This window comes from Crassostrea angulata, chromosome 8 (assembly GCF_025612915.1).
Source record: "Crassostrea angulata isolate pt1a10 chromosome 8, ASM2561291v2, whole genome shotgun sequence".
Taxonomy (NCBI): domain Eukaryota; kingdom Metazoa; phylum Mollusca; class Bivalvia; order Ostreida; family Ostreidae; genus Magallana; species Magallana angulata.
In genome coordinates, this window is record NC_069118.1 from 5,901,942 (window position 1) to 6,154,203 (window position 252,262).

A 252,262-nucleotide genomic window follows, 5' to 3' on the forward strand; every position below is an offset into this window, starting at 1 on the left:
AAAAGGATACTCTCCGAATTACTTACAATTGTTATATGTACATGTATGTGTTTATGTAGGTGAATTGTTTTAATAATTGATTATTTAGACTGATAAGTATGTGATTTCTATATTTTTAAAATATACAATGTTCTTTTATAAACGAATGCTTCAATCGCGGTAGACTAGACTGAAGTATGAAAAATGCATGTAATTGCTAAATTAATCCATTAATATTATCTATGATAAAGATGATCTGTTATGTTTTTGAATAACTCATAAGTTAGTTCAAAACAAATAAGCAAAATATGTTTCCTATTATTCAACTTTTCTGAAAATTAAATGTTTTGTTCTTCGGAATAAAATTAATAAATCTGCAAATTTTGAAAAAAGAAAACCCGACCTCACCATTTTTACCCCCATTGTCCCAAACCCACCATTTGAATCTTCTTTTTCAGTGAAGTGTAAAATGAAAAAGTACTGGTTGTTTTGATTTGCCGTGCTAATACATATAAGTTAATTTCAAGATGTCACGGATGTTTGATGCTGCTATTTATACACGAGACCTTTTTGTCACTTAAAGATAATGAAATAAATCATTGCTGGCAAGTTAAGGTAATTTCTGATGTTCAATTCAATTCAATTGTAAAATGTAAATGTAAAGTAAAATTAGCGCTTGTGATTTACGTTGTGATTGTAATGAACCCGCAATTAAAATATATCAAAATGATGAAAATTTGACTGTTTATTTCAGATTTATTGAGATTTAAATGTATTTGACGGAGGTAAAAAATAAAAAAAAAATCCTTGATAATGTCATCATATTTGTCTTGTTTATATGACCTTAAATTTTAATTATTAAAAAGTCTATACACCCGTGATCATTTTGTTCAGATTGTCGGCCTATAAATATGAAAGGAACACAAGTTACACAAATTTAAATGATTGAATGCTAAATTTCTAAATCTACTTGCAAAAATGTTCTGTTCCAGTATCAGCATTTGAAATTTTATCCATATATCATAATGAGTCGATGAACACATACAACGTTCTCTCTATTTTTCGAATGAAATTGAGTCTTTATCAAATTAAAAACGTCTGTCGCATTTCTAATTTCCACATTATCCAGTCTTTGCTAAGCTAACAACAAGCAGTCCATTTTCTAACGTTTGTTTGCTTTTTTACAGGGTGATTTATTTTGTTAAAAACGCTTTCATTTATAATTTTTTTGCAAAAATTGCAGACTGCGTTTCTTTACCCTTTTTACCCTTTAATTCTATGCATGAAAGCTGATTTTATCATTAATAGGTCGGGACCTGCAAACTAGAATGTTTGCCTGTAACGCTGTGATGTGTATGCATGCGGGGGACAGTGGGGAAGATCTGATATCAGCTGTGTCCTAAAACTTGTGTCCAGCAACGAATTACGTAACCGTTTGTCATTTATCGACAAAGATTGAAATAATCAAACTGATTAAACCATGAAATGAAAAAAAAACCCTAATTTTTCTCTATCTTACCCGGGGATTTTAATGAATTATTTTACTTGATGAAATTGCTTCTCCAAGGATGTTCATGTGTTTATCACATTGAAATACAATTGAGTATCATTACACATTCGGTATGCATAATGAAATTTATCGACACAAATATGCCGGTATATTTTTATGATTATTTTTAAAAGAAAGTTTTGCACTTTATTGATAAGTTTTTCATTACTTGATAATAAATTTTAATTTGGTCAAAATTGTGGAATGAAAACTTTTGATTAAATCAAAAAAGACAATATAAAGTATTAATATAACTGACTTTATGCCTGATGCAGAATTTAAGTGATAGGAAAAAAAAAACAAATTAAAAAAACGATGCAAAAAAATCCCTCGAAATTCAACCAGACAAAATTTTATTTGTTATTTAAAGAGATACCTCTATCACTAATCTTTATCAAAAGTTGGATATATTTTCCCCCTACCATTCATTAAATCTGTGTTTCGCGTGTTATAAATATATAATTTTTTTATCCTGGTAAATTGAATGTATGTATTATGGCATGGAATTTGAACGTCAAAGAAAAATTTGAAATAACAAGTATCATGCTGTTTCTCGTCTAAAGATTCTCATTAAAACATCGAGGTTTCACATATCTCACTTAATATTATAAAATACTATTTTATAAAGAATTAATTTCGGTATAGTAAATGTTATTTTTGGAGACTGTCCTCTGCTTGACAAAAACATTGTTTTGAATTTCCTTATTTTATATGGAAAACTTCGATATTTTACTTTTAAAGCAAAACAAACTTCCAAGTATATCTGGTTTATTACGTTACTGTAAAGTGAAATATGAAATTGAAAAATGTATGTCTTATAAAAATTCTGAAATGAAAATACTTGACAAAAGATGGACTCTTTGGAGGAATATTTTTCAAAAGTAGACTTGCATACTTTCTTTTCTGTAAGCTGGTTTTATCAACTCTATTCCTCAAGCTATTTATTGTATAATCCTGTCGAGATTGTATAAATGTTTGTTTGCATGTCTACGTAAAAAAATATAAATTGCAAATAAATAAATTATAAAACAGAAAAAGGAAAAAAACTGAGGGTCACAAATTTCTTTGTAGACGCAATAATGTTGTTTCTCCATTATGTTCCTGTGTTATCCGCAAAGACATATCTCTTTTTTCTTCATTTGTAAGAAATGTAATATTCAAATGCTATATAAACACACACACACACACACACACACACACACACACACACACACACACATATATATATATATATATATATATATATATATATATATATATATATATATATATATATATATATATATATAAGGTTAAATGAGTTGATTAATTATTTCTGGGGGTGTTAAAACGTTATCTACCGAATTAAATAATTGTATTATTACTTATGATCAGACTTATATTCATGAGACTTATAGTTAGACAACATAGTTGCTGTTATTCTGTATCATCCATCTATACAATGATTACGATTATGTTCTCTGTTTATTTTATTAAGCGCCTGACAGTTGTGTATTTCGAGAAGAACTCGTAATTTGTACGAACTTGGTTCTGATCCTTTATATATAAGTATACAATGAAATATGTTCGTTTCAAGCCTTACATTTCTTCTCCCTATTCATTTCGTTAACACTTCGGATTGTGATTCTGTTTCCTTCCATTCTGTTTTATTGTACGCAATAGAAAACTTTTACCATTCCTGAAATCTTGTTGACGGGTTAACAAAATACTGTATACGTTCTTATAATATTTCTTTATTCAAAGCAGACTCAAAATGGCCGACTGTTTTGAAACCGTTTCCTTTTTAATTTGCCAATACTGTATGCATATGCCATTCATTATAGATAAAGCAATCTACTAAACTATAGAATTTGATAAAAATTGCATGTTTTGGGAAATTTTAACCTGCTGCAATTAAGAGTTTTAAAACATTATTTTAAAATATTTACAAGATGGAACAATTGATGATGACATAAAAAAATATACTTTTCTATACATTAAACATGAAATAAATAGTCTTTGACAAAATTACGAGGAATAAAAAGAAAAAAAATCCATTGGAAACATACAAAACTTGAAATGATAGGTTCTGTGTGACAATGGTACCATATGATATTAATATTTGTTCTATGTGGTGGTCCTTTTCAATGAGTTTTGATTCACCCGTGTTTAGGAGACAACAATACTTGCCTAGCAACTATATCTCTCAGCACCATATTGTCCACACGATACTCTGGTAATGGCGGTCATTAATCTACGTAATGCCCACAGATCCCAGTACTTCCTGTTATTATGAAAAACAATTGAAATTTTATCCCCCTTTTTTTATTTATACCATTTAGAATTACAAAAATAAAAAAAAAATACAGACATGAGTATTGTTCAAAAGATAGCTTGTAGTTGAAAAACTTGCTTTTAAAATCAAACAATGTATACTATCTATAGGCGATATTTAAATTGTAATTTTACGCATCATTTTTGAATTAGGTGTTATAGATATTACACTTTTAATCTTTCTGCTGGTACCTAAACACATATATAAAAATTGTAGAAATGAATCACCATTTTGATTCATCGTTAGTTCGAGGTTTTAATAGATCATTGGTTTGAGTATTTGAAATTATTTTATTGGGGGGGGGGGGGGGGGTATTCTTATGATTTATCTTCAAATGATAAAAGAATTGCAAAAGATTTTTTTAAAAATTGTCATGGTTTTATTTGAAATATTTTCATGCCTACTGCCACTTAGTTATTCAAATGATTGCGCATATAGTTTTATGAAATTAAATATCTCATTTTAAAGTGTTAAGCTAAAATTTTGCAAGGATACATGGAATCAAGTTTTTTTTTTTTTTTTTTTTAGCTTACGAAGAGTCAAACTGTAATTCAAAAACAGTTTGATCATGCTAGATTAATATCCTTAACTGTCGAAGTAGTTCATCTCCTTAGAGAAAGATACAAATTTTTATGCTTCTTCTATTTAGGACTTAATAATCAAAAAACAAAAGTCAAAAGGACGCAATGGTACCGTCCTGTTGTAAAGTTTGAATTTAATTACTGGGAGAAATTATATACAAAGTATGTAAATTTTGTATCAATGGCCACCCGCGCGGCCGGTAAATTCAAAATTTACAACGGTGCACTTCAAACTTTTTACCGAAATTCATTTTGATTTAAAAAAAAAAGTTCCGTTTCTTTTAAGAAGAAGTTTTACTCACAATATCTTACAACAAACTTCATCTCTTTTATAAACTATTTCTTAAAAAAAAAAATAGGAGACAAACAAAAAAAGATATTTGAAAGACAGTCAGTATTAAGGAAAAGCCCTGATATTCATATACATGTAGATCTAGATCTATATGTGGCTGTAACTGATTTGATTTGATTTGAACATATTTTATTATGCAAATATACATTTACATAAATGAATTAGGCAGCAGGCAATGCCTATGTAAGCCTTCTTCTCCATCAGTGGCTGTGACTACCTGTGTAAGTAACGGTAGAGGGCTATATATGTCTGATCGAAAAGCTCACCCTCTCTGATAACAGCCATTTATCTACGTATGGCACCATTATGTAGAAATATACGTAAGAATAATGTCCTCAAACTGGACTACCGTCAACCGTCTCCGGAACGCCGTGTTTATATATCTGAAAAAATTCAAATTCTCATTACCACTTTGATCAAATGAAAATTATGAAGGTTCTCTTTACAATTGGGCCTAGCTTTTTACCTTCTGATATTATTCAGATTTTTGTAGATTATTAATTATTCACCGTGGATCAGCACAAAGTTTTGACAGGTTGATCTGATCTTAATGCACTCTCGTTACCCGTGCAGTTCAAAAGAACCAGACTTAGATCATATACCCGACCATATACCCAAGGCAGTGAGGCAAGCGACCCTGGATCATTAGTTCAAAAATAAAAAAGAACAGGAAATGCATGTGTGAATCGAGGTTCCTCGGACAAAAGCATCGTCCCCATACAAAGGTTCATTATAATTTTCTATTTTTTCGTAGATTCTAAAAGCCAATAAATTTTAATGGGACCAAGGACAAACGAGGTTTCAAAAGTCTGACGCGATTGAAAATAAAAAAAATTTCGACCGCGACTCAGCCCGAAAATCAATATGGCCTTATGTTAACTGGCAGTTAAACAAACTAGGGTCCTTTTATACCCGTTCTGGTTCTTTGTCCAATGCCTATCAATATGTATTCAACTGGTAGAAAACCCGCGTACACGATATTGAATGTAGGGTTATCGTCTCCGCCACTACGGGTTTCTTTATGCCTTGATGTGCGATAACGTTTCCAATTGTTTTTAACGAAGCGAGCTAATTGTTGGCCGAATAATCTGATTCAGATATCATTGAGACCATTGTAAGAGCCGATATGTATGTATTAATATTTATGTAGGCTCGCCGCGAGACTGTCATATTCTCTGGACGAGTCCAACTGCAGAACTGCGTGAGTCGTGCATGGATTAATAGAGTGCGCATGCTCAATGATGGTGAAAAATTGAGGGAAATATTTTCTAAAGGTAGGAGGATAAATTTTATGATTTATTTTTTTCATCAAATATCATTGTCAATATATCAATTGAATTCAAATTTTCAGGCGATTCAGTTAAACAGTTGCAAGAGACATGTATTTAGATTTTATCATATCTATATACATTTATGTAGTTGTTTATCTTATTAAATGTATGCAGCGGGTATTATCAACAGCATTTTCAAGCTAAAGCAAGAAAAGAGAAAATAATCATATGACAGTATTTATGTAAAAAAAAAAATGATAATAATTCATCATTATATATATTTCGGAAAGATAAGATTTGCCTTTTCATATTAGAATTCTTGTTAGATAGTGAACATTTTTACTATTCAGTGTTAACTTCCTCAATTCTTCATCAAGAATTAGAACCAGGGTGGTTTGAATCCTAACGGAGCACGTATTTTATATACAAGTTCTACATACTGAACAGTATATAGCATAAAAAAGCTTTGATTACAAAAAATATCATTCAATATTATTGCGGTGTAAAAATATTTGTTATATATAAAGCGAGAAAACTAGACCTATAACGTGATCTAGGTTCAAATCTGTATGGTACTAATGTCTGGATCTTATTTTTTATCAGTGTATCTTGTGTGCTTCATAAACCTTCAATTAAAAAAACTCAATATTAAAAGCAATCAGAGTAAAATTCCATATTTGAGAATACATGTAGTTTGAAATAGTGTGTGTCCATTAAACTATTGTCAATGGAAGCCATATCAAGATGTTAGCTTTATTTCTTGGGCCTACGTTTATTTCTGCAGGGATAGAATATTTCCTATTAGTCTGTATATATATACATCTACATGTCGATTGCTTTGTTACAGTAATGGATTACATACTTGTGGCCTCTTTGGGACATGGCTTATGTAACATTAATCTGGCTCTGAAAGAAAATAATTCCCGTTTATTTTGTTATAGACTTTATAAGTCATAAGATGTAGCATAAACACAAGATTCGTCATTTATAAGATATTTTTGTTTTTATAGTTTTGTTGGGTATTTTTACCGGCAGTGAATATTTAGAGACACTCGTACAAAGTCATAAACAGAATCGAGTTTGAATGTAGCATTAAAAACGTAATTTTTTGTAGTGATACAGTTTGACAGTTAAGGGTGGTGTCGTATTTCATCAAGGCTGTTCCGTCCTTGGTGATGCTTAAATACCCGAAATGGCGCTTTATGCAAGAGTGTCTGGGTCATCAACGCTATCTAGTGTCAAAGAAAATATATTCCATGTCAGTTTGAATGACTTGAGAGCAAACACTTTAAAAAACCTGTTGATTTATTATTACAATTTCAAACTACATAATTCTTTAGAGGTTTTTTCCAAGCGAGTTGGTCGCAGTTTTTATAAGTTTAAGCAACCATAGGTTTGTTGACAATTGGATGTGCTTTAAAGCTGATGATATCACGGGTGAATACAATGGAGTTTTTATTAGATGAGCCGCTGGATAGCACAGCTCTATGTTTTTTAACTGATTTAAGTAAGGGGTCCTGCTTTTGTTTAGCAGAAATCTGTTCCTTTATGAACCAGAGGTAGTGTGCACTTCTGCCAAACTGAGATCATAATTATCAGATTCTAAAATCTTCTTTTGTTTGGATTTCGACTGGGGTCCCGTATTTAAACAATTTTTTTCTATATATAAACAATGTATATGTACAAACCAAATAACATGGTATTAGATCACGTTGTAATTATAGATGTAGGTAGTGTCCAGGTTTCTTTTTATTCACTATTGCGCAAATTAGGTTTTTTCCAAAGTGTAACACTTGTAAAAATTATCGGGAAAGTATCTGATACTTATTGAATTTAGTGCATAGAACCTTAATGTAACCAACTTCCCTATCTACTTTCTGTGTTGACTTAAGTTGACTTCGAATTTCGTATAATAAATTTACCAACCAATTAAGGGGTTTATTTTTCTTCGTTGAACACTATCTTTGCAAACATTTAACATTTAAACAATTTCTCTTGATAAACTTAGTTCTCGTTTTACGATATAGATAGAAAGCGTCAACAGAGGGATCAGTTTCGTCAGGCAGGGAGTTCAGTTCTCGACACATTAAGCATTTGTTTGTGAAACGTTCGCGTAAGGTCAATTTCCCTCGTTTTGTTACCCTTATCTACCTGTACCAATAGATGGCGCACTTTTCCTGTTCCTTTTGACGTAACAGAAACTGTTATCGATGATTTTGTAAATATTTTTTCAAGACCCGAGAGAAATTCGATTTCCAAGTCGTTCCAAAGATAAGATCTTTCTGACAAATATTTCACTATTTTATACTGATACAAAAAGATTGGCCATAGGGTAGAGCCCCTCAGAAATCACGACCTTCAATTTGTTTCAACAATTGATTTGGAAGCGAAAGCGGTGTTAGATTTTTTTCTATTATCTTTTTAGATAAAATCTAGACATGAATTTTAGATAGACAGTTTCATGCACTCTCCGGGCGCAAGGTTACATAACTTTCAAATGCAAACACAAACACAGAATTACATAAATCCAATAAAGCAAGATAAAATATGAGCAAATATTTGAGCATATTTTTAAATTGAATTTAAAGATGGTCTCCCCGTCGTCACGCTTTACAATACGTTAATTTTCTTACACAGTCTTACTCAAATAATGATATCTACTTCGAGATTTTAACGAACCACCTTACATCGAGTTGGGCAAATATCAAGAGACGGCCATATCTAAATTATCCCACAGAAAAGAGAACCCCGTGGGCTTAAACAATGCTTGACATTCCTCCAGTCGAATTTGTTTTGGTAATTCGTCAAGATCAAGTACTTTTTTAAAAGAAAACAAACAACAGCTTATGACTTTCGATAGTCAATTTCCATTTCGATTATCGAAAAGACAAGTCGATTTTGTGTACACAACTCTACAGCGTTATTGCCAATGACACTTTCACAAAAAGTCCTCCATGGGTAGTTGATGGTTCGGATTGGCCGGGATTATGTCGTTAAAAGGCAAGATTGGCTGTGATCAATACTTGAGAAATGTCGGACATAGTATATTATAAAAAGAAACTCCAATGCCAATCACTTTTGATCATTAAAATTCAGGTGATCTCAGTGTAAGGTGACAGACATATTATAAACACTACTTTTTGTATAACAGGTCTTTTGATTTCAGCTCTTGTCCAGTCATCTACACCAATCTATGTCTACTAACCGCTAATTTTTAAAGACCTCCAGGATTTTATTTTAGAGTAAAACTGTTTGATACTGAAATTGAAGAAAGAAATTTGAACCTAAGTCAATTTGGCAATGGCTTTTGGCCTTTATCTCTTAGAATAAAATTTCTTTAAGCGTTCTTTTCACCTGTAAATCAAACTTTTAACAGGTGAAGTTTAAAAACTATGCAACCCTTTAATTCCTTTGACTTTTTAACTTAATGCCGCCTGTTTCACTTCAGTCAGACATAAAGACATAAAGTCAATGTTTCCCAAACAATCTCTAACCAATTGCACACCAAAGAAAATTATCTAAATTCTTCGGTTAATGCAAAGATATATATATATATATATATATATATATATATATATATATATATATATATATATATATATATATATATATATATATATATATATATATATATATATATATATATAATATATATATGTGTGTGTGTGTCCCCAATGTGTGTCACTTTTCAGATATTGTCTTTTGCGATTAAATAACAAAGCTTTCGTCTCTCCTTTCAAAACGTACAGGTTCGTATTATTAGAAAATAAACTTTAGAAGGGATTTCAAGTTTTGTGGACCAAACTTCGTATCTCGGTAATTTATCAAGCCTTACGTAGAATTCTTCTTTTTAAAGCGGAGAATTGGGCATTAAAAGAGATATTCGAATGAGCAATAAAATTGTTAGTAAATATACTATACCGATCAAAGCGAATCACCTCACCCACCTCAAAATATGGCATAATTACCCAACAGGGAAGATATAGGGTGCAGTAGGTGTTTGTTCACGGCTTCTGATTCAATACCCCCGATTTGTCTGCATTTGCGAGTGTTTGCCATACCAACGGGTACAAGAAACAACATATTTTATTGAAGTAGAGAGTTGAAAGAGAAAAGTTTGTTTCTTTTCTCCTTTTTCACATTTTGAATTTGTGTTTTCTGTGATCTTTTGGTGAATTATTCATCTTACACTTTTTTTTATTTAAAGAAAATTATGTGTGACGAAGATCACAATTTGTTTTAGATGAATGATAAAAAGAGAGGGCGATGAAAAATGTTAAATTTAACAGCAAGTGGCTAGGATTAACGTCTTCTAATCAATGATTATTCCATGATCTTGCAAGATAAGGAAATATATTCATGTATTTACATAACCATAAACGGGTCTTCATTAAAATCAAGGTATAGAGTTATAACTACTGGTTACCATTCAGAATTATGATTCATTTTAACGTGTAAATTTGCACAAGATTCAGTCACGTGGTCCTTCAGGTTCATACAAACGTCTTGAGATATAAAATTAATACAAGTGTAATACAAATATGCACTCTGCTACAAAAAGTTGAAATATTGTATTTTTCTATCAGATACGAGGTCAACCCGGCTGTGTCGCGTTTCTAAAACCTGTAGGAATTTTTAATATATTTGCCTGACACATTGAGCTCACGTTAATGAACAGAAGTTCTTTAATTATGCAACGCAAACAAAGCAATCTCAACAGAAGTAGTCTAATAAGGGATTAAATGTCCCGGATGACAACCAATGGCATGGGGGTTGTTTGTTGAATACTTACTAATCTATAACTATACATTTGTCGAGTTCATATTAGAGAAAATCACAGTTTTTACGTAACATAGTCGCGTATCCCCCTTCGATAACAGGTATTTACATACTAACACCCTTCATGCCAAATTGGGCATTTTTTCGATACACTGGTATCAAATTTAATTAAATGGTTTAATGAAAGAATTTGCCACATCGACGCTTCGATTAATTCCAAAGATTGTTCAAGTTTCTATGTGACTTTGAGGTGTGAATCATCTTATAGGACGTCTGCTCCCTGCTTTTCTGACTACCGGTTTTAATGTAAATAAAAAGATTTGGAAGTTGTCATTCTCCTGGGTCTAATGCCCTCACTCGGACATATCCCTATCGGTCTTATCTCCTGGAACACCACAATACACCGAATTCCTCACCCTCGTCACTGAGAAAAAAAATGTATGAAAAATGCCAGGAGCGAAAAGGTTTCTTGGCAGTCAAAAACTTTCTGAAAAAAAGTCCTCTGTAAAAGCTATGCAAAAATATTCATATCCAATTGAATTGAATTTCAAAGGTAGAACATTGAATTTTTTTCTTCGAATTTCAATTTAACCAATATATTCTATTATGCAAAATAAACATATTAAAGGATTGGATTAGACAGAATCTATGTTAGCCCTCTCCCTTTTTCTTTTGATAGGTACTGGCAGTGGAAAATGTACATGTAGTATGAGGCTAGAAAAATCATGTTTTTTTTTGGTATAATTTACGGGGAACTGAGCGCTAATTAGTTAACTGACCAATATCTTAACTCAGTGCAAAACGACACTAGACACTGAAAGCGTAGTCCCAATCGCAACTTCTCGGGCCTTTCCCGCAGGCTCGGAAAACACCTCGAAAGTATTACCTAGGCGTCCATGACAACCCCCCTTTTTGCAAAACTTGAAATAAATAGAACACATTTTACGATCTGTTGAGATGTGAGCTATACTTCATTAAAGTAAACGATATACACTAAAATATAACACAGAAGCGACATACAAGACTGTCTAGCCGATACTTATTTTAATGGGAAGCGACTCCATTTTGTATAAAATTCTAACATCCGGTGATGTTAATACATTCGAGGTGTTTTTCCGAGCCTGCCGGAAAGGCCCGAGAAGTTGCGATTGAGCGTAGTCCGTCTTTCCACTAAGTAAAGTTTGAGAAATAATGTCAATGTCTTGCGTGCAGCAAAATCCCATTAAAGCTTTGATATTGAACAGACTTCACACATGTATCAGTTTCATAAGGACAATTAGTAAACTATATGATCATTTGATTTAATTTAGATAAATAAAGGTGAATCAATGTCTAAGACAGTTTCATTCAAACGGCCTCGAACCATAAGATCTTTTACGGCCTGAACTCTAGGTCGGTGCATAGGTATTGAAAAAAGTTTGATTGGCTAATATGTGTACATGTTTTGTGGGGAGCTTTTCCAGCGGCAATAATTCCCAATATGTGTGCATAGGAAGGTTTTTAATGAGGATATCGGATCCCAGAATGCCCTTAAACCAATGATTTACAGCCCCCTCCTAGTTTTATTAAGTAATCACATCTAAGAGGAACGTATGATTAGCTCTTAAATGGGTTGTATTTGTACAACTCGACTTCTTGCTTTACCAGGCATTGGGCACATTCACCCCTGCTTCTCTCTCTGCCATCAGGATGAATGAGCAGGAGAATTAGAGATTTTAATGTCACCTTAAACCGAGAAATCACCACAACTTGCCCTGTCAGTCAAGTATATTCAGGCCTATAGATAGAGACTGTTTCCTTTAATGCAAACGTAATACCAGTCTTTGCGCTACATGTAACATTCTTTGTTCAAACAATTTTCCTGTATTCTATGTATTAAATGCGGCGATTAGTTGGTGAAAGGAGAGCGATTTTCTTCCTTTTAAAGTTTTCATTGACAATGGGTAAATATCGAAACACCTTAGTCTACCTAAATTGTCCGTCCTTATAGGTGTAAAATGTCTGGATTGGAAATTCTTTTGGAATAAGTGAATAAGGCGTGATACTTTGTCCTCAGTGAACAGAAATGTCTCCAATGCACAGGTATGTCGAAACTACTTTTCAATTAATTGTATTTTGGGGGTGGGAATGCAATATGGTGCATTTGTCTGAGGAACTGACCACCTAAATAGAGGGTTCGCAAGTTCTGATATAGTTTGGTTTAACCATATGTTATTGGTGCTTAAATCAAAAGTCTCGGAAAACAATTCAAAAAGCATGTTACTAAATTCTATCTAGTTTTGATTTACATTGTCTATCCGTTTGTTTTACTAGAAATCGTGAAAAACTTTACAAAAATAAAAAGAAACGCTAAAGAAATATTATTCCAATATCAATATAACATCCGAACTTTTTTTTTTTTTGCATTTTAAATTTCGTATCATAAGATTAAAAAGAAGCTGAAGTGTTTTTTTAACGCAGTAATTTTCACCAACGTCTTAATAAAAAAGGTAAAGTGCAGTATATGACTTTCTGGTATCAAGTGTGATATAATGAATAAGATGATCATTTCTTAGTATATATATTTATAATATTTTGAAAACCACGAGTAGTATAAAAAAATAGAAATAAGACATTACCTCTTTTCTGCTCTTCTACTAGATTTATGATGCACATATATAACATAAAAAGTGGATATTTGAAGCTGTAATTATACCCATATATCAAACAACATTTTTGAGGATATATTCATACACGGATGTAATGCCTGATAATTTGTCCTATAAGATCATAGGCAGCAAAGGAGTCATGATTCAACGAACCCAAAGCAGGTGCGATCGCAATGCTTTTGAAATTTCATTTGATGAAAAAATATCTACAAAAAACGCTTGACTGAAATATGAGGAGCTTAGAAAACATTGACAAGCAAACTAAGACCATCAATCAATCATAAACAGATTTGCATAATTTGAGGATTATCTCCAACTTCACGATTAAATTTCATTACGAAATTTTTTTTTTTCTCCCGGTTGTGTTTTTGGCCCGACATTCTATATTCGAAAGATTTCACATGTATAAATGATAAGTTGCTGAATAAATCAACAGTGAGTTATGGACCTGTAGATTAATGCATTAGAGAATTAAGACTGTGTAAGGTACCATATCACTCTATTGACATTCGTGTTTCTCGGAGCTAGAGCTTTTTGAAGAAGCAAGCCCGACTTGACGAAATCGATCTGTGTGTGGTAGATAAAGTTATCAAGCTTCGCTATATACTGAAATTTTTCTGAACATGGTATCTGGAATCGTCATTTAAACTGATTCTAAACTTCTACAGTTTGGGTAACATGGAATTTCCGTCTAAGAAATACTAGATGTGATGTCCTTAGTCTGCTAAATTGAAGGCGTGGGTGACAATATACATAAACTAACTAAAACATGTATTAGTTGAGAATTTATAACATGTTTTTCAGGAATATAAGTTAAATCAAATACTAGTATTTTTAACAAATTCAGCTTATATAACCCCTGGGTATAAGGAGCCATTTATATCTGAAGGAGGGTTAGTTTTTCAGTAAACTCGGCATAATTGCAATTATGATTGCGTTTGGTTAAGTGAAATCTATTTCTCCACAAATACTTTATAAGTAGAATGTTGGAGAGAGACATTGCTACTTAATAGAAAAAGTGAGAAACTGTAATCTTCCTACATAGAGTCTTATTGTCCTAGCTCTCTATCTCATGAAATCCTCTTTGTCTGGATCACAGTAACCTGCTTTAAATGTTCAATTATTTACTTAAAAATCCCATTGAACTGTCATTTAAGTCTTAAAGGTTTTTTTTCTCGATTTAAACTTTTATCATATGTATGTTTGCATTCTCTGTTGAAATATCAAAATAATTTTCTTAATCCAAACATGGCCTCTTGATATATTAGTTTCAAACAAACTGTATTTTTGTGAAACCCAGGGCTTGCTGACGTATATATGTGCTTTATATGAATTAGTGCACAGTCTAGTATATTTTTGTGACAATTTGAAGAAACAATGCAAAAAACTTGAAGCTCCGCGTTGGTACCAAATATAAAATTGATAGTTAGATTGCAGATTGTTTATTCTAAAAACGTCAACGTGTTTATTCATAAATACCCAACACTTCAACCAAATAAAGGTATTTGAATAAATTAACCTTTTTTAAACTTTAAACAGTGATTCGGAGATCCAACAGAAGTACATACCGGTTTTTGGTCTCGTCTTGTTGACCAGGGCATTTTAACTTTTCGGCTTACACAAACATTCAAAAGTACAAATCAAATGAACAATGGCATCACTTTTACTACTAGTCTAAAGTGACTTTTATTGAGTTTTGATCTTTGTTTGGCGTGCCTGCATGCGACAACAGATGCGGGGCTGGCCGGTTTGATCCCTGGCTTTATTGTCATTGCCAGACCATAGCAGACTCCTTATTACATAATGTCTGAATTAACTAGTAGTTCCACACGGTTTCCAGGCTTGGGTGGAGGAATTTCCTCTCGGTGTGTAAGTAGCTGCGCCGCGTATGTTGGACTCTTTATTCTTATAATTCGTGGACAGTTATAAGATGTAATTTCTATTTTTAACACGTTAGCAATATTGATATCCAGAGAACGCAATATAGATCTTTGTCATAATACTTTTTACGATTCATTTTGAGAGTGTAACTCAATTTTTTCCAAACTGTTTAATATATTATCGTAGTGATCTCTGAAACCTCCTATTTAGGACATTTTCTTTGTTTTCTTCCTATTCCCCCCAAATTTGTCATTCATTTACGCGATTCATTCTGTACAATACTCACTACGTGCTATTTAATTATTGTACTTTTAAAGAGAAAAGATGTCAAAATTTCGGCGCTTGAACCGCCTTCTGCATGTTACACAAAAACAATGTAAATCAATCTTTTAACCATCTCTAAAATGTCGAGATGGCATAGGTTGCATTGAGGGTTACCCGGGCACTGTGCGCAGATCTTATCACGGCCCGACCCACATTTAATATTCCTTTAAATAATCGACTCACATCAGTCAAGTTCTTAATATTACAAGACATTCAGCCCGATATCTCATGAATAAATCATCAATTTTAACAAGTCTAATTGATAAGTGGAGTACATTTGTTAATGAATGGCCGCTATGGTTTTTGGGGGACTTCTCAATGATTCTCGAGTTAAACTCAGACAAGATAGTCAATGTCTGCCCCCATGGGATGACATGACAGTTTATGAGTTTGTTCTTCCGAGCTGTCTTTTTTTAAAAGTCTTGTTTGCAGATATCGATAACATCATATTGTGTTCGATAAGTATAAATAAATTGGTCATGATTATTATGAATCAATAAAGCAATATGTCTTATTCAGCCGCGCATGTCTTCTCAGAGATTGTGTGAAGTAGTCTGGAAAATGAAGTCCCTGTTTAAATCTTTTATTTAGGACCAGTTTTTAAATTTTATCATCGAGATAATCGTCTGACCAACGCTAGCTTGAAATAAAATATATGAAAGAGCTTCCACGGGCTGTGACTATATATTATTTTTATCCGTTCAGCTCTATGTAGAATTTATTTTAAATCATGGATATGAAATTTAATCATAGAAAACTTTGGAATATTCCTTTTTATAAATTATTAGGGCTAAATCATCGTTGCTACTGGGTTTTTGGTTTGTTTTTTTTTGTCTTGATGTGAACTAATTCTAGTTTTAAAAAAATACACTGGCTTTTAAAATACCTTCATATTAGGCTCGTTTTTTTGTAAATATTAAGGAAAACTATTCAATGAACTAATGTTCTTTATACAAATACATGCAAAAAATCCCGTTTCTTTTTGTCATGTTTATTAGCTCTGTTAAAAGTAGAGAGTGCCACTGATGGAAATAAGCCGCCTTCTCGGGGCAGAAGTGTTTGTTTGTCTCTCTGTGCAAATCTCTTTGTTTGCTATGCTTGTCAATATTCCATCTACGGTTCAATTTCAACTTTTAGACCTTAATAATGTTTTCATGTTCATTTTCATGCCAAATATGATAATTAATTGACTGTACTTCACAGTAGGTGGTAAGGCGAATATTATGAGTGTATAGGTTTGTTTGCGTTTTGTCAAATTTTCACTCGTAAATTTAAAATTTCGGTTAATGATGGCTATCAAAAATTAAGTTTTGTGCAAAACATATTAACCATTATTTTGTCAATTCTATCAAGTATTTGAATAATATATTGCAGAGCTATGTCTAGATATTATAGGTCTTCTTTTTATCATTACTAAAACCTTGACCACCTAATATATTTACTGTTGAGTAGACCTTGTGCTAAATTATAGGCATATCGACCACATAAAAAGAAGCACCTGTTGACAGCACACTCATATACATGTTCTACATTTTAACGAAGAATATATTCTTTCAAGTAGACATTTAACTGCTCTGCAGTTTTAAATAAACGATTATATATATTAAAACTTATATAATGCACCTTAATTATGCAGACTTTCAAACTTCAAAGTAATCTACTTTTAGATCAGTATTTCCGTTCAAGACACCCATGCTTTTTGAGACAAGATAATGTAGCTTTTAGTTCTCTGAGACGGGGATTTAATTTGTAATTGAACTTTTTGAAACTTTCCATCGTAAACCTCATTTATCAAAATGTTCGAAAATTTAGATAACAAATATTAAATCGTATTTATGAAATGATTGGCGGTTAGAAATAATGATAGAAGAAGATTGTAATCTTGCCCCGTCAATCACGCTGGTTATTCTCGCGTTGTTTGTTAATCTCGCGTTATTTGGTTGAGAACGTTCTCGCCCAAACAGCTGACGTTTTAAGAGATGACGTGGGCGACACTGAATACGTTGTGATTGTAGAGATTCACGGTGCACTGAGATTAAAGCATACAATCGTCTTAAAAAACCTGGGATTTTTTGTTCGCCTAATAAATGGTAATTTGGGCCTGCTAAAGTGCTCTTTGTACCCGCTATCCATGTGCTCTTTGGTCGCCATGGTAACAGTGTCCGCCCACGTGGCAAGGAGGGTGATTCTTTTGGGTGGCATTCATTTTCCCAAGCAGCTATTAATGTTTTTGTTAAAATTGGCATTAATATTAATTTGTGAGATGAGATGTGTCCCTCAATTTCAAAGGTTCACCTTTGAATTTGAAGTACTATGGATGCATAATCAAAGTATTTTATGCGTCCTTTCTCATCGTTTATGATATCGCAGAGTACTTTCATGAAACGACGATCAAATGCATATTGCTGAAAGTCTAATATGTCAGACGAAATCATAACATATGTAGATATTTGTTTTGTTTTGACACTTATAGAGCTGTCGACTTCATCTTTTGTTATTGTGTTTTCGAATACTCCTGTACATAAGCAAGGATGAAACTGCATAGATAACTAAATATTCATAACTAGAGTAAAAGAAACCAAGAAAGCACAACCCAATGAAATGACAGCGGGGTGGGGGGGGGGGGGGTAGATTCAGATGGAGATTAAAACATTTGCATGCAGCGTAAAATAATTGTCATAACCAAGGCAAGTACATGTATACAGGCATGTCTATATTATCTGTTTCTTTCGACAATACATAATCACTTCTTCGTGGGGGTGTTCTTTAGGATTAAGAGACGGGGTGTGGCGTGTGGTCTAAGTCTAAGCAAGAACAGAGTTGCTTTACTTCAGTTGTTATAACAAGACATGCCGATGCTCTGCGACAAATGTCAAGCAGACAGATTTGTATTAGTCAGACCAATGATACCCCCTCCTGCTTCCAAATACACAAGGACTTTTCTTTTTCTCTTTCTTTCGAATTCAATAACTTTCCTTCGTAATATTCCCCCTTTTATCGTAAAAACAAGCTTTCATTGATTAAGTCTGACATGCCTCAAGTTTTTTTGTATGAAATTTGATAAACTATATGATCCCGGCGGGTGAAATTTTCCCTTTCTTGTCCGCAAATACTAGTGTTATGTAACGGTGAGATAATGCAATAAAACATATCTGGACAGATTCCTGATTGTTGTAGTTTTGACGGAAATAAATTATCTTTAGACTGATACTCGTGCATGGTGCACAAGACATGGTTTTTGTCAGGGTGCTTGTTAACTGATTGCAAAAAACATCTCCCCCACGCAAGAAGTTTATTCTAGGTTTATCAAATCAATTAAAAGTTGAATAAATTTAGCATCTAATTGATTTCCGATATCTTCTGACATGTTCCTGGCTGCCGAGGGTACTTAAGAAGAGTTTGAGATGTTAAACTAGTTTCTGAAAAAGCCACTTCTCTCGACTCGAGAATATTAAATATCCGAAAAATATTGGTATGTACATGTTTATCAACTTTGTTCACTCATACATCGGTTCGACTATTTGGAACTTTTCTAAATAGCGACATATGAGATAAGTTGTTAAAGTCCGTCCATATTACATGAACTGTTTAGAAAAGGTTTTAATGAGGTCAGAGAATCAGACGAAATTTCAGAATAAGGTCAATTGACCATTATTGACACAGAGATAATTCCTTACAAATTGGTCACACTGGTACTTATATTGAACGCGTTTTCAGTTGGAATGTTATTATCTGATGTGGAATTGAATGATTATTATAAAGGATTTCACACTGAATTACGGGCCAGGTCGACCCATACAAAAGTGTTAAATTCAACCCCTTTTTAATACAAGAAAACACGAGACAATACATAGCTGACATGACAAAAAGGCAATATTTGAAACGTAAAAATTGAATAGGCTGGTTTTGAATATCGATCTTAAAAAACTCCGAAATTCGGGTCGTGCAAAAAAACAATAACGACAGACACCCATTCAAAACAAATAATAAATTTTATTTGATAGAGCTTCAATTCAACGCGTTGATTAGATGCATATCGGCGGACCCCTAGCTAGAGAACCCGCTGGTCACTGCCAAATTCTGTTCCCCGGCGGTTGTCAAAAATCTACAGTTACGACGAAGCTTCTCAAGTATCCAGACCCGTGCTACGGATCCGGGTGAGGCGCGCGTTTGAGGGAGTAGACGAGTATCGATTGCAGGCGGTAAGAAGCGCTACTGATAGGAAAAACTTGGAGGGTTTAAAAACCCGGCGACTGGTAAACCGACCACAGAGATATTGACCAGAAAACCATGCAGGGATTGTGTAAACAAGTTAGCTAATTTTTTAACATGGATTATGCGAATTAGATTTTCTGCATGGATGTCTACAGCGTTCATCGAAACTACAGGTATATTCTCTTAGCGACAAAGATTTCGTTCTCACCTCGTGTGAAAACTTCGAGTTGCTTTGTAACATGTACCCAAATACAGTAATTCTAAAAGCTGGGGATGGTTCTTGTAAATTTACAGAATAGTTCTTGAATAGATATATCGATATTCTGCGTATAGAATTTCACTATAGAAAGTAAATTATTGATTTGATATTTCACTGCCCCTATTTTTGTCAAAGACATAATTTATATATATATACACACACAAACTTAGCTGGTCTTTAATTGCAAAGGTTGAAAGATGCTAACTGACTATAGCTTTGGTATACCTATTCTGAAGGTAACGCTTTATGATTTAATAAGAGATCTTTTGGTATTATGTATGTTCGCTTATTCATGCTCTACAATGGGATAATTATGTCTTTGGTCAATTCATACTTTGTTTTAAATGTAAGAAACGATATGAGCTGTGTCAGTGATAGCTATCTACACGTCTCGTGGAGTGACTTCTATTGTGTCCCTACAACCCGACAAAGTCTTCGCGAGTCCTATACAGAGTTCCAATTATCACACTCTTTCTTCTTTTTGGTAAATAAGACTTCACGATTTTTTTCTATAATGTTAAATGGTGTGGAGAATGTGGATTTAAATTGATTGAATGTTGATTGTACATATAGGAATGACGCAAAATTTATGGGCCTTATAATAAATAAAACTCTAATTGCATTAGATGTTCTTGTCAATGGTTTAGAAGTACCGCTCTAGACTTTGTCTGGGTAACCCCAAAAATGCTTCCCTAAACGCAGTTCAATCAACTGCTTTAGCCGATGTTATATCCTTCTGTTTTCTAACACTACATGTTCGTAACATAAATGAAAGTGTGTTGAAATATACATGAACCGTCTTAGAAGTCATTAATGCATGGACCCACCAGTAAGTGGGTGGATGGTTAATGCAATGTAGTACAGTATTCTTTGTTTACCTCTTCCTGTGACGTCTTGCATTTGTCCAGTTCGTCCAAGTTCTGTCTACAAGGGCTTAATTTAACGCAGTAATTGGAATACTAAGTAGATGTGATTTACTCTTCTGCATTGGAATACGGCCGGAGAATTAACGGTTCCCGGGACTTGGTTTATTGTTACATTCATAATGGTTTGTAACTGTAGCACTTGTAATATTGTAGCATCTTTTTTCAGGGAGACATTTTCCGATTATAGAATCACTCTATGTTATAATAATACATTTGGCATACCCATTCTACTCGATTCTTCTTTAAAATATATGATTACACATGTATTATGATAAAATCTGAAATTAGAAAGCTTATATTACATTGTTTCCAAACAAATAATACTCAGTAGTCACTGATAGGCTAGTTATTCATATGAAAGGAAAAATACGACTACCATGTTTTGCGATGTATAATTGTTTGATATCGATAGTAATGAATTGGATTGCAGTACAAGTACTCATATTTTTCATTACTTATATTTGTATATAATAGATTTGTCGTGCATTTACAAGCCTTCATCTCCTAAATCCAATTGTAAGGACTTGTTTATAGCCGTTTTGTATTATATGACACAAAGAAATGTGTTCAAACCAAACCGTAACTGTTTCTGGCGTTCTGGGTGTGAGGGTGATTTTTCGACGATGGTTATAGATTAAAATGATAATAACCATATAAGTTTAAACTGAATTATACATGTGGTTAAATAAAAAAAATATGATGAGTGAATTTTTTGAATGCAGTTAGCAAAAATTATGGTCCGTTTGTAGTTTTCAGAATACACGTAAAGTAATCAGTTTACTGAATAGAGGGAAAGCAGAATTTTTTTCCCGTTCTATTGATCAAAAAAGAAAATCCTATTTCATAGTCTCCTGTTATTTTTTTACAGTGTTGAATTGGAAAAAGATTTGATTTATTTATCAGCATTTTTGCTAGGTTTAGCATTTTTTAGGTTTAACTTCTTAATCTATGAATTCATAATATTTGAAATGTGTTTTGCATTAAAATTCTTAATTTCAATATTCTTAATTACAATGTATATGAAGTTGTACAATACCGGTAATTGGAATGTGCAATGTTAAATTTTCAGTCAACAACGTTCCTAACTTCTACGGCCGAAGTTCCATTTATACTTTATTTTATCAAATAAAATATTTATAGGTATTTTGTTTTTATTTGATAAGATAGGTAACTTTGGAAGGACAATAAACAATTTTGAGGATTAAGACTTTATAAAATATAAGGTTAATGATAATGAATATTAATGCTGGTATAACTATATGTAGAAGTTAATTGGTAAAGTTATGTGGACACCATATTATGTTAAGTAAGTCTGAGCATTTGTTTGGATAGTCATTGCCATTTATAGACCAGAATAACCTTCTGAACTAAAAGAGCGCTGTCAAAAGTTAAATAAATTGTAACCTTACTAAAAGATATTTTATGGCTAGGAAATATACATTTAAATTTATTATTTTGGTGGATCTGATGTATAGATTGTTGATTTCACAGCTTCATTGAACTTGGTTTTAAATGGCAACATTACACAATCATGGATTTTGACAAACGTATCAAAGTGCAAAACTCAGGTTTGTCAACACACCGAGACGTCTTTGTTTAACAATTTTCGAGTTTCAAACTTGTCATTTCACAATGGAAACACTGCATAAAGTCAAATGAACGAACAGTTCCCTTCCTTACTTCTTTCATTGCCGTGTTATTGACAGAGCAATTTGTCTCTGCGGAAATACCGTCCATACTTCTATAACATCCGCCGGGCTTTAGAAAGGCCCTATCACGGGTTATCGCTAGCATTACGTAGTTCCACAGAACTCTATGATGAAACATGTTTTCTAACCTTCTGCTTGTTGTTGTGTTTTTCTTCCTCTGGAGATTTGGCACCACTGCATATTGGTAAGCATTCACATTCACGTAACCCCCCCCCAAAAAAAACCCCATAACTAGGTTCTTCAATGTTTAAAAGCTAAAGTTTAATCAAAATTACTCATTGTTAATTCATGTTAATATTTCAATTAAATTAAATTATTCATAAGGAAAACTATAATAACTGTCCTCAGTATGTGAATCCTAGACAATTATATATTTTTTTCAGTTGCAAAACTTACAAAACAGAACAAGCTCACTGTTGTCAGACAGCAGACTGGGTTTATAGTGTGGATAAGAGACAGCATTTAAGATTGCGAAGAAATATGAATAATTAACTTGGTTTCGATTAATTTGCTGAAAGTATTTGTATTGTAAATCCGTAGTTCTCTTCTAATTTATGATTAATTCACAGAAACCTGTGTTATCTACACTAAAGATCGGAATCAACTGCTCAATGTAACCCAAAGCTTCCTGTGACGTTGGACATTGATTATAGCAGTTGTCCCGATCATTATTTTCGTGGTCATGTTTGCCAAAAAAAAAAAAAAAAACCCATGGACATTTGTCGTCAAGATATTTAGTCGGACCATTTAAGTATATGTATTTCATTTTTCTTCTTTTATCTAAATAAAAATATTCAGTATTTTCTGAAAAATATTGGAACTGTCATTGAAAATGTAAAGACTGCTTTGCTTGCTATGTCAAAACGGTCCCGGATAAGTTTTTCAATAATTCAAGCTTTTTTTCTCATTGATTGAACAATCTCTGTGATGAAAAAACCTTTTTTTAGCCATTAAACATAATCACCTCTGCAGATCTGTAAATTACAAATTAAAGAGCCATGTTTGTCGAGTTTCACTTTAATATACTACTTGAAAGACCGGAGAGTTATAGAAATAGGAAATGGTACACGTGGATACGTATTAACTAATAAAAAGAATGTCTAGACGAGATGGTCAGTGAGTGCAGGTACAAGGTCACGTGATCACGACACAGCTCTTTCACAGCACCTCGGGTAGCCGGCTTGGCTGGACAATACACCTGTTTGTGTTTTATCGATACTGAGATCGATATTTTGTCTCCCTACATCAGCACTGACCGTGTGATCGACGAATTGAACTCTTTTTTACCTCTCTCTGTTCATCTTGATGAAAGAACAAATCTATAATTATAAGAAATATTCTATATTACATCGCTGTATTTAGATCTCGCTAACACGTTCTGTCTCTCTCTGAGAGAGACAGAGGGAGAGAGAGAGAGAGGGACAGAGAGAGAGATAGAGAGAGAGAGAGAGATTTATTTATCATTAATAAAAATAACGATTTTCTAATCAATTTGTATTGATTATATTAAGACGATTTAAAGATTTCATTCATGTTTTTACTTCTGCGTTTGATGTTTGAAATTAAAACATAAAACATTACTTCTTGTCGAACGAAACAACTGATAATTACAAGGTTAAAAACGTAATGAAAAAATTGAGTACGCATAGAATTGGAATTACTCTCTGGATCAAAGTATACTTCCATAGATTTACATTCGTCTTGAAACCTTCTTGTGATGTTAGAAGAGAGAAGGCTCACTCAGGGTATTGAATTTTTGCCGAACAACAGACCTTCTGTGCTGTTGACTTGGAAAGTATTTCAAATACAGGAAGATTGCATATTTAAACACACTACCTTTTTAAGTTTTAATTTCATTTTCAGTGTAAACAGATGTGACTTTGAATGATAAGACTACTTCTTGTTACTATGGCTTGTAGAAGAGAACTTGTCAGAAAAGAGGAAACGCAGGATTGGGATTAAAGATTGTTTCTTGTCTTTGTATTTTACAGAATGATTGCTGATCCAATGCAGTGAGTGAATCCGTTTAAGCAGGACTTAGGGATGGGTACAGGGTTCAGTGTAGTATGCTCGAGCAAAAGATCGGTCATCATCTCTAACAGTATCCGGGCAGTCAGAAAGGACCCGGATGTGGAAGCAGACGACACGCCTGTCAGAATCCCGAGTAAACTTCATGCTTGCGAGTCACGTGACTCCGGTATAGTCGAAAACGAGATTCCTCATTATCTAAGCTTTAGTCGCCCGGATGTGAACATAGAGGACGAAATATTTGAAGACGACGTTCAAAATGACAGCGACAATTCCGACGATACGGTGTATAGACTGGAACAGTTAGAAAACAAACCATCGCGTCCCCATTCCTGTCGCTTAGGAAACCGGGGTAACACAGCCAAGAACAGGAAAAACAAGGACTCTCTTGTACAGGAGGAGAAATTAGTCAGAATATTACGCCAATCCAAATCCTCGAACCAAGACAGACTGACCGATGATGAGCAGGATGATCTTGACAGAGAGGATAGTTTCTACCAAGGATTTCGAGTAGAATCGGCGCGTAGAGGAAATAAGCGCAAAAGTGCCAAAAGTTGTAAAAGTGACGGAAAAAGGTCCTCGAGGACAATTACCGATCTGAACAGCTCTTCTGACAATGACGATGTAAGTGACTCCGAAGTCTGGACAATTCCAGACGAGACCGACACACTTTCTCCCGGAAGTAAAGGACAAGGGAACCGGAAAGGATGGGTAATGGAAGAAGGCGCCACCACTCGAGAGTCATCAGGTTCGACAACTCCAACCTCTACCAGATCGGGACAAACGATAGACTATTACAAAATTGTAAGTGAGAGCTACGAAAGATATGATGCCAATCTGGCCAAGAAAGCAAGCGAGCGGTCCATATCGAGCATCCTACTAATGCCAGTTGACGGGTTTCACACCCCTACTAACTCAGTGGAATTACTTGATACTTCGTTTAATAGCTTTCCATTACCATACCACTTGCAGCGGGTGAGTGCACCACACATTAACAATCCGTATACAATGCTCCTCACCGTGCGGTTTTCTCTTTATATATTCAATAGTAACATCCGTTTTTTTTTTGTAATGCATTTTGATAAAGCTAAAATTCACAAGGCTCATTTTTCTGTTTAGAAACGAAAACTTATTAGAATAGTCAAGCTTACTATTCGTGTAACATATGATAAAGATAGGATTCGTTCCATTCGATGTTCGGAGGTTCATTTACAGCACCACAGATTTTTTAATCAGTGAATTTAATTTGTTTTTCTTGCAAACCTGTGAAGTCATTGTCAGTGAAATATTTTCAAATTAAAGAATTGAATTCCATAAGGCTTCATAATTATTAACGTGAGGAGCATTGTACACATAGCTTGATTATAGCTTGATTATAGCACATTTTGATTAATTAATATTTGATTAATTTATTAACGTGTCTTATATATGACACACCGTTTACTTTTTTAAACAGTAAAATAAGTATCTTTACCCATATTTATTCAGCAAAACCTAAACCTTGTATGTATATATATGTTAATAATTATATTTTGCACCTTAGTTCTTATAAAGTAGGCTTTTCACTCCCATTTTTCCCCGTTACAACCAATAATATGTTTCGCATTTGTTACTGATATCAATAATATACGTTGTGAACATTTATATTCATAAAAGAAAACGCAACTATTTGGAGATAATGATTTTAGGTGTTACATCGATTTTCAAAGAAAAAAGGGGGAGACCATTGAAACATTTTCAAAACGTTTTCATTTTTATTAATATGTTGATTTTTATATTTATGATTAATATTCAAATTGTTTTCATTTTCATTTATTTAGAAAAATATTGCGGAAAAATCGAATTAATCTACATTTTTTTACAAGAAGGGATTTTATTATATTTCTGTAAAGACGAGCATATAATATTAAGTAAAAATCCCCGATTCAGTCTAATTGTGAGTCAAATTATGTTACGCATTCGTAGAAAGCCGTTCATTTCATAAAGTGGTTTTTTTTTCGTAAATCGACGGCTATAAATTAGCGTTTAAAATGTGTGTAGGCAGGAATTTTTTTTAAATATTACAGGTTAATTAAAGTGTTACCTGAAGGAAAAATTAAATTCGATATAATAATGGCTAGTCCATAACGTGTCTGACTCGAAAACTGTTTTATGAGCTAAGCGTCTGCATTTTAAAACAAAAAATTTATCAACAATGCATTCCAAAACATAAAAATTACAACGAATTTCATAGTCAGCATATCTCTACTTTTAAAATATCAAAGAAATTTGCAACCATATAATTTCAGAAATTCAATATTTCGGCTGACAGATATTAATATTTGATATAAATCCATCAGGGGGTAGGGGATTCGTTTAATCAAACTATGATTATTTAATAATTACATTTAAATGTTTCCACGAAATGTAACGTCCGCCGTGAATTAAGAAAATATAAAACTATAATATTCGCGATCTATTCCTTAGTCAACAGGAGATTTTGATTTAAAAAAGAGAAAGATATATAGATATGACAAACATGGAATGCTGCATGCTGGGTTCAACAGTTGTAAGTCGATCTCTTATCTCTTATATATCAAATAGTTCTCTTTAAGACACTTAATGCACGTATTTATTTATTGCAATTTGATTTAAAAGCCTGCGTTTTTTTTTTACGGATAGATGTGAAAGTTGCCTGTTTTTATTGGGGGTGATGGGTGACGCTTGGCGAAGCTTGATTGTGTGTTGTGTTTATGATTTAACGGATTACGTAAAAGTTTTCCAACTTGAAGATTTTTATTTCTTAAATTTATGGTCATCTTAATGAACCCTTTACATCTCTAGCGAGAAGTGAATAGAGTTTTAAATACGCTTTAAATGTTTGTTTTGGGATATTATGTAATATCTCACAATTTTTTTTCTTCAGACGATTCAAATTCCGTGTCCTTCACAAGACTACAAAAACTATTTTTAACCTTCGAATCTTTTTTTATTTGAACTGTCCTTTTACTTTGGATATCAACACATGTACACCACTACACATGTGAATAAGACAAGAATATATTTAGATTTTTATAAATCCTTTTGAGTTTAAAAAATATTACATGCATTATCATAACAAATATTTAGAAATGATTAAGTGATAGCTACAAGAATGCGATTTTCGTATTTTCATCTGTAGAGAGAATGGTTTCATCTTCGTAAAAATCTCTCGTTATTTGCTGAGTTCACCCGGGCATAAGGTCACGCCCCAGTTATCAAACCCTGCTTTTGATAAAAACACATTAGTTTACTTCATTTCCTCTGATTAATTCTTCATGTAAGCCGTCATTGGGGATATAACTCAGTAGGTCATCTTTATCCCTACTTTACGAGTAGTACCCGGTGAATTATACATTAGCTCTGCAATACACCTAATTCTTTTGGACCGAGAAGATACCTTGATGAGGAATTTGTTAGATCTTCTTATACAAAGCCAGTTTCTTTTTTATGTGTTTCTTATTAATTGTACCTATAAATGTAAAGTACCTAATGGAGCGCAAATTAAATACCTACATGTATAAGAAGTCAAACCTAAATTCCCTCACTAACTGTAGAATTAGATTGGCAGGTTGATCATTTATCGAGGAAACTTTGGTTCTGATGAAAAGAGGAATAGTCTTAATATACATGTAAAAATTAACTTGATTCTTAGACGAGAAATAGGATGGACTTTGAAATAAGAAAAAAGTCAATCAAAGGAAGACACTTACGTTCCTAAAAAAGTGTCGCTTCACAAGATTTCCTTATTTGGTTTTATTTTGAATTTTCTTTACAAAATGGGTATTTTATCATTAAAAATTTGATTATTATGAATTTCTGATGATTAAGAATCTAACACTGCCAGAAATCTTTTGAAACCAAGAAGATGGAAATTGTTTATATATGTTTAGCGCATTGATAGCCCAGGCCCTAATTCATTGACGGTGTTTCACCCCACGCCTTGTTGCACACACTGATTAAGGTCCATTGTCCACCTCAACGTTTAGGTAATATCAAATACAATTATTGATAAAATACACCAGATTAGGGTTTGTACGAACAACGTTTTTAAAGAAGACCGACTATCCTGAAAATCTCTCCACATTTCTAATATAAGATCAAAATTTATATAAAAAATCTCTCATAGGATGTTGGTTTTGAATAATTCAGACACGGGGCGGTAAGTGCAGGGATGAGGAATTTCATTCGGTGTATTGGAAATCCTTTGGAGAATTACAGACTTTTGTCGCGCGAGCTATGTCGTTGGGTGCATGTGTAAAAAGTACCCGACCGAATCAAATAATTAATTTTGTAGGACGCAAGTCGATTTCTTTGATAAAGTACGAGTAAACGACTTGTAATTAGGACAGTCGTCTTTGAGAGCGGAAAAACAAAGGGAAAACGAAGAACTACACGCATTATATATTTATGTACAATATTAATATACATGTAAAATATATTGAGCGATTTCTCGCAGTGTATCCAACCTATATGTACTTTCTCTGTCAACGTCCATTGGACAATCTGGCACGCTGTCCTTCAGACATTAACGTAATTCATTTGACTGTTCACAGCAGCGAGCGATGACACTCTATGGTCTATTGTAATACACAGCGATTGTTAAATCACTTTAGACATAGCATTTCGATGTATTTTTAATTAGGATCGATCAGAAAGGCACCGCGCGCAGCCATTGATGGTTGCTAGACTCAGAAAGGCAGAGAGCGGGAGACCAGTATTGTTTCACAGGTCGAACTCTAACATGTACATCTTTTCTCGTTGCCAGCGAATGGATGATCTGGTGACTGCGTTTCTAGACGCCCTACAAGAACGCCATTCTCAGGGTCGACTGACTCAGAACGAGTACCAAAACGTCATGAGGAACCTTCGCTATCAGTTGGTCGAGTTTGTTTTTACCTGCATTACGAGTGACGTCACGCCGCGTTTGGAAGTTACGGTAAGTTGTTACGTCAGTTACGTAATCTGTAATTTTGTGTTACACATTTTTTCCTCTCACTGTTGAATTATATATCCAAATTATATCATGATTGAAATCATCATTTCATAGATATGTCTCATATAGGGATTTTTTCAACTCCGTTTGTGTTACATGTACATTGTATGTTAAACTCGTTGCAAAATGTATCGTATATATTTACATATCATGCTGTTGACTTTTATAATTACAGACAATTTGCTTAATTTGCAAGTCTTATAAAGAACGGATCTATCGAACTATATACTAATCCAGATCAAAATGGATTTAATATGGGATCCATGTAACAGAAAGAATAACTCCAAAGTGGCGTAATAGCTAATACGCGCGGAAAATTAAATAGAACATGGTGCTCAAATGATTAATTTTAGTGAAAAAGATAATCCTTTGATCGTCAGGGCCTAAGAAATGCCTCTAGGTTTATCGTGCCTTACATACAGTAAACTCCCAAGACATTCCGTAGAAGCAAATCCTCTCCGGGGCTAATGCTTTTGCAGTTAATCTTTGACTTTCCAAATTTACATCGGAGCTATGTAATAGAACACAGGCGGTCTTTGGAGACGTTATGTTTTAGGATCGAGTGATATTTTTTGCATCTTGTTTTCAGGCCGATCCCAACTCTGAAGCAGAGGCCGAGTGGAGTGTTCAAATCCAGCTTCGACCCTCCGACGAACACGTGAGTTGCAATTTATGACGTAAGATTAAAGCAGCGCTACCTTAAATGAAAAAGTGGAAATATCTGCCTCATTGCTTGCAATGGAATGTGTATTCTGTGCTATTTCAGCTTTTTTATAACTTTTTTATATGTCGGTTAAACAAGTTTTAAAACATCATAAATAATATGTTGGTTAATTAGGTTAATTTGGCTTTGATCTTAACTTTGCACATCAAAGCACATACTTTCATGCAACTTTCGATACTTATTGACGAATATTTGCAAGTTTTAATGAATGTACTCTCATTACCAATTACAAAAAATAATTCAGTCCTTAAAAGTCTTTTTGATAAAAATAGTTCTTTTTTATGAAATTGTTTTTTTTTTTCTTGAAGATTTTGCAAACATCAGAAAAACAGCTTGCCAGAAAACTATCGGAGAAAGGGGACAGGATTACACGAGAGGATATCATATATCTCCTCGGGGACCATCTCAGAACCATTGAACAGCTACAGGTAATACTCTAAATTAATTACAGATCATATAAATATTGACTTGTGAGAATATATGGCTATGTTTAGCAAGAGTGCATGTGGTGCAGCTAGCGGGCACGCTTTTCCATTAAAAAGTTTGAACATAAAATAAGAATCATTAAATATGAATGGTTCAGCTTTGATAACTTATGTACGTTCATAAACCTGGAACATTTCCCTAATTGCAGTTTTATAATGCATGTCTTATTATAGAATTTTTGCAAATGTTTGTTATTAATAATTTTTATAACTGTCATTTTTGTTTGCAGCACGTCCGCGACAATGAGAGATGCCTAACTAACAAAACCGAGGAGAAAGGAAAAGTAAGAAACCGAAATATGTCAGCACCGGTAGTAAGAAAAGAAGCCACGGTAAACTCAAAGAGGAAGAAAACCCCCGCATCCGATTTTGGAAGACCGAAAAAACCAGAAGCGGTCTCTACAGCGAGAAGGACAACCCCAGGGACGATATCAAAACCAGTGAATGGAAAACCCCCGAAAAGTCCTCACAAAGAAAACCAGGCGGACTCCGACAGTGATGCTACGATAGGAAACCAATCGGATACAGACCTGAATTCTCCGGTTACAACACCGGTTATGCGGAAAAGCCTGTCCCTGGATGAAAGAAAGCTCAAAAAGACAATTAACCCATCATTAAATTCTGTACGTATTATAAAACAGTTTTATACCACTATCGTTAATTGAAGCCCCTCTCCTGTTTACCTATAAAGTTAAAGCTTGAACCGTCAGGAGTCAAATTATCGGGATCGTAAAACCAAGTATTCAGGTTATTAATTCACTACGATCAATTATACGGGTAACTGCATTTTTATGTTTACTTTAATAAAAACCTAAGAAGTGGAGAATAAAATCTGTAAATATAAGCGTACAATTGATTTTGCTAATCAAGCGATGTATGGCTGGGGTTAAATTCGTGTCAGATTTGGTCCGTTCGTTAGCGCTTTTAGAACGGGTGTCAGGTCGATGAATGTCATTTGAGATCTTTACATACCTCTTGTAGGCAGACAATCGAACTAGTCTGGCTTCAGACCTCTCCGGACAGATTTGGCGGGAACGAGCCAAACTGTCCGCAGACGACATTCTCAAGCTTTTGAACAACGCTCGGGATCGGATGTGCCGCCATGGGAACGAAGAGGTGAGTTATTTTTGTTATTTCACCCCTTTTATCTATTTTTGGATAAAAGCAAGAATTTGTGTCACACAATTAATTAGTGGCGACCTTTAATGAGTGGCGACCATTTTATATCGCATTAGTTAAAACCCCTTGCAGAGGAAAATACACTTTTGAGTCGCGACATACGCGAGCGAAGCAACCATAAAGTTTTGCCAAAGCACAGCTATTTTAGGTTTAAAAAGGTAAATAATTCGTAGAAAGGTTAAAAAAATAATTCTAAAGATAAATTTGTAGCATGGTTATTGATTAGAATTTCTTGAAACCAATCTAATGTTTATATAAGACTTTTAATAATCTTCTTAGATATCATAGATAGCGGACAGATTTCAATTAAATTCAATTTCGCATCCATAAACCTATTGAACAAACTTAACTAGAACACGCTTAAAAAAGATTAATAAAAAGAACAAGTATTGAGGACATTTAATTAAAGGTTGCGAGAGTTGTCTGCCTTTGGGCAGGATCTGTTCAGTGAAATGACACGTTTATTTGAGTTTTGAATTTGCAATTTCGTTTGGCAATTAAGAAAACACAAAATGCTTAGCAAGTATATTTTTTGTGGAAAAAAGGTCACTATCGGAAACATTGGATGGCCTTGACTAAGTCAGTAAGGGCGAAATCATTTTCTTTTCCAAAAAGAGCATAAAAAACCTCAGAGGAAATGTTTTTTTGATCAAAGTCTGTGCAGTGTGGTACCATTGAGACTTGCAATGTCAGAACATTAGTCAAGACGAATGTAGCTGTGATCTCACTGTTTCAAATTTGTCATAATATAACTGAGAGACAAAGGACCCCGAGTCGGTCTTTGGAATATAAGCTTACTTGTAATGCTTTTTTTGACGCTGTTTTTGTAAAATTCTTTTTTTTAATTCAAAAACTTGGTAATAGTGGTGAAATAAATGCAACATGTTGAAGCAGTGATGGTGAGAGATGATTTAGAACAATTAGCTTAGACATTTCAAGCTTGCAAAGTGTAGATCCGTGCCTTAAAAGAAGAATTACTTGTTTAAATTCTTCTAAAAAATTAAGAATTAAAAAAAGAAAAACAAAGGCAGAAATACCTGTGCATCGTATGAACTACTTTAGCTTGCTACTACATACATGTACATGTATGATCAATCATATTGCTGTATGAAACATCTCCATTCTGTACTGTGAGTTTTAAATCAATTGGAATGTATCTATCTATAGATTGAACTTTCAAGTTCACCCTTCTTTAAAATCTCCCCCAAAACCGTGTTTCTCTTAAACCTGTTTGTCTAGGACTTAAGGACATGCATTGATGCCCTAACGCCTTCAAAAACCGCAGTCTAATAATTGGTATGACTTTAGTTTACCCGCAATAACAGATGTGACATGTCCCGAAAAGTGCAAATCATGTAGGCCTTAAGCTGTTCAACAAATAATATTGATACATGTTTAATATGAAAGGGCCTTGCCATTCATACCTATTGAACAAAAAATATTGATATGGCCCTGTCCCGAATTAATAAATTATATTGCAATATTTGCACTATAAAGAATCAAATCTCGGTCAAAGTCGCTGATAGACACGCTTTTAAAAATTAAAATCGCGTAGTCGTATTGGGGAATAAATCTTATGGCGGTGTTATATTTCTACCACCGTGGCCGCTCGGATTTCCTGAGACAATGCTTACGCAACGTGCGTGAATCATGCTGGGACCCAAAACGTAAGTGTTGCGTCACGAAATCGGTTTTGGGCTTCCAGCAATGTATGAAAAATGAATGGAGAAAATGTCGCAGACGACACGCGACGTAGCGGAATGTCATTGAGATCAAATGGGTCTTACTCGATAGTCGAGATAGATCAATAATTACTGAGATGGAGAATCAGATAGCCAGAAGCAACACAAAGGAAAGAAAGTCGGTACTCTCGCCCTTTGCCCAAGAAAAAGAGCACCGCAATGGTTATTTTAAACCAAAATCCAATTTTATCATTTCGAGGGATCAGGGAAACTTTTAAACTGGGCAAAAATACAATTGACTTAGTTATTTTGCCAAATCATTTACACGATAGCACCTGCAATAATTTACTGGTTGTGGCATTGGGTTGAGAAGTTTATATAGGCGAAATCTTAAAGATGGCTATCTTTCAGGATAAATAGGTACAAAGCAATTTTATGTCCTAGCAAGCAGACAGTCCAAAGTGGCCGTGTGTGTTACATATAACTTGCGGTTTCTTCTGCAATTGTCATAAGACTTTCTAATTTGAATCTTTGTAGCTTGCGTTTACTAAGACTTAAATATTTTGAACCATTCAGCCGGTTTTGTGCAATCATATGGCCGAGTAAAAAAAAGAAAGAAAAAGGCGCACTTTAATGTCAAAATATAAAGATTTCTTTTAACGGGACACTAACTAGAACGAAATTCAAAACCGTCGAGGCATCGACCCGCTTTAGCGACAATTACTCTCTGACGCAAAGAGCAAGAAAAGGCAAAAGTATGCCCATAACCACCCCATAAAAAACAGAACTATTGCGATCAATGTGAGGGGTTATAAAGCATTGTTCTGAATGGAGCTTAGTGAACGTGGCGGGGGATGTTTTTAGATGATAGATTTTGTGATAAGCGGCACGTCATTCTTACAGCACATCCAGAAACCTATAGTCAGACTGGTCCATTGTTACCGAGCTCACATCAATGTACTGTACTACCATTAACCCGCTAGTGACTCCTAACAAACAACTAGGCTTTATTCACCGTTAATATATAACTGTCGATAGGCTTTATAGATATTGCTAATTAAATAATATCGGATGACAATCGCGTACAAAAGAGAAAATCACCATCAAATACCGGTTTTAGGAAATACATGTATTAACCCACTGAATTTGATTTTTTTTATGGTATAGACGCAAAATATTTTTGTTACGGTTATGGAGTTATGGTTCTTGGAAGGATTTCGAAACACTTGTCAAGCAAGTTTCCCAATAAAACAAGATTGTAAGGAGTTCGTTCTGGTAATCTTGAGGTTAATTGCACAATTGATTATCTTTTCAATACAGTAAGTCATTGTGCTGATCTCTCCAGCGCCGATTTAATACTTAAAAGCACTCACAGTATCATTAGCACGGGTCTCAGATAGGGAACGTTATCAGAGAGCAAACAAATGGACGACACTTACTGAAGTACCCCCAAACAGACAGGTGACTGAGGGTCACCTGGCGCTACGTCATCATAGGACAGGTACACAAAGTAAACATTATTATACATGTATATTAAATATTAATCGTGTTTTATATTTTTTGTCTTATGTCTGAACCCGTCGATTGTTTTACGAACCTTGTGTACCGGCTTTGATCACATTGGGTCTGGAAACAAATTGCACATCAAGCATATTTGTTTATACCCTGGTCATCCACTTAATCGTCAATTGTTTTACATTTGCGAAAGCGTCAATGGCACCAATGTCTGGCTCAGTCTATCAATGAAAAGTTGTGTTCTCCCCCCACTAAACTAAACTTAATCCAGGCCATATTGGTTTTCGATTTCCGCGGGTATTAAGAGAGAGGGCTTGATTGTGAGATCAATGGTATAAAACGTTACCGCAAAGACTCTCAGCTTGCCTTTTATCTTTTATTTATCAAATATGAAAATATGATTGATAAACAAAGCAAAGGTCTTGGGAAAAATTGCTTTACATTGAAGCTTGAACCTCGATATTTTCAATACATGCAAATGACAAATAATACCTCCAATTTCATTATTAATTTTTGCAGAACTCGGATAAACCGAAAACAAGTCAAGAGAAGACACGGCCTCATTCTGACGGCGCAACTAACAATGTGAGTGTTGCTTTGAAAAAAAAAACCCATTGGTATATAAATGTGCAAATCGTATACCATTGTGAATAGTATATCAGTTGAATGTATCCAGTGTAGCATTGTTTAATACCTTGGTCAGTGGTACATGTATAAACATTTTGTGTAAACTTTTTGAGTCATAGGTTGATATATACTACATGTAGCAAGCTATGTGTGTTGTAAGACGAAATACTGCAGAACTTGGTGTATTGCGTTTGAAAGTTTACGTCTCTTGAAAAACCGAGGTGTATGGTGTACACATAGTAAGGGGCACCATATCTTACTTGTACATTATTTACTGATACCCGAGTCTCAGGGCTTTACGGTCCCTCCCCCACCCACCTCACCCCGAGACATAGGTTGATCGGTCAGCTGTGTGTTGTCAGAGGTAGATTTGTTTTTTTTTTAGGTACTTATACATATACTACTGAGTCGCCTACATACTGAAGGATTTAAAGACCAATTTTTGCTCAGTTCACCATACTGCTGATCATTCAAATATACAGAAAAATTAATATGATCAAATCATTTCCATACACTGTTACTACCAAGTGTTATCCGGCCTTTAGAACAATATACTGCATGAGTAACACAAAGCCATTACTGATATCAACAATGTCCACAAAGATTAATGAAAGATATAGAGTTTTTAATGAGTATCAGTCCTGTTTATATTGAGGTTTAAGCGATCTTAATATTTAAGTTTAATCTTTTCAATACATATCGTTTAGATATTTTATTGTCTAAAAGCCCAAGTTCAGCAAGGTTTTTTTTGGCAATATTGGGTAAATAGTCTGGCAAAAATCCCTGACATTGACCTTAGTATATAAGCTTGGTACATGTACCATTTACACTAAATACAGAATAAAGTCATGCATTATATACATGATTTAAAGTCAGAACTGAAAAAAGTTACATTGAAAAGTCTTGTAAGACAGTGTTGAAAATGTAACAGACAACGCAGCATTATAATGAAATTGTACACAGAAAACAGAATATATTGCTATTGAGGACAGAAATTTAGGACACACAGGGAAATTTATGTTTTAAGATACACGGAGGGAGAAGGGTCTCTTTAAATCGCGTAGGAGAAAATATAAAAACACTTTCGAAACCAGAGAGGTATTGCACGAAGACACTCATTACATCACAACAATTAAACTATAAATAAAATACTTCTGTTTTGGAAACATGCGGAATAGGTTTGGAAATCGATATTCGAAATTTTAAACTACTGTTCCCTCTTGAAATGATGAGATTATGTAATGGAATAAAAGTGATTTGCTAGGATTTATAAGAGGTGTTCAAAGACAAGGAATATTTCATACTCGACATCAGAATGCCCCTGCTAAGTTTTATCTCGTTCGTTTCGACTTTGTTTTGTAAACAAATGTCTCTTGGTCAAGTTGTACGGTCCAAACTTGGAGATTTGTACGTCATTGATGTCTGGAAATCTTGAACACTGGGATATTGTTCAGGTCGTAGCACCAAAAACAAACGGCTTGTTAATATGCACAATCTATAGCAATCAATCAAAACTAACATATACTGAATGTTAAACATGAGTAGAATTCGAGAATGGTTTAAACAATTTTCAATTAATTCTATTTGTGTGGTACCATAGAGACAAATACATGTAGTCACATATTGTTTTTCTGTACGTTCTATTTTGGCTGCTGACCTTATTTTCACCGCAAAAGTTGATCAACATATTTTTTCTGTAAGGTAGTGCTGTTATGTCTTCATCCCGTTTAAATTAAACTTTGATCCTTTTTAAAGCGATTTTGGAACAAAAGATTGTATTCATCTCAAGTAAATCTACCTACAATAAGATAATAAAGTTCAATTTAGGAAGTACTTTATGAAAATCGTATAATCTTGCATCGATAATACCATTCAATTAGAATTGAGTACACGTTGACAAATTCTTTTTGACAGTCGTTCCCTGTTCATATGTACAAGGATATTCATTTATAGTTCTAAGCAAAGTTTAAATTTAAATTCTAATCTTTCACTTTAAAAGAAAATATGAAATTTAAAAGAACGTATTTGTAATAAAAGTCGAAACTCAAACGATGCTCTCAATATAATGAACTAATTGCAAGTTACAATACTTTGTTGACAACGGTCTAGTACGTTTGTTATCGACCTCATTAGTATCGTAACCACAAATGATGCTTGAAGATGATAAAAAGATGCAAACTTTGGCTAAAAACTCGATAACGGTGTTGAATAAATCTTGAGAGAAAAGATAAAGTACTGCGTGATAGAGGTACTAATGTCCTCATCTAGAAAATACTCAAGTGCTTCCTTGGACCTAACTGCACAGGCAGACCATCGTTTGTCAAACGATTGGCTATGTGAATTCTGAATTACAGCTTTAATAGTAATATATTGTTTAGACCAATTCATCAGACTCGACTCTAGATAAAATGTCCATAGAATTCTCTGGAAAAAAATATGTTTTATGTTCATAACGAGCTGTTATGACTAACTGCATTAATAAAGCGTTCCGATACACATTTTTTTCGGGGGGGGGGGGGGGGCATTTGTTTATACAAAGGAGAGTGCTGCGTCATCATTTTTTTATTCATTTAGTTCATGAATTCTTTAACCCGTAATTACATGTACCTCTGAAATCCTGACAAACCAAATGACTTCAATTAATCAGAAACACGGGGTACTTACGCTACATGGAATTACAAAGAAAATTCCTACAAATTAAACTGTTAGGTGTTAATATTTTATCGTTTTTGTCCGTCTTTTATACAAGTGAGGTTCTTGTAGATATATGTACTTGCCAGAAATGATATGCGTGTTGCAAGTTTGATATTTTGCGAAATGAACTTCTATGTTTTAAAAATCCATTAAGTGTCAAATCTATATTGGTAGTTTACTGGCCTAGTAATCGAATCTAGACCCTCTATAAAAATACATGCTAAATCAATATTGATATTCTGACCAGTCAAAAGTTGTACGATCTGTCGCGCTTAACGCACGAGGTGGCAGAACATCATGTTTATGAAATGAGAGGTACTAAATAGGTGTTGTAATGTACGTAAATACGTAGGTACTTTTTTAATGTATTTTTTTAACGTATGTTCAAGTCTTAGAGAAGTGATTCCCTTCATGCTATGTTTTATTTACCGACATCTGGATAATGCCGGAGTTCTCATGTCAGACATGCAGTGATTATCAAAATAGCCGGCAGACTGTTGACAAAAAGGCTCAAGCACTGCTACTTATTGGAGTAAAAAAAGAATTCAAAGTGAAGAATTAGAATGGAGTATATTTATATGTATACAGAAATCAAAATGTCACTGGTTTGAAGTGGTCCGGTCTCTCAGGGGTCAACTGTAATTTATGCTTCGTCACAAGTCTGGTGCATGTTGCAAGCAAAAGCTGAGAGAGGGGATCTTAGAGGTCAAATTATTTACCCTATCTTGATTTATGCATGTGCCTCTACCTTATTCATATATATACCTCTTCTGAGGGGAAAAAATCGATTTTTTTTAAATTTTCATAACTGTGCATTAGTGCGTGCTAAGTTATCTTGCTTTAAAATATGGATTCTTAAATTTTGTTGATTATTTTTTCCTTTTAATTATTTCATATACCCATTGTTAGATTTATCCCATGTCTCAATGTCTCAATAATCCCATGCATCGCATATTCAAAGTAAATATTCAAAATGGATACAGTTTGCCCAATGTAAACGTGACTGAGTTCATACATGTCATGCCCCTTATTTCAAGTTTGCATTTCGCCAAATGATTGCTTTTAATGTGTAGGAATTAAACAATGACGAACTTTATTCATGTCATATAGAAACCGGTAATCGATTTTACCCGGTAGATTACTACGCTTGATTGATAAGTTAAATTAAAATCGGTTTTTCCTTCAAAATATAAAAGATCATATCATTTTTTATTTCATTGAAAAGGGGGCCAACGAAAATGTCTTTTGTAATAAAGAATTTGCGGGACTGGAATACTTGCTTAGCGGTCATTTTTCTGAAGGACCCTTCAACAGACAATGAGGGCTCTCAAAGCCTTCCTGCCGTGTGACTTTGATTTTTGAAACTAAATTCCAAGTTCGTTTACATAATACTGTTTGCACAACCTTTCATTTGGTCTAGTAGCTGGAGAGAAAACCCCCTTCATTGTTTAGGGCCACCAAATGCCCCTGTAGTGGCAGGGCGTAGATTACTCAAAATATGGTCATCTATTCGCATTGTTAACCCCCAAACCGAGTCTTACTGAGGAATGCTTATGAAACAGTTGATCAGATCACACAGTGGGTGTACGCTTTAATTCTCATCGATGTTTAATACACATCTTGGCCCGGCTTTGCGACTTAATCCACTAATATTGAGGAAAACCCACGCGAGGCCCTCCTGCTAGCTGGGTAGTAGCGCAAAAATGGTGACAACAGCTAGAGTCATGCAAAGTTTTGCCGAGATTCAGCCCTCGTTTATCGTGTATTTTGTTGTTAATCGTCTTAATGGCTTGCTCATAAGTAGACTTCGTTTAATTTGCCGGGAAAGAATTAAATCGCAGGTGTATATTGTCGGATCGAAACGGCTTATTTTGACTGGAACTGCCAAGAACGATCAAACAGGACAGTTATCTCCTACGTGTATCTTTTATAATAAAACTGAAGTAGAAATCAATAATCGTTGATTTTTAAATGACTCCACTCGTTAAATTTAATTTCAAATTGATTTTTATTAAAAGTTTTAAAAGAAGGGTATTATAACGTTAAAACGCTATTACTTTGATAAAACCCATAAGGCTTATCAGCGGCAAGAGATGGCGACACCTCTACATTAACCGAATTTCTTCGGGACAAATTGAATGCATTTTTAGATCACTTATTTTTTTCTCCAAATGCTCAGTTATCAAAATTCAATTTAGATTACATATTTTAAAAAACGTATAACGTTAACTGTATGTATTTATCACCATACGTAATATCACTTACGTATTATTTGGAAATTTAAAATTGTTTCATAAGCAGTTTGTATGATTTAATTATTCATGTATGGAGACGCTATGAACCCTATTAAACTATTTGGAATAATAAAATATTTTATTACACGATAAAAAAAAAAGTTAGACACAAATTGCTCCAGTTTGTTGCAAAGCTGAAATCGTCAGCGGCCATCCTACGCTACACGTATTATTTATGAATATCGATCAAAAGTATGATATATGTTTTTTGTAAGAATGTAACATAATATGGGCCATATATCCTAAAAACATCACAGGGTTTCGTCCATCTTTAATTCAGCAGCAAAATCAGAGATCCGAATCCGTGATGATTCGGTTCAGTGGTCACAGTTCAGTGCGTTTTGACTTGTGCGATGTTCTTTGATCAAGGCATTGGGGTTAGGCTGTGGTCTGGCCAGAAGAACACGAGAGACTGACATTAAGTGTATTGAATGTGAGAGTTGTACACGTGCCTTCTCTACATCTTTTGAATAATTATTGCGCAATACGTTCACATGCAACTTAAAAGAAATGATTGGTTATGAAGCGGGGGAAGTGATGAGATCGGGGGAAATTGCAAACACCAGTCCTACTGCTACCGTTTATTAAAAAAAATCTTCTTGCATTGAATAAATATCATCGACAGTTAAAAAATAACCCTCTTTTACTTAAAATTCTCGTTTAATTAGTCGAGTTTCTGCAATACAAGAATAAATTTCACGACTTGCAACTAATTTGATTTTCATTGCATTATAGAAACATGAAAGGGACGTACAACGCAAATTATTTCAATTTATCCTGTGTTATTTTCTCCAGTTTGAAAAGAAATGGGCTTTATTGCCTCATAATCTGCAAACACAAGCACGGAATGATCCTAGGGGAGGCAAGGGGCCCTTATTGTACGACCGAAATAACAACGGTATCAAGAATGTGCTAAAATACTTGCGGTAAATCAATAGACTTAATGCTAAATGCGCTGTTTGATTATGACCTGGAACCTTTCAATTTTGCCTTCGTTTTTTCCCGGATATACCCCAATATTGACTTGTATACATTATTGAATTTTTCAATTCTCCTAATCGTTTAGCTAAATATTTGAAGTTATATATATTCGAAGTGTTTTAAACTTAGTCATACCATTGCGGCTAAAGTCGCAACCATCGTTTAATTCGTCTGAAAATACTTCACTTTTCTTGTCTCCCTTTCAAGTAATCATTTACGTAAATACCCTGACACTTTTACTTTCTTTCTGTAAATAGTTGAAGAAATATAGTTTAGTCATCTGTTGATATTCTCTTGGGTTGTAAGGACATCGGGCATTCCGTTGTGCGCTGTTTTTGATATAAGTCACTCAGATTAAAATATTTTTGATAAGAGAAAACAGAATATTTCTCCTAATACCTTCTGTAATTTTTTTCTCTATGATGTCCGAAAATATTCAGATATTTGCTAAATGAGAAGGTGTTCGAAAGAAAGACATCAAAGCACGGAAGGTTATGACCTCTTTGGACATTATGTATTGGTTTCTGTGTAATTGGACGGGGGTATCAAAACAAATTCACCTCATAAAAATTCTGTATATAGATATATACACTTGGGATCAATTCAAACGAAGTGTGGGCGTCAATTAGAAAAGTTAAGTGTTTTTCAGACACCATTCTTATATTTAACACTAAATTGCAGTAAGTAATGATGCAACAATCATCTCGGCATATAATCTTCTCGTTTAATTGACCTTATTCAGCAGTTTCATGTCTTGCTAAGGTATCGCTGCCTTTGTTCATCTTGTTACGCCGAATGATGTGAAAATTCAAAGTTGGAAAATCCAAAAAGATCATTTGTAAATTGTTGTGTAATACCGGAATACTCAATTCGTTTGAAACACACGCACCTGATATTAATGTAATATAACTTAGAAAACTAATTGCATGTAAATAAATTTCTTGAGTCGTTTTGAGCCACAACTAATTTGAATATCCATTCTTCTGGTACCCCATCTACTTATACATACAATGCTTTAGTGTTGACGTTCATTTAACAATACTACGAGATCTTAATGTCATATTTCTGTACACTCGGCCGGTGCTCTTTGTTCCCCCCCTTTGTGACACGCGCTTCTCATTCCCCTCTACATCATATAATTGAGAGTATCTGTTACACAAAGGTCCCCAAACACTCTCACATTTTAAGCCGATTTTGGCAGGTTTTCCTTGGCTAGATGAAAGAACAAGTCTACATGGTCAAACAATGGGAATGAAATTTTAATATATATATTAAACCAATATTTTGGATTGTTACCGCAATACACGTTTGCCCTATTGGTATTGTTTTCTTTCACCTCTCGCTTACAAAGACCGCATTAGGTAGGGATTTACCATTGTCTGTAAAAGTCCAAAGAGAATTATTAGCTGCTTAATACCCCGTCAACGCTCCACTGAATTGCATCGAACCCTTAACATTTTATAGAACTTACGAAAGAGAATAGGGGTTTTTCAGTTTAACAATGTAATTAAAAGTGTGTGCACCTACAATGCTCAGAAGTGACAGCAGGTATTCATGAAATTGTTGCAAATCAGACGGATCTTTAATTATAGATTTGCAAATGAGCTTGTGATTTTTTGGAGGAACGGAGAGTTAGATTTGTCCTTTTAACGGTTCTTGTTTATTCAGACTGAAGAGACCACATTTTTATCTACGAGATTGTGTTTATATCAATCTGCTGATAATTACAATGGGGGTAGACTTTGTGAGCAAATTATGAAGTGAGAAACAAACGGATACACACATATGTCGCTAGCGACTTCCACTCGCAGGTGTCTTCTTATGTTATTTGGTCGTCTTTCAGGAAATATTGAGACTAGATAGGGAGTTTATTAAAGAAATACGGCAACTAATCCAGAGGAATGCCATCACACGGAAGGAGCTAGAAACCCAGATACTAACACATATGAAGAAGACCGGGAATATCCGAGTGAAAGCCATCTCTGTTGGTCCTGCTCCTCTGAAACATACACGCAGCCTGAATGATGCTGTCGGCGACACGCGCGCAGAGTCGTCTGCTCACAGCAACAGTAGCAGACGGAGTGAGCCGGACATGCGCAAATGGAGGGCAGATTTGGACGAGGTGAGTACAGTTAGAAAGGAGGAAGAGTTGATTGAAAACAAGGGGAACCATTTGAAATACTCTTAAATTGATAATTAAATTAGTTATGAAATCTTAGGTGACGTAAAGTATGCAGTTCCCAAAAAACTTGACAAGAAAAAAGCTGTTAAATCGGAGTTAAGACTTTAATGAGGCAGGCTTTTAGTTTTGGAATTAGGTTCTTTTATTTCGGGAGAACAAACATGTGACTCTGCTACATGTCTGTCAAGCGCTGAATACCTAGATAGCTGCCACAGATTTTGCATGTCATTTGTTAACTTACTTCATGATTATATCCACCGATTTCCGACAGAATCACGAAGCCCCTGTCATTCTATATTGATACTTAAACAAATGTTCAATGTTTACTTAAAATTCTTTCTTATGTGAAATGCAAGCTTTATTAGCCAATTGTGTTTCATTTAAGGATTTTTTGAGGTAATGTTCCACTTAAACATTTTCTCAAAAGTGATCGTAAGTGGTGTTAAAATTCGTATATACGTTTCAATGAAGCATTTAATAATGGCGGAAAATCCAGCCCTAATTTCTTGTTGCACGCCTTTATGTTCGACCCGTTTTTAAAATTTAAAATAAATCGCTCTGTCAAAGTTCTCCTTGTTGTCATCAAATTGACTAAACTTAAACATGATAAATGGATGTATGGATTGATAAAAAATCCATATAATGAAGATGTGTTTAATAAAGATTCGCTATTAACTCCTTCCTGGCAGAAAGAGCACTTCATTGGGTGTTACCCAGTGTTTATATTCCTTTGTCGAGCAAATGACACACGACTTTTTATCTTCAATGGGATCAAAATTCTGGGGCAATATTGCAAAAAAATATTACATAAAGGTCCCTCGTAAATCACAGGCTAAAAAAGGTCTATTGCCTCCCCACGTCGATATTTGCCGTGCGAGACTACATCTCTACCTAGCAAAACCTCCTGCAATAAGTATTTCAAGTACTACTGTCATAAATAAGAGCAAATCTAACCCATTAAAACGTCGTCATCCTTGAATTTCGATGGACCTATAAAATATCTTACTTAAAAAAGGTTTCCCGTATCAAATATTAAATGTATATGAGTAAGAAATTGTGTATTTGGGATGATGCACGTGACCATAGGCCATCATCTGTTAATCTTTAATCCGAAAAACGGATTATTTTCGTTACCGGATTAAGGTGTTCAGACTGCTCGCTCCACATTACCAATAGAAACGGAATACTTGACCCCTTTCCAGATCTGTTTCCACGGAACTATTTAATCGAATTAATACACACCCGGCTTTAACATTCCTAAACTAATGCATGTATTGTTTCTTCGAAGAAGATTAAACGAAAGACGACCAAGAAAATAGACTTGTGGAAAATTTCCTTAAACTTTCCTTGATTTGGATAAACTCCAAAATAGTAAACCCATAAGGTACAATCCACCGACTTATATGTATCAATTTGAAACGTAAAATATACATGTATATTGTTAAATCTACTTTGCAAAAAAATAAAAATTAAAAGAGTATACCAGCATACGATAAAAACTGAGCTATCTCGTCCATTTTTTACATTAAAACTAAATGTCCAAATATTTTTTAAAATAGTTGGCCTTACATGTGACCTCCCCCCTTTTTCTAAAATTCTCTTACATTAATGTTTATCCATAAATTGAATGCACAGTGTGTATTCTCAAATAAGGCCTTTTCTTTTAACACTATTAAAAAAGTGGAAAACAACACCTTATGGTTTTGATCTATGGATATGCCTTCACGGCGTATTGCGTTTTGGTTTTTAGTTTCAAACGTAATTAATTACTGCTTAAGTTACCATTCTTTAATAGGGAACAAAATCTCACTGCAAGACACATAATGTTACTAAATTCTACCCCCAGAGGTTCGCTGGAACAATAACTAGAAAGTCTATACATTTGCTCAGCCAATCTGATAGCAGAGTGGTTTAAAATAAACCCATTGTTCTGTGTTGTTTTACCCGTTTGCTTTGTACATTGAACTTCTATGGGATCTGTTGACAAAGTGCAAATATAAACAAAGATCTATGTATCAAATTATTTTTTATTATTTTATTGTTTCTAGAATTGTCCGAGTCTAATTTGATAGAAACTACCATTTGAAATTATAGGCCATTGGCCAAATTTGGGTGGTAGTTGACCATTTCATTACATTTAAATAAGTTTAAATAAGTTTATCAATGTCTGGAGGGAGTATTTTTTTTAATCAAAATGCAATAATCTCAAAGTATGTAACAGACCCTTTGTTGTCCGTGTAATATGAACGGAGTTGTGCATTGAAAAGCAATCATTGCACTTACGCCTGTAACTTTACAGCTTCCTAAACATATGAGAGAGAGAGAGAGAGAGAGAGAGAGAGAGAGAGAGAGAGAGAGAGAGAGAGAGAGAGAGAGAGAGAGAGAGAGAGAGAGATTATGATCGTTTCTTTTTTAAATATAAACCCCCTGGGAGACTTAATAGTAATGTTGTAGCTTGCATCTTCTCCGTTTCTTTGAAAATGAATTCTTACTAATGTTATAATAAACTCTTGAGTTTTGTTAAATTTTCCTTCAAAACGATAGAAATTATTCCTGTCTGCAACAGGTGTATACTGTGACAATGGCCCCAGCGCTTCACGGGGTGTTTAGAACCCAGCGATACGGGACATAAAGGAAAATTGCTACATTTTTCTTCAATCTTGCATGAATCCTAATTTATGCAAATTATCCTTGTAATTACACAGTCAGCAACAATGCTTTTCAAGTGGTACAGCTAAGTTGTTGAAACATATGAAATTATCGATATTAATGGTCCATAGAGTAGGTTTTTTTCCTTAAGACCGGAATCGTGAAAGCGTAGGAGAAACAGCGGTTTCACACACGAGGGCACTAACGATTGCTTGCCTATCCCCCAATACCTACCTCCGCGAGGATCTATAAACTGTTTAAATGTAACGAATTAGTCGAGCAAGTATTTTATTGTTGACATAAAGAGCAGCGGATTCTTTAAATGAGTTTTACGGTTAAGAGGCGATTGTCAAAAAGCCGCAGGTTCTTCTAGTGCAGTTCACCAACGGAGTGACACGAGAAGTGTGGGGGTATAGGGTAACCGTCTACCCCAAGGGACGCAGTCGTTTAACAGGTGATAACCGACCCACCGGCGGCTCATGCTTCAGTGTTAAGTTGATCATTCATGAAATGCCCTGCTGTATATAAAACTCGCGCTGGGGATTCCTTTGGTTGTGTTTGAAGGGATTTAAAGTTGTAAGGATGATTCTAACAGTGCGTCAGGTGGAATATCATGTAAGTGCTGTATTAACATTAATGCTTTTCTAATTGAACCTGTTAATTTGCAACATTTTAAGGGGTGGGAAAAATGATAGGTGTATGTAAAAAGAAGATTGGGCATTACATTTCTTTAATTGCCAATTATCGGTTAGGATTGCAGATGTGCAGAATGACATCACCTTATGTAGAAATTGGGAACGTGAATGAATTAAATTATGTAAAAAAAAGTTAACATAATCAATATTCACGCTCTAGAAATCTACTTCTCCTTAAAACTTTGATCAATGAAATTAAGGAATATCTCTAATTAAGAAAAAGGAAAATTACTTAACAGTTTTAGTTTGCCAAATTCATGAGTTAAACTTCAAGGAGAATTAACAATCTGCTATACCTGAGATCTGGAACGTGCGTAAATAAGTTCTTAACACCTTTCAATGACAGAATTTCAATTAGAGACCCGGAGAGCATGTATTTAGGAATCATTTAAACCTAAAACTAATTCACAGAATGCCTGTGTATATTTACCCGACAAAGGGGGATCGCGGCATTAATTTGCTGAAAGATGAGAAGAAATTTTGGTAGAACCCCAATAAAAGTGAGAACCACTATGACGTCATTGAACCAACACCAATTGTTGTCAACAGAAAAAAACATAATATTACCACCATTATTTATTTTAAAAATATGTCATAAAATTTGGTTCTTCAAAGCTTTCAGGTAAACAATTTAAATCTACTAAAAAGAGCACACAAATCCAGATGCATTAGACCAGACTATGGTAGCCACTCGATTAGCAGACGTTGTTTATGCTACAAACAAAACATCAAATATCGGTTAACTGGGACCAAACAGCTCTCTTTATGCGGATTTCTGTGTTTAACCTTTAAGTAAATTACCGTTATTCGGCCTGTGCATAAGAAATGTCCGATTACGTGCATTGAGAATTTTCTTTTCAGTTGATAAGTTCATATTATTTATATTAAAATCGACCTATATTGCAGTGTTTTTAACGTCTTTTTTCAGAATTCCCGACAGAATGGGGTCATGAACCAGAGAGTGATGACGGGGAAGAGGCGAGCAGGTGCCCCCCAGATGACGGGTCTGGCGCCAATGGAGCCGCTGTCTGAAGGCGCCGAGGAGAATCACATGCTTACTAGAGTAGAAGAGGTAAGTCAAACATCTCCCATGTTTCAGAAAAAAATGTCTTTTACGATTTAATACGTGTTATCATAATTTCATATACATTTACCTATATCGAAATGCAAAAAATTGTAAAGCAAATGTTAATTAAAGACATAAAATGTATTTGAACTTGTAATATCTTTGAACTAGATTGAAGGTAAGAGCAGTGTAAAGAGTCGCCCAGACAGTGGGATCGCCGTCAGTATGTCGTCCGGAAGTTACTCTAGTTACTCCAGCTCCGAAGCCACGAAAGAACCGGAAACTGATGATATCGACGAAGCCTGTCTTACGGAAACTCCAGAAATGATTGACCGGGTGGAAAAGGTAATTGTTTATAAATATACTAATTTCAAAAGTACTTGGTGTGTTCATATCTATAAATAATGATTTGGTAATCTGTGAATTACAAGCAATTTCTAGTGTTAAAATCTTTATTTAAAGGTTAAAGCAGAAAGTCATAATGACGTCAAGAGTCTCGTCGCCGCCATTACTAAAGGTCTGATGACGCAACAACTGAAAGCACATGCCTTGTATTGCTGGTTAACAAGCTTAGATTTAAGTCGTCCACCAAAAGGGAAACACAAATCCACGGCGCCAGCCACGAAGGTCAAGGCCTTGATAGACAAGAAGCTTACCTATGCACAATTTTACCAAGAGCTTTGCAGGTAAGAGCTTAGGACACCAATGAAAAATATTGTATATTATATAGCAAATTATTTAACATATGCTGTAATGATAAATTGTTTAAAAAATGTTGTTTTTGTTTACAGGGCGGCAGGAATAAAGTGTGAGAAAGTAGAAGGGTTTGTGAAAAGCCAGGACTATTTGCCGGGAAACACCGTTCAGTCGCCCAAATTCCAGCACACGTGGTGCGCGGTGCAGTTGGACGGCCACTACCGATTGGTCGATCCCTTATATGGCGCTAAACGTGACAAAGACAATACGCACGAGCGATTCTACATGGATCACTACTTTATGACGTCACCTGATAATTTTTTGCTTTCGCATTACCCTAAAGAGAAGAGATGGCTACTTATGAATCAGACATATTCAATCGAAGGATTTGAAGAAATGGTAAAAACGTGGCCCGCTATGTTTCACTTTAATATCCGTCCATTAAGCATGAAATCTGTGATACGGACATACGATGGTAAACTCAGCATTACTGTTTTATTGAGGAACGTTGCTGTGAATCCGTCCTTAGAGTATTCCGGCCCGGGACCGGAACTCGACGCCTACAGTTTGAAAGAAAACATTATTGAAGAAATCAGGGACGTTGAAAACGCCGAAACCTTCCATATTACTTTACCCCAAGAAGGAAACTATTATTTTACCTTAGACGCTCATGTTTTGGAAGACGAAATCGATGTGCCAGTATTTCAATGTAGAATTGAATATGTAGATGAGCTACTTTAGTTTTGCCATACCTAAAGGTCATCATTGAAAAATAAAATTGATAATCAAACGATCGGACAAGTCGAGAGAACATCCACGTGCTGAAGAATACCTTGGTGGTCGATCATCTTCCAGTAATTTGTCTTTCTGAAAGACTGTTATTATGATTATTATAAGAATGGTATGATTCATTATGCCCTAGGCATAGCTTGTTGAGTATTTATTGTTGTTGTGTGTATGGGATCGTTATCCTCATCATCAGATTATTTATTGACATTCATTATCACATCTTATTGCTAGTTTGAACAAAATGTTACAAGTATAGTGAAATTACATGTACCCTAGTCTACTGAAATTTGTACTACATTATTATATAGAACGTATCATAATGAGAATATACTGAAATAGTAACATCATTTTATAGTATTGGCGAGCAAGATCATTAGAAATAATATTTTTTCTCTCTAGGTATTGAAGCAAAGGAAAACAAAATGATATAGATAACAAATTAATTTTTGAATTGTGATGTTCAATCTGTATGGGAGTTGTTTTATCATCGGTATGATTGGTTTTGTTAGAAGTGCAGATTTGGTGCCATGCAATATTTGTTAAGTTTTCTTCTTGTGTGTATATATAGTTATATTTTTTCCGAAATCTGGATCAGGGACGGGTTAATTATTATTTTGTCTAAAATAATTAGCATCTTTACCACCACAGTATTTGAATATGTAAAATAAACAACGTCTTGAGTGCTCTTGAAAACAACCTGCAGACAATGGTCATTGGTAGGAAAAAAGGTAACCCTGATTTTCCTCTGGGTCACTCTGCCTCTTGCATATTGTCTGGACGCTGTTTTCTCTATTTAGTGTGTACCTTTTGATCAATTTAATAACAGTGTATTTTTGTGTGACTTCCCTCTTTTTGTAGACAATAGCCATAACAAAATTATTTTTATACATTCTCACATTTTAAATATTTTTTTTTTCAATTTTGTATTGAAAAAGACACATTTTCTCATGGTTTGCCAAATGCATGCATTGTGCATTAGAAGTCTTAAGTGCAAGACACGACGCCTTGTAAATTGAATTTTGAAAAAAGTATGTGGAGGTGAAAACTCTTTATTGAAATATATGGGTGTTGCATAATGTGTACATGGTGATAAAACAGTGTTTGCCAATATGATAAATAAGTCAGAATAATTATTTCATGTTATCGGTATTTAAATATTTCGAAAAAGCAATCATTTCCTCCTTCAAAAATTTACAATCGAAATAAAAACACCTCACACTAACAGCATTATACTACTATAAATGTACGAGAATTTTTTATTGTTAAGAAAAGTTGTTTTTGATTGCTGACATTTGCCTATTGCATGTACATGTATATTTCCATTGAAAGAAACTGACACCGGAAGAGGCGTGGCTGAAAACAAGTTGTTATACCTCATTATATACACGTGCTAAAGATATCATTTTTGATAAATGAATTTGAGTGATTTGTTCTATGATTGATAAGTTTATTTAAACATTGTTTTTTTTTTAATTTATGCATTTAAGAATGAATAGTTTATACATTTGAATATTCGTCCATTTTTTTCTAAGAACGCTGTGATATACCTTGGTTGAATTGATCATTGTATATATTTATGAAGTGTTATCATTCAATTGTTGCTTCAATAAACATATTTTGTAAAAAAAAAAAAAAAATCTCTTGATTTTATCTTTTGATTTGTTGAAGAAAATGAAAAGTGATTGTAATTAAATCAGATAATTTTTGCAGACATAAGAAATATAAATCATAATTTTTTTTATTAAAAAAGTCTTAAACAAAATCAAAGAATCATATAGTATGAATTTGATTAGATTAAAAGAAAAAAGTGAATTTTTTATAACTTAATACAAAACATGGACACATCTATTAATGATCGTTTAAATACAATGAACCAATCAGTAGAAGCCAAGAAAAAAATAAACAATGCCATACAAAGAATAGAAGAAGTGTACGAAAAAAATACTGAAATATTAAACCGATTCCGTGCCGCTGAAGACAGATTGAACAATTTTAATAAAACATGCAGAGTTTGAAAATCATTTAGATGGTATGAGCAATGTTTTTGACGGAATGAAAGAGAAAGAGAAGGAAATAAAAGAAAAACCACTAGCGCTTTAAAAAAGAATTAAATGAAATAAACGCAAAATGAAATCGATGCAAAGTCTACACGCTGCACATCTTTTTTAAAGATTCTGAAATAGAAAAGCTTACAGAGAAAAATGAAGAACTGGCAGATCAAATCATAGCCTTAAAATGCAGATTCACGAAATGTACAGAAACTTAAATTTCTACGGTTTTCACAGAGTTTAGAGAAAATACCGAAAATATTCTGCGTGATTTCATAACCGACTATCTGGAAATAGACTACAGAATAGAATTCCCAAATATCCACATATTTGGTAAGAGAAAAAAAAAAAGATCTAGACCAAATGGGGCGAAGTTCATTTACCAAGATGACCTCTTGTTCGCAAAAAACCTGAAAGGTAATTCATACCGCATAAATTGACAATTTCCAGAAAAAGATGAGCAAGAGAGGAAGAGTCTTTACCCAATTATTGAAGACCTGAAACGGAAAGGGGAAGAGGGGAAGCTCGTCCGAGACATTCTGTATGTGAATGGTAAACCCTACTACCCGGAGACCGAAGTAAAGCACAGAGAACCACCAAGAGTTGGCATACGTACTCCAAACAGACCAAGGAACATACCTCTTAAAAGCCGGCGGTGTGGCAACGCACAATGAAAAAATTACGCACATTGAATTTTTTTTTCAAAGTGCGTTTAATTTTGGTGCGTTTTAACACGGCAAATCAACTCTTCACCAGATTACCGACAGGAACTCGCAGGCAGTGTGTAACAAATAAAAATGAATGAGATATACAGTAGTTTCTGTACTTCACATTTTTAAAAAACATGAGGATTCGTTTCTTGTATTTTCAAATGTTTATTTATTTTTTAGTCTCTTTATACCATTGCAAAGTGGTTTTGAGATTGAAATAAATGAATCTGAATCCGAAAAAATGAAAATTTTTGGCTTTCAAGATATCATTCATGACAATTATTCCTGTTATTGCAATTTATAGAACTGAAGCAAGTTTTTTTTGTTTGTAAATTAATGAAATACGATATACAGAATATGGCTTTTTTATTTCTATGTGAATTCATTGGATTGGATTGGGTAATTTTAGATTTACAGGTTCTTTAGAAGAAATTCCCATCTAAAGCAACACGTCTAATAGTTTTTCATGTAACAAAACAAACTTGAACTGACAGTGATTTCTAATTGAACCATTTGTGATATTCACAATTAACAGGGCTTATCGATGCAATTAAAAACACAACCCGAAGACAACAAAGAGAAAAAAAGAGATACATTAATATTTTGTAATTAATAAATCAGTTACAACGTGAACTAGTAGACAGACTTTTTTATGTTAGTATCTGTAGTGGCATATTATAGTTCTTCTCAGACTCGGCGTCTGCCGTTTAGCAGTTTGACAGCGTATTATTTCCTCACAAAGCACTCGGCTGAACTCAACTATTTATCAAATATGGAAATACGGAGTACCTTTATCGCATAAAATATTCATCTTTTAACAAGTTTCACGGAACGGGTTGTCTTATGGGGACAAACATGATTCCATCACACCCGGCCGGTCTGTCGTGCGTAAATGTCGCCCACAACTCAGCATGCAAACTAGGACAGGGTGCTAGGATCGGGTGAACTGGAAAATCCGAAAAACAACACGATTTTTAATACACAAAATGTGTTAAATCGTGGCAAACACGAGGATACCTGTAGGTGGTTAAACTGATATGCAGTGATATGTTTCGGTAATTTCTACATAAATGTTTCATTACATTTTATTCTGTACATACAGCATCTAAATAAAAATTATTATAGACATATGAAATAAGCATTAATTTCTGTCTGTTTCACATTTTAGGATTATTATAAATCTATATTTGTATTATTATAAATCTATATTTTTATGACGGTAAGAGTAATAGATAATGTTTAAATTAAGGAGAGAATTATCTAAGTTTTAAAACTCGTGTCTAATCCTTTTGTTCAATAAAATATCTCAAATTCAGTTCATTTCATTAATTCATTTTTGCTGACATCCCTAAAACTTTATAGAAAAAGTATTTTTCAAAAGACGTGTATAAAAGATTAAGTGACAACATGGCTGAACGCATATGATTTATTCATCTTAAATGATCTAAAGGAAAAATTTGACTAGGTAATGATGCCAAGTGTTGACATTTTTTAACAAAGTGGGGTAGAATTACTTAGTCAATCGGTTCACTTGCCATGCGTTTTTCAAAGTGTTTCAATTTGTCTCATTCATAAAAATCGCTTGATGAAAATTTAATAATCAATTTCTTATTCATTATGCTGGATTATATGAACTCTAACTTTGACACAAGAGCGCCCACCCTCCGTACAATATCGGTCAAAAGAGTTTCTAGTACCAACAGGGGCATTCATCCACAAGTTTCACATTATGAATTCTTTAAAGCACTCCTGTTGTTTTCCAACACCGTTCATCCAGAACGGTAGAAAAACAAAGCACTTCTAAGAGGGACCGGCTCCTAATAGATAACATTAAGAAATTAATTAATTCATCCCGAGTGCAAGATCGTAGAACATTGATTTCTATTACTGAGACAAAATGTATCTTTTTGTTTTTTGCCAATAAAATGTCACGTCCAATTTCATTAAATACACAATATTAATAAAGGAAAAACCTTGAGAACATATAATTGTTTTTGTAAAGTTTCATTTCATAATATTGCTTCATGTGGAGAATTGGATGTGGACAATTATTAATTTCTAAAGAATTTTTTTTATTCAGAACTCGGAGATCAGTGATATTAGTTTCAGTCGCATCTTGTCAGAGTAATGGATTGCTTTGAATTTCACTTTGATAAGAAATAGAATAAAATTTACAAACATATATTTTGTTCAATATTTCATATAAAAAAATAATTAAATTGAATTCAAAGATAAATGAATCTTTATGAATTATGTTTAATAATTTTTTTCTACAAGAATATCAAACTTCATAGTTACTTTGATTTGTACCCATGTTTCTGGTGGGACGATAGAGGGTGCTGGCATTATTACGCAATTTGAAATTCTTGACATGAACAACCAGCTGTAAGACTGCATGAGTTTATGGTATCGTACGCATGCAAGGTGAAGTATCTTAAGTACATGCATTGTTTTAGGTCCTTGAAAAGTTAAGACTTGAAACAAAGACATTTATCGATTTGTTGAAACCCGATCGATACTCTTTCTGGTTGTTTATATTAATTCCTTATGATATGTAATATATTAGGTGTTTGAAATACCTTTCTCTCCATTATTTATACCAAATATATAAACACGCTCTAAAACGGATTAAAATTGTGTTCCTATGTATTATACGTGCCCCATTTTTTGATCAAATTTTGGGTGAAAAAGAGTGCGTAGTATACACGAGATTTCATACTACTCACATAAAATTCCTGCAAAACTAACAGCGTTTCGTTATACTATATCATTCTCTCTGTTTAACTTAAGTTATCTGATTATTACAATGTATATCATAAACCTTAAAGCATTGGAATAAAGACAAAAATTCGCCCCCTGCATTTGTCAAAATCCTTTATTTCAATGATTAAATTTCATGAGAATTAATTTGACATTAAATCATTTCCACGCCGTCTGTGTTATCAATAGTAAGCACCAACTGGGACGCTTCATTGTAAGGGGAATGAACGAGTTATAGTTAAACACTGGTTTGAGTTCTGATTTACCGTTATTTAGTTTGATAAACAAGTCGACCTTTTAAAAAAATCATAATATATGCGCCGTATGTCAATATTCGAATAGTTTGATAGCTGGGATTTTCAATTTACATGATTGTATAAATCTAATCCAGAAAAAGGATTTGGATTATTGGAGTGTATGTTTTACATTACATACCAGTATATAGGTACATGTAACCACTGATTGCATCAGCTATCAAAATAAATTTTCAACTTTCCCACAGATTAAATTAAGGCTGTAAATGTGTCGATAATATGGTGGTATAGGATACCTCTATTTAGAGACTATCTCATGTCGAAATAAACAATAAAATCAAGTATGATATCATATATTTCTTCTTTACCAAAATTACCTAGAAGCGTAGCACAATGTGCTATTATAATAGCGTTATTTACGAATCTGTAAGTCATGAATACCGCTGGGGCTTTTAAAATTTTAACATTACCAACATTTTTAAAAACATATTTGTAAAATTCAACAATTGTATACGGTGAAAGTATTTTGATTAATGATTATAATGTACTTTTATCCACATTAATATTGGCCACCTTATTTAAGAAGCTGTAGGTATCATAATTAACCAAATATATTATATCAAAACTATGGATAGTAAAAAAAACTCGATCTACAGATATTATTAAGGAAATCGAGATACTGCAATGATAAAATCATATATTATTATTATTAAACTAGAAATATCATAAAATTACTAGAACTGTGGTGATAAAAATAGAGATATAAATATTACTTGTGTAAAGGAATCTTCCGTATTTACAATTTATAATTAATTAATACGACATTGACAAACTGTAGATTCTTTTTCCGTATGAATATTGTCATCAGTATAATTGTTTTCATTGTTAGCTTGACAGCAAAAGTCGGCACTTATTGTATCGTTGCTAAATTGGAGATGTGTACTATGTTTTAAGTTTAATAGTAGATATCCATCGGTTACAGTCCTTAAGTTTCGGACCAACTTCATCCTCACAACAGTCAGGGGTGCTTGGCCGAGGAATGGAATCAGGCCCCCTAACTAAGTGAGGACGGTTCAACTTCCGCTTCCGGGGCTTATAAGGAATAACTCAGTGACCTCTGTCAAGTTCGCAACTAGTGTATTACATGCATTATCTTTGCCGAAGGCTACTGCTATACATGTATGTTTACATGGTCTGGTATCTTGCGGATCTTGAACACTGGTCCCCCTTGACCCCCCCCCCCCCCCACCACCACCCCAAAGCGATATTAGCGCTCTACCGACTGAAACTACAACAATGGGTTACAAGGACTAGGGGTCGCAACTCAACTCATGACACCAACTTTCTCTCCGAGGTTTTGAAGCGATTGGTCTATGGTGGCAATGGTATTTAGAACAAGATATATATTTTGTAGTGTGATATTCATTATTGTGCTGTACAAGTTAACAGATCATGCAAATTCAGAGGACGTTCATTGCTCTTTAGAAAATTGCATTTAATGTTTATGAATCAACTGTGAAGGTAAATTTGTTATTTTTTTTGGAATCTTGCAAAATGTTTCCATCTGATTTGAAAATTACGTAAGACATTCCAGCAGGAAATGGCCTAACCATACTAAAAACAAAACCATTGTGACGACCGCTGAGACAGACGATCTCCGGAGTGGAGCTCCCGGGGCTTCCTAGACTGACATGGGAAAGTCGACACCTGCTTCCGGTCAGGATTAGAAAGCTGACTGCAATTCATATCCTTCATTTTGTGTTCTATTATACAGCAGAAATATTAAAGACGCGAGGCATCAAATAGTATTGATTGTAAAAACAGAAATTTCACAACGTTGCTTTTTGAAATAAAATGCCACCGGGAAACGAGTGTCTAATTATTTTAATGAAAAAGAAATCTTCATCGATTTTTGGCTGAATGATACGGAGTTACACGCAGACTTCAAGGACTACAGTTGTTTGAATCTGTCTTCCGTTGATGTCTTTCGGTGGCGTATAATTATGCGCATTCTTTAATTTGATTATTGACATGGCTTTTTGACAGTCTACATTTCTGAATTTGGAATACATATTGATATCATTCATTATTGTGTTTAAAAATAAGTTTAAGTTACATTTGATGATCAATACACTGATGCCTTTTGATATAGTTTTTCCTTTGCTAAGAAGACAAATTGATCCGCCGTTTTTAATCTCAGAAATAAATGTATGGTAACAGATATGAAGATGACAATGGAAAACATTCAATAGCTAAAATTATTTGTTACAAAAAATTTGACGCTATACCTACGAGTATATTATGAATTTTTAATTTTGATAAAAAAAAATCTGGACCTCAAGATACACACCATCAATGCATTCAAAAACCACTGAAATATGTTATCATGAATTGTATATGTGATCATAATTACAACAGTTTCCTGTAATGTATATCAAATAGGAAAATAAAAACAACTGCATATGAATTGCATGAGTATTTTCCGGGGTACTAGTATTTAGAATACCGTTGAATGTACTATGTATAGTATATATATATAACAAATTAATCAGTTTAGGATATATTATCAAATATTAGCTTCGTTTCAATATATACACGCATTGAAGTAATAAAAAATCACTAACAACCAAAATGAACAAAATATATGTACTTGTAATTTATGACCCAAGTTAAAAAAAAAATGTAGTATAAGTTGTAATTAAAAAAATTATTTTAAAATTGGTTCCAAATCATGAATAGTTCTATTTAAACAATGCTAATGAAACCTGGATAAAATCTAAATAGGAGCATCTAGATGATAACATAAGATTTATAAATAATTGTTATTTCGCAAGCATACACCGTGTTTGTTTGTTTTAGATAAATAAAATATTCAGAGGTAGATTCAGCTACACTCAATATTCAATAATGCCGAAAAACAAGCTTTCTCATTATTAAAAGTTGTCGATAATTTTGATGACAAATCGACAATAATCAAAATCCGACATTTGACTTTCATGATTTTAAGTTAGGGTTTGTATCAACTGATACACATGAGTGATGAATCATTATACTAAGAATGCGTTGTGTAATTGATCAGAATATACAAAATTACGTTTGATAATCTACAAACTAAAATATGCTGATAAAAAGTAATGATATATCAGTGAGTAAAACAAATGTACAATTTAAAGCCAAACAAATGTACAAAGTACTAGTAAATGTAAATGTATATTTGTTAAAAACCATTTTTATTCAGGTGAATAGCTACTAAAGTGCTCCCTTAGCATTTTAGTCAATCCACAATATCTATATTTTTCAGCGAGTTGTAAGGCAGTTTCTCCCGAGTAACTCGTTTCTGTCAAACTAATGTTTTCTAAGTTTAACACGCACTCCAATAATTCTTCGCTGTTCTTTTCTACGGCATAATGGAGAATTGTAAAGTGATACATCCCATCCTTTGCATTGACATCAACGCCAATGTCAGCTAGCAGTTTAACCATATCAAAATGGAGGTTAACTGCGGCTAAATGTAAACAGTTGAGACCCTCAAAGTTCCTAGCGTCCAGTGATCTTAGGACAGTCTGTCTATTTGCGTTGCTGTGGATGACTTTTATGATTTCTATATAACCTTCTCTACATGCTATGTGTAGAGGCGTTTCTCCTCGGTTATCACATTGAGTTATATCCGCTTTTTCTTTTACTAGAAGGTGAACTATTTCGACCATTTTCAATAGTGTCGCCACGTGGAGCACCGTCTGTAAGTTTCCATTCGGAAGATTCAGACGTTCTCTGTCGTCGTCTGCTATGTTTCTGATAAGAGACGCGGCCCGCTCGGTTTGATTCTGCCATAGTGCTTCAAGAAGCTGTGAGTTGTTGGTTTTTTTCGGATAACTTAAACTTGTCCCTTCTTCCTCCCTGCGCCCATGACCTAATGGTCCATGACCTAATGAACGATGACAATGACCCCTAGAAAGGTCAAGACTTTGTAACGGTTGACTGATTCCAGGACTGACTGGTGTATCCCGAGTCTCACGTGGCCTAAAGCTCGAGTGAGATGAGCGGGAGTAAAAGTCATCCCCAGTCACACTCGGCTTGGACAAACTTAAGTCTGAGTAGGGCCACTCTTGCAGTGAAGAGTTGTAGCCATCTTTCACACTCTGGTGTAAACTAATGGCGGAGAAGTACCCGGATTCTCCTTCCGTGTTTACCGGACAACAGTCTTCTTCTAGGCTCAAGCAATTCTCGTCCAAATTGCTCACGTCCAGCTTTTCGTCCATGATCTTCAAGAAAAACCTGTTTGTTCATGAAGACGATAAATGATCTAAAACACAAAAATTCATCTGAAAAACCCAACATACCATTAAAAAAAAATTCTTTTGTAGATATATCGTGCCGCTTTAAATTTAACTGAAAATTTTCACCTTAAAATAGATAGGCATAATTGGATTTTCTACTTTCGTTTTGGACACATGTTAAAACAACTGTTATTTTTGGCACTTGTAAATCTCTTAATGAATAAACTGTAATACTACAAGTTCACGTTTTTTTTCATTCAATTCAAAATTTGAAAGAAACTATAAAAGTTTAAAAATAAATTATAGGCTGACTACCGGCATTAATATAACGTTAATATTATTGCATAATATTCTATGGTGATAACATGTTCGCGGTCTAAGTACAGAAGATACTATATCAAGATAAGTTTTTGGATTTTACATATCTATTTGTAAACCTTTATCGCATAATATTCTATGGCGATAACATGTTCTAAATACATATGATACTACATATGTGTATTAAGCTAAGTTTTTTTGATTTAACATACTCTAATTGTAAACCGGGTACTTTGTCTTAAAACTGAAGTTTCCTCCAGACATATATATATATATATATATATATATATATATATATATATATATATATATATATATATATATATATATATATATATATATATATATATATATATATATATATATATATATATATATATATATATATATATATATATATACCGTACAGCTGCAGTGTACATATGTAGATATAAACAATTTTTTAAAATAACATTTTATATGATCAAAAATATTTAGTAGGAAAATGAGTTTTGTTATGTCCCTACATGTAGTTACGCATGTTTTCTAGCTTCGGTTTGAGGGATTTGAACTTTCCAGCGTATGAAACCACCAGTTAGTGATTTATTGCTACACAAATACATCTATTAAAAAAAATTGAATATCTTACTAACAAGCGAGACGCTAAGGTATTTAAACATTGAGAAATTAAAAACATTATTCATTTTGAAAAAAATTCTGATGAATTGTTTTCTCATGCATCTTAACAGTCGTCTTAACCTCCTATTTATCCAAAGGGATGATAATCTTTTTTTTTCAGGTCATTTTCCTCATTTTGTTGTCAGTTTTAATCCTGCTATAAACCAGGAAAAAATCATTTATCAAAGATATCGTGAATTCATTCGATTCAATCCTTTAATAAAAATCAAAGACAAATTAGTACCTCCGATTCTAGTATCAATGAGATTAACATGCTCTTTGCCAATTGTTTGGGTCCAGAATTCAACTTCAATCATTCAAACTTTGATCCATAGCGGTTTTAATTCTCAGTCATACTACAAAGGGAGACATCGAAACGGTGGAATTCCCGATATATATGCATTCATACCTTTCGTCCAAGATCATGTCTCATCCATCGAAGATTTATTGAAATGATAGCGATGCTTTAAGTGATGTATGTGCACTTATTATGTTAAACAGGGTCACTTCCTGTATTCAGGATAGAGTACTATACATTCACAGGAAGTAGTACATAATTAACATAGATATTTATCATATCGATTCGACTGGGGTTTTTCCTCACATTTATATAAAAAATCAAACATTGTTTACTCATAACATACAGACACACAAATAATACATGATTTAGAATTTTCACACAGTTTGAGTTCAGTTTAAGAAATGTGTAATCTGTTCTAATTATAAATAGTGGAGTAAAATACATGTTCAAATTTCATAGTTTGAATAAGGATTATTTCGATTGTTTAAAATGAATATTATGAGCTTTTTCCGTTTTGTGACATTTCGTTTATATACAATGAGCTGACAAATGTATACATATAAGGAATGGTAATTCCATTTTGATTCACTTTTCATTGTAGTATGTATTTTTACTTATGATTAAAAATAGTAATACATGTAAAATATACATACGTGTAGAACTGTAAGCGTCATTGTGAAACTGTTTAGTGCGCCAGTGCTGCTCACACTTTTAAAATACGAATAATTGTCAGCAGAAATTCTTTTATACAGTAGAGACAAAAAGTTCCAAATCTTAATGTTTTCTTGTTAAATGAAAAGTCACACAAAATGACCTCGTAAACATAAAAAGTCTAATTGTATTAACGTTGGAGGTTGAACTTTGCATTGGTCCAGTAATTTTTGTACAAGTTGGCACAGAAAATCCACTTATTATTCCCAAACAAATATTTTAAAATTTATATCCAATGGAATTTTTGTAGAAATTAATGCAGACAAAATTTTTCACCGTTAGTTCAACCTTAGGCGTCATAAACCCCGAAAAGCAAAGCTATAGACAAAAATAGTATAAATAAAAATAATTATGTGCTTCCTAATACTTAAAACAGTCTCATGGAATATTACTGCAGACGTAAATACTGACAGGAAAAATATTCAAGGCATTGAAATTCCACCGAAAGCGCTATTACAGACAAGAATAGTCCCAAAAGTATAATTGTATCTGTGTATAGTACCAATAAAGTACTACTGAAGTTTACTTATAACAAAATTCCGAAAAGTATCAATATAGATAGAAGTGGTCCCAAAATTATAACTAAGGACGCATAAAATCCCAAATGTATTTTTGAATACAAATTGAATTGTCCAGTTCCCCCCCCCAAAGTACTTTAATATTTTTAAAATATCTCGCGGAGCATTTGTATAGAGTTGACAGGAAGCGAAACGACAAAGTTGTTAGATAAAATCATAATTCAACGCGTTTCATTGTAACGAAAACATATATTTTATCAAGAGGAAGCATAGATGATTGAGAAAAGGAAAACCTTGAATGTTAAATTTGGTAGGAAAAAGAATGAGGAAACTGAATGACAGCAAAAAAAGTGCTGACTCGATAAAAACATCACTCATAAAAACAAGGATGCAATTTTTCATTATGTTTAACAAGTTAGGGGCACTTTTCATGTGAATGAATACAACAAGTGCGATATTAAAAAAATTGTATAACGGTAGTAAATTCTCGAAATAATGAAATGCGCAATCAATTACAGTATTACAGAATTTTTAAAAAGCAAATAAAATTTGTCATATACAAATTGGATAAAATGTATTAAAGAATCTAAGTTTTTTTTAAAAGGACAGTACGTGTATCACGCTAAAATTCATGATTGTGAAATAAATAACTTTCCGCGAGAACGACTTTATTCATAAATTAAATATGACAGAAATATAAAGTTGATTAAAGTTGAACAGAGTGGATTATTCCTTATCTGATTTTTCTCTGTTTATTATAGCGCAGGAAGCTATCATTTTACTAAGTGGCAAATGACTGATCGTTTTCCACATAATTTTTATATTCTATTTCATCGAGTTCAATCGTACTCTTTTAAAAATAGAGAAGACTGTATACCTCTTTTTCAGAAGCCTAATAATTAATAACTGAGGCCAATGGGTCAATTTTGATCTTGATTTTAATCAGTCTAGCCCTTATTCAATATCTGCTGCTTATTAATTGGAGAATTGTTGATCAACAGATATCGCGAAGTAATTACCAAACATTGTGTGAAATAATTCAGTGTGTCTGATCCGTGAAAAGTATCATTCATATCTCTTGGTAATAGATATTCAAGATCCAAAAAGGCGAGATCTGTGAAAGACTTTCTGGTGGTAAAGAAATCTTTGTCGCCATTCTGAACAAAACTAATGAACTGACACCAGTAGAAAATGAATAGCGGACGTTTATATTGATACTCATTTAGCGGACCTGTGTGAAAACAGTGTCTAGTATTGGGTTACAATTCTATGCAGATCACGTATCGACAATCTGGTAACGATGGCCAATGATACTAATAAGTTTTCATTAAATCGCCTAAGTGGACTAATCCGCAAAGATTAGCAGGTACCCGGACCGCATAATGTTTCTTTATCTCTACGATCAGATCTAAGTGCTCATTGGAGGGATTAAAAGATCTCAGTGAATGACGTATCAGGAGTGTCTTCTCCAATATACTTATATACACAGGTGTATTTTTAGAATGTTTTTCTTTAAATGTTGAATGGTATCGTAAAGATGATATTTTTTATCAATTAAATAATATATATATTTAGCTATTTCAAGTAAAAATTCAAATTTTGCGTAATATATGATTAAGTATTTGTGAAAAATAGATTAGAATGTTTCAATTTTATGTTTTTAGAATATGGCTTGTTTTGTTTGTATTTTATTTATAGAATGCGATTTTTCACATACACAACAACACTACTAAATTTGTTTTTATTTTGTTTTGAAATAAAACTATGAATATCGAAATCGTAGAATTCAATTAGATTTAAAGTATAAGAATATCAACGACAAATTAATATATATTTACATGTACACAAGCTCAAAGTAATTGTTCAAAGACAGACAGGACATCTAAGAAAAATATGTTACCAGATATTTACATTAAAACTCACTGCCTTCTTTTTATGCAATGCAAATTCCCTTTTCCCTTATATTTTTATAAATTGCATCTCTATACCCGGTCTTTTGCACAACTCAAACTTTGAAACTGCTAAAGTAATACAATAGACGGTTTCCGGACGGTTGGTTATAGTACATGTATGAGTAGTTGTACTAGAGGATCCCGTCAACAGGGGTTAATCAGTCGTGTGACATTTAGACAGGTCCTTCACACACGCACTAATGAAACAATTAAGTTGCGACCTGCACTTTAATGCTGTCATTGGTGAAGACATAAAGAAAAAGGTACACACTTGAATCACAGAAGTTTTAGCTCGCCTGATCTGCAGGACAAACTGCAGGTTGTGCGTCGTTCAGCATTGCCTGTGGGGATATCTTTTCACAATTTCATCTCCTTAGTTCTCTCCATCTCTGGAACCATATAGTTAAAATGAACACTGATTGGTCAAAATGAAAATGTAAGTTTGCAACACCTGTTTTCAAACAAAGAAACATCAAAGGATATCATGAATATAGATACAAAATTTTGTTTATAAAACAATGTACTAGTATTCTTAGTACCAGTAGGATGAATATTTTTAAAGCAAATGGCCTTGTTTAAGCAACAGATGATTTCATTTGCCAACATTTTTCTCACATTATACTCTCATAAAACAACATAGAAATGTATTCAATATCATGACTATATTTTGATTTTTTCTGGTTAACCTGTGTACTGTATGGTATTACAAGTAAACAAAGACCCCCCTGTCGGGACACAGGATAATTTGTTAGGGGTTGCGTAGCGAGTGGATACACCTAATTAACGAAAATCGCCAGATTTTTCGTATTACGTGCAACACCTTATTATTATGCATGCTACGTGTGGTTTTTTTTGTTTAAAATAAAAAGAATGGAATTGACTTTCTACTGAATGTGAAATTATTATATTTGAATAGCGGAAAATTAAAATAGTAAGGATTCACTGATTTTGTATTGTTTGGTTAAATGGCTGGTCACATTCCATTATTCACCTATACGACAAATCCACAATAATTGTATGGGTGCTTGGTACAGCTGTTTAACGGCATTTTGTACATAACGTCTAGTCAATCACCGAGAAAATTTTCTTAAGAAGACCTTTTCGTCCTTAGCGCATCTCATGTGCATGATAAGGGATTTTCTTTGAGCTTTACAATGCTCTCTCGTTGTTTCTTTAATGATGCTATTGAGCGTGTTATAAGTCCAATTCATAAGTTAATCTACAAAAATATTGTTGTTCTCCTTTCACAATATCTGGTCACAACCCATTACATCTTGCCCTCTTGCATTGCGACAACCCCAAGGAGCAGCTAATCTCAATCGAGAGTGGGGGGGGGGGGGGTAACATTAGGTGATATTTCATACCTTTTTGAAGATTTGTGCTCATGATAAGCGAGAATTTTGGTAGATATTTATTGCGATACGTAGCCATTCAGAGGCCCTGTCACCTCAATTTCTCTAATGCTTCTATTATCACCAGATTAACACTGTCAACGGGATTTTAAAAAATTAAGCAAGTGCTTTTTGAAAGTCAAATAGATAGCATACTTGTTGGCAGTAAATCAATCAAATTTCAAATTTAGATGATTAGAGTTCTGCATGTTTAAATTAAAACGTTTCAACCAAGTTCAAGAGGAGCTTTCATCTCAAGATTTCGCCTCGGGAAATTTTAATGAGATTTAAGAGGTTGATCCCAGCGGATTATCTACAAATTAGGTTAGGTCAAAGAATTAACCTATTTGTGTTGAATTCAAAACTTAAATCGAACTTAAAACTCCAATTTGGTATACCACCATTTAATTTCATCAATATTTATACATTTTTGTTACTTTGTTTACATTCGTTTGATGAAGGAAAGACCAAACGTGCACCTTTTAACAGTACAAACATTCAGCAAAAAGAGTACATAGATTTTATCTCAGATCCAGTCGCTGCACTCTGTTACTTCAAGCTTTCCGGGACCTCACCGGTGCATCATTTGTTTCACCAACAAACAAGATATTTAAAACTTCATAAGTCCCGGTGATGACGTCATTATTGTACACCTGGCTGTCTTTACACCTTGAGTACCTGGGTACTTTGGAGCCTGATTCGTGCCGTGTAGACATTTAGACCCGGCCTCGTCCTTGTCAATGAATGTTTCACACACTTTACCCAACCCCTTGATCAATTAGTAGCCTCTCAAAACGACAGCAAATTTATTTCAAGTTTTACAATCACAAATTATATTATAAAAACTTGAATTCAATTACCCAGCTTATTTGATACGAAACAGAAGATGTAGCCTTTGTAATTCAAGGATGGAAAGATAAAAGGTTACGTAACAATTTCAATGCGACAAGGCCTACCATTTACAAGACACTGACAATTGAAAATTAAATGTTACCTAATACCCGATGATTTGCATTTTCATTAATTTCAAGTTTTTTTTAATTAATCGGTGCGTTTGGATTTGCACTGCAATTTAACCTCAATCTTCACGCGATTTTTTGAAGATTGTGTAACCATAATAATTATTTTATCGGAATGAAAATTACGAACGAATAATAATCTGTACACGGAGATACGATCGCCAACCCTATAATCGTCTTTATAAGCTTCAAACAATTATTTTATAATTGGAGTAAAATTACTTAATTTTACCTTACTTTATTTAAATTTCTTTTGATTATTTAAAATTTACTATTAAGATCAAATGATATGCTTTAATTTACTGAGAGAGAGAGAGAGAGAGAGAGAGAGAGAGAGAGAGAGAGAGAGAGAGAGTGTGTGTGTGTGTGTGTGTGTGTAATGCAATATACATGTAGATCCACCATGCACCGAAGTCAGTAAAAGTATACTAAGTAGTACATGTACAGGGAAGACTGTATGGCAAGTTACCTGTACTTTAGTCTCCATTGGATGTGACCCCAATTAGTACCGTGGACCCTCCCACCCCTGTTTATTTCCCGTGCTGGGTACCCACTAATTGGCTGTCGTATCGAGTGAAGAAAACCTGCACGTCGTACGCTGGTTTAATGATGGCCAAAAAATAAGTCATCATGCAAACGGTGTAATGAATATAAAACCCATTACCAAAAATATAAATTCTAGTTCGCTCAACGATATTCCTTTCCACCCTGGTCCGCTCCACCCACCATTATAGCGGGCTTCTACTCTGTTGTAACTAGCGTATTGCTACTGACATAATGGAGTAAACCTCCATTGAACAAACGAACCGGGTCTATTTTATTTGATCTTTTATATTTGAAATCCAACCCAGCTCTCAGACACGGTGTGACCTGAGGGTAACCTCACTGAGTGCAATAAACCACTTCAGAACTAATCATGTTTGGGTAATTGTTGTAAAATATACACTTTCTTGAACTTATTGATATGGGCTGAGCGAGGCAAAACTGTACTCTGAACCCCAAAACCATACCCACACACAAAACCAATGACTGTACCCACGCAGGGGTATTAATTTATAATTTGCTGGACACCGAGGGAGACAGATTTAAGTTGTTTTCAACTTTTTCCTACCTCTTGGTCTCATTTACAGTTATTTATGTTTGTAAAATTTAAGTCACGACCTTAAAGGAAAGTTGGATGCAACGGTCCAGAAATCTAACTTCCTGTAACCGGCCTTGGTTTCAGACAATTGTAGCTGGAAGAAATGAAAAAAAGAAAAAAGAAAAAACAACAAACAAAGGTGTTCAAAATGGCCTGAAAAAAAAATGTTTATATGTACCATCATTAAATTGAAATGAACAAGAATGAATTAAATTATTTGTAACTCTTCAAAGGGTTTATTAACCCTATTCTTTAAAGTGATAGCCATGGTTTTAGGAAATTTTTTGAAATCGCAATATGATATGCACTGATCACCGTGTTGCTTCAGACAGTTTTAATTGGATTGTGTGTGTGTGTGTGTGTGTGTGTGTGTGTGTGTGTGTGTTGGGGGGTTCCCTCCAAAATTGACCACTTGTACAATGTACGTATATTTTCATATGAGAAGAGACACAACTCTTGTTATGTCTCGTAGTGTTATTAGCCGAATCTGTTTTATAAATGTTGTGAAGTAACATAGATATTTTAGAAAAATTTAATTCAAAATGTTTGAAATTCGTAAAACATGTTAAAAAGTCTTGTTCCCCAAGCTTTATGGTTTATGGTGGAATTGGGGCATTAAAGTACCATTACCACTACTTAATTTTCTTGAAGTAATGCATTACATTACCATTACATGAGTAAGAAATGCATTTCTATTACCATATGAAAAAAGTAAAGCTGAATAAAGAGTATGTGCGAATTTTTCAAATATATAACACTCTCAAACATTTTTACAAGTTCACTTTCACTATCAGGTATAAAATTTAATGACTAATTCAATATGAAGATTACTGTTGCACTTTATGATCATCAAAGTTTAAACGTTTTCATCTTTAAAGTGCATCCTGTCGGTTTGAAAATCTTTCTAGCTATATTGAATATACCTTTTACAGGAGCAGTAGAAGCTTGGACTGAAAGATTGTTTGGCAATCTTTATCTTTGGATATATTTAGTGTTCAGGCAAGTATGAATAGAAAAACACATAATTCTTGTATTTCCTCGCACTCCAGACTAATGTACTTACAGAGACAGTACAGCTGAAAACATGCATATGTGTGAATAACTTCAGATGTATCTATTGTATCGTTAGGAAATAAGAAATAACGTTGATTGTAATAGTTGAAATACATAAAACCCCTTTCATAATTTATATATAAATTAACGTAATTACGAGCTTCCTGAAATTCAAGGGTCGTACATTTGTACCACGTGGACTTTGATTGACAGTAATTGACACGTGCTGAAAACTACACGATCTTCGTCCGAATACGGTCGTTATGCTATACGAGGTAAAAGGGACCCTCGAAACGGAACACATCATCACTTTCTCGAAAATTTATTAATGGTTTACCAATTTGGGTTCATTTTAAAATGAACAGACATAAATATGTCAAATAACCCCGCAAGGGGCCTCATTTACAAAAATGAATTCAGGTTGTAGCAATTTCTATGATAAACACTCAAAATACACACTTACAAAATAAAAATTGTGGTTATTTTAAAAACTTTGAACAATTATTACCTGGGAGAAGTAGAAAAGACATATTTTTATCAACAAACATGTCCAAGAGAATCTTCGCGAGCCCTGCGTGCGTTATGTTTACAGTAATTTACGCATGCGTAATACATGTAGTATAGAAGTCTGAACCCCGTAACACGTTGCGATGTAAATATGTGATAGGTTATACGTAATAATTAATTTTACTGAAATAATTAGATTTATTTCATGGAGAAATTTGTAATTTTCTGAAAGTTTATACATTCATGAGTGGTACAAATATACCGAACCCGATCGGAAATTTTTTTCAAGTCGGTTTTTTGAATGAGTGCAAATAAATCAAATAAATAAGTGAAAAATATATTTTATATCAACTCATATAAAAGGTATCATAACATTTTATTGTACCCGAAACACTTTAAAAAATGGCGAATTATGGGTGCCAAATTTAACTCATGTCATATATAGTTCTTTACTTACTTATAAATTTGAGAATATCAAGAATTCTACCGAAAAAGTTGTCTTTATTTCCCAATAATACTAAAGTATATTAGCTCGTCGCTTTACTTTTATAGTTATGCGTTTTAACTACTTCCGCTTTGCATTGTTTAATATAGTACTTATTATTTATATACAATGCTAAATCTTAAAAAGTAAAAAATAATATTCAATATTTCAATATTCTGTATCATTTTTGGTGTATCATATCATATCATTCTCTTTTGAGAGGGACAGGCATAGCTATAGCGTTCGTCCATTTCTCAAAAGAGAATACATTTTACACATGCATATATGGGAGAATTTAAGGCTGCAGGCACGTAGCAACGGGGGGGGGGGGGGGGGGGGGGCTGGCCCCTTTCTTTTTGTCACAGCAAAGATTGTGCTTACATTTACATTTAAAAAAGTGAATTATCAAGGAGTTGGTACCCCCTTCACTTTTTTTTAGACCAAGTGAAAATTGAAAAGTAAAAACAAGGAAATGAACAATGAAATTGAAGTTATAGGTGTACTACGCTACACCTCCCCCCCCCCCCCCCCCCCGATTTCGGGGAAGTAGCTTTTTTTCAAAAACGATGCTACGTGCCTGAAGGGAAACTTAAAAGAAGGGAAGTCAGCGTATACATTGGTTCTGTTTATGACAACACGTACATCTGATCACAACAAAAAACAGGAATTAAATCTTAGACAAGGTAGTGTCCCAGTAAAGGTGAACTTTAGGATTCTAAAATCAATATCGGTCTGTAGACTTCCATTCAGTATATGATAAGTAGCTCGGCGATGTGCTTGAGAGCGTAAATGATTGACCCGTAACCATAACTAATATAAACAAATATGGCGGCAAAACATCGACATGGTGCAATGTGGAAAACCCGTGCGTTGAAATTTTACATTGACTGAGAAATTAAAGTAAAAACGTTCACCATGTATCGAAAATATCTACAAGAAATTGCCATCAGAGAGAAGCAAATGGGAAACAATTGCAGGTAGGCATAAATTGTTTTCACTTCACTCAGTGCGGCATGTGTGCGTACACAGGTATTGATTTAAAAACGGACTCGCTTTGATGCCTTCTTTTGGCAAAGTGATTGAATTCTGTGGCGGATCTAACATAAGTAAAGATGAATTATCTTACATAAATAATTTAAGTTTCATTTTAATATAATTATCCGCTTTTTGAAAACAAGATACGGTGAATATACATGCGTAAAGTATCTGTTCGTTGCATTATTTTCTATCTTTTAATTGTTCTGGACACAAAGTATATAATTCAATAAATTAAGATTTCCAGTGTTAACAGGTAAAAATCTGACAACATATCTGTTTCTATATTTGCCATTAACCAGTTCATCGGCTTCGACCAGTGGTATGATAACCCGTCACCCCGACCCCCAGTCCTCGGAAAATAGCAGGACACCACCAGAACCTCCGACACCATCAGGGCACCACGCAACAGAGTCCGGAAATCAGAATGCTCAAAACCCAGGCCCAAGTAATTCTACCGGAACCCCAAATCCTGCTCAGGCACTCCCAAAAGAGCTCACGGAGGAACAGAAAAAGACTATGGAGAATCAAAAGCGAGAACTTGAAGCTCTGCTTGAGACCGTTGATCAAACAGAGAAGATGATTTTCATGGCTTTTCCCTTCCAGGAGGCTATTATTCTTGGGAATTTTTACGCCACTTTTCCCAACACAATGAAAACTATCCGTATTTTTACCAGCAGCACGTTCACAGGTAGGCTCAGGTACAGGTACGGTTTAAGGACAGGTGTAACTACATGTACTAGTGTATTCTGCTAGAAATTACAGAAGGTGCACCGATCTATTGATTATTGCACGATTTATCAGATTTCATGTACTATCGAAATTGATTGGTCAATACACATGCGACAAACATTTTATTAAATCATAACTTAAACATAATTATTCCAGGACATTCAAAGATATCAGTGACCATTGACGATGATTTCTTCTTCCATCATTTATGCAATGTTTTATGTTAGGTTGTACATGTAAGAAAGTTTTGAGTTTATAATGAACAACTTTACTTTAAATTCGGCAGATACAAAATATGAAAGAAACTGTTGGATGGAAAAGGCGTATCCCAAAATCAAAGAGCACTGTTTCAAGAAGGGTTACGAATTCCAAGTGGTGGACATGAGATGGGGCATCCGTAACCAAGCAACGGATGATCACATGACAACAGAACTCTGCTTGCATGAACTTCGCGAGTGTCAAAAGCTATCAAAAGGACCCTACTTCATTGTGAGAAAATTTCCCTTCACATCTATTCATACCATTGTAGCTGCATGCTTACATCACAAATTGTGGATTTTAGCTCACCTGAGCTGAAAGCTCAAGTGAGCTTTTCTGATCACATTTTGTCTGGCGTCCGTCTGTCCGAACACTTTTCACATTTTCAACACCTTCTCAAGAACTACTGGGCTAATTTCAACCGAATTTCAATCATCCTTTGGCGAAGGGGATTCAAAGTTGTGAAAATTAAGGGTCACACCCTTTTTCAAGAGGAGATAATTAGAAATTAACGAAAAATTTTGAGGATTTTAAAAAAAATCTTCTACTCAAGAACCATTAAGCCAGGAAAGCTGAAACTTGTGTGGAAGCATCCTCAGGTACTGTGCATTCAAAATTGTGAAAATCATGACCCCGGAGGCAGGGTGTTTAACAAAGGAATATAGAGAGTAAATCTTTAAAAATCTTCTTCTCAGAAACTAATCAACCAGCAAAGCTGAAACTTGTGTGGAAGTATCCTCAGGTAGTGTAGATTCAAAGTTGTGAAAATCATGATCCCCAAGGGTAGGGTGGGGCCACAATGGGGGGGGGGGTCAAAGTTTAACAAAGGAATATAGAGAGTAAATCTTTTTAAAAATCTTCTTCTCAGAAACTAATCAGCCAGGAAAGCTGAAACTTGTGTGGAAGCATCCTCAGGTAGTGTAGATTCAAAGTTGTGAAAAGCATGATCCCCAAGGGTAGGGTGGGGCTACAATGGGGAGTCAAAGTTTAACATAGGAATATATAGAGTAAATCTTTAAAAACCTTCTTCTTAGAAACTAAACAGCCAGGAAAGCTGAAACTTGTGTGGAAGCATCCTCAGGTAATGTAAATTCAAAGTTGTGAAAATCATGACCCCCGGGAAAGGGTGGGGCCACAGTGGGGAGGGGGGGGGGATCGAAGTTTTACATAGAAATATGTAGAGTAAATCTTTAAAAATCTTTTTCTCAGAAACTAATCAGCCAAAAAACTGAAACTTGTGTGAAAGCATCCTGAAGTTTTGTAGATTCAAAGTTGTGAAAATCATTATCCCTGGGGGGTTGGTGGGGCCCCATTTGGGGGGGGGGGGTAAATCTTTCAAAATCTTTTTCTCAGAAACTAATCAGCCAGGAAAGCTGAAAATTGTTTGGAAGCATCCTCAGGTAGTGTAGATTCAAAGTTGTGAAAATAATGACACCCCGGGAATAGGTTGGGGCCACAATGGAAGGGGGTGGGTCAAAGTTTTACATAGGAATATGTAGAGTAAATCTTTAAAAATCTTCTTCTCAGAAACTAATCAGCCAGATGATTCTTTACAGTTGTTAAGACTTTGGCCCCAGGATAATTCTTTGGCCTCACAAGAAGGTTCAGAGTTTGATGTAGGTTTATATCCCATATACAAACAATTGTTATGGTTTGTTTTGATAACTGCAATACTCAACATGTGATATGACTATAAAATCATCCTGTTAGAAAAGGGACCAATGGTTATAAACATAAGAATATATATTCAGGGGGAAAAATGGATTTTATTTATACAGGATCTACATGTATTATAATTGTACATTGTCCAGATAGTTTGTATCATGACTCCATTAAGTTGATTTTATCATACCTATTGTTCCTCAAGTGAGCGATGTGGCCCATGGGCCTCTTGTATTGATTTACGATTAAAATAAAATGAATAAAATCAAATCAAATAAAAAAGTCCCGTGTATCTGAATTCATATTTATATAAACTAAGCGGTCAGTCTTTAATTCTTAAGTTATTTCTTTTAGTCCCTTTTTGCTCACAAGTATGGATACCGTTCTCTTTCTCGGGAAATAAATGGCGAGGAGTTCCGAAAGATCCAGGGTGCAGTTACTAATCAGGCGGACTTGGAACATCTCTTAAGGTATGTTGGATTTACAGAAAACGTTTCATGTTATAGGAAAATCTCGCTTGTTTTATCTCTTAAATTTTCATTATTTGTTAATTAATTGTTATATATATGAAATAAAATAATCATGATTTTTAAGTCCCATGATCTCAAATTCCCTCAGCGTATAAATATTTGTTGTCTTAGATGGTACGAGCTGGACTCAAACGCAGTCCCGGATGTTTTCCTTTTAAAGCCCATCAGTAGAAACATACCGGACTTCCTCTCCAAAGACTTTGAAACCCAGAAAAAGGCGAAATCTGAGTGGTGGACGGAGAGCGAACGACTGATGGAGATCATAGCTACAGGGGCCACCGAGGCACTGGACGAGGACAGCGCCAGAAAGTACAAAATATCGGGTAGGACGCGAGCAAGTTCAACACTGTAAAATCGGATTTTGTTATGTTCTTCCACCAATGGTTATGAATGACTCTTATTATGGGCTATTGTGTGTAAAATTAACGTTAAAACTAATTAAGTTTTGTTTGACATGTGTTAATAATTGTTAGTTTCTTTTAAAAAGCTAAGTTTGTAATTATTTTAAGTCCGAGCTCTGTTGTCTTTTTATAGTAACGGAACTGGAGACGGAAGTTGCACTAAATGAAAACAATGCAGTCAAAAAGAGTTTCTGGTTCCGGAAAGATTTTAAAGATATAGAAAAGCAGAACAACTGCTATACCCTTTCCAGGTATATAGGTAAGTCAAACTTGAAACTCGTATGTTTTGTTTCAACAAAAAAACCCCGATAGTTTATTTTAAAATGTACTACGAACTAACAAGGACATTTTCTGTTTACACGTTGAATTGGAGCACAATTATAACCATGTATTTGTAAATGATGTTTTGTTTAAAAAATATTAGAATGCTTGGGAGACGAGAAGGTATGGCAGAAAGCTCGAGCAATGAACAAGGACCTCAAGGACCGGATGACGAGTAAGCTAAATGCAGACCACGTACACACATACGAACTCAACTGGATGGAAAAAGGTAACGACCATTACTTCTAGGTATTTAAAGAAGAAATGACATACCTCTTTGAATATCTTTTTGCTTTTTAGATGATATTTTGCATAAATATTGAAAAGTATGCGAGTTTTTGATAAGAGTTTTAAAAACCCATACAGTTAATGAATGGAAACAACTAATTTTATGTTTACGAAAAGGACATAAAGTTTATGGTTGACATTTCAGGAATTGATCCGGATTGCAGGGAACACGCTGATTACCTGGAGAAGATAACCACAGACTTCCAGAACCAGATGATCGCGTCCATAGACGAGTCCATAAAGGAGAGGGAAAACGACAAAAAATTGACCTTGAGGCCTGACCATGAAGAGTTCATGGAGCATGCGGTGCTGGTCAAGAAAAAGTGCGATGGCGTCAGGGGACGGGACGACATCGTTAAGGTGGGTCAAGCTGGTCTCACGAAGTGTTGGCATTATATTGTTAAGATGAGTTGAGCACTGATCGGGTCTCATGAAGGGTTTAAATCGTTAAGGTGGGTTAAGCAAGTTTCAAAAAGCCCACATGTTATAAGGTGAATTGAGTAAAAAAAAAAGAGAGAAGCATATACTAAGGCGAACTGAGCAGGTACACAACAAGACTAAAATCACAAATAAACAGATCTCATAAAAGACTTGCATGATTAATTAAGATGAGTTAAACTGGTCTACAAGAGTTCAGGTAGCGAGTAAATGAGTTTGACGTTTGGCTAGGAAGGTGGAAATACTGTAAGGTTTCTTTTGGTTATGATGGTGAAAAAATGACAATTAATAACAAACCGTCAACCATCTCCAAAATCCATAAAACGAAATACAAATTCAAAGCAAAGCAACACCGACCTCCAAAAAGATAGAGGTTCCTTGGATCATTTTAAAAGAATAGGTTTGTTGAAATAACAATAAGAATGTGTATTGGTTGGATAAAGGCTAGAGTTGCGCGTTAAGGGTTTAGATACGGCTAAGGTTACAGCTACAGGAAAAATACGAAGTAAGTTTATAAAAGGGTTAGAGTTAGGCTGAAAAGCAAGGTTTGTAAATTTTGAGTACGTTCAAAGTTTTGAAAAAAGGATACTTACATGTAGGTTTTTTTATATAAATTTTTCACAACAATTTTCATACATTTTTTTAATCACACGTGTTAAATACAATACCTGTATACAGCATTTGATACACATACAAATCATGTTCTCTAGTACATGATCACAATTCAATAACTTAAAGACTAAGAACAAACCACTTTCATTTACAACTTGAATGGATTCACAGAAAATCAAGGATTATGTGTTGGGAGATAGCAAGGAGCCGTTAATTGTACACGGGGAGTCGGGCTGTGGGAAAACCTCCATCATGGCGCTGGCCGCTAGGGAGGCGTTCTCGTGGATTCACGGAAACGGCATGGTCATAATGAGGTGAACTGTACAAATAAAAATTAAAGAGGGCTGTATTTTTTCGTGGCCATTTTTGGACTTCATGTACATATATATTAATCTCACCGTGAAAAAGAACTCTTCATGGATATATAAAAAATTTTCAAATATTAAATTAATGATAATTTATGGCTAAAATATGATTTTATTTAATTCTTTTAGGCAAATCTACTTGATAAGTTTTTGGCCATACATATGATAAATTGGAAAGGGTCAATCATAAATGCAGCTACTCTTTATCCTATAAATAGCTGTTAGCCACTTTTTATTCGTAGAGTTTTGAAATTTTGATGTACAAGTATACGGAAATAGTACAGATCTCGTAGCTCTGTGGGAGAATTCGGGTTGACATGCCTTGAACAACCCGGAAAATCTACTGAGCGACAAATCATTTGTTTAAAGTATGGCTAAAATATATAACTGAGAGCATTTTTTACTTGATGTTGAATTGTGACATCCAATAACAATCCATTTTGACAGGTTTTTGGGATCGACACAGGATAGTTCAAACGTCGTGTCCCTCCTTCAGTCCATCAACTCCCAGATAGAGAAATATTTTAAGTTAAGGGCTGTCAAATCTCAGGTATTTCTTCACCGAATTCATACCTTTCTAGCTTAAAGCTTGTTTACAGATCAGCTAACACCAGATTGTATAATTCACAATTTCATATCATCGATTATTATATTATAGTTAATTAATTTTTTTGGTCTTCATTCTTCCGACATTTTGAAATAGGTTTTTTTGGTGTTTTTTTTTTTGGGGGGGGGGGGGTTGGGTTTGGGGCAGGTTAAAAGCTAAATCTAGGACTGGAATAAAAGTAACATTTTGCTGTCAAGACATTTGAATGTTAAAATCGAATGAAAAAAGCTTTGTTATATTATTCGTTCAACTTGGAATTTTTGTAGGATTTAAAACAGCTGATCAAAACGTTTAAAACGTATTTACGTTTCTTCGTCCTGAGGAGGAAAACGATTGTGATATTCATAGATTCTATAGATCAGCTCGATAAATCTCATAATGGCCGCCTTGTGTCGTCATGGATACCGAACAATCTGCTGAAGGCCGCCAAAATCATCATATCCACCATTGATCATCCCGACTTTGGAGTATTTCCTGACATCAAAGTAAGACCATTTGAATTGAAATAAAAACAATATAAATAGATACTTAGTTATTGCAATATGATACCATATCTGTTCTTATTTTTAAAATCTGCTTTGTTTTCTTTTGTTACTGTTTAGATATAATAATGGCTCAATAATATTTTTTTAAATAAATAAATGATTTCTTAATAAATTATAAACAAAATGTGTAATATTTTTATATATTCCAACATACTCAAACTAAAATAACTTTTTATATTTATAATTGACTGAATAGTGATACATAAATTATAAAATGTCATATAACAATTTCTCACTGTTACATTCTGTGTTTCCTTTTCTGATTTCGATGGTGTATATATAATATATAAATTGTATCACAATAATTATTTCATACAAATGAAGCTTAAAATGGTTTTTTTTCTATCCTTCAGTTAGGAATAAGGAACATTCTTTGATTATTTTGAGGTAATAATTTCGGTCGGGGCGTCAAATCCAATATAGCCCGAAGGGCTTTACGATAGATTTGACCACGCCCCGACCTAAATTATCACCTCATAATATTCAAAGAATGATTCCTTATTACTTATATTAATATTAATTCCAATTTGTTCACTATAAAACATCTATATTTTGAAACCTCTATTTTTCATGCAGCACATGCTATGTATTTCTACGCAGCGCAGCCAATACCGTTTTCGGTTATCCTACAAGACACGCGCGCCCATTTTGTGTCACTCATCTTAAAATATGAAGTTATTTGGCTGTTGGGTTCAAAATCGATTCGTAATGTTATCACATAGTACAGACAAAAACAGTTCAAAAATGTATATTCAAACTGTAAATACAAAATCGTATCGTAGTGATATCACAGAAAGGGACACTGAAAAATGTAAATATTTATTGTTCAGAGTAACAAATTGATTGAATTAAAAATTACACAACGTTTTCGGTCCAGTTAGGCCCTCAGTGTTTCCCTTTAAACTACATTAAAACATAAACATAAAAAAATGTTTCAGAGTTTTGTGTCGGAGGATAACTTCATTTCTGTGCCCCTTCTGACGCCGGAGAATCGGATAGACGTCCTTGATCATTGGTTCCAAATAAACAACCGGAAACTGACGGACGAACAGCGGTCCTACGTACTGAGCATGTTCGAGAAGTGCTCCTTACCGCTTTACATCAAACTCTGCTTTCGCAAGGCGGTCACGTGGACCTCGTTTCGTCCAATAGAAGAGTGTCAACTGGAAGACACGATTCGTGGATGCATAGACAAGCTGTTCAGGTCTCTTGAAAACAAACATGGAGAGTTATTCGTCGCCAGAGCTCTAGGATACGTTACAGTTGGTAACGAAAATGACGATATCACTTTTATTAAATCCTATAAAACTAAAACTTTACAAGTAAATGGTACCACTTTGACCAACGCTAACACTTAGATCAACTGTAGATAACGCTTACCTAAAAAATATAATAAAAAGCAAGTTCTTTTATGATTTGTCATCAATTTAATGTTCATGTGATTTTCAGTCTATTTATTTTTATTTCAAGCGAAACATGGTTTGTCAGAGTTTGAACTGGAGGACATACTTTCTTGTGATGATGACGTATTAAATGACGTGTATCAATTCTGGACCCCGCCCATTAGACGACTTCCGCCTCTCTTGATCGTGCGCCTGCGTCACGACTTAAACCGATATCTTGGTACAAGCTTGTTCACGTCCCAAGCCTTTTTTAAATAGTGTAAAATGCATGATTTTTAAGGCTCGCTCGCATTTAAAAGCTTACCACATTTATTTGTTGTTTCGAAAACGAACCAACACAAACAAATAATATGTAAGTGATAAATAGAAATTGTGTATCTTTTCAAGATATGTTGTTTTTGTACTTCTTGTGGGAAATTGTTTGCTCCGATTATATAAAACAAAACGTCGTTTATATTTCATTTAAATAGAAACAATTTCCCCCTCAATGACGCATCTATAGAATTCGAACCTCAACCTCATAATTAAATAATGGACAAAATGTGTTTTAAAAGTGGAAGCTAGCGCACTTTGTTTTTGTTGTAATTTTCCTTTTTACGGACGGTTTTCAGTCAACCGGGGGGACTCCGGTGTACAGATCATGGGCTGGTACCACCGTCAGTTCTGGGAGGCGGCCCAGGACCGCTACACCAAGGACAAGGACACCTGCCAGAGGCTCCACGCGGGGATTGCCGACTACTTCATGGGCAGGTGGTCCGGAGGTCAGAAAAACAACTATTATTTTTTTAAATCATCATTTTGTGGATGCACATATGCTGTTAAAATGACTGTGTATTTTTCAATGTCCGTTGACATCAATTTTCGCGGATTTAGAATATGCGTATATATTGACAAATCATTTTGTCAATGAAAATGATCGTGCATATATAACTAGGATTAATCGATTAATATTTTTTTCTGCTGAAATAAAATGAAATTAAAAGCAACTAAAAATAATGAAACCTCAGTATAGCAAATTCCTGAATTCATACTAAATGCAAATTTAAATCCTAAAAGAAAATGAAAAATTTGATACTATAAAAATTATCAAACTAAGACATTCCAAGGAAAATGTGTCATAGTTTAAGGTTTTTTCCCATCGTTTGCAGACGTTCCAAAGCCATACAAGGATAAACATGGCGAATCGGAAGCCATTCGTTATGTGGCCAGCCAGCCAATACAACTGGGTAACCAAATGAACGAACGGAAACTGAAGAGCCTACCGTACCATCTGGCCATGTCTGGCAATCTGCCAGACCTCAAGAAGGAGTGCCTCCTTAACTTCGACTTCCTCATCCATAACCTTCTCTGTCTTCATACGCAGTAAGATTTCTCAGGACTGCTCTTTATACATCTATAGTCACGGCATAGAAAATCCCTTGCAAACTCTCTCAAGTTCTTATTTCAACAATCCAGTGGTTGTATAGACCAATCCACACTTTACAAAAGTTATGTCCCTTGGTCGCAATCTTTTGGGAAAACCCATAGATTTCTAACAGTAGCCTTTGTAGTTAAAGGTTTATAACTTTGTTAGTTGACATTAAAAACCCATGTCCGTTCTGTATTTTGATTGCCCCAAGATTGGGCAACACACATGTTGATTTCAAAATATTTCATCACAAGACGCCCAAATGCTTGTTTGCATAAAGAAGGAAATAGTTGGTTTTTCCCTTTTGACCTTTGGATTGGACCATTTTAGCTTGAAAGTTACTTAAACAATATTACATTGGAAAAGTCTATTTTGTATATGATCATTATGTGATGTACATGTAAAAATACATATTGAACTGTTGTAAAAATACATATTGATATATGCAATTCCGATCGAGGATTTATCATTTGGATTATGATTTAAGTTTGCACCAGATTTTTAGCTTTGTTGTCCCATATACAAGTATTTTAAAAGGTAAAAATGTGCCATGGTATCAACTGAATGTTAACTGAAAGGTCTAGAAAGGTGTCTAAATGGTAGAGCTACATGTATACCATTCAGTCAGATTTCAGCTGAATGACAGAGACTTATCTTGCCCTAACATTTTGTCGTTGCGCCTTTATCAGGGACCTGTTGGATGACTTTGACCTGACCATCAGTCTGTTCCCCGGGGAGCAGGACTTACGGTCCCTGTCCCAGGCCATCAACCTTTCCGCCGCGGCCCTCACCCAGGACCCCCGCCAACTCCCCGGGCACCTGTTGGATCGCCTGGAACACATACAGGTGGGTACTGGTGGTCGCTGACCTTGAATTGACGTACAAATAAAGCTAAAGTAGAATTGCCCTTGGAGTCATTTGGTTTAAATGTAACTACATGCATTGAATATACATGTATGTTAAAATGTGATTTGCCTTTCTTCCGAGGAAATACATTTCATCTTACTCCTCATGTTCATTTGATAGTGTTTCTTGTTTTACTTCCATAAGTGCACACTTGTGTCAAACAATGAAAGTACCTACGGTGTATTTTATTATTCAAGAAGGATACATTTACCACCTTAAAGCAGTGCTTAATAACGGTCTGAGAGTTAAAGAATCGTATGTTACCTTTTGATTTTCACTCATCCTCAGGGTCTCCAAGATCTTCTGACACAGTGCCGCCAGAGCCCGTACCCCTACCTCCTCTGCTCCCACTTCTTGCTGAAGAAGCCCGGGGGTCAACTGGTCAGGACCCTCACTGGGCACAACTCAGTAATCGATAGCTTAGACCTGCATCAATATCCCGAGGGCAAGCTGGTGGCGCTTAGTGGTAATAAATAGTATATTACATGTACCATAGCACGTTAGAGCACAGGGACATCTCTATGGATACGATGCCCCCGTAGTTAAAGTTTTATTTAAAATTGCTGTAAGTAATACATTATGGTATTCGTAATGTCTTATCAAATGCCAAAAGACGTTTTTTTTTTAAAACAGTACGATAATTAAATAAAAAAAGCCTTTAAAAGGATTTTTACGTGATCAAGTTTTCTGAGAAACCCTTGGGCTTCACATGATTGATCACGTGACCTACCAAGTTCATATTGCAGTGATCTTTTTAAGTTTAAACTTGATGACTGTTTATCTTTAATTAAACGAAACAAAATTTTTTAGAGTTTTTAAACATTTCAGCGAGTGAGGGAGACAATCTGATAAAGACGTGGGACGTACACGCGGGGAAGGAGCTCAAGTCCATTCCCGCCATGCAATCTAAAATATGTAAGGCCGAGTTTGCGGTAGATGGAGAAATCATCCTTCAGGTGTACCAAGATAAGATATATGGATGCAATTCAGGTGGGGACGTCAAGTATACCATTGTGTTTCCAGCCATTTCGGTAACAACTGCGGGTCCTAAACAAAGCAACATCGTTGCTATTAGTGAAAAGGAGTTTGTCTTATGGGATGCTACGACCGGAAGTGAATTGAAACGTAAAGAATTGCCACCCAAACTCAAACCTGACAGCCTGGAGTGCATTTCAGGTAAGTTTTTTTTAAAAAAATTTTCGCAGTTAAGCGTTAAGTTAACTTCGATTAGTGATGCGGATAAAATGCAGTTCGAAAAGGTTCCTAATATTTAACTGGGTCAACCATTTTCAATGAGATGATATTTAATGTCAACTTTTTCAATCAGCAAAATAGGTGTATGCTGGATCGATATCTTCATTGTGTAGGGGAAGCTGCCATTTCCGTTTTTTGTTTGATAGATGCATATTTTTTTTTAAATCTAACCTTGGGGGGAAAAATCATTTATGCCTTTGGACTGTAAGAACGCAGTGTTAAATTCCCAATCTTTAAGTCATTGCCTGACGTCATGATGTCAGGCATATCTAAGGTTTAAATGTTGTGTTCTCCGAAACAGTGCAGACAATGGGACAAGCAATATGATGATATTTCACAAAAAGATTAACCGATGCATGGTTAAGATGTCAGCATTTACATTCACAATTGATGCAAATGTTATATGGCATGTAATAACAACAGCGAGCAAGAGTTTTCAAGTGGACGTTCACCATGCAGTGCAAGTGTGTAATCCTGATTTAAAAATAGATCGGCATTTAACCATATTTGAATGGTGAAAAAGGGGGAGTAGGTCATCGCAACAAGTGGTAACATATTGTCTATTACGGCACAATTTAAGTAATAATTGGTGTTGGATTATCATAATTACAAGAGAGTCATCATTTTGGATTAAACAAATATATATTTATACAGCTGGAATGTTTTACTGAAGGAACTAAATCGCCAAAGCGGGGTGTGACCCGATTTTCGTTCAGTTGGGCGATTTCATTAATCTTGAAAAGGGATCATAACTCTCATGTCTTACTAAATGTACATTACTACACAAGTAATAGCTTTCCAAAAAGCTTGCCTGACTAAACAAATTTATTCAATGGAAGCATGCATGTTTCAATGAGGCTATCTTATAAGAAAAGAATTTTAATTTTTCGCTCCTGATCATAAATTCTAGTGCATTTACATGTACATGACTGTATACACAATTGCTTGAAATAAAATTGTTTCATTAAATGTCCAACCATAGGAAATAGGAAAGAGTATTCAAGTACGTATTGTTTTAGAAAGTGTGTGGGGCAGCTTTATCCAAAACATCCTGCGATGTGTACACACGGTGTGCTGGAGTATTCTTCTGTGGTCCCATTTGGACTCGGCCACGAATCGACGCGCAAAAACTATAAATGAGACATTTAGGTGCGAAGTCCTGCTTTACCATTCACGCAACGGCTGAGATCTCGATCCGATGGTTTGAATGAACTCATCCATTGGCATTGATCCATGGGGAGAGGGGTCAAATGAATTTTTTGACATTTGTTTTGTAACAACTACATATATTTTACTTTTGATCGAGTGTTTTGGAAGAAATTTATTGAATTAACACACACGCACTTGGCTAGAAATTGTTTAATGTAGTATTAATGTACATTTAGTAAGACACACGAGTTTTGTGCTCCTTTCAAGATGAATGAAATCGCCCAATTGATCGAAAATCGGGTCACACCCCACTTCGGCGATTTAGTTCCTCCAGTAAACATTCAAGCTATATGAATATATATTTGTTTTAATCCAAACTGACGATTCTTTGGTAATGATAACATTCCAACACCAATTATTACTTACATTGTACCGTATTAGAGAATATGTAACAACTTGTTGTGATTACCCCCTCCCCCCTTTTCCACCGTTCAAATATGGCTTATATATTTTTAAATCAGGATTACCCACGTGCATGGTGAACAGCCCTTTTACTTGAAAACTCTTGCTCACTGATGTTATTACATCCTATATAACATTTTTATCAATTGTGAATGTACATGTAAATGCTAACACATTAAACATATGCATGCATCTGTGAATCTTTTTTTGTGAAAAATCTTGATATTACTTGCTCCCATTGTCTACGCTGTTTCGGAGAAGGTAACCTTAAAACCTTAGATATGCCTGACGTCATGACGTCAGGCAATTAACAATTACTAATCAAGTGTGTTTCCTAATTCGATAGATTTTTTCCAAAACATCCGATCCAAAGTATAATATACATGTATGTAGCTGTTACAAAGCAAATGTCAAAAAATTCATCTGACCCCCTGCCCCTGGATCTTCTGATAATAGCAGGATTTCGCGCCATAATGTCTCATTCATAGTTTTTGTGCGCCGATTAGTTGACGAGTCCGTTGGGATCATGCGAATACACCAGAGCACACCATGTGTTTACATCACAGGCACGTAGCATCGGGGGTTGGGGTGAGGGAGGCTGCTTCCCCCTCCCCACTTTTTTCACAGCTGGCACTTTTCTTAACTTTATATGATAAATGGAAATATCATGAATTTGCCCCCCCCCCTCCTTTTTTGTAGGAGCATGACATAAATGAAACTGCAAATAAGGAATTCTAATTGAATTGAAGTTACAGTTAGCAATTTTTTCTCATTAATTTTAGAATTTTCACTTTTTTAATTGTTTGTCAAGATGATTTTGATGAAGCTGCCCACACACATTTAAAAACAATACGTGTTTGTATATCCTTTTATATTTTATATGGTTGGAAAATTTTAAAAATGCCTTTCAGTTGATTTTGCATCTTTATGTAACAAATACAATTTTAAAAACGAATATCCAGCTTTCAAGCTTACATGCACTTATTTGATATGTGTACATTCTTAAAAAAAATTGATTGATAAAATAAATGAATTTCAAGTGATATATATGTACATCTTCTAGATCGAAGAAAAGACTGACATTTCGTCTTAAATTTACACGTTCCGTTTATAAATTATGATCAGCAGCGAAAACTAAAATCCATTTCTGATAAGATAGCCTAATTGATACATGCATGCTTCCATTGAATAATTTTGTTTGGTCAGGCAAGCTTTTTGGAAAGCTTTTACTTTTGTCTAGATTACTGAAAGTCGAGTGGTAGCGCAGTTATAATAGATTGTAACCGTGTCCAACTTTTTTCACCCCTTCAAATGTTATTGTCATATAAATTTTAGAACGTGATTTTATAATTTATTTGAACCTTTCAGGTTCGCACTAAAAATCATGCCCTGTGTTTATAGTCTATTTCATAGAATCTAGGTATTTGTAATCAAATATAAAATCTAGAGGTTTATTGATTTTAAACTTTATCTTCATTAATTGATGGATAAAATGTGCTCTAGAAATAAATGTGACAATACAAAATAAAATAGTTTTTGTCTGTTGTTGCAACAATTAACATTCTTTAGAAGAGACCTCCCATAGGATTAATTTTCGATCAGCGCCTCACCTAGTAATAGCATCAATAGTGAAACAGACTATACTATTTTATGCAGAATGTTCCTTGAAAATGACTCGATATGCTAGGTTTTTATGCAAAACAGACACCCGTTATTTTTCCTAAAAACATCAACACAAGCATCAACCATGGCTATGATTTTATTAAGCAACCCGATGTTTATATTTTCATACCACTCTACACGTGGTTGAACACGAACGATAACTCGAATATTATCGTTTGATATAAATAACCGCTAGACGGCAAAATAATACATACATCTCCAAAGATTTTCATGTTTTAAAGTAGGATATGATATGAAAAACGACCAGTACTTACATGTACGTATTTTGAGAATATTATCCGAACTCTTATACTTCCGCTCGAAATTTCACAGGAACTGAACAAATCTCGGTGAAGTCTCGTGAACTTTCGTTCGAGCACCTCTGGATTTATTACATACTTAGCAACGATAAAGAAAACATTCCGAACACATTCGCAGGGGTGTTTTGATGGGATTCGAATCCCAAATCAATTCGAATTCTTTTTATACATATTTCTTCTAATCGCATGACAAATTAAGGTATCTGATCCATAATAGCCTCAGATTCAATGAATCTGGGCGCATAACAGATATGTATGGGTTTAATACTCAGTATACGTGGACATAATTTTCCTATTAAAGTATCAGTATGTAAGAGTGGAATGTGTCCTAATTAATGACCTTTTCCTTTTTTTGAAGAGTTGTTCCCCTTTGATTTTATTCTAAAAAAATCAATTCTAAAAAAATCTACACGGTATCAAATTTATTTTCAATAGTTTTTGTATTCCTGATGATAAAATACATCTTTCAACCAGAGCATGTTTTTTATATTCCTAATAATTACTTTTTTATTTTAAAAAATGTGCTTGTCTCCAGAGACCTTAATGCAATCTTCATTAATTAATTACTGCTTTGTTAATAATGTTTTCGAAAATTTCTCTCGGTAAATCTTTTTCTGATCTTAAATGCTTTAAATGAATATCAAAGTATTAAATACATGATAAATATTTAAGGTTGGAAAAATTTGGTCCTAATATGGATCGGATACCTTAATGTAATACTACTAGTATATACTTGATAATTTAAGAATTTCAGAATAAAGTTATTTGAACATATGTTAAACACTAGGTAAAGTAATAGTTTGCATGCGCGCTGAATTTTTTTACTTACTGTGTAAAGTCCCCGTTAAAACATTTTCTTCTTAACAAGGGATTTTAAAACAATGTACGTATCAATGTATACAGTTGATTTTTTCTCCCTTTTTTGAAATAACCGGGTATGCCAATTTCAAAGATACATGTACAAGTTGTTAAAAGCAAAAAAAAAAAAAAACATTCAAAATATCTAGATACTTTATAAACATGGGATGATATAATTACAACTGCTTACATACGGAACACACCCGCTATGTAAATATAGTCGTCTACGTAATGTGTCTACATTTAGATCTATATGACTCTTCAAGCGATACGGATATTCAAAGGTCCTTTCAGGGTCTGGAAATATTCCCGCTTTTTTCGCAACATCCTCTTATCGTAGATTTGATTGTTGGGTCTTAATTAAGTAACTGATTTTGATAATCATTTTCCTAGGATCTGAAAATTTTGTTGCATTTACGGGTGAGATTATGGGATATCTTTGTGTGTATAATGTGAGAGAAGATACATTTTCCCGTGTCGTGAAGATGAAGGATGATGAAGACATCAACAGCATGGCGATAACGTCTGACGAGACCCACATCATCATCTCCAAAGGATTGGACAATGTGGTGTTGGTGGATATTGCAGATCTGAATGAAATACGAACTCTTGAAGGTAACCGTTCATTCGCAACTGATCGAGCTTTTCCGCAGAGCACGGTAACTGATAACTCTGTTTAAGACTAAACAATTTTAGATTTTAGAATTGATGTCTATTTTGTTTCAGCTCTGAAACATTTGCAGTGTATCGACAAGATTTACTCTCTCTACGGATCCATGGTAGTCTGTAACGATAAAATTGTCTGTATATCAAACGAAACGGGCAGCGAAGTGTCTTCCCATTTCCCGCACTCAATCTCTCTGGTGGATGTAAGGACATGCGACCTGAAGCTGTTCGTTACCCGGTCCCAGGATAACATCCTCAGGGTGTGGGACAGAGCGAGGAAGGACGTCCAAAACAAACTTCCGCAACAGAGCAACAGAATCAGGTCACAGTCGTATTTCTGTTTGTAACGATCAATTCCATTGGCTACATCTAAACGATTCGAGTTTGTTTTAGCTGGCTGTATTTTGTTGTTGTTGTTTTTACACCTATCTACATGCTATAAGATATGACAATTTAATACAGACCATCACATACGTCTGTATTTTTATAATTTTTTAAGCAATATTTATGGGGAAATTAAAAAGGTTAATTTAAACTCGACTCAACGATAGAAGTGGAATTATTTTGTCATCTAAAAATCAAATTGCATTCGATTTATTTTTATCTTAATTGACGTTTCCAATATAAACCATCATAATGAATATCTACTTTTGTAATACTCTCCCTATAAAAGGTTAGGGTATGTCAAGGAGGACATCATTTCCATGTTTAGCTCACCTGAGCTGAAAGCTCACGTGAGCTATTCTGATCACATTTTGTCTGTCGTCCGTCTGTCTGTCCGTAAACTTTTCACATTTTCAACATCTTCTCAAGAACCACAGGGCCAATTTCAACCAAACTTGACACAAATCATCCTTAGGCAAAGGGGATTCACAGTTGTGAAAATTAAGGGTCACACACGTTTTCAAGGGAAAATAATTAGAAATGAATGAAAAATTCCGAGAAATTTTCAAAAATCTTCTTCTCAAGAACCATAACGCCAGGAAAGCTGAAACTTGCATGGTAGCATCCTCAGGTAGTGTAGATTCAAAGTTGTGAAATTCATGACCCCCGGGGTAGTGGTGGGGCCACAACGGGGGCTCGAAATTTTACATAAGAATATATAGAGTAAATTTTTAAAAATCTTCTTCTCAGAAACTAATCAGCCAGGAAAGCTGAAACTTGCGTGGAGGCATCCTCAAGAAGTGGAGATTCAAAGTTGTGAAACTCATGAACCCTGGGGTAGGGTGGGACCAAAATGGAGGTCGAAGTTTTACATAGGAATATATAGAGTAAATTTTTAAAAATCCTCTTCTCAGAAACTAATCAGCCAGGAAAGCTGAAACTTGCGTGGAGGCATCCTCAAGAAGTGGAGATTCAAAGTTGTGAAAATCATGAACCCGGGGGTAGGGTGGGACCAAAATGGAGGTCGAAGTTTTACATAGGATTATATAGAGTAAATCTTTAAAAATCCTCTTCTCAGAAACTAATTAGCCAGGAAAGCTGAGACTTGTGTGGAAGCATCCTCAGGTAGTGTAGATTCAAAGTTGTGAAAATCATGATCCCTGGGGGTAGGGTGGGGCAGCATAGGGGGATTTGTGTTAAAGTTTTACATATAAGGAATATACAGAGTAAATCTTTAAAAATCTTCTTCCCAGAAACTAATCAGCCAGATGATTCTTTATTATTGTTAAGACTTTGTCTCCAGGACAATTCTTTGGCCTCACAAGAAGGTTCAGAATTTGATGTAGCTTTATATCCCATATATAAACAATGGTTAAGGATCTTTTTGAGAACTGCAATGCCCAACATGTGATATGACTATAAAATCATCCTGTTAGAAAAGGGACATAAGAATATCCAGGGGGGGGGGGGGGGGTGGATTTTATTTATACAGGATCTACAATGTACATGTACAATTGTACATTGTCCAGATTGTTTGTATTATGACTCCATTAAGCTGATTTTATCATACCTATTGTTCCTCAGGTGAGCGATGTGGCCCATGGGCCTCTTGTTTGGTATACTTCAACTATTACACTCGTATTTTACATATTAAATCTATAAATGTATTTAGGCATAAAGAGAGGGAAGTGAGAACACAGGACAAAATTTCACTTTTATTGCAACGGAAAAACAATTATGCAACATTACTTTTATAAAAAAAAAACTTTTTATGAAATGTCTTTGATAATTAAGCAATGTGATAAAAACGACAATCGTTTTTTATATACAGACTAATAGTACATTTTCCGTCATTGCTGATTTATTTGTTCATTTAGAAAAATCATGCCAATGAAGAACCCCCGTTACGCACTCATACGTCGCCAAGATAAAGAACAGACGACTGCTATATATGAAATCTATGACCTCCTTAAACATGGCGTCATCAAACGGTTTGCTCTGGTATATAATTTGATGCATTGAATTAACACGTAAAAATGCAGAGAAATGATAAAAAAATTGCATTGTTTTGCTTATAAAGCAAGACGAATGTATTGATATTTACTTGAATTTTATGAGGAGAGGAACTTGTAAGTTGTAAGAACTTTTTTCCAAATCCTTTCGATTCTGATCAATAAAACATGTGTAAATCAATGAATTTCGTTTAGGACACCAATGTTTCCGAAGAGGTTCTCCTGGACGATGACGACACACTTATAGTGAGCACAAAAAATGACAAAATGAAGGCCATATCCCTGGAAACAGCTACTATTGTTTCAGAATTTGAGGGATTCTTAGCTCTGAGTAATGAAGTGCGGTCTATCAATGGGGGCAAAGGTTAGCAGCATATACATGTAGTGAGGATGTTAAATGAAATAGTTACCATTTTACCCTTAAGCACACCTGGAACGAAGGGTCATGAGAGCGCCTCTGGTCATTCCTTGTCAGTCATCTGTGTTTTTTTCACACTTCAAACTTATTCTCTCTTGCCACTAGGCCAAGCGAATTTGGTACAAATCACCCTTTTATCAAGGGAATTCTCTCCTATTAAGGTGAAATATTTAACACGTTTCGAAAAGAAAAGGAATCACATAGGATACTAGTATGTCAATTGACTTTTAAAAATATGCTCAAAACCATGGCATCAGAAATCCCAATTTTTACCAAAAAATATTTACATTTTTCAGTGTCTTTGCCTGTGATTACACTACATATTGATTTGTACTATACAGTCTAATACTTTCAAATGACGTGTAATTGAAGCGCAAGCATGGTTTGCTTATTTAAATATTTAATCGTACATTTACACTTGCTGAAAGAACAGGGACGTACAAGGCGTTGTATATCCCCCACTCTTAGCAATGAAGACGACAGAATTTCAATTTAAGTTAAAACATTAATTTTTGAGTTGTATGCATTGTTTTTATCATAAATTCCACGATGGGAGTCAATATTGTACTTTCATTCTATAAACACAACAGGTATATGTTTCCAAATTAAACTGCACATAGTTTTTTGCCTAAATCTTGGATCATTCGCTGTACTTAATTGTAAAATACGGTATGAATGGGTCCTGACTCCATCCTAAAAGTACTTTTATTTAAAGAATAATTTTATTTGATTTTTATTATTGATTTATTAAGATGGAGTCTAGACCCATAATGGGTCAAATTTGTGATTTTCACCAAAAACGTTTTACTTTATAAATTATTGTCAAAGAGTTAAATTTATTAACCTGAACTCAAATGTGTCAACGTAGCTCACTATGATAAGCGGAGGCTCGTAGTCCATCCTTCTCAATGGAGATGGTGTTCGAATCGTATAGACGGCGTTTTAATTTTAATTCATTTGCTTTTAAGTAAAATATGATTTGCTTTTTTATTGGATTATTATGAAAAAGATTTGTAATACCATTTATATAATGACATCAATTACGTAATATTCATGTTCTGTACATACAATGTCGGATAAAAATAGTGCTAGCACGATATGTGGTCGTGCTGTAATGCGTAGAAAGCATCAAATTAAACAAAGAAGATAAGTACCAAGTACATTTATTAATGTATATGATTTATTTGTCAGAGAATGCAGTTCTATATTATACATGTACATGTACTGATGCACAATTTCAAATGTAAAGATTTTTTTATGTTCATGTGCGATTTCAATATCCTGGGTACGGGGGATTTGTCAGGCCTTGTACGCTCTTGTCCTTTATATTAATATAAGTTAAAAGAAATAATTCTTTGAAAATTATGAGGTGATAATTAGGGCCTCGCTCTGAGGGCGCCAAAGATATCAGTCCGTCTGTCTGTCCGTCCGAAATTGCTTGTCGGAGCATATCTTCTCTCCCCTTGGCCCAATCTGGCTAATACTTCACCAACAAAGTGCCTTTGGGTAAAGGGTGTGCAGTGACCTTGAACTATGTTTCTAAGTCTAAGGTTAAGGTCATTGCAGAATTATTAATAAAATATTGACGGGGCATATCTTCTCTCCCGTTGGACCAATCTAGCACATATTCATTCACATAGTGTCTAGGGTGTGCAGTAACTTTGAACAAAGTTTTAGGTCATGGCCAAGGTCATATAGGACCGCGCAAAAATTATTTTTTCAGAGCATAAATACTTTCCATCTAGCCCAATTTGGCTCATACATCAAATAAACAGAACTTATGAATATCGGGTGTGTAGTGACCTAGATGCAGGTCCAGCTTTCTGTCTGAAAAAAGTTTTCAGAGCCGTTAATTGCAGATTTTAGCTGACCTGAGCTGAAAGCTCAAGTGAGCTATTTTGATCACATTTTGTCTGTCGTCCGTCTGTCTGTCCGTCCGTCCGTCTGTAAACTTTTCACATTTTCAACATCTTCTCAAGAACCACTGGGCCAATTTCAACCAAACTTAGCAAAAAGCATCCTTAGCTTAAGGGGATTTAAAGTTGTGAAAATCAAGGACAACGCCCTTTAGCAAAGGGAGATAATTAGGAATTTATGAAAATTTTTGAGAAATTTCAAAAATTTCTTCTCATGAACCATAAGACCAGGAAAGCTGAAACTTGTGTGGAAGCATTCTCAGGTAGTTTAGATTCAAAGTTGTGAAAATCATGACCCCCACGGGTAGGGTGGGGCCACAATGGGGGGGGGGGTCGAAGTTTTACATAGGAATATATAGAGTAAATTTTTAAAAATCTTCTTCTCAGAAACTTATTAGCCTTGAAAGCTGACACTTGTGTGGAAGCATTCTCAGGTAGTGTAGATTCAAAGTTGTGAAAATCATGATCCCCGGGGGTAGGATGGGGCCACAATGGGGGATTTAAGTTTAACATAGGAATATATAGAGTAAATCTTTAAAAATCTTCTTCTCAGAAACTAATCAGCCAGGAAAGCTAACACTTGTGTGGAAGCATCCTCTGGTAATGTAGATTCCAAGTTGTGAAAATCATGACCCCCAGGGGTAGGGTTGGGCCACAATGGAGGTCGAAGTTTAACATATGAATATATCGGGTAAATCTTTAAAAATCTTCTTCTCAGAAACTAACCAGCCAGGAAAGCTAACACTTGTGTGGAAGCATCCTCTGGTAGTGTAGATTCAAAGTTGTGAAAATCATGACCCCCGGGCGGTGGGGTGGGGCCATAATGGGGGGTCGAAATTTTTCATACATGTATGAATATATAGAGTAAATCTTTAAAAGTCTTCTTCTCAGAAACTAATCAGCCAAGATACCTGAAACTTGTGTGGAAGCATCCTCAGGTAGTGCCGATTCGAAGTTGTGAAAATAAGGACCCCCGGGGGTAGGGTGGGGCCACAATGGGGGTTTTAAGTTTTACATGTGAATATATAGAGTAAATCTTTAAAAATCTTGTTCTCAGAAACTGATCAGCCAGGAAAGCTCAAACTTGTGTGAAGGTATCCTCAGGTAATGTAGATACAAAGTTATGAAAATCATGACCCCCGGGGGTAGGGTTGGGCTACAATGGGGGGGGGGTCGAAATTTTACATAAGAATATACAGAGTAAATTTTAAAAAATCTTCTTCTCAGAAACTAATCAGTCAGGAAAGCTGAAACTTGTTTGGAAGTATCCTCAGGTAGTGTAGATTCAAAGTTGTGAAAATCATGACCCGCTGGGGGAGGGTGGGGCCACAATGGGGGATTTAAGTTTTACATAGGAATATATAGAGTAAATCTTTTAAAATCTTCTTCTCAGAAACTAATCAGCCAGGAAAGCTGAAACTTGTGTGGAAGCATCAAGTAGTGAAAATTCAAAGTTGTGAAAATCATGACCCCCGGGGGTAGGGTGGGGCCACAATGGGGGGGGGGGTCAAATTTTAACATAGGAATATATAGAGTAAATTTTTAAAAATCTTCTCAGAAACTAATCAGCCAGGAAAGCTGAAATTTTTGTGAAAGCATCCTCAGGTAATGTAGATTCAAAGTTGTGAAAATCATGATCCCCAGGGGTAGGGTGGGGCCACAATGGGGGGTCAAAGTTTATCAAAGGAATATATAGGGTAAATCTTTAAAAATCTCAGAAACTAATCAGCCAGATGATTCTTTATAATTGTTAAGACTTTGGCCCCAGGACAATTCTTCGGCCTCACAAGAATGTTCAGAGTTTGATGTAGGTTTATATCCCATATATTTAATTATTGTTAAGGATCTTTTTGAGAACTGCAATACTCAACATATGATATGATTATAAAATCATCCTGTTAGAAAAGGAACTAATGATTGTAAACATAAAAATATTCAGGGGAAAAATGGATTTTATTTATTCAGGATCTACATGAATTATTGTACATTGTCCAGATAGTTTGTATTATGACTCCATTAAGCTGATTTTATCATATCTATTTTTCCTGAGATGAGCGATGTGGCCCATGGGCCTCTTGTTTACTGTGGGAGGCACTGTAGCTCCCAGGTCGTCCATCCGATTTTTTTCAGACTAGGAGCTACAGACCTGCAGCTAGTAGTGACCTTGAACAAATATTTAAAGTCAAAAGTAAAGGTCATAGCAAAATCCTTGTCCGGGGCATATCTTCTCTCCCTTTCCTTCAATCTGGCTCCTACTTCACTCACATAGTGCCTTTGATTAAAAGTAGCATATATATACTCTCCACTTAGTCCTTTTTGGCTAATACTTTTCTTAAACAGAGCTTTTTGGTTAATGGCGTGCAGTGACCTTCAACCAAGTCAACGTGAAGGCCAAAGCAGATTTATAACCAGTTTTAGACCATAGATTATTTCCCATTTGGTTAATTGTTCAGATTGAACAAAACTGCTTGTATGTAGTAATGAGATTGAATTAGACGTTCTATGCCAGGGGGATATTTTCTAAGTAATAGGTCAAGGTCAAAGCAAAATTCTCTGAAATTCTTTCATCATATAGATTCTGTATATGACTATTTAAAACAATACTAAAATCATTTTCTAAATTTTACGTTATACAATTCAAGAAAACGTGTGATGTTAAAAATGTATTATGCAAGCTCTCTGATATCTATGTAGATGCATTCTTATTTTTTTTTTTTTTACAAAATGTTCACCGCCTTTTCCTCTCCACATTTCGTGTTTCGTGATAAAAATCTATAAAAAGACACAAGAAAAATTACTCAGGTTAACAATGTGGCTTATTTACTTTTTATTATATAGATTTTGATATTGCCATTGAAATGTTGTTTTTATTATTTCAGAAATAGTTACGCAGACACGAGGGAGACAAAACCTGAAATGTTTCGATGCAAAAACTGGAAAAGTGACAAAAATCATCCAATTATCAACATCTGATAAAAAATATCTTGTTGAAACATTTGTGGTATGAAATATTTATTATGCCCCCCCCTCCCCCCCCCCCCCCCCCCCCCCCCACAAAAAAAAGACAAGACACTCGGGATTTTTCTTAAATGCAATAAATCTTGAATCCTAAAACGCAAGTTCAAATGTGTTATTTTTCTAAGCCAGTGAAAACAGTTTATAAAGTTATTTTATGGCATGTGTTGTAAATACGCCTCGACATCCTAACTTTTGAAAGAAAAACATTATCAAAATTCATTGAAAAACGTACACTTTTTATACTTCGCTTTGTTTTGTCATTTTATGCAGCAACATCGAAGTTTCGTTTCGTGGTTACAATTTTTAACAGTTTGAATGAATTTATATATGTTTTACATGTAGGCTTCTTCCGATGGACAGATTATTGCTTGCGTTACCGAAGATGAAACGTTTCTAGTCTGCGATGCAGAGAAGAAAAGAGTGATAAAGACATTGCGAGACAAAGATATTGGAAAAGATGTTAGTGATATCGGGTTGGAAATCGACATTTCTAGAAACGGGATATACGTTATAGGGTCAGTACAACTGAAACGGCCCAACGTAACAACTCCTTTTGTTTGGAACAAGGAAGAAGGTATAATTGGTTTTAATGTTAGCTGAAGCTAATTAATCGCATTAACTTTTCGATGATTTGCACTAGATGCACTGCGAAAATTAAAACCAAAATTAACGGGGAAAATTACAGGAAAAAATATAAACTATGAGAAAATATTGATTGTTTCACACTGAAGCAAAATTTATTATATAATTAGACACGATCTCGTTGCGAACAACAAGTGGTTCTTCCGTTTGATTATGAAAAAATGATATGGTTAAATCAAAATGTTGGTACCAGGTACTATATTAACTTCTGTCAAACTAATTTTTTGATCTACGCTTCAATATTGAGATTTCCGGAAAAGGTCATTTTAAAACTGCAATATCTCTGCAATGCGTTCTCCGATTCTAAAACGATTTTTAGTTTTGTATTCAGTACAAAAATGTCTACAAAACGTATATGCTTAAAAAAATCCAAAAATTGAAATTTTGGAATCACTTCCGGTGTCGACTGGAAGTGACGGACGACCAGCTCATATTAAAATTTGATAAGTTTAAAACATATTCTAATGAAAAGAAATTGTAAATTTTTTTATCTGAAAATTTTTTGAAAACACGGTTTAAAAAAAATGCTGTTTAAGCGGACCTGATCGGCACTAAGAATTCAAAAATAAATTATTCCTGAAAATTTCAATGTTCTATCTTAAATCGTATTTGAAAAAAAGGGAGCACACAGTCACTTTTAAAAAAAGAAAAAAGAATATAACGGCCGACCGGAAGTGACGTCATCAACAAAAATGTTCGTGATAAAAGATCTTGATATTTTGTATTATTCCAAAAAATTTCATAAAAATTCGTTGTAGCATATTCGAGATATTTGAGTTTTTTTAATGTGCCTCACTACACTTTGAAATTGTTTCTCAAATCAGCAGAAAATTACTTTATTATGATAGAAAGCATGATGGATAAGAAGTATATATGTCAAATAGGCGAAAAAATGCGAAACTTTAGATAAAAATTATATCTTTAAAAATTTCATTCAGTTAACATAAACAAAAGCCCCAGGTGGATTCGAACTCATGACCTGTGGTTCACAAGCCGGATACTTTAATCACTGAGCTATGACGATATACATCAGAATCGATTGATACAAACAGTTTAACAAAACATTTTAATCGCCATCTTGTGACATAGTGTCTTAAAAAGTATAAGTCTCGGTGTAGTGAAGTACCTTAAACAAGATATCTGTGAGCCAATGCTCACTAGTGATACCCCCGCTCTGATGTGAATATGCAAAATAAGCAAAGTCGACATTTAACAGATAGCTGACAACCGATTGGTACAGAAATACTAGTATATCCCACAATATGGCATGCCAAAACAAATAGAATGTAAAAAAAGCATCTGCGATAAATAGCTGCTTAGAAATCTTTGAGGAAAATTTGTTTGAAAATTTTGGCAAAAATAAACAACGTACTCATTAAACAGGAAGTTGACGTCCGATTGGTACAAAAATACATCCCACGATATAACATGCCTATACAAATACTGTGTAAAAATTTCAAGCATCTGCGATAAACATTTGCTGAGAAATCTTTGACGAAAATTTGTTTGAAAATTTTTGCTAAAAATAACAAAGTCGTCATTTAACAGGAAGTTGACGTCCGATTGGTACAAAAATACATCCCACGATATGGCATGCCTAAACAAATACTGTGTAAACATTTCAATAAACAGTTGCTGAGAATTCTTTGACAAAAAATTGTTTGAAATTTTTTGCTAAAAGAAAACAAAGTCGTCATTTAACAGGAAGTTGACGTCTGATTAGTACAAAAGTATATCCCACGATATGGCATGCCAAAACAAATAGTGTGTAAAAATTTCAAGCATCTGCGATAAAACGTTGCTGTGAAATCTTAAAAATAAGCAAAGTCGTCATTTAACAGGAATTTGACGTCCGATTGGTACAAAAATATATCCCATGATATGCCATGCCTATACAAACACTGTGTAAAAATGTCAAGCATCTGCGATAAATAGTTGCCGAGATAAATGCGACAGAAATTTTTGCTATGGACGGAGAGACGGACAGCCAGACAGACACACAAGGGTAAAACAGTATACCCCCTTTCCTCCGGAGCGGGGGTATGAAAAATAGTAAGAAAAAGAAGAATAATAATAGTAGTTAAAAAAAAGAGAAAAAGAAACCTAACAAACCTAACAAAAACGTTGGAAACGGAACACCCTAAAGAGTGACTGCTTGGGAGGGTAACTGTTGAAATTGACACCCCTCGAAAACCACTGTCAACCGACGCGAAGCGGAGGTTGACAATGGTTTTCGAGGGGTGTCAATTTCAACAGTTATCCTTCCAAACAGGCTCATTTATTTTATCATACTGAATGTCTTAATTTTAGAGAAAATTTCACTGCTTTTAAATAGAAATGAAGTTAATTTTACGGCAAACTGTACGCGCATAATTTACGCGCAAGTAACAATTCGTTGTGTCACCTGTTGCCAAGTTTGTTGCTAAGGCTTAGGGTAATAGAACGGATTATCAACTGCGTCTAAACCAATCAGATTTCAGTATTTAACATAAAAGTATAATAATGCAATATTTCAGTATTTAATATAAAATTACAATAATGCAATATGTTAAGTTTTTTTTTAGAAAGGCTTATTACCCTTAAGCACACAAAAATTCATGATTATTTTTTAACAATAAAAACAAAATCAACAAATATTACCACCACAGACGGATTTGAACATTAAGCTTTATGTTTACAGAGACATGCTCGATCCTTTTCGATGAAGAAGAACTCAAGTCCTACAAACAGCAGGGCAAGTCAATGAATGATTTGGAAATGTATAACACAAAGGTGATAAAAGACGAGCTGCTAGCCGTGGGGTACATGGATGGAGCCATCAGACTCTGGGACCTCAAACTCGGTCAGTACTGCAGTAAAGTATACTTTATACAGGGAAATATCGCCCCCGCTTTATTTTCGCCCCTTTCGCTTTCGTTATCAGCCGGCGAATGTAAAACTGGGCGAATTTCAATGTCTCAAATTATCTTTCTTAACACACAACTGTGTCTGGGCAAATTCAAGACGGGGCGAAGTTGCTTGCGAGTGTAAAAGGGCGAAAATTACACGGGGAGAAAATAACCCTGTTTACTAACTAGTATGTAGTTATTTTCCCCACATTACCTGTATGTGAGGGGTTATTTTTGCCCCTCTTCACTTCACAGACTAGCCCCGTCTTGAATTCGTTTAGACGGTTGTGTGATAGATACTCTATTTAGCAAAATAATTTATTTTTTAGCTCACCTGAGCTGAAAGCTCAAGTGAGCTTTTCTGATCACATTTTGTCCGTCGTCCGTCTGTCCGTCCGTCTGTCCGTCTGTAAACTTTTTACATTTTGAACTTCTTCTCTAAAACCGCTTATCTAATTTCAACCAAATTTGGCACAAAGCATCCTTATGGGAGGGCGAATATAAATTGCAGAAATAAAAGTTTGATCTGTATTCAAAGCGGCGAAAACCTTGAAACTGTAGAAAAAGGGGGTGCATTTTTAAAAATCTTCTTCTCAAGAACTACTGAGGCAAATTCAACCTAGTTTAGCATAATTATCCTTATGGGAAGGAAAATATAAATTGCAAAAATTAAGTGGTAATTCTGTTTCAAATCTGAGTTATTACGAAAATAATAATAAAGGAAATGCGTGTTTCAATGAGTTTAATAGCTTCGGGTTCGGCTTCCGGTAAAATGATTCCATACTTCTAAAACGAGGTTCTTTGTTTAAAGCAGCCATGACATTATACGAAAAAGGGTCGATCTGACTATGATGAATTTGCTTGTTGTGCAACAGTTCGCGTATGAAGGGAAATTTTGAAACATACAAAATATATTGGTGCCGATTTTGTGAAGTAAATTGAGGCTAAATATTTCAATGCATTGGCAGTTTTCACACATGACGTTGGTGTTAGCTTGTTCTGATTTTCGTTTCGTTCTCATTATGCTTTGTAACCTGGAAACTATCGTCTGTATTTCGTGATTTTTACGTATCAAATCAAACAGAGACTTCGGTAAATCAAACAGTTAACTGTTTACCTGCGCAAATTAAGCAAAATCGGATGTAGGGGTACTGAAATACAATTCATTCTATCGGTAATTCGGCATTATCTTTTGCGTAATGGTACATGTAGATTAATTCAATAGGTTTTGTTGAGATGCTCGGCATTTTTTCGAGTTTATTCAGTTTAAATAGAGTTTGATATCGCTGACGGAAATATGTAGGTATATACATGTATATATATGATTCATTTCGAAAAAATAAATTGTGTTCTTTATTTGTTATACATGTAGTGCATGTTTCTTGTGTTTAATTGTTTACAATTTCTATTTACTAACCATATTTGAGTGTTAAGCTTCGAATTATAAGCAAGATACAGAGATTTGCTCACAATTCTATGTTTGTACACAGATCTTAAAAACTAAAGCTTAAAAAAGTAAAAAATTTTCGAAGTCTGTTCTTCCAGAAACCAACTTTAACAACTTATTGTATTGTAAACTTAACCTTTTTAGCTCACCTGAGGGTGAGCCACAATGGGGGGTCGAAGTTTAACAAATGAATATATAGAGTAAATCTTTAAAAATCTTCTCCTCAGAAACTAATCAGCCAGGAAAGCTGAAACTTGTGTGAAAGCATCATCAGGTAATGTAGATACAAATTTGTGAAAATCATGATCCCCAGAGGTAGGGTGGGGCCACAATGAAGGATCGAAGTTTTACATTGGAATATATAGAATAAATCTTTAAAAATCTTCTTCTCAGAAACTAATCGGCCAGGAAAGCTGACACTTGTGTGGAAGGATCCTCAGGTAGTGTAGATTCAAAGTTATGAAAATCATGACCCCCGGGGTACGGTGAGGCCACAGTGGGGGATCGAAGTTTAACATAGGAATATATAGAGTAAATCTTTAAAAATCTTCTTCTCAGAAACTAATTAGCCAGGAAAGCTGAAACTTGTGTGAAAGCATCCCCAGGTAGTGTAGATTCATAGTTGTGAAAAAAATGACCCCCGGGGGTAGGGTGGGGCCACAATGGGGGATCGAAGTTTAAAATAGGAATATATAGAGTAAATCTTTAAAAATCTTCTTCTCAGAAACTAATCAGCCAGGAAAGCTGACACTTTTGTGGATGCATCCTCAGGTAGTATAAATTCAAAGTTGTGAAAATCATGACCCCCGGGGGTAGGGTGGGGCCACAATGGGGGATCGAAGTTAAACATAGGAATATTTAGAGTAAATCTTTAAAAATCTTCTTCTCAAAAACTAATCAGCCGGCAATGCTGAAACTTCTTCGGAAGCATCCTCAGGTAGTGTTGATTCAAAGTTGTGAAAATAATAACCCCTGGGGGTAGAATGGGGCCACAATGGGGGGTCGAAGTTTAACATGATTATATAGAGTAAATCTTTAAAAATCTTCTTCTCAGAAACTAATTAGCAAGGAAAGCTGAAACTTGTGTGGAAACATCCTCAGGTAGTGTAGATTCAAATTTGTGAAAATCATAACCCTGGGGGTAGGTTTGGGCCACAATGGGAGGTCGATGTTTTACATAGGAATAAACAGAGTAAATCTTTAAAAATCTTCATCTCAGAAACTAATCAGCCAGGAAAGCTGAAACTTGTGTGAAAGCATCCTCATGTAGTGTAGATTCATAGTTGTGAATATCATGATCCCCAGGGGTAGGGTGGGGCCACAATAGGGGGTCAAAATTTAACAAAGGAATATATAGGGTAAATTTTTAAAAATCTTCTCAGAAACTAATCAGCCAGATGTTTCTTTATAATTGTTAAGACTTTGGCCCCAGGACAATTCTTTGGCCTCCCGAGAAGGTTCAGAGTTTGATGTACGTTTATATCTAATATATAAACTATTGTTAAGGATCATTTTGAGAACTGTAATACTCAACATATGATATGACTATAAAATCATCTTGTTAGAAAAGGGACTAATGATTATAAACATAAGAATATCCAGGGGAAATGGATTTTATTTATACAGGATCTACATGTATTATTGTACATTGTCCAGATAGTTTGTATTAAGACTCCATTAAGCTGATTTTATCATACCTATTGTTCCTCAGGTGAGCGATGTGGCCCATGGGCCTCTTGTTTTTGGAATTTGTCTAGTCTTAAAATCATCCCCCTGACAACGAGGGCGGAAGATGCGAAAATAAAATTACTTTACTTTTTGTAATACAATGTTTAGTTTCCATTGTTCACAGTACATGATAAAGCTTTGGTTTAATGTCTATAGAAGTGTTGACTTCCATTTCCGTTGATTTTAAAATAATTCAGTTCTGAGAAGATACTACAATACGTTATTATATTTTTACACCTGCCTTTGAAATTATTTTATTCTGAAGATTTTATGGATCCACCAACAACGAAATCTCCAAAAAAGAGGAAAATGTAAAATTGGATTGAATTATCAAATTGAGCATGTACGAAACTGTTACGTATGGTAGATGCCTGGTCCCAAAACCAATTAAGATATTAATCATGTACATATCGACTATGATTTAATACTCAATAATATGAAATGAAAACAGTTTTCAAATAGAATAGAAAGCCGAGAGAGACTGATACGCGGGGGAAAAGAATGGGCTTTAGCTATACATTTTTTTAAGGAAAACGAATTTAATTGCCTACATCCAACAAACGGCACTTCTATTATAATAGTTCTTCGTCGAATATGACGAGAGAACTTTCGTCTTTGCGAGAACCAAAGAATGTAAAGACAGGCATATTTTTCTTTGTTTTTATTGCATTGAAATGAATCTTGATCAAGTGTTAATTATATTGACGTTCTAATACTTGTGTTCATCGTTTGTTCATGTTCCTTGCTGTTTTAGAGTAAACCAAAGGCAAACTTAATTCACATAGTTTAAAGCAATATGAGCTGCATTTTTCATGTTGAATTTTTTTTTTTACTAAAATGTACTTTCTACAAAAATGACAAAAATTTCATGGTTTTTAAATTTCTGTTAGCCATATTTTTGTGAAAAAGACCATTAAGAAGCCTTATTTGGAGCAAAATTGAATTATTGTCGTCCTGTACAAAAATTGATTTGATATATATATATATTCTTTATAAGAAAAATATTTCCTTTGACAAAGTTACTGATGTTTTAAAATCTTATCAATCGTCAAAAAGGTTTAAGTTATATGCAGACTTGTCATACCAGCAGGTTTTAGCAGCAATTTAAAATAAAATTCCAAAAAAAAATACAGCACATATTGCTTTAAACTTCTACTCTGAAATAATTACAGGCTCAAAAACTTTCAAAAAAAACTAATTAACATTTATATGTCAAGGCAAACTTCACATGAAGCTGAGCGGCCATACCGATGTGCTTGACCTAGTGATGGCGCCGGGGGGTACTTTCCTGATGTCTTACTGTGACATGGAGGAGGAAAACTTGATGAGGATCTGGGACGTGGACAGCTGGGAGTGCGTGGCCACCTACCGGTCAGAAATTGTGGTGCGTGAGTAAGATAAAATGTTTGGTAGTCTATTTATATCAAGGAGACTGGATGGTCAACAAATTAACCATCAAATCTACTCAAAATTTTAAGATATGTTAAACTATATTAAGCTATATTTACATTCCAAATATTTTTTGCATGTAAAGTGTGTGAAAAGACACTGCAGTTATAAGACCGTAACACACACAGGGTACTCAAAGGTTAGAATGACTAGTTTTATTATGACGTCACAAACGTTGAACGCTGTAAAATGCAACGTCACAAGCGAGAATCAAAGTTCACGCTTGCGGCTGTTACAGTGGCCTTTCCATTAATTTGAACTTACCTTTAGGATAAAACAGAAATTTTGACGTAAAAATCACATTTGCAGACAAGGAAATAAGTTTAAAAAAATGTAAATATAAGCATTTAATCATTATTTTTTGAAAGATATAGTCTCATAACTGCAGCGGTGTGTGCATACACATTTTCATAACGCGCTAGTGCGAGTTATTCAATTTGTATGCACACACCGCTGCAGTTATGAGACTATATCTTTCAAAAAATAATGATTCAATGCTTAAATAAACTATTATTTCGTAAAGAAAAAAAACGTACGTTTTATCTTTTTAAAACAGGTCAGAAATCGTGGTGCATATGTATAAAAATGAAATTTATTGTGCCATTGGTAATTAATTAATATAAAGTGTAAAAAAGGAAAAGAACTGAATATTTTAAAACTTGAAAGTATGAATAATGATACATGTACTAGAAGCTGTAAGAGGGTAAATATATTTTCATGATTCATGATTTGAACTGTTGGAGAGGTAAAAGATGATGTCATTGGAATTTCAATAATAAGATGGAAGTTAAAAAGTTTACCGGGATATTGTTAGTCATGTGATCGAATTTATGAACTTGGTTGGTCACGTGATTAAGTCCAGTGACGTCTGAGGGGCTTTTCAGAAGATTTAATCACATACCAACCATGCAAGATCAAATTCCGACGATTTTTTAAAACTGCTATTTATTACTTACATGTACATGTATTTACATTTGAAAAAAAAAACCATTCAGAATTGTTAACATTACCGAAATTTTATGTTTTTTAAAACAATATTCAAAACAACAAGCGATAAGCGCGTGCTATGATCATTGTGACGTTTTGAAGGAATTCATACAAAATTGAACGTTTTCGCTATTCTGAAGATTCATATAAGGAAATATGTTTGTAAATGTAAATGTGTTGTGATGCAAAGTATGGAACCAAATTATATAAATTACTATATAGTAACCGTCATAACTCATGAAAGCTTTTGAATCAATCACATGACGTTGTAAAAATAAATCACGATGGTAGTTTCCGAAAAGAAATGCAAATATTGTAAATTCAGAATCCCTTCCTTCTTTACGAACATAGAATACAAATTTTGAAGCGGATATTTTAAAGCAGCTACTAGTATTACATAGAAGGAACATGTATGTTTTGGCAACGGCCACCTTCCACCATTCACGCGATGTTTCTTTTTCCAGTTTGGTCGAATGACTGCAGGGACTGACGGGAAAAGCTTTCTTGCAGAGATAGACGACAATGTCGTACAGCTCACACTGAATGATTACGACAGAGAGGAGCTGGAGGAACTAGAAATCAAAAACAAACCCAAAGGTCTGTCTGTAGCTGATACAACAAAAGCCAATTACTCTCCTTCACGGAATTCGAAGCAAATAACAACATAAACAGGGGTTGCATTTTAACTTCACATTTATTGCTCTGTTTTGTAGAGTTGGATTACAAATTGAAGGTTTTAAGTGAGGATGACAACAGGGTATCAGAAGGGGACCGAGATAAAGAAGAAAAGGAGAAGGATTTTGTTTTTTCAGATGATGACGATGAGAACAAGGAAGAGGACGATGGAAAAGAGGAATAGAATGAGGAAAAGAGGAACAGGATGAGGAGGAGGAATAGAATGTGGAAAAAGAGGAAGAGGATTAGGACAAACTTTAACTCAATTAGTTCAGTTAGATTAATTACTTGTTGAAAAAAAATTATTAACATTACTCGGCAGCTGAAAAATGGACACCTATTTCTTGATATTTGCTTTATCAGAATGTACAACTTTGTGAACAATACATCTTCATGTCATATAGAATAGATCCAGTATTTATAGGCTAATCTGCATTCTTTTCTATGGACAAAGCTTTAGCCTAATATTATCTTTAATTCAAGGTCGTTAATCTATTACAGATATCTATCTAACAAAACCTTTTATGATACACAAACTAATAATAAAGCATAAAAAATCTGCTTGGTCTTTTCCGTGTAAAGTTTCAGTAAACTATTGTCTTTGTTGCCAAAAACAACCCAATGTCTTCGTGAATTTCTGAAGGATATGACAGTTACTGTAAATTCCTTAATAAAACGCGAGGAAATGAAGTTCGTACATATCGCGGATCTCACCTTTCTTTTGGACAGATGTAAACTTAAGAATTAACTAGTACTGTCCTAATGGGACTAATACCCCCGCAAGACTAATTTCAAATGGGACAAATAATTGAATTGAATAATAAAGGTTTGGAACGGTTTATTCCCGTTTTCCACACATTTGAAAATTAGGTATCCGAATGTATGGTATTACAAGCAAACAAAGGCACCCTTGTCGGGACAAACGATAATTTGTTAGGGGCTGTGTAGCGAATGAATACACCTAATTAAAGAAAATCGCCAGAACTAAACTTGTATTACGTGCAAAACCTTAATAATATGTACAGTGTACACTACGTGTGCTTTGTTTTGTAAAAAATAAAGAGAATGGGATTGACTTTCCGCTGAATGTGAAATTATTAAATTTGAATAGCGGAAAATTATAATAGTAAGGATTCACTGATTTTGTATTGTTTGGTTAAATGGCTAGTCACATTCCATTAACTTATTCACCTATACGGAAAATCTACAATAATTGTATGGGTGCCTGGTACAGCTGTTTAACAGCATTTTGTACATAACGTCTAGTCAATCACCGAGAAAATTTTCTTACGAAGACCTTTTCGTCCTTAGCGCATCTTATGTGCATGATAAGGGATTTTGTTTGAACTTTACAATGCTCTCTCGTTGTTTCTTTAAAGATGCTACAGAGCGTGTTATAAGTCAAATTCATTATGTTAAGTTGTTCTCCCTTCACAATATCTGGTCACAACCCATTACATCTTGCCCTCTTGCATTGCAACAACTCCAAGGAGCAGCTAATCTCAATCGAGAGTGGGGGGGGGGTAACATTAGGTGATATTTCATACCTTTTTAAATATGTGTGCTCATGATAAGCGAGAATTTTGGTAGATATTTATTGCGATACGTAGCCATTCAGAGGCCATGTCACCTCAATTTCTCTAATGCTTCTATTATCACCAGATTAACACTGTCAACGGGATTTTAAAAAAATCGGCAAGTGCTTTTTGAAAGTCAAATAGATAGCATACTTTTTGGCAGTAAATCAATCAAATTTCAAATTTGGATGATTAGAGTTCTGCATGTTTAAATTAAAACGTTTCAACCAAGTTCAAGAGGGGCTTTCATCTCAAGATTTCGCCTCGGGGAATTTTTAATGAGATTTAAGAGGTTGATCCCGGCGGATTATCTACAAATTAGGTTAGGTCAAAGAATTAACCTATTTGTGTTGAATTCAAAACTTAAATCGAACTTGAAACTCCAATTTGTTATACCACCATTTAATTTCATCAATATTTATACATTTTTGTTACTTTGTTTACATTCGTTTGATGAATGAAAGGCCACACAGTACAAACATTTACCAAAAGAGTACATAGATTTTATCTCAGATCCAGTCGTCTGCACTCTGTTACTCCAAGCTTTCCGGGACCTCACCGCAGCATCATTTGTTTCACCAACAAACAAGACATTTAAAACTTCATGGGTCCCGGTGATGACGTCATTACTGTACACCTGGCTGTCTTTACACCTTGAGTACAAGGGTACTTTTGGAGCCTGGGTCGTGCCGTGCCGTGTAGACATTTAGACCCGGTCTCGTCCTTGTCAAGGACTGTTTCACGCACTGTACCCTACCCCTTGATCAATTAGTAGCCTCTCAAAACGACAGCAAATTTATTTCAAGTTTTACAATCACAAATTATATTATAAAAACTTGAATTCAAATACCCAGCTTATTTGATTCGAAACAGAAGATGTAGCCTTTGTAATTCAAGGATGGAAAGATAAAAGGTTACGTAACAATTTCAATGCGACAAGGCCTACCATTTACAAGACACTGACAATTGAAGATTTAATGTTACCTAATACCCAATGATTTGCATTTTCATTAATTTCAAGTTTTTTAAAATTAATCGGTGCGTTTGGATTTGCATTGCAATTTTATCTCAATCTTCACGCGATTTTTTGAAGATTGTGTAACCATGATAATTATTTTATTGAACGAATAATAATCTTTATACCGAGATACGATCGCCTGCCCGAATCGTCTCTATGTGTTTCAAACAATAATTTTACCTTACTTTATTTAAATTTCTTTTGATTATTTAAAATTTACTATTAATATCAAATGATATACTTTAATTTACACACACACACACACAGAGAGAGAGAGAGAGAGAGAGAGAGAGAGAGAGAGAGAGAGAAAGAGAAAGTGTGTGTGTGTGTGTGTGTGTGTGTGTGTGTGTGTGTGTGTGTGTGTGTGTGTGTGTGTGTGTAATGCATTATACATGTAAATCCACCATGCACTGAAGTCAGTAAAAGTATACTAAGTAGTACATGTACAAGGAAGACTGTATGGCAAGTTACCTGTACTTTAGTCTCCATTGGATGTGACCCCAATTAGTACCGTGGACCCTCCCACCCCTGTTTATTTCCCGTGCTAGGTACCCACTAATTGGCTGTCGTATCGAGTGAAGAAAACCTCCACGTCGTACGCTGGTTTAATGATGGCCAAAAAAAAGTTATCATGCAAACGGTGTAATGAATATAAAACCCATTACCTTAAATATAAATTCTAGTTCGCTCAACGTTATTCCTTTCCACCCTGGTCTGCTCCACCCACCATTATAGCGGGCTTCTACTCAGACATGGTGTGACCTGAGGGTAACCTCACTGAGTGCAATAAACCACTTCAGGGATAATCATGTTTGGATAATTGTTGTAAAAATTACACTTTCTTGAACTTATTGATATAAACCCCGATATGGGCTGAGAGAGGCAAAACTGTACTCTGAACCCCAAAACTGTACCCACACACAAAACCAATGACTGTACCCACGCAGGGGTATCAATTTATAATTTGCTGGACACCGAGGGAGACAGATTTAAGTTGTTTTCAACCTGTTGGTCTCATTTACAGTTATTTATGTTTGTAAAATTTAAGTCACGACCTTAAAGGAAAGTTGGATTCTACGGTTCTGGGGCCCGTTTCACTTAAAGGCGTACGCTCGGCGTAACCTTACGCCTGTCGTAAGTCCGGACTTAAGTCAAATATTTGGACTAAGGTCCGTTTCACTAAAAGGCGTAACTTTGCGCCCGCCTTAAGTTAAGACAAAAATCTACGCCTAGCCAAGGGTAGTCGTAACTTATGGCGTTAACAGGAATTGACTGCTAATTCTGTTGCTGAGAATATCGGTGCTGACTGTAATGTTAAATTGTACAATTTGTCATGTAAATTTTATTAATTTCATATGAAATTAAGAAAATAGAGAGTTTTGATAGGTGGTATCAATTCTCGAATAGAAACTTACTTACCATGTTTTATGCACATTATTTATATTTGCATTTGCCGTTTACATGTTAAAATGACATATTTAGACGATCGATATATAGTTTTCATTCGATTATTTTTATTCAATAATTTGATTTACGTTTCATATATTTTTGTAAATTGGGCAATGAATAACGCAGAAAATATACATACATGATGCACATGTAGTACAAAGGTATATTTGTATAAGAAATGTCTAGCATTTCAAGCATTTCATCCCCCCCCCAACTTCCATGCAAAATATGTGTGAGCGGGATATTTTGAAATTTAGAGCTCACTAAGTGAACTTTTGACTTTTATATTTTTCCCCCTCTTTTTTTCATTTTTGGTGAGTAAAAGGTGTTAGGTTAGATAGTTAAACAAAGGTAAATTACAAAAGTATTTTCAGTATTGTTAAAATGTAAATACCAAGATATGATGAAAGCTCCAACTATGTTTTAGAGTCGTCAAAAGTCCTTAATTTTTTTAAATATTAGATAATTTATTTATCATACAACCGATGCAAAAACATTGACTCCAGATTAAATAGATTTTATTTTGTAGGTTACATACACCAACTCTTTATTAACTTCAAATTTATATGAAGCCTCGTTCAATATACTAAATACACATGTAAGTGTGCTTGGGTAGTTTATGTTGAGTCCACCATACGTCTGACACATACATCTTTACCTTGGATCTGATAACTTTGGTGAAACATTTACAAATAAACGTGCATGCACTTATGGTTTGTATGTACACTTTCACTTAAATAATTCGAAAAAATAACTTCGGAAACAAATTGTGTAAAAAAGAAAATAGACTTGGAATTCATCATTTATTTCCTAGGTCATTTTTGCTCCACATTTTACATTGACACAAATCTTAATATGAAAGTAATAAATATATTTATCCGAGTCCCTTTGTTTTTTGTTTTTTTTTAGTTTTTTTTTTGTTGCATGAAACAATAAAATTTCGTTATTTTTAGCATCTGTTATATGATTGTTCGATGCATGTTTAATATTGTCCAATCCATGGTTAAAAAGCTCATTCCTGCATTAATTCGCGATATTTTTTTTTAAACAAATTCACTGATTTTTTTTCAATCAAGAGGAAACCAGAAAATTTAATAAAAAATATATATATACTCCAGCCATAATTGACGCATGATCAAAAGAGAAATTCCAAGGATGTTCGAAGCATGGTTAAATCACCGTAGATATCGATAACAAAATAGTTCTGTTGAGTTAATAATTGTGAATGAACATGTCCTATATGCTTCATCAAATATATCTTTCAAATAAAACATTTTAGCAAGTTTTGCTGTGTTATTTTGTCACTAAACAGGATTAATATGCCTGATTACTTTACGGTTCTCTCTCTCTCTCTCTCTCTCTCTCTCTCTCTCACGCAAACACAATTGACAAGTTCTATCTTTTTATCTATCTAAAGAATATCTATCTATCTATATATCTATCTTCCTTTCTACTGTTTATGATCTGTCTGCGCATGTGCATAAGCTCGTTGTCAAGGACGTAAGTCTGTCCTTAACTTAGTCCGATACTAGTGTTTACGGCCAGGCGTACGCCTCTTAGTGAAACGCAGTTTACGCCGGACTAAATTTTGGCGTACGCCCTAAGGCCTGACTTAAGTTTCGTCGTATCCTACGCCTTTTAGTGAAACGGGCCCCAGAAATCTAACTTCCTCTGTAACCGGCCTTGGCTGGAAGAAATGAAAAAGAAAAAAACAGAAACAAAACAACAGACAAAGGTGTCTAAAATGGATTGAAAAAAATGTTTACATGTTCCATCATTAAATTAAAATGAACAAGAATGAATTAAATTATTTGTAACTCTTCAAAAAATTTTTTAGACCCTATTCTTTAAAGTGATAACCATGGTTTTAGGAATTTTGTTGAAATCGCAATATGATATGCACTGATCACCATGTTGCTTCAGACAGTTTTAATTGGATTGTGTGTGTGTGTTCGAGGGGGTGGGGGGAGGTTCCGTCCAAAATTGACCACTTGTACAATGTACGTATATTTTCATATGAGAAGAGACACAACTCTTGTTGTGTCTCGTAGTGTTTTAGCCCAATCTGGGGCCCGTTTCACTAAAAGGCGTAAGATACGACGAAACTTAAGTTAGGCCTTTGGGCGTACGCCAAAATTTAGTCCGGCGTAAACTGCGTTTCACTTAGAGACGTACGCCTGGCCGTAAACACTAGTATCGGACTAAGTTAAGGCCAGACTTACGTCCTTGACAACGAGCTTATGCACATGCGCAGACAGATCATAAACAGTAGAAAGGAAGATGTATATATATATATATATATATATATATATATATATATATATATATATATATATATATATATATATACATATATATATATATATATATTCTTTAGATAGATAAAAAGATAAAAAGATAGAAACTTGTCAATTGTGTTTGCGTGCGATAGAGAGAGAGAGAGAGAGAGAGAGAGAGAGAGAGAGAGAGAGAGAGAGAGAGAACCGTAAAGTATTTAGGCAGTGACAAAATCACACAGCAAAACTTGCTAAAATGTTTTATTTGAAAGATATATTTGATGAGGCATATAGGATATGTTCATTCAAAATTATTAACCCAACAGAACTATTTTGTTATCGATATCTACGATGATTTAACCATGCTTCGAACACCCTTGGAATTTTGATCATGAGTCAATTATGGCCCGAGTATAAATATTTTTTTATTAAATTTTCTGGATTCCTCTTGCTATATCATTGAAAGAAAATCAGTGAATTAGTTTAAAAATAGAAAATATAGCAAATTAATGCAGTAATGAGCTGTTTAACCATGGATTGGACAAAATTAAGAAAAAAAATTATACAACAGATACTTAAAATAACGAAATTTTAATATTCATGCAAAAAAAAACACACCAAAACAAAACAAACAAACCAAAAAAAAAAAAAAAACGAAAAAAAGGAAGAGGCTTGGATAAATATATTTATCACATGTTTATCCCAATATACGGTAGATATCACTCATGGGATAAATTTTTGATATTCCACTGTGTGTTCTTACGCCACGTGACGTCATAGTTAATCATTACGTAGGTTTAGACGGTTGATTGACGTAGAATGAAAAAGTTAATAATTAATTCAGTTGAGGGGTGTTGAGATATAAATTTGAAACATTTAATGTTGTTTCAGTTATTTTTCATGAATTCATAAAAAAATGTTCGAAAATAAATGTCTGTTTGTTAAATTGCAAGGAACTTTTTTTTCATGCGTAACGTTGTTGACGTGTTGTAAATAATGTGTTTTGCGGCTCACAATCACAATTTTTACAGAACAAGTTGGGATTAACAAAATACTTGGTAAAACATGTGATAAAAAGAATCTCTCATGATTTGCGATGGTATATGATTTTTATCCAACGAGTTGTGTGTTTTCTATCCCCTCGCCAAGGCTCGGGGATAGAAAACACACAACTCGTTGGATAAAAATCATATACCATCGCAAATCATGAGAGATCCTATATTTATTACTTTCATATTAAGATTTGTGTCAAGGTAAAATGTGGAGCAAAAGTGACAGGAAATAATTGATGAATTCCATGTCTTTTTTTAACACAATTTGTTTACGAAGTTAACAGGTATTTTTCAGAATTATTTAAGTGAAAGGGTACATACAAACCATAAGTGCATGCATGTTTATTTGTATATGTTTCACCAAAGTTATCAGATCCAAGGTACAGATGTATGTGTCAGACGTATTATGGACTCAGCATAAACTACCCAAGTACACCTATATTTGTATTTAGTATATTGAACGAGGCTTCATATAAATTTGAAGTTAATAAAGAGTAAGTGTATTTAGCCTACGAAATAAAATCTATTTAATCTGCAGTCAGTGTTTTGCATCGGTTATATGATAAATACATTATCTAATATTTAAAAAAAAAATAGGGACTTTTGACGACTCTAAAACATAGTTGGAGCTTTCATCATATTTTGGTATTTACATTTTAACAATACTGAAACTACTTTTGTGATTAACCTTCGTTTAACTACCTAAGCTTACACCTTTAACTAACCAAAAATGAAATAAAAAAAAAAAGAGTAAAATATAAAATTCAAAAATCCACTTAGTGAGTTTTAAATTTCAATATATCCCGCTCACACATATTTTGCGTGGAAGTTGGGGAGGGGGATGAAATGCTTGAAATGCTAGACATTTCTGTGTACTATATGTGCATCATGTATGTATATTTTCTGCATTATTCATTGCCCAATTTACTAAAATATATGAAACGTAAATCAAATTATTGAATAAAAATAATCGAATGAAAACTATATATCAATTGTCTAAATATGTCATTTTAACATGTAAACGGCAAGTGCAAATATAAAAAGAATGTGCATAAATCATGGTAAGAAAGTTTCTATTCGAGAATTGGTACCACCTATCAAAAACTCTCTATTTTCTTAATTTCATATGAAATTGATGAAATTAACTGACAAATTATACAATTTAACATTACCTTCAGCACCGATATTCTCAGCAACAGAATTAGCAGTTAATTCCTGCTTACGCCATAAATTACGACTACCCTTGGCTAGGCGTAGATTTTTGTCTTAACTTAAGGCGGGTGCAAAGTTACGCCTTTTAATGAAACGGACCTTAGTCCAAATATTTGACCTAAGTCCGGACTTACGACAGGCGTAAGGTTACGCCGGGCGTACGCCTTTTAGTGAAACGGGCCCCTGTTTTATAAATGTTATGACGTATGGGGCTACACAAGCATAGATATTTTAGAAAAAGTAAATTCAAAATTTTTGAATTCGTATAACGTATGTTAAAAAGTCTTGCTCCCCAAGCTTTATGGTGAAATTGGGGCATTAAAGCACAATTACCACTACTTAATTTTCTTGAAGTAATGCATTACATTACCATTAAATGAGTAAGAAATGCATTTCAATTACCATATGAAAAAAGTAAAGCTGAATAAAGAGTATATGCGAATTTTTCAAATATAGAACACCCTCAAACATTTTTACAAGTTCCCGTTCACTATCAGGTATAAAATTTAATGACTAATTCAATATGAAGATTACTGTTGCACTTTATGATCATTAAAGTTTAAACGTTTCATCTTTTAAGTGCATCCTGTTTGAAAATCTTTCAAGCTACATGTATATTGAATATACGTTCTACAGAAGCAGTGGAAGCTTGGACTGAAAGATTGTTTTGCAATCTTTATCTTTGGATAAGTAATTTTCTAATATACAGAAATTTTCTAATATACAGAACACATCATCGTCGCTTTACTTTTATAGTTATGCGTTTTAACTACCACTGCTTTGCAGTTTTGAGTTGTACTTATTAGTAATATACAATGGTAAATTTTAAAAAGTAAAAAATAATATTCAACATTTCAATATTCTGTATCATTGTAAGTGTATCATATCATATCATTCTCTTTTGAGAGGGACAGGCATAGCTAGCGTTCGTCCATTTCTCATAAGAGAATACATATTACACATGCATATATGGGAGAATTTAAGGTCGCAGGCACGTAGCAACCGGGGGGGGGGGGGGGGGTGGGTGGCCCCTTTCTTTTCGTCGCAGCAAAGATTTTGCTTAAAATTACATTTAAAAAAGTGAATTATCAAGGAGTTGGTACCCCCCTTCACATTTTTTTTAGACCAAGTTAATATTGAATAGTAAAAACAAGAAAATGAACAATGAAATTGAAGTTATAGGTGTACTACGCTAACCCCCTCCCCCTTCTCCCCCCCCCCCCCCCGATTTAGGGGAGTAGCTTTTCTTTCTTTTTTATTTTAAAAACGATGCTACGTGCCTGAAGGGAAACTTAAAAGAAGGTAAGTCGGCGGATATATTGGTTCTGTTTATGACAGAACGTATGGCTGATCACAACAAAAAATTCAGGAATTAAATCTTAGACACGGTAGTGTCCCAGTTAAGGTAAACTTCAGGGGCCCGTTTCACTAAAAGGCGTACGCCTGGCGTAACCTTACGCCTGTCGTAAGTCCGGACTTAAGTCAAATATTTGGACTAAGGTCCGTTTCACTAAAAGGCGTAACTTTGCATCCCCCTTAAGTTAGGAGAAAAATCTACGCCTAGCCAAGGGTAGTCGTAACTTATGGCGTTAACAGAAATTGACTGCTAATTCTGTTGCTGAGAATATCGGTGCTGACCGTAATGTTAAATTGAACAATTTCTCATGTTAATTTTATTAATTTCATATATAAGAAAATAGAGAGTTTTGATAGGTGGTACCAATTCTTGAACAGAAACTTTCTTACCATTTTTTTTTAAATTTGCACTTGCCGTTTACATGCTAAAATGACATATTAAGACAATCGATATATAGTTATATATTCGATTATTTTTAGTCAATAATTTGATTTACGTTTCATATTTTTTAGTAAATTGGGCAATGAATAATGCAGAAAATATACATACATGATGCACATGTAGTACAAAAGTATATTTGTATAAGAAATGTCTAGCATTTCAAGCATTTCACCCCCCTCCCCAACTTCCATGCAAAATATGTGTGAGCGGGATATTTTGAAATTTAAAACTCACTAAGTGAATTTTTGACTTTTATTTTTTCTTTTTTTTTTATTTAATTTTTGATGAGTAAAAGGTGTTACCTAGGTAGTTAAACTAAGACTAATCACAAACGAATTTTCAGTATTGTTAAAATGTAAATATCAAAATATGATGAAAGCTCCAACTATGTTTTAGAGTCGTCAAAAGTCCCTAATTTTTTTGGAATATTCGATAATGTATTTATCAAACAACCGATTCAAAACACTGACTCAAGATTAAATAGATTTTATTTTGTAGGCTACATACACCTACTTTTTATTAACTTCAAATATATGTGAAGCCTCGTTCAATACACTAAATACACATGTAAGTGTACTTGGGTAGTTTATGTTGAGTCCACCATACGTCTGACACATACATTTATTTATCATACAACCGATGCAAAACATTGACTCCCGATTCAATAGATTTTATTTCGTAGGTTACATACACATCCTCTTTATTAGCTTCAAATTAATATGAAGCCTCGTTCAATATTCTAAATACACATGTAAGTGTACTTGGGTAGTTTATGTTGAGTCCACCATACGTCTGACAAACACATTTACAAATAAACGTGCATGCACTTATGGTTGGTATGTACCCTTTCACTAAAATAAAAAAAACTAACTTCAGAAACAAATTGTGTAAAAAAAAATTAGACTTGGAATTCATCAATTATTTCTAAGGTCATTTTTGCTCCACATTTTACATTGATACAAATCTTAATATGAAAGTAATAAATATATCTATCCGAGCCTCTTCGTTATTTTGTTTTTTTTTCCATGAAATATTAAAATTGCGCTGTTTTTAGTATCTGTTGTATGGTTGTTCGATGCTTGCTTAATATTTTCCAATCCATGGTTAAAAGGCTCATTACTGCATTAATTCGCTATATGTTCTATTTTTAAACAAATTCACTGATTTTCCTTCAATGATATAGCAAGAGGAAACCAGAAAATTTAATAAAAAAATATTTATACTCAGGCCATAATTGACGCATGATCAAAATAGAAATTCCAAGGGTGTTCGAAACATGGTTAAATTCTCGGAGATATCAAAAACAAAATAGTTCTGTTGAGTTAATAATTGTGAATGAACATGTCCTATATGCTTCATCAAATATATCTTTCAAATAAAACATTTTAGCAAGTTTTGCTGTGTGATTTTGTCACTTAACAGGATTAATATGCCTGAATACTTTACGGTTCTCTCTTTCTCTCTCTCTCTCTCTCTCTCTCTCTCTCTCTCTCTCGCGCGCGCGCGCGCGCAAACACAATTGACAAGTTTCTATCTAAAGATATTATCTATCAACATATCTATATATTTATCTATCCATCTTCCTCTCCGCTGTTTATCATCTACGGGCCCCTGGGGCTCGTCTCATAAAGGGTCGTACGTCCAGACTTAGCGCTGCACCGGTGTAAATACGGGACTAGTTTGAATATTTGCGTTTCATTAAAGAGCGCATTTTTACGTCCGACTAAATTAAGCCAAATTAAGTAGGCGTAAGTCCGGACGTAAACATATATAAGCATATATTTAACGAGACGACGATTGTATTTTATCACAAATGCGATTTAGGTTACATGTATTGTCACATTCGGATACTGAGAAAGAACGATTAATTCTGGAATTTGATTGCCACGAAAGTTTCTGCGGAATTGATGTGCACACGTGGGTTTCTCCCGAATAAATGTGCGAGAGAGAGAGAGAGAGAGAGAGAGAGAGAGAGAGAGAGAGAGCATAATTTATATAAAAATTTTCCCTAATTTTAATTTTATGTGTTGTATTTGATAAACTAACATTTTATTTTTTCTCAACCATTGTTTTTATTTTTACAACATTTGAAATGAACAAGTTTACATCACATTTAGTAATAACTTCACCTTTTAAAAATCTTTCATTAAAATTGCTTCCCAAAAAAATAGCTTATATTTTTTTGGTAATTTATACAGTATATTTTTGTAATATACGATGTAGGTACCTTTAAATGCATTAATATTCAATGCAAACAATACTGAAAATCGAAGCCGATTAAACTCTATAAAAAATGCATTAATTTTGTTTTATAACCCCTAAAATTCATTTCAATTTAAATGATAAAAATCGACAGAGGTCAGAAAATTAGATGCAAACATCAATATGACAACTTAAATAAATTTACACAGACCCAGCACATTCAACTTGAAATGTTCAATATGATAAAAGTAATAAAATAACACATATATTTTGGACTACCTAATTACATAAAATGATATATTGATTATTCTATTGAGCATATTACACAAGTCATGTACTTCAACCAAAACAATGCCGAGTAAGGACCCGCTTTGAATTAAACATTATACATTTATTATACGGATAATTCATTGAAAATTTCCATGCGTTTTTGACACTTAATAATACTCCTTGCGCTGGTATTCGAGAAAAGCATAGACACTTCACCTTTTTTGTGTTTCCGTTTAATGTTTTATCTATTTGTATAATTTATTGTTGATATTATGCGTTTTTTGTCCGGTTAATTGTTGAAGAGAAGGGAATATTAATTAAAAAATCTAACCTTTGTGTGAAATAAGAATTTATCAAATTTTGAATATTTTTAAATAAAAATTATTGAAATTGCTAGTTCCTCTAAGATTGATCATATTTTCACATGCTTTACATAACAGAGTAATAGAAACAATTTTATGCATGTGCAGTGCTGCGTTGTCAAGGACTTATGCTAATGCTATAGTTTAAAAGTACGCCGCTTTATGAAATGCAAAATACGCCCGACTAAGTTTCGGTGTAAGGCATCGGATTAGACTAAAGTTCGGTCCAAAATTTAAGCCTCTTTATGAAACGAGCCCCAGGATTCTAAAATCAATATCGGTCAGTAGACTTCCATTCAGTATATGATGAGTAGCTCGGCGATGTGCTTGAGAGCGTAAATGATTGACCCGTCACCATAACTAATATAAACAAAAATATGGCGGCAAAACATCCACATGGTGCCTCCTTGTGGAAAACCCGTGCGTTGAAATTCCACATTGACTGAAAAATTAAAGTAAAAACGTTCACCATGTATCGAAAATATCTACAAGAAATTGCCATCAGAGAGAAGCAAATGGGAAACAATTGCAGGTAGGTATAAATTGTTTTCACTTCGCTCAGTGCGGCATGTGTACGTACACAGGTATTGATTTAAAAACGGACTCGCTTTGATGCATTCTTTTGGCAAAATGATTGAATTCCGTGCCGGATCTAACATAAACTGAAGTAAAGATGAATTATCTTATATAAATAATTTAAGTTTCATTTTAATATAATTATCCGCTATTTGAAAACAAGATACGTTGAATACACATACGTAAAGTATCTGTTCGTTGTATTAGTTTCTATCTTTTAATTGTTCTGGACACAAAGTATATAATTCAATAAATTAAGATTTCCAGTGTTAACAGGTAAAAATCTGACAACATATCTGTTTCTATATTTGCCATTAACCAGTTCATCGGCTTCGACCAGTGGTATGATAACCCGTCACCCCGACCCCCAGTCCTCGGAAAATAGCAGGACACCACCAGAACCTCCGACACCATTAGGGCACCACGCAACAGAGTCCGGAAATCAGAATGCTCAAAACTCAGGCCCAAGTAATTCTACCGGAACCCAAAATCCTGCTCAGGCACCTCCAAAAGAGCTCACGGAGGAACAGAAAAAGTTTAAGGAAAAGCAAAAGCGAGAACTTGAAGCTCTGGTTGAGACCGTTGATCAAACAGAGAAGATGATTGTCATGGCTTTTCCCTTCCAGGAGGCTATTATTCTTGGGAATTTTTACGCCACTTTTCCCAACACAATGAAAACTATCCGTATTTTTACCAGCAGCACGTTCACAGGTAGGCTCAGGTTCACGTACGGTATAAGGACAGGTGTAACTTCATGTACTAGTGTATGCTGCTAGAAATTACAGAAGTTGCACGAATCTATGGATTATTGCACGATTTATCAGATTTCACGTACTATCGAAATTGATTAGTCCATATACATGCGACAAACATTTTACATAAATGACGACAACCACTGTATGTGGCTACAATGCAGATATAAAATAATATTCATAATGATATCAATTTTGAACGGGATTAAATCATAACTTAAACATAATTATTACAAGACATTCAAACATATCTGTGACCATTGACGATGATTTCCTCTTCTATCATTTATGTAATGTTTTATGTTGTACATGTAAGAATGCTTTGAGTTGAGAAGGAACAACTTTACTTTAAATTCGGCAGATACAAAATATGAAAGAAACTATTGGATGGAAAAGGCGTATCCCAAAATCAAAGAGCACTGTTTCAAGAAGGGTTACGAATTCCAAGTGGTGGACATGAGATGGGGCATCCGTAACCAATCAACGGATGATCACATGACAACAGAGCTCTGCTTGCATGAACTTCGCGAGTGTCAAAAGCTATCAAAAGGACCCAACTTCATTGTAAGAAAATTTCCATTCACATCTATTCATACCATTGTAGCTGCATGATTACATCACAAATTCTGGTTTTATTGATTAACGATTAAAATAAAATGAATAAAATCAAATCAAATAAAAAAGTCCCGTGTATCTGAATTCATATTTATATAAGCTAAGCGGTCAGCCTTTAATTCTTAAGTTATTTCTTTTAGTCCCTTTTTGCTCACAAGTATGGATACCGTTCTCTTTCTCGGGAAATAAATGGCGAGGAGTTCCGAAAGATCCAGGGTGCGGTTACTAATCAGGCGGACTTGGAACATCTCTTAAGGTATGTTGGATTCACAGAAAATGTTTCATACATATATAATAGGAAAAACTCGCATGTTTTATCCCTTAGATTCTCGTTTTATGTTAATTAATTGTTATCTATATGAAATAAAATAATCAGATTTTTTTAAGTCCCATGATCTCAAATTCTCTCAACGTATTTGTTGTCTTAGATGGTACGAGCTGGACTCGAACGCAGTCCCCGGTGTTTTCCTTTTAAATCCCATTAGTAGAAACATTCCGGACTTCCTCTCCAAAGACTTTGAAACCCAGAAAAAGGCAAAATCTGAGTGGTGGACGGAGAGCGAACGACTGATGGAGATCATAGCTACAGGGGCCACCGAGGGACTGGACAGGGACAGTGCCAGAAAGTACAAAATATCGGGTAGGACGCGAGCAAGTTCCACACTGTAAAATGGGATTTTGTTATGTTCTTCCACCAATGTTTATAAATGACTCTTAAGACATTTGTAGTATTTTTAGGTAACGTTGATTCGTTAATATGGTCTATTGTGTATAAAATTAATGTTAAAACTAATTAAGTTTTGTTTGTCATGTGTTAATTGTTAGTTTCTTTTAAAAAAATAAGTTTGTAATTATTTTAAGTCCGAGCTCTGTTGTCTTTTTATAGTAACGGAACTGGAGACGGAAGTTGCACTAAATGAAAACAATGCGACCAAAAAGAGTTTTTGGTTCCGGAAAGATTTTAAACATATAGAAAAGCAGAACAACTGCTATACCCTGTCCAGGTATATAGGTCAGTCAAACTTGAAACTCGTATTTTTTCTTTCAACATACACAAAAACGATAGTTTGTTATAAAATGTACTACGAACCAACAAGGACATTTTCTGTTTACACGTTGAATTGGAAAACAATAACCATGTAATTGTAAATGATGTTTTGTTTAAAAAATATTAGAATGCTTGGGAGACGAGAAGGTATGGCAGAAAGCTCGAGCAATGAACAAGGACCTCAAGGACCGGATGACGAGTAAACTAAATGCAGACCACGTACACACATACGAACTCAACTGGATGGAAAAGGGTAACGATCATTACTTCTAGGTATTTGAAGAAGAAATGATATACCCCTTTGGATATCTTTTGCTTTTTAGATGACATTTTGCATAAATATTGAAAATTGTGCGAGTTTTCGATAAGACTTTTAAAAACACAAACAGTTAATGAAAGGAAACAACTAATTTTATTTTTACGAAAAAGGACATAAAGTTTATGGTTGACATTTCAGGAATTGATCCGGATTGCAGGGAACACGCTGATTACCTGGAGAAGATAACCACAGATTTCCAGAACCAGATGATCGCGTCCATAGACGAGTCCATAAAGGAGAGGGAAAACGACAAAAAATTGACCTTGAAGCCTGACCATGAAGAGTTCATGGAGCATGCGGTGCTAATCAGGAAAAAATGCGACGGCGTCAGGGGACGGGACCACATTGTTAAGGTGAGTCAAACTGGTCTCACGGATTGGCATTATATTGTTGAGATGAGTTATGCACTGATCGGGTCGCATGAAGAGCTTTCATCTAAAGGAAGGAGTCTTTTCGTTATCAAACATACTTCTTATAATAAGAAATTCAAAAAATTTTGACACAGTCAAACGGATCATATTACCAAATGATTCTATCAGTTTAATCAAATTTGGCCTTTTTGGTTTCGCATAAAGGTCAGGTCAAGGTCACTACCTTTTTCCTCAACGTAAAGGATGATAAAAAGTGTAGCTCTTTGTAGTTCTATAGACATTTTTTAAAGATTTGAAGATTCTATTCTTCAATGAAATGATAGAATTTCAGAATGTCTATCAGCTTATACTTTTAAATTGGAATAAATATTTATATCAAAATTTATATTGCCTAGCCCGCATTTCCTCTAATTTTCTTAAAATTTGAAGAAATTTTTTTATTATTTTTTTATGCTTCCAAAAATAAAATATATCTGATTTTTATGTATAATGAAGACCTTACATAAAGATATAAATTGACAGAAAAGCAAATATATTGACCATTTAATAAGAGAGAAAATCTGATTTTAGTGATTTTTTCACAAAAAACAATGTATAGAATGGGCGCTTTAAAAAGGGTATAAAAATGTAATTTGATAGCCCAATCATATTTTTAAAAAATTCTGAAACCCAACTATCATATCATTAGTTCACATTTATAAAAAAAAATTCCAACATTTATGTTATTGTTTTTGAAATGCTAAAACAGACTCATTAATCTGCAGCAATTCTGAATTGTGAAACATGTGGTATTTTCATACGGCAATATTACGACAAAAATATAGTCCTTGTTAGATTCTAAACATTGGTTACTATTTCTATGCCAAGTTGCATGATAATAAAAAAGAGAGAAAAATATACTATTTTAATTTCCTTACATCTTGATTTAATGAATAATTAATCAAATCTACGTTTGACAAGTCGAAAACCAGAAAAGACTCCTTCCTTAAGGGGGGTTAAGCAAGCCTCAAAAAGCTCACATCGTTATAGGGCGAATTGAGTAGAAAAAAAAGAGAACCATATACTAAGGCGAACTGAGCAGGTACAATATAGTTAATTTTAGTAAACAGATCTCATAAAAGACTTTCATGATCAAGATGAGTTAAACTGGTCTATAAGAGTTCAGGTACCGAGTAAATGAGTTAGACGTTTGGCTAGGAAGGTGGAAATACAGTAAGGGTTCTTTTGGTTATGAGAAAAAATGACAATAACAAACCGTCAACCATCTCCAAAATCCATAAAACGAAATACAAATTCAAAGCAGAGCAACACAGACCTCCAAAAAGATGGAGGTACCTAGGATCATTTTAAAAGAATAGGTTTGTTGAAATAACAATAAGAATATGTATTGGTTGGATAAAGGCTAGCATTGCGCGTAAAGGGTTTAGATACGTTTAAGGTTAAAGCTACAGGATAAATACGGAATAAGTTTAAAGGGTTAAGATTAGGCTTAAATTTAGCGAGGTTTGTAAATTTTAAGTAGGTTCAAAATTTTAAGAAAGGGTACTTACATAGAGGTTTTTCTTATATAAATTTTTCACAACAACTTTCATACATTTTCTTTCTAATCACAGTGTTAAATACAATACCTGTATACAGCATTTGATACACATACAAATCATATTCTCTAGTACATGATCACACTTCAATAACATAAAGACTAAGAACAAAACACTTTGATTTACAACTTGAATGGATTCACAGAAAATCAAGGATTATGTGTTGGGAGACAGCAAGGAGCCGTTGATTGTACACGGGGAGTCAGGCTGTGGGAAAACCTCCATCGTGGCGCTGGCCGCTAGGGAGGCGTTCTCGTGGATTCACGGAAACGGCATGGTCATAATGAGGTGATACAAATAAAAATTAAAAAGGGCTGTATTTTTTCATGGCCATTTTTTGGACTTCATGTACATACATATTAATCTTACTGTGAAAAAGAACTCTTCATGAATATATGAAAAAAACGTTCATATATAAAATAGGCAACAAATATATAAATCAGATTTGCATAAGAAAAAATTCAAATTTTATTTTTACTCATAAATTAACATTAATAATTGAACGTTTTTTCATATATTAGAGAGGTTGAGATTTCAAACGTGTCCGGGTACGTGTACGTGTACTAGGGGAATCACCTATATTCTTTGATGACGCGAAGATGTCAAATATTAATGATAATTTATGGCTAAAAATAAAATTTTAATTTTTTCTTATGCAAATCACCTAAATTCTTCGCGTATTACGTCATCAGTTTTTGTGATGACAATGTTTCTACACGTTCTCTAAACTTGTGCACTGTCGTCTACACGTAAGTACAAACTTGTAACTTTTACAACAAATATAATCTAATTGATGGGTAAATATATTCTTCTAATACAATATATACGTAGATTTTTAAACTTTATTTGCATGCAAATTGATGAGAAATTTACCATTAATTTAGAGTTAATTAGTGAATTCATGTCAAAAAACTGTGTCGAAATTTACGTACACGTTTATATCCTAAAAGGTATGAAATCTCAACTGATGAATTACAAAAACGTGTACTTGTACGTGTAGTTATAACACACGTACGCGTACCCGTACACGTTTTAAATCTAAACCTCTCTATTCATGAAGAATTCTTTTTCACAATAATTGACGATTGTTGACGTTATCACTAGGTAACGTAATTACGTCAGAATTGTAACGACTGTAAAATGTCTGAAGAAATGAAAGCGCTTATGTTTTGCAGTTAGTGTTGCTTTTTTTCTTTTATTATATTTTTATCGGACACTGAGAAAATACTTTTGCGATTTGGATAAATATATATATATATATATATATATATATATATATATATATATATATATATATATATATATATATATATATATGAAAAAAAATCACAACACCGAAATAAACTCAACTAGTTTCATTTTAAATCATCAGAATCCTGATGATTTAAAATGAAACTAGTTGAGTTTATTTCGGTGTTGTGATTTTTTTTCATATAATACTACGTGTGTGGATTTATACTATATATATATATATATATATATATATATATATATATATATATATTATAAATTGCTGTTTGCCACTTTTTATTCGTAGAGTTATGATATTTTGATGTACTTGTTTACGAAAATAGTACAGATCTTGTAGCTCTGTGGGAATTTCGGGTTGACATGCCTAGAACAACCCGGAAAATCCGTTGAGTAACAAATCATTTATTAGTATGGTTTAAATATATGACCGAGAGCATTTTTACTAGATGTTTAATTGTGACAGCTAGAAACGATCCCTGTTGACAGGTTTTTGGGATCGACACAGGATAGTTCCAACGTCGTGTCTCTCCTTCAGTCCATGAACTCCCAGATAGAGAAATATTTTAAGTTAAGGGCTGTCAAATCTCAGGTATTTCCTTACCGAAATTCATACCTTTCTACCTTCTTTACATTTATCAGCTAACAGCAGATTGTATAATTCTGATCATTGATTAAGATATTAATTGTTAATTATTTTTTTGTTTTCATTCTTCCGACAATTTGAAATAGATTTTTTGGTGTGTTTGGAGAGCGCAGGTGAAAGATTAAATCTAGATATGGAATAAAAGTAACATTTTTCTGTCAAGACATTTGAATGTTAAAATCGATGGAAAAAAGCTTTGTTGTATTATTTGTTCACCTTAAAAAGTTTTTAATTATTTTTGAAGGATATAAAAGAGCTGATCAAAACGTATTTACGTTTCTTCGTCCTGAAGAAGAAAACGATTGTGATATTCATAGATTCTATAGATCAGCTTGATAAATCTCATAATGGCCGCCTTGTGTCGTCATGGATACCGAACAATCTGCTGAAGTCCGCCAAAATCATCATGTCCACCATTGATCATCCCGACTTCGGGGTATTTCCTGATATCAAAGTAAGACCATTTGAATTGAAATAGAAAGAATATTTACTATATACTTCGTTCTAGCAATGTGATACGTACTCTTAATTAATAATTTGCTTTGGTTTTTTTGTTACTCATTAGATATAATTTTCGCTCAGTAATGATTGTTTTAATAAATAAATGAATTCTTAATAAATGTTAACAACACGGTTTACACAAGGGAAAAAAATAATATATTTTAGAAAGCCTTTAATGTCATTTTGCCTGTTATAAGGATTCCTACTGATGTTTAGACATGCAGGTATTTTTGTTTGAGAACTTGGAAAAATGGGTCGTTTATAATTTGTCATACTGATATATAACATATTTTTAAATGCTAAGATTTGGAAAAAGAAATACTTCTAATATATTCCAAAAGACTCAAACTATAAAATAACATTTTCTATTTAAAATTGAATTGATGGAAAAAGATATTATATATGAATTATAAAAAAGTTCCGAGATCAGATTTGCTATTTTTCATTGTTATTCTGTGTTTCCCTCTCTGTTTGACGATGGTGGAAATATAAATGTATAACTTGAATTACAATAATTATTTTATACAAATGATGCTTAAAATAGGCTTTTTGGTATCATTCGGTTAGGGAATAAGGAACATTCTTTGATTATCACGAGGTGATAATTTTGGTCGGGGCGTTGTCAAATCCAATAAAGCCCGAAGGACCTTATGATAGATTTGACCACGCTCCGACCGATATTATCACCTCATGATATTCAAAGAATGATTCTTTAATTATTACTAATATTTATGTAATTTTTAGAATGAATATTGGCATATTTATGTGATTTCCGTTTCTTTAAATTATGCAAACCCAGCTTCGTCCCAACAGGACGTTATTTGAACTTATCAGACTGTTAAAAGAAATCGATTCGTAGTGTATCACAGAAAAGGACACTAAATATGTAAATGTTTCTATTTAAAGTAAAATAAAAAAAAACCAATTTATTATATTAACAATTACACAACGTTTTGGGTCCATTTTGGTCCTTAGTTTTTCACTATAAACTACATTAAAACATAAACATGTAAGATTTTTTCAGAGTTTTGTGTCGGAGGATAACTTCATTTCCGTGCCCCTTCTGACGCCGGAGAATCGGATAGACGTCCTTGATCATTGGTTCCAAATAAACAACCGGAAACTGACGGACGAACAGCGGTCCTACGTACTGAGCATGTTCGAGAAGTGCTCCTTACCTCTTTACATCAAACTCTGCTTCCGCAAGGCGATCACGTGGACCTCGTTTCGTCCAATAGAAGAGTGTCAACTGGAAGACACGATTCGTGGATGCATAGACAAGCTGTTCAGGTCTCTTGAAAACAAACATGGAGAGTTATTCGTAGCCAGAGCTCTAGGATACGTTACAGTTGGTATTGATAATTGCGATATCACTTTTATTAAGTCCTATATAATTAAAACTTTACTAGTAAATGGTACCACTTTGATCAACGTTACCACTTGGATCAACTGTACATAACGCTTACCTAAAAAATAAAATCAAAAGCAACTTCTTTCATGATCTTTCATCAATTTTATGTTCATGTGATGTTCAGTCTATTTATTTTTATTTCAAGCGAAACATGGTTTGTCTGAGTTTGAACTGGAGGACATACTGTCTTGTGATGATGACGTATTAAATGACGTGTATCAGTTCTGGACCCCGCCTATTAGACGACTTCCGCCTCTCTTGATCGTGCGCCTGCGTCACGACTTAAATCGATATCTTGGTACAAGCTTGTTCACCTCCCTAGCCTTTTTTTTTTTTTAGAAAATAATGTGAAATGCATGGGTTTTTTCTTTTGGCTCGCTTGCATTTAAAGGCTTACCACATTTATTTGTTGTTTCGAAAACGATTCAACAAACAAATAATATCTAAGTGATAAATAGATCTAATTTAGGTATCTTTTCAAGATATGTTGTTTTATGTACTTCTTGTGTGAAATTGCTTGCTCCAGTTATGTAAAACAAAACGTTGTTTATAATCTTATTTAAATAGAAACGACTTCCCGCTCAATAACGCATAGAACTCGAACCACAAACCATGAAAATTTGCCTCTGAATTAAGTTGTGAACAAAATGGGTTTAAAAAAAGTGGAAGCTAGCGCTTTGTTTTTGTTGTAATTTACCATTTTGTGGACGGTTTTCAGTCAACCGGGGGGACTCCGGTGTACAGATCATGGGCTGGTACCACCGTCAGTTCTGGGAGGCGGCCCAGGACCGCTACACCAATGACAAAGACACCTGCCAGAGGCTCCACGCGGGGATTGCCGACTACTTCATGGGCAGGTGGTCCGGAGGTCAGAAAAACAACTATGATATTTTAAAATTGTCACATTGTGGATGCACATATAAAGTGGATAACAGATGGTGAAATGACTGTGTATTTTTTAATGTCCGTTGACATCAATTTTCGCGGATTTAGAATTTAGGATTCGATGATGCGTATTTACGTAGAAAATGGTTTAAAATTTGTCAATGAAAATGATCGTGCATATATTACTAGGATTAATCGATTAATATTTTTTTCTGCTTAAATAAAATGATATTGAAAGCAACTAAAAATAATGAAACCTCAGTATAGCAAATTCCTGAATTCAAACTAAATGCCATTTAAATCCTAAAAGAAAATGCTAAACCTCTGTAATAATACAAAAATCACCAAACTAAGACATCCCCAGGAAAATGTGTCATAGCTTAAGGTAATTTCCCATCGTTTGCAGACGTTCCAAAGCCATACAAGGATAAACATGGCGAATCAGAAGCCATCCGTTATGTGGCCAGCCAGCCGATACAACTGGGTAACCAGATGAACGAACGGAAACTGAAGAGCCTACCGTACCATCTGGCCATGTCAGAAAACCTGCCAGACCTAAAGAAGGAGTGCCTCCTTAACTTCGACTTCCTCATCCATAAACTTCTCTGTCTGCATACGCAGTAAGATTTCTCAGGACTGCTCTTTATACATCTATAGTCACAGCATATAAAATCTCCTGCAAACTCTCTCAAGTTCTTATTTCAACAATCCATTTGATGTATAAACCAATCCACACTTCACAAAAGTTATGTCCCTTGGTCGCCATCTTTGGGGAAAATTACCCATAGATTTCTAACAGTAGCCTTTGTACATGTAGTTAAAGGTTTATAACTTTGTCAGTTGACATTAAAAACCCGCTTCCGTTCTGTATTTTGATTGCACCAAAATTGGGCAACACACATATTAAAGGAATTAATTAAAAGAACTATATATGAAATTAGTCAAATTTGGCCCCCATAATTCGCTATTTTTAAACTGATTCAGGTGCATTAATTTGCTGTGTTATTTTATAAAAGAGTTGACATAAAATATGTTTTTCGCCTATTTATTTGATTAATATGCACTCACTGGCAGTATAATACGTCAGAAGTGACGCTATTTTTTATAATTCAATCAAAATTAGTCAAAAATTAACATTTTTCTTTTCGTTTTTCGAATGGGAAATATAGAGCGACTCTTTGAACAAGAACGAACTTTTTGTCACTTATAGGTATTGGAGAGATACATCTTTGGTGAAAATATTTTGTTTGTTCAAGCAGTCGCTCAATGTTTCCTTAAAGAAAAACTGCTTCAAAACAAGCCGTTTTATGCTAAAAATGAGAAAATGGCGGGACAAAGTAAACTTTATGATGTCATATTTTTAAATTGTGGGCACTAAAATCAAAATGAAAATTATGAAAACACTTCAAATGTATACTTGTACAAATAAAACAAAGAATTTAGTAAAATGACGATGTTCATTTAAGGGGGCCATTTTAGGATCAAACCATATCTAGTCCTTTCAAAAGATTTCATCACAAAACGCCCAAATGCTTGGTTGCATGAAGAAGGAAAAAGTTGGTTTTTCCCTTTTGACCTTTCGGTTGACCCCGCAAAGAGAAACAACTTTTGCAAAGTGTGGATTAGACTATTGTAGCTTGAAAGTTACTTTAACATTATTAAACGGAAAAAGTCTGTATTGTATATGATCATCATGTGATGTACATGAAAAAATACATATTAATATATGCAATTCCGATCGAGGATTTATCATTTGGATTATAATTCAATTTTACAACAAATCTTTAGCTTCGTTGTCCCATATACAAGTATTTTGCAAGGTGAACATGTTCCATGCTATCAACTGAATGTTAACTGAAAGGTCTGCAAAGGTGTCTAAATCGTAGAGCTACGTGTATCCCATTCAGTCAGAATAACAGACTTATCTTGCCCTAACATTTTGTCGTTGCGCCTTTATCAGGGACTTGTTGGATGACTTTGACCTGACCATCAGTCTGTTCCCAGGGGAGCAGGACTTACGGTCCCTGTCCCAGGCTATCAACATTTCCGCCGCGGCCCTCACCCAGGACCCCCGCCAACTGCCCGGGCACCTGTTGGATCGCCTGGAACACATACAGGTAGGTCGAATGGTCGCTGACCTTGTGTTGACCTACAAATAAAGCAAAAGTAGACTTGCCCTTAGAGTCATTTGGTTTAAATGTAACTACATTGAATATACATGTATGTTAAAATGTGATTTACCTTTCTTCCGAGGAAATATTTTTCATCTTACTCCTTATGTTCATTTGATTGTGTTTCTTGTTTTACTTATGTGCACAATTGTCTCAAACAATAAAAGTATCTATGCTGTAAGAATATTTTTAAAGAAGGATACATTTACCACCTTAAAGCAGTGCTTAACAACGGTCTGAGAGTTAAAGAATCGTATGTTACCTTTTGATTTTCACTCATCCCCAGGGTCTTCAAGATTTTCTGACACAGTGCCGCCAGAGCCCGTACCCCTACCTCCTCTGCTCCCACTTCTTGCTGAAGAAGCCCGGGGGTCAACTGGTCAGGACCCTCACTGGGCACAACTCAGTAATCGATAGCTTAGACCTGCATCAATATCCCGAGGGCAAGCTGGTGGCGCTTACTGGTAATGGATAGTATGCTACATGTACCACAGCACGTTAGAGCACATGGACATCGTATCCCCTCTACACTCCATGACATACATATAAATAATATGTGTATATCATAGAGTGTGGTGAATACGATGCCCCTGTGGTTAAAGTTTTATTTAAAATTGCTGCAAGTAATACATTATGTTATCGGTAATGTCTTATCAAATGCCAAAAGACGTTCTTTTTAAATAAAACAGTACGAAAATTAAAAAAAACCCAAACCTTTAAAAGGATATTTACGTGATCCAGTTTTTCTGAGAAACCCTTGGGCTTCGCATGATTTGATCAAGTGACCTACCAAGTTCATATCGCAGTGAGCCGTTTAACTTTTTAAAACTTGCTGACTGTTTATTTTTATTTAAGGACGTTGTTTACTCAGGGTTTGCGTTCTCAAATCCGGATTGTTAAAATTAAAGTTCAATTTTATGAGTAAAATTTGTTTTCAATACAAAAAGTATTTATGAAATGAATTTTGTTTTCCACTGAAATATTTTTGGTAGAACTGTAATATTTAAAGTTAAGATTTTATTTGTTAGTCAACGTAATTTTGCATATTTTTGGTTGGTTTTATTTTGCTTTTTCGTTTAGATAATCGTATGGCACACACTACAAAAATATTGAAAAATGTCTAAAAATGATAAAAGACACCATACCTCAAAATTTTGATCATTGATCTCATATAGATTTTATGCCAGCAGAGAAAGGTCAATATACTTAGTTTAATACTATAAATGTTTTAGCATTATCATCATTCAGTTTTTTTGTTATATTAAATCAAAAATGGGTAGTGGTTTGAAAACTGATAGAGGAAATTCGGACTAGAATATGAATGAAAACTTATTGCTTTGTATCTATTTAATGTCACTACCATTCATAAACTGTATTTCATTTGTTAAAGAGTTAAGCAGTTTGTATTATTTTCACATTTAAGAAAATCTCAATCATAGGGTAAAATTTATATGGATTTTTCATAACTTTTCAAAAAATATTCAATGACCATTAACTTAAAAACAAGGTCATTGACCTACTTTTTTGAAAGGGAAGAATAGTACTACCATGTAAGATCTATAACACACAATAGTTGGTTTTTCATTATCATCAGTGGAATTTTTTTTCATTCTGAGTAAATATCATCCTAAACCAAACAAACAAATTTTGAGTTTTAAACATTTCAGCGAGTGAGGGAGACAATCTGATAAAGACGTGGGACGTACACGCGGGGAAGGAGATCAAGTCCATTCTCGCCATGCAATCTAAAATATGCAAGGCCGAGTTTGCGGTAGACGGAGAAATCTTCCTTCAGGTGTACCAGGATAAAATATATGGATGCAATTCAGGTGGGGACGTCAAGTATACCATTGAGTTTCCAGCCATTGCGGTAACAACTGCGGGCCACAAACAAAGCTACATAGTTGCCATTGGTGAAAAGGAATTCGTCTTATGGGATGCTACGACCGGAAGTGAATTGAAACGTAAAGAATTGCCACCCAAACTCAAACCCAACAGCCTGGAGTGCATTTCCGGTAATTTGTTTTTATTTTTTACGAATTTAAGTGCAACTGTGATTAGTGAAGAGGATAAAATGCAGTTCGGATAGGTTCTTGTAACTGGGTCAACCATGTTAAATGAGATAATATTAAATGTCAACTTTTCAATCTTAAAATTAAGTATATGCTGGATCGACCTCTTCATTGTGTAGGGAAAGCTGCCATTCCGATTTTTGTTTGATAGAGGCATATTTTTTTTTTTTATATAAATCTAACTTTTGGGGGGAAAAATCATTATACCCTTTGAAATCTAAAATTCTCCAGCTTTAAGTCCTGTCGAGATTACTGGTAGTCGAGGGGTAGCGTAGTTATAATAGATTGTAACCGTGTCCCACTTTTTTTTTTTATAGGATTCGAATCCTAAAACAATTCGAATTCTTTTTATACATTTTTCTTCTAATCGCATGACAAAATAATGTAATGCTAATAGTAAAATTAAAATAAATAGATAATTTAAGAATGTCAGAATAAAGTTATTCAAGCATATGATAAACGCTAGTTAATGTAATAGTTTGCATGCGCCTTGAATTTTTTTACTTACTGTGTGAAGTCCCCGTTTTAAATTTGAATTATGATAAAACATTTTCTTCTAACATGTATCAAGGGATTTTAAAACATTTTTATGTACGTATCACTTCAATGATACATGTACAAGTTGTAAAAAGCAAAAAAAAAAAAAAAAACCAAACATAAAACCATTCAAAATATCTAGATATTTAAGAAACATGGGATGATATAATTACAACTGCCTACACGGAACACACCCATTATGTAAATATATACGTCTACGTAATGTGTCGATATTTAGATATGACTCTTCAAGTCATACGGATATTCAAAGGCTCTTTCAGGGTCAGGGAATATTTCAGCTTTTTTGCAACATCCTCTTATGCATTTTATTGTTGGGTCTAAATTAAGTAACTGATTTTGAAATCATTTTCCTAGGATCTGAAAATTTTGTTGCATTTACGGGTGAGATTATGGGATGTCTTTGTGTGTATAATGTGAGAGAAGATACATTTTCCCGTGTCGTGAAGATGAAAGATAATGAAGCCATCAACAGCATGGCGATAACGTCTGACGAGACCCACATCATCATCCACATAGGCTTGGACAATGTGGTGTTGGTGGATATTGCAAATCTGAATGAAATACGAACTCTTGAAGGTAACTTAAAACACTCCGCCACCTTCCGCCGTAGATAACCGTTCATTCGCAACTGATCGGGTACCTGATAAATCGATCGGTTTAAGACTAAACAATTTTAGAAGATCATTAATGTCTATTTTGTTTCAGCTCTAAAACATTTGCTTCGTCTCGACAAGGTTTACTCTCTGTACGGATCCATGGTAGTCTGTAACGATAAAATTGTCTGTATATCAAACGAAACGGGCAGCGACGTGTCTTCCCATTTCCCGCACTCAATCTCTCTGGTGGATGTAAGGACATGTGACCTAAAGCTGTTCGTTACCCGGTCCCAGGATAACATCCTCAGGGTGTGGGACAGAGCGAGGAAGGACGTCCAAAACAAACTTCCGCAACAGAGCAACAGAATCAGGTCACAGTCGTATTATTGCAATCATAGTTATGTTTGTAACGAGCAATTCCAATGGTTACATCAAAACGCTTCAAGTTTGTTTTAGCTGGCTGTATTTTGTTGTTGTTGTTTTTACACCTATCTACATGCAATAAGATATGGCAATCTTTATTTAATACAGTCCATCATTTACGTCTGTATTCTTCTAATTTCAATGTTTTTAAGCAATATTTATGGGGGGAAATGGTTAAACTAAACTCGACTCAACGATAGTTCTAAGCGAATTATCTTATCATCTAAAATCAAGTTGAATTCGATTTATTTTTTATCTTTATTGACGTTTCCAATATAAACCATCTTAATGAATTTGTACTTTTGTCATACTCTCCGTATAAAAAGTTAGGGTATGTCGTGGAGGACATCATTTTCATTTTTTGGTATATATTTCAACTATTACACTCGTATTTACATATTAAATCTATAAATGTGTTTAGACATAAAGAGAGGGAAGTGAGAACAAAGGACAAAATCCTCTTATTGCAACGGAAAAACAATAAGGCAACATTACTTTAAAAAAAAATTTTTATGGAATGTCTTTGATAATTGAGCAAAGTGATAGAATAACGACAAACTTTTTTTATATACAGACTAACAGTACATTTTCTGTCATTGCTGATTTACTTTACTTATTTAGAAAAATCATCTCAATGGAGAACCCCCGTTACGCACTCATACGTCGCCAGGATAAAGCACAGACAACGGGTATATATGAAATCTATGATCTCCTTGAAGACGACGTCATCAAACGGATTGCTCTGGTAAGTGATTTGATGCATTGAATTTACACGTAAAAATGCAGCGAAATGATAAAAATATGCATTGTTTTGCTTATAAAGCAAGATGAATGTATTGATATTTACAATTACTTGAATTTTATGAGGAGAGGAACTTGTAAGTTGTAAGAACATTTTTCCCAATCCTTTCGATTTTGATCAATAAAACGTGTGTAAATCAATGAATTTCGTTTAGGACACCAATGTTTCTGAAGAGGTTCTCCTGGACGATGACGACACACTTATAGTGAGCACAAAAAAAGACAAACTGAAGGCCATATCCCTGGAAACAGCTACTATTGTTACAGAATTTGAGGGATTCTTAGCTCCGTTTTATGAAGTGCGGGCTATTAATGGGGGCAATGGTTAGCAACATAAAGCAATGATGAATGCGATACCATTTTACCGTAAAGCTCACCTGGAACGGGAGGTCATGAGGGCGCCTCTGATCAACCCTTGTCAGTCATCTGTGTTCTTTTCACACTTCAAACTTATTCTCTCTTGCCACTAGGACAAATAAATTTGGTACAAATCACTCTTTTATCAAGGGAATTGTCGCGTATCAAGGTGAAATATTTAACACTTTTCGAAAAGAAAAAGAATCACATGGGATGTGTCAATTGACGTTTAAAAATATTCTCAAAACCATGGCATCAGAAATCCCAATTTTTACCAAAAAATATTTACATTTTTCAGTGCCCTTGCCTGTGATTACACTACATATTGATTTGTACTATACAGTCTAATAATTTCAAATGACGTGTAATTGAAGCGCAAGCATGGTTTGCTTATTTACATTCAAATATTTAATCGTACATTTACAGTTGCTGAAAGAACAGGGACGTACAAGGCGTTGTATATCCCCCACTCTTAGCAATGAAGACGACAGAATTTCAATTTAAGTTAAAACATTAATTTTTGAGTTGTATGCATTGTTTTTATCATAAATTCCACGATGGGAGTCAATATTGTACTTTCATTCTATAAACACAACAGGTATATGTTTCCAAATTAAACTGCACATAGTTTTTTGCCTATATCTTGGATCATTCGCTGTACTTAATTGTAAAATACGGTATGAATGGGTCCTGACTCCATCCTAAAAGTACTTTTATTTAAAGAATAATTTTATTTGATTTTTATTATTGATTTATTAAGATGGAGTCTAGACCCATAATGGGTCAAATTTGTGATTTTCACCAAAAACGTTTTACTTTATAAATTATTGTCAAAGAGTTAAATTTATTAACCTGAACTCAAATGTGTCAACGTAGCTCACTATGATAAGCGGAGGCTCGTAGTCCATCCTTCTCAATGGAGATGGTGTTCGAATCGTATAGACGGCGTTTTAATTTTAATTCATTTGCTTTTAAGTAAAATATGTTTTGCTTTTTTATTGGATTATTATGAAAAAGATTTGTAATACCATTTATATAATGACATCAATTACGTAATATTCATGTTCTGTACATACAATGTCGGATAAATATAGTGCTAGCACGATATGTGGTCGTGCTGTAATGCGTAGAAAGCATCAAATTAAACAAAGAAGATAAGTACCAAGTACATTTATTAATGTATATGATTTATTTGTCAGAGAATGCAGTTCTATATTATACATGTACATGTACTGATGCACAATTTCAAATGTAAAGATTTTTTTATGTTCATGTGCGATTTCAATATCCTGGGTACGGGGGATTTGTCAGGCCTTGTACGCTCTTGTCCTTTATATTAATATAAGTTAAAAGAAATAATTCTTTGAAAATTATGAGGTGATAATTAGGGCCTCGCTCTGAGGGCGCCAAAGATATCAGTCCGTCTGTCTGTCCGTCCGAAATTGCTTGTCGGAGCATATCTTCTCTCCCCTTGGCCCAATCTGGCTAATACTTCACCAACAAAGTGCCTTTGGGTAAAGGGTGTGCAGTGACCTTGAACTATGTTTCTAAGTCTAAGGTTAAGGTCATTGCAGAATTATCAATAAAATATTGACGGGGCATATCTTCTCTCCCGTTGGACCAATCTAGCACATATTCATTCACATAGTGTCTAGGGTGTGCAGTAACTTTGAACAAAGTTTTAGGTCATGGCCAAGGTCATATAGGACCGCGCAAAAATTATTTTTTCAGAGCATAAATACTTTCCATCTAGCCCAATTTGGCTCATACATCAAATAAACAGACCTTATGAATATCGGGTGTGTAATGACCTAGATGCAGGTCCAGCTTTCTGTCTGAAAAAAGTTTTCAGAGCCGTTAATTGCAGATTTTAGCTGACCTGAGCTGAAAGCTCAAGTGAGCTATTTTGATCACATTTTGTCTGTCGTCCGTCTGTCTGTCCGTCCGTCCGTCTGTAAACTTTTCACATTTTCAACATCTTCTCAAGAACCACTGGGCCAATTTCAACCAAACTTAGCAAAAAGCATCCTTAGCTTAAGGGGATTTAAAGTTGTGAAAATCAAGGACAACGCCCTTTAGCAAAGGGAGATAATTAGGAATTTATGAAAATTTTTGAGAAATTTCAAAAATCTTCTCCTCATGAACCATAAGACCAGGAAAGCTGAAACTTGTGTGGAAGTATCCTCAGGTAGTGTAGATTCAAAGTTGTGAAAATCATGACCCCCGGGGTAGGGTGGGGCCACAATGGGGGGTCGAAGTTTAAAATGAATATATAGAGTAAATCTTTAAAAATCTTCTTCTCAGAAACTAATCAGCCAGGAAAGCTGACACTTGTGTGGAAGCATCCTCAGGTAGTGTAGATTCAAAGTTGTGGAAATCATGACCCCCACGGGTAGGGTGGGGCCACAATGGGGGGTCGAAGTTTTACATAGGAATATATAGAGTAAATGTTTAAGAATCTTCTTCTCAGAAACTTATTAGCCTGGAAAGCTGACACTTGTGTGGAAGTATTCTCAGGTAGTGTAGATTCAAAGTTGTGAAAATCATGATCCCCGGGGGTAGGATGGGGCCACAATGGGGGATTTAAGTTTAACATAGGAATATATAGAGTAAATCTTTAAAAATCTTCTTCTCAGAAACTAATCAGCCAGGAAAGCTGACACTTGTGTGGAAGCATCCTCAGGTAGTGTAGACTCAAAGTTGTGAAAATCATGACCCCCACGGGTAGGGTGGGGCCACAATGGGGGGGTCGAAGTTTTACATAGGAATATATAGAGTAAATTTTTAAAAATCTTCTTCTCAGAAACTTATTAGCCTGGAAAGCTGACACTTGTGTGGAAGCATTCTCAGGTAGTGTAGATTCAAAGTTGTGAAAATCATGATCCCCGGGGGTAGGATGGGGCCACAATGGGGGATTTAAGTTTAACATAGGAATATATAGAGTAAATCTTTAAAAATCTTCTTCTCAGAAACTAATCAGCCAGGAAAGCTAACACTTGTGTGGAAGCATCCTCTGGTAATGTAGATTCCAAGTTGTGAAAATCATGACCCCCAGGGGTAGGGTTGGGCTACAATGGAGGTCGAAGTTTAACATATGAATATATCGGGTAAATCTTTTAAAATCTTTTTCTCAGAAACTAACCAGCCAGGAAAGCTAACACTTGTGTGGAAGCATCCTCTGGTAGTGTAGATTCAAAGTTGTGAAAATCATGACCCCCACGGGTAGGGTGGGGCCACAATGGGGGGGTCGAAGTTTTACATAGGAATATATAGAGTAAATTTTTAAAAATCTTCTTCTCAGAAACTTATTAGCCTGGAAAGCTGACACTTGTGTGGAAGCATTCTCAGGTAGTGTAGATTCAAAGTTGTGAAAATCATGATCCCCGGGGGTAGGATGGGGCCACAATGGGGGATTTAAGTTTAACATAGGAATATATAGAGTAAATCTTTAAAAATCTTCTTCTCAGAAACTAATCAGCCAGGAAAGCTAACACTTGTGTGGAAGCATCCTCTGGTAATGTAGATTCCAAGTTGTGAAAATCATGACCCCCAGGGGTAGGGTTGGGCTACAATGGAGGTCGAAGTTTAACATATGAATATATCGGGTAAATCTTTTAAAATCTTTTTCTCAGAAACTAACCAGCCAGGAAAGCTAACACTTGTGTGGAAGCATCCTCTGGTAGGGTAGATTCAAAGTTGTGAAAATCATGACCCCCGGGCGGTGGGGTGGGGCCATAATGGGGGGGTCGAAATTTTTCATACATGTATGAATATATAGAGTAAATCTTTAAAAGTCTTCTTCTCAGAAACTAATCACCCAAGAAACCTGAAACTTGTGTGGAAGCATCCTCAGGTAGTGTCGATTCAAAGTTGTGAAAATAAGGACCCCCGGGGGTAGGGTGGGGCCACAATGGGGGTTTTAAGTTTTACATATGAATATATAGAGTAAATCTTTAAAAATCTTGTTCTCAGAAACTGATCAGCCAGGAAAGCTCAAACTTGTGTGAAGGCATCCTCAGATAATGTAGAAACAAAGTTAGGAAAATCATGACTCCCTGGGGTAGGGTTGGGCTACAATGGGGCGGGGGAGTCGAAATTTTACATAAGAATATACAGAGTAAATTTTAAAAAATCTTCTTCTCAGAAACTAATCAGCCAGGAAAGCTGAAACTTGTTTGGAAGCATCCTCAGGTAGTGTAGATTCAAAGTTGTGAAAATCATGACCACCGGGGGTAGTGTGGGGCCACAATGGGGGGGGGGTCTAATTTTAACATAGGAATATATAGAGTAAATTTTTAAAAATCTTCTCAGAAACTAATCAGCCAGGAAAGCTGAAATTTTTGTGAAAGCATCCTCAGGTAATGTAGATTCAAAGTTGTGAAAATCATGATCCCCAGGGGTAGGGTGGGGCCACAATGGGGGGGTCAAAGTTTATCAAAGGAATATATAGGGTAAATCTTTAAAAATCTCAGAAACTAATCAGTCAGATGATTCTTTATAATTGTTAAGACTTTGGCCCCAGGACAATTCTTCGGCCTCACAAGAATGTTCAGAGTTTGATGTAGGTTTATATCCCATATATTTAATTATTGTTAAGGATCTTTTTGAGAACTGCAATGCTCAACATATGATATGACTATAAAATCATCCTGTTAGAAAAGGAACTAATGATTGTAAACATAAAAATATTCAGGGGAAAAATGGATTTTATTTATTCAGGATCTACATGAATTATTGTACATTGTCCAGATAGTTTGTATTATGACTCCATTAAGCTGATTTTATCATACCTATTGTTCCTGAGATGAGCGATGTGGCCCATGGGCCTCTTGTTTACTGTGGGAGGCACTGTAGCTCCCAGGTCGTCCATCCGATTTTTTTCAGACTAGGAGCTACAGACCTGCAGCTAGTAGTGACCTTGAACAAATATTTAAAGTCAAAAGTAAAGGTCATAGCAAAATCCTTGTCCGGGGCATATCTTCTCTCCCTTTCCTTCAATCTGGCTCGTACTTCACTCACATAGTGCCTTTGATTAAAAGTAGCATATATATACTCTCCACTTAGTCCTTTTTGGCTAATACTTTTCTTAAACAGAGCTTTTTGGTTAATGGCGTGCAGTGACCTTCAACCAAGTCAACGTGAAGGCCAAAGCAGATTTATAACCAGTTTTAGACCATAGATTATTTCCTATTTGGTTAATTGTTCAGATTGAACAAAACTGCTTGTATGTAGTAATGAGATTGAATTAGACGTTCTATGCCAGGGGGATATTTTCTAAGTAATAGGTCAAGGTCAAAGCAAAATTCTCTGAAATTCTTTCATCATATAGATTCTGTATATGACTATTTAAAACAATACTAAAATCATTTTCTAAATTTTACGTTATACAATTCAAGAAAACGTGTGATGTTAAAAATGTATTATGCAAGCTCTCTGATATCTATGGAGATGCATTCTTATTTTTTTTTTTTTTTACAAAATGTTCACCGCCTTTTCCTCTCCACATTTCGTGTTTCGTGATAAAAATCTATAAAAAGACACAAGAAAAATTACTCAGGTTAACAATGTGGCTTATTTACTTTTTATTATATAGATTTTGATATTGCCATTGAAATGTTGTTTTTATTATTTTAGAAATAGTTACGCAGACACGAGGGAGACAAAACCTGAAATGTTTCGATGCAAAAACTGGAAAAGTGACAAAAATCATCCAATTATCAACATCTGATAAAAAATATCTTGTTGAAACATTTGTGGTATGAAATATTTATTATGCCCCCCCCCCCCCCCCCCCACAAAAAAAGACAAGACACTCGGGATTTTTCTTAAATGCAATAAATCTTGAATCCTAAAACGCAAGTTCAAATGTGTTATTTTTCTAAGCCAGTGAAAACAGTTTATAAAGTTATTTTATGGCATGTGTTGTAAATACGCCTCGACATCCTAACTTTTGAAAGAAAAACATTATTAAAATTCATTGAAAAACGTACACTTTTTATACTTCGCTTTGTTTTGTCATTTTATGCAGCAACATCGAAGTTTCGTTTCGTGGTTACAATTTTTAACAGTTTGAATGAATTTATATATGTTTTACATGTAGGCTTCTTCCGATGGACAGATTATTGCTTGCGTTACCGAAGATGAAACGTTTCTAGTCTGCGATGCAGAGAAGAAAAGAGTGATAAAGACATTGCGAGACAAAGATATTGGAAAAGATGTTAGTGATATCGGGTTGGAAATCGACATTTCTAGAAACGGGATGTACGTTATAGGGTCAGTACAACTGAAACGGCCCAACGTAACAACTCCTTTTGTTTGGAACAAGGAAGAAGGTATAATTGGTTTTAATGTTAGCTGAAGCTAATTAATCGCATTAACTTTTCGATGATTTGCACTAGATGCACTGCGAAAATTAAAACCAATATTTACGGGGAAAATTACAGGAAAAAATATAAACTATGAGAAAATATTGATTGTTTCACACTGAAGCAAAATTTATTATATAATTAGACACGATCTCGTTGCGAACAACAAGTGGTTCTTCCGTTTGATTATAAAAAAATGATATGGTTAAATCAAAATGTTGGTACCAGGTACTATATTAACTTCTGTCAAACTAATTTTTTGATCTACGCTTCAATATTGAGATTTCCGGAAAAGGTCATTTTAAAACTGCAATATCTCTGCAATGCGTTCTCCGATTCTAAAACGATTTTTAGTTTTGTATTCAGGACAAAAATGTCTACAAAACGTATATGCTTAAAAAAATCCAAAAATTGAAATTTTGGAATCACTTCCGGTGTCGACTGGAAGTGACGGACGACCAGCTCATATTAAAATTTGATAAGTTTAAAACATATTCTAATGAAAAGAAATTGTAAATTTTTTTATCTGAAAATTTTTTTAAAACACGGTTTAAAAAAAATGCTGTTTAAGCGGACCTGATCGGCACTAAGAATTCAAAAATAAATTATTCCTGAAAATTTCAATGTTCTATCTTAAATCGTATTTGAAAAAAAGGGAGCACACAGTCACTTTTAAAAAAAGAAAAAAGAATATAACGGCCGACCGGAAGTGACGTCATCAACAAAAATGTTCGTGTTAAAAGATCTTGATATTTTGTATTATTCCAAAAAATTTCATAAAAATTCATAGCATATTCGAGATATTTGAGTTTTTAATGTGCCTCACTACACTTTGAAATTGTTTCTCAAATCAGCAGAAAATTACTTTATTATGATAGAAAGCATGATGGATAAGAAGTATATATGTCAAATAGGCGAAAAAATGCGAAACTTTAGAAAAAAATTATATCTTTAAAAATTTCATTCAGTTAACATAAACAAAAGCCCCAGGTGGATTCGAACTCATGACCTGTGGTTCACAAGCCGGATACTTTAATCACTGAGCTATGACGATATACATCAGAATCGATTGATACAAACAGTTTAACAAAACATTTTAATCGCCATCTTGTGACATAGTGTCTTAAAAAGTATAAGTCTCGGTGTAGTGAAGTACCTTAAACAAGATATCTGTGAGCCAATGCTCACTAGTGATACCCCCGCTCTGATGTGAATATGCAAAATAAGCGAAGTCGACATTTAACAGAAAGCTGACAACCGATTGGTACAAAAATACTAGTATATCCCACAATATGGCATGCCAAAACAAATAGAATGTAAAAAAAGCATCTGCGATAAATAGCTGCTTAGAAATCTTTGAGGAAAATTTGTTTGAAAATTTTGGCAAAAATAAACAACGTACTCATTAAACAGGAAGTTGACGTCCGATTGGTACAAAAATACATCCCACGATATAACATGCCTATACAAATACTGTGTAAAAATTTCAAGCATCTGCGATAAACATTTGCTGAGAAATCTTTGACGAAAATTTGTTTGAAAATTTTTGCTAAAAATAACAAAGTCGTCATTTAACAGGAAGTTGACGTCCGATTGGTACAAAAATACATCCCACGATATGGCATGCCTAAACAAATACTGTGTAAACATTTCAATAAAAAGTTGCTGAGAATTCTTTGACAAAAAATTGTTTGAAATTTTTTGCTAAAAGAAAACAAAGTCGTCATTTAACAGGAAGTTGACGTCTGATTAGTACAAAAGTATATCCCACGATATGGCATGCCAAAACAAATAGTGTGTAAAAATTTCAAGCATCTGCGATAAATAGTTGCTGAGAAATCTTAAAAATAAGCAAAGTCGTCATTTAACAGGAATTTGACGTCCGATTGGTACAAAAATATATCCCATGATATGCCATGCCTATACAAACACTGTGTAAAAATGTCAAGCATCTGCGATAAATAGTTGCTGAGATAAATGCGACAGAAATTTTTGCTATGGACGGAGAGACGGACAGCCAGACAGACACACAAGGGTAAAACAGTATACCCCCTTTCCTCCGGAGCGGGGGTATGAAAAATAATAAGAAAAAGAAGAATAATAATAGTAGTTAAAAAAAAGAGAAAAAGAAACCTAACAAACCTAACAAAAACGTTGGAAACGGAACACCCTAAAGAGTGACTGCTTGGGAGGGTAACTGTTGAAATTGACACCCCTCGAAAACCACTGTCAACCGACGCGAAGCGGAGGTTGACAATGGTTTTCGAGGGGTGTCAATTTCAACAGTTATCCTTCCAAACAGGCACATTTATTTTATCATACTGAATGTCTTAATTTTAGAGAAAATTTCACTGCTTTTAAATAGAAATGAAGTTAATTTTACGGCGAACTGTACGCGCATAATTTACGCGCAAGTAACAATTCGTTGTGTCACCTGTTGCCAAGTTTGTTGCTAAGGCTTAGGGTAATAGAACGGATTATCAACTGCGTCTAAACCAATCAGATTTCAGTATTTAACATAAAAGTATAATAATGCAATATTTCAGTATTTAATATAAAATTACAATAATGCAATATGTTAAGTTTTTTTTTAGAAAGGCTTATTACCCTTAAGCACACAAAAATTCATGATTATTTTTAAACAATAAAAACAAAATCAACAAATATTACCACCACAGACGGATTTGAACATTAAGCTTTATGTTTACAGAGACATGCTCGATCCTTTTCGATGAAGAAGAACTCAAGTCCTACAAACAGCAGGGCAAGTCAATGAATGATTTGGAAATGTATAACACAAAGGTGATAAAAGACGAGCTGCTAGCCGTGGGGTACATGGATGGAGCCATCAGACTCTGGGACCTCAAACTCGGTCAGTACTGCAGTAAAGTATACTGTATACAGGGAAATATCGCCCCCGCTTTATTTTCGCCCCTTTCGCTTTCGTTATCAGCCGACGAATGTAAAACTGGGCGAATTTCAATGTCTCAAATTATCTTTCTTAACACACAACTGTGTCTGGGCAAATTCAAGACGGGGCGAAGTTGCTTGCGAGTGTAAAAGGGCGAACATTACACGGGGAGAAAATAACCCTGTTTACTAACTAGTATGTAGTTATTTTCCCCACATTACCTGTATGTGAGGGGTTATTTTTGCCCCTCTTCACTTCACAGACTAGCCCCGTCTTGAATTCGTTTAGACGGTTGTGTGATAGATACTCTATTTAGCAAAATAATTTATTTTTTAGCTCACCTGAGCTGAAAGCTCAAGTGAGCTATTCTGATCACATTTTGTCCGTCGTCCGTCTGTCCGTCCGTCTGTCCGTCAGTAAACTTTTTACATTTTGAACTTCTTCTCTAAAACCGCTTATCCAATTTCAACCAAATTTGGCACAAAGCATCCTTATGGGAGGGCGAATATAAATTGCAGAAATAAAAGTTTGATCTGTATTCAAAGCGGCGAAAACCTTGAAACTGTAGAAAAAGGGGGGTGCATTTTTAAAAACCTTCTTCTCAAGAACTACCGAAGCAAATTCAACCTAGTTTAGCATAAATTATCCTTATGGGAAGGAAAATATAAATTGTAAAAATTAAGTGGTAATTCTGTTTCAAATCTGAGTTATTACGAAAATAATAATAAAGGAAATGCGTGTTTCAATGAGTTTAATAGCTTCGGGTTCGGCATCCGGTAAAATGATTCCATACTTCTAAAACGAGGTTCTTTGTTTAAAGCAGCCATGACATTATACGAAAAAGGGTCGATCTGACTATGATGAATTTGCTTGTTGTGCAACAGTTCGCGTATGAAGGGAAATTTTGAAACATACAAAATATATTGGTGCCGATTTTGTGAAGTAAATTGAGGCTAAATATTTCAATGCATTGACAGTTTTCACACATGACGTTGGTGTTAGCTTGTTCTGATTTTCGTTTCGTTCTCATTATGCTTTGTAACCTGGAAACTATCGTCTGTATTTCGTGATTTTTACGTATCAAATCAAACAGAGACTTCGGTAAATCAAACAGTTAACTGTTCACCTGCGCAAATTAAGCAAAATCGGATGTAGGGGTACTGAAATAAAATTCATTCTATCGGTAATTCGGCATTATCTTTTGCGTAATGGTACATGTAGATTAATTCAATAGGTTTTGTTGAGATGCTCGGCATTTTTTCGAGTTTATTCAGTTTAAATAGAGTTTGATATCGCTGACGGAAATATGTAGGTATATACATGTATATATATGATTCATTTCGAAAAAATAAATTGTGTTCTTTATTTGTTATACATGTAGTGCATGTTTCTTGTGTTTAATTGTTTACAATTTCTATTTACTAACCATATTTGAGTGTTAAGCTTCTAATTATAAGCAAGATACAGAGATTTGCTCACAATTCTATGTTTGTACACAGATCTTAAAAACTAAAGCTTAAAAAAGTAATAAAATTGTCAATATTTATTAAGAAAATTTTCGAAGTCTGTTCTTCCAGAAACCAACTTTAACAACTTATTGTATTGTAAACTTAACCTTTTTAGCTCACCTGAGGGGCCACAATGGGGGGGGGGGGGGGTCGAAGTTTAACAAATGAATATATAGAGTAAATCTTTAAAAATCTTCTCCTCAGTAACTAGTCAGCCAGGAAAGCTGAAACTTGTGTGAAAGCATCATCAGGTAATGTAGATACAAATTTGTGAAAATCATGATCCCCAGAGGTAGGGTGGGGCCACAATGAAGGATCGAAGTTTTACATTGGAATATATAGAATAAATCTTTAAAAATCTTCTTCTCAGAAACTAATCGGCCAGGAAAGCTGACACTTGTGTGGAAGGATCCTCAGGTAGTGTAGATTCAAAGTTATGAAAATCATGACCCCCGGGGTACGGTGAGGCCACAGTGGGGGATCGAAGTTTAACATAGGAATATATAGAGTAAATCTTTAAAAATCTTCTTCTCAGAAACTAATCAGCCAGGAAAGCTGAAACTTGTGTGAAAGCATCCCCAGGTAGTGTAGATTCATAGTTGTGAAAATAATGACCCCCGGGGGTAGGGTGGGGCCACAATGGGGGATCGAAGTTTAAAATAGGAATATATAGAGTAAATCTTTAAAAATCTTCTTCTCAGAAACTAATCAGCCAGGAAAGCTGACACTTTTGTGGATGCATCCTCAGGTAGTGTAAATTCAAAGTTGTGAAAATCATGACCCCCGGGGGTAGGGTGGGGCCACAATTGGGGATCGAAGTTAAACATAGGAATATTTAAAGTAAATCTTTAAAAATCTTCTTCTTAGAAACTAATCAGCCGGCAATGCTGAAACTTCTTCGGAAGCATCCTCAGGTAGTGTTGATTCAAAGTTGTGAAAATAATAACCCCTGGGGGTAGAATGGGGCCACAATGGGGGGTCGAAGTTTAACATGATTATATAGAGTAAATCTTTAAAAATCTTCTTCTCAGAAACTAATTAGCAAGGAAAGCTGAAACTTGTGTGGAAACATCCTCAGGTAGTGTAGATTCAAATTTGTGAAAATCATAACCCTGGGGGTAGGTTTGGGCCACAATGGGAGGTCGATGTTTTACATAGGAATAAACAGAGTAAATCTTTAAAAATCTTCTTCTCAGAAACTAATCAGCCAGGAAAGCTGAAACTTGTGTGAAAGCATCCTCATGTAGTGTAGATTCATAGTTGTGAAAATCATGATCCCCAGGGGTAGGGTGGGGCCACAATAGGGGGTCAAAATTTAACAAAGGAATATATAGGGTAAATCTTTAAAAATCTTCTCAGAAACTAATCAGCCAGATGTTTCTTTATAATTGTTAAGACTTTGGCCCCAGGACAATTCTTTGGCCTCCCGAGAAGGTTCAGAGTTTGATGTACGTTTATATCTAATATATAAACTATTGTTAAGGATCATTTTGAGAACTGTAATACTCAACATATGATATGACTATAAAATCATCTTGTTAGAAAAGGGACTAATGATTATAAACATAAGAATATCCAGGGGAAATGGATTTTATTTATACAGGATCTACATGTATTATTGTACATTGTCCAGATAGTTTGTATTAAGACTCCATTAAGCTGATTTTATCATACCTATTGTTCCTCAGGTGAGCGATGTGGCCCATGGGCCTCTTGTTTTTGGAATTTGTCTAGTCTTAAAATCTTCCCCTGACAACGAGGGCGGAAGATGCGAAAATAAAATTACTTTACTTTTTGTAATACAATGTTTAGTTTCCATTGTTCACAGTACATGATAAAGCTTTGGTTTAATGTCTATAGAAGTGTTGACTTCCATTTCCGTTGATTTTAAAATAATTCAGTTCTGAGAAGATACTACAATACGTTATTATATTTTTACACCTGCCTTTGAAATTATTTTATTCTGAAGATTTTATGGATCCACCAACAACGAAATCTCCAAAAAAGAGGAAAATGTAAAATTGGATTGAATTATCAAATTGAGCATGTACGAAACTGTTACGTATGGTAGATGCCTGGTCCCAAAACCAATTAAGATATTAATCATGTACATATCGACTATGATTTAATACTCAATAATATGAAATGAAAACAGTTTTCAAATAAAATAGAAAGCCGAGAGAGACTGATACGCGGGGGAAAAGAATGGGCTTTAGCTATACATTTTTTTAAGGAAAACGAATTTAATTGCCTACATCCAACAAACGGCACTTCTATTATAATAGTTCTTCGTTGAATATGACGAGAGAACTTTCGTCTTTGCTAGAACCAAAGAATGTAAAGACAGGCATATTTTTCTTTGTTTTTATTGCATTGAAATGAATCTTGATCAAGTGTTAATTATATTGACGTTCTAATACTTGTGTTCATCGTTTGTTCATGTTCCTTGCTGTTTTAGAGTAAACCAAAGGCAAACTTAATTCACATAGTTTAAAGCAATATGAGCTGCATTTTTCATGTTGAATTTTTTTTTACTAAAATGTACTTTCTACAAAAATGACAAAAATTTCATGGTTTTTAAATTTCTGTTAGCCATATTTTTGTGAAAAAGACCATTAAGAAGCCTTATTTGGAGCAAAATTGAATTATTGTCGTCCTGTACAAAAATTGATTTGATATATATATATATTCTTTATAAGAAAAATATTTCCTTTGACAAAGTTACTGATGTTTTAAAATCTTATTAATCGTCAAAAAGGTTTAAGGATGGAGTCTTTTCATTATCAAACATACTTCTTATAATAAGAAATGCATGAAATTTTGACACAGTCAAACGGATCATATTACTTAATGATTCTATCAGTTTAATTAAATTTGACCTTTTTGTTTTCGGATAAAGGTCAGGTCAAGGTCACTACCTTTTCCCTCAACGTAAAGAGTGATAAAAATATTGTAGCTCTTTATAGTTCTGTAGACATTTGTTTAAGATTTGAAGATTCAAATCTTCAATGAAATCATAGACCATGAGAGTGTCTATCAGCTTATACTACTAAATTGGAATAAATATTTATACTAAAATTGATATTGCTTAGCCCGCATTTCCTCTAATTTTCTTAAATTTTGAAGAAATTTTGATTTTTTTTTCATGCTTCCAATAATAAAGCATTTCTAATTTTAATGTATTATGAAGACTTTATATAAAGATATAAATTGACAGAAAAGCTAATATATTGACCGTTTCATAAGAGAGAAAAACTGATTTTAGTGATTTTTCCACAAAAATCAATGTATAGAATGGGCGCTTTAAAAAGCTTATAAAAATTTTATTTGATAGGCAAATCATATTTTAAAAACATATTCTGAAACCCAAGTATCATATTATTAGTTCACATTAGTAAAAAAAATTCCAACATTATTGTTATTGTTTTTAAAATGCTAAAACAGACTCATTATATATATATAATCTGCAGCAATTCTGAATTGCGCAACATGTGATATTTTCCTACGCCAAAAATATAGTCCTTGTTCCATTCTAAACATTGAATACAATTTTCTATGCCAAGTTGTATGATAGTAAAAAAGAAAGAAAAATATACTATTTTAATTTCCTTTCATCTTGATTTAATGAACAATTAATCAAATTTACGTTTGACAAGTCGAAACCCAGAAAAGACTCCTTCCTTAAGTTATATGCAGACTTGTCATACCAGCAGGTTTTAGCAGCAATTTAAAATAAAATTCCAAAAAAAAAAATACAGCTCATATTGCTTTAAACTTCTACTCTGAAATAATTACAGGCTCAAAAACTTAAAAAAAAAAAACTAATTAACATTTATATGTCAAGGCAAACTTCACATGAAGCTGAGCGGCCATACCGATGTGCTTGACCTAGTGATGGCGCCGGGGGGTACTTTCCTGATGTCTTACTGTGACATGGAGGAGGAAAACTTGATGAGGATCTGGGACGTGGACAGCTGGGAGTGCATGGCCACCTACCGGTCAGAAATTGTGGTGCGTGAGTAAGATAAAATGTTTGGTAGTCTATTTATATCAAGGAGACTGGATGGTCAACAAATTAACCATCAAATCTACTCAAAATTTTAAGATATGTTAAACTATATTAAGCTATATTTACATTCCAAATATTTTTTGCATGTAAAGTGTGTGAAAAGACACTGCAGTTATAAGACCGTAACACACACAGGGTACTCAAAGGTTAGAATGTCTAGTTTTATGATGACGTCACAAACGTTGAACGCTGTAAAATGCAACGTCACAAGCGAGAATCAAAGTTCACGCTTGCGGCTGTTACAGTGGCTCTTCCATTAATTTGAACTTACCTTTAGGATAAAACAGAAATTTTGACGTAAAAATCACATTTGCAGACAAGGAAATAAGTTTAAAAAAATGTAAATATAAGCATTTAATCATTATTTTTTGAAAGATATAGTCTCATAACTGCAGCGGTGTGTGCATACAAATTTTCATAACGCGCTAGTGCGAGTTATTCAATTTGTATGCACACACCGCTGCAGTTATGAGACTATATCTTTCAAAAAATAATGATACAATGCTTAAATAAACTATTATTTCGTAAAGAAAAAAAACGTACGTTTTATCTTTTTAAAACAGGTCAGAAATCGTGGTGCATATGTATAAAAATGAAATTTATTGTGCCATTGGTAATTAATTAATATAAAGTGTAAAAAAGGAAAAGAATTGAATATTTTAAAACTTGAAAGTATGAATAATGATACATGTACTAGAAGCTGTAAGAGGGTAAATATATTTTCATGATTCATGATTTGAACTGTTGGAGAGGTAAAAGATGATGTCATTGGAATTTCAATAATAAGATGGAAGTTAAAAAGTTTACCGGGATATTGTTAGTCATGTGATCGAATTTATGAACTTGATTGGTCACGTGATTAAGTCCAGTGACGTCTGAGGGGCTTTTCAGAAGATTTGATCACATACCAACCATGCAAGATCAAATTCCGACGATTTTTTAAAACTGCTATTTATTACTTACATGTACATGTATTTACATTTGAAAAAAAAACCGTTCAGAATTGTTAACATTACCGAAATTTTATGTTTTTTAAAACAATATTCAAAACAACAAGCGATAAGCGCGTGCTATGATCATTGTGACGTTTAGAAGAAATTCATACAAAATTGAACGTTTTCGCTATTCTGAAGATTCATATAAGGAAATATGTTTGTAAATGTAAATGTGTTGTGATGCAAAGTATGGAACCAAATTATATAAATTACTATATAGTAACCGTCATAACTCATGAAAGCTTTTGAATCAATCACATGTCGTTGTAAAAATAAATCACGATGGTAGTTTCCGAAAAGAAATGCAAATATTGTAAATTCAGAATCCCTTCCTTCTTTACGAACATAGAATACAAATTTTGAAGCGGATATTTGAAAGCAGCTACTAGTATTACATAGAAGGAACATGTATGTTTTGGCAACGGCCACCTTCCACCATTCACGCGATGTTTCTTTTTCCAGTTTGGTCGAATGACTGCAGGGACTGACGGGAAAAGCTTTCTTGCAGAGATAGACGACAATGTCGTACAGCTCACACTGAATGATTACGACAGAGAGGAGCTGGAGAAACTAGAAATCAAAAACAAACCCAAAGGTCTGTCTGTAGCTGATACAACAAAAGCCAATTACTCTCCTTCACGGAATTCGAAGCAAATATCAACATAAACAGGGGTTGCATTTTAACTTCACATTTATTGCTCTGTTTTGTAGAGTTGGATTACAAATTGAAGGTTTTAAGTGACGATGACAACAGGGTATCAGAAGGGGACCCAGATAAAGAAGAAAAGGAGAAGGATTTTGTTTTTTCAGATGATGACGATGAGAACAAGGAAGAGGACGATGGAAAAGAGGAATAGAATGAGGAAAAGAGGAACAGGATGAGGAGGAGGAATAGAATGTGGAAAAAGAGGAAGAGGATTAGGACAAACTTTAACTCAATTAGTTCAGTTAGATTAATTACTTGTTGAAAAAATATTATTAACATTACTCGGCAGCTGAAAAATGGACACCTATTTCTTGATATTTGCTTTATCAGAATGTACAACTTTGTGAACAATACATCTTCATGTCATATAGAATAGATCCAGTATTTATAGGCTAATCTGCATTCTTTTCTATGGACAAAGCTTTAGCCTAATATTATCTTTAATTCAAGGTCGTTAATCTATTACCGATATCTATCTAACAAAACCTTTTATGATACACAAACTAATAATAAAGCATAAAAAATCTGCTTGGTCTTTTCCGTGTAAAGTTTCAGTAAACTATTGTCTTTGTTGCCAAAAACGACCCAATGTCTTCGTGAATTTCTGAAGGATATGACAGTTACTGTATATTCCTTAATAAAACGCGAGGAAATGAAGTTCGTACATCTCGCGGATCTCACCTTTCTTTTGGACAGATGTAAACTTAAGAATTAACTAGTACTGTCCTAATGGGACTAATACCCCCGCAAGGCTAATTTCAAATGAGACAAATAATTGAATCGAATAATAAAGGTTTGGAACGGTTTATTCCCGTTTTCCACACATTTGAAAATCAGGTATCGAAAAAATGTGTGCGAAACGGGAATTTGGTTAACCTGTGTACTGTATGGTATTACAAGCAAACAAAGGCACCCTTGTCGGGACAAACGATAATTTGTTAGGGGCTGTGTAGCGAATGAATACACCTAATTAAAGAAAATCGCCAGAACTAAACTTGTATTACGTGCAAAACCTTAATAATATGTACAGTGTACACTACGTGTGCTTTGTTTTGTAAAAAATAAAGAGAATGGGATTGACTTTCAGCTGAATGTGAAATTATTAAATTTGAATAGCGGAAAATTATAATAGTAAGGATTCACTGATTTTGTATTGTTTGGTTAAATGGCTAGTCACATTCCATTAACTTATTCACCTATACGGAAAATCTACAATAATTGTATGGGTGCCTGGTACAGCTGTTTAACGGCATTTTGTACATAACGTCTAGTCAATCACCGAGAAAATTTTCTTACGAAGACCTTTTCGTCCTTAGCGCATCTTATGTGCATGATAAGGGATTTTGTTTGAACTTTACAATGCTCTCTCGTTGTTTCTTTAAAGATGCTACAGAGCGTGTTATAAGTCAAATTCGTTATGTTAAGTTGTTCTCCCTTCACAATATCTGGTCACAACCCATTACATCTTGCCCTCTTGCATTGCAACAACCCCAAGGAGCAGCTAATCTCAATCGAGAGTGGGGGGGGGGTAACATTAGGTGATATTTCATACCTTTTTAAATATGTGTGCTCATGATAAGCGAGAATTTTGGTAGATATTTATTGCGATACGTAGCCATTCAGAGGCCATGTCACCTCAATTTCTCTAACGCTTCTATTATCACCAGATTAACACTGTCAACGGGATTTTAAAAAATTCGGCAAGTGCTTTTTGAAAGTCAAATAGATAGCATACTTTTTGGCAGTAAATCAATCAAATTTCAAATTTAGATGATTAGAGTTCTGCATGTTTAAATTAAAACGTTTCAACAAAGTTCAAGAGGGGCTTTCATCTCAAGATTTCGCCTCGGGGAATTTTTAATGAGATTTAAGAGGTTGATCCCGGCGGATTATCTACAAATTAGGTTAGGTCAAAGAATTAACCTATTTGTGTTGAATTCAAAACTTAAATCGAACTTGAAACTCCAATTTGTTATACCACCATTTAATTTCATCAATATTTATACATTTTTGTTACTTTGTTTACATTCGTTTGATGAATGAAAGGCCACACAATACAAACATTTACCAAAAGAGTACATAGATTTTATCTCAGATCCAGTCGTCTGCACTCTGTTACTCGAAGCTTTCCGGGACCTCACCGGTGCATCATTTGTTTCACCAACAAACAAGACATTTAAAACTTCATGGGTCCCGGTGATGACGTCATTACTGTACACCTGGCTGTCTTTACACCTTGAGTACAAGGGTACTTTTGGAGCCTGGGTCGTGCCGTGCCGTGTAGACATTTAGACCCGGTCTCGTCCTTGTCAAGGACTGTTTCACGCACTTTACCCTACCCCTTGATCAATTAGTAGCCTCTCAAAACGACAGCAAATTTATTTCAAGTTTTACAATCACAAATTATATTATAAAAACTTGAATTCAATTACCCAGCTTATTTGATTCGAAACAGAAGATGTAGCCTTTGTAATTCAAGGATGGAAAGATAAAAGGTTACGTAACAATTTCAATGCGACAAGGCCTACCATTTACAAGACACTGACAATTGAAGATTTAATGTTACCTAATACCCAATGATTTGCATTTTCATTAATTTCAAGTTTTTTAAAATTAATCGGTGCGTTTGGATTTGCATTGCAATTTTATCTCAATCTTCACGCGATTTTTTGAAGATTGTGTAACCATAATAATTATTTTATTGAACGAATAATAATCTTTATACCGAGATACGATCGCCTGCCCGAATCGTCTTTATGTGTTTCAAACAATAATTTTACCTTACTTTATTTAAATTTCTTTTGATTATTTAAAATTTACTATTAATATCAAATGATATACTTTAATTTACACGCACACAGAGAGAGAGAGAGAGAGAGAGAGAGAGGGAGAGAGAAAGTGTGTGTGTGTGTGTGTGTGTGTGTGTGTGTGTGTGTGTGTGTGTGTGTGTGTGTGTGTGTGTAATGCATTATACATGTAGATCCACCATGCACCGAAGTCAGTAAAAGTATACTAAGTAGTACATGTACAAGGAAGACTGTATGGCAAGTTACCTGTACTTTAGTCTCCATTGGATGTGACCCCAATTAGTACCGTGGACCCTCCCACCCCTGTTTATTTCCCGTGCTGGGTACCCACTAATTGGCTGTCGTATCGAGTGAAGAAAACCTCCACGTCGTACGCTGGTTTAATGATGGCCAAAAAAAAGTTATCATGCAAACGGTGTAATGAATATAAAACCCATTACCTTAAATATAAATTCTAGTTCGCTCAACGTTATTCCTTTCCACCCTGGTCTGCTCCACCCACCATTATAGCGGGCTTCTACTCAGACATGGTGTGACCTGAGGGTAACCTCACTGAGTGCAATAAACCACTTCAGGGATAATCATGTTTGGATAATTGTTGTAAAAATTACACTTTCTTGAACTTATTGATATAAACCCCGATATGGGCTGAGAGAGGCAAAACTGTACTCTGAACCCCAAAACTGTACCCACACACAAAACCAATGACTGTACCCACGCAGGGGTATCAATTTATAATTTGCTGGACACCGAGGGAGACAGATTTAAGTTGTTTTCAACCTTTTCTTACCTGTTGGTCTCATTTACAGTTATTTATGTTTGTAAAATTTAAGTCACGACCTTAAAGGAAAGTTGGATTCTACGGTTCTGGGGCCCGTTTCACTTAAAGGCGTACGCTCGGCGTAACCTTACGCCTGTCGTAAGTCCGGACTTAAGTCAAATATTTGGACTAAGGTCCGTTTCACTAAAAGGCGTAACTTTGCGCCCGCCTTAAGTTAAGACAAAAATCTACGCCTAGCCAAGGGTAGTCGTAACTTATGGCGTTAACAGGAATTGACTGCTAATTCTGTTGCTGAGAATATCGGTGCTGACTGTAATGTTAAATTGTACAATTTGTCATGTAAATTTCATTAAGTTCATATGAAATTAAGAAAATAGAGAGTTTTGATAGGTGGTACCAATTCTCGAATAGAAACTTACTTACCATGTTTTATGCACATTATTTATATTTGCACTTGCCGTTTACATGTTAAAATGACATATTTAGACGATCGATATATAGTTTTCATTCGATTATTTTTATTCAATAATTTGATTTACGTTTCATATATTTTTGTAAATTGGGCAATGAATAACGCAGAAAATATACATACATGATGCACATGTAGTACAAAGGTATATTTGTATAAGAAATGTCTAGCATTTCATCCCCCCCCCCAACTTCCATGCAAAATATGTGTGAGCGGGATATTTTGAAATTTAGAGCTCACTAAGTGAACTTTTGACTTTTATATTTTTCCCCCTCTTTTTTTCATTTTTGGTGAGTAAAAGGTGTTAGGTTAGATAGTTAAACAAATGTAAATTACAAAAGTATTTTCAGTATTGTTAAAATGTAAATACCAAAATATGATGAAAGCTCCAACTATGTTTTAGAGTCGTCAAAAGTCCTTAATTTTTTTAAATATTAGATAATTTATTTATCATACAACCGATGCAAAAACATTGACTCCAGATTAAATAGATTTTATTTTGTAGGTTACATACACCAACTCTTTATTAACTTCAAATTTATATGAAGCCTCGTTCAATATACTAAATACACATGTAAGTGTGCTTGGGTAGTTTATGTTGAGTCCACCATACGTCTGACACATACATCTTTACCTTGGATCTGATAACTTTGGTGAAACATTTACAAATAAACGTGCATGCACTTATGGTTTGTATGTACCCTTTCACTTAAATAATTCGAAAAAATAACTTCGGAAACAAATTGTGTAAAAAAGAAAATAGACTTGGAATTCATCATTTATTTCCTAGGTCATTTTTGCTCCACATTTTACATTGACACAAATCTTAATATGAAAGTAATAAATATATTTATCCGAGTCCCTTTGTTTTTTTTTTTTTTAGTTTTTTTTTGTTGCATGAAATATTAAAATTTCGTTATTTTTAGCATCTGTTATATGATTGTTCGATGCATGTTTAATATTGTCCAATCCATGGTTAAAAAGCTCATTCCTGCATTAATTCGCGATATTTTTTTTTTAAACAAATTCACTGATTTTTTTTCAATCAAGAGGAAACCAGAAAATTTAATAAAAAAATATATATATACTCCAGCCATAATTGACGCATGATCAAAAAAGAAATTCCAAGGATGTTCGAAGCATGGTTAAATCACCGTAGATATCGATAACAAAATAGTTCTGTTGAGTTAATAATTGTGAATGAACATGTCCTATATGCTTCATCAAATATATCTTTCAAATAAAACATTTTAGCAAGTTTTGCTGTGTTATTTTGTCACTTAACAGGATTAATATGCCTGATTACTTTACGGTTCTCTCTCTCTCTCTCTCTCTCTCTCTCTCTCTCTCTCTCTCTCTCTCTCTCTCTCTCTCTCTGTGACAATCACTGTTCATATCGAACACACCCGATTTTATTTTTCCCATAATTCTTTGCAACGTGCTTGGCCGACGCTAACAATAGGCGCTAAGATATACCCGGCCGAGCTGTCCAGCAATAAAGACGTGCTTAGTGTGTGAAGGGGGTATCGTGTTAGAAGCCTGTGTGGCATGTTTTAGTTTCACAAGTTCAGCATTTGACGCGGACACGGATAGCTGACCGTGGTAAGTATTTATTTAGTTTGGTGTAGTTTATTTGTAAATTTTTGCCTTTTTATTAGTATTACGCAGTCGTCCTATAAAGTCACCTTGACCATTGTTCACTGTAGAGTTACCTGTGTGTTCACTGATGTGTGACTTTAGCGAGAGTGTTTAAATGGAATTCGTCTTTTTCTATAGTACAGTTTTTGCTATGGCTGTATAAAGAAACGGTGATTTAAAGGGCTATTTTCTATGCGTTATTTTATTTTACAATTTATTGTCACTTTTTCCACTTAACTACTTGGGCGGAAGTGCGTCACCGGAAGTCTCAGACGCCATATTGTTTACTGTAAACAAATAACTTAGTTACCATATACTTACAATATTTTGAGATGTTGCCTTTAATATAATACTATTTATACATTATCATAGTTTGATACTATCAGTGAGATACTTATATGATGTATTATACAATATTGTTTTTATTATGGTGTTATGGTGTCACTTGTACACTTATTGTAGTGTCATATTGTTGATGTTGAGAAGATGATGATGTTATGGTGATGTCGATGACTACGATGATGATGATGGTCATGTCGATGATGATGATGGTGTAGATGATGTCGTTCATGGTGAAGTCGATGACGATGCGATGTTCATGTTGATGACGACGATGATGTTATGGTGATGATGACGACGACGATGATGATGGTCATGTCGATGAAGATGATGTAGATGATGTCGTTCATGGTGACGTCGGTGATGATTATGAAGTAGATGATTATGGTGATGACGATGATGTCTTTTATGATTATGGTGTTGTAGGCGATGATGTTGACGATAGTGTCGATGATTATGATGGCGATGGTGATGATGATGATTGTGGTGACGAAACTACTCTAGTTGTGGTTGTCCGTAGTTGGTCCAGGACTACAGCCCCGGAGATTCGGACACTCTTCTAATTTATTTTTGGTCATTTGTACACTTGTTGAGTGAAAGGTGTGTGAGTGTTTGTGTGGTTTAGTGTTTATATTTCTATCTTTTCTTTCTTTCTCTTATTTTTTTTGTTATTAAATTTTGTTAAATTTAAGATGTCTTGTTGTTGTTTGGAGTAGCCTTCGCTCATCCCGTTACAATTGGTGGCAGCGGTGGGATGAGTTGACTCCTCCAGATACTACAAGATATCTTTATAAGTGAACAGTTGCCAAGGTTTATTTTATTTTTCATTTTTTGATCTTTTTTGTAGTACATGTAAGAGCAAGTGTAGGTCGTTGTTTCCTTTTCCCTTGGTGAGTACATTATGTTAGGCAGATTGTTTTGTTAAAAGTTGAGAAGTTAGTCCCTTTATGAGATAATTTTGAGGTAAGTTGGTCTGTCAGTCAATGCACCATGTCTACTGTCAAGGAGATGCTGGAGCTACTTGAAGTGGGGACCAAGATGGGGATGAAGGATGAAGACCTTCAACAATTCGTGAAGGACGAACAGGCCAGAATGCGGGACGAACGTGAGAAACATAGAGTCGAGAGACAGGAGGAGAGAGACCGCGACTTCAAACTACAGATGGAGGAGAAAGACCGCGACTTCAAACTACAGATGGAGAAAGAGCGCGCCGCAAGAGAACATGATGAACGAGAGCACGCCCGATTGATAGAAGAAAAGAGACATCAGCAAAAACTAGAAGAACTGGAACTTGATCACAAACTGCAACTCGAGAGATCTCACATGAAGCCGAGTGTTGTGACTAAAGAGGAGAAAGAAACTTCTCAAGTGATAAAAGGACCAAAACTTCCTCCGTTTTAGGATTCGAAAGACAACATTGACGCGTACATTCAAAGATTTGAGATATACGCAACAACGCAGAAATGGAATAAAGACACGTGGGGGACTCATCTTAGCGCATTACTCAAAGGAAAGGCACTGGATGTGTTCGCAAGACTCTCACCCGAAACAGCACTTGATTTCAACGAGTTGAAGAACGCCCTGTTGAAACGATTTGACATGACGGAGGACGGTTTCCGCAAGAAGTTCCGATTTTCAAAACCAGACGGAAGTGAAACTTTTATGCAATTTTCTACCAGACTGGACAGTTACCTTGAGCGGTGGATTCAGCTGTCTAAGACTAACAAGACATTCGATGATCTGAAGGACTTGTTCTTACGTGAACAGTTTTTATTGTGTTGCTCGAAAGAACTTGCCTTATTCCTAAAGGAGAGGATTCCTACTTCGATCCAAGACATGGCGCGATACGCGGACCAGTTTGCTGAGGCCAGAACAGTGACATCCTCTTCACTTACGCAAAAACCGCTCTTTGACAGACGACAGCAGTCCGATAGACAACCGCCGTACAAAGATTCCGTGCAACAAAACCAATCTGGAAATGCAGTGAAGTGTTATGAGTGCGGACGACAAGGACATAAAGCCTTTAACTGCAACTTCCGCAAAAGTCCGAATAACAGGCCGTTTAATTCGAGCGAGAAACAAGAAACAACACCGAAACATACTTACCCTAGTGATTTTCAACGTGGGTCGTACAATAATGGGAACCATGGATATCCAGGACGCGGTAGAGGTCGCCAAGGAGCCGCGAGTGTCGTCGAGAAACATGGAAACTTACCGTGTGTTGGTGATTCGGTTGCTTTCTGTGAAACGGAAATGCCAGTTGTGAAAGGATGTGTTGGCAATAAACTAGTGACTGTGCTAAGAGACACAGGTTGTAGTGGTGCCGTTATTCGTAGAGAACTGGTAAACGATGATCAACTAACAGGGACATCTCAACGATGCAAGTTAGCAGACGGTCGTATTATTGATTCAGATGTGGCTAGAATTGATGTCGATACTCCTTACTTTACCGGAAGTGTTGATGCTTGGTGCTTTGATTCGCCTTCGTACGATCTTATTCTTGGTAATATTCGTGGAGTAAGGAAACCACATGAACCAAATCCAGCCTGGATTCATTCCGTTGAAAACATAGCAGCTGTTGAAACGCGTGCGCAACTGAAAAAGAAACAGTCTCCATACAAACCATTGAAAGTACCGGAAGCAATACGGGATGTATCGCCGGAGGATATCTTACAAGAACAACGAAACGACGAGACACTGAAAAAGTTATGGAGCTTAGCTGAGAGTGGACAGCTTAAACATTTCAGTGACGGCGGATTTTCAAAAATGTGTGAACGGAAGCAAATGTTGTTCAGAGAATTTTGCAGTCCCAAAGTGTCCAGTGGAAAACTTTTCCGACAGTTAATCGTTCCTCGGAAATACAGAACTATCGTCATGAAGATAGCACATGAAACGCTGATGGGTGGTCATCTGAGATCAAAGAAAACAACCGACAGAGTAGTGTCCGAATTTTACTGGCCAGGAATTCAGTCAGACATTAGACGGTTTTGCAGATCATGTGACGTGTGTCAGCGGACTATTCCAAAAGGAAAAGTACCTGCAGTACCGTTAGGACAAATGCCGCTAATTACAGAAGCGTTTCAACGAGTAGCAGTTGATCTTATAGGCCCTCTGCAACCAGTTACCGACAAAGGGAATCGTTACATTCTGACGCTTGTCGATTACGCAACCCGTTATCCCGAGGCTATTCCACTTCCTGGAATTGAGACAGAGCGAGTAGCGGAGGCACTGGTAGACATCTTTAGTAGATTAGGAGTTCCGATCGAGATGCTAACAGATCAAGGATCGCAATTCACATCGGACGTAATGAAAGAAGTGAGCCGTCTGTTGTCATTTAAACGGATTACTACTACTCCGTATCACCCCATGTGTAATGGACTCGTCGAGAAGTTCAATGGTACGTTGAAACAGATGCTAAAGAGGATGTGTGCTGAGCGACCAAGAGACTGGGATAAGTACATCAACCCATTACTCTTTGCATACCGTGAAGTACCACAGGAGAGCCTTGGTTTTTCGCCGTTTGATCTTCTCTATGGACGTACTGTTCGTGGTCCGATGACAATTCTTAAAGAACTTTGGACAAAGGAAATTCCTGACGAGGACGTTAAGACAACGTATCAATACGTACTTGACTTACGCACACGATTGGAAGAAACATGTGACATAGCTCGCCAAAACTTGGAGAAAGCTTCAAAACGTCAGCGCAAGTACTACAACAGGAAAACGCAAGGTCGTCAGATGAAAGAGGGAGACACAGTACTGGTTCTTCTACCGACAAAGTCAAACAAACTCCTCATGCAATGGAAGGGACCTTATAGTGTAATACAGAAGATAGGACATATGGACTACAAGATCGATATGGGAGGCAAGCTGAAAACTTTCCACGCAAATCTTCTTAAGAAGTATGTTGAACGAGATACATTGAACTGTGGTGTTTTGTCAACATGTGCAATTTCACTCATAGACTTTAGTGACCTAGATGATGATGAACAACAGGACTCTATTCTTATGCCACCTGTTACTCAAACCGAAACAGCAAAGGACATAAAGTTTGCAGACAGACTAACACCAGATCAGTTGGAAACTGCTAAATCACTGTGTGATTCGTTCTCAGATGTATTTACGGATATACCTGGAATGACGAACTTAGTGGAGCATAAGATTGTTGTGACATCGTCTGAACCTGTGCGTGTGAAACCATATCCAATTCCGTTCAGTACAGAGAAAACAATTACAGAAGAAGTTCAGAAAATGCTACAGTTGAATGTGATTGAGCCATCATCTTCCCCTTATTCAGCTCCAGTTGTCATAGCTCGGAAGAAAGATGGAACGAATCGATTTTGCATTGATTATAGACGACTGAACTGTGCTACTGTATTTGATGCAGAACCAATGCCCAGTCCAGAAAGCATATTTTCCAAAATGACCGGAAAGAAGTTTGTGTCAAAGATAGACTTAAGCAAAGGATACTGGCAAGTACCGATGGCTGACGAGAGTAAGCCGCTTACAGCCTTTTCCACACCATACGGATTGTACCAATTCAGGACAATGCCGTTTGGTCTTGTAAACGCGCCGGCAACATTTAGTCGTATGATGAGAAAACTACTTCAAGGTATGAACGGCGTAGAAAACTTTATCGATGATGTCATTGTTTTTACAGATACCTTTGAAGAACATCTACACATACTGAAGACTGTGTTCGAACGACTCAGAGATGCGGGACTTGCGGCCAGACCGACAAAATGTTTCATCGGATTTGACAAGATTGACTGTTTGGGACATATGGTGGGCAACAAGTGTCTAGAACCAGAACAGGACAAGATTGATGCAGTCAGAAATGCGCCAATACCACAAACCAAGAAACAGGTTCGTGCCTTCCTAGGCTTAGCAGGATTCTACAGAAAGTTTATTCCGAATTTCTCTGCGATAGCCATTCCACTTTCTGATCTTACGAAGAAGGGCCAACCAAATAAAGTTATTTGGACTGAAAGTCAGCAACGAGCTTTTGATACATTGAAACACATGTTATCAGAAAGGCCAATATTGAAGTTGCCAGAATTTAATGAAACCTTCATTTTACGCACGGACGCTGCAGATGATGGGATAGGTGCTGTGCTGTTACAGATGGAGGATGACGAGAAACTACCCGTAGCGTACGCCAGTAGGAAACTTCAACCAAGAGAAAAGGCATACGCTGTTATCGAGAAGGAGTGTTTGGCGGTAGTGTGGGGAATACAGAAGTTCCACCAGTACCTTTATGGACGCGAGTTTCTACTTGAAACTGATCACCAACCCCTGACCTACCTTAACAAAGCAAAGACAGAGAACTCCAGACTGATGCGTTGGGCTTTGCAGCTTCAGCCATACCGCTTTAGGATCATTGCAATCAAAGGAAGCGACAATGTGGGTGCGGATTACCTGAGTCGTCAGTGATATGTATAGTAGACAGTACAGGTATGTATATAGGTTTTATTGTAAATACGTGAGAATTTTCAAAATTCAGTGATTGTTTATTTGAAATTGCAGGACAATTTTTTAAGGGGGAAGGTGTGTGACAATCACTGTTCATATCGAACACACCCGATTTTATTTTTCCCATAATTCTTTGCAACGTGCTTGGCCGACGCTAACAATAGGCGCTAAGATATACCCGGCCGAGCTGTCCAGCAATAAAGACGTGCTTAGTGTGTGAAGGGGGTATCGTGTTAGAAGCCTGTGTGGCATGTTTTAGTTTCACAAGTTCAGCATTTGACGCGGACACGGATAGCTGACCGTGGTAAGTATTTATTTAGTTTGGTGTAGTTTATTTGTAAATTTTTGCCTTTTTATTAGTATTACGCAGTCGTCCTATAAAGTCACCTTGACCATTGTTCACTGTAGAGTTACCTGTGTGTTCACTGATGTGTGACTTTAGCGAGAGTGTTTAAATGGAATTCGTCTTTTTCTATAGTACAGTTTTTGCTATGGCTGTATAAAGAAACGGTGATTTAAAGGGCTATTTTCTATGCGTTATTTTATTTTACAATTTATTGTCACTTTTTCCACTTAACTACTTGGGCGGAAGTGCGTCACCGGAAGTCTCAGACGCCATATTGTTTACTGTAAACAAATAACTTAGTTACCATATACTTACAATATTTTGAGATGTTGCCTTTAATATAATACTATTTATACATTATCATAGTTTGATACTATCAGTGAGATACTTATATGATGTATTATACAATATTGTTTTTATTATGGTGTTATGGTGTCACTTGTACACTTATTGTAGTGTCATATTGTTGATGTTGAGAAGATGATGATGTTATGGTGATGTCGATGACTACGATGATGATGATGGTCATGTCGATGATGATGATGGTGTAGATGATGTCGTTCATGGTGAAGTCGATGACGATGCGATGTTCATGTTGATGACGACGATGATGTTATGGTGATGATGACGACGACGATGATGATGGTCATGTCGATGAAGATGATGTAGATGATGTCGTTCATGGTGACGTCGGTGATGATTATGAAGTAGATGATTATGGTGATGACGATGATGTCTTTTATGATTATGGTGTTGTAGGCGATGATGTTGACGATAGTGTGATAGTGTCGATGATTATGATGGCGATGGTGTTGATGATGATTGTGGTGACGAAACTACTCTAGTTGTGGTTGTCCGTAGTTGGTCCAGGACTACAGCCCCGGAGATTCGGACACTCTTCTAATTTATTTTTGGTCATTTGTATAAACATCATATTTTTTCTTGTTGAGTGAAAGGTGTGTGAGTGTTTGTGTGGTTTAGTGTTTATATTTCTATCTTTTCTTTCTTTCTCTTATTTTTTTTGTTATTAAATTTTGTTAAATTTAAGATGTCTTGTTGTTGTTTGGAGTAGCCTCCGCTCATCCCGTTACACTCTCTCTCTCACGCAAACACAATTGACAAGTTCTATCTGTTTATCTATCTAAAGAATATCTATCTATCTATATATCTATCTTCCTTTCTACTGTTTATGATCTGTCTGCGCATGTGCATAAGCTCGTTGTCAAGGACGTAAGTCTGTCCTTAACTTAGTCCGATACTAGTGTTTACGGCCAGGCGTACGCCTCTTAGTGAAACGCAGTTTACGCCGGACTAAATTTTGGCGTACGCCCTAAGGCCTGACTTAAGTTTCGTCGTATCCTACGCCTATTAGTGAAACGGGCCCCAGAAATCTAACTTCCTCTGTAACCGGCCTTGGTTCAGACAATTGTAGCTGGAAAAAATGAAAAAGAAAAAAACAGAAACAAAACAACAGACAAAGGTGTCTAAAATGGATTGAAAAAAATGTTTATATGTTCCATCATTAAATTAAAATGAACAATAATGAATTAAATTATTTGTAACTCTTCAAAAAATTTATTAAACCCTATTCTTTAAAGTGATAACCATGGTTTTAGGAAATTTGTTGAAATCGCAATATGATATGCACTGATCACCATGTTGCTTCAGACAGTTTTAATTGGATTGTGTGTGTGTATTCGAGGGGGAGGGGGGGGGAGGTTCCCTCCAAAATTGACCACTTGTACAATGTACGTATATTTTCATATGAGAAGAGACACAACTCTTGTTATGTCTCGTAGTGTTTTTAGCCCAATCTGAGGCCCGTTTCACTAAAAGGCGTAAGATACGACGAAACTTTAGTTAGGCCTTTGGGCGTACGCAAAAATTTAGTCCGGCGTAAACTGCGTTTCACTTAGAGACGTACGCCTGGCCGTAAACACTAGTATCGGACTAAGTTAAGGCCAGACTTACGTCCTTGACAACGAGCTTATGCACATGCGCAGACAGATCATAAACAGTAGAAAGGAAGATGTATATATATATATATATATATATATATATATATATATATATATATATATATATATATATATTCTTTAGATAGATAAAAAGATAGAAACTTGTCAATTGTGTTTGCGTGCGATATAGAGAGAGAGAGAGAGAGAGAGAGAGAGAGAGAGAGAGAGAGAGAGAGAGAGAGAGAGAGAGAACCGTAAAGTATTTAGGCAGTGACAAAATCACACAGCAAAACTTGCTAAAATGTTTTATTTGAAAGATATATTTGATGAGGCATATAGGATATGTTCATTCAAAATTATTAACCCAACAGAACTATTTTGTTATCGATATCTACGATGATTTAACCATGCTTCGAACACCCTTGGAATTTTGATCATGAGTCAATTATGGCCCGAGTATAAATATTTTTTTATTAAATTTTCTGGTTTCCTCTTGCTATATCATTGAAAGAAAATCAGTGAATTAGTTTAAAAATAGAAAATATAGCGAATTAATGCAGTAATGAGCTGTTTAACCATGGATTGGACAAAATTAAGAAAAAAATTATACAACAGATACTTAAAATAACGAAATTTTAATATTCATGTAAAAAAAAAAACACACCAAAACAAAACAAACAAACCAAAAAAAAAAAAAAACGAAAAAAAGGAAGAGGCTTGGATAAATATATTTATTACTTTCATATTAAGATTTGTGTCAAGGTAAAATGTGGAGCAAAAGTGACAGGAAATAATTGATGAATTCCATGTCTTTTTTTAACACAATTTGTTTACGAAGTTAACAGGTATTTTTCAGAATTATTTAAGTGAAAGGGTACATACAAACCATAAGTGCATGCATGTTTATTTGTAAATGTTTCACCAAAGTTATCAGATCCAAGGTACAGATGTATGTGTCAGACGTATTATGGACTCAACATAAACTACCCAAGTACACCTATATTTGTATTTAGTATATTGAACGAGGCTTCATATAAATTTGAAGTTAATAAAGAGTAGGTGTATTTAGCCTACGAAATAAAATCTATTTAATCTGCAGTCAGTGTTTTGCATCGGTTATATGATAAATACATTATCTAATATTTAAAAAAAAAATAGGGACTTTTGACGACTCTAAAACATAGTTGGAGCTTTCATCATATTTTGGTATTTACATTCTAACAATACTGAAACTACTTTTGTGATTAACCTTCGTTTAACTACCTAAGCTTACACCTTTAACTAACCAAAAATGAAATTAAAAAAAAGAGTAAAATATAAAATTCAAAAATCCACTTAGTGAGTTTTAAATTTCAATATATCCCGCTCACACATATTTTGCGTGGAAGTTGGGGAGGGGGATGAAATGCTTGAAATGCTAGACATTTCTGTGTACTATATGTGCATCATGTATGTATATTTTCTGCATTATTCATTGCCCAATTTACTAAAATATATGAAACGTAAATCAAATTATTGAATAAAAATAATCGAATGAAAACTATTTATCAATTGTCTAAATATGTCATTTTAACATGTAAACGGCAAGTGCAAATATAAAAAGAATGTGCATAAATCATGGTAAGAAAGTTTCTATTCGAGAATTGGTACCACCTATCAAAAACTCTCTATTTTCTTAATTTCATATGAAATTGATGAAATTAACTGACAAATTATACAATTTAACATTACCTTCAGCACCGATATTCTCAGCAACAGAATTAGCAGTTAATTCCTGCTTACGCCATAAGTTACGACTACCCTTGGCTAGGCGTAGATTTTTGTCTTAACTTAAGGCGGGTGCAAAGTTACGCCTTTTAATGAAACGGACCTTAGTCCAAATATTTGACTGAAGTCCGGACTTACGACAGGCGTAAGGTTACGCCGGGCGTACGCCTTTTAGTGAAACGGGCCCCTGTTTTATAAATGTTATGACGTATGGGGCTACACAAGCATAGATATTTTAGAAAAAGTAAATTCAAAATTTTTGAATTCGTATAACATATGTTAAAAAGTCTTGCTCCCCAAGCTTTATGGTGAAATTGGGGCATTAAAGCACAATTACCACTACTTAATTTTCTTGAAGTAATGCATTACATTACCATTAAATGAGTAAGAAATGCATTTCTATTACCATATGAAAAAAGTAAAGCTGACTAAAGAGTATATGCGAATTTTTCAAATATAGAACACCCTCAAACATTTTTACAAGTTCCCGTTCACTATCAGGTATAAAATTTAATGACTAATTCAATATGAAGATTACTGTTGCACTTTATGATCATCAAAGTTTAAACGTTTCATCTTTTAAGTGCATCCTGTTTGAAAATCTTTCAAGCTACATGTATATTGAATATACGTTCTACAGAAGCAGTGGAAGCTTGAACTGAAAGATTGTTTTGCAATCTTTATCTTTGGATAAGTAATTTTCTAATATACAGAACACATCATCGTCGCTTTACTTTTATAGTTATGCGTTTTAACTACCACTGCTTTGCAGTTTTGAGTTGTACTTATTAGTTATATACAATGGTAAATTTTAAAAAGTAAAAAATAATATTCAACATTTCAATATTCTGTATCATTGTAAGTGTATCATATCATATCATTCTCTTTTGAGAGGGACAGGCATAGCTAGCGTTCGTCCATTTCTCATAAGAGAATACATATTACACATGCATATATGGGAGAATTTAAGGCCACAGGCACGTAGCAACCGGGGGGGGGGGGGGGGTGGGTGGCCCCTTTCTTTTCGTCGCAGCAAAGATTTTGCTTGAAATTACATTTAAAAAAGTGAATTATCAAGGAGTTGGTACCCCCTTCACATTTTTTTAGACCAAGTTAATATTGAATAGTAAAAACAAGAAAATGAACAATGAAATTGAAGTTATAGGTGTACTACGCTAACCCCCTCCCCCTCCTCCCCCCCCCCCCCGATTTAGGGGAGTAGCTTTTCTTTCTTTTTTATTTTAAAAACGATGCTACGTGCCTGAAGGGAAACTTAAAAGAAGGTAAGTCGGCGGATATATTGGTTCTGTTTATGACAGAACATATGGCTGATCACAACAAAAAATTCAGGAATTAAATCTTAGACACGGTAGTGTCCCAGTTAAGGTAAACTTCAGGGGCCCGTTTCACTAAAAGGCGTACGCCTGGCGTAACCTTACGCCTGTCGTAAGTCCGGACTTAAGTCAAATATTTGGACTAAGGTCCGTTTCACTAAAAGGCGTAACTTTGCATCCCCCTTAAGTTAGGAGAAAAATCTACGCCTAGCCAAGGGTAGTCGTAACTTATGGCGTTAACAGAAATTGACTGCTAATTCTGTTGCTGAGAATATCGGTGCTGACCGTAATGTTAAATTGAACAATTTCTCATGTTAATTTTATTAATTTCATATATAAGAAAATAGAGAGTTTTGATAGGTGGTACCAATTCTTGAACAGAAACTTTCTTACCATTTTTTTTTAAATTTGCACTTGCCGTTTGCATGCTAAAATGACATATCAAGACAATCGATATATAGTTATATATTCGATTATTTTTAGTCAATAATTTGATTTACGTTTCATATTTTTTAGTAAATTGGGCAATGAATAATGCAGAAAATATACATACATGATGCACATGTAGTACAAAAGTATATTTGTATAAGAAATGTCTAGCATTTTAAGCATTTCACCCCCCTCCCCCAACCTCCACGCAAAATATGTGAGCTGGATATATTGAAATTTAAAACTCACTAAGTGAATTTTTGACTTTTATTTTTTCTTCTTTTTTTATTTAATTTTTGATGAGTAAAAGTTGTTACCTAAGTAGTTAAACTAAGACTAATCACAAACGAATTTTCAGTATTGTTAAAATGTAAATATCAAAATATGATGAAAGCTCCAACTATGTTTTAGAGTCGTCAAAAGTCCCTAATTTTTTTGGAATATTAGATAATGTATTTATCAAACAACCGATTCAAAACACTGACTCAAGATTAAATAGATTTTATTTTGTAGGCTACATACACCTACTTTTTATTAACTTCAAATATATGTGAAGCCGCGTTCAATATACTAAATACACATGTAAGTGTACTTGGGTAGTTTATGTTGAGTCCACCATACGTCTGACACATACATTTATTTATCATACAACCGATGCAAAACATTGACTCCCGATTCAATAGATTTTATTTCGTAGGTTACATACACATCCTCTTTATAAGCTTCAAATTAATATGAAGCCTCGTTCAATATTCTAAATACACATGTAAGTGTACTTGGGTAGTTTATGTTGAGTCCACCATACGTCTGACAAACACATTTACAAATAAACGTGCATGCACTTATGGTTTGTATGTACCCTTTCACTAAAATAAAAAAAACTAACTTCAGAAACAAATTGTGTAAAAAAAAATTAGACTTGGAATTCATCAATTATTTCTAAGGTCATTTTTGCTCCACATTTTACATAGATACAAATCTTAATATGAAAGTAATAAATATATTTATCCGAGCCTCTTCGTTATTTTGTTTTTTTTTCCATGAAATATTAAAATTGCGCTGTTTTTAGTATCTGTTGTATGGTTGTTCGATGCTTGCTTAATATTGTCCAATCCATGGTTAAAAAGCTCATTACTGCATTAATTCGCTATATGTTCTATTTTTAAACAAATTCACTGATTTTCCTTCAATGATATAGCAAGAGGAAACCAGAAAATTTAATAAAAAAATATTTATACTCAGGCCATAATTGACGCATGATCAAAATAGAAATTCCAAGGGTGTTCGAAACATGGTTAAATTCTCGGAGATATCAAAAACAAAATAGTTCTGTTGAGTTAATAATTGTGAATGAACATGTCCTATATGCTTCATCAAATATATCTTTCAAATAAAACATTTTAGCAAGTTTTGCTGTGTGATTTTGTCACTTAACAGGATTAATATGCCTGAATACTTTACGGTTCTCTCTTTTTCTCTCTCTTTCTCTCTCTCTCTCTCTCTCTCGCGCAAACACAATTGACAAATTTCTATCTAAAGATATTATCTATCAACATATCTATATATTTATCTATCCATCTTCCTTTCCGCTGTTTATCATCTACGGGCCCCTGGGGCTCGTCTCATAAAGGGTCGTACGTCCAGACTTAGCGCTGCGCCGGTGTAAATACGGGACTAGTTTGAATATTTGCGTTTCATGAAAGAGCGCAATTTTACGTCCGACTAAATTAAGCCAAATTAAGTAGGCGTAAGTCCGGACGTAAACATATATAAGCATATATTTAACGAGACGACGATTGTATTTTATCACAAATGCGATTTAGGTTACATGTATTGTCACATTCGGATACTGAGAAAGAACGATTAATTCTGGAATTTGATTGCCACGGGAGTTTCTGCAGAATTGATGTGCACACGTGGGTTTCTCCCGAATAAATGTGCAAGAGAGAGAAAGAGAGAGAGAGAGAGAGAGAGTCATAGCATAATTTATATAAAAAATTTCCCTAATTTTAATTTTATGTGTTGTATTTGATAAACTAACATTATATTTTTTCTCAACCATTGTTTTTTTTTTACAACATTTGCAATGAACAAGTTTACATCACATTTATTAATAACTTCACCTTTTAAAAATCTTTCATTAAAATTGCTTCCCCAAAAAAAATAGCTTATATTTTTTGGTAATTTATACAGTATATTTTTTGTAATATAGGATGAAGGTACCTTTAAATGCATTAATATTGAATGCAAACAATACTGAAAATCTAAGCCGATTAAACTCTATAAATAATGCATTCATTTTGTTTTATAACCCCTAAAATTCATTTCAATCGAAATGATAAAAATCGACAGAGGTCAGAAAATTAGATGCAAACATCAATATGACAAATGAATTTACACAGACCCAGCACATTCAACTTGAAATGTTCAATATGATAAAAGTAATAAAACTAGATACGATCTCGTTACGAGTAACGAATAGGTCTTCCGTTCAATTTTAAACGATACGATTTAAATATAAATGAAATTTCAAATTTCCCCCTCAACCACTCCCTTTCAGATAATGCATACGATTGTCAATATCCCTTGAAATGCTTAACAAAGAGTTTTGCTTTTTCACATACAGGACATTTTAGGTTTAAGATTTTAGTCCCCTAAAATCCCTAATTACGTTATTAATTGGTTTAGAAATTCGTTTTACAAAGTGATATTGTTACGACCAACAACTTTGTTTCTATAATGCATTACAAAATCTTTATCGTTTTTAAGTTATTTGTAATAGACTTTACGAGTATCTTGGCCCCTAATTTAAGGGGCCAGTCCTATTTTCTTGAGTTCATTTGAACGGTTTCACGAATACTAACATTTTTTGTTCTTACACTTATCTAGAATTGTTGTTCATTTTTTAGATACAAATGATTGAATATTTTAGGGGCCAGCCCTCTAGATCCTTAATGGGGACAGCCATTGGTGTTTTGATTAATGGAATCGATTAAAGTCATCATTGCAAGCATTTTCTCTTCAACAATGCTTAACAAAATATGTCTATTTTTCTAGATAAATTGTGTCAAAGTTTTAGTACTTTGGCCCCTAAAAATCTCTAATTACGTAATAAATGGGCGTAGCAACGATCCTGCCTGTTAATATTGTTACGGTCAACAACTTTGCTTCTGTAATGCATTACAAAATCTTTATCGTTTTGAAGTTATTTGTAATAGAGTTTATGAGTGTCTTGGCCCCTAATTTAAGGGGCCAGCCCCTATTTCTTGATTTTGTTGGAAAGGACTTTTGATTATCTACCACTTTTGTTATATATGTTTTAACAAAATATCAACTCATAAAAAGATACAGATCAAAACGTATGAAAAATTTGATTCGAAATTCGTACCCAATTTTCGAGCCTAGGCGAGCTCATAGAAATGACGCCACTGGCGCTAAAAAAATACATTGTGCACAACTTTTATTTATGGTCTACCTATCCTGAAAATTTCATATTCCTATCTTTGATAGTCTCTGAGTTTATGTCTGCACAAAATGGGTCGTAAAAACTTACAAAATCGGCCGTAAATCGGAACCGGAAGTGCCGATTTCAAAATTTCAAAAAACTTCTAGAATTATGACCACTGGCAATCATCTGTGAAAAAATGGTCGAAATCGGCCGAATAGTTTTCGAGATATCGCGTGCACAAAATTTTGGGAAAAAAATAATAATAACTAGATACGATCTCGTTACGAGTAACGAGGAGGTCTTCCGTTCAATTTTTCAAACGATACCATTAAAATATCAATGTAATTTCAGAATTTCCACTCACATTTCACATACAGCACATTAAAGATTTAATGTTTTAATCCCCTAAAAAATCCTAATTACGTCATCAATGGGTGTGGCTATGAGTTTTACAAACTGATATTGTTACGATCAACAACTTTGCTTCTATAATGCATTACAAAATCTTTATTGTTTTAAAGTTATTTGTAATAGAGTTTACGAGTGTCTTGGTCCCTTATTTAGGGGACAGCCCCTTTTTCTTGATTTCTTTGAAAAGGTCTTAAGAATACTAACATTTATTGTTCTTACACCCATCTAAAATTGTTGATCATTTTTGAGATACAAATGTTTGAATATTTTAGGGGCCAGCCCTCTAGATCCTTAATTGGGACAGAAATTCGTGTTTTGATAAGTGAAATCGATTTAAATAATTAATTCAATCATTTTCTCCTCTATGATGTCTAACAAAATATTTCTACTTCTATAGTTATATTGCGTCAAAGTTTAAGTATTTTGGCCCCTAAAAATCCCTAATTACGTAATAAATGGGTGTGGCAATATTTTTTTCTAATAGATATTGGTACGATCAACAACTTTGATTCTATAAAGCATTACAAAATCTTTATCGTTTTTAAGTTATTTGTAATTGAGTTTTAGAGTGCCCTGGCCCCTGATTAAAGGGGCCAGCCCCTTTTTCCTGATCTCTTTGAAAAGGTCTTAAGAATACTGACAATTTTTGTTCTTACACCTATTTAAAATTGTTGATCATTTTTGAGATACAAATGTTTGAATATTTTAGGGGCCAGCCCTCTAGATCCTTAATGGGGACAGAAATTCGTGTTTTGATAAGTGAAATCGATTTAAATAATTAATTCAAACATTTTCTCCTCTATGATGTCTAACAAAATAGTTCTACTTCTATAGTTATATTGCGTCAAAGTTTAAGTATTTTGGCCCCTAAAAATCCCTAATTACGTAATAAATGGGTGTGGCAATATTTTTTTCTAATAGATATTGGTACGATCAACAACTTTGATTCTATAAAGCATTACAAAATCTTTATCGTTTTTAAGTTATTTGTAATAGAGTTTAAGAGTGCCCTGGCCCCTGATTAAAGGGGCCAGCCCCTTTTTCTTGATTTTGTTGGAAAGAACTTTTGATTCTCTTCCTCTTTTGTTATATATGTCTTAACAAAATATCAACTGATAAAAAGATATAAATCAAAACGTGTGAAAATTTTGAATGAAAATTCGTACCCAATTTTCGTGCCCAGGCGAGCTCCAAGAAATGGCGCAACAGGCATTAAACAACTTCATGCTGCACAACTCCAAACTATCGTCTACCTTTCCTGAAAATTTGATATTCATATCTCTTATGGTTTCCGAGTTTATAGCTGCACAAAATGGGTCGTCAAAAATTACAAAATGGCCGACAATTCGGTACCGGAAGTGACTACGAAAAAATTAAGAAAAATGTATTAAGTTTAGATCACGCCCTAACATCTGTGAAAAAATGGTTGAGATCGGTCGAATATATTCCGAGAAATCGCGTGCACAAAATTTGGAAAAAAATAATAATAATAATAAATAATAATAATAATAATAAGAAACAGTACGAAAACAATAAGGTCTTCCGTTGGAAACGGAAGACCTTAATAAGAAACAGTACGAAAACTATAAGGTCTTCCGTTGGAAACGGAAGACATTAATAACACATATTTTGGACTACCTAATTACATTAAATGATATATTGATTATTCTATTGAGCATATTACACAAGTCATGTACTTCAACCAAAACAATGCCGAGTAAGGACCCGCTTTGAATTAAACATTATACATTTATTATACGGATAATTCATTGAAAATTTCCATGCGTTTTTGACACTTTATAATACTCCTTGCGCTGGTATCAGAGAAAAGCATAGACACTTCACCATTTTTGTGTTTCCGTTTAATGTTTTATCTATTTGTATAATTTAATGTTGATATTATGCGTTTTTTGTCCGTTTAATTGTTGAAGAGAAGGGAATATTATTTAAAAAATCTAACCTTTGTGTGAAATAAGAATTTATCAAATTTTGAATATTTTGAAATAAAAATTATTAAAATTGCTAGTTCCTCTAAGATTGATCATATTTTCACATGCTGTACATAACAGAGTAATAGAAACAATTTTATGCATGTGCAGTGCTGCGTTGTCAAGGACTTATGCTAATGCTATAGTTTAAAAGTACGCCGCTTTATGAAATGCAAAATACGCCCGACTAAGTTTCGGTGTAAGACATCGGATTAGACTAAAGTTAGGTCCAAAATTTAAGCCTCTTTATGAAACGAGCCCCAGGATTCTAAAATCAATATCGGTCAGTAGACTTCCATTCAGTATATGAAAAGTAGGTCGGCGATATGCTTGAGAGCGTGAATGATTGACCCGTCACCATAACTAATATAAACAAAAATATGGCGGCAAAACATCCACATGGTGCCTTCTTGTGGAAAAGCCGTGCGTTGAAATTCCACATTGACTGAAAAATTAAAGTAAAAACGTTCACCATGTATCGAAAATATCTACAAGAAATTGCCATCAGAGAGAAGCAAATGGGAAACAATTGCAGGTAGGCATAAATTGTTTTCACTTCGCTCAGTGCGGCATGTGTGCGTACACAGCTATTGATTTAAAAACGGACTCGCTTTGATGCATTCTTTTGGCAAAGTGATTGAATTCCGTGGCGGATCTAACATAAACTGAAGTAAAGATGAATTATCTTATATAAATAATTTTAGTTTCATTTTTATATAATTATCCGCTATTTGAATACAAGATACGTTGAATACACATGCGTAAAGTATCTGTTCGTTGCATTATTTTCTATATTTTGATTGTTCTGGACACAAAGTATATAATTCAATAAATTAAGATTTCCAGTGTTAACAGGTAAAAATCTGACAACATATCTGTTTCTATATTTGACATTAACCAGTTCATCGGCTTCGCCCAGTGGTACCCTATCCCGTCACCCCAACCCCCAGTCCTCAGAAAATAACAGGACACCCCCAGAACCTCCGACACCATTAGGGCACCACGCAACAGAGTTCGGAAATCAGAATGCTCAAAACCCAGGACCAAGTAATTCTACCGGAACCCAAAATCCTGCTCAGGCACCTCCAAAAGAGCTCACGGAGGAACAGAAAAAGTTTAAGGAGAAGCAAAAGCGAGAAATTGAAGCTCTGGTTGAGACCGTTGATGAAACAGAGATGATTTCCATGGCCTTTCCCTTCCAGGAGGCTATTATTCTTGGGAATTTTTACGCCACTTTTCCCAACACAATGAAAACTATCCGTATTTTTACCAGCAGCACGTTCACAGGTAGGCTCAGGTTCACGTACGGTATAAGGACAGGTGTAACTACATGTACTAGTGTATGCTGCTAGAAATTATAGAAGTTGCACGAATCTATGGATTATTGCACGATTTATCAGATTTCACGTACTATCGAAATTGTTTAGTCCATATACATGCGACAAACATTTTACATAAATGATGACAACCACTGTATGTGGCTACAATGCAGATATGAAATAATATTCATAATGATATCAATTTCGAACGGGATTAAATCATAACTTAAACATAATTATTCCAAGACATTCAAAGATATCTGTGACCATTGTGTTCTTCTTCTGTCATTCATGTAATGTTTTATGTTAGGTTGTACATGTAAAAATGTTTTGAGTTGAAAAGGAACAACTTTACTTTAAATTCGGCAGATACAAAATATGAAAGAAACTGCTGGATGGAAAAGGCGTATCCCAAAATCAAAGAGCACTGTTTCAAGAAGGGTTACGAATTCCAAGTGGTGGACATGAAATGGGGCATCCGTAACCAAGCAACGGATGATCACATGACAACAGAGCTCTGCTTGCATGAACTTCGCGAGTGTCAAAAGCTATCAAAAGGACCCAACTTCATTGTAAGAAAATTTCCATTCACATCTATTCATACCATTGTAGCTGCATGATTACATCACAAATTGTGGTTTTATTGATTAACGATTAAAATAAAACGAATAAAATCAAATTAAATAAACAAAAGTCCATTGTATCTGAATTCATATCTATATATATTAAGCGGTCAGCCTTTAATTCTTTAGTTATTTCTTTTAGTCCCTTTTTGCTCACAAGTATGGATACCGTTCTCTTTCTCGGGAAATAAATGGCGAGGAGTTCCGAAAGATACAGGGTGCGGTTACTAATCAGGCGGACTTGGAACATCTCTTAAGGTGTGTTGGATTCACAGAAAATGTTTCATACATATATAATAGGAAAAACTCGCATGTTTTATCTCTTAAATTCTCGTTTTATGTTAATTAATTGTTATCTATATGAAATAAAATAATCAGAATTTTTTAAGTCCCATAATCTCAAATTCTCTCAACGTATTTGTTGTCATAGATGGTACGAGCTGGACTCGAACGCAGTCCCCGGTGTTTTCCTTTTAAATCCGATTAGTAGAAATATTCCGGACTTCCTCTCCAAAGACTTTGAAACCCAGAAAAAGGCAAAATCTGAGTGGTGGACGGAGAGCGAACGACTTATGGAGATCATAGCTACAGGGGCCACCGAGGGACTGGACAAGGACAGCGCCAGAAAGTACAAAATATCGGGTAGGACGCGAGCAAGTTCCACACTGTAAAATCGGATTTTGTAATGTTCTTCCACCAATGTTTATAAATGACTCTTGACAGACATTGTAGTATTTTTTAGGTAACGTTGATTCGTTAATATGGTCTATTGTGTATAAAATTAATGTTAAAACTAATTAAGTTTTGTTTGTAATTATTTTAAGTCCGAGCTCTGTTGTCTTTTATAGTAACGGAACTGGAGACGGAAGTTGCACTAAATGAAAACAATGCGACTAAAAAGAGTTTTTGGTTCCGGAAAGATTTTAAACATATAGAAAAGCAGAACAACTGCTATACCCTTTCCAGGTATATAGGTAAGTCAAACTTGAAACTCGTATTTTTTCTTTCAACATACACAAAAACGATAGTTTGTTATACAATGTACTACGAACCAACAAGGACATTTTCTGTTTACACGTTGAATTGGAAAACAATAACCATGTATTTGTAAATGATGTTTTGTTTAAAAAATATTAGAATGCTTGGGAGACGAGAAGGTATGGCAGAAAGCTCGAGCAATGAACAAGGACCTCAAGGACCGGATGACGAGTAAACTAAATGCAGACCACGTACACACATACGAGCTCAACTGGATGGAAAAAGGTAACAATCATTACTTCTAGGTATTTGAAGAAGAAATGATATACCCCTTTGGATATCTTTTGCTTTTTAGATGACATTTTGCATAAATATTGAAAAGTGTGCGAGTTTTCGATAAGACTTTTAAAAACCCAAACAGTTAATGAAAGGAAACAACTAATTTTATTTATACGAAAAATGACATAAAGTTTATGGTTGACATTTTAGGAATTGATCCGGATTGCAGGGAACACGCTGATTACCTGGAGAAGATAACCACAGACTTCCAGAACCAGATGATCGCGTCCATCGACGAGTCCATAAAGGAGAGGGAAAACGACAAAAAATTGACCTTGAGGCCTGACCATGAAGAATTCATGGAGCATGCGGTGCTAGTCAGGAAAAAATGCGACGGCGTCAGGGGACGGGACCACATCGTTAAGGTGAGTCAAACTGGTCTCACGGATTGGCATTATATTGTTGAGATGAGTTATGCACTGATCGGGTCTCATGAAGAGCTTTGATCTAAAGGAAGGAGTCTTCTCGTTATCAAACATACTTCTTATAATAAGAAATTCAAAAAATTTTGACACAGTCAAACGGATCATATTACCAAATGATTCTATCAGTTTAATCAAATTTGACCTTTTTGTTTACGCATAAAAGTCAGGTCAAGGTCACTACCTTTTTCCTCAACGTAAAGGATGATAAAAAAGTGTAGCTCTTTGTAGTTCTATAGACATTTTTTTTAAAGATTTGAAGATTCTATTCTTCAATGAAATGATAGAATTTCAGAATGTCTATCAGCTTATACTTTTAAATTGGAATAAATATTTATATTAAAATCGATATTGCCTAGCCCGCATTTCCTCTAATTTTCTTTAAATTTGAAGAAAGGACTATATATGATAAGGGCCTAAAATGGCCCCCCTAAAATGAACATGATCATTTTACTATCATTCTTTGTTTTCTTAGTACAGGAATGTATATGATGTGTTTACATAATATTCATTTTGGTTCAAGTGCCCACAATTTAGAAATACGACATTGTAAAGACAAACTTTTCCCGCCATTTTTGCATTTTGAGCGTAAAACAGCTTGTTTTCAAGCAGTTTTTCCTTCCGAAAACATAGAGCGCATTCTTGAACAAATAAAATATTTTAATCAGAGATGTATCTAGCCAAGACTAATAAGTGACAAAAAAAATTTCCTTGTTCAAGCATGCGCTCTTTATTTCCCATTCGTAAATACATAAGAAAAATGTCAATTTTTGGCTGATTTTGATTGAATTATAGAAATGGCGTCACTTATGACGTCATATATTGCCAGTGAGTGCAAATAATTCAAATAAATAGATGAAAAATATATTCTATATCAACTCTTCTAAAAAATTAGTTAACATTTTTTTGTACCCGAAACATTTAAAAAATGGCGAATTATGGGGGCCAAATTTAACTCTTATCAGATGTAGGTCTTTTGATTATTTTTTTTATGCTTCCAAAAATAAAATATATCTGATTTTATGTATAATGAAGACATTACATAAAGATATAAATTGACAGAAAAGCAAATATATTGACCATTTAATAAGAGAGAAAATCTGATTTTAGTTATTTTTTCACAAAATCAATGTAGAGAATGGGCGCTTTAATAAGGTTATAAAAATGTAATTTGAATAGCCCAATCATATTTTTAAAAAATTCTGAAACCCAACCATCATATCATTAGTTCACATTGATAAAAAAAAAATTCCAACATTTATGTTATTGTTTTTGAAATGCTAAAACAGACTCATTAATCTGCAGCAATTCTGAATTGCGAAACATGTGATATTTTCCTACGGCAATATTACGCCAAAAATATAGTCCTTGTTAGATTCTAAACAATGGCTAATTTTTTTTCTATGCTAAGTTGTATGATAATCAAAAAAGAAAGAAAAATATACTATTTCAATTTCCTTACATCTTGATTTAATGAATAATTAATCAAATCTACGCTTGACAAGTCGAAAACCAGAAAAGACGCCTTACTTAGGGTGGGGTAACCAAGCCTCAAAAAGCTAACATCGTTATAGGGCGAACTGAGTAGAAAAAAAAAGAGAACCATATACTAAGGCGAACTGAACAGGTACAATATAGGACTAAAATCGTTAATTTTAGTAAACAGATCTCACAAAAGACTTGCATGATCAAGATGAGTTAAACTGGTCTGTAAGAGTTCAGGTACCGAGTAAATGAGTTAGACGTTTGGCTAGGAAGGTGGAAATACAGTAAGGGTTCTTTTGATTATGTGAAAAAATGACAATAACAAACCGTCAACCATTTCCAAAATTTATAAAACGAAATACAAATTCAAAGCAGAGCACACCGACCTCCAAAAAAGATGGAGGTACCTAGGATCATTTTAAAAGAATATGTATTGGTTGGATAAAAGCTAGAGTTGCGCGTAAAGGGTTTAGATACGTTTTTAAAAGGTTAAAGCTACAGGATAAATACGGAATAAGTTTAAAGGGTTAGGATTAAGCTTAAATTTAGCGAGGTTTGTAAATTTTAAGTAGGTTCAAAATTTTAAGAAAGGGTACTTACATAGAGGTTTTTTTACATAAATTTTTCACAACAACTTTCATACATTTTCTTTCTAATCACAGTGTTAAATACAATACCTGTATACAGCATTTGATACACATACAAATCATATTCTCTAGTACATTATCACACTTCAATAACATAAAGACTAAGAACAAAACACTTTGATTTACAACTTGAATGGATTCACAGAAAATCAAGGAATATGTGTTGGGAGACAGTATGGAGCCGTTAATTGTACACGGGGAGTCAGGCTGTGGGAAAACCTCCATCATGGCGCTGGCCGCTAGGGAGGCGTTCTTGTGGATTCACGGAAACGGCATGGTCATAATGAGGTGATACAAATAAAAATTAAAAAGGGCTGTATTTTTTCATGGCCATTTTTGGACTTAATGTACATACATATTAATCTCACTTTGAAAAAGAACTCTAAATGAATATATGAAAAAACGTTCATATATATATATATATATATATATATAATCCAAAATAAGTAAGGTTAATCCACACAAGTCATAAATGATAAAAAAAAAATAACAGAAAGCCGATTCAAAACTCTACCGGTTTCATTCATTTTCAATGAAACGGGTAGAGTTTTGAATCGGCTTTCTATTATTATCACATATATATATATATATATATATATATATATATATATATATATATATATATATATATATATATATATATATATATATATATATATATATATATATATAATAGGCAACAAATATATAAATCAGATTTGCATGAGAAAAAATTAAAATTTTATTTTTACTCATAAATTAACATTAATATTTGAACGTTTTTTCATATATTAGAGAGGTTGAGATTTCAGACGTGTCCGGGTACGTGTACGTGTACTAGAGGAATCACATAAATTCTTTGATGACGCAAAGATGTCAAATATTTATGATAATTTATGGCTAAAAATAAAATTTTTATTTTTTTCTAATGCAAATCACCTAAATTCTTCGCGTATTACGTCATCAGTTTTTGTGACGAAAAAGTTTCTACAAGTTCTCTAAACTTGTACACTGTCGTCTACACGTAAGTACAAACTTATAACTTTTACAACAAATATAATCTAATTGATCGGTAAATATATTCTTCTAATACATTATATACGTAGATTTTTAAACTTCATTTGCATGCAAATTGATAAGAATTTCACCATTAATTTATAGTTTTTTAGTGAATTAATGTAAAAAAAACTGTGTCGAAATTTACGTACACGTTTATATCCTACAAGTTATGAAATCTCAACTGATGAATTACAAAAACGTGTACTTGTACGTGTAGTTATAACACACGTACGCGTACCCGTACACGTTTTAAATCTAAACCTCTCTATTCATGAAGAGTTCTTTTTCACAATAATTGACGATTGTTGACGTTATCACTAGGTAACGTAATTACGTCAGAATTGTAACGACTGTAAAACGTCTGAAGAAATAAAAGCGCTTATGTTTTGCAGTTAGTGTTGCTGTTTTTCTTTTATTATATTTTTATCGGACACTGAGAAAATACATTTGCGATTTGGATATATATATATATATATATATATATATATATATATATATATATATATATATATATATCTTATAAATTGCTGTTTGCCACTTTTTATTCGTAGAGTTATGATATTTTGATGTACTTGTTTACGAAAATAGTACAGATCTTGTAGCTCTGTGGGAATTTCGGGTTGACATGCCTAGAACAACCCGGAAAATCCGTTGAGTAACAAATCATTTATTAGTATGGTTTAAATATATGACCGAGAGCATTTTTACTAGATGTTTAATTGTGACAGCTAGAAACGATCCCTGTTGACAGGTTTTTGGGATCGACACAGGATAGTTCCAACGTCGTGTCTCTCCTTCAGTCCATGAACTCCCAGATAGAGAAATATTTCAAGTTAAGGGCTGTCAAATCTCAGGTATTTCCTTACCGAAATTCATACCTTTCTACCTTCTTTACATTTATCAGCTAACAGCAGATTGTATAATTCTGATCATTGATTAAGATATTAATTGTTAATTAATTTTTTTGTTTTCATTCTTCCGACAATTTGAAATAGATTTTTTGGTGTTTTTGGAGAGCGCAGGTGAAAGATTAAATCTAGATATGGAATAAAAGTAACATTTTGCTGTCAAGACATTTGAATGTTAAAATCGATGGAAAAAAGCTTTGTTGTATTATTTGTTCACCTTAAACAGTTTTTAATTATTTTTGAAGGATATAAAAGAGCTGATCAAAACGTTTAAAACGTATTTACGTTTCTTCGTCCTGAAGAAGAAAACGATTGTGATATTCATAGATTCTATAGATCAGCTTGATAAATCTCATAATGGCCGCCTTGTGTCGTCATGGATACCGAACAATCTGCTGAAGTCCGCCAAAATCATCATATCCACCATTGATCATCCCGACTTCGGGGTATTTCCTGATATCAAAGTAAGACCATTTGAATTGAAATAGAAAGAATATTTACTATATACTTCGTTCTAGCAATGTGATACGTACTCTTAATTAATAATTTGCTTTGGTTTTTTTGTTACTCATTAGATATAATTTTCGCTCAGTTATGATTGTTTTAATAAATAAATGAATTCTTAATAAATGTTAACAACACGGTTTACACAAGGGAAAAAAATAATATATTTTAGAAAGCCTTTATGTCATTTTGCCTGTTATAAGGATTCCTACTGATGTTTAGACATGCAGGTATTTTTGTTTGAGAACTTGGAAAAAATGGGTCGTTTATAATTTGTCATACTGATATATAACATATTTTTAAATGCTAAGATTTGGAAAAAGAAATACTTCTAATATATTCCAAAAGACTCAAACTATAAAATAACATTTTCTATTTAAAATTGAATTGATGGAAAAAGATATTATATGAATTATAAAAAAGTTCCGAGATCAGATTTGCTATTTTTCATTGTTATTCTGTGTTTCCCTCTCTGTTTGACGATGGTGGAAATATAAATGTACAACTTGAATTACAATAATTATTTTATACAAATGATGCTTAAAATAGGCTTTTTGGTATCATTCGGGTAGGGAATAAGGAACATTCTTTGATTATCACGAGGTGATAATTTTGGTCGGGGCGTTGTCAAATCCAATATAGCCCGAAGGACCTTATGATAGATTTGACCACGCTCCGACCGATATTATCACCTCATGATATTCAAAGAATGATTCTTTAATTATTACTAATATTTATGTAATTTTTAGAATGAATATTGGCATATTTATGTGATTTCCGTTTCTTTAAATTATGCAAACCCAGCTTCGTCCCAACAGGACGTTATTTGAACTTATCAGACTGTTAAAAGAAATCGATTCGTAGTGTATCACAGAAAAGGACACTAAATATGTAAATGTTTCTATTTAAAGTAAAATAAAAAAAACCAATTTATTATATTAACAATTACACAACGTTTTGGGTCCATTTTGGTCCTTAGTTTTTCACTATAAACTACATTAAAACATAAACATGTAAGATTTTTTCAGAGTTTTGTGTCGGAGGATAACTTCATTTCCGTGCCCCTTCTGACGCCGGAGAATCGGATAGACGTCCTTGATCATTGGTTCCAAATAAACAACCGGAAACTGACGGACGAACAGCGGTCCTACGTACTGAGCATGTTCGAGAAGTGCTCCTTACCTCTTTACATCAAACTCTGCTTCCGCAAGGCGATCACGTGGACCTCGTTTCGTCCAATAGAAGAGTGTCAACTGGAAGACACGATTCGTGGATGCATAGACAAGCTGTTCAGGTCTCTTGAAAACAAACATGGAGAGTTATTCGTAGCCAGAGCTCTAGGATACGTTACAGTTGGTATTGATAATTGCGATATCACTTTTATTAAGTCCTATATAATTAAAACTTTACTAGTAAATGGTACCACTTTGATCAACGTTACCACTTGGATCAACTGTACATAACGCTTACCTAAAAAATAAAATCAAAAGCAACTTCTTTCATGATCTTTCATCAATTTTATGTTCATGTGATGTTCAGTCTATTTATTTTTATTTCAAGCGAAACATGGTTTGTCTGAGTTTGAACTGGAGGACATACTGTCTTGTGATGATGACGTATTAAATGACGTGTATCAGTTCTGGACCCCGCCTATTAGACGACTTCCGCCTCTCTTGATCGTGCGCCTGCGTCACGACTTAAATCGATATCTTGGTACAAGCTTGTTCACCTCCCTAGCCTTTTTTTTTTTTTAGAAAATAATGTGAAATGCATGGGTTTTTTCTTTTGGCTCGCTTGCATTTAAAGGCTTACCACATTTAATTGTTGTTTCGAAAACGATTCAACAAACAAATAATATCTAAGTGATAAATAGATCTAATTTAGGTATCTTTTCAAGATATGTTGTTTTATGTACTTCTTGTGTGAAATTGCTTGCTCCAGTTATGTAAAACAAAACGTTGTTTATAATCTTATTTAAATAGAAACGACTTCCCGCTCAATAACGCATAGAACTCGAACCACAAACCATGAAAATTTGCCTCTGAATTAAGTTGTGAACAAAATGGGTTTAAAAAAAGTGGAAGCTAGCGCTTTGTTTTTGTTGTAATTTACCATTTTGTGGACGGTTTTCAGTCAACCGGGGGGACTCCGGTGTACAGATCATGGGCTGGTACCACCGTCAGTTCTGGGAGGCGGCCCAGGACCGCTACACCAATGACAAAGACACCTGCCAGAGGCTCCACGCGGGGATTGCCGACTACTTCATGGGCAGGTGGTCCGGAGGTCAGAAAAACAACTATGATATTTTAAAATTGTCACATTGTGGATGCACATATAAAGTGGATAACAGATGGTGAAATGACTGTGTATTTTTTAATGTCCGTTGACATCAATTTTCGCGGATTTAGAATTTAGGATTCGATGATGCGTATTTACGTAGAAAATGGTTTAAAATTTGTCAATGAAAATGATCGTGCATATATTACTAGGATTAATCGATTAATATTTTTTTCTGCTTAAATAAAATGATATTGAAAGCAACTAAAAATAATGAAACCTCAGTATAGCAAATTCCTGAATTCAAACTAAATGCCATTTAAATCCTAAAAGAAAATGCTAAACCTCTGTAATAATACAAAAATCACCAAACTAAGACATCCCCAGGAAAATGTGTCATAGCTTAAGGTAATTTCCCATCGTTTGCAGACGTTCCAAAGCCATACAAGGATAAACATGGCGAATCAGAAGCCATCCGTTATGTGGCCAGCCAGCCGATACAACTGGGTAACCAGATGAACGAACGGAAACTGAAGAGCCTACCGTACCATCTGGCCATGTCAGAAAACCTGCCAGACCTAAAGAAGGAGTGCCTCCTTAACTTCGACTTCCTCATCCATAAACTTCTCTGTCTGCATACGCAGTAAGATTTCTCAGGACTGCTCTTTATACATCTATAGTCACAGCATATAAAATCTCCTGCAAACTCTCTCAAGTTCTTATTTCAACAATCCATTTGATGTATAAACCAATCCACACTTCACAAAAGTTATGTCCCTTGGTCGCCATCTTTGGGGAAAATTACCCATAGATTTCTAACAGTAGCCTTTGTACATGTAGTTAAAGGTTTATAACTTTGTCAGTTGACATTAAAAACCCGCTTCCGTTCTGTATTTTGATTGCACCAAAATTGGGCAACACACATATTAAAGGAATTAATTAAAAGAACTATATATGAAATTAGTCAAATTTGGCCCCCATAATTCGCTATTTTTAAACTGATTCAGGTGCATTAATTTGCTGTGTTATTTTATAAAAGAGTTGACATAAAATATGTTTTTCGCCTATTTATTTGATTAATATGCACTCACTGGCAGTATAATACGTCAGAAGTGACGCTATTTTTTATAATTCAATCAAAATTAGTCAAAAATTAACATTTTTCTTTTCGTTTTTCGAATGGGAAATATAGAGCGACTCTTTGAACAAGAACGAACTTTTTGTCACTTATAGGTATTGGAGAGATACATCTTTGGTGAAAATATTTTGTTTGTTCAAGCAGTCGCTCAATGTTTCCTTAAAGAAAAACTGCTTCAAAACAAGCCGTTTTATGCTAAAAATGAGAAAATGGCGGGACAAAGTAAACTTTATGATGTCATATTTTTAAATTGTGGGCACTAAAATCAAAATGAAAATTATGAAAACACTTCAAATGTATACTTGTACAAATAAAACAAAGAATTTAGTAAAATGACGATGTTCATTTAAGGGGGCCATTTTAGGATCAAACCATATCTAGTCCTTTCAAAAGATTTCATCACAAAACGCCCAAATGCTTGGTTGCATGAAGAAGGAAAAAGTTGGTTTTTCCCTTTTGACCTTTCGGTTGACCCCGCAAAGAGAAACAACTTTTGCAAAGTGTGGATTAGACTATTGTAGCTTGAAAGTTACTTTAACATTATTAAACGGAAAAAGTCTGTATTGTATATGATCATCATGTGATGTACATGAAAAAATACATATTAATATATGCAATTCCGATCGAGGATTTATCATTTGGATTATAATTCAATTTTACAACAAATCTTTAGCTTCGTTGTCCCATATACAAGTATTTTGCAAGGTGAACATGTTCCATGCTATCAACTGAATGTTAACTGAAAGGTCTGGAAAGGTGTCTAAATCGTAGAGCTACGTGTATCCCATTCAGTCAGAATAACAGACTTATCTTGCCCTAACATTTTGTCGTTGCGCCTTTATCAGGGACTTGTTGGATGACTTTGACCTGACCATCAGTCTGTTCCCAGGGGAGCAGGACTTACGGTCCCTGTCCCAGGCTATCAACATTTCCGCCGCGGCCCTCACCCAGGACCCCCGCCAACTGCCCGGGCACCTGTTGGATCGCCTGGAACACATACAGGTAGGTCGAATGGTCGCTGACCTTGTGTTGACCTACAAATAAAGCAAAAGTAGACTTGCCCTTAGAGTCATTTGGTTTAAATGTAACTACATTGAATATACATGTATGTTAAAATGTGATTTACTTTTCTTCCGAGGAAATATTTTTCATCTTACTCCTTATGTTCATTTGATTGTGTTTCTTGTTTTACTTATGTGCACAATTGTCTCAAACAATAAAAGTATCTATGCTGTAAGAATATTTTTAAAGAAGGATACATTTACCACCTTAAAGCAGTGCTTAACAACGGTCTGAGAGTTAAAGAATCGTATGTTACCTTTTGATTTTCACTCATCCCCAGGGTCTTCAAGATTTTCTGACACAGTGCCGCCAGAGCCCGTACCCCTACCTCCTCTGCTCCCACTTCTTGCTGAAGAAGCCCGGGGGTCAACTGGTCAGGACCCTCACTGGGCACAACTCAGTAATCGATAGCTTAGACCTGCATCAATATCCCGAGGGCAAGCTGGTGGCGCTTACTGGTAATGGATAGTATGCTACATGTACCACAGCACGTTAGAGCACATGGACATCGTATCCCCTCTACACTCCATGACATACATATAAATAATATGTGTATATCATAGAGTGTGGTGAATACGATGCCCCTGTGGTTAAAGTTTTATTTAAAATTGCTGCAAGTAATACATTATGTTATCGGTAATGTCTTATCAAATGCCAAAAGACGTTCTTTTTAAATAAAACAGTACGAAAATTAAAAAAAACCCAAACCTTTAAAAGGATATTTACGTGATCCAGTTTTTCTGAGAAACCCTTGGGCTTCGCATGATTTGATCAAGTGACCTACCAAGTTCATATCGCAGTGAGCCGTTTAACTTTTTAAAACTTGCTGACTGTTTATTTTTATTTAAGGACGTTGTTTACTCAGGGTTTGCGTTCTCAAATCCGGATTGTTAAAATTAAAGTTCAATTTTATGAGTAAAATTTGTTTTCAATACAAAAAGTATTTATGAAATGAATTTTGTTTTCCACTGAAATATTTTTGGTAGAACTGTAATATTTAAAGTTAAGATTTTATTTGTTAGTCAACGTAATTTTGCATATTTTTGGTTGGTTTTATTTTGCTTTTTCGTTTAGATAATCGTATGGCACACACTACAAAAATATTGAAAAATGTCTAAAAATGATAAAAGACACCATACCTCAAAATTTTGATCATTGATCTCATATAGATTTTATGCCAGCAGAGAAAGGTCAATATACTTAGTTTAATACTATAAATGTTTTAGCATTATCATCATTCAGTTTTTTTGTTATATTAAATCAAAAATGGGTAGTGGTTTGAAAACTGATAGAGGAAATTCGGACTAGAATATGAATGAAAACTTATTGCTTTGTATCTATTTAATGTCACTACCATTCATAAACTGTATTTCATTTGTTAAAGAGTTAAGCAGTTTGTATTATTTTCACATTTAAGAAAATCTCAATCATAGGGTAAAATTTATATGGATTTTTCATAACTTTTCAAAAAATATTCAATGACCATTAACTTAAAAACAAGGTCATTGACCTACTTTTTTGAAAGGGAAGAATAGTACTACCATGTAAGATCTATAACACACAATAGTTGGTTTTTCATTATCATCAGTGGAATTTTTTTTCATTCTGAGTAAATATCATCCTAAACCAAACAAACAAATTTTGAGTTTTAAACATTTCAGCGAGTGAGGGAGACAATCTGATAAAGACGTGGGACGTACACGCGGGGAAGGAGATCAAGTCCATTCTCGCCATGCAATCTAAAATATGCAAGGCCGAGTTTGCGGTAGACGGAGAAATCTTCCTTCAGGTGTACCAGGATAAAATATATGGATGCAATTCAGGTGGGGACGTCAAGTATACCATTGAGTTTCCAGCCATTGCGGTAACAACTGCGGGCCACAAACAAAGCTACATAGTTGCCATTGGTGAAAAGGAATTCGTCTTATGGGATGCTACGACCGGAAGTGAATTGAAACGTAAAGAATTGCCACCCAAACTCAAACCCAACAGCCTGGAGTGCATTTCCGGTAATTTGTTTTTATTTTTTACGAATTTAAGTGCAACTGTGATTAGTGAAGAGGATAAAATGCAATTCGGATAGGTTCTTGTAACTGGGTCAACCATGTTAAATGAGATAATATTAAATGTCAACTTTTCAATCTTAAAATTAAGTATATGCTGGATCGACCTCTTCATTGTGTAGGGAAAGCTGCCATTCCGATTTTTGTTTGATAGAGGCATATTTTTTTTTTTATATAAATCTAACTTTTGGGGGGAAAAATCATTATACCCTTTGAAATCTAAAATTCTCCAGCTTTAAGTCCTGTCGAGATTACTGGTAGTCGAGGGGTAGCGTAGTTATAATAGATTGTAACCGTGTCCCACTTTTTTTTTTATAGGATTCGAATCCTAAAACAATTCGAATTCTTTTTATACATTTTTCTTCTAATCGCATGACAAAATAATGTAATGCTAATAGTAAAATTAAAATAAATAGATAATTTAAGAATGTCAGAATAAAGTTATTCAAGCATATGATAAACGCTAGTTAATGTAATAGTTTGCATGCGCCTTGAATTTTTTTACTTACTATGTGAAGTCCCCGTTTTAAATTTGAATTATGATAAAACATTTTCTTCTAACATGTATCAAGGGATTTTAAAACATTTTTATGTACGTATCACTTCAATGATACATGTACAAGTTGTAAAAAGCAAAAAAAAAAAAACCAAACATAAAACCATTCAAAATATCTAGATATTTAAGAAACATGGGATGATATAATTACAACTGCCTACACGGAACACACCCATTATGTAAATATATACGTCTACGTAATGTGTCGATATTTAGATATGACTCTTCAAGTCATACGGATATTCAAAGGCTCTTTCAGGGTCAGGGAATATTTCAGCTTTTTTGCAACATCCTCTTATGCATTTTATTGTTGGGTCTAAATTAAGTAACTGATTTTGAAATCATTTTCCTAGGATCTGAAAATTTTGTTGCATTTACGGGTGAGATTATGGGATGTCTTTGTGTGTATAATGTGAGAGAAGATACATTTTCCCGTGTCGTGAAGATGAAAGATAATGAAGCCATCAACAGCATGGCGATAACGTCTGACGAGACCCACATCATCATCCACATAGGCTTGGACAATGTGGTGTTGGTGGATATTGCAAATCTGAATGAAATACGAACTCTTGAAGGTAACTTAAAACACTCCGCCACCTTCCGCCGTAGATAACCGTTCATTCGCAACTGATCGGGTACCTGATAAATCGATCGGTTTAAGACTAAACAATTTTAGAAGATCATTAATGTCTATTTTGTTTCAGCTCTAAAACATTTGCTTCGTCTCGACAAGGTTTACTCTCTGTACGGATCCATGGTAGTCTGTAACGATAAAATTGTCTGTATATCAAACGAAACGGGCAGCGACGTGTCTTCCCATTTCCCGCACTCAATCTCTCTGGTGGATGTAAGGACATGTGACCTAAAGCTGTTCGTTACCCGGTCCCAGGATAACATCCTCAGGGTGTGGGACAGAGCGAGGAAGGACGTCCAAAACAAACTTCCGCAACAGAGCAACAGAATCAGGTCACAGTCGTATTATTGCAATCATAGTTATGTTTGTAACGAGCAATTCCAATGGTTACATCAAAACGCTTCAAGTTTGTTTTAGCTGGCTGTATTTTGTTGTTGTTGTTTTTACACCTATCTACATGCAATAAGATATGGCAATCTTTATTTAATACAGTCCATCATTTACGTCTGTATTCTTCTAATTTCAATGTTTTTAAGCAATATTTATGGGGGGAAATGGTTAAACTAAACTCGACTCAACGATAGTTCTAAGCGAATTATCTTATCATCTAAAATCAAGTTGAATTCGATTTATTTTTTATCTTTATTGACGTTTCCAATATAAACCATCTTAATGAATTTGTACTTTTGTCATACTCTCCGTATAAAAAGTTAGGGTATGTCGTGGAGGACATCATTTTCATTTTTTGGTATATATTTCAACTATTACACTCGTATTTACATATTAAATCTATAAATGTGTTTAGACATAAAGAGAGGGAAGTGAGAACAAAGGACAAAATCCTCTTATTGCAACGGAAAAACAATAAGGCAACATTACTTTAAAAAAAAATTTTTATGGAATGTCTTTGATAATTGAGCAAAGTGATAGAATAACGACAAACTTTTTTTATATACAGACTAACAGTACATTTTCTGTCATTGCTGATTTACTTTACTTATTTAGAAAAATCATCTCAATGGAGAACCCCCGTTACGCACTCATACGTCGCCAGGATAAAGCACAGACAACGGCTATATATGAAATCTATGATCTCCTTGAAGACGACGTCATCAAACGGATTGCTCTGGTAAGTGATTTGATGCATTGAATTTACACGTAAAAATGCAGCGAAATGATAAAAATATGCATTGTTTTGCTTATAAAGCAAGATGAATGTATTGATATTTACAATTACTTGAATTTTATGAGGAGAGGAACTTGTAAGTTGTAAGAACATTTTTCCCAATCCTTTCGATTTTGATCAATAAAACGTGTGTAAATCAATGAATTTCGTTTAGGACACCAATGTTTCTGAAGAGGTTCTCCTGGACGATGACGACACACTTATAGTGAGCACAAAAAAAGACAAACTGAAGGCCATATTCCTGGAAACAGCTACTATTGTTACAGAATTTGAGGGATTCTTAGCTCCGTTTTATGAAGTGCGGGCTATTAATGGGGGCAATGGTTAGCAACATAAAGCAATGATGAATGCGATACCATTTTACCCTAAAGCTCACCTGGAACGGGAGGTCATGAGGGCGCCTCTGATCAACCCTTGTCAGTCATCTGTGTTCTTTTCACACTTCAAACTTATTCTCTCTTGCCACTAGGACAAATAAATTTGGTACAAATCACTCTTTTATCAAGGAAATTGTCGCGTATTAAGGCGAAATATTTAACACTTTTCGAAAAGAAAAAGAATCACATGGGATATGTCAATTGACGTTTAAAAATATTCTCAAAACCATGGCATCAGAAATCCCAATTTTTACCAAAATATATTTACATTTTTCAGTGTCCTTGCCTGTGATTACACTACGTATTGATTTGTACTATACAGTCCAATAATTTCAAATGACGTGTTATTGAAGCAAGCATGGTTTGCTTATTTACATTCAAATATTTAATCGTACATTTACAGTTGCTGAAATTTATATAAATGTAAGTAATAAGGACTAATTCTTTGAATATTATGAGGTGATAATTAGGGTCGCGCTCTGCGGGTGCCCTAGTGATCAGTCTCTCCGTCCGTCTTTCCGTCCGTCCGAGATGGCTTGTTTGGAGCATATCTTCTCTCCCCTTGGCCCAATCTGGCTCATGCTTCACCAACAAAGTGCATTTGGGTAAAGGGTGTGCAGTGACCTTGAACCATGTTTCTAAGTCCAAGGTTAAGGTCATAGCAGAATTATAAATAAAATCCTTGTTCGGGGCATATCTTCTCTCCCATTGAACCATCTAGCACATATTCATTCACATAGTTCTATGGTCATAGGGTGTGCAATGATCTAGAACAAATTTTGTAGGTCATGGTCAAGGTTATATAGGGCCGTGCAAAAATCCTTTTTTCAGAGCATATATACTTTCCATCTAGACCTATTTGGCTCATACTTCAAATAAACAAACCTTATGAATATCGGGTGTGTAGTGACCTTGAACCAATTGCTAAGGTCAAAAGTGAAGGTAGCAAAACCCTTGTCCGGAGCATATCGTCTTTCCCTTTTCTTCAATCTGGCTCAGACTTCACTCACATAAAGGTAGCATATATATACTCTCCGTTTAGTCCTTTTTGGCTAATACTTTACTTAAAAGAACTTTTTGGTTAATGGCGTGCAGTGACCTTCAACCAAGTCAACGTGAAGGCCAAAGCAGATTTCTTTATAACCAGTTTTGGACCATAGATTATTTCCCATTTGGTTAATATATTCAGTTTGAACAAAAATGACTGTAATTGGTAATGAGATTGAATTAGACGTTCAATGCCGGGTGGAAAATTTCTAAGTAATAGGACAAGGTCAAAGCAAAATTCTCTGAAATTCTTTTCACCATATTGTCCACTATGTTAGCGAAGCCCTCTGTGATGGACACCATCTTGATGTTGTCAAGCTTCAGTCGGGACGATAATACTCAAAGAATGATAACTTATTCCTTAAAAAATACACAAAGCGCAGTAACTGTATCAAAGTTCAACGTCTTAGCAGAGAAAGACAGTCTTAGTCATGTGCATCTGACCAAATGGGGGGGGGGGGCAAGAGTGTAGATTGGAGTGCATATGCTTTTCATTTAGAATTGTGAACATTATTTTGTATGAGATATATATTTTAGTTTATACAAAAAATAGGATGTAGTGTAAATTCACAATTTTTGAAACCGTGATAACTAGACCAATAATAGGGCCCATAGGAGAGTTTTAAGTTCTGTATATGACTATCTAAAACAATACTAAAATCATTTTCTAAAGTTTACGTTATACAATTAAAGAAAACGTGTGATGTTAAAATATGTATTATGTAAGCTCTCTGATATCCATGTAGATGCATTCGTGTTTTTTTTTCTCAAAATGTTCACCGCCTTTCCCTCTCCACATTTCGTTTTTCGTGATAAAAATCTTTAAAGTGACACAAGAAAAATTACTCAGGTTAATAATATGGCCTATTTACTTTTTATTATACAGATTTTAAATTGCCATTGAAATGTTGTTTTTATTATTTCAGAAATAGTTACGCAGACACGAGGGAGACAAAACCTGAAATGTTACGATACAAAAACTGGAAAAGTGACAAAAATCATCCAGTTATCAACATCTGATAAAAAATATATTGTTGAAACATTTGTGGTATGAAATATTTAATTATGCCTCTCCCCCCCCCCCTAAAAAAAAAAGACAAGAAAATCGATATTTTCCTTAAATACAATAGATCTTGAATCCTAAAGCGCAAGTCATATGTGTTACTTTTTCTAAGCCAAAGAAAACAGTTTATAAAGTTATTTGATGGCATGTTTTGTAAATACGCCTCAACATCCTAACTTTTGAAAGAATAAACGTTATTAAATTTTTATTGGAAAACGTACACTTTCCTCTTTCGCTTTGTTTTGTCAATTTATGCAGCAACACCAAAGTTTCGTTAAAAGCAAATAGTTTAAGAAAATACGCTGTGGTTACAATTTTTAACAGTTTGAATGAATTTAAATGTATTTACATGTAGGCTTCTTCCGATGGACAGATTATTGCTTGCGTTACCGAAGATGACACGATACTAGTCTGCGACACAGAGAAGAAAAGAGTGATAAAAACATTGCGAGACAAAGATATTGGAAAAGATGTTTGTCATATCGCTTCGGATATCGACATTTCTAGAAACGGGATGTACGTAATAGGAACAGCACAACTAAAAAAGCGCACCGTAACAACTCCTTTTGTTTGGAACAAGGAGGAAGGTATGGTTGGTTTTTAATTTTCGCTGAAGCTAATAAATCCCATTAATTTTTCTATGATTTTGCAATAGATGCACTGCGAAAATTGATATCAAAATTTATAGGGAAAATTGCAGGGAATTTTTTTTTTCATTAAATAGGAGGAAATTTTGAATGTCTCACACTTCATCAAAATGTATTGCAATATTTTAAGTTTTTAGCTCACCTCAGCTATTCTGATCGCATTTTGTCCGTCGTCCGTCTGTCTGTCCGTCTGTAAACTTTTCACATTTTGAACTTCTTCTCTAAAACCACTCTACCAAATTCAACCAAATTTGGCTCAAAGCATTCTTATGGAAAGATGAATATAAATTGCAGAAATAAAAGAAAAGTTTTCATTGAAAGCGGAGAAAACCTCAAAACTGTAAAAAAAAAAAAAAAAAAAAAAAAAAAAAAAAAAAAAAAAAAAAAAAAACCGGGGGTGCATTTTAAAAATATCTTCTTCTCAAGAACTACTGAGGCAAATTCAACGTAATTTAGCATGAATAATCCTTATGGGAAAGAAAATATAAATTGCAAAAATTATGGGCTAATTCTGTTTCAAATCTGAGTTATTACGAAAATAACAAGAAAGAAAAGGCGTGTTTCAAGCAATTTATAGGATCCATGAGTCTTGGTAAAATGGGTAGGCATGACCGGGCCAGGGCAAAACAAAAGATTAACAGTTATTAATCTGCCAATATCATTAAAATTTCAAGATATTTACTGACCAGTATATTTGTATTCGCTGGATATATTGCTGCAAAATAATGCGTAATTGGAATTTACGATTGCCGATCTGCCCCGGCTTTTATTTTGCCCCGGCCCGGGTTTGCTTACCCATTTTACCCAGACTCGTATTCCATAAATCTAAAACGAGGTTCTTTGTTTAAAGCAGCCATGACACTATATGATAAACGGGTCGATCTGACAATGATGAATTTGTTTGTTGTGCAACAGTTCGTGTACGAAGGGAATCTTTGAAACATGCAAAATACATTGGTGCCGATTTTGTGAAGTAAACTGAGGCTAAATATTTCAATGCCTTGACAGTTTTCACATATGACGGTGGAGTTAGCTTGTTGTGATTTTCGTTTCGTTTTCATTTATGCTTTGCGTTAACCTGGGAACTGTCGCTCGTATTTCCTGATTTTTACGTATCAAATCAAACAGAGACTTCGGTAAATCAAACAGTTTACTGTTTACCTGCGCAAATTAAGCAACATCTGATGTATTAAGAAAGAACTAAAATGCAATTCATTCAGGCTATCGGTAATTCGGTATCATCTTTTGCGTAATGGTAGAATAATTCAATATGTTTTGTTGATATGCTCGGCATTTTCTCGAGTTTATTCAGTTAAAATAGAGTTTAATATCGCTGACGGAAATATGTAGGTATATACATGTATATGATTCATTTCGAAAAATAAATTGTGTTCTTTATTTGTTATAGTGCATGTTTCTTGTGTTTAATTGCTTACAATTTCTATTTACTTACCATATTTGAGTGTTAAGCTTCGAATTATAAGCAAGACACAGAGATTTGCTCACAATTCTATGTTTGTACACAGATCTGAGGCCATTCATTTTTTTTCCATTTTAAGTGCCGAATAGGAAATACCAAGTTAAAAATCTTAAGCTGAATGTAATAAACTCATGTGAACAAAATATGACCCAAACCTAGCAAAATTTTGAGCTCATCTTGCTTATAATTCTACGATTGACGCTGAAATTTTGGTTGATCATTAGAAATTCTATATGAATTAGAGTATGTTAAATACTTGTACACAAAAAAATTAAAGAATGATATGCTGTATATAACTACTCTCTGGGGCCCCCTCTTTATACATTGAATAATGTGAAATGTGAGTAAATAAAAACGACATCGTTAAAACAGTTTCCATAGTTCTGACACATTTCTGTTGCGGGGATAAAAGAATTATCGCTATTCCTAAGAAAATATTACAGCGGAAAATTATCCTGGTTTATAGCCATTTGTTTTTGGTTTTCTTTGATAAAAATGAAAATAATCGGTGGGCCATAGTAAATTAGAGTGATGTGCCTGTCAATACGGTAACATTGATTTTTATAGCTCTTTAACATGTCACGTGACAGGATTTTTCATTCCAGTGTATTCATCAATCAAATGTGAGTAAAGTTATAAAAGTCACGAGTTTACGCGAGGTAACCAACAGTCATTTAATTATAATGAAGAAGGCAAATTAAATTGTTGAATATTTTTTATTTGAGAAATTGAGCGCATTGAGGTGCAATTTTCTTCACATATTTACATGTAGGATTTTTTTTATGAAATACAATAACTATTAACTAGTAAGTAGTTGAAGAAGAAAATGTACCTATATGCTCTCATATATTTTGATCGCTTTATTAAGTGGGGGAGGGGGCAGAACGAAAATACAGGGAATTAGAAGTTATATAACAGTGTGCCCCTACCAAATATTTAGTTCTATATCTTGCATAGGATTTTCTTATTCTGTGTAAAAACAGTATTTCATGAAGGTACAATGTCAAAGATTACGTGTATGCAAAAATAAGTGTAAAATTCGAATACTTTACAATATTTATTTTTATGTTATTCTACCAAGGGCCATATTGCACAATATCTTTTGAACGCCCATTGTTGCTCAGGTGAGCGACGTGGCCCCATGGGCCTCTTGTTTTTTTTCACAAAGGCTTGGTACCTTTAAGCACAAAATAAAAGATTTGATGATTATTTTTTGACAATGAAAACAAATCAATAAATATTATTGCCACAGACGGATTTGAACATTAAGCTTTATTTTTACAGACACATGTTCGATCCTTTTCGATGAAGAAGAACTCAAGCCCTACCAACAGCAGGGCAAGTCAGTGATTGATCTGGAAATGAATAGCAAAAAGGTGATCAAAGACGAGCTGCTAGCCGTGGGGTACACGGATGGAGCCATCAGACTCTGGGACCTCAAACTCGGTCAGTACTGCAGTAAAGTATACAGTATACAGGGAAATATCGCCCCCGTCTTATTTATTTGTTGTTTTTTTTTTTGCCCCTTTCGCCCTCGTTATCAGCGGGCGAATTTAAAACTTGGCAAATTTCAATGTCTCAAATTATCTTTCTTTTTTGATAATTCTATTTTTTGAACTAAGAAACGTTTCTTGAGGTTCTATATCCTACTATGAGAAGTTGTGTGTTTTGGACATTATATACCTATCTTATTATAATTTTACATCACCTAGCTAAAAATCAAAAAATGAATCAAATAATATTTGTGCAGCAAATCAAAGGTATTTGTATCAGATGTTATGTCATGTCATGAATAATGAGCTAAAAATAGAAATGGTCTTATCTGTGGGATTTCAGTGGTGCAGATAATTAACCATGAAAATTTGATAGACAATATATATACAATATATATTAGATATATCCAGATAAACTATGGAAATTAATCTACACCCTTCGTTATAGAATTTTGGTCTGGACTATGATTCAATGATAAACTGCATTTACATTTACTTTTAACTACTACTCTGAAATAATAACATGCTCAAAAACTTTGAAATAAACTGATATTAATTTAACATTTATACATTTATGGTAAGGCAAACTTCACATGAAGCTGAGCGGCCACACTGATGTGCCTGATCTAGTGATGGCGCCGGGGGGTACTTTCCTGATGTCTTACTGTGACATGGAGGAGGAAAACATGATGAGGATCTGGGACGTGGACAGCTGGGAGTGCGTGGCCACCTACCGGTCAGAAATTGTGGTGCGTGAGTAACATAAAATGTTTGGTGTTATTGGTAATTTATTTATACAAAGGAGTCTGGTTGGTCAACAAATAAACCATCAGGCTCCACCCTCACCAAAATTTTCAAATTCCTCAACTCATTCCTCAACTCCAATCCTTTAAAGAAAGGTGCATAAATTTGAGGTCAAACCTCAGATTTGAGGCTGAGTATTAACTTGAGGATAGTTGGTAACGGCGGGGCCAGATCTACTTAAAATTTTAATATATGTAAAAGTATATTAAGCTTTGAACTATTATTCCGTAAAAAAAAATCGTACGTTTTATCTTTTCAAAAAACAGGTCAGAGAATGGAATATTTTAAAACTTGAAAGTATGAATAATAATATACATGTACTAGAAGCTGTAAGAGGGTAAATATATTTTAATGATTCACGAGTTGAACTGTTGGAGAGGAAAAAGACGATGTCATTGGCCATAATATTTTACGAAATAAACTGGAAGTTAAAAAGTTTACCGGGATATTGTTAGTCATGTGATCGAATCTATGAACTTGGTTGGTCACGTGATTAAATTCAGTGACGTTCGAAGGGCTTTTCAGAAGATCTAATCACGTACCAACAAAGATCATATTCCGGTGAAATTTTAAAACAGATGTTTATTACTTGTATTTACATTTGAAAAAGGCAAACCGTTCAGAATTGTTAACATTACTCTGAGTTTATGTTAACAATATTCCAAACGACAAGCGATGAGCGCGTGCTATGATCATTGTAACGTAATGAAAAAGTTAACACAGAATTGAACGTTTACGCTCTTCTACAAATTCATATGTTGTGATGCAAAGTATGGAACGTTCAGGTCAGATAAATTAACAGTGAAAACTCATTAAAGCTTTCGAATCAATCACATGACGGGGTAAAAATAAATCACGATCATCATGGTCTGTTCAAGAAATGCAAAAACATGTATTGTAAAATAATAGCTTTCTTCCTTACGAACATAGAATACAAGTTGTGAAGCGGATATTTGAAAGCATCTTTGTATGTTTTGGCAACGGTCACCTTCCCAGTCATTCACAAAAAAATGACAAGTGAACTTTCACATTCTTGTACATTTAAATGGTGTTAGTGATCGCATGAAATAAATGTTATATAGACCTATTCAATTATAAAAAAGATATACATGAAGTGAAAGAATCAAGGTTGAACAAAACTTTGAAGTTAAGTGTGGACCAATGTCGGCTTGTGATTTGTTTATGTTTGTTTCTTTTGTTGTACATTGGGGGTGGGTGAGTTGGATTATTTTTGTGAACTGAATTGGTATGCGATGTTTCCTTTTCCAGTTTGGTCTAATGACTCCAGGGAATGACGGGAAAAGCTTTCTTGCAGAGATAGACAACAATGTCGTACAACTCACGCTGAATGATTACAACAGAGAGGAGCTGGAGAAACTAGAAATCGAAAACAAACCCAAAGGTCTGTCTATAGCTGATACAACAAAAGCCAATTACTATCCTTCACGGAATTCGAAGCAAATATCAGCATAAACAGGGGTTGCGTTTTAACTTCACATTTATCGCTCTGTTTTGTAGAGTTGGATTCCAAATTGAAGGTTTTAAGTGACGATGACAAAGGGTATCAGAAGGGGACCCAGATAAAGAAGAAAGGGAGGAGGATTATGATTTTTCAGATGATGACGATGAAAGCGAGGAAGAGGACGATGAGAGCGAGGAAGAGGACGATGAGACCGAGGAAGAGGATTAGGACAAACTTTAACTCAACTATTTCAATTAGATAAATCAAATGTTGAAAAAAAAATTGTTAACCTGTCTCTGCAGCTGAAAAATGAACACCTATTTCTTGATATTTGCTTTATCAGAATATACAACTTTGTGAACAATAAATCTTCATGTCATATAGATCCAGTATTTATAGGCTAATCTGCATTCTTTTCTATGGACAAAGCTTTAGCCTAATATTATCTTTAATTCAAGGTCGTTAATCTATTACCGATATCTATCTAACAAAACGTTTTATGATACACAAACTAATAATAAAGCATAAAAAATCTGCTTGGTCTTTTCCGTGTAAAGTTTCAGTAAACTATAGTCTTTGTTGCCAAAAACGACACAATGTTTTTGTGTATAAATGTTATCTGTTTTAATGTAAAGTTTCACTGAAATAAACCTTAAAATAATTTGTTAGCTCTAAATAATTTCTTAGAGCTTATTCGCTTGATTAAATGGAAATTCCGATTAGAAGACTTAAATATCAATTAATTTGAGCCATGGGTTCACCCTCATACCTCATCTGCATACAGCCAAAAGTCCGAGGCTCTACATACCAATGCATTATTTGATGGATCGATGAAGAATCATTTTTGAGAAATGATTATACAAAAATGACATCTATATCGGCCTCTGATTATTTTATATGATTTTTTTGTATTTTTTGATAGAAACCGGAAACATCGTTTTAGCTGCGAACAAGATATATTAGAGCTAAAAATTTGTTATCAATTAATACACAATACAATTATCTATAAATATATATCAAAAACGGCCAGATAAACTTTGAAATATTTTTGTAAATAAAATATTTATGAAAATGAAAAAAAAGGATTGTAGATATTTTTTAAATCTATGGATGAAAACTGCAGATAAACTGTTACTCGCATTTAACAATTGCTGTACAATCATATTTCAGCAAGAAATTGAAACCAAATAGTTAAATTAAAGAAAAAATGGAAAATTTTAAAATCGAACCGATCCCGATTGTAATTAAACTGATCCCGAACGAAATCACATAAAGTTAGAATGAATCAGAATTTTGCAAAATTTTCAGGTTGTTTAGCTGTAAAATGGTTTCGTCATTTACTAACTTTATAATTTATATCAATTACTTAGAAAAAAACTGCAGTTTATTTGTAAAATTTCAATTTTAAAATAATTCTGATCGGGATCAGTTTTTTTTTCAATCGGGATCGGTTAAAATTTGATACAAAATTTCGCATTTTCATTTCAATTTCTTTGTAAAATATCATTGTTTAGTAAATAGTTTATGTGACTATATGTTATTTTTAAAATTTTATCCATAGATTAAAAAGATATTAAAGAATTACAATTTTGATTTTCAGAAATATTTTTTTAATTAAAAAATTAAACACTTCACCAAACGATCTTTGGCATGAATTTATTTATAATTATATTACACATTAATTGACAACAAGTTTAAAGCTCTAATATATTCTGTTTGTCTGCCAAACAGTTTTTCCTATTTCACTAAAAAAATACAAAAAAATTCGTATAAAATAACTGAAAGCCGATATTGATCTCTGTTTTGTGGAATCATGTTTCAAAAAAGATTCTCTATCGATACATAAAATAAAATTTTGATGTGTCAAGGAACCTTAAGAATTAACTAGAACTATTCTAATGGGACTAATACCCCTGCAAGGCTAATTTCAAATGGGACAAATAATTGAATTGAATAATAAAGGTTTGGAACGGTTTATTCCCGTTTTGCACACATTTGAAAATTAGGTATCGCAAAAATGTGTGCGAAACGGGAATTTGACCAGGCGAGATAATTGCTTAATTGCTATAGTCTATATCACTATTCCTGCGAAGGCAATTGACAATTAAAGAAATAAAACATATCTACTCGCAATTGATATTTACATTTATTTTATGTTACAATGTAACTTGCATAAAAGCACATTTACATAAAAATTGACATCCATATTCATGAATTTGATTTCAAACATCAATTTGGTCATGAACAATTTCATTATTTTTTTTTAAAAAGAACGAATATTGCAAAAACGTTCTATATGTAGCGCCTTTGTTTAACTTACTGCCTCTAGGAAGTACATGTACATGCTAAAAGTTTGAAGAGAAAATATCATGTTAATATTTAATTATTGCATTTGCTGACACATATGGAGGAAATGTGTCTAGTGAAAACGCTGCTAAAGATTTTTCATTCATGTTGTGGCTTGAATAATCGGCCTGGCCTCAAGTTTGGCCTCTTCAAAAATTTTTGGCCTCTTATTTTAAAATTTTTTTTTCTTATTTTCTTAGACTTGGATTGATTTTTTATTGATTTCATTTAAAAATATTTTCAATGGGTTTTTAATATTTAAAGGAATAATCATATGAAAAAATATGATAAGTGACCGTTGTTCAAGTTTAATTAATTTAATCGATGTCTAAACACACAAAAAATACCTATGACACACACAAAAACACACATGCAGGTACAGCATTGATCTTACTATTGTTAAGGAATAGATGATGTCAATACAAAAGCGATTAACTATAAAAGTAAGAATCGCCTACATCCATGTGGATGTAGGCTATGCCTGTCCACTTCTCAAAAGAGAATACCTGTCCACTTCTCAAAAGAGAATAGGCTATGCCTGTCCACTTCTCAAAAGAGAATATGTCATTATCAGAATCTGAACAAAGCAAAACATTTATTACCTTTGATGTTAGTTAGAACAAATATTGGCCTCTTCCATTATTTTTTTTTGTTCAAACAAATCGTTGGTAAAAGAAAAGTTACCTAGATATTCTCGAATCCTGAGAGCAGTTTGATCTAAGTACATTGCATAATAATGCCATGGTTATACTATGGCAGGGCAAAATCACATTCTTAAGTTCTTAATTAAGAATTAAAAAAAGACTGAATAAAAATCTATTAGAGTGGATTACTCGACATACCTGTAGTCATAAATATGCATTGTTGGCACTATATTTTCAATTGTAACTATTATTTTTAATAAACTATCACTATAAGACACTAAGGTGACCAAGTGGGATGTTTAATGTGCATTGAAAATAAATAAATAAAATCATCAAATATATAAAGAAAATATAAAAATAAATTTGAGGCCAAAAATTTTGGTAGAGGCCAAATTTGAGGCCAGGCCAAAATTTGAGGCCAGGCCAACTTTGAGGCCAGAAAATAACGCCCGGTTCAAACACGGAGAAGTACCATTTAGTTTAGATGGGTTATAGTGGGTACATTTGTTTCTTTAGGGTCCTCGGTCCCAAAGTGGGACTGATTTTTGACGTCAGAGCTCTAGGTAACTGTTAGGTACTTTTAAAGTTTGGAGACTAGCGCCCAAGTGGGAGTGTACCACTGGATTCTTGTTGATACCTCAAAGTCCCCAGATCCAAAGTTGGGCAGCTTGGCGCCAAATATCCTTGTTTATTGGCCCAAATTTGGGACAAGGTACTTTGAAGAGGCAACCGTTAGCAATAGAATTTTCATTGTCACAACTCCGACTTTGCGCTTAGTATTTAACAATCTATGGTTTACTTAAAAGCCTTGGCATCAGAATTAGCTGTAGATCAGCGCAGAAACTACGGTAACCTTGGGTAGTGCCAGGTGAGACCAGATTACACTGGGTACGGTTGTTCCGCCCAATTCCCATGCCCTAAAGTGGGACTGATAAACACCTTATTTTGGCGCCAAGTTGCAAAGTAACCCTAACATTCTGTTATAATAGGTTCTATACTAGGCGCCGAAACTAGGAACTCTGCTACTCAGGTACATACGTACACAAGATTCTTAAGGATAGGGTTATGCCCTCAAAATCCAATGTCTGGAATAACCATGCCCACTACATCTTGGTCGCACATGGCACCAAAAATGCTTTTTCGTATTTTTTTAATAGCAATATTTATTTCAGACATATTCATAATACTTTATTCCAATTTAAAACAAGAAGCCCATAGCCCACATCGCTAATCTGCGCAACGACAGCCATGAAAAAATCAGCTTTATGGAGACATATACAAAATATCTGAACAATGTTAAAACAGATCCTTTATGTTTTCAATTTTTTTTCTTCAGATAGTCTTATGCTTAACATTGAGTCCCTTCTGTAACTAGATGATTTCATACATACTTGGCATTGCAGTTCTCAAGAAGATCAACTATGCATGTAAATATAAACATACGTCAAGTTTTGAACCCCTTTTGAAAGTATAGCATGACGTGTTTATATTTGCTTTTTCTTTTTTTGTTGTTTATTTGTATTAAGCCATTCTACAAATTTTGTTTACATTTTGATTGGCTTTTTGCCCTGTGTTTTTCTTTTTCGCTTGTTTCTGATCCAGTCCGATCTAATTTTGTTTTTCTCAAGCACAACAGTGATGTTTTGTATATTCGAAGTGTGCAACTCTCGAGAAAAGGTACCTGTGTTTTTTGTACGTGTTACTTCTGTCTTTTACCTAAATATTACTTTAGTAATCATCATTTTCTTTTACTGGTCAAAAATATATTACTACTTTGTGGTTGTGTTGAAACCAATCCAGGACCTCAACAACATGTGCATAGAAAAAATGTTAGTATTGTACATAACAATGTCTGTAGTTTACTACCAAAGATTGATACAATTAGCAATGAGCTATCTGGTAATGACATAATTGCAATAACAGAAACACACTTAGATGATAGTATTTGTGATGAATCTTTGCTTTTGAATGGTTACCACCCCCCACTTAGAAAGGACAGAAATAGATTTGGTGGTGGGGTGGCTTTATATATCTCTAAACATTTCAAGTATGTTATTAGAAATGATCTATGCTGTTCTGATATTGAAATTTTTTGGTGTGAAATTCATACCTCCAGTGATAAATTTTTAGTAGGAGTCATATATAGACCTCCTCAATCTTGTGCTGATTATTGGAAAAAATTTTCAGCAACCATGGAGCAAGCACTAGATACTGAATATAAGCTATTTTTGGTTGGTGATTTTAATGTTAATATGCTTGCATCAGGTAATAATACTTTTAAAACACTCTTACAGTGTTTAAATATTTACAATGTTGTTGACAAACCAACTAACTTTATAGTAAACAGTGGTTCATATTCTTGTATAGATCTTGCCCTTACTAATGATGTGCATTGTATTGAAAATGTTATTGTAGATGAACCCATATGTAGTTCACATTCCCCTGTTACTATCCATTTATCATTTAAGACCCCAAAACAAAAAGCTTATAAACGTGTGATAAAAAATTATAACCTTGCTAACTACCAGGGCTTAAATGCTGATTTGACGCTTGTCAATTGGGATGAAGAAGTATTCAATACAGAAAACATTAATGATATATATAATAATTTTACTGAAAAATACTCAAAACTTATTGAAAAGCATGTACCAACCAAAACTGTTACTATTCGACCTTCTGATAAGCCTTATATAACTACTGCCATCCGCAAACGAATGCGACAAAGAAAAAGAATACATAAAAAAGCTGTACGCACCAATAACCCACAACATTGGCAACAGTTTAGATCCATTCGTAATGAAATAATAAGCTTACTCCGCAATGCCCAAAGAAATTATAAAATTAAACTTGCTAACCAACTTGTTGACAAATCTATTCCGCCTGGTAAATGGTGGCGCATTGCTAAATCTGTGACTCGGCTAAAGAAACAAAATCCTTCTCCTCCTTCAATTGTATGTCAGGATGGTAGAATACTTGTTCATCCCATTGACAAGGCCAATGAATTTAACTCTTTTTTCTCAAGCATTTCAAGTCTTAATAATGTCCCAGAGCTTCCTGAGCATGGACCTGGACCCCCTGATTTTGAATTTAATGATATAATAATAACTGAGCAAGATGTTATTGACCAATCAAAAATACTTAATGTAACTAAACCTCCAGGACCAGATGGTATTTCTCCAAGAATTCTCAAAGCAACTTCTTCTTCTATATATAAACCTCTAACCACACTATTCAATCTATCTCTTACTAAAAAATGTCTACCATATATTTGGAAACAAGCTAATGTTACACCTGTGTTTAAGAACAAGGGTAGTGCTGATAGTCTTAATAATTATAGACCTATTTCCTTAACAAGCTCATTGTGTAAGATTATGGAAACATAGGTAATCACAGATTACAAAGCTCACCGAGACGAGACATCACCCTTATGGGACTTCACCTTTATGAGACCACCTTTATCATATTAAATGAAAATCATACTTTATGATCTTGGATATTCATGGATTCTGTTGACACAATATCATATATCATCTGTTAAAAAATTGTATGATAATCATATGTTCATATATTAATCAATACAATAATATAAAATTAAATATTGCATCCTATCATATTTACAACATATATCATATAATACAATAAAATACCATAATAAACAATGATGAGATATGATATTGTAACGTATGATATGACATTGTATTGTGTTATATTGTATTTGATCACATAATACAATATCATAATATATAAAACAATATGATACAATATATTTTACAATATCATACAATACATTTCATGTGATGTGATAATATATCATATTATACAATATCGTATGATACGATATTATATAATATTACAGTATCATATTATACAATTTCATGTGATATAATTCTAAATTACAGAAACTAATATCATATAATACAATATCGTATGATACAATATTATAGAATATACAATATTATATCATAGGATACAATATTATATTTTGCAATATCTTATGTAATAGTATCATGTGATAAAATAATAAATGAATAATACAATATAATATTATACAATATTGTATCATAATATACAATTCTATAATGATATCATGTTACAATATCATAACATAAAATATCAAAAAAAATAATACAATATCATATCGTATCATATAACTTTTTATAATATTACATATGATATTATATTGTATCATATTAAACAATATTGTTTTATACCATACAATACTATATCATAGGAATCATGTTATATCATTTATTAACAAACACATCTATGTATCGAGCAGGTTTGAGTGAGGTAGGAGATTTTTTTAGCATCCTTGATAATGGAGATCAGGCTCTGCATCTGAAGCAACCTCTGTGTTTCATTTATAATATAGTTAAATCAACTATGCAAGATATCATCTATAAAACATGTAACCTGTTCCCAAAAAAGTAAACCTCATCCAGCATCCGAAACCTATGGCTCAGATTCAGCATCCAAGCCTGTCAGGTGCATCAGTATACATAAGACGCATCTCCATGCAAGTTTGGTGAAGTTCAGACCAGTAATAACTAAGATATCATCATCAGAGGGCACTAGCAATTAAAACCTTAACCTGCTCCAGCATCTGCAACCTATGGCTCAGATTCAACACCCATGCCTGTCAGGTGCATCTGTATCATAAGACACACCATCCATTCAAGTTTGGTGAAGTTAGGACCTGTAATAACTAAGATATATTTTTTACCATCCTTGATAATGGAGATTAAGCTCTGCATCTGAAGCTTCCTCTGTGATTCATTCATATTACAGTTTAATCAACTATGCGAGTTTGAAAAAGTACTATTATCTATTAAACATGTGACCTGTTCCAAAAAACTTAACCATATCCAGCATCTGAAACCTATGGCTCAGACTCAGCATTCAAGCCAGTCAGGTGCATCGGTATCATAAGATGCACCATCCATGGAAGTCTGGTGTAGTTAGGACAAGTAATAACTAAGATATAATCATCAGAGGGCACCTGTTTCAAAAACTTTAACCAGCTCTAAAAACCTTAACCTCCTCCAGCATCCGAAACCTATGGCTCAGATTCAGCATTCAAGCCTGTCTGGTGCATCAGTTTCATAAGACGCACCATCCATGGAAGTCTGGTGAAGTTAGGACAAGTAGTAACTAAGATATAATCATCAGAGGGCACCTGCAACAAAAACTTCAACCAGCTCTAAAAACCTTAACCTCCTTCAGCATCTGTAACCTATAGCTCAGATTCAGCATCCAAGCCTGCCTGGTGCATCAGTATCATAAGACACACCATCAATGCAAGTTTGGTGAAGTACGGACGAGCAGTAACTTATAATATTGCTATCAAAGGGCACCTGCAACAAAAACCTTAACCTCCTCCAGCATCCGAAACCTATAGCTCAGATTCAGCACTCAAGCCTGTCTGGTGCATCAGTATCATAAGACACACCATCCATGCAAGTTTGGTGAAGTACGGACCTGCAGTAACTTAGATATTGCTATCAAAGGGCACCTGCAACAAAAACTTTAACCTGGTCCAACAACCTTAACCTCCTTCAGCATCTGAAATTTAGGACTCAGATTCAACATCCAAGTCTTTCAAGTCCATAAGTAGGTCCAGATGCATCATCCATGCAAGTTTGGTGAAGATAGAACAAGTAATAGCTTAGATACAGGACCTGCAACAAAAACTTTAACCAGGTCCGGACGCCGACGCCGAGGGTATAGCATAAGCTCCCCCTGACTTTGTTTCGGTGAGCTAAAAAGTATTGTTCAAATATATGTTTAATTACATTAAAGACAATGAGCTACTTACAAAATTTCAGTCAGGGTTCCAGCCTGGAGATTCAACTGTAAACCAACTAGTAGAAATTTATGATAAAATTATATCAAGTTTAGATAGAGGAAAAGATATTCGTTTTATCTTCTGTGACATTTCTAAAGCATTTGATAGAGTTTGGCATCTTGGTCTTATCCATAAACTTAAGGGGCTAGGTTTTGGGGGTAACATATTAGGCTGGATAGAAGATTATTTGACTCTTAGACAACAAAGAGTAACATTAGAAGGATTTACATCTACATTTCAGATGTTAGATGCTGGGGTTCCTCAGGGTTCGGTACTTGGTCCTTTCCTATTCCTACTTTACATTAATGACATTACTAATGGCATTTCAAACAATATTAGATTATTTGCAGATGATACTTCTCTATTTGCTATTATTGATGATGATGTCATACAACAAACTTTATCAATTACTAATGACCTTGACATAATAAAAATTTGGTCCAACACATGGGCTGTAGATTTTAATGCAAATAAAACTGTAAATGTTGACTTTACGAGAAAAAATATAAACTATCCTGCAATTCTGTTTGGATATAATGGTGAAATCATAAACAATAAAAAAAGTCATGTACACTTAGGCTTGCATCTACAGTCCGATGGTGGTTGGTCCAATCATATTAATGGTATTTATGAAAAAGAATGCAAAAGGTTGAATATATTAAGATTGCTCAAGCATACAATTGATAGAGAAACACTGGTTAAAATATACATGGCTTTTATCAGACCTATACTGGAATATGGTGATGTTATGTGGGGGAACTGTACCAAAGAAAACTCTGAATTGCTTGAAAAAGTGCAAATAGAAGCAGCCAGAATAATAACAGGGTTGAGAGTTAACTCATCTAGAAGTATTTTATATAGCGAACTTGGTTGGGAAACCCTTCATTCTCGAAGGGATAACCATAAGCTTATTCTTTTCTACAAAATAATTCATGGTTTAGCACCGCAGTACTTGTTAGACTTAATTCAACCATACTTTCCAACTGAACATGCATATAATCTTAGGTCTAATGGCAATTTTTACTCTCTGCCACTATGTCGGACTACTTCTTATTACAATAGCTTTATTCCGTCTACAATCAAATTATGGAATAATCTTGATGCAGAAATAAAACATTCATCATCTTTGTCTATTTTTAAGTCAAAACTCAAAAACCAAAATATACCCAAAACATGCAAACACTACAGCTTTGGCAATAGGAAAGAAAATGTTATTTTATGTCAATTACGGAATAAAGCTAGCAATTTAAATGCTCATTTATTTAAGGATTTTTTAATTGCTGATAGTCAATGTACAAACTGTGGGTCTGAATCTGAAGGTAATATACATTTTTTTCTTGAGTGTCCAAGATACACTCAACAAAGAGTTAAACTTTTTAATCAATTTAATGATATTAGTGTCCCTTTTCATATTAACTATATTCTTTATGGTAGTTCTGAATTTTCATACAACTTAAATTGTAAAATTGTTTCTTATGTTCATAGTTATATTATAGCTTCTAAGCGTTTTTGAATTTTTTTTTTTTTTTTTTTTTTTCTTTTTTCTTTTTTTTTTCTTCAAATGGGCTGGATCATGACTCCAATATTCTATGTCTGTCTGTCGGTATGAATGAATGAGGTGATGGGTTTATAAATGTAGGAATGAATGTGTTCGTGTACAGTTGTGTATATGTTAAACAACAAGTTAATTTATCATCATATGACAAAAGTCAAGCTTATTATTTATTATCCAATTATCCTTTGTCTTGTATACAAATATATCAATAATTTATCACTCTGTAAACTGGTAAATTATACTACATACTATATACTATATTCTATGATTATTTTATAACACCACTTCTTGACTTTGTATTTTGGAGAGGGTTTATATAGGCTTTGCCTATTGCCCAATCCATTTGATTACTCCATAAAATATGTTTAAATTGAACCCCTTGTGCAGCCAAGAATTGTCCAAGAGCCAAAGTATAACAAGTGAGAATCAACAAATGTCAAGATACTCGCATATAAGTAATACATGTACCACATATTATATAATTTGAGTTTTTGAGAAAATCAAATTTATTTCCTAGGCAAAAATTCGACCCCCCCCCCCCCCCCACCCACCCACCCACCTCATTGTGGCTTCATTCTACTCCCGGGTTCATGATTCAAATAAACTTGAATCTACACTTCATAAGGATGCACAAGTTACAGCTTGTCTAACTGATTGGTTTTTAAGAAGATTTTTTTTATACCCGGTATATATATATATATGTAAAAATTCCTCCCTCCCCCCTTGTGGCTCCACCCTACCCCTGAGGATCATAATTTGAACATGCAAACCTAAATCTACACTACCTGAGGATGCTAACACACAAGCTTCTATTTGTTTTGCAATTGTTTTTGACATGAAGATTTTTAAAGATTTTTCTATCTATAAATGTATGTAAGAATTTGACCCACATTGTAGTCCTACCCTACCATACCCCCAGGGATCATGATTTGAACAAATTTGTATCTACACTACATGAGGATACTTCTAAACAATTTACAACTTTTGTGGCCAATTGGTTTTTGATTTTTCTCTGTAATGTTCTATGTAAAAAATTGACCCCCCCCCCACCATGGCCCAACCCTAGCCCTGGGATCATGATTTGAACAAATTTGAATCTACACTACCTAAGGATGCTACCATACAAGCCTGTTTGTTAGGCCAAATGGTTTTTGAGAAAAAGATTTTGAAGACTTTTCTTTATATATTCTAAAGTAAAAATTCAACCCCCAATGTGACTCCAACCTAATCCCAAGGGTCATGTTTTGAACAAACTTGAATCTACACTATCTGAGGAAGCTTCCATTCAAGTTACAGCTTTTCTGGCCGACTGATTTTTGAGAAGATTTTTGAAAAATACCAACAAATTTTTAATAGTTTACAATTATCTCCCCTTGAAAGGGGACCTGGTCCTTTATTTGAATAAACTTAAAAGCCCTTCCCCCAGAGGTGCTTTGTGCCAAGTTTGGTTGAAATTGGTATAGTGGTTCTGTAGAAGACAATAAAACTGTGAAAAGTTTACGATGACAACAACGACAAGTGACAAATTGTAATTAGAAAAGCTCACTTGAGCCTTCGACTTAGATGAACTTAAAAAAAAAATAATAACATGTAGTTTTAAGAATAACACTATATTTTTTTTATATGTTGACAAATGAAAGCCCTGTTTACACAATAGCATAACAATATTTTTAATATCTAAGAATTGTAACTGAGAGTTGACATTGGCATAAAAATTGATTTGTACCTATAAGGAGTAGCATCAAGACTTTTCATTGGGTTTTTTTCTTCCTCATGCCTTTGCAATACTCTGTTCCTTGAAGGACTTTTCTGTTCCATGTATCAACTTTAATTTCTTTGTCTATAACTGGAAAACACGGAACACAGCTTTTTAAATGCTTCGTATAAACATTCCACTTTTCCTTGGTCAGGCTATGAAAATTTGATTTAAAAATCTCAGCTTCAACATTATCTTTGAAATGCAATCCACAACAGAATATTCTATAATGTAAAACAAGCCATAGAGTGACAACGGCTTCACTGGAGAGATGACCATCGGCATTCACATTAAATAAATCAATAAAATTGCTGCACAGTAAAACATCATTCACTGCATCATACATGATAATCTGAATAAAATCTGGTGAAAATAGAATATTTGGTGTCAAAGAGGTACGAAAATTAGGATGTCGCTGTCTCTGAAGTAAGGAAAATACAATAGTCTGGGCTAGGGCCCGTTCACTTGTTCCTACAGCTTTTACTTTCACTTCTGTCATTGTTTTTCCTCCTGTACAGTCTTCCTCACCACCTGAAATAACAATTGCATAATTTTTTACTATTTACCCCTTGGATAATATAAGTTTACACTTGACAGTTAAACCCCCCCCCCCCTTTTTTTTTTATAAGTAAGCGAAAATGTTCACATTCTCATAGGCCTAAGAACAGCACTCTCAACTAGAGTTCCAACTCCAGCTTGAGGAACTCCATCCTGCACAAATCAACGTGCCCCTGAGTCCCCTGTTAGTTCCCTGTATCATTGTAACTGTCCTGATGTAAAGGATATTAACATAAGCTTAGGGATAATCAGCTTCTCAAAGCATGCATGGATCCAAAAAAAAAAAAAATTTTGAAAGGGGGGGGGGTCCATTGAATGTCTCTGCTGTGTAAGTTTGTAAATTTAAGAAATTAGAATTTTCCAAGTGGGTTCAGGTTTAGACCACCCCCACCCCCAGATTTCTTCAAGCACACATTTGTTCATTTGACTTATGCTACAAAACTCACAGAACATTAGTCTACATCAACATAGAATATGATTATATTAAATATATTATTATTATACTACTGGTAATAGTACATGTAGTATTAATAATATTTTTCCCAGCATAAAGTTTAGTTGAATAAATTTTTTTTCTTGGTTTCTTGGTTTAGGTAGTCAAATATTACAAAACTCACCTCAACATGGTAATAAACTAAATTTAATGAGGCACTATCTAATATATATTATCAGGTATATTTTTTAGCATCTGGATAATCGCGAGCTCAAAATTGGTTTGAGGTGTATGTGTTTTTATAAATTATTTTTTTTTGCATCTGGATAATCGAGGGCTTAAAATTGTTTGCAGACAAACAGACAAATGGACACCTTACAACCATAAATGCATAACCTGGTCATTGACACTCTAGAAAAGCTTAAGAAGCCTTGATAGCTGTGGCCATTTTATACATCTATACATGTACCATATTAATCTCATTGAGCTTAATACTAGATAAATGAAATATATATAAATTTTAAAGCTAAAATATCTTGATTTCTTCTTTACTTAATGATACTGTATGGCTAAAAAAAGTAATATCTTAAATTTAAAGTGTAATAGGGTGCATTTTATGACAATAATTACAGTCATGCATTATTCATATTTCATCATCATCATCATCCTACACTTCATCTATATTTTACATGTACATGTTCAGAAAGGAGCTACATTGAAAGTTTATGTTTTTACATAATCAAATATTGATAATGATATCTGATATAGAGCGTATTTCTATATTTTTGTAAATTGTGTTCAAGGGCAGTAACTCTTCTTGACACTGAAAGAATGATGCATTATAATCAGAGTTATCCTTCTTTACAAATAGTCTGATTAGTGAACTCTAAGCAGTAATGTATTTCATGAATATATATTTGAATATGATTGTATATTTTTTTGCTGAAACTTATTGTAAACATTGATCATTTTTATGCTGATATCTATTAATTATATTACAGGGTTTCAGGGCTTGACATTAACGCTTGTCCGCTTGTCTGGTACCAGTTAAATAAATAAACGGACAAGTGAATATTGCTGTCCAACTGGACAAGTGCATTTTTATGTAAAGAAGTCTCCAAAATTTAAAAAAAAAAAGTTTTGAGATAAGTTTTTCTGTAGTCTCGTTATAAGTTTATCGATTAGTTATTTTGAATTTCGATCCCGACATCAACAATGCAATGCAATTGAGTTACTCTTGATCGGGATTGAAGTTCACTAATTTCAAACAACTTTCAGAACTGTAAAGGTGTGGATCTCAGTTCTAAAGGAAGGAAGAAAAGGTAGCAAAGATATAGGATTATGGAAAGAATTGTAATTTATTTTAGGTTTCATTCATCATTGATAGACTATGATGACTTTCCATGCTTAGTTTAAAAAACAGCTGAGAAATCAATTTAACAGTTACATGTATTTCTAAACCTCATGCTAAATTTGAAATGTCTTGTTATTGGCCATGACAAAGCTACAGCTGACAAATCATGTTTAATGTTATATGGAACAAATGCATTTAGGAAAGACACTTTAAGTTTCCATTTAAAAAGTAAGGTTATTAATTATAGCAAGAATAATCAATAAATGACTTTATTTTAGTAATACAGAACCGTAGTTTTCAAGTTGGCAATATTTGATCTTTAATAAATATTGAAATTTTTTCGGACAAATGAAGTTGAAGTTCAGACAAGTAAATATCTTGGTCACTTGTCCAAATGGACAAGTAGGGAAAAAAGTTAATGTAGAGCCCTGGGTTTAATCCTTTAATCCCTTTATCATCTGAATAAATGAAGAACCTTTAAGTGGACTTGTTTATCTTAAGGAAGGTCTGACGGATAATCTGTTGACCATCCAGCCACCTTAAAAACAAATGATTGGAGAATGCCACATACCATCTTCTTTTATTCTTTTGGAAGGGGTACATGAACTGGTAATACTATCTGCAACAACCAGATCCCTCTCACAGGTCGCAATGCACTGATCTTCAAAGTTATCAGATGAACATATTATATCAACGGGGCCGTGCCATACCTCCTCATGACCTGAAAATAATCAAACTTAGTTTCCTTACTGCAAATTTAATTTTACTACATGGTAATAGAATACAAATCAAAATGGTTAGATATACCTGTAATAACAATAGCTTATTCTGAGTCCGACACTTTTATTTAGTTTAAAAATTTTTAAAACTTAAAAACTAGACTAATATCTGTATAAAAGAATGTTAACTTAACTGTAGTAATATTTTTGGCCTTTAGATAGGCCTACTGAGAAGTTAGTATGAAAACAGGTGCACTTGTCCAATGATATAAACAATGCATTCAATTTATTATTATTGCTTTGGGGGTGGGGGAAATACTGTGACATAGCAACTGAACTATAGAGACTGCCACTCTATACTGTTTAAATTCTGTTTGTAAGGCACAATTTATTGGCTGGAATCTAAGGATCAATTGTTTTAAAAGCATACATATATCAATAGCATGGTGTCCGTCATATCTCTGCCATAAATTTGTACAAAAGTAGACTATACATTCTGGCCAGTTGAAAGCTTTTTTATATAATGCAGATTTGGTTTTCAAGGGAACTAAAATGCACTAGAGACATAAATAACAGTTATTTATGTCCCTGAACGCACCTAGCAAACAAATATGCTACTTTATTTCTTTTTTTTTCATATAAAAAATTTAATCATACCAATGCCTGTACTGCCTAAGTTTGGATCAACATTGTATCCACATTTGCATTTTAATCCTTTCTTTTCTGCTTCATCATCAATAATATATGATTTCCCAGGAGCAAGCTTTCCAAGGAAGTGTTCTGCATATGCAACAGTAATATCTTCTTTCTCAGACCCTTTGTCACAAAACACTTTGATTAGACTTTCTTCGTGAAAACCTGAAATGTTTCAAGAACAAGATAAAGGCTTTAACTATCGGTCTGTAAACAAAGCCCAGGCCATGATTTTTTTCAACAAAACATTCTCACCTATATTTTGAAAATAGTCGTTAAGGAGAACTAATGCTTCCATCACTATATTTTCATCCTGACAAGCGGTTAAAAGTTCGAGTCCAGGACGGAACAAGGTTGTGAAGTTCACGGTTAACGGTCTCACTTCATTTTTCAACTCTTCTTCTTCCCTCTCCGTCTTTATCATGTCAAACTTACAATCTACATCAGAAAAAAGTTTACTTTCCGTTGCATTACAATTCTTAACTTCCAAGACTGCAAATTTTATTTTTTGTAAATGAGGTAATGCCATGAAAATGGCCTTGTGTAGCGCAGCCTTCTCCATGTTTTCGTTTTCAGCCATATTGCCGCGAAAATTACTCGGTACCGGGATGTTTCGCACCTATGCACGGTTCGCACCTATTCAGTTTCATCCTGAGATGGTTGTAGTTATGCACGTGTAAGCTAAATGCACAGCATACATTTGTAAATATTTTGATTTAAGGCGGCGCATTACACTTTAAAAGAGTTTCCCGAATCAGCATAAAATTAATTGATTATGATAGGTAGCATGATATACATTTAATATTTTTTTTAATTAAATGTCCATGATTCCACCGTATTGCAGGTTGGGGTCATGATTAACAAAATTGAATATACACTCCCTGCAGATGTTTCAACATTATTCTTTAAATTTTCTGGTTAAGCCCCGATACTTTTTTAAAAGAAATAGTGAAAGATTTACCTTCACTTATCAATATGTAAAAACCCAAAATAATTGCTTTCCCTACCCCCGGATATCAATTCATTATTTGAACATACTAGAATTTACGCTTCTTGAAGCTGCTAGCTTTCTATCTAGTTCTTGCAAAGAAGATTTTTTTTTTTTTGCTTTATATATTCTTTTAAAATTCAACAACCTCTCCCCCTTGTCACCCCACCCTACTTCCAGGGCGCATGAGTGGAATGGACTTGAATCTACATTACATGAAGCCATGCTTCCCTAAATATATATTATATTTGATTTAAAAGATATCCACATCGATTTACTTGTTTCTGAATTTATATAGTTTTTATTTTATTTTTTTCTGTGGAGGGGGTCGTTTATTTTAACCTATTAAACATCATTTGTACAAACAATTTCGGTAAACACTTACGAACTACTATTGATTTTATTTTTACTTTAATTTCATTGATTGACAGTAAGATTTGGATCTAGTCTTCAACATTTACAATTTAATCCTTCACAGTTACAAACAGTCACAAATGTAACTGTATAACTACCCCCGGAGAGATATTACTAAAATGAGGAAAATCCTAACTCTGTGTTCAAGTACCTTGCAACAATTAAGTTAGACCAGAATAATGAATTCAGTGAACAATGGTCCCTTATAGATTTTTATCCCACATCAATAACGTCACCATATTTTCTGTAATGTACCTGTCAAAGGTTCTCAAGTGAGGCAGCTTGTTAAAAAATCTATGCTCTCTGAATATAAGTCGTTTCATATTCTTTTTTTTATATTTTGTAATTAACTTGGCTTCGATAATCAATTTTATGTGATAAAAGTATATAAATAATAATTAAACGAGACTTGATTACGTTGGTAAATAAAATCGATTATATTTTACAGAAAAAAACGCAATTACGAGGTTTTACCCTGTGATCATCTGTTCTGAAAACTAATCAAACTAGGAATAACTCCCAGGATTAGTCACTGTGAACAGAAACTTCTTTTTTTTAAACCAAAGTGACAAACGCATTGAACAACCAATACATAATGTTCCTTTACATATATTGCAGTCTAGATCACGTTTTGCAACATTTCGATATCTAAAATAATGCTAGTCTCGTGGGTGACACTACTCACCTGAGTAAATGAATCTGTTCTTAAGCGAGTTCTTGTAGCTCTTTCTACATTCATCTTATAAAGCACTGAACTGAAGGATAGGGAAGTGCTGGATCGGGAGATAGTGTACACTTTTTAAAATTAAACCTTTGCAATTTGTGTTAAAATGATTTGATTATTTTGAAAACACAAAATGTAGAAAGTCTATCTTAAAAAAAATCATTTGGAAAGATGTGATCTATTTTTTTGCTGCGGAACATTTCTTCCTTCCTTTCGTTGGTTTCACGATTTGAAGGACGCACGTTTCATAAGGGTGCTTGCAGAGTATGATAAAACAACTACATGTAACTAGTTCTTTAAATGCATTTTCTTATATATTTGACTGTTCATTATATATTGGCATAACTGGTGTAGTGGGTTTTTTTGTAACGAATTTTAAAGACCTCAACCCTATTTTGAAAGTTATATTTTTACCCCCCTTAACAATATTGGATTTGGTTTGGTTAAAATTTTCCAGTGACTCTCTGAAATCAATAATTTGAACAGATTACAAACGGGCGATGGCGGGGCAACAGCTCACTTGAACCTTCAGATAAGATGAGTTTACAAAAAATGAATAACAAATAATGTTACAAACAATGAAGTATTGATTGTTTTATTTACTTTAAAAATTGAAAGATGCGAGAAAGAATAACATATACTGGTAATAAATGAAGTTTTAAAATAAATTTGTTGTTCATCGGAACATAAATACAATGACGCGTGGACTGGGTGTTCAAGTCATCTATCTTGTACATATATCCATGTATAAATTATTGGAATAACACATGTCACTTAAATGAATTAATTACTAACATATTCTTGGTGAATTTTATTTGAAAATCCAAAATAAGACTAAAAAATAGTATTCTAGGATAAAATCACTAATGTTATTTTCCGGAAACGCAAGTTACACCCGTCCTTGTAATTCCCTCTCATCATAAACATTTTGATAAATTCATTTCCATACTTCCTGCGGAAATGGGATGCAATATTCTGAAATTATGGAGAATAATAAATCAATCAAATGTGAAAGACGAAGGTGTTAGGTTATCTGCCAGGTGGTTAGAAAAATTGGATTAGATTGAAAAGCCTCCGCACGGGTGAGCTTATAAAAAATATGTTGTTACACCAGGATCGACAACTCTTGGCGAGTAAACTAATAAAAAATCATTTTCATACTCTCAGTGAGTTCTGTTTGAAAATCAAATCAAAATAGAACAAAAATAGACCCTTGGGATATAATCATGCACTTTTTATAAATGCTAAGTTCATACTGTATTCATTTTTGATTACACCATTAATTAAAAGTATCGGTAATTTCCAAACTTCCTGCGGAAATGAGACGAATTATACTGTTACAACGAAGGACAATAAATCAATCAAATGTGAAGGAAGAAATATGTACTGTAATCTGTGTTGGCTGTCTGTCGAGGGCTGTTATTCAATGAGATTCAACAACTGTTAAGGCGACCTTCAAATGATTAATTCATCCAAAGTAACCATGCAGCAAGGGTCGCTATTGTCCCTCTATTGCAAAATGTGTTTCGTCTCTATTCATATGCATGTAATTTGAATATCCTCCACGATCAATAATCAATATCATTATGTTTTGAAATAACAGTGCAATGTGTTTTGTATATTTACAACGTAAACATGCACATGATAGCAATTTTTAACATTAAAATCAATAGCATTTTCCAAATTATATCAATGTATTTAATGAAAATAAAAAAAAACCCTTTTAGATAGTTAATTTCGATTCCAAAGAATCAACAATATTCATGTTACTCTGTTGATAGAGGAATATGTATTAATTAGGAATCATTACGATATAATTTTCTTTTTACAGGCACGTAGCATCAGGGGGGCCGGGGGGGGGGGGGGGGGGGGGGGCTGGCCCCCCACTTTTTCTCACAGCAAAAAAATCAAAAAAATTTTTAAAATTCATTACCATGGAGTTGCCCCCCCCCCCCCCCTTTTTTGGAGGATGTAAAAACTGAAATGAAAATTAGGAAATTAGGATTAAAATTGAAGTTACTAGATGATACCCCGCGCAATCGCTGGATCTAACACTTTATATACACATTATCATCATATAATGCTTGATATGTTGAATCATATTTTTGTTCCTTTTTAGTATTATCTTTGTCCCATTTTTCTTTAAAATTGAAATAAAAAAACCAAACTGCATTGCAGATTTAGAGGAACGGACGGGGATAAAAAATCAGAACTTCAGATAAAAAGGCTGTTTTTAAAAAACGATCTTTGGTGGGGGGGGGGGGGGGGGGGGGGGGTGGGGGGGGCATCCCTAATAATAATTAAACATTTACGTAGAATACAATAATCTTTTCAACAAATTTATGTCTTAGGTTTACCTAACCAAGGTTTACATCTGTCGTGATATAAAAAAGTATAAAATTAAATTAAAACACGTTAGGTTATGCATTATTATCCATTTGCATACATATTTTTAACCAAACTTGTCAGGTCTAAAGTACCTGGCCGACATGTTAACTCGCCCTATATATAGGGCCATGATGTCAATTAGTCAACCCGTTTCTGGGCAACCTGTTCTGGAAAGTTCTTTTCATTAATACTAAAATCGCATTAATTGTTCCATTTTATTTATTAAATTTTGTATTAATAGAAGTCCGATCCAAGGTATCTGCCCGCGATGCATGATGAACCCGTCCTACACTTTTCGTCAATTAGTCCATTCGCGTTCTTGGTTACCCCGTTCTGGAAAGTTCTCAAGCGAATGGGTATCAAAACTAAAATCGCCCACTAAAGAAACGAATTGACTCATTTTATTTATTCAACGTTTGTCAAATCTTAACTTTAATGTATTCTCTAAATGGGCTCACAGTAAATATATTCACTCTTTACGTTATCATTCAATAATATTTCATTGCAATTATATATTATGATGCAAACTATTCCTGACTTGGATCCGCCAAAGCGTGTCCACCACCTTACTCTCATTTTTGCTATTTCGGGCTTGTTTATCGAAAATGAAAGTAGGTTTTTGATTAATTTCACAATAATAACTTATCAGTTAAAATTCAATTATACCTTACGGACAGCATCACGCATGTGTTGAAATACCAAAGGTGTAAGCAAGTACTCTGGTGCAGGCGTTTTATAGTTTATTTGCAAAATGCCTTTATTTATAAGTATAGATATACTACGCCAGCCCCCCCCCCCCCCCCCCCCCCCCACATACACACACGGATTAGGATTTTGAAGATTTAAGGAAAGTGTTATTTGCCTTTTTTTTTTTTATTTTGCTTGTCAAGATTTTTTGGATAAGTCTGCCCCCCCCCCCCCCCAACTTTAAAAACGATGCTACGTGTCTGTTTTATTAGCAATATTTAGCCTCGTTCAAAATATGTTATTGGAAACTGAAATCCTTCGGATGAAAATGTGATTTATGTAAAATGACAACCGGAGTCTGGAAACCTGGTTAAGCCGGTTAAGTGACCACCGAGACATCCATTCCCTCGATCGATTTCCCGTAATTTTGTTATTCTGTCAATGGATACTTTATTGCTATTTCAGCTTTCAATTTTTCAAAGAGATGGTGATTTTACATTTCTACCAAAGCTGTATTTAATTAATTTAAAAGGATACCAAATATAGCATTATGATAAAGTGTATTTTTATGATCGATGTCCGTTTGATTCTCCAGCTAATCAAGCTTCAAGAAAAAATGTCCCTTCTTTGACGTATGGAGCATTAATTAACAGTTTATCGACCTTTTATGGGTACCTCATTTTTAGGTATAACTTTCTAATTCGACTTGTCTAAATTTCAGAACAATCGTTTTCTAAGGGTAGATAAGATAAGACAAATCAATTGCCTCCGAGCTTCTCGTCTGTAGCATTTTATAACCTAACCTGTTCTATGTCTGTATCGGTATCTCGTCCCTGTTGTAACAATGTTAACCTGTTCTATGTCTGTATCGGTATCTCGTCCCTGTTGTAGCAATGTTAACCTGTTGCTACATTCTTGTACCTATACGGTTATCTAGTCTCTATTAAAGCAATATGTACCTGTAGCTATCCTCTGCTACATTTATCGTACTGTAACCTTTCTACCGAAGCAATGTAAATTTGTAACTTAATATATAAGCTGTACCATTACAGGAGCAATGCATACTTTTCATCTAAACGTTTGCATCCGTACGGTAGGGATCTATACACTTGTACAGGTAGTTAAATCATTTTACCGGTATGGTAGCGATGTACAAAACTTATGCATCCTCTGATCCTTTACAGTAATCTAATCTCTACTTGACTTCGATTGTCAGAAGGCATTGTTAGACAATAATTGCATTTCGAGAGATCAATATTAGAGGCAGACAATTTCCAAATCAGCAACTCTTTCTTTTAATCATGCTCTCGTCTCGCCACTTGTCGCTTGATTTCTATTAACAGAGTGCCGTGTGATGTAAAATTATCTATACGTAATCGGTAGCGGTAACATAACGCCAGAAACTTTTTCTGTACATTTTTTGTTGTCCCATTTTAAACGCCAATCAGGTAATGAAAAGAGACAACAACCGAAGTGTTTCGGTAATATAACAATCAAAAGAAGCACCAAAAAAAAAAAACTGTTCCTTAAAATTAAACTTTTACAGTAGAAACCTCTCAAAAGAGTGTTAGTGGAACCGATACCTTGTAAAAACCTCAAAGACAAAAAACCAAAAACAAACAGAACCCTGACATAAGCTGTCCTCTGAAGGGCTTTTGATGCGTTTTGACAGATTAATGGCGAATGCAGCCTCTCTTACCAACATGATATTCTCTTAGAACACATGGCTTTATTGCCGAGAAGACAGCGATGAACTATCTGTAGGAGCTGCTGATCGGAGGATACTTTAAATCTACTTTCGTTATAATATCGGAATGCGCTGCTGCAGCTGGCAACACCTGAATTCTTAATCAGTTTTTACATAATTATCAGAAGTAATTGGGAGTTAGCCAGTCCCCTCTTATTATTTCCTTGACAGATTGCTTGTTGATCAATACCTTGTATCCAAACCTTCAGTGGTTAACACCATGACTTCTAAACAGTACATGGGTAAAGACTAAGTGTTCGATTGGAAATTAAAGTACTCGGTTTAGTTTTCGACAACCAGGACAGATCAGAAACAATCAGGTAAGGGTGTTATTTCTAATTTACATCTTTGATAACTAATTTATTTTCATTTAATAATGTTATTCTAAAATCAAATTGATAAGGGTTTTATGATAATAAATAGGAACAAAACTACAATGCCTGTACTTACCTTTAAACGCAACTAAATTGAATTTTAAAAGTTTATTTTATTTTGATTTGAAATCATTTGAATTAAAATTCTTATTCGAGATGGGCTATATAATAATTTTTGTGAGTGATCAATTTTAAGGTTGACTAAATTCGCGAGAAATTTTCGTTGACCGTCGTCATCCAATCAATTCTGCTGTTCCACTGTGCAAAGAGTACACTATCAATAAACTTCACAGTATCAGAAAATATATTTCGGTACCCCGGAACAAAGAGATCGATGTGTAGCTCTAAGACAAATTACCAAAGGTTACAAAAGACCTTCAGATCAATCACCGATCCCTCTCCAACTCCTGCAAGCATGTTTCCTCATGTTTGTCCGTGTCCTTGTGCGTCATTTGTGGTAATACAATGTATAATTCAAATTCATCTAAATACGGCTGTTAACCGTAAAAGTCAATACACTGTGACTACAATATGTATTTTTTTGGTATTTAAGCTAGGGTTATCACAAATGTACTGATGCTCTGTCTAGAGAACGATATTGAAATCAGAATAATTTTTGACCGAAGGTTTGACTGAGAAAGCTATTATTATATAGTAATGTCGCCAAGAAGAAAGTTACGCATACTTTTATTATTTGTTGTTCATTTTCTTGGCCTTGTAGGTGTTAAAATTTTGTTGTTGTTTGATAAGGTATATTTCAATCAAAACATTAAGAGTTTGCTGTGAAACCTTGTGCTTTTCTATCATAAAATTAGATTTGAAATACAATCGAATTTTAATTTTTCAATGAGATGGTTGGGTGTTTCGATGGATGACACAATTACTTTTAATCGACAGCCATTTCAAATGATTTGCACAATAAATTATTGTAATTTTTATATCACTTATAAATCAACAATATTTCATGTAATTTGACAGTTTGTATCAAAATAAAATCTTAAAACCCATCAGAGGAATAAAATACGAAGTTGCATGCATTGTGACAATGAAATACATTACAATCTATGGATAATTCATCAGTTTCGCATATAGACAGAATTATGAAGCAACAGTCGACCACGATAGACCCTGTTTCGACCTTAATGTTGAAAAAGTTATCAATACATACTCTCGCATTGGCCACGGCTGTAAATGTAGCGAACCACTGGCGTGCGTTGAATTAATAATACAACAATCCTAGGGAGAGAAAACTTAATGTTATAGGGAATTTCATAGTACTTCTGTGAATTCTCGCGCGCTTTTTATCTCCACAGTGGGAAAGGGCGATAAAATCTATAGGGTTTATATGTAAAATACCAGTGGTTGGACCCAGAGCTCTCTCCAGTCAAGAACTTGCTCAACGATCGCTCTGGTAGCAAAAAACCATAAAGTCGGTTTACTTTCCAGTTGCTTTGTCGTAGAGTTGTTCCTAATTGCAGAAGATGGTAATGAAGATAAGACAGTCAACAATTAATTGACTTTTGGCGTTTCTGCTTGCATTAATTCTGCGTCTTTAAATGTTTGTCAGAAAAATCAATGTGTGAAGGTTTTCACTTTTGATTCAAGACGTTGCTGTGATAGACAACTCATTGAGTTGTTGGCTTCTGGAGAAATACACAAAAAACTGTTCGTCTTCTTTTTTATCCCTTATTAGCTTTATTTCACGAAGGGATTCTTTCTTGCCAGGAAAAGTCGCTCAGTTGAGGAATAGACTGTATTGACCATGGCAACAGAATCTAAACCAAGTTCCAAACCATCCCGGGTCGTAGCTGTAGCGATAGATAACAGTGAATATGCTGAAAAAGCTTTTGATTGTGAGTACAGTTTTATTTACTCCTTAAGTATATTTCATTGGAAAACAATTCAAAATATTTTTTTCATTTTGATGCAACTAATCGCCGTAATTATAATGCACACAATTTCAATGTGATAACAAAATGACTTGAAAAACAAATTTCAAGGATTGGGACGAGACATTGAAAAAAAAAATTTAGAAACGTTTTTTCAATTTGAAAATGAAACATTGAAAACCGTGGCTGTACAGTATGCTGATTCACATGTACTCAAGTTAAGGTGTGTTGCTGTTAAGATAAGACTTGAGCTGATGCAGTTTAACTAGATTAACTCGGGAGGCACACGGTGCACTCATCAGAGAATGTGAGCCACACAACGTATTGATCAACAAACATTTAATGTAAAACGTTCCCAATTCATAAATTCATTCTTTGAGAGATTATAAAACAGCTCAGTTTTCTTCCCGTTCTCGGTAAACATGCATCAATATATTGAACAAGCTTAAGTCGAAATTTTTTGTATGATCAGCGCATTTTGTCTACAATATCCGTCAATATCCACTTTCACATTCTTTTTAATTAGACGAGTGAAGAAATCAGAGATCAGAGGGGACATCAAATTTCTCCGAACCTTGTAACAAGTACCTAGAGATTTCCGCGTTAACGATTTTTGTCTTGTATCGAGTCGTGTGTTTTCTTTCGACAATCCCCACATGGTTGTAAGCAGTGTACGAGATGCGGTATATGTCTTCCGTTATATTGTCATTCTATGTTGCAAGAACATTCCCCGGATGTTGCCTTCGAGTATTACGTCTTGGTTTGGAAATTAAATGCAAGTCTACAACTCTGACACATCAAGAAACAGCAGCTAATTCTTATAATTAAACTTGTAACGTCAGTTTTTTGGTTTCCTTGCTTTAACCGAAAAATCAATCAACGTGTTCTTTTTGTTTTTTTCAGGATATTGTATTGCAAATTTCGCGTGCGGTTCTTTGATAAACCAATTCATAATTTCAAACCGATCAAATTTGCAACTTCAAATAATGTCTTGCATTTTTACAGGGTACTTGGAAAAAATCAGACGCAACGATGACGTCATTGTCCTTATTCACATTCCAGAGTCTTACGATTTCTCATTGGCAAGTAAGTCAAAATGAACAGAGGAAATTGAGAATATCAAATCTAATTTTTGTCAGATATTTAACACACTTTTTTACAACATGGCTTTATTTTTTTTTGGTGAATTCGATCCAAACCGTTAATTTACTGTGATAGTCGCGAGGTTTTATGCAGCACATCATGTATAAATAATCTTTACGTACTTCTACAAGGCTCTAGTGTAACATAACATTTATAACATCAGATATCACAAACACCTACATGATGGAGCTCGTCTCATAATCATAAATCCCGAAATAGACTAGATGTAATTTGTCGAGGAAATTGATAGGCAATTCATTCACAGCAGCTTTCTGATATGATGCCGCCCCAAGACTTTTGCTGTGATCATCTTAATGAAAAACAATCAAAGTTCATCAATCGTATAAATAACTACATTTCGCTGAAAATTTAAAAATGGTGTTGAATCTTACGAGAAAGAGCGTTGATAAAAACCCACTTCAGATCAATATAATATTTATTTCAAGAACCAAAAAAAGGAGAGAACACATTTTAATTATAAGCAATGCTCTTTGATCTTAATTTTTACTCTTAGATACCGATACAATGGTAATCGATTAGCACTTCAATCGTTATCATAATATTGTGTATTATTTTCATTTTTTTTTTGCAACTCTCTTGTATCACAATTATTTTGAGATTTAAAAACGCAGTTCTTTGCAAACAGTCTTTCTGTGGTCATAAAGCTCTGTTAAGATATTGTTAAAAGCTTGCTATAGCAAACACACGGGGCTGTGGCTTAAATTCTTTAATAAACATCAAATAGTCGAAATGAAAAATATAAGTACAAACTAATTAAGCAAACACACAACTCAATGAAACGTATTCACGAGTTTTTGAAATTAGAACGTTGAAAGATTAGCAATCATTACAAGGGTGCATCCATGAAACAGTTGAGCTCTCGACGTTTCAACTTATTTTGCAATTATAAAAAATAGATTCAAATAAAGTTGTTTTCAACTGGCGAATACACGTGTTTTATAAATAGACATGGACGCATTAATGTTGTATGTGCAGATGAGCATCGATAATTTTCTGTTGGATAACGTCTCACTGAACAAAATAACACGTGAACATATTTCCAGAAACAAATGAATTATTAATGTTCAAGCCGTTTGTGATAATAAGGCATTAACGTTGTGTATTGGCAAGTGTTAGTACAATATTAATGGAAATGGAAAGCGTAAAAGAGACTCTTCAGTAAATGTGATGAATCGATTGAAATTAAATGCTGTAGATTCCTAATGAAAAGCAAGGAAATAATTTCCGCGTGAACTTGGGAGAAGCAACCCTCGCGGAATTTTTAAGACAGTTTTGAACTATATTAAATTGTTAGTGATCGCGATTTTATATTCTCTAGATTTGATGCTAAACAGTGGATTCGCTGAATTAAGTACTTGAGCAAAGTAAGGAATTTTTAGTAACGACAACGACGACGACGATGATGAAAATTGTCGCAGGAACACTACGTTTAAATTGTTCTCGTGTATTTTTTTTTTTCAGATTTAGCTATTCATACTGTATACTGAAAAAAACCCATCTATTTTTGTATTTATTATGAAAACACGACGAATTTTATAATATAACCAATGCATAGAGCTTGTTTTTGATTTTTTTTTTTTTTTTATAAATAATAACGGATTTTTGCTACCATCACAAACATATTTGAACATTGTTTCAAATCCTTTTGTTGTTTTTTGCGTTTTTGAAAATCAGCTGTGCAGAATAACGGAGAAGAAATAAGTATTAATTTCTATCACAAAAACGTTTGACTGTTCTTTCTTTCCTGTTTTAATGTTGTTTTAGCGGTAACCAATCTAAAAATCGATTTTGTTTCCTTATCAAAATAAAAATTATTTTTGGTAGATGCATCTTTATATCTATTGATATAAAAACACGCTTTGATTAAAAATTCTAGATTTGTGTTGCACTAACATTTCAGCTTTTTGGCAATCCGGAAACATGCACAAAGTTCGCGTTCTTTCTTCCCTGTGTGTGTGTGTGTTTATCAAGTGTGTTTTCCTCATTGTTCGATTTTCCAATTTTAGGTGTTTAAAATCACTTATTTGTTGTTAATCTGTGATCAAGTATCTTCATTTTATATTTTTGAATTTAATTTTAAAAATCGATAAAAGGTTTCTTTCAAATTCAAAGTTTCATGACATTTATTATTCACAAATTCACCTAAAAACTCCATGAAGGTTTTAATATTATGGATTTCAAAGAAGTATTCACGAATTTACATCAAATATTTGCGTCGCAGGGGAGTGGTCGCCCTTGGCGCTCCAGAAGGATGCGTTCGATTTCACGGTTCCAAGTATGTATCTGCATATTGCCAAAATTTCTTTCTGCTACACGTAGACGGACGTGTCTTACCTGCTATATTGATATCTATTTGCATGTGTTGACTCTAATAAAAATATATTAGACGATAGACATACAAAGTCGTTACTTTTGCATGGTTAAATTTTAAAATAATTGAATGTTTGATAACAATTTAGTGAAAAACATGATTTTGAATAACAAACCCTAGTTTAAAGTATGATAATTTATCAATTATTAGCTATTATACGAAAAAGAACTTCTGTTCACACATTTGAAGCTTAGGATTTAAATCTAAATTATGATTCCGTCAAGTGTTAGAATTTCTAAAATAAAATGTTTCAAAAGAAAAAAAAACACACCAAAAACACAAAAATCAACAACAACGAAAAACAGGTTAATGCAAGAAAGCGCCAAATCAAGATATTGCAACTGTTTTTTCTCACTAAATGGAATATATGTTAACTTTTTGTTTTTATCAATTTGTTGGGCCTGAAAAAAAGGTTGTCGTCCTTTAATACATGTACGAGATGTAAAATTATAATATTCCCAATAGGAAGATGTTGCTTTTATTTTGATTGCTACATATATTACTGGAAATAAAGCTAGCCTGCTAAGCAGCTTTATATGAAAAAAAACTGTTTTATATATAGTTTTTGCATCATATGCATTCTGTTAACTTAAATCTTTAAAGTCTATTTTCCATAATATTTAGGATAATCATTTTCTTATTTTAATTTTGCATCCAAACGTGCACGTGTGCACGTTAGTGGTCTATATTTACACACTTAGACACTTTCTTGTCTGTTTTTCTGATCATCAAACCTACACGATCATCAATTGATACACGATGGTCGTTGTACACTCTCCGAACGTTGAATGCATTGCAGCAAACATCTATATATTTTTTTTGTATTTACATAAATAAACACGTCGAATGTATGTCATTGTATCTTGTTATATCCAGGTCCTGGAGTTATACGACAACTTTTGGATGAATTGGAGAAAAACGTGAAGTTTTTGGAAGATCGCTATGCTGAAAAAGTCAAAGCATATGGGGTAAGACCACAGCAAAATTATCACACAAAGCTGTAAACGTTTAATTGCAAATGGTCATATGCAGGATGTTTAATTTATCACATATAGCTCAGCACATTGATAGAATCTTTGGCATATAAATTTTTAATCATACATAAGATTACTTCTGATCAGAGTGATCAGAGAGCGAATTGTGTGACCATTAAATGAAATCGTACTGTAGATGTCTTGTCACCATAATTGAACATCTCTCAGCTAATTGCAGTAACCAACCTATAGGCGTGCTGATAGCGAGGCATGGCTTCTTCTAATGCGTGTCAATTAGTCTCGATTTTTTCCACTGTCAATATATATGCAGAGTAATAATCAGATTTTGTCCTAAAAGAGCACTCCTCAACGGAAGTTAACAGATTTTTTCTCTTTATAAGTATCAATGTGATAAAAGGAATTTCAACAACAAAAACCAGAGACAGATAACATTAATTGGTAATTAAAATTTGCCAATATATAATATATTTAAGCTAAGTTATTATTTCTCTGCAAATCTAATTTACTGGTTCTTGACATTAACAAAAAAGATTGATACATTGTAATCAATCAAATCTAATTAAAATATTTACGTGTAATTTAATTCCTTGCTGTTGCTTAAATTTACTTGGTGTCAAAAAGATGAATGGAATCATATATATGTTAATCTTTCTGCATACGAAAAAGGTAGCGAAAAATTTCCTTTTTGAATTCACAGCTGTGCGACCATGCTAGATTATGATATTGGTCAATTTCGTCATCAAAGTTCAATGTACACCATCCTATTCCAAAATTACCTCTGTGGAATCCGGATTGTAGCTTTAAACGATGGTCATGGCTATTAACATTGCACTGGATCTACATTCGTTAGCTAAACTGTGATTGAAGTCGCGACGTGTTCTATGTAAACCAAGTAGAAGAATTATATAGAAACACTGATTACTACAGTAACTGTTATAACATGAAGGCCATATCAAGTTGTCATTCTTTTGTCAAAACTGGTATGCACTGATAAGCAGTGAAACGGTAAATTCGATATAACTAATTCACTGACCGTCAATAATACAATAATATAGTTATTTGCCATTGATTCTTTTGTCAAAACCGGTGAGTATAATGATAAGACTGACACAGAAGTAATCAAGCCTTGCAAAGGTCGCTACACAATTTATCAACACATTCAACTGGAAGATGTATAATCCCATCTAATGAAATTTGATATTTCTTTCTTGGTGCTCAATTAGCTTACACAAGGTATTAAGCCTTGAAATGATCTGTCCTTTCAGAATTTATAAATGATTATAGTGATATGAAGCGAGTGTCAGCCTGATAAAGCTGCTATCCCCAGAAATTCATAATGATGACATCCTTCTTTGATTATCATTATCGTCATGTGTGTTTTATCAATAGTATTAAATATAATCCAATATTCGTAGATAAAACCATTTTTTTGATGTTTGAAAATTATTTTCCATATTTTTACACAAGAAATAAACACAGTGTAAATGATTTCACGGTTGATACATTTTGCATTGAATTGATAACAAAACCTTTCTGTAGAAAAAATATAAGTGTGTGTCAGTGTCACTTGAAACATGATATCGGCCATTTTGAACATGGCGTCAACCTCTCTCGTTTGGTGCAAGCTTTTATAGAAAATGGAATTAAAAAGATTGCACACAATCAATTAAGTGCATTTGAAATGAAACATAACTTTCAAACTGCTGAAATCCTCTAAGCATACATTTCGTATAAAGATAAAGATTTTAATGGCTTTTCCTTTTAAAAATCGATACTAGTTTGTTTTATAGTCGTAATGTATCTTTACGTCTTGAAAACTCACATTGCAAAATTTCAGTCTGACAAGTTTTTCAACACTTCAACTTGAGAAAATGTTTAACTTAAAGAAATATTAAACTGATTTTTTGATAAACTAAAAGCAATTTGTAATGCAATTAAATTTTCTTTGTCATGCAGATCGATCGGATGTTTTGAACTAAATTATGAAAAAATATATTCTAAAATTATTTGATACACCCTATCACTAGACACGCTTTACTTACTTCTTTTATGAACAAAAATTTTCATGATTATAACGTATTGCATACAGATTGATGGGAAGTTTCGTACTGGTGGTGGTAAGCCAGGGGAAGCCATACTTAAGATAGCGAGAGAAGAGAATGCCACGCTGATTGTCACAGGTACTCGAGGACTCGGGAAGATCCGCCGGACCGTCTTAGGAAGTGTCAGTGATTACGTCATCCACCACTCACCTGTTCCGGTTCTTGTGTGCCGGATGTAATTTGCCAGAAGTCTAAAGTTGTGACGACATAGATGGTTTAGACTTTCGTGCATCGTTTAAAATATTTTTCTCTATTAATAAAAAATGTTGTTTTAGATGGGTTATCTTTACGTTTAACGCTTTTTTAAATCTTAAAACTCGTTGAGTGGCAAAATGAAATGATATTTTTTACCCAAGAGCCTCGTTTAGAGCCTTCATAACCACTGATAATGAAGCCTAACTTTTAAAGACTGAGGAACTAATAAGAAATATAGTTGTCAGAATCAGATCTGATTTAAAGGTATATCGTTAAATGTTGGACGCTAATTAATATGGCATGGACAGGGTTTGAATTTTTTTTACAGAATATATAACAGTTCACTTCTCTCTAATGTCTTATACATTTCTGATTATTAAAATCACAGATTGCATTGAATGAAAAGAGAAAATTATCTTACTTTTATCAAAATACCTTTTGCCTAGTTTGTACAGAAGATGAACCTTTACCATCTACTTCACTAAATATCAACTGAGAGATTTAGAAAGGTAACTAAATAGCAATGCTACGCGAGTTAGTCAATTTTTCGTTTACTTTCTGTCACTTTTAAGTTGACTGTTTGTAGCATTGGTTTATCTTGTAGTTAATAAGTTTCAGATTAAGAGAATCATACATAAAAGACCAAACGACATAACATAGAATGGTTTTTTTTAATATATTTTAAAAAAAAGTTATCAAATAAAATGTTTAACTAATAAACTAACAAACACTTATTTCATCGTTCATAGAACTTAGAGTAGATGGAAAGATTTTTAAAATTTCAAGATTGTTTTATTTATTCAATGTTTTTAAATGGAATGCCTATGTGTCCTGCAGTGAATATTTTATACGAAGATGTATTGCTAGTTGTTTTGAATATTCTAAAGTTGTTTAAGAGGGCTTGGAACATATTAAGAATATTTCTTACAAAGACAAAACAAGTTACATCTTTGCTGGGTTGACGATTCATGTTGTTACTCTGTTTTGAAAAGAGAAACATTGTGAGTTTGGCATCTTAGGCTAGCCAAGATTACAGGTTATGAAAGTGCTAGGATAACACATATGTACCCGTCTAAAGAAATTTTTCAAATAATTCCTTTTTGATATATAAAAGACAATTGTCTAATGAGCTCGTATCTAGTGTTGTTGTTGATGTATCTCATGTGTCAGGTTGAAATATATTTCTATGGAATAAATAGTTTTCCAAAGGAAAATATGAATTTGATAGCACAGTATATCATCGGAAAATTGCTTCCAAATATTGTGAATGCTAGATTTGACACGTTTACAGTTTTTTTCATGCAAATGTTTTTAAAGATAAACATCTTACCTGTCCAGTTAAACGCAGTAAAACAAAACTAGTTGTATGCTTTCTGGACAAAGGAAAGTCATTCGACGTTGTAGACTTTATGGAAAGTTTATTTTAAAAAGTGGATACAAAACGTAGGCACAGTTCCTAGTTTACTGTGGAATCATCATTGTTCGTGGGGGGCCAATGTTCGCGGCATTTTTGGGTAACCTTTGCCCACGAATTTACATTCCCACGAACCTATACACAATCAGTTGTTTAATATTAATTATTCAAATTGCGCTTAGTACCATCGAAATAACATCCCCACGAACCAGGAAAATTTCGGTTGACCACGAAATTGACCCTCACGAATAAACAACAACCAAGAATGTTCACATTATACAACAATATAAACCAATAAGAATGTATATACTAAACATTGTATTTAAAAAGAGGGGGACAACAACCAGGGATGTACATATTATACAGAAATATGATAATAGAAAAGGCAAAACAAAAACAACTAAGGGTGTACATATACAGGTGTGTCAATAAGAGATAAAACTGAAGAGGCATGGTCACGATTTTGGTCAAATTCTACGTTCTGTTTTTAGCTCACCTGAGCCAAAGGCTCAAGTGAGCTTTTCTGATCACAATTTGTCCGTTGTCTGTCGTTGTCGTCGTTGTCGTTGTCGTCGTTGTTAACTTTTCACATTTTCATCTTCTTCTCAAGAACCACTGGACAGATTTCAACCAAATTTGGCACAAAGCACTACTAGGTGAAGAGGATTCAAGTTTGTTCAAATGAAGTGCCACGCCCTTTTTAAAGGGGAGATAATTGAGAATTATTAAAAATTTGTTGGTATTTTTCAAAAATCTTCTTCTCAAAAACTATTCAGCCGGAAAAGCTTAAACTTGTGTGGAGGCATCCTCAGGTTGTGTAGATTCAAGTTTAAATCATGGTCCCCGGGGGTAGGGAGGGGCCACAAGAGGGGCATCAAGTTTTACATAGGAATATATAGAGAAAATCTTAAAAAATCTTCTTCTCAAAAACTATGAGGCCAGAAAAGCTCAAATTAAAATGGGAGCATCCTCAGGTAGTGTAGATTCAAGTTTGTTCAAATCATGGTTCCCGGGGGTAGGATGGGGCCACAATTGGGGGATCAAGTTGTACATAGGAATATATGGAGAAAAACTTTAAAAATTTTCTTCAAAAAAACTATCAGGCCAGAAAAGCTCAAATTTAAATGGGAGCATCCTCAGGTAGAGTAGATTCACGTTTGTTTAAATCATGGTTCTCGGGGGTAGGGTGGGGCTACAATTGGGGGATCAAGTTTTACATAGGAATATATATAGAGAAAATCTTGAAAAATCTTCTTCTCAAAAACTATCAGGCCAGAAAAGCTCAAATTTAAATGGAAGCATCCTCAGGAAGTGTAGATTCAAAATTGTTCAAATCATGGTCCCCGGGGGTAGGATGGGGCCACAGTTGGGGGATCAAGTTTTACATCGGAATATATAGAGAAAATCTTTAAAAATCCTCTTCTCAAAAACTATTTGGCCAGATAAGCTCAAATTAAAATTGAAGCATCCTCAGGAAGTGTAGATTTAAGTCTGTTCAAATCATGATCCCCGGGGGTAGGGTGGGGGCACAAATGGGGGATCAAGTTTTACATAGGAATATATATAGAGAAAATCTTTATAAATCTTATTCTAAAAATCTATTAGGCCAGATAAGCTCAAATTAAAATGGAAGCATCCTCAGGTAGTGTTGATTCACGTTTCTTCAAATCATAGTCCCCTTGGGTAGGGTGGGGCCACGATAGGGGGACCAAGTTGTACATAGGAATTTATGGAGAAAATCTTTAAAAATCTTATTCTCAAAATCTATTAGGCCAGAAAAGCTCAAATTTAAATGGAAGCATCCTCAGGAAGTGTAGATTTAAAATTGTTCAAATCATGGTCCCCGGAGGTAGGATGGGGCCACAATTGGGGGATCAAGTTTTAAATAGGAATATATAGAGAAAATCTTTAAAAATCCTCTTCTCAAAAACTATTTGGCCAGATAAGCTCAAATTAAAATGGAAGCATCCTCAGGTAGTGTAAATTTAGGTCTGCTCAAATCATGATCCCCGGGGGTAGGGTGGGGCCACAATTGGGGAATCAAGTTGTACATAGGAATATACCGGTATCTATAGAGAAAATCTTTAAAAATCTTATTCTCAAAATCTATTAGGCCAGATAAGCTCAAATTAAAATGGAAGCATCCTCAGGTAGTGTAGATTCACGTTTCTTCAAATCATAGTCCCCGGGGGTAGGGTGGGGCCACAATTGGGGGATCAATTTTTACATAAGAGTATATAGAGAAAATCTTTTTAAAAAAAAATTTTTTATAACTATTTGGCCAAGAAATCTCAAATTGGCGTGTAACCATCCTCAGATAATGTAGATTCAAGTGTGTTCAAAACATGGTCCCTGGGGGTAGGGCGGGGCCACAATGGGGGATACATTTTTATATGTAGAGAAAATCTTTAAAAGTCTTTTTCTCAAAAGTATTAGGCCAGGAAAACCCAAATTTGAGTGGAGGCATCCCCAGATCATATAGATTCAAGTTTGTTTAAATAATAGTCCAGGGAAAGGGTGAGGCCACAATGGGGAATGAAATTTTACTTAGGAATATATAGAGAAAATCTTTCAAAATCTTCTTTTTAAAGACTATTTGGCCAGAAAAGCTTAAACTTGTGTAGAGGCATCCTCGGGTAGTATAAATTCAAGTTTGCAATCGCACAGTCCCTAGTGGTAGGGCGGGACCGTGATGGCGGTTTGAATTTTTACATAGGAATATATAGAGAAAATCTTTAAAAATATTCTGGGAAAGTTTTTGGTCCAAAACTCAGTACTTAGTGTGAAAGCACAGGTTATGAGATTAAAGGTAGATATAAGTTTGATGAAACCATGATTCCCTAGAGAATAGTGGGGCCACGAAATGGGGGGGGGGTATATAGAAATAGAGAAAAATCTTAGAGGTACAACAACAAAAGGGGCTTGGTATTTACCAAAAAATAAGAGGTGGATAAAAATTGGCAGATTTTCAATTTTTTTTAGCAAGATCTACTGTACTCAGTTGTCAAGATATTTTGATACTGTAAAGCTAATTTGATCAGAATTAAGGCAAGTGTTGCTCAGGTGAGCGATGTGGCCCCTGGGCCTCTTGTTAATATTTACAATGCTTTAGAAATGCATTTGTAATAATCAACCAACATTTTAGAGTCAATCGTAAAGTTATAAGCAAAATACAGGGCCCACATTTCTTTGTCATGTAAACAAGGCTCGTGCCCTGTTCTTGTTTACATAGGTTCTATATACCTGTAAAAATCTTTTTCCAACTGTTTTTTCTATATTCATATTCAATTTATAAGCAAAAATAAACAGTTCATAACGTTTAACACATTAATCTTAGGTCTAGAACTGAATTTTCACTTCAACGTTCAAAATGTAAACAAAAGCTTTGTTCATGTAGCAAAGAATTGTATGCTCTGTAACTTGCTCATGACCCAACAAATGATACCCAAATTTTGGTTGCTTATCAAACATGCCTTACTGAACCATGGTATACAATAAAATCGAAAAAAACTATGTCCCTTTATATAATAACATAAATTGATGTATAATAAAAGAAAGAAAAATATCAATCAAATAAAAGTGTACATTTTATTCCGATGTTATTCAAATAAAACGAAACACCACTTAGTCTAACTTAAAATATCTTATCATACACCATATATAGAACATATCACACAGAATATTTGAGGAGACAAAACCATACTAAGAGTGTGCACAATTCAAAAGAGAAGTATACTATGTCTGTAAAAAAATAATGAGGTATTCCAGAAATCTGTCTCTCTGGCCAGAAGTAGTAATGTAGGCGTGGTTGTATTGAATGACCAAACTTGTCAGTCAATGATATCTTCACTTGTTTAAAATATTCTAAAATTATATTGACTACTGTTTAGATTTTACATAACTTTATTTACTTAATTACTGTAGAAACCATTTTTCAAATTTGATAATGAAACTTTGAAAATGTTTGAATGCTGATACTCGGGTTGAGTGTTGGTGTTAGGATAAGACCTGAGCTGACGCAGTTTTTACGTTTAACTAGATTAACTCGGGAGGCACACGGTGCACTCATCAGGCCCTGGGGCCATAAAACTTAAATTAGCTCACTTGTGATCTAAGTCTCACTTTTACAAAAGGAACATATAGTGGAAAAGTGAGACTGAGATCAAAAGTGAGATCGTTTAAGTTTTTTGGCCCTGGAGCCAGAAAATGTGAGCCCCACAACGTAAATGCTCTACGACCATTTAATGTAATATGTTTCTTTTCATAAATTCATTCTCTGAGCCTAAGAGATTATATAACAGCTGAGCTTTCTTCCCTGCGCTCGGTAAACTTGCATCAATATATTCAACAAGTTGAAATATGCTGTATGATCAGCGCATTTTGTCTACAATATCCGTCAATATCCACTTTCACATTCTTTTTAATTAGACGAGTGAAGAAATCAGAGATCAGAGGGGACATCAAATTTCTCCGAACCTTGTAACAAGTATCTAGAGATTTCCGTGTTAACGATTTTTGTCTTGTATGGAGTCGTGCCTTTGCTTCCGACAATCCTCATTTGGTTGTAAGCCATGTAAGGGATGCGGTGTGCTTTATTGTCATTCTATGTTGCAAGAACAGTCTCTGGATGTTGATTTCGGGATTTATGTCTGGTCTTGGAAATTGAATGCAAATAATCAACACTTAAACATCAAGAAACAGGAACTAATTTTGATAATTAAACTTTCAATGTTATATATTTTGGTGTCCTTGCTAACTGAAAATATATTTTTTTCAAAATATTGTTTTGCAGATTTTGCATATGGTTTTTGAAATAAAGCGATTGAAAATTAAAATCAGATAAAAGCAACTTCAAATAATGTCTTACATTTTTTACAGGGTACTTGGGAAAAATCAGACACAATGATGACGTCATAGTCCTATTCACATTTCTAGAATCCTTACGATTTCTCATTGGCGAGTAAGTGAAAATGAACGGAAAAATTAAGAATACCAATTCTATTTTGGGCAGCTATTCACCGCATTTTATTTTCAACATTGATTTTATTTTTGAACTAAAGCGTAAAATTCCCGTTACAATCACGAGGTTTATTCCAGCACACCATAAATAATGTTTAAGTACTTTTAAAAGACCTTAGTGTTACATAACATTTATAACATCAGATATCACAGACACCTACGTGGTGGAGCTCGTCTCATAATCATAAATCCCGAAAAAGACAAGATGTAATCTGTCGAGAAAATTGATACGCAATTTGTTTCACAGAAGCTTTCTGATATGATGTCGTCTCAAGACGCATCGCTTTTGATAATCTTGAAAGAAAATTTGAAAAACAATAATAATTCATCAATCATGTAAAAATTACTTTGTTGAAAATATCTGACTGTGTTTAATCTTGCGAGATATAGCGTTGTTAAAACAGAAATATGTATTCTCTTTTTTTTTTGTTCTTGAAAAAGTAATTTAATTGCTACATTGATTTGAAATTTGGTTTTACAAAAGGTTAAGAAAAATTCAAATATTGAAACATACTGAAATCAATATAGCCAAGTTATACCGATGGATACCCTTCGATCTCACTTTATTCTTAGACGCCAATGTACTGATAACGGAATAGCTCTCAATAGTTATCAAATCGTTTGTTAACATCTCTTTTAATTGGAACTATTTTCTTTTATATTCATTTTAATGTTAACAAAAATGAAACCTGTAGTCATAAGGTTCTGTAAAATTATTTTAAAACCCTGCTTTAGCAAGAGTCAATACCAAGAATTTGTGGCTTTTTTTAACATTAAATTTTTGAGATGAAAAAATTAAAGTAATCAAGCAGACATACAACTCAAAGAAACGTATTCATGAATATTTAAAATTAGAAAGTCGACAGCTCTTCACAATCTTTACAAGGCCGTGGCCATGAAACACTTTGAGCATTTGACGTTTCAAATTATAAAAATAGATTCAAATGAAGTTGTTTTCAACTGGCGAAATAATATTAGTGTAATGAATAGACCCAAAAAAAACTACTGTTGCCTGTGCATAAGATCATGGAACAAGTTAACACGTAAACATAGACAGAAACAAATGAATTATTAATGTTTATTTATTTTGTGTTAATAATGCATTAACGTTGTGTATATGCGACGGTTAGTGCAATACTTATGGAAATGGAAAGCATGAAGAGACCTTTTAGTAACTGTGATGAATCGATTGAAATTAAATAATAATGACGATCATAATGATGATAAGAATGACAACGACGATGGTTATTGCAGGAACAATTTTTCTTGTGTGATTCGATTGAGCTCGCTATTGATACAATGTACCGTTAACCGTCTATTTCTTTATATATATTTTAATTAAAACACGATACAAAATCTATATACATCTTGTCTTTGTTGCCTGTATAAATAATTGAGGAATTATGCGACTATCACTTAAAGTATTTCTAAAAACTGTTTCAAATCCTTTCGTTGTTTTTTGCGTTTTTGAAAATAAGCTGTGCAGAAAGGGGGAGAAAACATGGGTATTAAATTCTACCTCAAATGTTTTTGTTTAATATCTACTTTCTAAATGTTGTTCTACAAATACTAATCAAAAAATTGATTTTTTTTCTTGCAATGAAATAAATCAATATGAAACATCTTTGGAAGATGCATCCTCATATATATAAATATAAAAAATTGCTTTGAATAATAGTTCTTTATTTATGTAAGAGGCACTAATAAACTTAAAAGACACAAATCAGCTGACTATCAATCGGAAGACATGTAAAAAATCACGTTGTTTCTTTCCCAGCGTGTGTGATTTTTATCAAGTGTGTGTTTCTCATTTTCCAATTTTATCATTGGATCACTGTTAATCTGTTGTCAGGTACCTTCGTTTCATATTTAACAAGGTTTCTATCAAATTCCAAATTTAATGCTTGTAGTATTTACGATTTCACAAAAACCCATTTTTCGTACGCTATCTGAATGTTAAATGGATTTTCGCTAGTATCATCTTTATTAGAATTTACATAAATAAACACGTGAAAGTCTGTCATTGTGCTTTACCATGTCCAAGTCCCTAAATTCTTCGACAACTGCTGGATAAATTGGAGATCGTTTTGGTGAAAAAGATATAGGAAAACATTCAAATGTCAAAGTTAAAAAATATATTATGTTTCCTAACTAAATACTAGGAATAGTTAACAGCTAAAGAAAACACTGTTTCAAAATTAAAGTAGATCAGGGCCCGGTAAGTTGATCGTTCAGCCTCCTTAACTATGCTTATAGTTATCTCAATATCATTCATCTCATATTAACGCACAGAGCTATTAATGTTTGATTGCAAATGGTCTTATGTCGGTTGTTAATAATTTAGTGATAGCTTACAACATTGATAGAACGTTTGGAAAATGCAGTTGATTGTCTTACAAAAGGACATTTCTGATCAGAGTGATCAGAGACGAATTATATCTCCATTAAATGAAATCATACTGTAGATCAGACTTCCATCACTTGCCATCATAACTGAACATCTTTTCGTTAATTGCAGTGACCATCCTATGAGCATGCTGATAGCGAGGCATGGCTTCCTCCAATGCGTGTCAATTAGTACCGATTTTGTCCGCTGTCAATGCATGCAAAGAAATTAGCAGCCTAGAATAGCACTCCTGAGAGGAAGTTAACACTGATTCTATTTATATGTATCAAAGTGATAAAAAGGAAACTTATCAACAATAATCAGACACATGCAACATGAATTGGTAATATAAATTTGTCATAATCTTTAACAGGGAAGATTGAAACATTGTAAACATTTTTTGGTGTAAATCCATTTTTTGCTCTTGCTTACTTTTGACTGGTGTAAGCATTTAAATGGAAAAATATGTATAGAAATCGTTCCATATATAATGAAGGTGGCGAGAAATACCCTAAGTTTCTAAAGTTAATGCTGACGAAGAGGCTAGGTTGTGTTATTCGTCAGTTTTGCAATCCAAAGCCAATGTAGAACATACATGTACTATCCTACGGGTCATCTCTTAGGATATAATTTGGGCTGTCCTATAGATGTGCAATAAGGTTTTAGAATGTTAAATTTCATCCAGGGAGTCAAATAGAAGCAGACAATTGACGTTTATCACTAGAAAAACATAGATCCAAGAGCTCCTCTTATGATTTAATGGATAGACACATCATATCTTGGGATATGATAGGGACTGTTCTATAGATTTGCAGTGAGGTTTTAAAAATTAAAATTTCATCCAGGGAGTCAAAAAGTAGCAGAAAATTGACGTTTATCACTTCAAAAAAACATAGATCCTTGAACTCCTTTTATGATTTAATGGATAGACACATCATATCTTGGGATATGAGGTAGAAACTGTTCCATAGATGTGCATTACAGTTTTGAAAAATTAAATTTAACCCTGAGGCCCATTACCTACATACCTTTTGATGCCCTTTAAGGATCAAGAATATATATGGTTAAGGTATGGGGATCTCAACCGTTTTCGAGATATTCGTGCACTTCCTGTTCGAGGGGGGTCATGACCACCTGCCCGGGGTCCATGTCTTACATACTGTTTGATGCCCCTTGACACAAGAAACAAGAATATATATGGTTTCAGGGTGGGGATCTCAACTGTTTTGAAGATATTAAGGGACTTGCTGTTTGAGGGGGTCAGGACCACCATCTGAAAACAATGGCCATCTCAGTATTTAAACTACATTTGTCGGTCAAATGGTGACTAAAGTCGCAACGTCTTCTTTTACTATGTTAAATCTGGTTTATACTTGGTAATATGTTGTTGAATTGTTAGCTGAAACCGGTATGTTGACGATAGGTATTGATGTCCTTGGAATTTTCTAACACATATCATCTGGAATATGCGTAATCCCATCTAATGAAAGTTTGATATTTCTTTCTTGCTAATCAATTCGCTTACGCAAGGTAGATAGCCTAGAATTGGTCTGTCCTCTCAGGGTTTATAAATGACGTCTGTGATTTGTAGCGAATGCCAGACTGATAAAGCTGCAGTTATTATTGCCATGTTTTTATTGACAGCCAATGGTCAACTTAATAAGCATTATCAAATATGTGGATAGAACCACTTGTTTTGATCTTTTCAAAATTATTTTCAATATATAAATTATACACATGCAATAGATTATAATTTTGAAAAGAAAAAATTGCAATGTATATATTATACAGAAAATTATTTAACCTACATTGAATAAACTTTTGCTTTTTGAAAACTAGTAACACAGAAGATGAACCTTTACCATCTAGTCCACTCAATGATAACTGAGGGGTCTAGAAACGTAACTAAACTAACTAAATGCCAAAGTGAAGCCGGTCGGTCAACTTTGGTTTCCTTTCTGTCACTTTGCAGTTGACTGTATGGCGCAGAAGTTCATCTTGTGGTAGTTTTAAGAAATTTAATAAGATCTGGAAGACGTAACATGGAATCGCTGTTTTTATGTTAGTTTATCAAATGCATGCATTGCTAAAACATCCCAATCAGGTATATCATTGTCGATATGAAACTTTGGGTCAGTAGAGTAAGTGAAATTATCTTCTTGAGAAACTCGAGATCATTTTACTTATTTCATTGTGTTTAACAGAACGTCTCTGTGTCTGCAAGTCTTTTATGCTAAGACGTATATATTGTCAGATTCTTTGAATTTTTCAATGTTCTTAAAAGCACGTCGGTACGTTTGTTCAGTATATATCTTACAAAAACATTATATCATAATGGTATTTGTTCTGTATAACTTGTACGCGATACGGAAAACGCATTAGGGCATGCAACAAAAAGAGAGATAACTCATTAACTGAAATAAGCACAATCGAGTAAAATGTTTTATATCCTTATTACGGTTCTTTATCAAAGCGTTTGGTGTGTTAAAAGCATAGGGTTCGCTTTCTAAACTAACCTTGTCTGGTTTTGAATAGTATATACTAATAATTTATTTTCATATGCTTATGTTTATTCATTTCAGTTATTTTTGTCCTATAAGTTAGATAGCCAATTTCATTCCCGAACCACTATCTACTGAGTTTAAATAGATATTTCAATTTTAGTTACTTATTAACCTGCATTCAAATTCATTTCTGTACTCCGCAAAGGACAACTTTTTGACACATACCTTCATACCAGCATAAACCTCGAAAAAAGCATTTTACTGATAAAAATGATTATTATATATGAAAAAACCTTTGAATTTTACATGATTTATAATACAAAAAACCCAATGTAAATAAGTAATTGTTTTTTTTACACTCATACCCCTAAATAAAACATTCCTTTTTTATGAGTGCAAAACAAATGATACGAAAATCCATGCCAAATTGGACCATGTATATTCAATTTCAATATCTTCCTCTCCTTGAAACATCAACAAGAGATGAATATGTAAATTGTATATTTGTAGTCAATTTCCCTATTCTCCTCTTGGATCAATTCCATTATAAGGGTATGTAGTCCCTATGCGAAAGCTTGTAAATTTGAAAGGAATATTTATAAATTAAGGTGCATTGTACTACTTTATCCTTATATTGGAGATGAGCCGATTTATCTTAGTGTGTGTCAGTATATTAAACTTTTTGAAACAGTGTATAATCACTTTGCTCCTGTTTGGCTTGGTTACGATAAAGCATGTTCATAATCTTTAAATGCTACATGAGTACTTGTACATAAACTTGTTAAACCTTTTTTGCCACTCATAGCAACCATATTGCGCGGTTGCTAATAAATGTGATGTTTAATGGCATGCATGGAATATGGTGCGATTAGGTTAAAAAAAAGAAATATACAAATTAACTCAGCAGTTTGCAGAAGTATATTTTGTAAATATCCAATTTTCTTGCACGAAAAGAATAGTATTTCAGTGCATGCACAGTACCTAAATGTACTCCTAGAAAACGCCAAGAACTGTATCTAACAATCAAAATGGATGATATGAATTTCAGCAAGCTCCTTTTTATAATTGTTTTCTATCACGTACAATAAGCTCAGTGTATACATAATGTATCTACGGTGTCATTAAAGCATTTAATATTTGTTTTTGGACGTCGTCGTTCCTGTACTACACCAAGCGGTGCAGACAAATTATCATATATGTATATTCATTGTCTATTTGTATGAAATATATGTGTATAGTCCCTTTAAACTAAAGTCATTACACACGCTCTCAGTCAGGGATATGAAAAATACATGGAACAGCCATATTAACAACATGTTATTAAGTTCGCTTCCGCGACTAAAAATATAGGGCCAGAAACTGTAGAGAAAAAATCTTTTTTATTACGGAGTAGATAGAATTTGATGATAAGTTTTCAAAAGTACCTAATTATTAAATTGGTTATGTAAGATTGAAAGTTCCATTTAATCTTACAATAAAATGTACTTAAAACACGTGAAGACATTTATATTTTTGCTAATGGCGCATGAATTGAACGTCGCTTATCTCCAAAGCAAACATTGTTGATATTGCGCGATAAACTTTTATTTGTGGATGTTTGGGCATACTAGTGTAGTATGCAAGAATAGATCAATACATAAGACGCAAAGGTTCTGAAATGAGTATTTTTGTGATATATGTTTGTATAAATTATGTTTTATTTCGTTTGGTGTTTCACTGTATTCCAAATAGGAGCGATTTCTGTCATTTATTTTAGGTTTCATTCATTTTTAAAGCACCTTTCTATAATTCTTTGCGTTCAATGTAACGTATTAGAAGGAATGAAACATACATGAATAGTGAGCCTACCCCTATATTACACGTGTATAAGGATATAATATATTACAAAAAGAAAGTATGATTTTAACCAACATCAAGTTAAAAATCATTGAAAAAATTTCGCTAAGCGATATTGATATCTATCAGGTCTATTGCAGCGTTGACTTTATTTATTATGGCCGTCATGTTAAGTTAGTGTCTGAAATAAAAATATAGATTTACAACAACAGCCAACGATTCAACTCCAAATATAATGTTAACGTGAAAGAATATATATGTATTGACGTATCCATATATTTTACCTTTCATGTAACCAGTTGAATTTGCACCGGTGAATTGTTTGAAACAGGCCAAAGCAACCCTCCCATCCCCTTGAGGTGTCGATATTAATGTGCATTAAAGTATATTGTAATTGAAATATTTTCACCGGTTTAGAATTTTCTTTCCCAGTATTCAACAAAAAATACGGTTTAGAAAACATTGTAAAGTTAAAAAAATTATTGTTCTCAACGGGAATCGAACTCATGACATACAGGATTGTAGTGAACCCATTAACCCACTGCGCTACGGTGTAACATATCGATGATTGGAAATAAACTATTTTAAAAATTATACTTGCTTTCATTGTTTATTTTCATATATAATACCACACAACGTGAAGGTCTCACATACCACATTACTTGTTGGTAATGTATTTTCCAATTATCAAATTAAATCTATTCATTAAAGGTATCACACCGGTAATCGGCCAATGAAAATGAACTTAGTCAATTGTAGTTCCATACTTTTATAAGGAATATTTTTTTCTTTTGCCCGCATTTTGCATTTTCCCATATTCGATTTTAATAAAATGGATATCTATGATTAGGGAAATTTCTGTACTTTGTAAATTTGATTTCACTTTTAACGGGAACTATTTCTTAAAGGGCATATAGGCCGACTTCCTGGGGTGCGCGCAGTCTGTTTACAAACAGCTTGAAAACACGTGGTTTTGGGGGTGGGCATGTTCGCAGCTAGAAAACTTGAGAAAATGCAGTATCGCATGCCCATTTTCTGATGTTAGATAATGAGTAAGGTATCATAGAACATTGCTATGTATTTTATTTCTCACAAAAAAAATATTTCGATTTTTTACGATTTTTTTCCCTTCATAGAATTATATAGCGAAAACAGTTACCGGTGTGATACCTTGAAGATAAGTGATATTTTAAGATTTCCGGTTTTAAAGGGGTTTTCCCCTTTTCATCTTCGTAAAATGGCTGCTGCAGTTGACAATACGTGGTTTGATGAACAAATGCGTTTTTTATTACACAATTCTGAAACATTACATAATACACAGTGTCAAATCTTCAATCACAACAACACATTTTCTAAATACATTCAAACAACAGTTTTAATGCCCGGAGCCGCCCGGAAAACCCCAATATACGTTCACAGACTTTCCTACATTGTACATACACGCAATTTTGACATTTTTAATCGACACATGCATGTTTCACACCTCTGTCACAACACACATTGCATTAATATTCAACACCTCTCATACGAACCTCAGCATGTAAACAATAATAGACAGAGATGCAAAATTAGACAGCCTAAGACATGTTTAGGACATGGTGCATACCCTGACTGTGTATTTTAATTTCTAATCACGGTGAATATATTTTGACATAATATCATTTTCTATGATAACTGTGCTCTACACGTGCTGCGCGTGAGTTACGTTTCTTGGGTAATTTAGGATCAGTTAATGATTTGCAATATTTATTTTCATTTCTCTCATCATACAGCTGATATCTAACCTTTCTATAATATTTCCGTTTACTTTTATACAACTTAGATTGTTGTCTTTGTCTAAAATAGGCCTGTCTTTTTTCTTGCTGTTTCAGGAGATGCACAACCTTCCCACCCTTAACAACAGGTGCCCCTACAGCTTCACACAGTTTTAAGGTAGAATTCCCATATCCCTCATTTAAGCTATGAACAACTCTATGGATTTTAGGTTCAAAGTTTCTACTACTTGTTATACATTTTGAATTTGACCTTAGGTATGCCCTGTTAACAGATTCACATTTTTGCGTGGAAGTATGAAATCTTATCCTGCACAAATTTTTTGGCCCTAGAGTTAAATTAACACAGTCTCTTAATAAATGTTCATCATTGTCATTCATGTTCAATTTAAAGTTTTTTGGTAACACTGAGGATTTCCAGTGGCTCTTTTTCAAACCCTTACAAGCAAATGAATGTTTCTGGCAAGGTCGGCCACATTCCCCGCGGTAGCAGGTGAGAATAGAGTCTACGGCATAGGACATTGCGCGCGTCAACTTCCTGATATCACCACCATAGTGATCGTATGCATTTTCGTATTCACTTCTGCAACGCATTTTTAAATCCTGTGCAAAACGTTTTTGTACAGATTCACGGTCAGTCTTCGTTCTGCCAGGAAACATCGAGGCGCTAAACGGCGCTTTGCTAGTCTGTTTCCTTTGCGATTCAAAGAAATGTCTCAAGTCCTTCAGGTTCTCTATAGGTTTTCCTTGTATTTCAGAAGCCCCTGTTGCGGCGGCGCTGTCTCCATCCGTTGTGAGGTGTGAAACGGTAAGAGAATGGGGGTCCCGCTGGATTTCACGGATGCACTCTCCCGCCCACCTTTTTTCGTTTCCGATGTTGGTATCTGCAGCTACGTTTGCAGTACAGTCTGGGTGGTCTGGACAGGTAACATTCGCCCCTCTCCTCCGCAGGACCTCTCCTTTTTTACACAGTTTGTTTCCACAAAACACTGCAATGACTTTTTTTTACTGGTTACGTTTTCACACATAGTGTAAGTCACTTGAGTTGCTGCCTGAAAAGGGGTTTTACCGACTGCGCTGAATGTTGAATTGTTGTATCTGGCGTCCCCCTCCGCTCGTATAGTTGAGTTTGCAGGAAGCCCGCATTTTGTAGTGTTTTCTTGAATTTTTTGACGAATGCCTCTCATACTTTGTTGATTTGTTTCCAGTATTTTTTCTCCGACTTTGTTCGCCGTTTCCTGCATGCTACTGGCTGAACCTGGGTGGATATTGGCTGAGAGGAGCATTCCGCGCATCCCCTCGGTCGTCAGACAGGTGCCCATACGACCCACCGACATGGCTAAGTTGAGGCGTGCCGCTTTCCTCCCTGGACCTGGGGACTTTACCTCCTCATACAGCTTACGTGGAGGACTCTGGTACCCGCAGATGTCGCAGCGGAGAGATGTTATCCATGCCAGACCTCGTTTTTGGTCGCGAGAGTAGTTCCAATCTAGACTCCCCTCACAGGTTGGTTTCAGGGATCGATGATCCTTAAATGAATCGTTCCATAACTCGGAAGTCTTTTTATTGTGTAAAAGTCTATAAGTTTCACTTTCTGGGCTTCCTGCAGCTTCACTGTAACCATATAAATCAATGGTCCTGGGCTCTCTCCCCCGGGGTCTTAGAATCATCATGTTGCTGTCCCTGCCCTCTGCGTCATTAACAGTCATTAACTGGCCATTGTTAGTAATTGTAACCAATTCATCATATAGCTCACTACTTAGCCTAACTGTCTGTGGTTTCTTCGATTCAGGATAATTGCTCCCTTGAGATTTCTTTCCCTTGTTGTGTGGCACACTCCCTTTTCTGAATTGAAAATTGGACAGCCATTTAAGTTTTTCTTTACCCATTTTACATGTACTGTGAACAGTTATATCGATAATTGCAGTATGATTCTATGAACATTTAACCCTGAATACTACTCACCTAGACTCAGGTCTTATTTATTTGTTTTAACCAGCATTTGACCTTTTCAAACGACCAGACCTGGCTTTGAAGACAACACAAGGAACAACACCCCTAGCCGATAAAGAAGCCATTATCTTAATCACTAATAGCAAGTGGGTCCCGTCCGTGGTCAAACTGTAAAATGTAATTAATGGGTTTTATTTTGGCACCAAATTTACCAGATGCAGATTCTATTAACACTTTCAAATTTCATTTTTTATTTAAAAATTCATGTTTCACGATACGTTTTTTCGAAGCAATTAGCAATATATTAATTTTTCTGATTCAATTCAGAATCAGTTTTTTATTGAAATTATCGGAACAAATATCGGTCTAACTAATGTAGGTAATTTCAAGTAAATATCTCCCACCGTTACCAAATTATGACAGTTTAACTTGTACCACTAATTGGTCATATTTTACTAAGAAATGGAGAGCAATGCAAGCTATTCCCCAAGGGAGATCAATCCTCATATTCTCCGGCTTATCTGCTCCTATTCGTAATTGCTAGTGATATGATGTTCATTATTACTGTGGTTTCATTAATTTTCGTGGGTATCAATTTTCGTGGATTTTCTGAAAACCACAGTTTCAAGGATACGTAATTTCGTGGCCAATGATCCTATCAATACAAAACTTTAGTTGAAATTGAACTTCAATGAACATTAAATTTCGTGGATCAACTTAACATCGAAATCCACGAAAATTGGTTTTCAACGAATATTGATGAAACCACAGTAATTAGCAGACCTGCTGTGCTAATTTGGCATTGATTAAAGACATATTAGTTGTCTTCAAGGTATCACACCGGTAATCGGCCAATGAAAATGAACTTAGTCAATTGTAGTTCCATACATTTATAAGGAATATTTTTTTCTTTTGCCCGCATTTTGCATTTTCCCATATTCGATTTTAATAAAATGGATATCTATGATTAGGGAAATTTCTGTACTTTGTAAATTTGATTTCACTTTTAACGGGAACTATTTCTTAAAGGGCATATAGGCCGACTTCCTGGGGTGCGGGCAGTCTGTTTACAAACAGCTTGAAAACACGTGGTTTTGGGGGTGGGCATGTTCGCAGCTAGAAAACTTGAGAAAATGCAGTATCGCATGCCCATTTTCTGATGTTAGATAATGAGTAAGGTATCATAGAACATTGCTATGTATTTTATTTCTCACAAAAAAAATATTTCGATTTTTTACGATTTTTTTCCCTACATAGAATTATATAGCGAAAACAGTTACCGGTGTGATACCTTGAAGATAAGTGATATTTTAAGATTTCCGGTTTTAAAGGGGTTTTCCCCTTTTCATCTTCGTAAAATGGCTGCTGCAGTTGACAATACGTGGTTTGATGAACAAATGCGTTTTTTATTACACAATTCTGAAACATTACATAATACACAGTGTCAAATCTTCAATCACAACAACACATTTTCTAAATACATTCAAACAACAGTTTTAATGCCCGGAGCCGCCCGGAAAACCCCAATATACGTTCACAGACTTTCCTACATTGTACATACACGCAATTTTGACATTTTTAATCGACACATGCATGTTTCACACCTCTGTCACAACACACATTGCATTAATATTCAACACCTCTCATACGAACCTCAGCATGTAAACAATAATAGACAGAGATGCAAAATTAGACAGCCTAAGACATGTTTAGGACATGGTGCATACCCTGACTGTGTATTTTAATTTCTAATCACGGTGAATATATTTTGACATAATATCATTTTCTATGATAACTGTGCTCTACACGTGCTGCGCGTGAGTTACGTTTCTTGGGTAATTTAGGATCAGTTAATGATTTGCAATATTTATTTTCATTTCTCTCATCATACAGCTGATATCTAACCTTTCTATAATATTTCCGTTTACTTTTATACAACTTAGATTGTTGTCTTTGTCTAAAATAGGCCTGTCTTTTTTCTTGCTGTTTCAGGAGATGCACAACCTTCCCACCCTTAACAACAGGTGCCCCTACAGCTTCACACAGTTTTAAGGTAGAATTCCCATATCCCTCATTTAAGCTATGAACAACTCTATGGATTTTAGGTTCAAAGTTTCTACTACTTGTTATACATTTTGAATTTGACCTTAGGTATGCCCTGTTAACAGATTCACATTTTTGCGTGGAAGTATGAAATCTTATCCTGCACAAATTTTTTGGCCCTAGAGTTAAATTAACACAGTCTCTTAATAAATGTTCATCATTGTCATTCATGTTCAATTTAAAGTTTTTTGGTAACACTGAGGATTTCCAGTGGCTCTTTTTCAAACCCTTACAAGCAAATGA

General features: G+C 34.2%; 9 protein-coding genes and 1 long non-coding RNA gene across 26 annotated transcripts; 7 read left to right on the forward strand and 3 right to left on the reverse strand.

The window, feature by feature from the left end:
• Positions 1–3,690: 3,690 nt before the first annotated feature.
• On the reverse strand, positions 3,691–13,555 carry LOC128158429 (uncharacterized). Its single transcript, XR_008239983.1, has 3 exons — positions 13,444–13,555; positions 5,042–5,158; positions 3,691–3,791 (listed from the first exon to the last, which is right to left on the reverse strand). It is a non-coding gene; the product is annotated as an uncharacterized LOC128158429 (long non-coding RNA).
• LOC128158427 (uncharacterized) lies at positions 5,816–50,199 on the forward strand. Of its 6 annotated transcripts, none has more exons than XM_052821246.1 (15): positions 5,816–6,049; positions 19,683–20,066; positions 24,779–25,790; positions 29,602–29,772; positions 30,419–30,487; positions 30,862–30,981; positions 31,269–31,661; positions 32,020–32,154; positions 35,934–35,999; positions 39,199–39,285; positions 43,854–44,132; positions 48,465–48,608; positions 48,774–48,947; positions 49,065–49,288; positions 49,394–50,199. In XM_052821246.1, the coding sequence occupies exons 3-15, from the start codon at positions 24,831–24,833 to the stop codon at positions 50,037–50,039; spliced, it is 3,468 nt and encodes a 1,155-aa protein (XP_052677206.1). In that variant the 5' UTR covers positions 5,816–6,049; positions 19,683–20,066; positions 24,779–24,830; the 3' UTR covers positions 50,040–50,199. The 6 variants fall into 6 exon arrangements, with proteins under 6 accessions (XP_052677206.1, XP_052677209.1, XP_052677207.1 ...); XM_052821249.1 differs by having other exon boundaries at positions 39,199–39,267; XM_052821251.1 differs by having other exon boundaries at positions 5,822–6,049; positions 24,779–25,619.
• A 7,836-nt stretch (positions 50,200–58,035) lies between these two features.
• On the reverse strand, positions 58,036–62,113 carry LOC128159382 (putative ankyrin repeat protein RF_0381). 5 transcript variants are annotated; one of them, XM_052822445.1, is made up of 2 exons: positions 62,066–62,113; positions 58,036–60,121 (listed from the first exon to the last, which is right to left on the reverse strand). In XM_052822445.1, the coding sequence occupies exons 1-2, from the start codon at positions 62,084–62,086 to the stop codon at positions 59,090–59,092; spliced, it is 1,053 nt and encodes a 350-aa protein (XP_052678405.1). In that variant the 5' UTR covers positions 62,087–62,113; the 3' UTR covers positions 58,036–59,089. The 5 variants fall into 5 exon arrangements, with proteins under 5 accessions (XP_052678405.1, XP_052678404.1, XP_052678407.1 ...); XM_052822444.1 differs by lacking the exon at positions 62,066–62,113 and adding an exon at positions 61,356–61,506; XM_052822447.1 differs by lacking the exon at positions 62,066–62,113 and adding an exon at positions 61,356–61,489 and having other exon boundaries at positions 58,036–60,134.
• Positions 62,114–70,988: 8,875 nt separating this feature from the next.
• Positions 70,989–106,725, forward strand: LOC128161570 (NACHT and WD repeat domain-containing protein 2-like). Of its 2 annotated transcripts, XM_052824880.1 has the most exons (28): positions 70,989–71,165; positions 71,526–71,914; positions 72,242–72,444; positions 74,230–74,345; positions 74,517–74,728; positions 74,940–75,065; positions 75,231–75,356; positions 75,561–75,775; positions 76,637–76,779; positions 77,278–77,380; positions 77,704–77,922; positions 78,921–79,248; positions 79,453–79,605; positions 79,997–80,146; positions 80,534–80,747; positions 81,483–81,639; positions 81,988–82,165; positions 82,528–82,875; positions 87,798–88,019; positions 88,131–88,392; positions 90,332–90,455; positions 90,662–90,830; positions 95,680–95,801; positions 96,161–96,392; positions 99,141–99,302; positions 103,741–103,907; positions 105,424–105,556; positions 105,673–106,725. In XM_052824880.1, exons 1-28 carry the CDS (start codon positions 71,104–71,106, stop codon positions 105,816–105,818), a joined length of 5,181 nt encoding a protein of 1,726 aa, XP_052680840.1. In that variant the 5' UTR covers positions 70,989–71,103; the 3' UTR covers positions 105,819–106,725. The 2 variants fall into 2 exon arrangements, with proteins under 2 accessions (XP_052680840.1, XP_052680841.1); XM_052824881.1 differs by lacking the exon at positions 70,989–71,165 and having other exon boundaries at positions 71,819–71,924; positions 105,673–106,724.
• A 12,512-nt stretch (positions 106,726–119,237) lies between these two features.
• LOC128161574 (NACHT domain- and WD repeat-containing protein 1-like) lies at positions 119,238–152,880 on the forward strand. Its single transcript, XM_052824887.1, has 28 exons — positions 119,238–119,382; positions 119,749–120,137; positions 120,540–120,742; positions 120,934–121,049; positions 121,222–121,433; positions 121,680–121,805; positions 121,969–122,094; positions 122,299–122,513; positions 124,275–124,417; positions 125,867–125,969; positions 126,268–126,477; positions 127,549–127,876; positions 128,081–128,233; positions 128,654–128,803; positions 129,227–129,440; positions 130,781–130,937; positions 131,278–131,455; positions 132,659–133,006; positions 133,976–134,197; positions 134,327–134,588; positions 135,262–135,385; positions 135,597–135,765; positions 141,433–141,554; positions 141,899–142,130; positions 144,874–145,035; positions 150,427–150,593; positions 152,109–152,241; positions 152,358–152,880. The coding sequence occupies exons 1-28, from the start codon at positions 119,321–119,323 to the stop codon at positions 152,501–152,503; spliced, it is 5,172 nt and encodes a 1,723-aa protein (XP_052680847.1). The 5' UTR covers positions 119,238–119,320; the 3' UTR covers positions 152,504–152,880.
• A 4,910-nt stretch (positions 152,881–157,790) lies between these two features.
• On the forward strand, positions 157,791–159,787 carry LOC128161573 (putative uncharacterized protein DDB_G0271982). Its single transcript, XM_052824886.1, has 2 exons — positions 157,791–158,959; positions 159,234–159,787. The coding sequence occupies exon 2, from the start codon at positions 159,377–159,379 to the stop codon at positions 159,785–159,787; it is 411 nt and encodes a 136-aa protein (XP_052680846.1). The 5' UTR covers positions 157,791–158,959; positions 159,234–159,376.
• Positions 159,788–159,790: 3 nt separating this feature from the next.
• Positions 159,791–164,994, forward strand: LOC128161571 (uncharacterized). Its single transcript, XM_052824882.1, has 2 exons — positions 159,791–164,162; positions 164,661–164,994. Exon 1 carries the CDS (start codon positions 159,986–159,988, stop codon positions 163,817–163,819), a length of 3,834 nt encoding a protein of 1,277 aa, XP_052680842.1. The 5' UTR covers positions 159,791–159,985; the 3' UTR covers positions 163,820–164,162; positions 164,661–164,994.
• Positions 164,995–175,933: 10,939 nt separating this feature from the next.
• Positions 175,934–201,483, forward strand: LOC128161568 (NACHT domain- and WD repeat-containing protein 1-like). Its single transcript, XM_052824879.1, is given in 29 exon segments — positions 175,934–176,074; positions 176,441–176,826; positions 177,228–177,430; positions 177,624–177,739; positions 177,912–178,123; positions 178,330–178,455; positions 178,619–178,744; positions 178,949–179,163; positions 181,498–181,640; positions 183,142–183,244; positions 183,544–183,762; positions 184,831–185,158; positions 185,363–185,515; positions 185,936–186,085; positions 186,509–186,722; positions 188,063–188,219; positions 188,560–188,737; positions 189,941–190,288; positions 191,252–191,473; positions 191,603–191,864; positions 192,538–192,661; positions 192,873–193,041; positions 195,069–195,190; positions 195,561–195,792; positions 198,617–198,778; positions 199,408–199,574; positions 200,899–201,031; positions 201,148–201,183; positions 201,186–201,483. Coding segments are annotated over 29 exon segments (5,202 nt in total). The 5' UTR covers positions 175,934–176,012; the 3' UTR covers positions 201,320–201,483.
• On the reverse strand, positions 194,758–217,580 carry LOC128161572 (uncharacterized). Of its 2 annotated transcripts, XM_052824885.1 has the most exons (5): positions 217,250–217,580; positions 216,959–217,159; positions 216,154–216,303; positions 213,208–213,768; positions 194,758–194,962 (listed from the first exon to the last, which is right to left on the reverse strand). In XM_052824885.1, exons 1-4 carry the CDS (start codon positions 217,572–217,574, stop codon positions 213,233–213,235), a joined length of 1,212 nt encoding a protein of 403 aa, XP_052680845.1. In that variant the 5' UTR covers positions 217,575–217,580; the 3' UTR covers positions 194,758–194,962; positions 213,208–213,232. The 2 variants fall into 2 exon arrangements, with proteins under 2 accessions (XP_052680845.1, XP_052680844.1); XM_052824884.1 differs by lacking the exon at positions 194,758–194,962 and having other exon boundaries at positions 212,205–213,768.
• Positions 217,581–223,931: 6,351 nt separating this feature from the next.
• On the forward strand, positions 223,932–233,111 carry LOC128160529 (putative universal stress protein SAUSA300_1656). 6 transcript variants are annotated; one of them, XM_052823864.1, is made up of 7 exons: positions 223,932–224,262; positions 226,010–226,169; positions 227,211–227,291; positions 229,044–229,070; positions 229,591–229,644; positions 230,617–230,708; positions 232,825–233,111. In XM_052823864.1, exons 2-7 carry the CDS (start codon positions 226,079–226,081, stop codon positions 233,014–233,016), a joined length of 537 nt encoding a protein of 178 aa, XP_052679824.1. In that variant the 5' UTR covers positions 223,932–224,262; positions 226,010–226,078; the 3' UTR covers positions 233,017–233,111. The 6 variants fall into 6 exon arrangements, with proteins under 6 accessions (XP_052679824.1, XP_052679823.1, XP_052679825.1 ...); XM_052823863.1 differs by having other exon boundaries at positions 223,934–224,262; positions 226,042–226,169; XM_052823865.1 differs by lacking the exon at positions 223,932–224,262 and adding an exon at positions 225,589–225,800 and having other exon boundaries at positions 226,042–226,169.
• The last annotated feature ends 19,151 nt before the right edge of the window (positions 233,112–252,262 follow it).

Bases quoted from the DNA above. Each gene is read 5' to 3' on its own strand.
- LOC128158427 (XM_052821246.1), top strand. From the start codon at position 24,831: ATGGGTACAGGGTTCAGTGTAGTATGCTCGAGCAAAAGATCGGTCATC. The intron at 30,982-31,268 runs GTAATACTCTAA...TTTTGTTTGCAG, and splicing joins GAACCATTGAACAGCTACAG to CACGTCCGCGACAATGAGAG. The intron at 32,155-35,933 runs GTGAGTTATTTT...TAATTTTTGCAG, and splicing joins GCCGCCATGGGAACGAAGAG to AACTCGGATAAACCGAAAAC.
- LOC128159382 (XM_052822444.1), bottom strand. From the start codon at position 61,385: ATGTTAATCTCATTGATACTAGAATCGGAG. The intron at 60,122-61,355 runs GTACTAATTTGT...TTTTTCTTGAAG, and splicing joins CATTGATACTAGAATCGGAG to ATCATGGACGAAAAGCTGGA.
- LOC128161570 (XM_052824880.1), top strand. From the start codon at position 71,104: ATGTATCGAAAATATCTACAAGAAATTGCCATCAGAGAGAAGCAAATG. The intron at 74,346-74,516 runs GTATGTTGGATT...TTGTTGTCTTAG, and splicing joins GACTTGGAACATCTCTTAAG to ATGGTACGAGCTGGACTCAA. The intron at 90,456-90,661 runs GTATATAATTTG...AATTTCGTTTAG, and splicing joins TCATCAAACGGTTTGCTCTG to GACACCAATGTTTCCGAAGA.
- LOC128161574 (XM_052824887.1), top strand. From the start codon at position 119,321: ATGTATCGAAAATATCTACAAGAAATTGCCATCAGAGAGAAGCAAATG. The intron at 121,806-121,968 runs GTCAGTCAAACT...AAAAAATATTAG, and splicing joins TACCCTGTCCAGGTATATAG to AATGCTTGGGAGACGAGAAG. The intron at 133,007-133,975 runs GTAATTTGTTTT...TCATTTTCCTAG, and splicing joins CAGCCTGGAGTGCATTTCCG to GATCTGAAAATTTTGTTGCA.
- LOC128161573 (XM_052824886.1), top strand. From the start codon at position 159,377: ATGTCTACTGTCAAGGAGATGCTGGAGCTACTTGAAGTGGGGACCAAG.
- LOC128161571 (XM_052824882.1), top strand. From the start codon at position 159,986: ATGACGGAGGACGGTTTCCGCAAGAAGTTCCGATTTTCAAAACCAGAC.
- LOC128161572 (XM_052824885.1), bottom strand. From the start codon at position 217,574: ATGGCTGAAAACGAAAACATGGAGAAGGCTGCGCTACACAAGGCCATT. The intron at 216,304-216,958 runs GTATGATTAAAT...GATTATTTTCAG, and splicing joins CTTAGGCAGTACAGGCATTG to GTCATGAGGAGGTATGGCAC. The intron at 213,769-216,153 runs GTATGTGGCATT...TTGTTATTTCAG, and splicing joins CAAAAGAATAAAAGAAGATG to GTGGTGAGGAAGACTGTACA.
- LOC128160529 (XM_052823864.1), top strand. From the start codon at position 226,079: ATGGCAACAGAATCTAAACCAAGTTCCAAACCATCCCGGGTCGTAGCT. The intron at 227,292-229,043 runs GTAAGTCAAAAT...TTTGAAAATCAG, and splicing joins TTACGATTTCTCATTGGCAA to CTGTGCAGAATAACGGAGAA. The intron at 230,709-232,824 runs GTAAGACCACAG...TATTGCATACAG, and splicing joins AAAAAGTCAAAGCATATGGG to ATTGATGGGAAGTTTCGTAC.